General features: G+C 45.2%; 1 protein-coding gene across 5 annotated transcripts; it reads right to left on the bottom strand.

Moving 5' to 3' along the window:
- Nucleotides 1-11,098: 11,098 nt before the first annotated feature.
- Nucleotides 11,099-173,581, bottom strand: LOC144099483 (sodium-coupled monocarboxylate transporter 2-like). 5 transcript variants are annotated; one of them, XM_077632815.1, is made up of 17 exons: nt 173,502-173,552; nt 88,918-88,999; nt 50,124-50,501; nt 40,653-40,718; nt 37,374-37,425; nt 36,206-36,273; nt 34,596-34,753; nt 29,867-30,007; nt 28,083-28,212; nt 25,457-25,545; nt 24,630-24,739; nt 23,541-23,608; nt 22,211-22,297; nt 21,412-21,584; nt 18,443-18,546; nt 15,823-15,923; nt 11,099-11,521 (listed from the first exon to the last, which is right to left on the bottom strand). In XM_077632815.1, exons 1-17 carry the CDS (start codon nt 173,543-173,545, stop codon nt 11,435-11,437), a joined length of 1,938 nt encoding a protein of 645 aa, XP_077488941.1. In that variant the 5' UTR covers nt 173,546-173,552; the 3' UTR covers nt 11,099-11,434. The 5 variants fall into 5 exon arrangements, with proteins under 5 accessions (XP_077488941.1, XP_077488944.1, XP_077488943.1 ...); XM_077632819.1 differs by lacking the exon at nt 173,502-173,552 and adding an exon at nt 132,894-132,910 and having other exon boundaries at nt 11,100-11,521; XM_077632818.1 differs by lacking the exon at nt 88,918-88,999 and having other exon boundaries at nt 173,502-173,581.
- Nucleotides 173,582-288,358: the final 114,777 nt, after the last annotated feature.

Genomic DNA, 288,358 nt, shown 5'->3' on the forward strand with positions numbered 1-288,358 from the left:
ATACGGCCACAGAATCGCGCTGTAATAGAACGACTGGGAAAAAAGATCTCTATCACCGTTGGACCTCCTTTCCTGAAGCAGCCATCATATGAATTCTCGAGTTAGTACTTGAGCGCTCACATTCCTTCAGAATGAAGAAGACTGTCCAGACACTCAGCCGAAGCATGAGAAGAGTCTCTTTTAAATTAAGCCACGCCAGCCCGCGAGGGCAGTTTATGGAAAGCAAATATCTCTTTATTTACATCATTCTTCATCCTTGCATCTCCACTTACGGCTTGCAGGAACCAAGTGGAAAGCTTGAGGGTTATAAGAACGTTGAGCATGATGTCGCCAGTGGAGTATCGGCTCATATAGAGCTTTTGCGACTGTGGCTCGGGTGCGTTAGCAGGCACGAGATGGAAGATCTTGTGCTTTGACTTGCTGCTGGTCTTATTTTTAAATTATTAATGCTGTTCATATGTAAACGCTGTACATCACTGGAGCACTCGTGCGCTTCTGCCTCGCATTCTATTGTGTGTGAAGTATCTTGTTAAAACCTTCATATTGTTGTTTCAGACTTGTGCTCATCCGCTATGTGCAAGAGAGCAGCGGTGGTAGGAGGATCTTGTTCCTTCAGCTTGTCTGCAATCTGGAATAAGAGCACATTTACGCGTAATGAGCAAGACCTACGATGTCTGACGCTCACAGCAGTGCGATATGCAATGTTGACTTCAGAGAGGATAGCAGCTACAGATGTAAGTAAACTAATGTTAAAGATTTTATTCGGGTCAATGCTCTATGCAGGCAACATTTCACGCACATTGTGCATATATATGAAGATGGAATTTATTTTCTGCACTTCCCCCCCCCCCCCCCCCCTGTAAAAATACGGCCACCGAAAATGCAGAACACGGATGTCATGCAGGCTGTGGCAGTTGATACTCGCGCCACGTCTGCTCTGACATGCAAATTCAACTTTCAAGGCAAGTCTACTTGAAAACTCGTCTTGTAATCAATATGGGCGCTAAAAGCTCTTTGCAGCGCCAAGGACAGGTGCCTACCGCCGGTGAATTACAGATAAGAACGTGCCTAGTACAACAGAAGTATGACGCGAGTTCAGCTCTGAGGACACAATAATGACACCACTGTTAAGTGTTTTTTTTTCATTTGCGAATGAAAAAAAAAACAGAATAGCCAGCAATTGTTACCCGCGCGGCCTCCTCCTTTTTATTGAGTTAAGACCTTCAGTTCGTTTCGCTAGCTTTGCTTCACAAAATTATTTATACTGCAAGCCGCCCTCAAGTTCAGGATTCTTGGATGTCAGTTTTTATTGTAAGGCAACGGTGCATGATTGTAATTTACTGTTCCTGATTATTGAACGCAATGATTCATTCTGCACATGCGTAACAAAATCTTTTCATCCTTCGCTTTGAGTAGTTGCGAGTGGCATAGAAAACAAAAGGGAAAGTTTTTGGCGACAGCAAAAACGTTATTAGAACCACAAGTCAAGTCAATGCAGCTTTTATAATTTCGAAAAGACCAAGAAGCGAAATACAGATATCGGCATCCCCAACTGATTTCTCATGTGGAATACGTGCGTCGACACCATAACCACCGATCACAGAGGCGATTCAGTTCAATATGGTGGCAATCCATCCTTTTTAGTAAGGACGTAAACAGTTTCAGTCTACCGGCGGTATGGCTTTAAAGCCCTTTTTCTCAAAAGTAAATGTATATTTTGAGGCTGCACAAGCGTCAAAGTAGCCAAATAGTGCTAGAGAATCAAAATTTAGTGAGCACAATATTTGAATAGAGTTTTCATTACTGCACATTTAAAACAATTTATCGAGCGCTTTCGAGCTTTCCCGTGATGTTTATGAGCGAATTAAGGCAAGAAATTTCGAACAGCGTGGCTTCTTCTTTGTATTCCACGCACCAGATTTTCAGTAATTGGCCGCGGAGATACATTTTTTAATGATATCATTATCCACCCACATTTTATCAGAACAACCGTTGTCGCCAAAAATCCCGCCACCTCAAGCTATAAGCTAACAACACACAGAACGGTAGTAAGGGCAACCGCTTCATCGGGTTAGCCAGATGTGATACTAGAACTTCTCGCTTTTAGAATGCGATTTGAGCTCATTGTTGTCCTGTCCTACGCGATAAATAAATTTGCCCGAACAAAAATTTTGGGCCCAAAAATAGACAAGATGAACTGAAGAAAATTGCAATCAAGAGCTTACCCTTGTGATCGATCCAGTGCATGCACAAGCGCAGGTGTAAATCCTCATGGCTGCTCCAAGAAAGAAAGCTGCAGCAAAAGAACAAAGCATTTGAGGTTCAGCCAAGGATTTGCGTTGTAAAACACAAGTTCCAGAAGTGTGCTGCAACAACTAGTGCACTCTAAGTATGAGGCATTGTTTCGCATAAAAATGAGTTAACCTTCCAAGAATGAGAAATAAAGCATGGCAAGAATTCTTCTCTTGCAAAAGACGAAGTTCGAATTGAGGCTGAACCCTTTAGTGGTGAGGTATTGTAAGCGTTTGTTAAAAATTATGACCTAATATTTCCTCATCTGTGGTTCTTTGAAAGTGTAAATAGAAAAAAAGATATTCGAACATATTACGAAAAAGATTATTGTATGAAAAAAGCATTGACCCAAGTTCCACACTTTGCAATAAGTGAAGGCGACAAAAACTCCGCGCAAATACGCAGACACATATAGTTAACTAAGACCACAATTTAAATCAGCTCCATAACCTGCCATTGTAGCTATAATGCCTTTCAAAATTTATGAGTTTTTCACGTTAGGATTAGCGTTTTTAGGAATTTACCTTTAAGCTGCCCTGCTGTACACTTTGCAGCAAACGTTTTTAATTTTCTTTCGTTCAGGTGTTGTAGACCAGCCCTTTATTCAGTTATGTTAGCATTTTATAGAGCTCCATGAGACGGCATGCCAGTTATTCGCATTTTACATTTTGTATCATATTAATACTCCAGGCATTACGGTCAAAACCGCACATAAAGAAAACCAAACCTTCATACTCTTAAGGGCCGGTAGATGTCATCACGGCATAAAATTGCACCACGGCATACAGTAACAAAGTAGGTGTTCTATTGTTTCGTCGCACCCACAGTTCTCACATGCAGGACAGTTTGCACCACGGCGTACGCCGTGACGAGAGACTTCTAATAGCAGAGAAGCGGCTTTGGTTGCCAATGAATCAAGTTAAATATCAACACTTTCTCATGACGTTATCTACCAATGTTTACCATCTGATCAAAATTTTGCTTCCATACTCTCAAAGCAATTGTGCTCCAACTAAACCGTCGGCATGCCTCTGTAAAAAATAAAGTTATAAAATAGGCTTAATCTCAGCAGTAGGATGCAAAGCAATACCTACCTAAACCGCACGTAATCCCCTTTACGTGAAAGTTGACACTCTTGAAACGGGGTGACAGGACATCCACATAACAGACTGCTGCCTGGAGTTTATGATTGACGATATTGCACTGTGGAGAAATGTGAGTTATTGGACACTGCGCAAGACTGCCTCCGCAGAAACATTAAGGCGCCCAGGACAGACCTGTTGTGGTGGCTGTTGCGCCATATACACACATTTGGTGAACAGCATACAAAGAAAACAAAACTTGGCAAATAAGAGTAAACAGAAGGTAAGGTAAGGTAAGGTAAGGTAAGCAAACTTTATTGGATCTTTTAAGGAATTCGCGGCTGCAGGACCCGCATCGTCCTCGTCTCAGGCGGTCCCGGGTCCTGTCCTCGCAAGGTCGGGCCCCTATTCCAGGGCTCCGCTGAGCCGCGCTGCCTCACAAGCGCGCTGCACCAGGGTCCTTGGGACTGTGGGCTCGCTGCTGACGAGCCGGCTCTCCCATTGCTCCCCACTCGGGTTTTCGTGTTGGAGGAATGTTCTGTTTCGCTCACACTCCCACGTGATGTGGTAGAGTGTCGGCACCGCCCCGCACCAAGGGCATGTGGCTCTGTACTGTGTTGGAAACATCTTGTTCAGTAGGTGTGGGTTGGGAAAAATACCCGTCTGCAGCCTGCGCCACCCGGTCGCCTCCTCCTTTGTTAGCGCCCTGTGTGGCGGTGGGTACGTATATCTCATACCCCTGTATAGGCCCAGGTGCCCCGCGTACCCTCCGTCGCAGGCCTGGGTGTAGAAGTCGTCGGGTTGCCCCGCTCGGAAACTCAACTCGCGAGCGAGGCCGTCTGCCTTCTCATTCCCCTTAATGCCTGCGTGCCCGGGTATCCATATCAGGTTTTGTATGTGTTTTCTATCCAAGCATTTAACCTTTATGAGTATGTTTAGGGCCACGCTACCTATTCTCCCTCTAATGTAGTTTCTGCGTTCCCCCTTCGAGTCAGTAAGTATATTTAGGGATTTCTTTTCCCTGGACCCATTAGCTACCGCCAAGGCTATGGCGATCTCCTCAGCCTCTGTTGCGTCCGCAACCCCGGTTGCTGCACATGTAACCTGGTCTCTCTTGTGATTGACCACCACCGCTGCGGCCGTGTGTTTCATCCTGGTCAGGTACAGTGACGCATCCCTATAGACTGTGCTTTCCAGTTGGGCCAGTCCCCGTTCCACATACTCGGCTCTCGCTTTTCGTCTGCCCTCGTGCAGGTTCAGATCCATATTCCTAGGCAGGGGGGCTACCCTAAGTATTCCCCTGATTCCGTCTGGGACGTTCATGTGACCTTGTGTATCCACCCTTATCCTTTTCAGTAGCGCCCGGCCTGTTGGCGTGCCTCGGAGTCGCATAGTTTGCGCTCTGAGCAGGGCTTCTCCCAGTTCGTAAAATGTGTTGCTGATTCCTAGTTGGAGCAATTTTTCGTTTGAAGTATTCCTGGGTAGATAGAGAGCGATCTTGTATGCCTTCCACAGGATTAGATCTATCTGCTCCCTGTCTGTCTTCGCTGTCACTTGGTAGGGCAAGGAGTATGTGACACGTCTGACTATCAGGTTGTTAACGAGTCTGAGTGTGTCCTCTTCTTTCATGAAATATCTCCTGTGTTATACCCTGCCGACCATTCGTCCTACCTGCTCTGCTGCTTTACTTATTAGGCTAATGGTAAGGCTGCACTTCCCACTCCTTTGCAGCCACATACCCAGCACCCTTATCATATCCTTTTCTGGGATTTTCTGCCCCTCTAGACGGACTTCTAGGTCTGCCTTGGTGGGGTGCCTTCCGACCCTCAAAAGCTCTAACTTCTCGGTCGAGCATTTAAGACCTCTTTCCCTCATGTAGTTCTCCACACAGGAGGCCGTTTCCTGTAGCCTGTCCTGTTTCTCCCCGAGCGAGCCTTGGGTAACCCATACCGTGATGTCGTCCGCGTACATCGCGTGTTGAATTCCCGGTATTTTTTCCAGTTGCCTTGCTAGCCCGATCATCGCCACGTTGAATAGGATTGGTGAGATAACTGATCCTTGGGTGTGCCTTTGCATGGTGTGGAGAAAGGATCGCTTCTTAGCTCTCCCAGACCGACCGTTGCAGTTCGGTCGCTTAAGAAGACCCTGATGTAGGTAATGAACCCTTCTTCCGCTATTGGTATTGTTGATGCCTTCCATAACGGCCGCGCGGCTGACATTGTCAAAGGCTCCTTTGATGTCTACGGCCATGACCACGTTTTCTCTAGCCCTAGGCATTGTGGTAAGGACCTCCTCTCTGAGTTGTAGCAGTATGTCCTGAGTGGATAGATTAGCTCTGAAGCCGAACATGCTGTCTGAGTATAGCCTTTCTCTCTATAGGTGTGATTGGATTCTTTTGGTGATTATCCTTTCGTAAAGCTTGCCTAGACACGATGTTAGGGAGATCGGCGCCCGTGTGCTGTGCGATGTCAGAGCACGTTAAAGATCCCCAGGTGGTCGAAATTATTCCGGAGCCCTCCACTACGGCACCTCCCTCTTTCTTTCTTCTTTCACTCACTCCTTTATCCCTTCCCTTACGGCGCGGTTCAGGTGTCCAACGATATATGAGACAGATACTGCGCCATTTCCTTTCCCCCCACAACCAATTATTACTTAGGTTCCCGATCGACAGCTTTTTGCCTGGTTTCGGTATCATGACCACAACAGCGTGCTTCCACTCTGCTGGTACTACGCCCTCCTGCCAAAGCTTGTAGAGGTACTCGACTAGTTAGTATATGGCTTTTTCTCCTGTAACCTGCTCTCGACGCAATAATTGTTTTACAATCCAACCAACTCTACCCTGCATTTTTTTTTGGGTGGTTGAAATTATTTAGGAGTTCCCATTGCGGCGCCTCTTTCTCTCTCCTTCTTTCACTCGCACCTTCCTCCCTTCGCTTATTGCGCGGTTCCGGTGTCCACCGACATATGAGAGGCAATTACTGCGGAATTTCCTTTCCTCAAAGCCAAGCTTAATTTTTCTAAATGCGAAAATAATTGGTTATCGGGAAAAAAATTCAATTGCAAATTGGTTTTCGAGGAAACGAAAAAGAGCAGTATTGGTCTCACATATCCGCGCACAGCTGAAGCGCGCTCTAAGGGAAGGGGTAAAGGAAGGACTAAAAGAGGAAAGGAAGGAAGGTGGTGGTAATATTAGTTGTTTTTTTTGGGAAAGGAAATGGCGTACAATCTGTCTCATATCTTTGCACACCAGAACCGCTCCGTAGCAGAAGGAATAAAGAAGGTAGTGAAAGGAGAAAGTAAAGAAGAGGTGCCGTAGTGGAGGGCTCCGGAATACGTCCACCTGGGGACCTTTAATGTGCCCTGACATCGCAAAGCACACAGGCGCCTCAGCGTTTTACTCCATATAAACGCAGCCGCCACGGTCCGGTTCGAAACTGGGAACTCCGAATCAGTAGCCAAGCGCCTTAGCCACTGAGAAACCGCGGCGGGCGAGGATTGTGTAGTAACTTTATTTAGCGAAGGACAAAAAGAAAAGAAAAATATGAAGCGCCCGCTCTGTGGATGGCCTTCCGGCTGTCAATTGTGACCTCCATGTCATGCTTGGCGGTGACTGCCGCTGCCCTGGCCGTAAGCGATAGTTGAATACATTGCTACGAGCAGGCCAAACCAGCCTCCCACAGCTGCAGACTCTAATTTCCATGAGGTGGTAGGCAACTGCATGTGCCTTTGCCATACATTTGCGAAAGGTCGCTAGGACTGTGCCCGTCAGCGACACTTAATACCGTTGTTTACGGTGCGCAAGTCTATTTCAGGTGTTTTGTGCTTGTCTGCGTCGTTCTGTCCGCCTTTGGTTTTTCCATTGCGCTATTTTTTATCGTGAACTTGGACCAGCCCACCCAACTCTCGGTAGTACACTCTGACCGCAAGCATGCTGCACCAGAAGGTTCCGTCGTAATGCTTCCAAACCCAAAGTCATACTGCAAAGCGACAACTTAAGAGAACTTCTACAGATTTGGCTGTCACCGCGATGTTATGCTAAGCTGTCAGGGTGTCCTATCTCTCATTTGCGATAGCTACACACTTTTCAGTTCATTGCGCAGTGCACCTGCTAGCAGCTTATTAAAGTAAGTACTGAGCCATGGATCAGTTTCATTGCACCATGGAGGCACGAGCTTTAACGCTGCAAACACAGCACAGAAGCCCCCGTATATACTTCCCCCCACACCCTCCACACTTAGCCACCTTCCTCCTTTAAGAAATTGCATAGAATCTCTTAACCAATGACCAAGTTTCGAAATCATTCATGTCGACATTTGTTTCCAGTATTTAAAAATGTTGTCTCTACTTTTTTCCGAAAACGTTCGAGCTGCGTATCTGTCTCATAGGAAAAACGCTAAGGCGCCCGTGTGCTGTGCTATGTCAGTGCACGTTAAAGATCCCCAGGTGGTCGAAATTAATCCGGAGCCCTCCACTACGGCACCTAATTCTTCCTTTCTTCTTTCACTTCCTCTCTTATCCCTTCCCTCACGGCGCGGTTCAGGTGTCCAACGATATATGAGACAGATACTGCGCCATTTCCTTTCCCCAAAAAACCAATTAATTAATTCAACCTGCGTTATTCTAATTTGCTCTTGTGTTCATTGCCAGTATTATTTACGTAGTGTTAACTTGTCTGCATCTCACCTCGCTAAAATCCCCAGTGGGGAATGCACTATATCCAAAATAATTAAGGATAATAAATAAATGAACATTGAATCTAGGCTCAAGCGGGCGCGGACTTATGGGAAACTTCAAGGAAGCTGCTAGAGTTGAGGGCCATTTACAACATGCGTTTATTCGCCCCTTCTCTCCCCTCCTCCTTGAACCGCGCCCCGCTTTAGACCTGTGCGGCTCATTCTAACCACTACTTGACGCGATCGGCTGAGGTTAGTCAAGATCAGAACAACGTACGAGTGTTCTGAAAGTAAGGCTACACCGCGCGCCATCGCGTGAATTACAATCTGCCGAAAGGTGGAATCACTAGCGTATGCTCTGAACCTCAAACTTCCCTCTCTCCTCCGGTTTAGAATGCCCCACCAGCTCATGGCCGAGTAGCACTCAACACAAGTTCTTTATGTTGATGCTAAGGATCCATATAATGAGATGAAGTGGTGAGGTGGATTCCTGGGAGGCAGAGCCGATGTTCATGGCGGAAAACCGAGCGTGAGGCCATGTGCCGACACTGATGACCTTTGCAAAATCCAAGAAGGAAGTCACTGCATTAGGTGGATTACCGTAAGGTTCATATCATGAACCCGATATTTATGCCTCCGGCCAGAATATTAGCTCTTTATGGGTACTGAGGAACTTTGAAACACATCTGTAAAAAAAAACAAGCGGAAGAGACTACTGACACCTCGTTTCTGGCAAGATTTCAAGTGGAGACTGCGCCGAATAGGCCGTACGTGATGCCCAGGTATTTTAGGTCGTTTGTTCATCTGGAAGCTATTTGCGGATAAAGTGCTCACAAAAAATTTGGAGGACGCTTAACCTACGTCTTTAAGAGTGAGACGCGACAGCTTGTTGCAGCTTTGCTAAGTAATGCACGGAAGGCCATCGCCCGTTCTGCCCGACGCGTGGCCCGTTGGACAATTTAAGGAAAGGACGCCTCTCCCATATATATCGGTGGACACCATAACCGGGTCGGAAGGGAAGGAAAATTAAATGAAAATTGGTTTTAAGGAAAGGAAATGACGCCTGTCTCACAATTCTCGCTGGACACCCGTACAGCGCTGGAAGGAAAATCCTTTCCCTTACGGCGCGGTTTAGGTGTCCACCAAGATGAGCCATTTTTCGCTCACGGTCAACGCCGCCGACGACACCGGCTCTTCTGCGACACGAGCTCCGTAACGCTGTCGCATTAAAAGAGTCGTGGCGTAGTTTCACGGTATACGAGACACATATCTATAACCACAGATTCAAAAACTAATTTTGACAATGGCTGAAAATGTTTCAGAAATTGAAAGAATGCAAAATGATTACTTCATAATAAAAGTTTTGTGGAATAAAACATTTTACACATCCGTGCTGACCTTAGTGCCTTTACTTTTGGGACACACCGCGTATTGTAACTAAACAAAGACTCTAATACCTATTGGAATCAAGACCTTGGACACCAGTACTGCCTGAATTTCGTCTCGTCTGAGGCAGTCTATTATTCGCACCTTAGCCTGGTTCCTCTTAAATGCTTGTGTTTGAGGAGGTATACGTGGCGATCCTAGCGAAGTGTTTCCAGGGGGGGCCGGCGGCCATTTTGCTTATTTGCGTCATGGGTTGCTGCAGATTACATCACGGATGTGGCAGAAGTGATGACCTTGCACACCTAATTATCCACGCGCTAATTGACATTTTTGTGATAGTCTCGAGGCGGCAAATTTGACCGTTGCGTTTTTGACAGGAAATGGCGGCGCTGTACGCGGCGATACCAGTGAGGCGGCTGCGCCAGCGCGAGCAACGGCGAAGGATGACGCGTTTGACTTGCCAGACGAGCTGTTTCGACGCCTTTTTCGTCTGGAGAAGCGGACTGGGGAGTGGCTACGCGACGAAGTCGCCGATTAACTGGGAGGTTTGCGTGCGAGCGCGCTGTCGGTGTGGTGGCAGGTGCTGTATGCACTGCGGTTCTTTGCTACCGGCGGCTTTCAATCTGCCGCTGGTTACCAGGCGCACGTCGGCGTCTCACAACCGATGGTAAGCAAACGTGTGCGGCAGGTGTTGGAGGAAATCTGAAAAGTTAGCGCGCAGAATGGCTGGGTTCCCGCGGTCACCTCGGCGCCACATTTTTATAAATAAAACACGCTTATGCTAGCAAATCACTTTATTTTTCCCAGCAAATCGCACTTCGTGGTCGTCTTCTGTTTCCCAAGGGAAAATAAACTGACAACCGCACATCACAAACTGCAAAACCTCACCTTTTGGCATTTTTGTCATTGATCGAGAGAGCCGGAATATAAAGATTTCAACAAGTGGTCTTCGTCGATTTCGTACCACGTGTATCTTGCAAGTTCGCTCGGTAGGAACGTAGCCTTCACTGCATTCGTTCAAATTTTTATGCACACTTAGGTGAACCGCACAGTAGTTTGATTTCGGACGTCGCGTAAAAAATAACACGGCGTGGAATCGGCTGCTTTCGTGGAAAGAGGCTTGACGTTTTACCGCCGTCAGCGCATCCCTGCGGCAGCAAAAGTTACGCACCAGCAAATTTAAAACTACATCTTCGAACGCTTTTTGTTTTGCTTAATATTTGTGAAATTTAAACACAATGTTATTGCAAAATAAAATATTAATTATTTTGATCGCTGCGTGTTTCTTAAGTCTTTTTACAAACATTTAGCAGACGGCCCCTCACTGTGCAAATAAATGCTCTCGGGGCGCCGCCCTGCTATAACTGGCTGATTCCTCGTTGGGTGAAGCAGTGACGTCTCATCGTTTCGTCATTTTGATGTCACTGTCAATAACGTTTGACAAAATTTGTGACTGTTGCGCAATACGGCCACAGAATCGCGCTGTAATAGAACGACTGGGAAAAAAGATCTCTATCACTGTTGGACCTCCTTTCCTGAAGCAGCCATCATATGAATTCTCGAGTTAGTACTTGAGCGCTCACATTCCTTCAGAATGAAGAAGACTGTCCAGACACTCAGCCGAAGCATGAGAAGAGTCTCTTTTAAATTAAGCCACGCCAGCCCGCGAGGGCAGTTTATGGAAAGCAAATATCTCTTTATTTACATCATTCTTCATCCTTGCATCTCCACTGACGGCTTGCAGGAACCAAGTGGAAAGCTTGAGGGTGATTAGAACGTTGTGCATGATGTCGCCAGTGGAGTATCGGCTCATATAGAGCTTTTGCGACTGTGGCTCGGGTGCGTTAGCAGGCACGAGATGGAAGATCTTGTGCTTTGACTTGCTGCTGGTCTTATTTTTAAATTATTAACGCAGTTCATATGTAAACGCTGTACATCACTGGAGCACTCGTGCGCTTCTGCCTCGCATTCTATTGTGTGTGAAGTATTTTGTTAAAACCTTCATATTGTTGTTTCAGACTTGTGCTCATCCGCTATGTGCAAGAGAGCAGCGGTGGTAGGATCTTGTTCCTTCAGCTTGTCTGCAATCTGGAATAAGAGCACATTTACGCGTAATGAGCAAGACCTACGATGTCTGACCCCCCCGGCAGTGCGATATGCAATGTTGACTTCAGAGAGGATAGCAGCTACAGATGTAAGTAAACTAACGTTAAAGATTTTATTCGGGTCAATGCTATAAGCAGGCAACATTTCACGCACGTTGTGCATATAAATGAAGATGGAATTTATTTTCTGCACTTTCCTCCCCCCGACCCGCGCGGTGGCTCAGTGGTTAGGGCGCTCGACTACTGATCCGGAGTTCCCGGGTTCGAACCCGACCGCGACGGCTGCTTTTTATGGAGGAAAAACGCTAAGGCGCCCGTGTGCTGTGCGATGTCAGTGAACGTTAAAGATCCCCAGGTGGTCGAAATTATTCCGGAGCCCTCCACTACGGCACCTCCTCTTCCTTTCTTCTTTCACTCCCTCCTTTATCCCTTCCCTTACGGCGCGATTCGGGTGTGCAAAGATATATGAGACAGATACTGCGCCATTTCCTTTCCCCAAAAACCAATTATTATTATTATTATTCCTCCACCCCCCCCCCCCTGTCAAAAATGCGGCCACTGAAAATGCAGAACACGGACGCCATGCATGCTGTGGCAATTGATACTCGCGCCACGTCTGCTCTGACATGCAAGCCAACTTTCAAGGCAAGTCTACTTGAAAACTCGTCTTGTAATCAATATGGGATCTGAAAGCTCTATGCAGCGCCAAGGACAGGTGCCTACCGCCAGTGGATTACAGATAAGTACGTGCCTAGTACATCAGAAGTATGACGCGAGTTCAGCTCTGAGGACAGAATAATGACACCACTGTTAAGTTTTTTTTTTCATTTGCGAATGGAAAAACAACAGAATAGCCAGCAAGTTTTACCCGCGCGGCCTCCTCCTTTTTATTGAGTTAAGATCTTCAGTTCATTTCGCTAGCTTTGCTTCATACAATTATTTACACCGCAAGCCGCCCTCAAGTTCAGGATTCTTGGACGTCAGTTTTTATTGTAAGGCAACGGTGGATTATTGTAATTTACTGTTCCTGATTATTGAACGCAATGATTCATTCTGCACATGCGTAGCAAAAACTTTGCATCTTTCGCTTTGAGTAGTTGCGAGTGGCATAGAAAAGAGCAGGGAAAGTTTTTGGCGACAGCAAAAACGTTATTAGAACCACAAGTCAAGCCCGATGAGGGAAGACCTGCAGATATATTCACTGTTTTAGTAAAACCTTTGGCTATATGTAAAAATCGCATTCATAGACATCTTTCCTTTGGAAATGCACTTGTTAGAATTTCTAGGTATGCATCCAGCATGCATCTTCTGGCACTGCACGCACTACATCGACTGCATAAATCGTATTGCTCTACCCATTAATGCCTTTCCCAACTTTAGCAGTGTTTTGAAAGCTTTCAGAACTTTCGAGAGGTGTCGTGCGGCCACTGCTGTATTGTCTTGTTTTCTCCTCGCGATCGGCGAGCCCCCGACGTACTTAGTTTCCCAATAAGCACTAATTACTCAACATTTACAACCTATCTTTTGACTAACAAGAAATGCGTCTATGTGAGAAGCACTGATCTTATTTCAGATGTCTGCCTTGAATGGAACGCTTTCTTCAAACAACGGAGGCAGGCGATTATAAATACGTAACAACGCCAACAACCTTCTCTGCATGAGCGCGTGCTGTCGCTCAGGCATCAAGCTCCCACAACTCCGGTAGAAATCAGCGTGCATAAAGTACGGCTATTCGTGGCGTGATAGAAAAGCGCATAGGAAAGATACGGTTTCGCTTTTAGCTTTCTACTTCTTCGCGCTTGATGTCTAGAGAATTTCTATTTAAGCTCGTCACGCTACAGCATCAGTCAAGAGTTAATAGGTTGAGAATACTGATTCACTAATTAACGCCAATAAAATAATGCGCAGTCTATAGCCTAAATTATGTAACTGCAGTTGTGTATTACTCTACTTCCAAAATGTACCAAATTGGCTGTAGTAGCCGAAGCAGTGCCACTGATAATACATATGTTTGAGTTTTATATGAAGAGGAAGTAAAGAATCCTTATAAAGACGCCGTTATAAGAGGATCTCGGCAGGATAAGTAGAACCGACTTCAGATCAGCTAACGGAGGGTGGAGTTAATCTGCAGGTAAAGCGCCCAGTTCTCAACCCGATTGCTTCATCATCACAAGTCTACCAAAACCTTGCCTAAATTTTAGCACCACGCTAAGATATAACAACGCTATTGACACGGATGCAAAAGAAGTATTGGCGGGTCAGTGTATTGCTCGTCGCCCAGCACGGTATTTCCAAAGCTAGATGTTATATATATATATATATATATATATATATATATATATATATATATATATATATATATATATATATATATATATATATATATATATATATATATATATATATATATATATATATATATATATATATATATAAATTTGGTCATTAACACTACGGAGAGAATACTTATCTGTGTCGTAAAAAAAGCAGACACGCTGATGCGCATTGCCTACTGAGAGAAGCTGAAGAAGTATCAACGGACTTGTAAGTCAGCAGTTCTCAGCAACTTAACAGTAAGAAATGTTTGTTCAAGGGTGATGAATTTAGGATGAACGTGTCTGGCCACGATTTGAGCTCTTTTCAACGAATTATTAAAACCAGAATCTCAGAGACGGGATCACAGAATTATTTTATTCTTTGTTTCCCGTCATGAAATCGTTTTTTCGAATGTATAGGCAAGCTACAGCAGTTGAAATTTTTCCATCTGTTCGCCACAAAAGGGGCTTTTTGTAACTAAAATATTAATTGTTGCTGTTTCCCTGCTCTATCGCAAGAGATGTTCAAATACTGGCTGCACACTTTCATGTTTTCTACCAAGGACAATTTATTGATAAATAAAGTAGCCTCTGTACAAATGCCACCTTTTTATTCCATATAGGCCGCTGGCTTTAAGTCAAGGCTGAGAAAAAAATATCGTTTTATGACTTTCGCAGCGGGGAAAATGTTTATTTGATACACAAAAACAGTGTTTCCAGAAACTGCAGTTTTAATTTGGGCCGCGCAATAAGAATAAAAAAAATTCTCTGTTTAGCTTTCAGCTCGGTTTACTCTTACTGCCTACGAAATCTTTCTTGGTACATCCCCTTAGCATCGTTTTTTTTCCTATCACCGGAAGCCTTATTACTCGATGGTTGTCATGAGGCAAAGCACCATATCACAAAACACAACTAGTGTAACGGGCTGACTTCAGGCGAACCCACAGTCCATTCACATAATGGCACAATTGTGTGCCATCAATGCCTTCGCAATGTATTTGGAAAGCATGAAGCAGCTTCACGCTTTGTAAACTCCAAAAACGACAAAATGCGCCCGGCACCTAAAATAGAATTATTCAGATGCAGAAACTGTTTCAGCAAAATGTTCAGTAAAGATGAATACAAAAAAGTTCTTACGGTTTTTTTTTATCAAAGGCAAGAACAGCCATACGAACTATGCCTGTAAAAAGTCTCTCTGACTTAAAGAGCCTATATGCACAGTTCGCGTTACTTTAAATATGCTTCAGAGCTCATACCACCACTCCACTTGAATATGCTCTATACGAATCCCAGCAGTTTTCAAAACATACACTACATAATCACTTCTTGGTGAATGTTACCTACCACACCACCGTAAATCTTGGTGGTGTTTATTCGTTTCCTCACCAGTGATGTTTTAACTGTGTTCTGTTAGCAGAGAGACAACATGAATGTGCTCCATGAATTTCTTCTAATGAACTGTTTTGAGGTGCGGTGCAAAAATGCCGCACACGCCGAAAATAGTGACAACTGCATTCAAATGAGCCATAAATACTTATATCATCCACCAACACCAAAAGCTGCGATAGCCTAAACTCAATCACTTCGATATTACATTGTGAAATCCTCCTTAAGCTATATAACAGGATCGGTTCGTTAATTCCGTTGATAAGTAATGAGTACCACTTCAGCACGTATATAAGCTATAGTGAACAAAGCACACAGATGCTTTTTATAAGGAAATGTTAGCGCAAACATCAATCAATAACAAATAGCGTAAACATGAAAGAACCAACTATCCCCGCCACTGTTATTAACTCTAATCAATGATTTATTTATCTCTTCCGTACTGTTTTTCTTCCCTGCTGCTTACTGTACAGTGCTGATCGCGAACAGCACGTACTTTTTATTTGAGAAAAGGATTTCCATTAATAACTTCCTAAAAATATCAGGAAAACATTCGAAGAAATTTCAAAGGAATCGAACATACCAAGTCTTTGTCGTGATACTTTGCGAGCCCCAGCTTTCGCCAGAAGTGAACAAACCACGTGTTGATTTGCTTGGATTCTGCATTCCGCTGCTTGTGCTCGCCTGCAGTCGGAGGTTCCAAACGGGAACACAAGTCGGTAATACGAACCTCAGCACCACAATTTATATAAACAATGCCAAATATAAATGCGCTGTTATAGCGCAGTGCTAACGGCGCCGCGCGGAATTTCAAACGCGCCTACTACGGAACGCGCATTTGAACCTGGCGTGAGCATAAATTTTCTTTACGAAATTCATGCGGAAATATAGTACGAGGCTTCACTGAAAGATCTGGAATATAAAGACGAATCTTCTTTGTATTTACATGAGCAATAAAGGGGTCGTTGGTGCCGCATAGCGTCTCCTACTATTCCTTTTCGCCAATTCATAGAAACCACTTGGTCCGACGTCATACTGTTCAACGTAACATGACACACACTTGCAGTACACAACACGACGCTTCATTTTTACTGTTTCGCTGTTAACTGTCACCAACTCAAAACAACACCGAGTGCTTCTCGAAATTTGTGCCGGCGATTCTTGTGTGACACAATGTAGAGCCACAATATTTTTTTAGTGCGAATGCGTGACTGCTTGTCACTCTGTCCTAATAGAGCAGCCTTCAGTGAGCTGTGAGTGACGTCACAAATGGAACTCGCGCAGCTAAAAGCGTTTTCCTCTTTTGCCTCACCTCGCTGCGTAGCCCGTTGCGCTTCCTTTCTGCACGAGTTAATATTCGCCAAAAAAAATGTGCACACATACAAATACTTCTAGTCACGACAGTCCAGAAACAAGAGTCGCCCTCCTGCCAAACGTCCGCGTTTTCTCGTTTGATAAATACTTGCAGCCAACTGAGAAATCATCTGCACCTTGACTAATAATCAATTATATGTTCTCGCTAAATTCATTCCTCCGAGTTGACGGTTACAAATATGCGCTGTCAAGATATGGGCACTCGCTCTTGTCTTAATTAAGACAAGAGTGAGTGCCCACATCTTAGGCTAGCCTGTCCTCCTTTAAAGGAGGACAGGCTGCCTTGGCGGCTCGAACATGCATTAGTTACCGCACATGATTTGCAAGCCAAGGTGATCAAAACGCTCTCATACATGTGTCCGCGCTTTAGTTATTCGATGTCCCCGTACTTTGGCGACAGCTCGGATAACAGGCGCCACGCGGGCGCTGGCTGTCAGAGCATTTGGTCGTCTAACAGCCGCAGCTGCGCGAATATCGCACGTGACGTAACTCGCAGCGCACGTTAGGCTTCGCTGTCTTTGCAGCGCAACACGCATTTCCGTATTCACGCTCTTAATTCTCATTACTTTACAATAGCACTTGCATTGTAACGTTGTATATTTTCTGTTTAGGAGTATTGATAAAGAAGCTGCACTTCACCCGTACTCAGCTACGGGCCGAAACGTGGACGCTAACGAAAAGGGTTCAGCTCAAGTTAAGTACAACGCAGCTAGGAATGGGAAAAAAATGATAGGTGCAACGATAAAAGATCAGACGCGGGCAGATTGGTTGAGAGAACAAACCCGGGTTAATGACATCCTAGTCGAAACCTAGAGGAAGAAATGGGCTTGGGCAGGGCATGTACGGCGAAGGCCAGATAACTGCTGGTCCTTAAGGGTAACGGAGTGAAGTCCAAGAGAAGGCAAGCGTAGCAGGGGGCGGCAGTAGGATAGGTGGGCGGATGAGATTAGGAAGTTTGCAGGCAAAGGACAGCGTTAACTGGAGAGACATGGGAGAGGCCTTTCCCTGCTGCAGTGAGTGTAGTCTGGCTGATGATGATTATTGTATCGTTGCTTAAAAAGCGGGGCCCGGAATAATGGTACCATAGAATCGCAGGGAGCTGGAAGCCCATTATTACTGAGAGAATAGCTACAGTTAGTAGGTCATCAGACGGTTTATGAAGTCGCGGATATTATGCCCTTTGGCAAGTTGGCTTAACAATATTTTCCTCTGGAAGGCTAGCTGTGTACGAGCAAAAAACGTTTTTCACTTCCCATAGAAGTGCTTGTATTATGACGTCCTCATTTTGTTATATATTTTGTACACTGTCAATCTGTTTACAGAATGCAGCACGGTCCAGCTCTTTCATGATCAATTTCTCATACTAGTACGGAAATGGCTTCTCATCATATAACATCACACAGAATCCAGCACGGGGTCTCTCAAATTTATCTAGCAGCGAATACTACATCAAACTTAGCCGTATATGCCATTTTTTTCTGGAAGAAAAAAAGCACGTAATGTCTCGTTTGAAGAACGTTTAAAAATAGTTTCGTCTAGCGGTAACAGGGTGGAAAAAAAAGACTACAGCATTTATTTCACATCCTCTTAGCAAAATTACGGCATGTGCCCGCAATAGCTGGAAAGTTGTGTGCACGATCTCCCTGTTTTGCTGTACGAAACTTTAAAAATTTATTTCTGAGCAGTAGTGCCGCAAAGCAACTTTATGCATAGTGTTTTAGAAATGCCGTTATTTCTCAAGGGTGCATGAGATTGCGTAGTATTAGAGGTAGAGTAGCCGCTCTACACACGATTCGAAAAACAAGCCTTTAGACTGAGAAATTTCATACCGGTGGCGACACTTATTAGAACTCCAAGCACGACTGTGCCGCAAGTGCTGAACAGGCAACTCCAAAAGGGTGATAGCTGGAACGACGCTGAGGAGTCATGTGACCTGCGAGATGGGCAAACAAAATATTAACATTTTGCTTCGCTAATTACTGCGCAGCAGACTGCCATGCATTTGTCCTCCTAGTTTCAAGCCCCAGCCCTGTATTGACGGTCAACCTTTCGGTGCTCCCGAGATTGCTTAAGCTGGTGAAGACACTTGCCACAGTTTATTTTCCTTTTTATGAATTACTGCTAAGGGTGCAATAAAGTTTGTGATACCGCAGCGGTGGCCAATTGGTTGAGCCTCAGCCTCGCATGCGGAAGGTGCGGGGTTCGATCCCCAGTGCCGCCGGGTACCGACCGGTAATACAATGCGTACAAGCTTTCCCCTGGTGTGGTGTTCAGTTTATTTAGGGTGAAATGCTTGAGAAATGGGTGTTTGACCCCACCTTGAGAAGTCGAAAATACCTTGTGCAGGGCGCTCTTTGGACATAGATGCATTTTCACCATAAAAATTAATAATCATCATCAATAAAGTTTGTAGCTCGGCCATTTAGCCAGGTATCATAAGAAAAACCTCTAGAGCAGCCGAAATCGAAAAAGACAGGGGACATGTAAGAGCCCGCGTGAATGTCCGTGTCTTCCAAAGGCTATCCCTCATGTGATTTTTTTAATTATGCAAAGAGTACAACGACTGAAAAAACGCACACACCAAAATGATAATTATCGTAGTTTTCCGCGCATCGAGTTTTGCGAAGAACATGAAATTTAGTACTGAGAATGCCGCTGTCAACATTCATGCCTAGTCATCATCATCAGCCTGACTACACCCACTGCAGGGCAAAGGCCTCTCCCATGTCTCTCCAAATAACCTTTCCTTTGCCAGCTGCATTCACCCTTTGCCTGCAAACTTCTTAATCTCATCCGCCCACCTTACCTTCTGCCGCCCCCTGCTACGCTTACTTTCTCTTGGAACCCACTCCGTTACCCTTTAGGACCAGCGGTTATCTTGCCTTCGCATTACATGTCCTGCCCAAGCCCATTTCTTTCTCTTGATTTCGACTAGGATGTCATTAACCCGCGTTTGTTCCCTCACCCACTCTGCCCGCTTCCGGTCTCTTAACGTTACACATATCATTTTTCTTGCCATGGCTCGCTGCGTTGTCCTTAAGTTAAGCTGAACTCTTTTCGTTAGCCTCCACGTTTCTGCCCCGTAGGTGAGTACCGGCCTAGTAACCTAGGTGAAATGAGATCGAGTGAATATAATGCCTTCAGTTGATTCCTGAACTCAAAACAAATCTAGGAGAAAATGGCGCTAGCACAGGCAGTTTTACTCTCTCTCTCTCCTTGTTTCTTAGCGCTAAAGTGAAGTGGAGGATACGTACTGATTACACCCCACCAGTCACTGGTTTAATTGGCCATATTAATTTTCATCGTGCATTAAAACACTGCTTGATTGGACAGTCCTTTAGCCGTCGTAGTCCGGCCTGTAACAATTTTTGAAGTAATCGGTACAATCCAATCACCATTCATTCAAGCGTGCGAGGTGCTTCGATGGTTCGACCTCCTTTTTTCTGGTGTGAGACGTCGCTAACTACAGCGCCAACGTATTTTCAGTTAAGATACATCAGATTCAGTTAAGTGACTTCCTCTAGGTGCAATCAGATAGCACACCATTTCCAGTGCCGTGGTGGTGCAGTGGCTATGTTGTTCGGCTACTGCATCAGCTCAAGACCTCAGGACCCATTCGCGGCCTCGCGGTTACCGTGCTTCGTTGGAAACAAAATGAAAAAACTCCCGTGTGCTATACGATTGCAAGGCACGTTCACGATGCACAAGTGGTCTAAAGTAATGCGCTGACCTCCACTGCGGCGTATTTTGTAGCAAATGTGCCCCTTCGAGAGGTTGAAACTCCAAACGGCATACCATACTAGTTTGAGGCAAACTATTCTTGCGATCAGTAAATTGCGGGGAACTGAACAAGATCCAAAGCGTGTAGGTCGCTGCAACATTGGCAAATTACTCAACGTTTCGGCCATTGTTGTCACCGCCAACAGACAACCTGTGATCTCCGGGATTTGAAGCTAAGTAATCTGAGCTTCGGTCGGGCGCTAAAAGATTCAATGAGTAAATTGCCCCCTTATTAATCTCCGCATCTTGGAGTTCATATTACTGCGTGATTGGTATTTGAATGAGATCGTTAACCTCTACCGTTTTGCAACGAGGAAAGAGACTGGTTTCAATGTCTGCGTATTTTACCTCGCTGGCGGCCAAGTGACGAGTGCTGTGTTATAACCGGCCTCGTAGCTTTCTTAGCGCACTGTACTTAGCCGATTGCTCCTTCTCAGCCTCATAATCATGATTATTGCGGGGCTGCTCACCTTTTGGGAAAAAAAGAAACAGGCATGTCTATATAATTGTGAACTCTACAATGGTTTCATTGTTTAATTAAGCAATATAATTAACTTTAAATCCAAATCATTGCTATTGTGTAAAATTCAGCTTCTCTGCCCCAATGCCATGACTGTAGTTCCAATAAATTCTCTATAAATATCTACGTTTCCCACATTATTCTGCCTGCCACAATATTGATTCAACTGATCCCTGTTAGCCAGTATCCAGTGTGCGTGCAAGTGCCTTGTGTGGCTACGTGCTTGTGTATGTGCGGGCCCAGGTGTGTTTGCACTCGTGTCTGCACAGTATGACGTGATTTGAACGGGATCATTTCGGGCCTAACGGCTTGTAGAAATTGATGCGCTCAGATGGCGAAAGAATTGATCTATTCCGCACCGTCATTTTTTATCGCTGGAAAAGGCACCATCACGCGAGGGAAAATTTATTACTCCTATTCGGCGGGAATCAATTGCGCTAGCCTTCAAACCCGGCGATATTATACGTGTGGGATAGTGAAACTCTGAAACCCTCGAACCTGTCGCTTGAAGGAAAAGATGTTGCGTTCCCGTTGTTTTGAACGAATGTGCTGTTTTCCGGGCAGTACCGGTCGGAGACTGGCATGAGCGGTGGTCTGGCGCCAGTGTGGATCGCCTGCCACATGACGAGCAGTTGAAACCCGAGCAGCAGGAGGGTGGAAATTCCTGCACCCTGCAAAGTTGAATGGAGCGCTCGCTTAGGAAACTACATTATTAACGACACACACAACCTGTGACAAATTACTCCTTGGATTCTCAAAAACATTGGAAATATTGGTATTTAAGTGTCAGCCTTGAGTGTCAAGCTTGTCAACCTTATCAACCTTGTAAATCTTGAGTGTCTGCCTTGAGTGCCAGCCAACGTGAAAAGGCTCAGGCGGCCGTTGTAACTTGGCAAGCCACGCGCTTAGAATTTCTTTCTTGTTTCCGGCCCGTTTCGCGCACCTCTCAGTTTCATCTGCACCCAGAAAAATGCCAGGCCTAAACAACGGTCTATGAAGCATTCTCCAACAATTTCATTATACGCAAAGAGCGTTAAGAAAGCCGCAATAAAGCTCAGTGGGAGCAACAGAAAACTATCAATGGCTTAAAAAATTCCCAATGCATGTAGTGTCACCGTTAGGTACAGACAATATTACACTCACCTACGTTCAACCTGTACCGAATTTCTTAATACACTCATTATGAACAACTTTGCGGAAGTGGCGTTTTGAATTAAACTTTCTGAGTAATGAGTCGCAGTTGGTACACTTGAAAAATGAAAACAAGCAGCAGCAAAATTTATCTTTAGTTACACACCTTGGAATGCACGAAAGGGAAGGCAACGGCTAGCAGTGTCAAGCCGACGAATGGACCAGTGGATGCGGAAAGCACCATCATTATGACCTGCGGCAGAAAAGAAAATACGCCAGTATTACTTCCGCGTGAGTGCCTTGTAAATGACGTCGCAGAAAAAGTTTTACGCCAGTGCCCCACGTGACTGCCGTGCCAACACCATTTGCAACCATCGCGTGCAACCACCAAGCCTACTTTAGGCTCCTCACCCGGGCCCACGTAAAAAAGCGCGCGCGCGAATACCTTCGCCCATGTCAGTTACAGAAACCTCTGCCGAGAAAATCAAATTTCCGATTATGTGGCCGGAATGCTCAAAATGTGCGAATTATGAAGTTGTAAAACTGATTTCCTTTCGCCTAAAATGTTAACATATGCTTTCGTTCAATCCTCCTGTGAATTCAATCTGTATATTCGTTGACGATTACGTCTGAAGCGGCGAATGAAGAAGTCGTGCACTCGCGGCCAACTTTTATCAAGAAACATTAAAGAGACTCTAAGGAACAGTAAAATTTGGCCTCCATTGATTAGCTACGCAAGGAGACCATTGTTACCGAAAATGCAGCTTTTATAATTTCGAAAAGACGAAGAAGCGAAATACAGATATCGCCATCCCCGACTGATTTCTCATGGGGAATACGGGCGTCGTCACCATTCACCACCGATCACAGAGGCCATTCAGTTCAATATGGTGGCAACCCATCCTTTTTAGTAAGGACGTCAACAGTTTCAGTCGACCGGCGGTATGGCTTTAAAGCCCTTTTTCTCACAAGTAAATGTATATTTTGAGGCTGCACTAGCGTCAACGTAGCCAAAGAGTGCCAGGGAATCAATATTTAGTGAGCACAATAATTGAATATAGTTTTCATCACTGCCCTTTTAAAACAATTTATCGAGCGCTTTCGAGCTTTCCCGTGATGTTTATGAGCGAAATAAGGCAAGAAATTTCGAACAGCGCGGCTACTTCTTTGTATTCCACTCACCACATTTTCAGTAATTGGCCGCGGAGATACATTTTTTAATGACATCACTATCCACCCAAATTTTATCAGAACAAATGTTGTCGCCAAAAATCCCGCCACCTCAAGCCACAAGCTAACAACACACAGAACGATAGTAAGCGCAACCGCTTCATCGGGTTAGCCAGATGTGATACTAGAACTTCTCGCTTTTAGAATGCGATTTCAGCTCATTGCTGTCCTGTCCTACTGAATACGTGCATAAGTTTGCCCGAACAAAAAATTTGTGCGGAAAAATAGACAAGATGAATTGAAGAAAATTGCAATTAACAGCTTACCCTTGTGATCGATCCCATGTATGCACAAGCGCAGCTGTAAATCGTCATGACTGCTCCAAGGAAGAAAGCTGCAGCGAAAGAACAAACCATCTGCGGTTCAACACAGGATTTGCGTAGTAAAACACAAGTTCCAGAAGTGTGCTGCAACAACTAGTGCACTCTAAGTATGAGGCATTGTTTCGCACAAAAATGAGTTAACCATCCAAGAATGAGAATTAAAGCACGGCAAGAATTCTTCTCCCGCAAAAGACGAAGTTCGAATTGAGGCTTAATTAACACTTTAGTGGTGAGGTATTGTAAACGTTTGTTAAAAATTATGACTTAATATTTCCTCATCTGAGGTTCTTTGAAAGGGTAAATAGAAAAAAAAAGATATTCGAACATATTACGAAAAAGATTATTGTATGAAAAAAGCAATGACCCAAGTTCCACACTTCGCAATAAGTGAAGGCGACAAAAACTCCGCACAAATACGCAGGCACATATAGTTAACTAAGACCACAATTTAAAACAGCTCCATAACCTGCCATTGTAGCTATAATGCCTTTCAAAATTTGTGTTTTTGACGTCAGGATTAGCGTTTTTACGAATTTACCTTTAAGCTGACCTGCTGCACACTTTGCAGGAAACATTTTTAATTTTCTTTGGTTCAGGTGTTGGAGACCAGCCGTTTATTCAATAATGTTGGCATTTGATAGAGCTCTAGGAGACGACACCCCAGTTATTCGCATTTTACATTTTGTATCATAGGTAATACACCAGACATTACGGTCAAAACCTCACATAAAAAAACCAAACTTTCATACTCTTAACGGTCGGTAGATGTCATCACGGCATAAAATTGCCCCACAGCGTACGCCGTGACGAGAGACTTCTAATAGCGGAGAAGCGGCTTTGGTTGCCAATGAATCAAGTTAAATATCAACACTTTCTCATGACGTTATCTACCACTGTTTACCATCGGATCAAAATTGTGCTTCCATACTCTCAATGCAATTGTGCAGCAACTAAACCGTCGGCATGCCTTTGTAATGAATAAAGTTATAAAATATGCTTAATCTCAGCAGTACGATGCAAAGCAATACCTACCTACACCGCGCGTAATCCCCTTCACATGGGAGTTGACACTCTTGAAATGGGGTGACAGGACATCCACATAACAGACTGCCGCCTGGGAGTTTATGATTGACGATATTGTACTGTGGAGAAATGTGAGTTATCGGACACTGCGCAAGACTGCGACAGCAGAAACATTACGCGCACAGGGCAGACCTGTTCTGGTGGCTGTTGCACCCTTATACACACATTTGATGAACAACAAACAAAGAAAATAAAACTTGGCAAATAAGAGTAAACAGAAACAAAAATGTCCTAAAGAAAGGTTCTGAATTCATTCCATTTCATCTCATTTTAGTGCCCTCAAGTGCCAGAATTAGTGGGGAGTGGTACGTAATATTATAGTGAAAGTAAACAAAACACAATAAAAGCTGAAAAGAAGCCAATACAAGCGAAAAATACAAGCGAAAAATAAAAAAACAATACATGTAAATTTAGAATAGAGTGGATACGAGAATAAACGGTGAAAATCAACTGTTGAACAGGTGGAAGAACCACATAGAACACAATGAACTGGAAACAATATAACTAGGTTTTAGACCATAACAATGTCAGGAATCAGCATCAAGATGTCTTGAGGGTGTTGCACGAAACAGCAGGACATGAAATCTGAAACTTAGCAAGGCTATTCCTCTTTTACATCTCTTCAAAACTTCCAGTGCATAGCGGCATAAAAACAAGTCAAATAACAGGAAATATGTACACTAAAAGAAAACACAAAAACAGCAAAAATGTCTACACTCTCTTGGCAAGGAGCATCTATATATGAAGAATTCCAGCCAAGCATGTTCAACTGTTACCTTGTTGCGGCGCTCACAACAGCGGCGAGGAAGAGACCAGTGAATCCTGGGATCTCCACCAGGAAGGCTTTGACATAAAATGGAAGTATCTGGCCACAAAAAAAAAGGCATGCAGTATTTTAGTCAGGAAAGTACACACGTTGTTTTCTCACAATTGAGCGGCAATTCACAGCGTGCCCCGAGGCAAATTCATGAGCTAAATCCTTGTTTGAATATAAATTAAGAATTCAATATAGCAAATTACAACTTCCGAAAAAGAACACGGTGAGGAAAATGTTCGAATGTTTTTCAGCAGAACTACGAGAGAAGTTTGATAAGTTCGGTAAATTTCTGAGACATGCCACCGCAATTTGTTCTGAGGTACTGCACCTCGAGAGTATCGCTATTCAGTATATCTCGGGAATATTTGTGCCAGATGGCCTCCTCAGTTCACGTCCGACAGAAGTTTCAAGCGAACATGCCATCTACGGTAGGAATGCCGGTACAGGGCGCCTGCAGTAAACATCGATTTAAATTACTTCCGTGCGTAGACAAAACATCCTGTATGAATAAGTATATGGTCACTAAGATGGAAGTTGGATTCAATGCAGCTCGCGAGGTCTGTGGGCCGGCAGTGAAGAAGGCCTTTTCGCATGAACGACTGAAACGTTGGCAATCAAGCAGTTAAGATTAATCCTGCTCTGTAAGATTAGAACTGCGTACAACGTGGAAGAGATACATGGTTCTGCAAAGGACACCGTTTAACAAGCGGTCCCGTAAAGTTGTTGTTGGTAGGCAACCACAAATAAGCGAATACACAAAATTCATCACGAAAAAATTCTACTTGATGAAGCTTTTTCCAGGAATACATCTGTTACTTTTAGCTGTCGGCCACAAGAGGCTGCAGAAAGACATTTTTATGCCGTGGTAATTGATGCCTAATTGCTGCCTCCAGGACGCTGCGTCTATTGGTGACCGTGGGCGAAACACGAAAGCCATCCTGAGTCTATGCAGCAGTCAAAACTGCAGGCAACGTCAGGTGAAAGCACTCCAAAGGAAACTACAACCTTTTTGTGTGGTGAACAGGCGACACAGAATATTTTAACAAAAAATCCAACGAATCGCTTTACCTGACTGTTCGCGTAGTCAAGTCCAGGATTCTTGGAGATCAATTCTGAATATTGCAGTACTGTATTGTACACTTATGGAAATGTTGAAGGTAATGGCTCATTCTTCCTGTTCGTAGCGAAATCTTTCTCTTAAGGTTTGTCTATTCGTCGGTTCCAGTAGCTAAGACTGCCGTAGAAACAGAATAGGGAACGTTTTGACGATTGCAATGAAGTTAATAGCAAAAAAATGCATGCCTGCCGAGGGAAGATCTGTGGACATATGGACTGTAAACGTGAAATCAGATGACATATTAAATAATTGCGTTAATAAATTATTTCCCATCGAAAAATGCCCTTGTCAAGAGTTCCTGAGTATGGGCCAGACAACAACTGTAGCCTACCATGCATCATTGTTGAGTTCAATGAAAAAAACTGACTGCCGATTCAGTGGATTCCTGCGGTGTAAATACGAGATCCTTCCTTAGCTTCCCTTCTCTTGCGCTATAGTCCTGCGGCCTGGAGCGCGTACGGCACCACTAGCGACCATTACCGCTACTTGTAACTTCCCTCAGTCACTACCATCACTTGAAGACAATAACCGTAATCTCTCACCGCATTGTCTTTACCAAGTTGCTATCGTCGGCATTTCATAATGACGTTTCATTATAGCTGGTGCTTCATTACGGAGGTTGTGTCGTAATAGCCGGTGTTTTGCTCTAGCCGGTGTTATACCAGGTGTCAAATGTAGAGCGGCAACCAATCGTCACTTACCCTTCGGGATCGTCATTAGCCTTCGGGATCGGTTCATAAGCCTTCCATATTAAAAATTGGCGCCTTCTAATCTCTTTTCTGTTCCAAAATTTGAAAATCTACCTCGTTGGGTAGAAATTACTGCGTAATAAGTATATCAGCACTGCCGCCAACGCGTACTGTGCTGCCTTTTACCTTGCCTGCTCTTCTCATGGGAAGAAAAATTAAAAACTGAAAAATCTTGGTTTAGTAGCCAGCAGTGGTGACTGCGTTAGGAAAAATAAATTCTTTTCTGCAATATGAAGGTATTTAACTTGCTTTTTTACCAGACTTTTCAAGTACCCGTACAGTGTGTCTGCGCAACTTCCTGTTTATCTGAGAACTGTGGCACAGATTTGCATATAAAACTTTTCCAGTGCGTGATTTTTCGTGACTAAGTAGATATTTTTAACGAGCTATCACTGGCTCAGTACGTCTAACGAGTTGCAACTGTCCTGTTATATTCTTCTAATTTTCTGTTCGTCCGGAGTACATGTATCTGGCGCTAAAGAGTTGAACCACACTTGGAAACAAGCGCGCTGATGGGGCGTCAGTATCCAGGCTGTGAATAAATTGCACGCTTATTGATACGTACAAAACACTTCTGATGACAAATGATAGTATCCATATTTTTTGCAAGTAAAAGCGCCACCAACGACAGTCACTTGCACAAAGCGAACGCAGCTCTAATTTTTAGATACTCAAACACTGTGGTCCCAACTGCGACTTAAAAAGAAAATGTCACTTGCCTGGTCATGGCTTTCGATGAGGCCTGCCAGCTTTGGGTCGCAGCCCCAGAACCAAATTATCAAAGCCACTGTGACGGATAAGTTGATGGCGTAGACAGCGACAAGCATGAGCGATCCCATTAAAACTGTTCTGCATAAAACACGAAAGATTGCGAGGACACGTTTTCAGCCGCACTTCAACTAAGTTGCTTTTCACAAGCAGTTCTCATCCTTTCAGAATAAAAAAAATAGTTCAGTGATGACCAAAAAGAAAAAATCCATTGTTGAGAATTTTATGCCGTGCATTCTACATTAAATGAGGTTCTGCCGGAGAGCTCATATACTACGGAAGGGAGTTTATCTGCAAAGATGCTTCGAGTGTATATTTATAATATGTGAACATCATCAACATTGGCCATATTTGTTCAGGTGGTTCCACATCTCAAATTTTGAAGTTCACCGTTCAAATAAAATGAAAAGGAAAAGCAAAACCAACTTTCCAGCAAGTAAAGCGAGAATGTCAATGCGGAATTCTCAACGTATACTTTTTAAAGCCAAATGCTGGTCCGCACAAACTGCGTTTTTTCATTCAGCGGGAAAATTAAAATCACTGCGAAGCAGAATAAAAGTTAAACAAGTCAGTGCAGTCAATTCTACTTGGTAAATTGCACATACAATTGTGAAGACATTACAGACAACTGATGAGCTGTGGAGGAGGATTTAGCAGCAAAGCTGCTGCAAGGGTTTTTGACGGTGCAAGAGCGACTTCTTTGACAATTCGCGCTTTGTTCTTCATGCACGCGATTGTTTGTAAACTATTTTTCAGTAGCTTTATTTGAGACCAAATTGCAAAAGTGCAGTTGTATAAGCAGAATCTTGGAGTCATTGCATGCATACACTATATTTTTTTTTTGCAGTTACCGCTCAGATTGCATCCACCACATAGAAATTCTTGTTCCCGATGACGAGATCTCCGAAACCGAATACAGCAACATTACGCATTTCCCCCCTAATATCATGGTTACTTTCGGTGAGTAAAACAGGCCAGCACATTTTTCAGCATGTATAGTGTACAAACATTCACTGCGCTTCATGTTTTTGCCCTTTTCGTTCATAACACTACTGAACCATAGAAACTACATTCCGTGAACAACGAAGAAAAAGTAGGATGGGAAGTGCAGCGTTCGCCTTACTCACGTATGACACTGGCAAGCACAAAGTAGAAATCTGATGCCATGATCTTGCGAATTGTATTATCTCCGTTCAAACTAACCTCTCCTGCATAATACCACGTCATTCGGTCACAGTAGCTTCAATGAACGCCAAATCATTTAAACGATAGGATAGAAAAAATTGTTTGGCTATTTCCGGGTTTGGTTCTCGTTTCAAGGAAGCTCAGCTTCAAGGAAAATGGTATCTCCATGTAACGTGGCGCCTGCGTCATATTGACGCGGTTGATTTTTTTATCTCTAAGTAATTATAAGGCCCCATTGCAAAAGCAGAGGCCGTGAAAAGTGCTAGTTTGCTTCAAATATATCACAATTTTTTTTTCTTTGTCATATTTTCACGCTTTGAATTTAGATCAAGCTCTTAAGGACACGAAAATAGGATACATGCAGAAAGGAAACAAGCGTTATAAGGAAACTAGCACATGAAGTGACAATGACTTCTCATTTTGTTTTTCTACTACGCAGCAGAAAAGCACACCGTTCCGTATATTCGTATTTTGAGTATACTTCTACACGATCATTGAAAGAACTCATCTGCATGCTAATGCTCACTTATGTCTGAAGCTGTAGTCTTACCTCTGAGCACCCCCAAGTGTTCGGGACGCCATGCACCTCTGAACGACGACTTGATCCAAACCCACTCGATATATGGACGCCGTCGCCGACGCAAGCAGAGCAGACCATACGTTCTCGTCATGTGTGATGTCAAAGGCCACACTGTACACGGAGCAAGATAATGAAATGTCAATGGTGTGACATCTTTCATGCGGAAGCATAGCGTAGATTGTAATGGACACTTTATATTACGGGAAATATGCACCCAGGCTGCGAGCTGCTGCGGCCAGCCGGAACTAGAACTAGCCCATACTGCATGGGGAACGGCGTGCCCTTCGTGGTCGCTGGCTCTTTAATGTCGCCAACGATTTAATGCGCTAGCGTTAGAACGGTTCTGTAAATGAATAAAACTATGGCGTCGGTTAACGTAACTGATGCAACACAATGCGACCGCACGCACTTTGAGGCTTGAGCGTTTCTTGTTTGATACGACCCTGCTGCGTTGATTCAGGTCTTGCACAGTTCCGCTCTATGCACCTCAGGTGGTGTTTCCTTTCGTATTTTCCGCACACTGCCTTTGGAAGTGGATGAAAAATGACACTCAAGTAGATAAAGACTCCTGGGACATATAGCAGCCACTACTGTTGCTTCAAGACTCAAGTAGTAAGTTTTAAACTCAAACGAGTTACAAAGACACTAGGAATCACTAAAGAGATACATGCTCTCAATAAGAGAATAACAGAACGCATACAGGTATACTGAACATAGTAACATGCGCAGAATGTTCACCACAGGAAAGCAGACACTCTTACACACTAAGCCCAACCGCAAATTCCTCCCCGACAAGCCTCTCTTTTGATCTCCGCTCTGGTCTTCCCATCTTAACGCTCTCTTCACCAGGAGAAGTATGCGTGCCCTGATGCCACCTTGCTCTAACCACCTCGCTAATAATTTAACGCGATTGGAGGGGGTATCCCTTAGAATTATTAGGGCTTGAGCGACCCTTACCCAAACCGGATATGTGCCGATGGGGCTCTCGACAAGAAACAGTGCCTAGCTCATGCTCCAATTGTTTAACGCCCGCCGCTGACGTGTCTCGGAGCAAATGCTTCTAAAACAAGCGGACTAGATTAGATTAGTATAACAGATACTAGAGAGGAAGGCACTACCTTGTGGCAAAGTCTTGGCCTGTTTGGGTGTCTGAATGAAAATAGAATCCACAACTTTCTATACTATATTGACAGACCCATCGTATGCCACATGCATTCCAAACCCTCGAAATGATAAAAAATAGTTCATGAAGACATTACGCGCTTTCAGCCCATTCTGCTCAGCGGCGGATGAAGGTGAATGAGAAGCACGACATCCAAATCACAAACCGACAGACTGGTAGTTTAATACGCGGGATGATAGGCTGCGGCGGCAGCGTGGTGGTCTAAGGCAGCGGTCTAGGAAGCTGATCTATTCGTTCCCCCGTGGGTTGGAATCCCGCTCGCGGCCAGCTCTATTTTATTTCACACTCAAACAAGATGTGACGACGCCGACGGACGGCGGATATTTGCTCCACTGCTGTTATTGCTTAAAACAAGAAGACCTCAGGCGTTTGTCGCACTCGGAGTGCCGCGGGAAAAGCGTACCAAGCTTAAGACATCGAGTGGAATGCGCACTAGCGCTGCGGGAACAGATCAGCTTCGTTTCCAGCTGCTTTAGACGACTCAGCCACTGCTGCAGCATTTCACCCCTCATGTTAAACTGCAAGCCTCTCGCACTGCGGGTTGAGAATCGTCGTCTTCACCAACTATCATCCGTGCGTGATATAGCCCTAAGGCCAAATCAAGTGTCCAGCTACGCGTGCAAGCCGAAGAACGCGTGTCCGGTTTGAAGCCTGCGCTTGAGGGCTCTTGATCAAACACTTGATACAACTTTGCTTATCATTTCATCAAGTTCTTCAATAACATTATTCTGAAGAACTGGAAATCTGACAGGCAGCCTTCCTCAGGCTGCGACAGTAGTTGGCGCACCGGCACACAGAGGGCACCATAAATATCTGCCACACGGGCCAGATAGCGTGACTGCGCAATGAGCGCGCCACCACGAGTCAGTGTGGTTACAAATCGGAGCCTCCTTGAAAGTGCATTCCCCTTGGCGTTCATCGCATGAACCGTCCGTGGAGATTTTGTTGCTGCATGCTATTTAGTACGGATGTCGCGTGTTCATGCATACTTTAATTTACCCCCATTACAGGTCTGCACCGCCGTCAATGATTACATTCGGGAAAGACTGCCGGTTGTGTTACGTAACAATGGGTAGGTTTAGGAGGCAGATTCTGACGACTTATCGCGGGAGGTATAGCATTCACTCCTGTTGCTTCCAAACACAAGTGCAGCGGATCTCATTCCCAAACCAAGGCTCTGTGCTCAGTAGCCTCACGCCGCCTTCAGCATCAGCATGCTACTAGAGACACGCACAGGCTCCAAGCTTGACGGCACTACTGCGCCATCACAGAAACCGTCGAGACCCAAGTTGAGTTCAGTTGAGTAATATTTAATAAATGTAGGCGGCACAAAGGCTTATTCATACAAGGGAAGTAGAGAAAGGGAGATTGTATTTGGTGGTCAATTCCTCCCTCACGTGACAACTTCCAGAAGGAGAGCAGCCTGGTTCGGGCGAAGGCATCGAGTATCGCGCTATTTATCAGACATAAACAGCGGGATGTGGTAGATGAGCTGAGATCTGTTTTCTCATTAAAGCGAGCCCAAAGGTGCTGAAAACTGAGCTAGTTAGCCATCATTCGTAAGAAAAAGTTCCCTGAGCACTTGTGAGGCATGGCTGCTCTGTGTGAAGAAACATTGATTTGTTACTAACAGCAAACACCGGCTGGTTCACTTCGAACGGCTGCAAGCCATATTAAGCACCATAGTACTTGGAACACGTTACGACATTCGTATGTGGTAGGAGGCGATAACAACAGGCCTTCGCCTGGTTTGCTTCCGGCACTTTTGTTGGTGTGCAAATCTCGGCTAACTGAAAGATGCCAAAGCGCTGAGAATACCGGGTACTAACTTTTTCAACACCATTCTTGCAAAGAGTAAACGAAAAATTAGACATAGGTTCAATGAAAGTTTCACTTAAAAAAAGAACCATATTTCGCTGCCTCATACGGGAGGCGGAGATGGCGCCTGTAAGTTTCAATTTAATAGAAATAGCAACCACGACGGCAGAGGCTCAACCAGGTGTTATGAAAACATACTTATGCGCCAGTAAACCACTAACGACGCTAGAAACTGCCTTCTTGGTCAGCAAAAATGTGAACTATGTCTGCAGGAGAGTACGTACTCCCACGCATGCGAGTCAGCATGAGAGTACACAGAGTGAGTTTGTGAGCTCTATGGCTCAGTGAGCACGTGTAAGCGAATTATTTATTTTGTAACTCCTGCTCAGGGGTTAGTCTGCTCAAACAACGAACGTCACGCCTTTACTATTATTGACGCAGACACAAAGGCTGGCCTGAACTGAGAGGCTCTGCTTTAGGCGGATCTTGAAATGGGCACAGGAGAAATGTATAAGAATTTACTAAAGGGAAAACGAAAAAATTCACTATAGCTACAAAACAACCCTCTGCATTGAAGTTATTTTATTCGGTCTTTATATTACCGTGTGTAGTGATTAAGAGGTTCTCTTAAAAGCTGGTAACCGTACATTAAAAGAAGGCCATCCACTTCCATTAAACAGCAAAAGCAGACATATCTGCTGCACAGAAATATATATACAGTACTTTTCAAAGACGATATCCGAGCACTCATGTGCTTGTTTAAGAAGCAGATGCAAGATATCGCATGCCTTTCCACGTAACGGAAGCAGCGTAAAGACCAGCATTTTATGTGCAGCAGCCATTTCAGAAGAACAAATTAAAAAAAATAAAAAGCGCATATTATCAATCTCCGACAAATATTTAGGAGCTTTTTTACTAATGTATGCTGCTGATAAGGTGCCATTCATATTACTGCTCGCTGCTAACGCTGAATCCTAAAGTTCTCTAAACTGTGCACTATATTGAAAGGCAACAATCAAAACTGTTCTGATTGTCAGATAATAATAGACAACACCTGCACACTTCCGAATATTTAAAAAGCGTTGCAAAACTCAGGATTATGTATTTCCACCTGATAAGGCAAGCTAGGAAACAAAAAAATGATTAGATTTGCTAGTTATGATCGCTTATAAATGATGAATTAAGTCGCAGAACATGGCTTCCATTTGATTTAATTTTAAACAATCTTCAAATTATAGTCTGAAACATTCTTCCGCAAAAATAAATGAGAATGTGTATACTTTTTTACGAAGATTAAAATCTATGCGCCAATCGTACTGTTTCAAGGCTGCACAAGAAAATACGCATATTCAGGACACAAAGTCGTAAAAATAGTCTTGCACAGTATTGCAGACCACGTGGTAATGGGCCATTCGTAGGCCATTTGGTACGTCATGGATAAGTCTCAAGGTTGCATTTTGAAAAACATGCCGAATGAATGCGTACGGATTGATGATATTAATACAGTGCAGCTTATTTTATGCATTTCTCTGCTTAAGTTCTGTTTGATACACCTTCTGCGCTTACAGGCAATACAGTGCAAATTTGTTTTAGTAGTTTGGCACTATATTGTGGAACTGTTGGGATCGTTGGACGGCTTAGTTCAACAGCAAACTCTCTAAGTGAACCTTAAATTAAACAAGAAAGGAAAATACTTACTTTGCGACGTAAGTGCTGACATCGAGTTCATGAAGCGCATGCGAGGCGCCCTTGGATCCGCTCGAGTCAATGATGATTTTTGCTATGACCGTTGTGGGGCCCAGCAATATGAAGACCAGTTGCATGCAGTCTGTCCAAACCACACCTCTGAGTCCACCCTAGGTGACATATGAGAGGAGTGCGGAAGATAAATTATGACGTTGTTAAGAAGTATAAAAACTAATGTTGATAAGCAGAAGCTATAAAAATGCCAGCACAAAGTAGTAATGATAATATATAAATAAGGGCACGCTTACAACCAGTTACTAATTTTTGGTTCACAACTTTTGTTTCTCACACCATGAAGGTAGCGCAAATATTGCAACTACAAGTAGCCTTCAGTAAAAAAATTTTTCAGGCCCTAATTTTTTAACAAAATCTTTGTAGTGATACGGGAGTTCAGAAAGAGCAGTAACAACTCGAGCGTAGGCCGGAAAAATATAAAGACTACTTTCAATGGTATGACTCTTAAAGTAATATTGCTTCAAAACTATCGTTCCAGAGGGGCGGAGTAAGTTTTGCTTCTCGGGTACGATTTCATATATCAAAATATGGAATATTTAGAGGGGGGGGAGTAAGTCTTGCTTCTCGGGTACGATTTCATATATCAAAATTTGGAATATTTTTTTTCCAGGTATATCTTCACTTTTTATGTAGTGCACAGCAGAGATGATCCTTTTCCACTGCCAGTAAGCACCATCGCAATAAATGAAGGTAGCTGTTGAACAGGCCGTCGACGTTCCGCATTGGTGAACTCATCAAATACGTGCACCTCAGTCGTTCTTTCATTTTGGGAAGCACGAAGGTGTATTATGGTCAGAGATCTAGGCTGTAAGGCAGGCGCTTCAAAATAGCACCCCTATCTTTCTGCTGTAGAAGGCCGTCATCAGCGTACCGGTAGTAAAGTGCTTCATCACTGGAGGTCATTGCGCCAGCAGATTAGCTTCTCGTGGAAAAAAGGGCGTGTCTAAGATTCCAACGAAGGCTTACAGCTTTCTACTCCAATGCCTAGTAAAAACTGCAGCCGAAGAGAAAACTTTGGAGGCACACATCTTATGTTTTCACCAAAGGCATTCTCGCCCGCCCCCCGGCATAATATTTTACCCTCTATTATTTTCTTGATTTCCGCGAGCAAGGATCCCTTCCGTAGCCAAACACAGTCTCACACAAAAGTGCATAATTGAGAAGCGTTTGTTTAGGCGCTAATTGGTTCACGTTTTGAAGGCAGGATACGTTTTACCGCAAGACATAATCGGGACACATTAAGGCGCCTGTCCTGCGCCAGTTCTATTTCCTTTATGTGTTGCGCAAAAAGTATTCCACATTGAAAGAATATGCGTATCACGACCAACATTTTTATTAACACTGGTGCTCACGGTCTCTCTAGTCGATAAAAGGTACGTCGTCATTTCTCCATGTTAGGGTCTGCTCTGGGCACTGTGGCATACAGAACAGTTGCATTTGTGGGAGAAAATGCAGTTCAGTCAAAAAATTAACCCTTGAACGCACACTAATATGACTACTTTCAAGAAAGACTGTTCCCGTGTAGCATGGTCTTTCTGACTACTTACCAATGCCGTGTAGATCGTTCCACATACTCCAATTATTGCATTGCACCATAGAAGGGGAGCTCCAAATACTGAAAATAAAAAGACAGTGGGAGACATTTTACAGTGAAGTAAAAAAAAAGGCTAGTATAAATCAAACTATATTTATAACATTCATGATCTATGATTACTGCGCCATGCAGACAGCCCAAGAAATCGATTTTGGGCTTATCTGTCCCCCTATTTTGTGTTCATGTTCAATATTTCGGGGCCTCCTAAACGCTAACTACCCGTATATTGCTATGCAAGTTTTTGTGACAAACCACACAGGCACCCTTACAATTGTCGGTGAAGACCAAAACTTAATACCTGTGTCGCAATCAAGTAAGCGATAAATGCACCCTTTTCAAAGATTCCACATAATTGTAGTGAGGGTATGAGAGTTGCCTTTATATAGAAGACAGGCTACACGTTCAACCGTATAAAAGAAACTTTAGGCGAAAAAAAAAACTGTTGGTGCTGCTTCAAACAGTGGTTCCAATAGCATTTAAAGTTTTAATATTTCTATCTTTCATAAGCACTCCTCGAGAGCTCAAGACAGTTCGCCTTGTTCGACTGCTGCGCCTTAGTTTTTTGCCTATGGTGGAGAAGCAAAGAAACGCAGAATGTAAGACACATGGCGACCACCGTTTTCACACAACTTTGCAAAGCGTTCGTTTGAAGTGGTTGTGAATTAACTAATAGTTTTTGTGCAATATTTTGTGGACAAAAAGTGTCGACGAACTCTGCCATGCATCTTGACACCAACGCGCTGTACGGTGGCGTGATGTATAAGACCTAGCATCATAAGATGCAGCGCTGCAGAGTTTATGCTCGGGTCTCCAATGATGTGATGTGAAAGCGGCAGTGGGCCTAAATGTGTTATGCTTCTTAGCCAACAGAAGTGCACGTGAAGCTGATTGAGGCTTTCCTCGGCCAACTATTCTCTACGCGATTGCAAAGATAGGTCCGGAACTTAAGCTATGCCCAGCTGAGTAGGTAATGTTCTTGCAAAGCTTGCTGATTTTATACCTAGACAAGTCGACGTCAAGAGCGAAGTTTGGGACAACCTTTAAAGAAGGGATATGCAATAAGATAAAAATATTTCTAGCGACACCCGCAGAGTAAGAAAGGTCGTCATCTTGAGACTTACTTGTGACGATAGTCAGGCTTGCTGCGTAGATGGACAGCGCACCTATGCTTTGCTGAAAAGTAAAACCACGTGTTTGATTGAAGGCGCACTCGTAAGCGAACGCTGGAACATTTATGGCGTAAATGCCTAAACAGGCACACAGCTGTGTATGTTAAGGGAAACCACACGTAGATAAGTTATTTCACATAAACTGTGAAACGAAAGCCCAACGGAATGTTTTATTCCAAGAACAAGAAACACAAGGACTATCACAATCTTTTGTTTCCCCTAAAAAACAAAAGTGTGATTGCATCCTAAGGCTCGTGTTCTCTCGAAAATATGCTCCATCCTTGCACATAAATTGAGCGTCGGCTCATGGAGCAAGTTCCGTAGGAGTGTGTAGGAGCTCTCGGCCGAGCAAGCCAGCGATGCCTTTAAGGAAAAGTCATGGGGGTGAGAAGCACTTTCTTTTCCGTGTTTCGTTTTGCGGAGAAACACAAGCCTGATCTGGTCTCATAGAGACTTTGTCGCTAATTACAATGCTTGGCAGACTTTGTTTTAATGTTCTCGGCTCGGCACCTGCCAAACATGGCAGTCGAAGACCCGTAGACGATCCGGTCCTGAGAGCTTGTGACGGTGTTGGCACGCTTATACGGGCCGACTGTGTTATCGGATTACGTGCAGGAGTACCCGACACCTTAATCTGAGGTACAACGTGCAGGTTATTGGTCAGTCAGGTACCAAATAGCAAAATCCGATTGTGCGCCGAAACGTCACTCTTATAAAAATTTAACGTTTGCCGGTTCTGGTGGCTGCGTGCCACACACCGATGACGGTGTCGTCCAAGCAGGAACTGTACTTAAAATGAGCTGGGCTGTGCATTAAAACTCAGATGGCTTCCTATTTGTATGAAATCGAGCTGGTATATGTATCAAACAAGGCCCACTTTAGCTTTGAAGTTAAGGGGAGACGTGGGTCTGAAATGATCAAAAAATGCCAAATTTTTTATTCTGCAAAAATTGCATATTCTTAATCAGTACACATTGAACTTCTGTCAAAATGATCCGAGGCCGAATTCGACCTCCAAGTAATAAAATGTCTATATATTTCGCGCCTACAAAGCCTGGAAACAGCGATTTCAAAGCGAAATGCGGCAGGACTTCGCGCCCCTCGCTTCCTACGACCGCGCCACCGATGGCCGCCATCTTAGTTTTGTTTCAAAGCTGGGCCATTTCCGCGCTACCTGCTACTACTAACTAATGCGAAATATTTTTCAATCGTCCGCATTTCGCTGTTTTTTGAGGCCTCTACAACGACCTCGAATGGCTGGCGCGCGCACTTCAAAAGCGATTTTCTCAGCTTCGTGTTTCTTACCAACATGACTACCCTTACAGAAGTTTTGATCTGTTTTTTAACGCCATTTAAGTTATTTTAAACTGTTGAATTCAGAAAGTACTTGTCCGTGCAGCTATGCTATTTTTGTTTGGTTGAGTCACACATTTCATGTTTTGTGAACCATAATGTCAGCTAACTATTCGACATAATTATGTATGTTTGGACAAAATTTAACATTTATATAAGGTAATATACTACAACAACAATATAATTAGCATTGCTCTGAATAGCAGGTCTTTAGCGACAGCCCAATTCAAATAAAAACGTAAATATTTAGAAAGTGCCTTAACGACCCGTAAGAATTTAAGCAAACGAGTTATTTTCTGTACTATGAAAACTAACTCAGACATACTGAAATAATTATATTCTTGAAAACAGGAAGAAGAAACATATAAACACCTAATTTTACTCCGATAACTTTAATAATAAAAATCGTCGATACGTTCCAGCGTTTTACATATACGTCGACGGCTTTCTAATCCTTTGCTGGGCACATACTTCCGAATACAACGCGGTTTTAATGTAGTATATGATCAGGCCTCAGGAGATCACGTAACCGGAATTATATTGTGCCCATTAAGTCGACATTTACGAATGTATTAGGTGCCTCGCTGAAAGTGGTCATTATTTCCTTCGTACTATTGTGACCATCAGAAAAACTTAAAACGCCCTGTGCATATTAGTGTGCGGAGATCTGCTTCAAGCTAATCTTGCACAGAAAAAATGCTCAGCTTCGAAAGCAGCGCAAATCAAATAGTAAGATGAAAGATATTCAAACGGAAGCGGAAGATCACAATCAAGCCTCATACTAAAACCATTTACGAAAGGCTCAAGCCTACGGCGGCCATAGGAAGGGCTGAAAGCCGCATTTCTCTGCGTGCATATGACACCTACTAGCCTTCTCCACGTACCGGTGTGTGAATCCAACGCTAGAAGCTACCACGTGCTCTAAGCGATACCACGCCAGATATGCATTGTGCTAGGCTGTTCGCGCTGTGTTTTCGTTTAATGTTGTTACGTTGGGTTGTTGCGAGTACGCATCATGAGTCAAGCTCGGGGATATGAGCATTAGTAATCAGCGTGCTTGAGGGCATCTGACCATTACCACGCACCGAAAAGACGAGACCAAGAAAAGCTGCGTCTATTTCCGCCTTCTTCCTCGCATGCTATATTCCTACATATCTGCCAGCGCTGTATAGTTAGCGCTTTCTGTGTGTTTCCTTGCGTTCCTGTCCCTTTGCCTAAGCGCGGAGTTCTAAGGTGCACCAATAAGCTCATACGTTCATGAGAAAGGTGTCTGCATTAGTTCCTTAGGCTGACGCTATCAGGACCGGTATACAAAGAAAGCATCGTTTTGTCACGCATCATGTGCTCAGAAAAAAAAAAAAGAGAAACGCAGGCACCTAAACACCTAAACGTGCACACGATAATCAGTGAGCGATAGCTAAAAATTCAAGAAAGGCGGACCCAGTGCGCAGACCTAATTACATTGCATTGTGTGGCGCAAGTAGATTGAATTGACAGGCGGGCACGGGCCTCAACGCAGAAATAGCAAGAAATTTCTCATCTAGGAAGCAGGAAGGTGAGCTAATTTGTTTTTATTCTTCTGATTTCGCCCATTACGACCCGGCCATTTTTGCTCATATTAATCATTGTTACTCGCGCGCCTGACACGCGCGTCTAACGGAAAGTTCACATGTTAGAGATAACTACGAAGCAAGAATTCAACGTCAAAAACAACGAACTACCAAAAAGAAAAAAGCAACGCTGCGGTGCAGTGCACTAATTGGCAGCTGCTTAATACCACATTTTTTCAATGTCACAAAATATTCGCCACTACTAAAACACATTTCTTTAGCACCCAGTCGGCACTGATTTGACAGTAACGCAGAGGGGTCCTCTTACCGTTAAAAAGAGGTAGCATCCGCACGCAGTCAGCGAAATGGCTGTGTTGAACCTCATGCGGAGATACTGAAACGAAATTTGTGTGCACTTTAGTTATAAATTTTGATAGCAATTTGGAAAGCAACGAACATGTCAAAGCGACCTTCTTCCGTAATATTTTTTTCTTCATAGATTGAATTCACACGAACATTGCCTTGCGCCCCGAACTACAAATAATCACTGAGGAAATTTCTCATAGACTGCGCAAGAAAGCGTAAAAAACACCGCATTTTTTTCTTGAAAAGTACGCTTAAAAGGGCAACATTGACGACAGCGACATGATGGTATTTAAGAAAGCGCCGGGCTTAAGTCAGGTATTAGAGAACGAAGAAAAGCAGAATAAAAAAAGGCACTACGCCACTAGTGGGCGAAATTTCTGGATTTAAAGAAGGGTTGGTTACGTGTTAGTGTAATGTTTAGAGGAATCTGCCAAAGCGGAGTTGACTCTTAACAAGGCAGTATTGCTAATCCTATCCAGCCAAGAGACACAATACGGCTTCAAAACAAGCCTATACAGCTTTCGCAGAAACTGGGTAGTTGAAAAATTGGCCCTTGTCCGAGGACCGAGTCCGGGATCATTGCCTCTCCGGGGCAGTTGCTCTGACAGTTAAGCTCACCAGGACGGTTATCAGATGATAGCGCGCGACCCAATCGATCAGCAACTCGAAGTGTGATTCCCCTCAACATTTGACTTATTCCACTCCCACTTTGAGTTTTCGTCTTCAAATTGATTGGGCCAGCAAGACGAGTGCGTGTGAAATAACCAAGCTCGCTCACACAGTCACGATACAGATCACGCACTGTGAGATTGACGCTTTGGAGAAAACACCCAATAAATATTGGTCCTCTATCGTTAACCGCAGGAAAAAAACAGACAGAAGGTGCGTCCAGCTTCGTGGAAAGATGTCATGTTGGGAACCATTTCTAAAGTTTGCAACCAGTGACGCGCGCATAGCTTCAACCCATCGCGTTACTCGAGCTTCCAAGCTTCTGCGCGCAAGGATCGCGCGCACAGAGGCTTTTTTGCCATTGAGAGCTTATCTTACACACGCGGTAGTTAAAACAGTGTAAGCACTAGAATTTTAATCGCGAGTTATGGGATCGGTAACTCTTTTTGGGGCATTTAAACACTGATAATATATCTTATATTGCGCACAGTATTTTTCCCCGCAGTCAGAGCAGGCACAAACAAGGTACCTGTGCGGAGTCTTATCTAACATTCATATTGAACTTTTGTTTTTCAATGTGGCGCGTGTACCTGAATGCGACAGCTGCGCCGCTCTTGACATAGCGTCCCTTTTGACTGAAGGCACTGACCATGTTGATGCTAAGGTTTGAAAGTAATTGGTACAGCTCATGGGAGACTGACAGAAGCACGTGATTTTTGTTTTCGAAGATAAAAATAACGCTCGCTGCGCAACGGCATTTTGCTTCTTGCTCTAGTATCATTTCACCAGCGGTGCGATACAAGTTCAAGTTTTATTTTTCTCCCCCCCCCCCCCCCCATTATTTTGTATTTACTTTCAAATTCCTACCATACCGCTCAATCCGACACTTGTGCTGTTGTGGTATTCCTTTTTCTTAACAAACGTGTAAAAGGCTAAGAAACCTACAGAAAAGATTATTTCTCTCCTCTGTCCCCAGCGTGTGCCCACCTCTAAGCGGTCTGAAGAGGCGTTTTATTTCTTTTCATCCCAATAAACAGTAGAAAATTACTTCCGCAAAATGAACCAAGAAATGCATAATGGTGTACACGAGCTTTTTTGTGTATTCGCTTCGTGGTCAGCAAAATGGCATTCACTGGAAACGGGCCTTAGCCACGTAAAATTTAGTAAAGCGTAAAAAGGCAAGCATGCTTGAACATTTAATGTTAACCCCCGCTGGTGAAAGTAGCGCAGCCCGCTAGACTAGTAACTGTCCAGTTTTCTCTACGACGCCCATACATAATTTATATCTTACTCCTTTCTGCGTTACTTGGAACACCACAATGCCTCGGGAAGGCTGAAACAACTCTAGGAAATCCCTTGAAGTATACAGGAATCTCGGCAGTCTTCCGATGCAGGCAGGCAAATCTGGCGACGGATATTAAGCGCGTCAAAAAATTTTTTCCTAGAAACTGAGCGTGAAAAGCAGCTCATTTTAGATCAACGCAAAGAATTTCAAAGTACGCTTGGCTTCCCCGATCACATCAGCCACAGTAATTTTCTGGAGATTTCAGTCGTCGACTTGCCAAAGATCTTTCCTAACACAGCCCAGAACATTTAAACAAAAATTCATCCGTTCCTTTCCTTCAAGGCGTTCCTCGGAAAGTTTTGCAACAGTTCTACGGTAAATAAGATGACCTCAGCGTTGTATGCCATTTTTATTCATCCCAACAATATTTTCATGTTTGTTTTATCACAAGTCGTGCGAGTCAGGTCATTTTTATGTATAACAAAATATTTGCGTATGTCCGCGCATAACAAAATGCGGTTCTCACATTAAAGAGGGTAAAGGTTTAAAACAAAGCACATTTAGTACATGCGCGGCGCCTACTTCTGTAGCCCTTTTTGTTGCATACAATCACGGATTCAAGCATCCTCTAACCTACCACCAATGCCATCCTAATTTGTATGGAAACGCATGCAAAAAAAATTGGTGGTGGTTTAGACCTGGCTAAACCTGGAGTGACGCAATAGCTACAGCTGGCTGAGTGCAATTTGGTCACGTGACAAACCACGTGACGAACCACGTGATCAGCCACGGCGCCGCGCCGCCGGCAGCTGCTCCGCACTACGTGACCAACCACGTGACAGCGTTGCAGCACAACCACAGGGTGGCGGCGCAGCCACAGGGTGTCGCGCCGCCACGCTGAAGGCTCGAAAAGCTACCGTAATGTAGCTCTCGCTACAATAGCAGCGTAGTATTTTCATTGGAGTGGTACTCTTGGTGCGAGTACTTACACACGCCTGTTACTGGATTGCGTTCAATCGCACTGTTTAGAGTTCCGGAATCAGAAGACCTTTTTAATGGCGAATTTCACAGAACGAATGAATGAATAAAATATTTAATAAGAAAGGCATATTTCATCGATTCCAGGCTAATTAAGCTCTCGAAAGTGGCTAGAGTCTAGGCAAATAAAATTTTGTCAGTGATCTGTACCCAAGAGTGTTTCTTATTTCCCACTGGCTCATGCCGTGATATCAAACCATGCAAACAGCGAGTCCACTAAGTATTTCAAGAAATGTCTGACATGACACTCGCACAACGTCGCCACATGTCACAATGCGCGTGTTACTCAAATGAAGGCCATGCACCACGTGCTTGGTGCATGTTTGTGTGTGTTGAGCGCTTTCTTTTGTGTTTGTTTAACAACTGTAAATGTCCTCTCATGTGGGAAAATATTGCTGTAGCATGACTTATAAACAATCTATACTGATTACGGACACCTGTGATTCGCATGCACCACCAATCACGGAAAGGCGCCGAGGCGTCACACGAAAAACAAGCCTTGACCCTCTGCCATCAGCGAGTGCAAAAGTCAAGGACACACGTTCCGTGTTCCGCCAGAATCGTGCGGCGGCAAACATAAAGAGAAGTCAAATCAGACATGTCCCTGCTCACATCAACTTATTCCGTTCCGAGAAAACGTTTTCCAATAATTGTTTAGTAGAGATTAGTAATAGGCCGTCACAAGCACCCTTTGGCACGCATGCTAACGCGACAGAGAAACCAAGTGATCATGGGCACGATAAAAGCCGCCTACTAGAGGTCGCCACATAGTGTCAGCCTTTCTCACGTAGGCGTCCTATCTTATTCACCGCTCTCGTTCAAAACTGCAAATTCACTCCTCCAAATAGTAATACATTTCATTATGTTATATAAGCCATGTATGTTTAAGGAATTCATTAATTTTTTAAAGCGCTTTCCAAGGGTCGGGTACATGGTCGCGTAAGAAGGGACAAAACGCCTCCAAAACATACCGCGTTCAACATCATTTTAAAGTTGGTTTGAAAGGACGCCTAAAATGATTTACTACTTACTACTTACCAGAACTTACCAAACATACCAAACTACTTACCAAAACTTACCAAAAAAGTACTTTATTATAAGAATAAGAAAACGAATATTTGTATCATGCGCCTAAATTATTGTAATCTATATTTTTCTTAATTATAAACGGACGCATATTATTTTTTTTAGTAATGTTGTATTGACTCGTCTCTATAGTGCTCACTCCGTCTTGCATTACCCGGAAGGCCACTTAGCACACGAAACAAACTCCATGCAGAAAGCTTTTCCAGTGCCGGGAGGCAGCGGTATCGACTTAGTGTTGTCATCGTGTTGCCTTTTGCACGCCTGGTCGCATTTCGTTGGGTTTATCATGGTAAAGCTCGTGAGCGCACTTTGAGAACGTTGAGAATAACTGCTGCTGTGTGCGTGCATACGCAGTCGCTCCAACCATGGTGCGTTAGCGCTTGACCCTCCGGAGATGTCGGGGCATGTAGTGGCGTGTTCTGTGGATGCAAACCTGTGCGACCAGTGTCTCGCGGCGTCGCTTTTGCAGTTGGCCCTGAACGTGAGGTTTTATTACCCTCACGACGCGTATCGCATTCCGTAGAACTTTCTGTGCGTTCTTTTCGCTGCGCGTTTAGGTTACTGCGTAGCATTACCGCACCAACCTTAGTTCAAAGTGACGGAGTAGTTATTATTGGTGGATTGGTATGTATATTTAAACGTTCAAGTAACTCTCAGTTTGTATCCCTAATGTAGTCGAGTTAAAAGGGCCTGCCACAGACGGAGTAATATTTTGCGGTCTGTTTGTCACGCTTTAATGGCCGATGTCACTGAAGCTGCGATTAATTGTTGAGCAAGATGCTCATAACTACGAAGACGAGACGGATCTGAATATAGTTTGTAGCAATCTAGGCTTTCGCTCTTGCGCGAGCAGAAGTATCCTGTTCCCCTTAGGTGTTCGCGTTTTCACTCACGCCAACTTCTATCAGCATCAAATCCAACGCGTATAGTAAAACAATTAAACCGCGCTCAGCACGCCGAGATCTTAGCTGAAGGAAATTTAACTCTAGGACATTTCGTTCTCACTTCCCAGGCACGATAACATCTCTTTGTGAGTAGCTACGAAGCCGGTTTGAATTTCCTGTCATTCAAATGCGTGTCCGCGTGTTCGCGCTCGCATTTCAGCTATCCTTTCATGTTCCATTTGACGTTGATGGAACGTGGCTTGTTCGCAAGTGCTATTATCATTTTATAGTTTCACCTCCTTCCGTTCGCGTACGCTACAACCAAGTCATGTTACTATCACAAGGGTATACGTGTGATGACTCCACGACAGTCAAATGGATAGTGCTCACCTTACTACAGTCAGAGATTTCATATATCTTTTTATGTCACGGCGTGTATGTAATAGTGAATTAAAAAAAAGCACGGCTTTCGATGCAATACATCTTCTATTGGCATCACTCATTTGTGTCCTTGTCGAATTCACTAAAGCTCTGTATTCACTTGCATAGCCCTGTAGCATTCATTTTAAGGCTCGATTTGCCCAGGGAGGCACGTCCATAAGTAAGCCACAGAATGCTTTTACTGGCGGGCGACGACAGGCAACAACGACGGAGCCAGCACGATGCTCTCGGTTACAATCAACCTAGTTCAACACCATCACCTATGAGTGATCTTGACAATCAAAATTCCTTTAAAGTTAAACCGACTCAAGAGGTAGAGTGCCAGTTATTTGCCCACTTGTTCGAGCACCATATTGATTTTGCGTCGTTGTTCGCCCACTGTTTTTTCGTATGTCTCGTGCCTCGCTCAGTAATCACGCTGGTGTCTACAGGACTTGCGCTACTAGTTGTTCCACCTTGCGCTTTCCATACAACTGAGTACTGATCAAACTGACAGCTTTTTCTCGGAGTAGAATAATTTCTTTGTTTATGGTGAATTTAGCACTCCTGATATCAAAAAGAAATTGATCAGTTCGGCACGGCATCAAATGCCGTGTCGAACTCAGTAATTAATACTTTTTAAAACAATCAGCATTGCAGCACGTCTTCCGCCATTTTCACGCGGAGAAATTTTGCCACTAGTTAGGGATGAATTTTTCTGTTTCCAGCATTATGTGCATCTTTGAAACAGAAATTCGTTCGACGATTATTTGGGTGTTTATCTGAAAAACCATGGTATTTCAATGTTGACGTTTCCAATCATTTGGACATTTCGTACGGAGTTTTGAACATGCTTGTTGAAAAGTAGCTGCTCGAGCTTTAATCTGGAAAAAAAGTAAATTGCTTCCCTTGAGGTCTGGGTATATGGTGGAAAAGGGTTCAAAATACATTGAGCATTAAGAAGTGTTGGTGGACTACATGATCATTAGCCATCACGATGTGAACAGCGCGGTCTGAGGAACACATAGCGCTGCTTATTCCTGCATGCAGCACCAACTCTGTAGAACTTGCAACCTTTTGGCTATCTTCCGGGTTTTATTTTTCGAGTCTTAAAATTCCGAACGGTGCAGGCTGCAAGCTTGAATATATGCGCTACTTAGGCAACAAAACACAAGTGAACAAAACGACGCACACCACAAGCGCAATAAAGATTATGAACGAATAAGCTAATATTTCTAATTACTACTAATAAGGCTAAAATCATGCCTAGAGTTCTGGGACAAAGATTTTACATATTGAAGTATTATAAGGTACTGCTATGGAAATAAAGAAAATAATGGTTCATTATTCCGCGAGTAGTAGCAAAATCTTTCTTTTCAAGTTTCTCCATCGCCTGCATAGAGCAATTAAGAACGCCATGTAGAAAACCACTGGGGAACGTTTTTTACGATAGCAAAATTGTGAATAGCAAAAAAAAAAATGCGAGAATTCCGAGACGAGATCTGCGGATATAGTCAACTCTTACAATATAGGGAGAAGTTGCGTCCGTAAACCGTTTCCAGTTCAAAAATGCTTTTGTACAGAATTGCTCAAAAGGAGGGGTTAGTATGTGTATAAGGGGTCAGAATATGTTCGTCCTCGGGGAATTCAACGTTTGTGTACCCAAATCATCAGGCCGAACTTTTCTCCTTCACCTCTGTCGAGTACTTATCTGAAGTCCTTCTATCACCTCTATCACTGCTATCACCTCGAGCGTGACACGAGCTGCGGGCTTGTCATAACATATCGTGAAATATGACCTTGCACGCTGCAACGGCAGCCACAAATAAGCATTGAGTTTGATAGAATACTGGAAGCAAAAATGAGAACCAGTGGATGAAAACAAAGCGGTATACCCAATTAGTACGGATGAATTCATTCATGTAGGAGTTTCTTTGAAAAAGTGAAACATATAAAGGTCAGAAGCAATTTTGGCGCGCTGAAAGCCAGCAATTTTGTTTTCGTTGCTATAAAGCGGTAAATATAATGTTATATATGAACAGCAAGCTGTACTCTAACTACACCAACATTGCGCCTTAAGAATAAATAGGTTGTGCTGCTAGACCTTTCAAATTCATGACATTTTGCTTTTACAGTAAAGCGAGCTTTTGGGCGAGTTGGTTCTTTCTCTTAGGCATAGTAGCAGCGCAAAAAAACACACGCAAGAGAAGAATAGACACCAAGAGACACGCACAGACGCTGCACTCAACTGATTTTATTCCAAGCTATCAAAGTGGAATATACAGGCTGCGTCGCGCATGCGCGTTAAGAGAACGAAAGAAGGCGCGCCATCACAGCATCCTGATCATACATCTTATCTTGCAGCACAAAAAAGGGCACGTTCCGAACTATGCAGCAGAATTGACGTATCGCTAATACAATCACTGCCCCATTTCTTTATATGGAAGGCTTCCAAAGCTCACGTGCGGTCTGGTCTTTACCTCTGCAAATGACCATAGTACTTTCAAAATGAGGCGAACACTTGCAAGAACTGCAGTGCGGAACTAAGCGCACGTGCTCACTGTTCTGTAAATTTAGTTGGTACTCCCTGAATCGATCGTTCAGGCATCTGCCTGTTTGGCCTACATAGGCTTTCCCGCAAGACAACGATACCTCGTAAACCACTCCTGTTTGCCAACGCACGCATGGCCAGGCATGCTTTTTTCCGCAAACTTTTTTTGCGGATTCCTTGCCGGAGATACGAGGGCATAGCTTAGATTGTTTTTCCGGAGCGGTATCCCAGAGGCATCCCAACGAGAGGCATCCCAAACCTGCCCGCGACCTTCTTCAGGTTGCCGAAATTTTATGCGGGTAGGGGACAACTTCCGGTCGCACGCTCCTTTCATCTTCCCTCGTCTTCAGGCTCTTCGTGTGCTTCTTCACTCTTTTTAACGAGGGTTTCGGCAACCGCCGTCACGACCGACTGAGGGTACCCAGACGTTACGAATCTTTCCAACTGACTATTAAAGCTGCTTGCCATTTCGTGTTCGCACGATTTCTCCAGTGCTGATTCTAGGCAGTGGTTTACAATGCTGCGTTTTACTACCTTTTAATGAGCGGAATCATAGAGTAGGAGCTGTTTTTGTACACGTGGAACATACGCCCAACACACAAGTTCCTCACCAAACTTGACACGTGTGTCTAAAAACTGAACGGCCTTTTGCTTCGGTAACTCGCAAGGGAACGTCAGTCCCTTCCCATGCTTTTTGAAAGCGTCTAAAATGTTATTAATAGTACCGCAGTAGTGTGAAGGGCTCTGCTTGTCCAAATTGATCAAAAAATCGTCAACGTATCGGTACACTTTTGTGACTTCGTCCAGGCTAAAAACAAAAGATAAAATCTGGTCAATGCTGGCTAAAATATCTCGCTTAAAATGGGTGCAACGCATGACCTAATGCAAATTCCTTTGGTGTGCAAGTAGTGCTTGTCATTAAAAGCGATAAAAGTACTTTGGTGGTAAAATGCTAAAAGCATCAAAAAATTGTCAACAGACATGCCAGCTAAATTCTGAAAACCTCCCCTTGACGACCAAAGCTGCAGCAGCCATTTCATCACTGAAGGCGCACCATGAACGAAAAGAAATAAATAAACAAATTAGGTACTGTAATGATTTCAAACACGCGGCGGCGCGAACAGTTCAGCTTCGCTGGCCTGTGCATCAGCGCCCTATGCAGTGGTGAAGTACAACACACTCTCGCCCAGTACATAAGCAGGCGTACGCTGTACGCCTGCTTATTCAACTAAAACTACTAACTGAACTAAAAATACTAACTAATATCAACTAAAACTACTAACTAATATCGTCGCCAGACATGACTCAGCAAAGCAAAACCATTTCCCAACCAGGCTAAACACGTCCTTTCGCACGTCTATTCGGTTTAACTACGTGAAAACCCTCCCACTTTCTTAATGCAGGAGTTTCCAGGCGAATGCAGTAGTTTTCACGCGAACAGAGACCAAGAAATTGATTGATTAGCGTGTTATATAATCTAAGATGGGAAGAACGCCTTACCTCGAACACTGACGTTATCCGCAGGCTGTAGAACACCGGGAGGAACAGACAGGCGACGAGGGGTGCCACCGCGATGGTGTTGAGGCCATTCCAAATGAGGTGAAAGCCGTACGCGTAGAAGTGTCCCGTGAAGCCTACCAGACCGGTGGAAGAGATCAGACTGGCCACAACCGACGCGGCCAGTGGAAACGCGCGCAGGGCTCTGCTTCCGAGGAACACCTCGGCCGAGGTGTCCGCCGAGCGAGCCTTCCTCCGTAGGGAGAAGTACAGGCCCAGCCCAAAGTTCAGAGCCATCAATGTGCCGAACACCGCGTACTCGGCGACCCGGGTCATGTTCGCTGGGCTGGTTGCTAGGCTGCGCGGAAAGCTTGGAGGCTCCTGTGAAGAAACCGAAAGAGCGCCACACTCCCGTGAGGATTTCTTTAAACGGATCCGCGCCGGGCGCCAACGCCAAAGCGACTGCTCTGTTCCTCTCTAATCCTCTGGATGGCGACACATCGCCGGCTGGCTGGAAGCGCCAGGTGCCTCGCGTTGACGACGCACTGTATCGCCGTAAGGCGAGCTGAGAGTGTGTCCAAGTTTCGCGGTCGTCGCGATTCTTCGACTGAGCACGCCTTTGCGCGACAGGTTTCCGGAGGTTACTGCGCGCGAGGCAGACTGGGATAGAAAGGAACCTGCGCAATCTTTCCGACATCCGCGAAACGCGATCGGTGAGCAAGAGAGGGACCGTGAGGGGAGAGGTATGACCGGTCACCTGACGGTCTTAATCGGTTTAGGCTCCACGTGTTGCTGACTTTAATTACGGCTTGCGCTTGCCACAGCTTGAATTCTCCCTCATCCCCCTTACTTTCCTCCTCGAAGCTGTAGGTGACTTTCTCTTCGTGTTTTCTCCTGCGCGAAAAATAAATTGCCAGCATGTCGGAAAAGCGTGAAAAGCTGGTTCGAGTAATTGTGTGTGGACTTTTTTTAGCGGAAAGTTTGAACTGAGATCTCGCGTACTTTGGCAGCTGGCATTCTCTGTGAGGCAGAGACGCAATGACCAGCGCCTGATCTATCAGCCTTTTTTGCAGGTGATGCTGAAACTGAAAACAGCATAGTAAACAACACTTTGAGTGCTTTCGAAGTGTTTGTAACCGGCAATTCGTTACAGAAATTGCTGTCTATGTATGTAATATATTACCAACTGCGTGTCGCAACCTGCTGCAAGATGCAGTGCAGGACTCTGAGTATCAAGATTGCCAGTCACTGAACTCGACTTCCCATCCACAGCTGCTTTCATTTATTTTGCGAAGGCTCACTTCGGCTCACGCCCCGACTAGAACTTTTAAATTTTTCAAAATGAACAGCCTTAATGGGCAATTTCTCAACAGTCTTCAGTGCATACAATGCATGTTACTGACTTAAGAGATAGCTCGGAGCTAGCAACACAGTAGTTGACGGCGCAAGTATACAGGTTCAGTTATATGCATAGAAATGCCCAACATTGGTTTCTTCCGCATAATAGCTTTAGTGTAACGAACTAGCCATGAAAGGCTGAATGGTGGGCCAGTTGGTATGACATGTCGAAGAATAATTTTTACCAGCCGAAAAAAGACGAGGCACAAAAGGAGAACCCACACAGGACAAGGCTGGACTACTAACAAGACTACTAACTAGCCATGGTAACACATAATGGTTCTGTCGCCCCCGTGTGGGATGTCACGAGCGATAAAGTCGTTAAAGGGACAGCATATCCTGGGGGCAACTATGAATATTTTCGGTGAAAAGCGAATGACGACATCGACGCCTCCGGTGAATCTATCCTGAGTGTTGTGAACTGAATTCTGTTAAGTTCTGTTTCATATTTCTTTTTATTATTCTTTTTACTGCTTACCGCGAAAAAACTACCAATGTCACCAACTTCACGATGCGAAAGTACCAGCGCCGGGGCGCCTTTAGCCTCAGAGAGTAAATCTTATTCAACCCTCAAGAAACATTACCCACCAGCCATCTCCCTACCACACCACAGGGTGGCTGTCCCTTCACCCGCCAAAATTCGACACTCCAGAACCTCCACCCAAAAACAACCCACGGACGTCTACTTTCGACAAGGCCTCCGCCCACTAAAAGCCCGCGCGACAGTGGAACGAAAAAGTGACGGCGAAATAGAATACAAATAAGACGCAGTAGGAAAGTCTGCTGTCAACGTAGCTAACCAGCCAGCAACCTCCCCAAAACATCCACATAGCCAGAGGGCCGCCACTCACCCACCGTCAACCTCTGCCACCAACCTCCGCCGTCCAGAAAAATACTGCCACGTGTGGGAAGCCTTAGTTTAGATTAAAAGCACTCAGTCGAGCAAAAGCATCCAAGTAACCATCGAAGGTAAACACATCTGCTTTCTGAGAACTTTCGCGTCAGGTTTCATACAAATCCTGTCAATTTTTTTAACAGTGTCAATGTACATCCTGATTGACAATGATGGACGACCTGTCTGATGTAACAGCTTCGAGCAATTCGAATGGGAGCACTTCGTTCGCATTCAAGAAACATAATCACTTTTCGTCGGTGTCAAAGTAAAAAGAAGCGGAAGTATAGGTCATGGATCCAGATAGACGCTGCCTGAAAGAATGTATGCTTCTTATGTTTAGAAATCATGAGCTATTTTCATTATTAGTATGTGCTTGCTTTCATGATGTATATTAGTGCATGCTGTTCTATTGAATGCTCCCGCTGATGCACGTGACTTGCTAGGGTGTTTTTCCTTTACACAAGAAGCGCACTGCCTACGGTTTTCCGCACATTGCCGCACTCAAGAGATTGGAATAATCTCCCATGGAAATCTATCGTGGCACACGAGGTCTCTATAACAGCTGTATTGTGAGATCCACACACAGCTGTCAGTGACAAGACTCACAAACTTCCAGTCTTGGTGTCGTAATCTTAGGCTGACGCCTCATATAAGAATGGGTGCGTCAGAATGCCTTATACCTGAATTTGAGAAATCATCGCCAATGATCGCCTAGCTTTATGGCTGCTAATCAGGAATTATCTGTAACTGCGCCTCTCTCCCGTTGCCTGTTTCTTTACAGCTCTATCGGTGGAATACATTGAACAATGAGTCTCACTCTCTCTATTGTTGTACCTGTCGCTGAGCTTTTGTAGCTAAAGCTTCGTTTTTTTTTTTCGGATCACAAAATAATTTTTTTCGCAATTTCTCACGAAGATGCGCTGCACAGACGCGTTAGTTTATCTATGTGCTGTAAAAAAGCCACCCCACCACTAAAGACGCAGTGCGGACAGAGGTCTCCAACCGTTTCTATGAGTATTCACCAGCGATGAGGCCTACGAAAACGACACCGAACTGTGTTGCATGCAAAGCTTAGTCTCTCTCTCTCTTTCGTAACTTGGGCAGATGAGCCACAGGAATAAAATGCACCCTTCTATTCTTCCTTCTTTCCTTGAGTGCCCTCTTGAGCGTGGCCAAATGAAGCCAAAGCTGAGCTGTAAATGCACACTCCGCCACAAACTGTCAGCCGACCTTTAACGCAGACGTGCACTGCGAATCTCCTGAACACGTGCTAATTCCTGGAATACGAAAAAGGAAGTCCCCGCCTGCTCGTCTAGAGCAGCTCACTCTACACTCCGTTTCATAATTCAGGTGCAAAGCTGTGAAAGGTACGGATGTAGTCCGCACGACAAAAAAAAAATGAAGCGTGTTACTACGCGCTTGTTCTGTGCCCGAGTGGTCTATGACACGAGTAAGCGACAGCGTGTTGTCAGCAGCAACCAAGCATTTATTAGAGGATGTGTCCTGTTGTAAGTCTAGAGGCAAAGCATTTGCTATGTTTCGGTCACCACAAGGAACGCACTACTTTTTGGTCGCGGATGCTGGTAGCGAAAACAAGAGCCCTAGATTTGACAGTGTTGCACCTGTTGTATAGAACGGAGTATATAGTGTACTCCATCTATAGATGTTGGAATATCGGGATCGTCTAAACGGACGCGTCAATAACGCCAACCGCGTCGACTCGACAGCGGCAAGTGTTACACTTGTTGCAGACACTGCTCACCAATACAGTTTACACGATTAAACGACATAAATTTGCTGCCGATCTTGACGTGAACAGAGAAGCAGTATTACTTACCCCTCCTGTAGAATACCACACATGACGACGTGGGTAAACAAATCAATAAATTTAAATTAACCTCTGGGGAGACTCCTGATCGCCAAGGCACTAAGGATGAAAGGTATGTACTATCTGATTCGAAGGAAGCACTGGAGCGCTTTCTGCGCCTGGGTGCACCTCAGCATCAATGTCACTGATATTAATGTCACTGTCACTGTCACTGATATCAATGTCACTGATATGCTGAGCCTGAGCATACCCTCTTCCCGAAGTTCCCGGTAAACTGCGGGATGCAAGGAAACAAGCGTGCTGACGAAGGAAAGGCCACTCGTAGTTATCTCCAACCATCAGTGTTTGTGTTTAGTACAGCGCATACCACCTGCCTTCATTCCAGTTTTAGGCAGCCTGCGCGGTGGCTCAGTGGTTATGGCATTCGGCTGCTGGCCCGAAAGACGCAGGCTCGATCCCGGCCGCTGCGGTCGAACTGTGCGTTGTACTGTGCGTTGTCGGTGCACGTTAAAGAACCTTAGCAGCTCTAAATTATCCGGGGGCCTCCACTATGGTGTCCGTCACAGTCTGAATCGCACTGGGACGTTAAACCCCCATAAACCAAACCAAACCATATTTCTATCTTTATGCGCAGTGCGACGGCGATGCACTGGGATCAAGAAAGCATTCGACACGGCCGCCTACAAAGACTGGATGTTGACACGACGTTTAAAATTCTCCTTCGCATTTATCAAACCACGCTAACCGTCTGCATAGACGTAGTATAAAGGAGGCTAACAGTCATCGAAACGAAGCCGAAACATAGACATCCGTGTGGCGTGGATTTCACGCGTGACAACTATGAGAACTGTGCCTTATGACACAGCCCTGAGTCAGTAGATCATATTATCGTTGTTTGGCTTTGCACGCGTGCGAAGGAGTGGTGGTGGCCGCATTTCTGACGCGCTTTGACGCCAGGCCCTTCGAAGCGCACTTAATCTTAAGGACTTGGAAGATTCTGCAGGCAGTTCGGGCGTTACTTCGGTGTTCAAGCAGCACGTGCCAAGAGTCGTGGCGGTGGTCAGACAAGGTGGTGACGTGCTTGTGTATATTCGCACTTCTGTACACATCATCATCAATTATACATCTGTTTCCTCCTTTTTCACACTGATGAGTATATGAGGTCGAAGATTCATCTCTTGGGCCGACCTCTCCGCTTTTCCTCGTCAACAGAAATCTTCCTATATGTTTATTTGCCCAGTTTTATTTTTCCTTTTCTTACCCACGCAACGGCATTGGCTTTGAATAATAACAAATAACAATTATAGCAAAACAGTTATCGCCACGAAGGCCGAAGGTTAATCAGAGAAATTATTTTAATCATCGAATCACCACTTCACTTCATCGGCTATTCGCCGAGGCACGTTGGTGAAAAGCGAAACAGCTACAAAAAAGTTAGCTGCTGAATAGGTAGATCTTGCGTAACAAACCATTTCCTATTCGTTTTGCGAAGCATCGCTATTAAGGTGTCATAACCTTGCCCCTGAGTGCCCCCCGGCCGCAACTTTCTCGTTCCAGGTCAAACAGAGCGTGACCGCAATTAGTAAGCGCATGCATAATGCGCATACTTAAGCCCTACGTGAGGTCCCCGTCTGCGGATAGTAAACAGATGCTCTCCGTTGACATGTCTTGTTTCAATGCCGGATAGGTTGGACTAGCTCAGCCGTCAATTTCGTTCAGCAGCTCCTGATTAAAGAACCAGAAACATACAGTTTTTGGTGTTCGCTTTTTGTCCCTTGAAAGACACCTACGAGACTGGTTATTATGAAAATGAACTGAAAACACCAGTGCGCAGCGGGAATAGTGAACAGTAACAAACTAGATGAGATTTTGTATACTGGCAGTTTTGGTCTCGATGAGTGCCAGAGCTGAAGTCAACCATGACGTCACGGTCGACCGGCTGACCTAAGTATACTCACAGTCCCGCGAAGCTTTCTGTTGAGGAGACTTCTCTGTAACGCTATTGGAGACCTTCATATGCTGCTTGCGGCTGCCGTGCTACGAAAGTCTAAGCGCTGTATGTTTGATGGTCATTTTCGATGGCTATTGCGCTTTTGTGCGCTAAGGTAATTAAATTTGTGTGCGTGGGACTATGTCGAGCACATGTGACCTGTCAGCAGGCCGTTCTGGTTGCAGAGGCGCGATCGAGAAAGTCCTGCCGCGGTGACACTGAGCTGCCGAGGAAAACGAAAAAGAAAATAACGTGGCAAGAAATGGCTTCAGAGGCAACAACAAGAAGAAATGGGTGGCCCCACGTCCACCTCAGTGCATTAGTGTGCTTCTGAAAAGCATTTCCCATTCTCACACTTCAAAATAGTCGACACTGGCGCCCTTCTGCGAACATAGCGAGCCCGCAGGATTAAAGAGTCTGATTTCGGCTGTTGTGGAGAGCGAATCGACAAGTTTTAGCGAATGCCAATGGCGATCTAAAGTAGTTCCGGTAACACTGACCTGAAATTAACGATTGCTTAAGTTGCAGTACTAGCGTACAATGAGCGAGAAGCGCCAACGTGGCCCCATTTGTCGAGCAACATTGAAAGGGGCCGGCAGCTGTCGTTGGCGTAACTTGTCGACAACAAATTACGCCATTTTAATCGATGCAAACTGTCGCTTAACGCACCTCTGGATGAAGCGATTGAAAATAAACCATTGTTGATATCAAGAAAGCAGATGCAGTTAGGAGAACAGTCGCCGCGGTGACTCAGTGGTTATGGCACTCGGCTGCTGACCCAAAAGACGCGGGGTCGATCCCGGCCGCGATGGTCGAATTTCTATAAAGGCGAAATTCTAGAGGCCCGTGTATTGTGCGATGTCAGTGCACGTTAAAGAACGCCAGGTGGTCGAAATTTCCGGAGCCCTTCACTACAGCGTCCCTCATAGCTTGAGTCGCTTTGGGACGTTAAGCCCCATAAACCACAAACAGTTAACGGAAGAAACCCGGCAATAAAACGTTTCCCAGACGTGCGTCTGCATCCATCGGCGCTGCTTGCAGATTCGTCCTAGTGTGCAAAGCAGGTAAAGCGGCTACCAGCTCAGGAGACCTATCTATACTCAACATAGAAAGAGCTTTGCGTGCGTTTTACGTTGCGTAAACGAGAAGTAACTATTTGTACACAAAGCCGTTTCAACGACAGTAGCCCTGCGCTGCGGTTGTCCACGTCGGGGCATTCCTGGAGGAATAACGCAGGCACTAGGTACATGCTGAACTGTGTAATATTACGTTGAAGGACTCGCTTCGCGAACACGCCAGATATTTATTAAACAAGCAGCAGTAAAATGGCAGGCAGCTGATATTGAAATCAACGCCACGGGAGGCTGACCAGTCGCCCAGGGAGGCCTTCCGCGGTGCGGAGTGAAAATGACAACAGCTATTTGCTGACGCGTACAGCGAGACACCGTACCTGTCTGTTGCCGCCCAACTGCTCCGATCTCGACGACCGCCATCGACACCCCAGTACGCCGACCACCGGAGCGTCACTGTCGTCAGCGTATAGTGTTACAAGTGCAAAGACAACGCACAAAATGCATTTTTCGACGTTTTGCCGACCAAGGCCGGTGTAGTGTGACCGCGCTTTTAGCGCAGCTATCATGCGCCGTTTGCTTTCTAAAGCAAGGGCTGACTATGGACTGCGATGATGTTTTCGCTTGCGCACTGCGCTTTTTGCGTTTTGCGAGTGCAAGCAGGAGACAAGCAAGTGGCCTTGTGCCTCGTTTAATGGGTGTTCAGTGTGCCCTAGCTTTCATGCAATGAACTTCATCCCTGCAACGTTATTATGTTGTGCAGTTCGTTTTATGGCAAACGTCTGCTCCTGAAAGGCATTCGTATGTCATTAACGTCATCCTCGTCAAGGAGCAAATTCGGTTTGAAAGCTAAATACTAGAGCCGAGGCGGTGGCTGAGTGGCTACTGCGCTCGGCTGCTGATCCGAAATACGCGGGTTCGATACCGGCCGCGGCGTCGAATTTCGATGGAGGCGAAATTCTAGAGGCCTGTCTACTGTGCGACGCCAGTGTACGTTAAAGAACGCCAGGTGGTCGAAAATTTCCGGAGCCCTTCACTACGGCGCCCCTCATTGCCGGAGTAAATTTGGGAAGTTAAAATCCTCCCATGAACTGTACGCTGAATAGTAGAATGACGCTGCGGTGGAGTAGTTTCCGGCAGAATTAGGAAGGCTAATCCCACCTGCAGCTTACAACTCAGCTCAACTCATAAGAATAATCGAGGAAAATTCTGAAATTTTGGATGCATATACGACCCGAAATATAACGGAGTCCTGGTCCCTGCGGCGGCTCGATGCACTTTTACAAACGGTGGCGCCTCTAGAGGTCAGCGCTGACCATATATGAAACTCCGGCGGTAGTTTCGTAAGCACAAGAGATTCAAGGACTCTACCTTAACTTATTCCTGATGATGTCGGCGTCCCCGTCAAGCAAAGTAGATGTTTCAGTTGGTTGGAGCATATTCATGGTGGGAAACAGCGGAAACTAGACGTAACAAACAAGAGAAAAATGACAGCACAAGCGCTGACTCGCCACTAAAGGTTTAACCTTCAGTTGCGAGTCAGCGCTAGTGAGTCTTCTTTCTCTTGCGTTTTGCTTCTAGTTCGCGCTCCTTTTCACAATGCATAGTCATCGTCAAGCACTTATTTTTGCTGCAAACAACAACTGTGTTCGGTGATGTCACAACAAGGGGGGGTTAGTGCATTCTGACGTCACTCGACGCGGGTGGAAATGCCGAGTAGCCCTTCGAACAATCAATAACAGTATGTTTCGCTCAACGCCTGCCAATAAAACTTGCTACAACAAATCTCTTTACGGCCGCGAGACAAATCGGATTGCTCCTTTGCGCTTGGAATTTTGTGTCTGTACCCATTTAAGAGAGCGAAGGGGCGGGCACTGCACGAAAACACATTTTCACTCGCAAAAAAAAAATTAGTCTCTTTTGCACAACTTTTTGCAGCAGCTTTTACTTCTGTTTCACGAGCCAGGTATTCGTTTTCCGCAGTGATCAAAACTACAAAAAATGTCCGCATTTGATACTGGAGTGCTATTGATAGAACTGCTTTTGATAGAAAAGGATCAGACTAGAATAACCGGTTTTGAACGTCCCCTTGGTTTTGTCGGTGGAGGCGTCTTGAGTCGGTTTACCTCGGTGCATTTTAACCCGATGCGCTTTCCTTGCTCACGAGGTGCACAAACAGGGGGCACGTGTAATATAGCAAAGATTTAACTGGGCTGACGACCGATAAGTCCCGCCGTTATTCAATACGTGTCGCGCACACACAAGCACACCATCGGCGAGTTTCCTTTTTGCCACACCCCCGTCGCCTACAAGCACGTTTCGACTCAGTCCCCACCGCAAAAGAAATATATGCCCACGTCACCGAAAGAAGCGCAAAGCAGTAGACCGGCAAATCTGATAATTTATCGGCTGCTCCTTTCACTTATCCTAAGCTTAAGGATTCTGCCCTGACTCAAGTCTCTTCCCTCTCCCTATCTTTCCCTGTCACGTGGAACGACGCATACTCGCATCAGCAGGGGTTTGCCGACATATACCACTGAGAGTCACAGTCGTGGACACTCGCGGCATGGATAGCTTTATTCCAATATATTCGACTGTGTGCTTTGTATTTCAAGCATTTTCAAGTCCGAAGGAACACCGAGGATTTAGAAGACGCCAAGCGCTAGAGTACTGCATAATTTCTTCCACTTAGGGTCCTTAGCTTTGCATTTATATCTAATCGCTAAGGCTTCTCGCATTCGCCCTGCACAGAAATGCCGAAAACTTCAGCCGGCAGTCGCACTGGCTATTATGCGCTCGCTATCTGAACATCACAAGAGCAGAAGAACCGCGTAAGTGGTTCTCCAAAACTTATTTCAAAGCGTGTTCTGCAGAAATTTCCTCAATAATTCCGGAATTGTTCATCATGATAGAAATAATTAGCACCGGACTTTTACCACAAACAGTACGAGGCCTTTTTTCATGCCCCGTAAATAATTTTCCTTCACCCCATAAATTCGACACCCACACAAAACACACCACCTGCATGGGGCTGCATGCAAAACTGCCTCTCTGTACATTATGGAGGATCGAAATTGTGCGGCAGGGCCACTCGTTTCTCTGGAGAATAAAAACGAACGCAATGACGAATGAATCATTCCTGGTGGCGACGTTCCCGTAAATTCGAGACAACCGCTTCTGGTTCCCATAGCTGCCGCCACGGGGCGCATGTTTCCGCACAATCGAAAACATTCCCGTTAATGCGTGTCGCAAAGTGGACAACGTCGAAAGGAATAATTTTCCCAGCGTTTTCAAAACAGTGGCAATATTAAAATTGTTTCGTAGCTCTCTAGGTCATCCTTTTGCCAGTATTTGTAACACAATGACCACCACACGCATGTCACTTATGCTTGGAGTAACAAGGCCGATGAAAGCCTGAGTAGTTTTATATTAAACTACAGACGTCCTCACACATCGTGTTTTTAAATTGCATAAACACATTTAGTACTTCACTATCTTCAGCTGCGTCATATTGGAGGGATGCAGCATGTGCCATAACCACTTTCGACAAGTGACATGTACCATGTGTACATTCCCAATTTGCATGCCAATGCTAATTTATATGGCAACTAAAGCTATTTCAGCTGTTCATTATTTTTGTTAGGATTCTAATACAAGGACGACACCTCCAGGAAAATACACTGAAGACAGCTTAAATATGTTTCATATTGACTATTTAATCCAGCATATGAAAGTAGTCGCGTTTCGCTCGTCTTAAGGCATTAATAATATTGTTCCTGCATCGCCTAAATATCTACAGTGCGCATGGTTTGAGTTCTTCAGCAACTCACCACACAATTTTTGCTTTTTTCAGGATGGATAATTATGAGTATTTAGGGTGTTTTGCATACCTTTCTAGCCCGTTTTGGTTTTCGTATCCTTTTACAGGAGGAATATTTGTGCAAACCGCCCAAAACATCTCTGTAAAAACGATCATATGCTCCATCGGCTCAGGAGGTTAACATTCTGTTCTATTCAATCTTACAGATTTCTTCGCGAAATGGTTGAAGTGTGTGCGGATTAATATCTTAAACAGTTGAAAATTGAGTCGCATAGCACTAAATGCTAGACCATCCATCAGCAGCCAGGGGATCTGGCATGTGATCAATTAGTGGAGGATTAATTGTGCGAGCCAATATATACTCATTAGGCAAGTCAGTTGCAAATAAATCCCTGTGGCACTGCTAACCTTGAAGCCTCTGGGAAAATACACAGCAATGATTAAGAAATGTGATTTAAGAAGTACTCAGTCTTCATCGGTGTTTGCTACCACATGAATGTCAAGCTCAGACCCTAGTACGAGCGAGTAGCTGTGATCATTAGCAAACAATAAAGCATCATCTGCAAACGTAAAGTGTTCTTCCACATTCTCATCGGGTGGTTTGTATATGACAGCAAGGAAGTAATTACTACACTTCAAACAAAGACCTTCAACAGTAGATGTACATTGCGAAAAAGCATTCGTGTATACTCATAGCTAGTGCCATTTTCCAAAAGTAGACAAACACCTCCTGCTCTCCTGGCATTTCTGATCAGGAAAAATGTGTTGTGTCCATCAGCGATGACAACTCCACAGTCCGCAATTCAGGTCTCTGTAAGCTTTGTTGCTGTGGTTTGTGAAACTCAAGTCACCGAGTAAAACACAGTTCGTCATTTGTCTTTGGCTCTTCTTCAATATTTAAACGGCAAAATGTTGAAGTTACGAGATTCTTACCAGGAGTAATCAACCAAGATTGGACGAATTGGTAAGCGAAGTAGCCATAGCCATGTAGACCTGAATTTAGACGCACCATTCATGTCGCAAATCCAAATTGTCCAGGTGGTCCGGCTCAATTACGACATAAGCAGGCTGCCCATCTGGTCTTCATTCTTGTACCAAACGTACTTTCACTCAGTCCTCGTGGTGCAACTTTGTGCTGAAGAAGGCAACTCTGACCACGGGCCCCACATTTTAAGAATGAAAACAGGAAGCGGATGACATTTTTTACCGTCCTTCTTCTGGAAAGTCAGTCATTTCGCACACTTTCTGTAGAAACCGACCAATGACACCTGGTGCGCTAAGCTTCACTGTAGTTCATAATCAGCCTCGGTACTTTAATTTATTTTGCAGCCTCACTGACTTTGGACATGGGGACCTCTATCTCAGTCTTAGGGAGGCTGTGAATCTCGGCTTTGACGTCTTCCTATCTGTTTCATTGCATTAACCGCTGCTTGAAGTTCTACTATATCTTTAGTTTCAATTTCTTTCGCTATTTTTTTTCAGCAAGTTAGTTAGTTAGTTATATTGATTTTAATGGCGCAAAAGCAACTATGGCTATGATGCACCAAACACAAGGTTAGGTTTTGTTAAATGTTACGCTTTTTATACCTAGAGTTTGTTTAAAACATTGGCTTCATTAAGAAACTTAAAAATACTTGAGAGATCAACCAGTGCTTGATCACCTAAAAGCAACTTGGTGTGCAATGGGATGTATTCATAGTAGAGAGTTGTAAAATATTTTTTTTCTCGGTTGTTCCAGTTTTGTACATGAAATTAAAATGTGGTTTACAGTGAGTACTTCGCCGCACAATTCGCAGAGAGGTTTGTCTTGTTTTGTCAGTAAGAAGTTGTGTGTAAGGTGTGTGTGCCCAATGCGTAGCCGACATAAAATAACTTCAGTGAAACGTTCTTGATGTCTACATGATTTCCATTCTCCTAAAACGGGTTTTATAGAATGCAGTTTGTTGTTTGCCTGTTCTTCCCATGCAGCCTGCCACTTAATTCTGAGTTTACTGTGCACTAATTTCAAAAAATCCCTGTGTGGTACGTTATCTTGTTTTATTTGATCAATTCGAGCTTGTGCTGCGCATGCATCTGCTCTCTCATTACCGACAATTCCAACATGGCTGGGCACCCAGCAGAATATAATGTTATGTTTTTGTTTTTTTATTTTAATTATGTTATGTATGATGTTTCCTATAATGGGTTCAGCAGCGTTTCTACAGTGCAGCGCTTTGAGCATACTCAGTGAATCGGTGTAAATGACGCTATTTTTAATGTTTTCTTTTACTATTTGGTCTACGGCTACAAAGACTGCATAACTCTCGGCAGTAAAAACCGATGCATACTGTGGCAGTCGTATCATTTTTTCATTTTTTTCTTGAATTACTGCACTTCCAACGTGACTCTGTTTTTCAGCCATCAGTGTAAAATTCAGTGAAGGTGTCATATTTTTCTTGCAGTTCAAAGAATTCTTGTAGTATGAGCTGATGTGGCATTTCCTTTTTATGTAAGTGTGTCAGTGTGAAGTCGCACACTGAAGGCAGGCTGTACCATGGTGGTAAATTTTCACATTTTTGTGCAATATTCGGCAGGGCATCCAGTACTCCTAACTCTTCACATTTATCTTCAAAGCGCATTATTAGTGGCCGGATGGATTGTGGTTTATTGTTGAATAATCTTTTGGATGGGCACTTGGTAACAATGGGATGGCAGGGATGTTTAGGAAGAGAACGGGTTTTTAAGACGTATGCGCATGTCAGTGTGACTTCTATCCTCTAGTGCAGGCTCTTTAGCTTCAATGTAAAGACTGTTTATCGGGGATGTTCTATATGCTCCAGTTGATAGTCGCAGAGCAAGATTATGAACAGGGTCCTGTCGTTTCAAGTAGGATGCTCTTGCTGAACCGTATACTATGCACCCATAGTCCAGCTTGGAGCGTACCAGAGAGCGATAGATGTGTAATAGGCATGTTCTATCGGACCCCCACCGTTTTCGCGAGAGCACCTTTAATACATTGAGGGCTTGGGATGCTTTCTTTTTAAGGTTGTTAATGTGTGGTAGAAATGTGAGTTTCTTGTCAAAAGTGAGTCCTAAAAATTTATGTTCTGGTTTAATTGGTAGTGTGGCTTGATTCAAGTACAGGTTGGGATTGAATTGTAGTCCTCGTCGCAATGAGAACAGAACGGCTACTGTTTTTTGAGGAGAGAACTTGAACCCATTTATCTCTGCCCAAGCAGCTAGTTTATTTAGTGTGATTTGTATTTGTCTCTCGCAGGACGATATGCTGGAGGAAGTGCATGCTATCTGTAGGTCATGTACATAAACCGAAACAATTATGGACTTGGGTATTACTTTGGCTAACGAATTCATTTTTACTACGAAGAGTGTCGTGCTTAGAATGCAACCTTGGGGTACGCCATTCTCTTGGGTGAAAGTCATGGAGAGAGTTGTTCCTAGGCGGACCCTAAATTTGCAGTTAGCCATGAAGTCGTGCAAGCAGTTCAGCATCCTGCCTCCGATACCTAGCTCTGCTAGGTCTCGGAGGATGCCGAACTTCCACGTGGTATCGTATGCCTTCTCCATGTCGAAGAAGACCCCGATACACTGCTGTTTGTGGATGAACGCCTCCCGTATGGTGTTCTCTAGGCGGACAAGGTGATCGGTGGTTGAGCATGCTTTTCTGAATCCACATTGATGTACATCTAATAGTTGCCGAGATTCGAGTACAAAGGTGAGTCTAATATTTATTACACTTTCAAAAGATTTAGCAATGCAGCTGGTGAGGGCTATTGGTCTGTAATTGTCAGGACTTGGTGGTTTTCTGGGTTTCAGAAAAGGTACTATTACTGCTTTCTTCCACTCCTCAGGTATTCTGCCAGTCATCCATATTTTATTTAAGAATTTTAACAGTGCCTCTACGGCTGTATCAGAGAGATGGGCAAGCATATTGTAATGCACATTGTCTGGGCCTGGTGCTGTCTTTTTACCGGAAGATAATACTCTATTTAATTCCTGGAGTGTAATGGGCTGGTTGTAGTCTTCCTGCATGCCTGCTCCGAATGGAAGTTTTTGTTTTTCAGCTATAGCTTTGTGTTTCTGGAATGTGTTTGTGTAGTGGGATGACCTTGAGACTTCAGCAAAGTGCTCGCCCAATAAATTGGCCTGTTCTTCCAACGGAGTTTGTGTACCGGGTGTTCTCAAAAGCGGAAGTGTGAAGGAAGTATGGTCACCAGTGAATTTACGAACTTTGTCCCACATTTTCTTTGATGGTATTGAACTATTTATAGAGGACACATATTTCTGCCAGGAGGTTTTCTCAGCATTTCTGCGCACGTACCGCGCACTCGCCTTGGCCCTCTTAAAAGTGAGTAAGTTCTCTGCAGTGGGGTACCGGCGCAGGGTGCCCCATGCTTTATTTTTCTGTTTTTTTGCAAATGTACATTCTTCTGTCCACCATACTTTGTGTTTCTTCTGTACCAGTCCTGTTGTTTGTGGTATAGCGAGTGTTGCAGCAGATATTACGCATGTAGTAAATCTTTCATTAATGTCATCTATGCTGAGGTCTTCAGAAAATTCTTTATCTAGAGTGGCACTTTCTGTAAAAAGTGACCAGTCGGCGAGGTGAAATTTCCAGCGCCGTGGTCTTGTGGGGATGACTGGAGTGGAAGACGACAGCCTGATGACAGTGGGTAGGTGATCACTTCCCAGAGGATCATTTAAAACATCCCATTTAAAATCGGTAAAAAGAGACGGTGACGTGAAAGCTAAATCAAGGAAGCTCATTTTTGCTGAGCTTGGGCAACAATATGTGGCCTTTCATGTGTTTAAAAGACAGACATTATTCGAGAGTAGAAAATCTTCGATTATTTTGCCCCTTGAGTCACAGCATTCGCTTCCCCAAAACGGGGAGTGAGCGTTAAAATCGCCAACTACCAGATATGGCTCCGGCAATTCATTGATCAGGCCTTCTAAATCTTGTATTGTTAATGTAATGTGTGGGGGGAGATATAAAGAGCAAATTGTTATTGTTTTGTAGGTAACGACGCTAACTGCAACTGCCTCAAGTTTTGTGTAAAGTTTGATTTCTTGAGCAGGGACGCGGCTTTGAAGGACAATCGCGACGCCTCTCGAGAGTCGATTTGCCTGCTCGCGATCGCGTCTAAAAATGTTATAATGTTTAAGGATATGCACATGTTGTGGACCAAGATTGGTCTCCTGAAGACATAAAACTGTGGGTAACATTGAACCTAAAATATGTGTTACGTCGCTGTAGTTCCGCATAATTCCTCTACAATTCCACTGAATTAAGAAAGCCATGTTTATTTTTGGGGTGAGAACGCTAAGGCGTTTACTTATGCTCAGGGCCCGTTATGTGGGGTCTGTCTTTTTTTCGCTCAAGAGAGCTGTTCCGCCGCTGCAAAGCGGGCGGACTGGGAGTTGTATCCATCACCTCGCCAGAGGTGCTGGAGGACCGCGCAGCCGCGGTTGTGTTAGTTTCAGGCCTCCCCTGACGGGGGGAAGTCCTGCGGGATGCCGACCCATGGACCGGCGCTCCCTGCTGTGACAATGGCAGGGCAGCTTTCGCTGACCCTGCCTGGGGCGTGGATGGCCCTGCCATAGGCTCGGTGGAAGTGGCCTCGGCAGGTGCCGGAGTGCTGTGTGGTGCTACGCCCCTGCGCACCACATCAGCGAAGTTTGGTTTCGCTGTGAACGAGAATGTGTTGGTTAGTGCAAAACGCCTCCTGGCTTCTTTAAATGAAATGTTTTCTTTGGTCTTTATGGTGATAATTTCTTTCTCCTTTTTACAGGACGGACACGCCCTGGAGTATGCAGCGTGGTCTCCTTCGCAATTTGCGCAGCGCAGTGCTGCGTCACATTCCTCTGAATTGTGGTCCTTAGAAGCGCATTTCGCACAATTTTTGCGGCAGCGGCAACTCTGAGAGCCGTGCCCGAATCTCTGACAGTTGAAGCATCTGCGTGGGTTAGGAATGTAGTGCCTGACATTAACTTTAAGGTATCCGACTTCGATGGTTTCACGTAATGTGCTTGTGCTGAATGTGAGTACCAGGTGTTTAGTATCTATTTCTTTGTTGTCTTTGCGGATTCTAATTCGATAGACATCTGTGACATTTTGGTCGCTGAGACCTTCTAGCATTTCGTTTTCTGTTAGATGAATGAAGTCGTTTTCTGAGATGACACCACGGACGGTATTGAGGGATCTGTGGACTGTTATGAAGACTGGGATGTCTCCAATAGAGAGAATGTCTGAGATCTTGGAGTTTTGGGTATGGTCACGGATTTCTAGTAATAAGTCGCCACTGGCCATTTTCGATAGCTTATATCCGGGGCCCAGTGCATCTGTTAGGCACTTTGACACAAGAAAGGGGGATAGTATTCTTGCCTGCTTTCCTTCTACTGTACTATGTATGACATGGAACTTTGGGAAGGTTGTTTTCTTTTTCGGGAAAAAGTCTGTTGCTTCGTTCCGCCCTCTTTTCAGAGAGCGATCAGGTTTTGAAAGGGGAGGGGGGGGAGCCATAAAGAAAATTTAGTTATTCGGTCATGGTGCCAGCCACCCACCACGGAGTCCAACAAGGGGACGGGACAGGAACTTGAAAGCAAGTCCTGCCCACGCCAGCTGTACACCTCAACTATAACCAAATATGACTCAACTCAGGGTAGTTGGTCACACAAGGTTAACCCTCGCCGCCAGAAAAACAGGAAAAACCAAGGAGTGAGTAGGATATAGAAGAGTTGTGAGACAGAGATAGGAAAGTGATAGATGGAGAGGAGGATAGGAAAAGGCGACTGCCGATTCCCCCCGGTCGGGTCAGGCCGGAGGTGCCGTCTGCAGGAAGCTGGGACCAAAGTGGTGTGTTGCCTCCGCCAAGGTGCCTTAAGGGTCCAAACGCTCGGCATCGGCTCAACCACCAGGATCCCATTTTCCCCGGACACGGCGATGCCACGCACGGCGAGGCGCAAGCTTTTTTTCAGCAAGCTTGTTCAACTATTTCACGTCATGTTGAACTTCAAAATACCCAAGAATCTCACCTTATTTAAATGAAAAACAGGCAGTAAGACTTATTACTGTCTACTTTTTGGGCAACGGATTAACCGCAGCTATTTTGGCGGAAACGTTAGCCCCAAAAAAAAGCCTGCGCCCCGAGCGCCTTCTGATCTCCCTATCACTTGCAACCCGCAATTTGGCTGTGTAGCACTTTGTATACTTCCTGAACAGCGCAATATTTTATTCTCCTGCGTTAATCGTTGCAATGGGAATAGCTTTGAATTAGCCGGTGTCGATCGGATTTTCACATCCTGCGCATATCAGCTGAAGGGAGCTGCTTGTTACAGAGCAGGCATGGGTGATCAGCATACGCAGGCATAAGTATCCACTCCTGGTAGAACGAAAGAATTCAAGCAGACATGCACTGCACAAACAACCCAGAAACACATGCGGCAGCACCATAAAATTTGCCTACCTGCACAAAGACTAAAACTTGCAGAGAATTAGGCTCCGTCCTTTCACTGTCGCTACCACCGCCAAGGTACGTATACTTTACAACAGATCGGCCTAGAAAAGCGTGAGTGGGATGCTAATAATCAAGAAAATATTGTGAAACAAAAAGCAGAAAGGAAATGCCAGAAGTTTCTGCTTTTCTGCATAACACCCTAAATTGAGGGAAACCTGTCGCGATGGCACTTATCTCAGGAACCTTCCACACCACTGTAGGGAATGCCAGCACGAACAACTAGGCCCTGATGATAAATGCGCCCCTGCGTTTGAAAAAACCACTATTCTAAAGAAATGCCACAATCAGCTGACTTGCGAAATATTAGAAGCAGCCAAGATTTTAAATCTCAAGAGTGAATGTGTTAGTACGCCCTCTGTTTTACTTTAACAGAAGGAGATTGAATTCCTGTCTGGTTTTGATTTATTTTACCTTCCTTCACCCAAAGTTCATATTAGCCATTCCATGCGTTGCCTTCCCCTGTAGTATTCAAATTTTAGCTTCTCTGTTGTCACTTCTTGTCATTTGCCTCGATATTTTATGGCACAGCTGCGTTTATTCTTGGCTGTCACTGATTCCATGTTACGTTTTTTACAGTTTTTTGCGTTTACAGCTTTTTAAGGTAGCGTATCACTTTTTTTCGCTTCTAAAGACATGCTTGCTTGCAGGTGCATTTTTTTTGTTTTTTTAACGACTTTTTTCATCCACCTCGCCATTCGTATAGCCGTGTTTCCTTGTTCGCTTTCATGTGCATCATGTTTTTCATCGGGTCCATGTTCTTGGTGCTTCCATATTTCGTTTTGTCTTCTGTTTTTCGCTTTTAAGGGCGCGTTTTTTCGTGTCGCGTTTTTGTTAGCATCTTTTCGTTTTTTAAGTGGAAGAAGAGTGGAGAAAAATTCTTTTGCGCAACTTTTTCGCGCTTCTTGCTTTTTCACCCATCTGGGGTTGGCTTGTTATCTGTACCTCTGTATGGTTCGACTCTTTCTTCGTGCCATTTTGATCTTGCTCATTGACACGTGCTTTAATTTCCCGGGCTTTTTCCTAGTGAACAGTGGCTCTGAGGGTATATATGTAAGGGTTTTTCGTTTTCCCAACATAAAGTTGCAGTTCAGCGCTCGTTTGTCTCTGTCCTGTGTTCCTTCGTCCGCGTCTTCTTGCGCTAGTAAAATACCATGGCACTGTGTTTCTTTCGCTACTGGCTAAGACCTACCGTAATGTCAAAATATAGAGAGTTTTCGGCAGTTTGGGCTACGATAATGATTACGGAGGGGGCATGGTTATGAGGTACAAGTCGTCACATGATGACACATAACCTCGCATGACAGATCACGCAACCTTCTGAATCTATCTTTTCGTCTATCTTCTGAATCGGCCTTGGAGGGCTCCGTATAAAAGTTTTCCGGTGGAAAACTCGCGCAAGCACAAGAATATATTTCGTTAGATATGGGAGACAATTACTGCGCCATTTCCTTTCCTCGAAAACAAATTTTTATTTTTATTCTTTTTTTCATTAACCCTCGTTTGTTCCCTCACCCCCTCTGCTATCTTCCTGTTACACCTATCATTTTATTTTTCATAGCCGGCTGCGTTTTCCTCAACTGAAGTTGAACCCTCTTCGTTAGCCTCCACCTTTCTGCCACATCGGTGAGTAGCCGAAATCTCCAGAGGTTATATACTTATGAATGCTACTATAAAACGCTGGTTGGCAGTACCGTGTGCGCCCCATTTCAGCTCCAAGCAAGAACAAAGGACCTCCTGAATCGCCTAACAGAGAAGCTTCGTCAATTCAGTCAGCGCAAGCAATCAGAAATTCTATAGGGCTTTTTAAATCATCAGCTTGGGAATGGGAATGCGCAGGCTGCGCCACAGCTGTAACGACCAGCCGAAAAGAAAAAAAAACGCCAGTAATTGCTTTCAGTTACCATCTGGCTGCAAAGTGGATGCCATAAGCCCTTTTTCTTAAGGTGCCCTCTCACGAAAGAAAAGAAAATACGACATAAAGAAGCGCACACATCTTTAAAGCATAGTTGGCGAAGTTCCAGGAAGTGACTTCGTCCGAAACAATTTTTTCATCGTAGTCAGCCTGTTTCCTTGTTCATCCATGATATAACGGTCATTGCTCTTAAATTACCAGCGCTCGTAAGTGAAGGAAAGTTCAGGTGGTTCAAGTTAAATCGTGCCCAGCATAAAACAGGACTTCCTGCGATTGCTTGGACCTGTTTTCTATTTGTTCGTTTTTATGCCACAAGTGTGCTACAGGCATAGGCTTACATACACAGATGGGCGCTATAGGAGCAGTTAACGCGGATGCTGTTCGATAAAGAAGATAAAATTAGGTAGCGTTTGAAGGCCACAAGAACGCCTTCCGATCCTCCGGCAGTTCGTGATTTGTTTTTATTACGTTTATAGGCCGCAAACGCTTCCTCAATAAAGCTCTGACGGACTCGGGACCTAACCGCAAATTATGCATCCTGAAAGAATTGTAGATTTTGCATATCTGTGTGTGGACAATACTCGGGGCTAATTAGGCTATCCAAAAAGTTTTATGACGTTTTCGGGAGGCGAATGCAAACGGAGTTGCATACACAACCTTTCAGAATTTCATACTCATGGGCTTCTATTCACCCTTGACATTCTTGACGCCACAAGGTACGCAAGTAGCGAAGACCATAGAAATTCAGGCTCACTCTTATTACTTTAACAGACAGCGGTTGTGCGGACAATTTTTGAGAGTGAAGCTGACGGGCTATCTCCCGCAATAAAAACGTTCAATTTTCGCATTTGAATATCATGAGCCTGTCCTCACTGCTAATTTAGATCTCGTTCTTATCAGCATGAGCTGCAGCATAACACAAGTTTGAGCATAACAATTACCCATACTGTAAGGTAGGGGCCTGCTGTGAAGAGTCGTTCCTGAATAGCTTCAAGCTACGTATGCTGAATCAATAATTGAATTAAATTCCTAGCCTAAGGCGCCCCGTGTCCTACAAGTTTTGCACACATTCAGCACATTATTGTTTTCAATACTTACAAAACTCTTTCATTGCATGGAAGGTTTGCGGAAAAAAATCTCTCAGCAAGCAATCGTTATTGTGCGGCTTCATTTTTTTCGCGCTCAAAATAAAAACACAGGCAAAAAACTGCCTGCAGTTAAGCGCAGTGAAGATCCCTGTTATTAAAAAGCACGGTTAAAATCTTTACAATCCTAGCCTAATATAGTTGAAAATCCAAGCCCCAGCGCATTGCTTAAACACAAATATCTTATTTCTCCCTGCTTGTTTATTTACTTCGGCAGAATATAGTGACCCCAGTAGTTTTTTTTTTTATGCATCTGCCGCATGGCAGCTAATTTACCGCCACTTTTGTTCTGCCTGGTTCTCAAGCGTGTGGCATAGGCCTAGGTGTGCCTGTGTTAAGCCTGATTTTTCCCCTGCTGATACGCGCTCCCTCCATTTTATATCTCCATCGCGGGAAGAGCGTATAGTGAGGCCGAAACACCAGGAAATCAGAAAGAAAAGAATCTCCGGGAACTGAGCCAAGACAAGCTAATCAAACAGTTATCACTGCACGTCGTACGATGAGGCTTTCGGTGTCACTGCGTCTTAGTGATGCGCGCAATGGGAGAATGCAGTCTTTCGTTCATTTGTTGTTTGAACCCTACTTACACCTTTCTTTTTGTATCATTGCGATCGTTGAAAATTTCTACTGGCATCGGGCAAGACACCACAAGATAGCTTAGGCAAGAATCCGGGCGAGTTTTTTGGTACGATAACAAAAACAATATTAGCAGAAGCAAAAGTATTACAGTACCTGACCAAGTCGAAGTAAAAAATATGACCTTTCGGAACCCTTGCGGGTTCCTTGTTCACAATGAGCCTAAATTGGCAAGTGGTCGAAACTTAAATACGCAGAATATGAAGTAATGGTTGTATGTACACGGGTGGCATCGTCCCTTCCTTCTGGTTCATAGTATCAGGCGTCGTTTGGATGAATGATGACTCACGCAAAAGGCGTGTCGTCAGGTTCCGCTCTGTGGAGCAAGCTGTGAACCTGTTGCCGTCGTCAGTCAGGAACGAAGCACGCACCCGCGCCATTGGCGTACTTTCAAAATGGCGAAAAGACACGACGAGGCTTTCAGTCCTCGAGAAACAAACCATCAGGAATCTACGCTGCAACAGTAGTATTCTTGTACTACCTGCCGACAAAGCCAACGCCATTTTGTTGCTATACAAGAAACACTACGACGAAAAAATGCTTGGCCTGCTTGAGGACCGAAGAACATATATCGCCCTGCCGCGCGACCCTACTGGAGTGTTTCAAAAGAAGCTACAGGAGCTTCTGGCAGAAATCTTCAAATTCGTGCCTCCGGAGAGGAAGAGGCTATACTATCAACTAGTGAGCACACGCGGCTCCGCGCCTGCTATTTATGGACTACCAAAGATCCACAAACCAAGCGTTCTGTTGCGGCCCATCGTGGATTTCAGCAGGTCACCGCTTTAAATCCTTTCCAGTTACCTGCAAAGTGTAAAAACTCATTTGGCCGTAAAAACGGGACACATGTGGCCAATTCCTGTGACATTGTTGAAAAGGTACGTAACGTAGAACTGGACGAGGAAGATATCATCATCATCAGCTTGACTACACCCACTGCAGGACAAAGGGGTCTCCCATGAATCTCCAGTTAACCCTGTCCTTTTCCAGCTGCGCCAACAATATCCCGGCACACTTCTTAATCTCATCCACCCACCTAACCTTCTGCCGCCCCCTGCTACGCTTGCCTTCACTTGGAATTGACTCCGTTACCCTTGAGGACCAGCGGTAATCTTGCCTTTGCATTACATGCCCTACCAAAGCCCATTTCTTCCTATTGATTTCGACTAGGATCCTTAACCCGCGTTTGTTCCCTCACCCACTCTGCCCGCTTCCACTCTCTTAACGTTCCATCTATCAATTTTCTTTCCATGCCTCGCTGTTCCCACCTGTTCCCAATTCAAGCCCTACACCCTGATTCCGCAATGCCTGCACGACTGCTGAGGTTTCCACTGAGTCATGTGCTTTCTCATAATCAATGAAGGCTATATGTAGGAGTTGGTTATATTCTGCGCATTTCTCTATCATCTGATTGATAGAGTGAATATGACATTTTGTGGAATATCCTGTACGAAAGCCTGTCTGATCATTTGGTTGATTAAAGTCTAAGGTTGCCCTCACTCTATTAGCGATTATCTTAGAAAATACCTAGTAGGCAACGGACAGTAAGCTGATTGGTCTATAATTTTCCAAGTCCTTGGTGTCTCCTTTCTTATGAATTAAGATTGTATTTGCGTTCTTCCAAGTTTCTGGTGCGGTTGAGGTCATAAGGCATTGCGTACACAGGGTGGCTAGTTTTTCTAGCAGAATCTTCCCTCGGTCTTTCAACAGATCTGCTGTTACCTGATCGTCACCAGCTGCTTTTCCCCTTTGCATTGCTCCTAAAGCTTTTTTTATTTCCTCTTTCGTTACTGGCTGAATGACGCATTGCTGTGCGATACTGCCTCTGTCACTAACGTTCTGATTACATTGGCTACTGTATAGATTTGTGCAGAACATTTCGAAAGACATTGCCCTCCTTTTTCTTAACACATACATCTGGTTTTTGCCTATGCCTAGTTTCCTCTTCACCGCTTTTAGGCTACCTCCAATCGTTAGAGCATACTCGATTCTCTCCATATTAAGCGTCGTTATGTCGGCTACCTTGAGCTTATTTATTCACTTCGATAGCTCTGCTAGTTCTATTCTGTCTGTAGGGTTAGACGCCCTCATGCTTTGACGTTTCTTATTCAGATCTTTCGTCTCCTGAGTTAACTTGGCGGTATCCTGTCGAACCGCCCTACTGCCCACTTCTACTGCGCACTCCGTAATGATGGCTGACAGATTATCGTTCATTGTATCAACATTAAGATCGTCTTCCTCAGTTAAAGCTTAATGTCTGTTCTGTAGTGATATCCCGAATTCCTCTATTTTCCCTGTTACCGCTATCTCGTTAATGGACTTCCTCTTCACTAGCTTCTTCCATTGCCTCCTCAAGTCTAAGCGATTTCGAGACCTTACCATTCTGTGGTCGCTACAACGCACCTTTCCGAAGACCTCCACATCCTGTACGATACCAGTGTAAGCGCATAGTATGAAGTTGAAATCATTTTTAGTCTCGCCATTAGGGCTCTTCAGGGTCCACTTCCTGTTCTCTCGTTTGCGGAAGATGGTATCCACGATGCGTAAATTATTTCTATCTGCAAACTCTACTAATAGCTCTCCCCTGCTATTCCTAGAACCTATCCTATAGTCGCCTACCGCCTGGTCGCCAGCCTGCTTCTTGCCCACTTTCGCATTGAAGTCGCCCATCAGTACAGTGTACTGTGTTTTTACTTTGTTCATTGCCGATTCTACGTCTTCATAGAAGCTTTCAACAGTCCGGTCATCATGGCTAGATGTGGGCGCGTAGGCTTGCACCGCCTTAAGCCTGTAACTCTTATTTATCATAATTACGATAGCTGCCACCATTTCGCTAATACTATAGAGCTCCTCTACGCTGCCAGCTATATCCTAGTTCTCGTCTATCCACTAATCCGCGATAGCATAGTAAGTGCCCGTCGTTTAGTACTGTATAGTCCTCACCTCTCCTCTAACTTCACTAAGCCCTATGACATCTCATTTAATGCCCGCTAGTTCCTCGAACAGCACTGCTAGGCTAGCCTCACTAGATAAGGTTCTAGCATTAACCGTTGCCAGGCTCAGATACCAATGGCGGCCAGTCCGGAGCCAGAAATTATTAGCACCCTCCGCTGCGTTCCATGTCTGACCGCCGCCTTGGTGCTTTGGTCAGTTGCTTCGCAGCCGCTGGGGACTGAGGGCCCAGGGTTAATTGGTTTGTTCATAGAAGGTTGTGGCCAAGTACTGCACCAGGATGGCCATATCCTGTTCTGGTGAGGGAGTGCGTTGTCGGTTCGCGTCACCGAGATTGGGCCGCACCCCAGGCCTGCTTATGCAATTCCGTCGACACGCGGAGTTGATTTTTTTCTTTGAAACCAAGTGGAGAATTGCGCGGCCCCGGCATTCGGACCCTGGTCCTCTTGCACGCGAGGCGGACGCTGTACCTCTGCGACGTCGCCCGTAGAAGAAGATATAACGTTGTCATTTGATGTCACGTCACTGTTCACCCCTGTGCCGATCAGCCTGGCCGTCTCTCAGTGCGAAGAGATTTTGCAGGGGGACACCGCTTTCGCTGAACGCACTCCGTTTTACGTCCCAGACTTTTCCAATTTACTCCAGTTCTGCCTCAGCAAAACGTATTATACATATTGCTCGAAGTTTTACTCGCAGACGCACGGCACTGCCATGGGCGCTTCCGTTTCCGTAACGACAGCAAATATTACATTACTACGACATTATTACGACAGCAAAGCATTAAATACGGAAGTTCTCAACAAATTCGCACCGCCACCCAAGCTTCTTACCGCTACGTAGATGATTGTTTTTGAATCCCACGCAAAGAGGACGTCTCCCGGTTACTGCAACAATTGAATTCAATCGAGCAGAGACTACAGTTCACGGTCGAATATGAACAACAAGGCAGCCTCCCGTTCCTCGACGTATTGGTACAACGCAAGGGCGATGGACTCTTCTTCAAAGTATACCGGAAACCAACGCACACAGGAAAGTACTTAGACTTTAATTCAAATCACCCGTTTGCCCATAAACGATCCGTTGTGTCGTCTTTGGTGACACGCACGAGAAGAATATGTAAAGAAAAAGACGATTTGCAAGCCGAACTTCAAATGATACGCTGAGAGCTTTCGTCTAACGGCTATCCGGAACATTTTGTGGAAAGGATGCAAAAACATATCTTGCAGCCGAGCTCTACCAGTCGTAAGGCTTTCACCGCCACTGCTGGAATTCCGTATGTACGTGGTATAAGCGAAGCTTTATCCCGTATTTTCGCGAAGGTTAACCTACGCATCGGGCACGTGCCTTCTAGCAAACTTCGAAGTATGCTGGTGAAAGTCAAGGATCCCCTGCCAGATAATCGCTTTCCCGGCGTTGTCTACCGAATCCCGTGCGGTGAATGTAACCAGGTTTATATAGGCGAAACAGGAAAATTCCCCAGAAGAATGAAAGAGCATCAGCGTGATGTCGAAAGCCGCAAAGTGGCTACCAATGTGATTGCCGAGCACGCGCACGAGAACACGTATGATATTGACTGGGACAACGCTGCAATTCTATCCAAAGAGCGGAACCTAACGACCCGCCTTTTGCTTGAGTCATCATTCATCCAAACGACGCCTGATACAATGAACCTGAAGGAAGGGACGATGCCGCCCACGTACATACAATCATTACTTCATATTCTGCGTAGTTTAGTTTCGACCACTTGCCATTTTAGCCTCATTGTGGACAAGGAACCCGTACCGGTTCCGAAACGTCACATAGTTTTTACTTCGACTTAGTCAGTGACTGTAATACTTTTGCTTCTACTAATGCCTTACCAGACGAACTTTCGTCGAACCCTTGAAGGTGTCCAAAAGCAATATTACGGAATAATTTCATTTTCTTATTTCATTCTGTGAAAAACGAGAGATACAAGTTGTAGATCAGGTGTGCAGTTTGTACAGGTTCTCTGGGGAGATTAAAATGGCCCTAGTGAGCCGCACAATTACGGAGTGTTGCACTGATTAGATGCCTTGATGCAAACCGAGCTAAGGTGCAAGTGAAAATTAATATGGGAGAGTAATATCAGAAGCTCGCTATTATCGCGAAATAGCCAATTCACAACGCATTTCATTGCAGTTTTGTGCTTCAATGTCATCCTGATATCCAGGCTATCTCGCTAATTTCCCAAAAATCCCAATGATGGGTTCTACCTTCGGGGCTTAAGTAGAGTAAGATAGACAAGACGCGGTCGTGAGAGTTTTAAGAGGCGCGAATAAGCACTTTTCTCCCTGCACCTCCCCTCCCCCCCCCCCCCCCCTTCCCACTCTCCCCGCGACCCTCCTCTCAAGGCGGGGTGTTTCCTCGTTAAGAAGCCAGGGTCAGAACGTTGTTTTGAGCTCTTTATATTTCTCATCCAGCTGTTTCGCAAGGAGTTTTGGAGTAGGTTCCGTGAGTTGGCGCCGCCACAGTTTACAGCGTTGCCTCTCTGAACAGGCATAATCTATTGATTTATACTCATCCTGTAATCAACGTGACCTTCCAGTTCACCAGTTGGTTTTTTGAACACCGTTTCCCTCCGCCCCCTTCATCCTTCCCTGCCTTTCTCTAGCGGGCTTGCAACTAATGCCGGAAGCTGTTAGTCCGGTACTCTTAGTTTTTCACCCGACAAAATATCCTCGGAAAAGCCCCGGCCAAATTTGCTTGCCCCCTCCCCTGCAACTTGCGACCAACCGATGTTATTTTGTTTTCTTTTTTCGTAACAGTCTGGTTCGTGTGCCTTCACTCAACGAATGTTCATTTTAAACTCAGCGCTGTTCCCTGTCTGCCACTGTGCCCCGTGTCTCCCGCAACGTATGACATCGATATGTAAAATAACGGTACATTTGTTCCTGAAATACACTACATGCAGTTGGATACAACTCAAGAAAGAAGCGGCTGATGCCATCTCAAACCTGACCCTCCAGCCAATGACGTCGACCGATGTTTATGATGGCGCGGATAATGCGATTAAGCCGTGGTTATTCCCCTTTCATCTGTAATACCCTACAATTTATAGCAGGTCCAAAAAGACCGGTCAAGAGGGAGAATCGATCGACACTATTCGCTGGAGAGGCTCCTTTGAGGGGCATTGCTGCTACGGTCTTGAGTTGCATCCGACTATAGTGAGCTAGATGAAGACAGCTATGTGCCTCTTGGCCTCACAGATTTATCGGTCGTGAGGAAAGAGGACTGTGAAGCTGCACGAAAGCGAGGAGGCTGCGCAGGATGCTATGCCACTGTTGTGCAGCAGCGCAGTAATTAAAAAACAAAGGTGCCGAAAGAAAGACCTCCAACGTCTTTCTTTCAAGAACAAGCAGATAGCGAAACAATATGCCAAAAAAAAGACGAAGACTGACAGAAAACACACCACAAAGCGCCGTAATTCAACTAGCTTATTCTCTTGCAATGCGCCTACATGTATACAATACAGCGCATAAGCGCGCGCAGGAAAAACTACAAACGTATAGGCGATACGTCGTTTTCCTCCTTGACAGCGACGATGAACTACGTGTTACACGAGGCAGCTTCACAAACTAAACACAAACACATTACTGCACACCAAACTAGTATACAAGTTAATGGGCAGCTTCGGAGCAACCGTTACTGTGTCATTATGCTCACGACGTGCATACTAGTTCGGCGTGCAGTAATGGGTTTGTGTTTAGTTTGTAAAGTTGCCTCGTGCATCACGTAGTTCATCGTCGGTATCAAGGAGGAAAACAACGTATCGCCTATATGTAGTTTTTTCTGCGCGCGCTTATGCGCTGTATTGTATACGTGTTGGCGCATTGCATGGGAATGAACTAGTTGAAGCACGACGTTTTGCGTTTTGTGGTGTGGTTTCTGTTAGTCTTCGTCTCTTTTTGTGTGCGCCGGGAGTCGTTTGGTACGTGTAACCAACTAGCCAACCAGCGCGTCCTGAGCGAAACATTGTCGCGGTGAGCCAAAGTATCGGAAATTTCCCCTACGTTCATGCGCAAGTCACCGTTTTGCAACACGCCAACAATGCCGGGGAAAATGTCGCCGCACTGCAGTTCTCCAACATTAACCTTGACTGAAGTGAAGGTCGGCTGCCTTTGTTCATTCTGCAGGCCTGTCGCTGTCCACGCGCAAAACGCTGACACTTGTGACAACTAGTGGGCACGGCCTTCGGCATGCCCAAACTGTTGTGGTGCGCACGTGTGCAATTAGTTTTGTTTTTGGCTTGTACACTGGCATATCGCGACCGACAATGAACCTTTTCGCTCCACTGTCAAATGTTATCAGGCTGCGTCACTTGAGAAATTATACCGGCTTCAAATTGCTGTCTGGCGCTGCCTTTCTGCGTATCAATCTGCGCATTTTTTTCGTCAGACGTGAACTTTCCTGATTGGCCGATTATAAAAAAACACACACACATGGACAAGCCTTTCTTTGACACGCACATGCTCTTCTTAGAGTTTAAAAGGAAACGCGCAGTCGCGCGTCAGTTTCCCGATCTAACCTACGTTATCCTATGCAATTAAATTCAAATCCCGCCTTCCTGTAACGAAATGACGCATTTAATCGTTTTAATTATTCATTTTTATCGTAACTAGACCAAGGGCCCGCAGACTTGGCCGTCGCCTTGAAACAAACACGGCCTTATCCCCGATTTTAAGAGAGAAGCTTTACAAAGAGCATCCCGAGGAAAAGACGCGCCACCGTTGCCGTAGGCCCGCAACCACTGCCAACACTGCCTGATAGTGCCAAGTCTGTTCGGAGCTACGCGCAAGGAATCTTACAGATCTATCTCGATTCGCCTGGCCTGGTATGGCGACAGAGTGCTTTTAACAATGGGAAATAGTGTGGCTGTGCTCTAGCCCGTGCAATGATAAAAAAAAAACTGGCCTCGGAAGGTCCGAGCAATATTCTTTGCGGCAGTCTACGGCAAAAAAAAAAAAAAAACGCCATTCGCCTAGCCCGCTTTATGCGGCACCGCGCTGAGGCCACATGCCGGCACTCAAGCCTCAAGCAAACTACATCCAAAGGGTATGCAGTTCACAACGTTTTCCAGTTCAACCTAAACCACACCGGAACCTAGAATACAAAAATCCTGCCCTCGGCAAAGCGAACCTCACACGAAGGTATTCATCACGATGGTTTATGTCGGTTTATGCAGATTACCGCTAAGTGAGCACAGCGACTACACTTCCGATAGTGTTTTGCATGACAGGTGCCCGCAGGCTGAGCTCACGGCACACCGCTGCTTTTACCTACTTCCCCGTTCAGAGAGTTACGAGCTTTGAGAAGAATGCAATCTTAAAAAACGTTCACGCAAGTGTTGGCCTCGGAACATGTACTTTTTTTCTCAATTGGCCTCCCGTATTGTGAATTCTATGCATATGTCTTCACTTAGCGAAACATTCACGCACTCATATATTATGGCGCATTTCTCATTCACCGCCTCTGTAATGTAATTTTGCATTAATTAAATAATAATTACTTTCGTTCTCCCTCTCGAGCATGGCAGAATTCTCAGAAAGAGATGGTGGATCTTCTCCATTTCCGTGCGAAACAAGGTGTGTCTTATAGCTCTGTTCAGTTGTGTAACAACGCCTCTTCCCTTAGAGAGGAGGGATAACGTGCCATACGCATCGAGGTGCATTCCTAATAGGATCGCCGAGTGCAGTCTGTAGCGACCTAGTCGGTGATGAAACGAAAGGAAAATTTTCTGCCAAGTGATATTCAAGTGATGAAGCAATTTCGAGATACCCTATACATAATCGAGTCCTTCTCTTGCAAATTTTGTTTATGTAGAACGCATGCAAATGTTGCCGCCTCGATAAGAGCGCGCTTCTTCGGTGTCCAGTCACGAAACGCAAAAGAATTAAGTAGCTCCGTTATGTAAAAAACCTTAAGCGACGACGTTGTACGGGTCCCTCTCATGTGACAGGAAACAAGACATGAGCGTTCAGTAACTAATTACATCCTAATTCGGACGAGTAAACTATTACCTATTTCCTAACTTGTTTTTCTTATCCAGAAGTCATTTTCAACTCCAGAGGAGAAAGTCAAAACACTTATCACTTCGTGCAAACTGGTTGCTCCCGTTTTTGTGAAGGGTGCTGTACGCGCAATCGACGGCCTATTCTGCAGCGAGAGCCGTGTTGGTATCGAGCTGCAGGATCGTGTCGTCGGCGTCGTCCGCGCATGCCGCAGCAGCGATGTGCTGGCCTGGTCAAAATGACTGCGAACCCTCTGAGACACTGAGAAGTTTCGGACTTTTCAGTGTAGAAGATATGGTCCTAACTATCAGTATGTAATAAATGACCAGCATTTCCTGGGATGTCGGAAACAAATGAGAAAATGGTCAGTGCTGAAGGCATTACTCCTACCATCGTGTTTTAAATGAATACCATTTTTACCGGTCCTCACTGCATTGTCTGCCTGTATACTTCATGCCAACCTCTATTGTCAGTGGAGTTGGGTGTCGATCTATAGGGATGTCTTTTGCGCCTAATCGTATTTGCAGTGCAATTTCAAGGCACCAGAAACCTAGCACGCACACACGCACACAAACACATGCACAGAAGACACACACACACGCACACGCACACCCACACACACACGCACACCTTAAAATTACAATGATCGATCAACAACTTGCCAAACAAGAAGTGCTCTTAAGATGTATTTACAGTGGAGTGCTCAGCATGTGAGATCAGCTTTTTGCTCGCACCTGTACGGATCATAAAAATGCAGAGAGTAAATCAATTAACTAAAAAGGAGGTGTGTAAGCTTTTTACTTCTGCTACCCATTTCCTGTCCTCCAACATAATTTTTCAGAGCTACTAAACGTTGTTTGGCGCCGGTTTCAATTTGAAGCTATGAACTGCCTTGACCAAAGATGTCCGCTGTCGCAGATATTAAGCCCCGTATTCAATTCCGACTCTCATGCGTCAAGGCGTCTCTAAAAAGCTCTAATCGAATTATGGCTATCGGTTCTGGAAGAGTGATTGACTGGCGGAAGCGCGCTTACCGCCACAGGCGGGCGCACATGACATAATAAATCACATTGTCAGGAAACCTGGCTGCTTTCCGGGTTATTATCCGCAGTGGTTAGTACATACCTAAACCAACACGAACACATACAACTGCCGACTGTTCCGAGCAGCTTTAGTTAGTATTTTGTAGTAGGAGCATGCGTGTACTCATATTACAACCACCTGTGCGCACTACTTTTTGGTTTCTGTTTTAATTTTCTGACTGCAATCTATTCTTCTTGTATTACATAGTGCAAACAAGAAGCATGTGCTAGATTTGAGTATTGTGCGGCAGTTTTGTGTTATCATTCGTATGTTATCACGTCCCGTTTTTTTTCTTTATCCCCCTTGTTTATCACTCGCACATGTGGGAGTTGGACATGATCGCAAGGCTGTGAGATGCAGCTTGAAGAATATCATGTGCTCGTTCACAGGTCAACTGTGGCTGAACACTCGTGGGTTGGTGATATAAGGCAACTGAACTTAAAACAGAAACTTATCAACACATGATTATTATACTCTGATAAAAGCAATTAAATTGTGAAAACCATGCAGGCTTATTGCTCGGTTGCACATAACAGTTTAACTCGGAATACAAGATGTAGAAGGTCCTCAATAAGAAAATACAATCACAGTGCAAGGCAAGTTCACATATAAGTGAACACAAATGAAAGCCTTACGGATTCACCAGCGTAAATTTCTTTTTTCGCGACCTTTTTCGGTTGCACATAATATATGTGCTGGCACCAAACGCGATCGCCTCAATTTCGTGTGATCATTCGAAGCCTGTCTAAGATGCACTTAACTTTACCAGTCGTCATGTGATTCTGTTCTTTCAACGAAGGCGCTCATAGTAAAAAAAAAACACTTATCATAGTCATCATTACAACGAATTCATTTGAAGAACTGCGTAGGCCATATATAGTATGTCGCACCTCAAGTTCCAATACTTTTTTTTCACCCTCTATATATACATTAATGAGGAAGCATTACTAGGCTATGTCGACAAGGTCATGGTCACAAAACGTGTTCGCAGCAGTTGTGAGGAACTTAGAAGGGCTAGCGCCAAACAAATTGTTGTAATCGAAAGAAGGATACGTGAGGTTAATGTCGAAAAATGAATTATGTCGATAAATTGCTTAGTTAATTAATTGGAGCCAAATATGTTCACAAAGTGGGCTTAGCCAGGGCAACGTTTGGCGCCAAATTTGAAAAGCCGGAAGTGTAGGCGGAGCCAACGCGTGGCGCCAAATTTGAAAACGAACCGTGGCGCCAAGTCTCAAAACTCATAAATGGGAATTGGTGGAACTTAATTTAGTAAGTCAATTAATTGTGGTAATTAGGAAATTGGATGAATTTACACCTGTGCTCAATTGAGTAAATGTGAGGAGAAGATACCAGTGAAGCAAAGAGCGGCGACGAGTGAAGCAAAGAGAGGCGAAGCGAAACGAGGAGGCGTCAATGCTTTCGCATTCCTCCAAAGCGGGTTACCGCAGTGACCTGAACGTTTTTTATTATTTGTGTAAGCCATGCACAAGTCATCTGAGGGATTTAAAAAATAGGGAGGGCCGTAAAGTAAGATCTCACGATAGCCTTTCATTCAGCGCCCAAAGGCCATGTTCCCGAGTTGTCCTCGGCGGCTGTGGCCGGTGTAAGCCGCCTGTGCGAAAGCAAAACAGGGTTGGAGGCAGGCAGCCTCTTTGCGCGAAACGAGAGATACACATCTTTCTGCGACGTCCCGTAGCAGAAATAGACAGTATACGGAAACCTGCCATCTATCGCTTAGAAGACGCCAGTGCTGCCCGCGCCCGACTCGGCAAGTTTTACCTTGCCGGGTGAAGAAAACGCAAGGAAAAAAATAAAAAGAAAAATCTGTAACAGTGACGAGCGCAGAAAACCGCAACGAGGAACGCTGCGGCGGCACTGCTGACGAAAAGAAGCGCGGTTTATGGGGGAGCCCGTCGGGGCACATTCCTGGTCTCACTGCCCCGTCCAGGGCGAAACCCTTTCTCAACGGGCCGGCGGACGCATGCTCTCACCGAACCGCTGTGGCGGCTCAGTGGTTATGGTGCACGGCTGCTGACCCGAAAGACGCGTGTTTGGTCCCGGTCGCTCATTTAGATGGGCAAGAAGTGCTACAGGCCCGTGTACTGTGCGATATCAGTGCACGTTAAAAGAACCCTGGAGGCCTTCACTTAGGCGTCCCTCATAGCCTGAGTCGTGTTTTAACGTTAAACTCCATAAGCAAACAAACAGGCCTACTCTCACCAGGCATCGGCTCTTGGCGGCATGCCGTATTCTGTACTATACCATTTACCAGACAGTTGCTAGATAGGCCAATATTATATCTTGGATATCGACACAACTATCGCTATCACAAAGTGCTAATGAGGGAATGATCGGCGCTTTAGCTGCCTCATTCTCGGTACATACCTCAGCCATGTTACGAGGGAAGGTTGAAGGAGAGAGTGAGAGAAGGAAGAGACAAACAGCCGTCGTATTTCTAGTGTAGTACTACGGATTAGTTCCGAAGGTACGTTAAATAGAGACAAGAGACAATGCTGAAGGTCATATTAGGATCAAGGGAGAGGCACGGTAATTCGCAGTCTCATGTACAATATTCTTGGTAAAAAATTTTGAACATTATTATGGATATAATAAAGGAAATGGTCCATTCTTCTGATGTGTAGGAAAATCCTTCTTTTAAGGTGTTTTCATCGTTCGCATGCAGTTACTACTGCCGTAGAAAGCCAACGGGGAACGCTTCTGACGATACCAAAAAGGTTAATGGAAAAACAATTCAAGACTGCCCTCGGGTTATCTGTGGATATATTGATTGCTATAGTGAAATCTTACATTACATTAAAAAATTGCGTTCATAAACGGTTTCCAGCTGAAAAATACTCTTGTTCATAACTGTTAGGTATGCGAGTGGACACCTGAGCCGAATATATGGAAATTGATAAAGGGAGTGAAATACATGAGAGAGCGGAGTTGGAGCTAAACTCTAGGAACACACAAGACTGCTCGTGATATGAACGCGAGCAGCGTTTGACCAGAATTGCACCTTTCCAGACATGGCTACTTCTTGGGACAATCATAGTACACAAATACGAAGTATGGACGGATGAAAAGCTAGTTGGCACGTGTTTCTTTTGAGTATACTGTTTTGTTGTGTGTCTTGTCAGTCAACGAAGGAAAACAAAGACCGATGGCCATGTCGACTAAGGCGTCGAGACACGAAGGTGCTATGTTTTCTCCCGCGGTGGATGTAGTCGTTGTTGTGGAAGAAGTCACTCGCGGTGCTCAGGCTTCTTTTTTCTCGGGGCCGTTGTTAGCGACTCGCGCACAGCCATAAAGAATTCCGCTAAGGGGAGAATATCCGTGGATGTCTACCGAATAATCCAGCACCTGAAACGCTCACTGGACAAAAAGAACGAGCTAATTTGGTTCCTCGCACACATGGGGGACGTCTCTCCCTACCTCACCAACCTCAACGAGGTCGCTCACTCCGTCGCACGAGGTCTCGCAAACCATGCCGAAGAGAGCCATTGTGAAGACGGGGGGGGGGGGGGGGGGGGGGAGAGATAGGCTGAAGAGCTTCAATGCATTAACCAAAGCCTTCTACCTGGGCCGTCGGACCTTCCCTCTGCTTAGAAACAAACGATGTAGAGCTCAGGCAGTCGCCCGGAGGCAATTACAAACGTACATGTACCAGAACTCACTGCAATACAAAAGTAGCTACCGCGAAATATATAACACCAGCACGTGCGAGGTCTGCAAGACAGGCGTAGCCACACCTAAACACTTACTCTGGGAATGTAAGGCACACCTAAACGGTGTTAATGCCGTAACCCTCTCTTCGAGGTGATCCGCCGCTCTGCGCTGGTCAAGCCTCAACGACCAGCTCTGGGCCGTCCAACAGGCCCTCGAGGCGGCGAAGGGACAAAATCTCGACGTCCCCATGTGGGACACCTAGGCCCGGTCACGCTAAACAGTGCCGGACACTCAGTAAAGTTATTACTCACTCACTCACTCCTGGATACCGCTCGAACGGACACGCTCAGAAACTTTCGGGTAAGCTCGGCTTCGTAGTCGACCTCAGCTATGACGTCACGTTAGGCCTCGGGTTCGGTGCAGTTTTCGGGTAGTGTTCGCCTGAATTTGTCGAGAATAGGAGCTAAAAGCATTTCATGCTTATAATTCCGCTGTGCTTATCTGATCATGCACTCAAGTGAGCATTGCGTACCTCAAGACCGCTCCGTACTGGTGAATCCTAACGACTAACCACGATTGCTCTTCTTAGAACTTTTTATTTTTCAACCTTCCTTCTCATTAGGTACTATCAACGCAGCATTGCCTGGTTGCGACGCTGTTTCGCTGTTTTCATTATCGTACACCTTAGTCACATGGAAGCCAACGGCGCTCTGCGCACCTTTTTCGTAATGAGGCATACGAATCGGCGACCTTGAAGAAGACCTCGTGAACGTATGCGTTGCTTGCAGTAATACTGAATTATGGTGGACACGTAAGTCAGAACGCCTGCCTAATTCGAAGCTAGGTTCATTCATGTCTCCGTTCGATAAAAATGGAAAAATAAGCCTCATCGGTAACAGTTCCTTCGTATCGCATGCTTGAGAGCACGGTTTGTTGTCATGCAGTGAACGTTAGTGACGCTATACAAATCTCTCATTCCAGGCCTGCGCTTTATTGCCGATAAGGCGCGAATCACTTTCAATTTAACATTCATAGCACAACGAACACACAGGGACGTAGAAGATAAAACAACCGAACCCAAGCGCTAACAATTTGTCCGCATGTTTTAAGGCGATCAGTTAAAGTCTTCAATGATGTCCACTGTACACAAACAATCTCCTCACTGCCGACTGGGTATTCGGTCTAAGCACCATCAAGCCAATTGTAAGAATATAACTTAGAAGAGCGGAAAGTTGGAGAAGTTGCTTGAAATGCATACCTGAAAAAGCGCGAAAGGGACCACACGGACGAAGAAAAACGAATTACAAGGCCAGGCGCTAACTCGCAACTGAACTTTGTTAAAAAAACAGTACGCGTATAAATAGGAGCACAAACTGCACAAAAAGCGCAAAGGCAGCAATTATCACACGATGCGCCACGCGCATAAAACCAAAGCACTTAATGATTTCCACTGAAACTCAAGTCATGAGGGTAGAAAATTTGAGTTCCCCGTCAGTCTATGCTACGGAAGTTACACTGATACAATTAGCACTATTCAACTGGATGTAAAAGGCTTCCATGAGTTCTCGAACCAAATGGTCACAGTACCTGAAAAGAATCGTTGTGCAACCAACAGCGGTGTGCACTGTTTCTTTTTCTTTTTGTCGTTAGTAGCTCACGTGCGGCAATGCTTCGTCAGGTTATAAAGACAATCCCTTCCAAGTAATCTCTTGTTCTCTCCTATTCTTTCATGAAGACAACGCCCTGTCCGGCCTACGAAAGCACAACAGGAGAGTGATAACTTGTAGACAACCCTCACGCCACATGGAACGAACGGTGCTGTGGGCTTGATGATCGACTCGTTTCTTTCTTTTTTTCATCATCATTTTACCAGCTGCGCATCTCAGAACAGAATTCACCCAACTTCCGAGATGTCGAAAAGACCACCGGGGCGTTGCAGCGCCCTGCAACATTTGCAGTCCCTGTGCCATGTGGTGCAAGCACGGTATCACTGCGGATCTTCGCCGCTCCGTGACTAGAGGTTTAGGCCTTGATCCAGTCTTGACCCACTTTAGTAATTTGCCTCAAGCTTGCATGATTAAATACTTCGGATATCCGCTTCATTTTAGCTTGCTCACCTTTGAACTGACACTTTCCTTTAAATAATGCGAGCAAGATTGTGAGATGGCGGCTCCAATACACGAAGTTACTAGGTTTTTTTTTCTTTTTTGACGCAAGGCATCTAAGGCCAAATAGCGAATACTTGAAGTAACAATTCCATTCTTAATGACTTTGGAGTGACCGGACAAGTAAACAAGTTGTGCTTTTTTGGCACTAGGGTGGCAGTGCCAACAAACATGACCGGGCTGGAAATACATCATTAGGTCCAGAAACTGGAGCATTCCGTCTTTTCGGATCTTGACTGTAAAAATTACTATTTTTAACGCGCATAGGACATCTACAATTAACACTACGCTGTAGGTTACATTGAAAAGACAACACGAGATATTCGTCTACATGTCTACAGATTCTCGGAACTAGACCAGCTAACATATGTCGTATGGCTCTATATATCTTAGCGAAGAAGTTGCTAAGAGTAGGGGCAATTCAAAAACCTATTCAAACGTCGCTACGTTGAACAAAGAAATTTCCATTGCATTCTATGAGAGCCTATGCAAGATAAAACAAAAGTGTTTCAAGAAATGACCTAACCGGGATACCACATCTAGACACAAATGTGGCCTCGTCGTTTTTCGTCGTGATACACTCCTGACTTGTCTTCATTATCTCAATAAGGGGCATCGAGTAATGTAGGTCCTCTATATTCACAATAAATGCGGCACAATCTACTAGATTCTTGGTCCTGAAAAGACTCACCACGGACTCCGAATTAGGCACCAGGAACGGATCTTCCACTGCCACAGTTATCAGTCCGGAGAGGAGTGCCGCCTTTGTTGGTCTGCACCGTGAAAAATACAGCCAGTCGGAGACCTTGGGTCTTCTTGATGCCTCTCGCCAGCTTTTTCATGTTGTGGCGATGCATCAAAGTGACGGCTGCTTCTTTTGTCTCTATTCATGTGTTCCTATTCATACGCGTATTTTTCTCAAATTAACTTCTGTTGCCAGTTAGCATCTATCCTTCTAATTCTATCTTCGTACTTGTGTTCTCTTTGGCGGTTTTTTCAGCTATGTACAAATACAAGTCCGTGTTTCATCCTCCTACTTTGTTTCATTATTTTTTCTGCCTCGCCATGTGACTGGCAGCTCTCAGCGTTTCTTGAGTAGCAGCTTCTGCTGGACGAGTTGGTTCATTTTGCTATTTGGGAATGCTTATAGGGCGAGAGAAAAGACAAGAGACAGCAGATGAACGGGACAAGCGCTTGTCTCGCACATCTCCGGTCGAATTTTTTTTTTCTGCCGTGCTGCATACATTCCCGCTTAACTTGGCTTGGTTTGAGCCAATCCCGAAGAAAACAAAATACAATGGCATTATAAAATGGTACAATTCTGGCCCAGATCTGCCATTTCACTCTGCACACATGTCGCTATTCACACAAGTGGAAGAAGAGCAAGGCTGTTGTCCACCCTGATAACACTGCAGTGATGGGCAAATGTCAGGCTCGCAGTCATGTCCATTATGTCTAGCGTGGCATGACAATTGATCTAGCTTGTGCCACGCTAAGAGTTCACCTCAATATGTGCTCGTAGTTCGTTTTTTCTTCTGATCTGAAGACTGCCAGATGTTTCAGGCCTGAACGTGGAGCCTGCGTTTATCTACAAGTTTTTTTTTTTTTTGTGCCTCATGTGGCCTAAAGCTGACTTACACGTCACAGCCATCATTTGGCTCATGAAACCGAAATAGAAACAGCGTGAGAGAAGAAATTCAGTTATAAATTATTTAGCGGTTCTAGATGGATGCCACGCGATGATTCATGCATTGTAATATCTATCACATCATTTGAAAGAACAAAACTCGCAACTAAAATTTTGGTATCTTCGGGCAATTCATTCTCCATTCTCTCGCTTCTTTTTCACCTACAGTTGCTCCTGTGACGTCAGGATTCATTGCAAAACCGCTAGTTGCTTTATCATCCAAGGGTGCAGCTAGTCACATTATAATGACATCGCCTGGAACGAATTGCGCGTCTTCTGCGAATCACCAAGAAAGCGCTTCAGGCTCTGTGATGACACTTTCTGAAGCAAAAGCCTTTTGTTCAAATTCCCAAAATTTCATGGAATAAACTCAATGGCGCCGGCACCTGCTTTAACCGCGTGTTGAAGCTTGCCAGTGACCCTCCCTTTTTCAGTTCGCGCAGTCCTTTAAACGGCTTGGTGCTAAGACTCAGCACAACCATGACACCACTTACGTCAGCTTTCAGGGAAATAATGTAACTTTCTGTATTTCGTATGCTAATTACCTCTTAGAATCGACGATTTCTGAGGAAACACCGAACTTGCGCATGCTAAACTTCTGATACCTTGGAGGGCGTCTCAACAGCGGAAAACGGCCGACATTATTCCCGCTATTCTTTTTACCTCTATCGGGTCGTAGTTGCCCGAAGGCGCGAAACAAGGAAAGGAGGAAAGACGTCTATAGAGCAACGCGGCGCACGCCGGGTAGTGCAATCCTATTCGCGGTTCTCACCTCTGATGACCCGCATTAAATGCAGTCCACGTAGCTCCCTTGCAGGTTGGGGCGAAGGTCGAGGACGTGCGCAAAGACCATTAGACACGTGTTCCTCCCGCAGATCGCGCTCTTCGATGCGTGGCACGCGTCTAACGCGTTTGTCTTGCTAAATCAGCGGCCAGCGCGAACCCGAACTCCGAGCTCTCGCTATTTATCTTCAATGTCATCAGTTGGGGAGAGAAGTGTTTAGGCAAAAGCTATGTCGCTACTGTGTACAGCAATTCCCGAATGCAAACAGAATTCGTGTTTGGCGCTGCCGTACATCCTACGCGTCGCTTGAAGTGTTTTAAACAAGAATCTTTTGACTTCGAAAATCGATATTTCAAATACCTGTCTCGTGTAGGAAATTTTGAGCGCGTATCAAAGCTCATTGAGGATAGTGAGCACGAAGAGTTTTGTTCAGCCGTCTTAAAGTAAAAAAATATATATATCCGCGCTCTTACTTTATTTGAAGAGTACGAGTTTTCAACAGCGAGTAGCGTGCCCTATGTCCACCATCTGTGCGAGGCCAATTCACTGCGTCGGAGGTCATTACACAAACGTGTGGACCCTGTGTAGCAGAAGTTGGTGTGGCTTTGTAGCAATGGGCGTTGGAAAAATAACGAATATAATGTATCTTTCCGCCCGCCGGAGGCCAAGTGAAACTGAGTGAGAGTTGTAGCCGCACTGCGCTCTTTGTTCCAGTGCCCTCTTCCAAGATGACGTGGATCACGCGTCCACGGGTGGCACATCCTTTAATGTTGCCACTATTTGATCCACATGGCCCTTATGACCCACTGTGGGCCAAATAAAGTGCCATCCAGGGCGCGTCCATTGGACAACAGGCGAGCCATAGATAGCGTTACTTAGATGGACATGTCCAGCAATTTCGGACAAATATTTTGGAAAGTACAAAATTGTAAGACACCTTAATAGTAATATTGAAGGTAATGGTGCATTCTTCTGATATGTAGCACAATCTTTCCTTTAAAGTGTTTCCATCAGTCGAATCCAATAGCTGACTCCCATAGAAAACCAATGGAGAACGACGATAGCAATAACGTTAATAGAAAAAAATTCAAGACTCCCGTCGGGGGACCTGCTGATATGCTGATTATTATAGCGAAATCTTAAATTATGTGAAAAAATTGCGTTCACAAATGGCTTCCTGTTCAAAAATGCTTTTGTTCAGAATCGCTGGGTATGAAAAAAGAACTGTTAAGTCGACTCCACTTCCGGCGGGAATGCCGAGATGTGCACAGCTCGAATTTGGCTTGGCTGTGTAGTATTTGGCAGAAATTCCGGACTCTGCTGCGCATATTGTGCTGCTCCGCCACGCTCTCCACTGTTCGCAAATTCAGCTCTGTTTAAAGTGCGTTATGCGCTTCCTAAATACATTTAAGGCAAGTGAGTAATTGGTACCATAATCAGTGAAAACTGTTGGGCGAGTTGGTAAATATTCATTATTCATAACAGCGCAGGAAAGACGGACAAAAGGGGAGAACCGACCAAACAAGCGCTGTAGGTATGGTAATATTTTCTGCTACACCCAATCTTTGTAGACTGAAGGACCAATTGGCTAGAGAAATAATGAAAGCCTGTCACATGAATAATTCTGAAAACACTTAATTGCGTCAGTCGGCCTTCTGTAGTGGTGTCACAGAACGAACTTGATTTCCTCAAGGGTGCCCATCTTGATTGATAGCGCGATTAAGGACGCGTCCAGTGTTATCTTCCTCTGGCCAGAGCGTTTTTTGTTTTGTTTTTGGACACGTACGCATTAGTTCATGCCTTGTATGCCGGCTCCGTTTATGTTTGTTTTTTGTACGATTCGAAGATGTATTTATTCTTCCCTTCCAATAATAAATTTCAATTGAAGTCAGCTCTTGTTTTGTCTATTCTCCCCTTTTGTCCGTGTTTCCTGCGCTGTTGTGAGTAATTAATTGGTACTATAGGCTCGTAATAAATCTGTCAAAACAATTCTTCGTGCTTTGCGCTGACAAACTCCCTATGTTGCCGCTGAAACCATATTTTGCGCCAAACACCAAATGTGCAATGTAAATTTCTTGAACTTACTGCGCCTACCAACGATGAATGAGTGGTGACAGAAAATCGACTTTCGGAATTCAATTACTTCGGAACTTCAATTTTTGGAAAGACTATATATGACGTAAAACAAAGCAAAACTTGTGTTTAGACATGACGTGGTAGCATTATTGACTTCGACGGTCTCTTCCATACCACCCAACGCCGGAATTAAATTCATGGCGGAAATTTTATTACACAGAAAAGCACTCCACAAAGCAGTTCTTGGGATTTTTAATTTAAATTATCGAGCATTTAGCTCAAAATTTCAGTGTTTCTGCCCAGCTATAGGATTGTTGAAAGCGCAGGAAGCCTAGAATAATAGCGTGTATGCTATATGATGCTCATTATGTGTTTCCAAACACGCAAATAATGCTCGCAAGTGAAATGCCAACCAACCTTGCAGCTTAAATTAAGATGCCTAAATTATCATCGGTCCGTGTTTAGCGCACAGCAAAGGATTAACGACACACTGATTTCTTGGACGTGCACGGCAAAATCGGATGGCAAAGACGGTGCGTACGACGAAATGCTGCATGTTTGTTACAAGAGACGATAGGAGAATATCACGCACATCTTGTTGAAATGAATGCCTTAAGGCAGGCTTTTTAGCGACAGCGAGAAAACGGACAAGCAGAATGCACCCGATATTAGTCCAAGGCGAAAACCATGCCACAAGTCGAACCGAATTTACGTCGACAGCAGGCACTCTAACCTTGCACAAGGCGCGGAAAGACGTTGTCATAGGGCCTCATAATGGCTACAAAACAGCACTGAGTGCACCTGAAGCTATTTTCGACTTTTAGCGGCCTCTCTAGCTGGCTTGCTGCTTTCTACAAGCGTCGAGTAACATTTGCACGTTATCAGGCTTCTAATATATTAGTCTCGCTAAGCTATCAGGCTTGCAAAGTCGCTCTCAACATTCCATGCAACTATTCTTAAATAAACCACTTTATAGAAATTTCAGTATCGTCACCCATTCGAGTATATTATCTAATTTATTAATGCGAAAGCATTTGGCTCTTTCGGCGGGGTCGTTTCCTGCTAAATGTGTTGGCAGCCGTTTTGTTCTAAGAAGAGTAAAGATAAAGAATGATTGTAATCGATAGAGGATGATTTGATGGTGATGTGCGACAAAATTTTGTGTTGCTAGGGTGATTAGTTAATTAATTAGGCCCAAAAAAGTTGAAAACCGCCGAAAGAGCGCGGACCTCGATATAGTGGGTAGACGGAAACACTACAGTGGACGGCAAAATAGAGGAAAAATAGGTAAAGGAGTAGAAATAAGGTTTGAAATGAATTAAAATGAAAGTGGTTAGTGATAATTAATCGATCAAAATGTTTGATTGACATGAAGTAATTAGTTAATCACTCAGAAAAAAAAGTCGTTGGACGGCCAAAAAGGCTGGACGGGGATAATTCTGCTGGACGGGAAAGCAGCAATGGGCGCGAAATTTCAAGAAGCCAAAATGTGTGACTGAGCTGAAAGGGGGATTTAATTACAGTAACTGTGCGAACCTTCTTCTGAAATTCTCCTTAGAGGAAAAAGAGGAACAATGAAGCGACAAGTTATTCTCAAAACACATGATTACACATTCCTCCACATAGGCAGACTTAAGAGCTTTCAGAATTCTCCCTAATGAGTATTTATTTGTCAGCTGCACCGCAGGTCTCTCAGACATGTCGCTGTGAAAACTTCCTACGGATTACCATCATTTCAGGTAATCTGACACCAAAATATTACGCCCATCAAAACAGAAAGCCCGGGCTCGAGCGAAGCAGGTGAGCGCCTTAGCCATTGAGCGAATCCTGTAATTAGAGCAACGCGCGACTGCTGTCATTGTGTCATCATTTCACCTAACCTGACCAAATTTTTCGCATCTAAATAAAATATTTGGAAAAGGGAGAGCGGCAAGGTTCCTTATTTCTTCGGGAATCGAAGAATTCCATTTATGAACTTTTTATATTCGGCACCTCCGATACCCATGAAGAAAACTGGCACAAAAAAATTTACAGAATATCGCGGCTGCTCCCTTAACAGTGCAACATATTGGCACCCTATATAACCTTGCAAGTTAAATTATTTTGCCAGCAGCGAGGTTCTTTCAAATTATGCAGGACAAATTATGACGTTGACCATTTTTATTTTTACATAAAAAAATTTTTTTCGCTTTGAGCTGTGCAAAGAATCCGCAACACAATTCCGACGTCTGTTTTCCTTGCAAGGTTAAAGAAGTCAAGAATGAAATTTGGTATCCTTGAAGCATCCCGGCTTTGTTATCGAGAAATTTTTTTTATAATTACGAAGGCTTATTAATAAATAAAACAGCTATTTTAACCTGAATAAACTTAGAATCAAGCCGAGTAGGATACCTTCCGTCTTATGTTATGTGAGTGCCGGAGGACTCAAATGAAACTTTTTGCATCAGTTACTCCGATTTCGCATGCCTGTGAGTGAGCGAAACGTAAATTTTTTGTGTCTATGTGTTAATTTTCTGCCGTTGAAAACCAGTCTTTTTTTCCTTTTTGCTGCCTCATACACAAGCTAAAGTGTCCAGTAAAGAGTCCACCTCTGCGAATTGAAAAAACGGGCGGCTTGTGGCTATCCCTTGCTTTGTAACCACAAGAATGCCACTTTCAGCTTCATTTTTTTTCCTTCTTTTGAAATTGCAGCGCTTCAAGCAAGAGAAGATACTCAGAACTGGATATTAATGAAATGGCAGCGCACAAGCAAACACAGACAGAAAGAAGGTGACAAGCGCTGATCTTTTCAGCGCGAGCTTCTTCCTTTGGCGCAAGGGACAGAGAAGACGAAAGAAATCGAGACGTGGTTTCAACGCCACCGTAATTTCAGAGCCATTCTAGAAAGTTCAGTTGGCACCAGTAGGCGTCAGTACCGCTGGAAGTGAAAGTTCGAGCCGGTATTGTTTTTTCTCAGTTCTCTTGTTTTAGCAACGCCGTCGTTCAGTGAGGTTACCATCATCCGTTGTTTTTAGTAAGGTGAACATTTTGTATTCCACAAGCTAAAAATGAACTGCAGCTTAATTTTGCGTTTTCGCGCTTTTTTTAACATTTAAGCCCCCCGGTCGTGAATAGGATATTTGTGGTACAATTTAGGATGTTGTGAAGCGGTTTCACAAATTTAATTTAAGACGCACTAACCGACAAATGCGCGATTTCGAAAAAACACGGCTTGAAACACTTGCGGTGCCGCGTTGCATTTCCTGCGGATTTCTTGACTTGATAGACGCTAATACAAGCTAGCGCAAAGCGTTTAAGAAAAAGATACAGTTAGTAGAAGTTTTTCAGTCGCTTTTCTGGAGTAGCAAAAATGCCGTTCTTGACAAAGCATGAGGACAGGAAGACAGCTTCGGGTTTTTATAAGGTATGACGCCGGCAACTAGTAGCATTAGGGGCAGTATTACACTAGATAAGCTGCCCACGAACTAGGAGGGACCATGCGGTATAACAGCAGTTTTATTTCTTTAAGTGGACTGACGCAGAACAGCAAGCGAGAGTTTCTTTTTTATTTTTCGCTTCACGAAATTGCGGCGGCCGCCGCCGGGATTCCCTCTTGCACCCTCCGTCTCAGTAGTCGAATGACATGTCCGATCAATTGTCGCGGGTGGTAGTACGGACAACTAATTGACGCCAGTTCAGACTGTATCGCTCCTTCTGGCGCGCCTTTTTGCTCCTGCTATCCTTGACGTTCATATTATCTAATCTTTTAGTAAGCTCATATGTGCACGCTTCAGCACAGAGGCCAACGGACCACAGTAGTTCCCCTACGTTAGAAACTTGCTCTACACTGGTGGTTATGACTGGAGGTGTGCGAATAGCACTTTCCAAAACCAAATCGAATACGAATAATATAGTGTTGGTACCGGATCGAATTCGAGTAATGAAAGAAGCGATTCGAACAACAACCGAATATTTGTACGATTATTCGCTACTTTTGCAAAAACTGGCACGAAGTGAATACTCCTACGAAACACCGTAGAGCCAGCGACAGCTCTGTAACTCGTGTAGTTATAGCTGTAGATATTGAAAGACGAAACCATGATCTCCACAATCAGGTGCCCAAGATTAAGTCAGGATATTGACTCTGACCGTCATTTCATGGCCCTCGAAAAATTACCTTCTGCTACTGACGACGATGGCGAACGAACTAGCCCCACCTCTCAGTTGCTGAATGGTACAAGCGTCATGAGCCGTGGCCTAAAAATTCTGAGGGCACCTAAGTCTTCCTATGTGCAGGAATGCGAAAGCATGGAACTTTGTAGAACGCGGTATTTTTTTTCCACGGAGCCTGTTGGCAGTGCATTTTTTATGTCGTTTCTATTATTAATTTTGTTATAATTTGTTTATTTTTTAATATTCATTTAATTTATGCTTAACTTTCTATTTATTTTAAATCTTTGTACATGTTTGTCTTGTTGTATTTAATCACCAATTATTGACTAATTAACTGATTACTAATTACCTATTGCTTAGTTGTTGCTAAGAGTATATGGGTTACAGCGATTACGTCATCTATGACGTCATAGTGCGACAGATTTCGCGGGCGGACGGACGGACGGACAACGATGAGCCATTAAAGGCTTTCGCCTTAATGTAAGGCACGAAGGCAGCGTTCGCTGAACGTGGCTGAACCCTGCTGCGTCGCCCCGTCTTGGGGTCCGCATGTTAGAGCATCATGGACGCCGCCACATGAATGGACTGCGTGGCGACGCCGAACGAGCAAACCAATTGCGGCACGCTGTGCCACATCGGAGTGGGCCCTGCTCTTGAAACAGCCATCGACGAATTCTGTGTCTGTTGTTCGAAAACTATTCAAAAAGTGAAGAGTGTATTCGATTCGTTTGGAATAGTTTTAAATGTGCATTATTTTACCCATGAAATGCCCTGTGACAATGCCATTCGGTTCCTAGACTTAATGCTAACCTTTAACGAAAGCCACATCTGCTGGAGCTACTCACCTAGAACTAAGAAAGCGCTATTGCCATGTGTCTCCTCGCACTCCAAGCTTATTAAAAGAGCAATAGCTAGCTTTTGCCTAAGGAATGCTTTGCAGAAAAGCTGCCCTCATGCAGTGAATGACAGCTTTCACCAGCAAGTCCGCCGCATTTGTGTCCACTCCTTGGTGAATCGCCACTTATGTATTCGTTTTTTAGTTTATTAGTGTGTCTGATACGCATGCGTCTTCTGGTGTCCTAAGTTGGCCGTTTCTCAATTAAACTCCATTTGTTATTCCAGCGCTGTCCTTTGTTCTTGTCGTGGTGTCTCGTGCTTTCCCTGGTGAAGCTATGTCTGCATTATTTAATATGCTCAGCGAATCGAATTGCAGGATATTCGATATTATACTCGAAAGTTTCGAATATTTGCACAACCCTGTAGCTATGACACATCGTCCAAAGTAACAAAACTCATTAATGACGCACTTGCATGCAAAGGTCGATATCGAGTGATTCTGTCACGATTCCCGCGGCGTATAGTCATTTCTGAGGCAATTTCTGTCGTATACGCCGCGGTAAATAGGTTCCGCAGGCACAATTTCCTTTCCTCCTACCCCGTAGCCGAGGCTTTAAAACTACGTTACAAGTTTCCGTAACTTGAACCTCCGGTGACGTGGCACCTTTATGCGGCAGGTCTGAAAATGGCGCCACGCATCACCTTACGCTAAAACACGATTCTCGCAACAGACCTGTAGAACGCGCTAACGCGTGAGCCATGGATTCCGAAGGCGCCCACTGCAGGTATTGTCCGCGTTAAGTCCATGCTAAAATATGACCCGAAAGAAACAAAAAAGAGTACTAAACTCGGAAGAAAGGCAATATGCAGCCCGTTACAATAACCCATGCGCGCTGTAAAGATGAACCCAAACACATCCTTCATTTTGTACGCAACAGATTAAGAAAGCGCAGCGCAACAAGGACAAGAGAGAAGGAACACATAATAAAGGACGGGCGCTGACTACCAACTGTTTATTGCGCCATAAACACTAGCACGATTTGCACCATTTTCCTGGACCTCGTGATAAACTGTCAGCCAATGGACATTGCAAAGGAACGCCTCACACGCTTGGCGATCATTACAAATCGAAAATGAACTCATGACACGTGCATGCACTGCAACGTGCAATAGCATTACTAAAATAATGATAAACCGACCACAAATAAAAGGTGTGCACGAACCAGCTACAGGCCTTAGACAACGACAGCTCTTAGCAGCAAGAAAATGAGTGCGGCAAACAAACGAAATCTAGTAGCTATATAAATCGCTTACGAGGGCGAGAAGGCGCAAATGCATGAGAATGGCGCATGTGCCTCTGCCATTAACATCAGCGGTGCCAGGGGCGGTATCGAGTAGATGAAACGCGAGGATGACAGAGGTGGAAAGGTGATGAAAAGGGTGTAAAATCAGAGTGCGAATAAAAAATGAAAACTTTCTAGGCAGTATATATGCACAGTCAGTAGGCTAAAAGCGAAAAAAACTGATGCCAATACATAACGCGGCAAAAAGTTAAAATCGTTTAATAGAGTACAATGAAAAATAACAAAAACGAACCACCACCGGCCAAACAATTAAGACGCCAAAAAGCACCAATAAAACCCTTTAAAAGACAGAGGAGAAACGATTCGCATAAGGCCAACTAACAACACTGCAAAACAACTGAAAGAAAATGAAAGACAAAGAGGCGAGGTGCGAGGAAAAACCGTTTCCCAGTATGCCTAGATGTGGTTAAAAGGCAAGAATCGCGCCCGCTCCAAGAAGGACCTTTCTTTCTCCTGTAGACAGACAAAGGGGCTTCTGATGCATTCGTTCCCAGCCTTTTCAATGAATAAACGTTAATTAACTTGCCGTTCTATTTTACTCCTTGCTGTTGCCAGAAATTTAGAGATGGTAGTCATCGCCAGTCCTATGTTTCGTGTTTCTTCTATCTTGTTCTCGTGGCGTTGCGCTGTGTTAATCTGTTTCGTAGAAGGTATGAACCAACAAGTTTGCGCCAGAATCCTCGCAGAACATGCTTCAGTTCTTAAAAGGTTTTCGCTGCAAAGAGATCAATCACAGAGCGCACGCTATCACAATCCAAAGGAAAGCGTGTCACCAGTCTATTGCGGTGATTTGCCCATAGAATTGTCTGTGTTGTTTACGCATTGCGGACGCGCCCACTGCGTCACCAGTGAAGCAAAAGAAAGGTGACGTCGAGAAGAAGGAATGGGTCTGCGTTTAAAGTTTTTTTTTTTGTGCGCCACAGCACCCATAGCTTTACCGGTTTGCAAGCACTGTAATAAGCGCCCAATCTGCACGCTTGGGTTTTTTTTTTACATAACACCCTGTCAAGGACCATTCAAGCTGTCTGTGCTGTTGACTCATTAACAATTTTAGATGCGTGGTTGTGAAATCTAATACGTCTCGGAAGCCTTGCCAGAGGTGGTGATCACGATGGCTCGTAAATTGGTGAAACCAAGCAGTGCTAAAAAACTATGATTTTAGTTTTCGTAGCCGCTGACACACTAGCTTTCGACTGTGTCATAAGTGATGGAGGAAAATGCCGCAGCCATCGTAACTCCGGCTCAGGCGCTATCGTGTCTAATAGCTTTCGGAGAAATGTTACAGCGGCCCCGGCCATGCGAGCCTGTTTAGTTGCGACACACACAAATGCTAAAAGGTCGAGAATGTGGGTTTCTGACTGTGATTTGTTGGCTGCTGACACCCACGCACGTGAAGTCGTGTATACCGTGGTCTCCTCTAGACCATAACACCAGACTTGGTACAACTCAGCAGAGGGACACAGCTCTCGGTTGCGCCTGCTTTTCAGAACGAGACGAACAAACACTTCCTTGAGTGCCCACTAAATTAGAGGTCTTCGTCTTGCATGCCTGTGTCAGGAGTCTGAGGTCAGCGATGCGTAGGTAATTGGGAGCGATTGCTGCCCTGCATGGAATGCTTCATTTGCACACGGCCCACGAAGATAGCCTCCCTATTCTGGACAGAGTCCAAGGCTGAGGTCAACTGCACAGCTTGCTGGCGCCGCGCATTATGTTGCCGTCGAAACAAAATAGACGCCACCTCCAGTGAGCCGACCTCTAGCAAAGCAAGTGCTGGCGGCGCTGCTGTAATTCCTGTGGCCCTGTTTACCAATTGGTCCAAAGAGGAAGAGGTGTGGTGTCGACACTCGTGAAGCCTTGCAAAATGAAGTTAGGTGCTTCGAAAGTATTGGGCCAAGGCAAGCAGGGCCAGGTATTTATGACACAGTAGTGAAATTAAATGAATGATCCCGAGAACCTCATCACGAGAAATTCGGGACAGCGCTCTCGTTCACCAATTTTGCTGGGATGTGGCGCATGATACTGAGCGTTAAAAATCCGCTTGCCTAAGCAAGCGATGACGTTCATGCAAATATGCTACCGAAACAAATACTAATAAGCTGCAATCAGGTTTTCTTCATCACAGAGGATGACCGGCAATCATCTGCAAAGCTGATGAGGCCTCGCCGGGGCTCGCTCGCTACAGGACGGTTATTTTTTAATACCAGGATAAGTTTAGTGGGCGCACACTTAAAACAAAGGCCGCGTTTCAAGTATATAAAGTATATAAGTCTTATAGTATCGACCAACCACTTTCTGTGTGCAGTTTTTATGCACAATCGAAAAGGCTTCATGAATTGGACAAGTGACGTCACCGCAACATAACAGGACGCCGAAACACACAGCCTAGTCTTTTTTTTATTCATCACTTTGTTGAATTGGAACCTGAAACTTCATAAAGGTGGTAGTAATAATAAGGAATTGAAATTAGTGTGAGAGAGGGGACACAAATGGTGTCTTCAAATAACGTCTTTGACATGCGGATGAACGTTGAGCGCTCCCCAGGCTTCAAATCATTTTTTTCTGTTTTTCGGTTATGATGCGATGCTTGACCTATAAAATTCAAGCCCAGTCATTGCTGCGCTTTCTTAACACGTAAGGAGGCCACATTTGAGCACAGATGTAAAGCACCTTCGAGAGGTGAGGAATGCCCAGACATTTGACTGAGCTCTCTGATGTTCTGGTCACTTAAAGGCCATTAGCGTTTCAGGGCACGATATGAATTCAGCGTTAAAAGGTAACTGAGGAATATTCGAAGTTTGCCTGTATTGCTGGATGACACGGTTCTAGGGAGAAAGGGAATACTTTAAGGGACAATGGTATTGTTCACAAGTCGCCAGTCACAAGAAGCACCTGTGCAGCCAACAAGGGGAGCGCAACAACATGGTGACTAAACCAAAAGGCAATCACCTCTGCTCGTCTAGCTTTGCTACTACAAGCCATAAAAGTGTCGTACTGTTCGAGGCCTTGTGATTAGGCTGCCTACCTAGCAACCTGCAGGGTGCCAGCGTAACCCGGCGTGGCTGAGAGGAATAGGTACTGTGGGCCGCCGAAGTTTGCGGCACGTGTGATGCCTGGCGGAGCGAAGCAAAACGAAAGCCTCTTGATATTGAAAGTAGCGACACTATCACCCACTCTCGCGTTTTCCTCCTCGATTATCCTCGCCCGCCGGCTGTGCGCGCTGCGCACGGCACGCTTCGCAGGCCATCGCGCGCTCGCCGGCCCGATGTGTTCCCTGGCACACATGAGCGCGCCGAAGTTTGCGCTTCTTTTCACGCTCTATTATTAAACACAACCACAAGAAAGTGATGCGACATGCGTGACTGCCACGAACTACATTTATCACTTTCTCGTTCGAGCAAGAAAAGCACTGAACGTGAGCGCTTGCGGCATGAGCAATCAAACCGCACTCCGTGCTCTTCAATACGGCCGAGTTTTTGTTAGCCTGATATTTGCGTTACGTTATTTATTCAACAATATTTTTATTCAATATTTCAATATACTGACGCTCCGCATTTTTGCGGAAATACTGTTTATGACACTGTTATTTGCGAATCGAATGAGGCAAAGATTCCGGTAATTTAGGTAACGAAATCGTTTCACGAGTGAGTGGTTGCAAAATGCTGGGAAATTTTCTTTAATGCGCGTTATGCAAATTTTAGCAGGTTTCAGGCCAAAAATTTTAAGCTTGGTTCGTCGGAGTGATGCACACGCCGCGGCTTTATTGCTTTTATTACAAATTTCAGGGCTGCTCTAAAGAGCAGAACTTTATTTTCTAGTTTTTTTCGTTTACTTAATTAACTACTGCAGAAGCGAGCCTGGCCAAGGGTTTGGCTTAATATTTCGGGGTGATTGCTGGTGCCAACAGAAAATTTTATGAAGTGGCGTAAAGATATGGTATTCTCTTGATGACTCATCTACGCTAATCACTCGAATGCCTTCAAGGAATGCTTCAGGTGCCCGTGCTGAATCAAAATTCCGAACTGTGAAGCGCGATTAGAAATGATGTATTCATTCAAAAAAACTCAAAAGAAAACATTTGACAGAAGTCTGTGTGGTTGGTAAATTTAATTTAGTAGAAAGATGACTGACACCAACCAGATTACTTTACGAAAAAAAACGACGTCTCGGGACCGGTTTGGTCCCTTCTTCAAGGTGTGACTACGGGCGAGATGCAGCTTGGCTTTTTAAGCTCTTGTTTTGAAGACTTTCGGGTCAGTGACCACAAACCATGGATGTAAGAAGAGGGAAGTGAGTCTACGGAAACGATTTGTACTCTTATAAACTACGGAGCTAAAGAATCTGATGTTATTTTGAAAGCACCATTTAATGCAGTTATCATAACAATTTAGCCTGCTACAATTCAAAGCTCGCTCTAAAAAGCACGTTTTTTTTGTGACTTCGTCCTCAGGTAGCATCAGATCTCGGAATAGCGGTAAAGTTGCGCGCAGTCGCGACGGTGGATCTAGCGCCCTAATCTCTCTAAAGATTCGCACCCCTTATAATCCCTGAGACATAAGATGGTACAACACCGTTAAAGCTACCACGCTAGAGCTCTGGCACACAAGGGAGAGAGTTTGCCGTACACGCCATGAAAATCAACATGTTTCTATTCTACACAAGGTCAGCAGCACGCGTATTTTGCTAGCGAAAAAAAAAAGAAATGAAAGTCGATGATGCAAACGTTTTTCGCGGAAACCCATACTGAGAATAATAAATTAAAGTGACTATAATAGGCGTAATCCTCACGCCGACAGACGCCATTAGAACACACAGAGCAATGCCGTCAAATTGAAAGATTAGTATGTGAAACAACGCACAATTATCAGCGAATGAAGCAATATTATCAGCTTTCTGATGATCTCGCAAAAGGTTTTAAGCATGCTCACTAGGTTAGGCACTACCAAATGCACATGACTTCACCGAGGACGGTTTGCTTTGTCGGAACAAGGTCCTTAAGGGCGATGTTGTGGGTCCCCTTTGTTATTCGGCTGATGTCATATTTTCCGCGAGCAATCGCGAACAGCACGACGCCATTTTCCCTCCGGCTTGTGCACTGAAATGCACCGATATCGGACATAACACGGCATTAAAAGTAGAGTTCGAATTGTCAGCACGTGGCAGCAGCGAATTTGTAGCAGAGGCAGATGGCCTGCACATGGCGCCGACGAAAGAAGAAAACACAAGAAAACGATCCTTTCCCACGCATTGCCTGGGCGACGGACAGACAGGCCAATCATCGTTCAGAAAAGCGCTGAGCAGAGATTCGGGCGAGCAGGATGTGCGAGAGTTTGCGGCGCGGCGGCAAAGTTCACAGAAATGCGCAACTTTCAATATCAAGCGGCTTTAAGCAAAACTGCACTGCTGCGCCATCTACCGTCACAGAGCGTCGTGTCGAGGCTCACAGCACGTCTGGCGTGGCAGTATCGTGAGTGAGCTTCGACACCACGCTCTAACGGCAGATGGCGCAGCAATGCAGTTTTGCTTCGCTCCGCCACGCGTCGCACGTCCTGCAAACTTTTGCGGCCGTCAGTACACCTGCTGCTACTGCACTCGAACTCCTGTTCCCCGAAGATTCATGTAGCGGAACGGGATACAGTGCTGTGGCGTCGAAGCTTCTTGCCGTCCCCGCAATCTCAAAATGAAGAATAAACAATTCCTGTTTCATTACAAAGGCAGTGTACGGTTTTCAGGAAGCCATCGTGCACATCCACCGCCTGTGTCCTCCCTGAGAATTTTCGCGCAGGGTGCGACCGACGCTTTCAGTCATCCTGAACACGACGCAGCTCCCCTCTGGTGAAGAAATCGGTCATTGAAACCAAAGAAGACGAAAACATAGGCAATTGATATTTTTGTTACTTGTTGTGGGGTTAAGGATAGGTTGTGCAATTATTTTTGGGAAAAAAGTAGAAGATAAGGTAACAAAACCCGCCGATGAGATCGGAACCCGCGACCTCCGAAGAATCTAAATGAGGTAAGATTTGACGGCATGTGGTTGCCTTCGGTTGTGAACACACAAAATCACACACGCACAAGAGCATACGAAAACGTAATTGCAGCCAGCCATGGCCGTGGTACAGCTCAGCACGAGACATGAGTTGGTTGCGAGTTCGAATCAAGCACGGGCCCAATGCACCGCCTCACCGCACACCGCTGCTCTATGCTCCACTACTAGTCCTGGCCTACTGTTCCTGCGGAGCTGACAAGTGGACTACCGGAGATGCACTTGTACTCGGTGCTTACCTGCTGGATGATGTGGCTGGGCGTGCCACCCTGATGCCTCGGCTCCGACGCTTGGTTCATCCGCGCACCGGCTGCCTCTACCACAGCGATGTCAGGCTTCCTACGTCGCAGCGGCCCCCTGCCTGCTGTGCACCCTCAGATCATGGCCATGCATTTCCGCCTTATCTTCTCTACGTCACTAGTCCTACAGAAATCACAGCGACATCGTCACGGCCTTCAGCACGGACGCCATGACATCGCCTCACTTCAATCTTCTGTTCATTGCGCAGTTAACCAACTGTTGTTCTTTATAATAACTAAGCGCACGCGCTACCGCGCTCTTTTAGTGCTGCCAAGCCCACATGCAGCTTTTTTCATTGTTAGTGACTGTGCACGCGTCATACACGCGCTTCTGCAACTACCAGGGGATGTCGAGCTAAATCCGGGACCCATTACTCGTGCCTCTGCTGGCGATGGCCAGTCTGCTTTGATAGAAGTTCTGAACGAACTGAAAACTGGACAGGAGACGTTATTAGGTGCAGTTATAAATATTCGTGGAAAGCAGACTGAAAACGATAAAATGCTGCAGGATAACAAGGAAAGAATAACCAGAAATGAAGAAGAATGCAACTCTCTAACGAGAATCAAAGCAGATATAAAAAAAGTATTCAGACTCTCGCAGAGGCAAGTCCTTATCAGATTGAGCATTTTCGGCTCGAGGAAACGATGCCGAAGATACGGCGCGGCGAAACAACCTGGTTCAGTACGGAGTGACGCGATGAAAGTTGGGCGAGTTCTGAGGAGAAGGTAATCGCCTTTTCCAAATAACACTTGAAGCTGCCCATTGAAGCGAGGAACATAGGGCGTGCCCATAGGCTTGGGTTCCTCGCTCCGGACAAAACTAGACCAATTCTTCTGAAGTTTGCCGATTTTAAAGACAAAAAAAACTATTCACCACTAGCAAGGAAAACAAACGCACTAAAATTAGTGTTGCCTAAGACCTTTCTCCAGCCGCCTGCTTAGCCCGGAAAAACCTGATTGAATTTAAAAAGAAACGCAGCTTTCGCAGTAATTTTCACCACAACAGACTGGAAGCAGAAAAGAACACATATTTATGATTCAGTCAGCAGACAAGTCATTCAGCTTTGAACGTATAACAATTGGCACGTGCAAATCATGACAATACAAAGAAATCCCTCTCCTTTCTTTCCACTAGTATTAGGATCGTGCTACCAAAACGCGATATCCTTGCTAACCTTATTGATGTATCAGATTCGGATGTCATAGCACTAACTCAGACATGGCTGAATTCATCTACAGATAATTCAGAGATATTTCCTTCCCACCAAGACAAATTTTTTGTGCCGATCGCGACAACAGACACGGCGGTGGTGCTCTCATCGCTGCCCATACTGATTTGAATTGCCACCGAGTAATTATTTATACTCCGTTAGAAATCGGGTTCGTATGCTGTAGAGCTGCACAACCCCATATCATCCTAGGCGCATGCTATCGGCCACCTGATCCCGAAAACTCATTCAGTTCCCAGCTCCATGACGCACTTAACTCTGTAAGATCTCTGTATTCGCAGGCCCCTATCGTTGTATTTGGTGATTTTAACTTTCCTGGTATTACTTGGTCTGACCTCGCACTCTCCACTTCGAAGGATAATACTGAACGCAGTTTCGTTAACACATGCCTAACTTTTTCGCCATACTAGCAGATCGTAAAGTCGCCTACTATGCACAGTTCCCATCATTCAGCTAACATTCTGGATCTTGTACTTACAACCAACCCCGATAGAGTTCCTCCGCTCTCCTACGTAGATGAGGTTAGGAGTCAAAGTAATCCATTGCAGATTCCAGGCCGCCGCGGTGGCTCAGTGGTTATGGCGCTCAACTGCTGTCCCGAAAAACGCGGGTTCGATCGCGGCCGTCGAATTTCGATGGTGGCGTAATTCTAGAGGTCCGTGTACTGTGCGATGTCGGTGCATGTTAAAGACCCCAGGTGGCCGAAATTTCTCTAGCTCTCCACTACGGCATCCCGCATACCCTGAGTCACTTTGGGACGTTAAACACCCATAAATCTTTAACCATGTCAGATTCCAAGCTAAACCGCGGAGCCAAAATAAAACACCCACTTTGTACGACAAAGGTAATTATCATGACTTCAGTGAAGAACCAACCAGGATTTTTGAATTCCTATCTGTTGATTTATTCACGAGATCTGCAGCGCAAAACTGGTTAATGTTTAAATCTAAAATGCGTGAACTAATCGATACCTATATTCCAATCATAAACGTTAGCGAGCGTAATTCCTCCCGTTGGTTCAATTCTGAACCTAAGCGGTTTAAAAAACAAGAAGAATCGTCAGTTCCGTGCAGCCAAAGTTGCTAACAGTGCAAAGGAGGCGTGGCAGAAAGACCGCACTACGTCCAAATTATATAACTCAGAGGTTACTAAATCTAAACGCTCATTTTATGAAACCACCCCGTCTGACTTACTACGAACTAATCCAACACAATTCTGGAAAGAAATTAATCTCAAAGACAGAGATAAATGAGTTTCATTAATGGATCAGGCAAGACAGCTTGTCCCACGTTACGAGGCAGCGGAAATGCTCACTCTAACATTTTCTTTCATTTTCACAAGAGAACCAGATAATAACCTCCCGCATGTTTTCCGGTATAACCAACCCATCATGAAAGATATATTTTAACCCCAAGAAATCTCTCATTTAATTTCTTTTATTGAACCCTGAGGGTCGATGGCATTACAGAGGGGAGTGGTTACAAGACAAAAAATAAAATCAGATACAGTGCACACATAAAAAGTACTTTCATCCTCCTGGTATACAATCTGTTAGCTAGTGCAGAACAAAAATGCTCCTTATCACTAATGTCGACGACATCTGCAGAAAGAAAGTTTCATTCATGTGATGTACGAGGCAAGAAAGACTGAAATGCCGTTACAGTGCTACATGTTTCAACGTCAACTTTGTGACGATGATCGATGTGGTTAGATACGTATCTGGAGGACGAAATGCGGGCATCGCGTAGCACGAGATTATGATACAGTTTATGAAAGAGGCGCAGACAATTTATCTGCAAGCGAGATACTAAAAGAAGGCAAAGAAACATTAGCTTTCATGCTTGTTACACTCACGGTATACGCCACTTTAAACTATTGCTGTGGGGAAATGCATGTTAATGATGTGAATGATTTGCCTTATATACCTTATCCGCCTTCCATCATTTTAGGCAAAATGCTTTTAAGCGCTGCTTCCCAACGTCCCTTAAGCCACACATTCCGAAGAGAATATTCATAAAGCCTTTGCACTGAGCCCTAGTGTGTATATATATATATATATATATATATATATATATATATATATATATATATATATATATACCAAAAGTGATTTCTGGCAGCTGATTTGGTCAATATAATATAAAATCACCAAAAATTGAAGAAACATAACAGGATTTAATTCACGACGTTTCGGCTGGAGGACCAGCCTTTTTCGAGTGTAGTACAGCGTTTGAAACACGCAGTTTTTATAGAGAATGCGCGAGGTACAAAGTTTACAAGTTTACAGCAAAGCACGAGTTCAGAACACTTGGGGGGGAGGGAAGAGACTTTTTTTTTTAACAAAGGAAGAAAGAGAATCGGTGCAGGTGTTCCGGAGAGGCCGAATTTTTTTTTAATAACAAAAGAACAATAAGATTAAGATAATAAAAATATAAAAAGAAAGATTCTTTCCCACCACCTCAGGGCTGCCTTGAAAAGGCCCCCGAGGTGTCGCTCATCTCAGGATTTTGGTGATAAGCGTGAAGGGCTTCACCCCTGTACAAGGAGGAAGCTACATTCCTGAGAAACTGGTAGAGGGGGGGGGGGGGAAGAGGAGGAGTAAAGAGGAATGCAAACGAGGCCTCTAATAAAGAACAAAGACGAAAAAAAGAAAAAAAGGAAAGTAGTGAAAAAAGGAAAGAAGAGCCATTGTACAAGGCTTGGTAATATGCATTCAGAGAAGGGTGGTGGCAACACGAGAGAATACAAAATAGGACATTAAAAAAATTAAAAAAAGAAAAAGAGGAAAAAAAGGGGGATTTTTTTTCCACCACCTCAGGGCTGCTTTGGAAAGGGGTGAAGGGCGTATTTTGGTGACAAGCGCGAAGGGCTTGACCCCTGTACATGCAGAAGGCACCATTTCAGAGGAACTGGAAGGGGGGAAGGGAGGGGGTAAAGAGGAATGCCAACGAGGCCTCTAAAAAAAAGAAGAGAAAAAAGAAACAAAAACACAAAGACAAAAAGAATAAGAAAAAGAAAGAAAATTAGGGGAAAAAAGGAACGAAGAGCCATTGTACAAGACTTGGAAATATCCATTCAGACAAGGGTTGTGGCAACACGAGAGAAATCAAATAATACAAGTTCCTAATCAATCCTTAGAAGGGCACTCCGTACACACGCATACAGATACAGACAAAAGACAAGGCTAACAATAAATCCAACACCAGAAACGAACTGCAATGAGTCGGAAGTACAATCTACCGCAAGACAAATGACCATTCAGAGAAGAAGAAGACGGCGATTAGTGGGCCGGCTGTCGGACACCGGTCCGTAATTTTCTGCTTTATTTTCTCATTTCAGAGGTTTTCCAGTCTTTTTGGCGTGTGTCCTCGACGTGCGACGACCTGGGGGTCCCTGGCCGCCGGCAAAAACACGTCAAGCGACCTCCTCGGCGCTGTGCGCCGTATCAACGCCGACACGGAACATCACCGCCAGCTGAACTCTATGCTGCACTGATGGCAGCAGCGCCAGCGGCGGGTCCAGCGGCCTCTGTAGTTGCGGCTACAGACCAGGCCCCGCCAAACAAGAGACTGCGCGACGACCAAGCCAGCAACGAGCCTCTGACCGACCATCCAGAGGACATGGACCAAGCATCATTTACAGTTGTATCGTACAAGAAAAAGAGAGCTACCGGTGTTCCTGTAGTTTTCAGGCCCACTGAGGAAGGAGGAAGCCTATGGAAAGCCAACCCCAACGTTGTGGCTTCGGCGGTTGTAGCATCGGCTCAAGAAAAAGTCCTCAGCCATCGCATTCACAAGGATGGGAGCCTGATGGTTACAGTATCGACGCTGCCCGCCGCCAACCGTCTGCTCACGGTAACTAAGCTGGCTGGAGTGGCTGTAGAGGCCAGAGTCCCATACTCTTACATGGCAAGCTATGGCAAAATAAAAGATGTACCTGTCACCTACACAGACGAAGATCTGCAGGAATATCTACGCGACCAAGGTGTCCTCTCAGCAAGGAGGCTAATCGCCTACACTCCTGAGGATGGTGGAAAGATAAAAGCGGTACGCCGTCGCACAGTTATATTGGAATTCGCAAAAGATGCGCCGCTACCAAAACGAGTAACGCTGGGGTTCTGTAGTTACCCTGTAACTGCATACGTCGGAGCAGCAACTCAGTGCTATAAATGTCAGAGGCATGGCCACATACCAAGACACTGTAACGGCCCCGTGCGCTGCAAAGTGTGTGCTGGCCCCCACTCGCACAAAGAATGCACTTCGAGAGCGCAACCTAAATGCGCTAACTGCGGTGGCCCACACCCTGCTTCCTATGGAGGGTGCTATAAAAAGAAAGCAGCCACAGTTGCTCGCACGGCAGGGCAAACACAAGGGAAACCCCCTAAGCGCCATGAACCACCACATAACCCCGACGTGGTTTTCACGACTACGGCAGCTCTTTCCGAGAATCAGTCAACACAGCGTGGCAGAGCAGCTGACAAGACCTACGCAGATGCGGTAAAAAAGAATCGTGGGAAGTCCGTTGGTTCTTCTCCTTCATCAAAGCTACTGCAACGCACTACACAAGACCCGACAAACAGCGTCGCTTGCTCTGACCCTAGGGCGCCACAACATGACAAGAAGATCAGCGGCAGGCAGCAAACCGGAAGCTCTGAACAAGATGTCACATGCCTACTGATTCCGATGCTGTTTGCAGCCATCAAGGCTCTTATCTGTGCAAACCCCCCGTCAGGAAGACTCCCAGAAGTAGAAGCTGTCCTTGCAATGGAGCCGTTGGTGTCGGTCTCCTACGCTCCGCAGGGGCGTAATACCACACTTCAGTAATCATGGCTTCCACAGCGAGAACTTCACCGCAGCTGACAATCCACAACATCTTTCGTACATGCACCATTTTCCAGTGGAACGCTCGCGGGCTACGCTCTAAACTCTCAGATTTCCGACAGCTCGTGCGAGCGTACCGCTTCCCCTTCATAGTCATCTGTGAATCACGCGTCGAGGAAACTTTCCGACTCAATGGATACTATTTCCATCATTCACAACGACCAGCTAACGTCAGCAGATTGCTGATAGGCTTTCGCAAGGATATCCCGGCCTCACCGGTTGATGTCCCGCCTCACAGCGACAATGAATACGTATGCGCTGTCACAGTTATTGCCGGACAACAGTACACTCTGATTGGAGTATATCTTGAGCCAGGCACGCCATTTGATGCTTTGAGACTTGAAGACTTGATAGCAAGGACGCCCTCTCCGCATATTATTTGCGGAGACTTCAATGCTCATAATGAAATTTGGGGCAGCTCACATACATGTGCCCGAGGTGCCAAGCTTCCAAAACTTCTCTCCAAGCATTCAGTTCAGCCATTAAATGACGGCAGCATCACCTACCTCCGAGGCCCGACGACTACCTGCAGCATCGACGTGACATTTGTCACAAGTTCATTCGCCCACAACTTTGGCTGGTGCACTGATTTGGAGACACGTGGAAGCGACCATTACCCAATCCTCATATCGGCTTTCCATGCGCAGAGGAACCCAAAGAAATTCCTTATAAAATCTACAGACTGGGACGCATACAAGGACGCTGTAAGCAGAGGAGTTACTGCGGCAACTCGCAATGAGGAATTAGCATCGACAATTGCGTATTGCCTGAGGGCGAGTACACAACATACAGCTAAAAATGATAACCTACCTTCAAATGATGACACATTCCAAAGGCTTTGCGCTATACGCAGGCGAGCTGAAAGGAAAGCTCTGCGCACAAAATGCCTCGATGACCTACGTGCATGCCGACGGGCACAACGTTACATTCGACGCTACATGGATAAACTCAGTCGGCAAAAGTGGCGTGACTTTTGTTCTACGCTGGATGTGCGCAAACCAGTAACCAATATTTGGCGGATAGTTAGAGGTATGCGCACGCCACTTCAACAACTCCACCCCTTCGCTGCACTCTCCCTTCACGAACAAAAATCTATAAAAGAAGTCTCAGAAGAATACTGCAAGCTGCTGTCGGCAGGGTCAGGGCATTCGACACTCTCCGCAGATGGTCAAACTGGCAAGCCCAAAGGCGGCAGTGCCAGCGTTAGACCTGCCTTTCACAATGGAAGAACTATCCACAGCTATCGCGGAGACAAACAGGCACACGTCTCCGGGTCATGATGAGGTGACCTATGACGCCATTGCAAAGCTACCCCACACCTCCCGTCTTCGACTCCTGGAGTATTACAATTCTTCCTGGATGGCTGGTGAGGTCCCCACGGAATGGAAGCTGGCGAAAATCGGGCCCGTTTTGAAACCCTGTAAGCAGCCAACAAGCTACGCATCATTCCGGCCCATTGCCCTACTGAGCTGCGTAGGTAAGCTCATGGAGCGCATGATCTGCAAGCGCATAACTTGGTTCCTAGAAAGCCGAAATGAGTTCCCCCAAGACATGAACGGGTTCCGTCAAAACAGGTCTGCGACTGACAATATCATCGCCCTCGTCTCATCAATTGAGGAGTACCTTCATGCTGGGTACATCCCAACAGCCGTTTTCTTAGACATCAAGGCCGCTTTTGACTCCGTCTTTCACCATGCAATTCTCGCAGCCTTTGGCAGTCTTGGCCTTGGAAGAAGGCTATACAAGTGGATTGGGCATTATTTAAAAGAACGACAAATTTTTATTACCACTCCAAACGGTCCAACACGCTTTCACGCAGTGGAGAGGGGCGTACCACAGGGAGCGGTGCTCAGCCCTCTCCTGTTCAATATTGTCCTTATTCACATAAGAAGACACCTTCCGCGAGGGGTCCGCATAACAATTTATGCTGATGATATCTGCATCTGGACCGCGTCACGTTCGCGCTATATTACCCAGCAACGTCTTCAGAGGCCACTATTGCACATTTCGATGTACCTGGCTTCCAGAGGTCTTCGTCTCTCGCCAGAAAAGAGTGTTGCAATGGCGTTTACAAGAAAAACGATGACCCGATATCCGCTGCTCCTAGGCGGACGATCGCTGCCATATGGACAATCTCAGCGATTCCTGGGTGTTGCAATCGACTATAATCTGTCATGGTCACCTCAGATCAAAAAACTCCGTGCGAGGATTACTGCAGCATCGCAAGTGTTCAGGTTCATGGCGGGAACAAGGTGGGGTAGCAACTGCCGATCAATGCTTCTGCTTGAAAAAGCCTACGTTGAAGGAACCTTGCGCTACTGTCTACCAGTGCTTCAAAGATTATCTACATCAAGCAATAAGACTCTCAATGCCGCACGGAAAAACTGCCTGCGAATATGTCTTGGCCTCCCAAAGGGTTCCTCTGCATCAGGAACAGTAGCGGAGGCAGGATGTCTCCCACTAGAGGTAATTGCCGCCCAGGAAACTATGCGTACCCATCTCCGCCATGTCCTGCAAGGGAAGAAGCACTTCCTACACCGTGTCCACCTAACTCACAGTAACTCTAGCTTTGGCCAGGCAGTGCAGCTCCTGCCCCTTCCTACTATTAACCAGCCTCAGAAACTACTACCTCTGGCCTTTCTTCCATGGACACTATCTCCTCTAAAGGTGAAGAAGTCTGTTCCAGGTGTGAATGCAAAGAGCCGCATGCCACAGGCAGCACTTCTGCAAGCTACTCTCGCCTACTTAATCGAAGAATATACGCAGCACACCCATATCTTCACCGATGGTTCAACTACTAAAGAAACTTCTTCTTGTGGCCTTTATGTGCCCTCAACAGGCCACGCCCTTTCTTACCGGCTGCAGCGGAGGACCTCCTCTACAACAGCTGAGCTTCACGGCATTAAGGAAGCTGTTTCTTACATCCTGCGCCGAACCGCCGGCCGTTGGGTTATCTTCACCGATTCAAAAGCATCTCTGCAGATCCTGGCCAACCTGCTGAAGAAAACGAATCACCAGCCAGTTTCCCTGGACATTGGGTATATCCATCATTTAGCTATTGCCGCAGGCCACTGCATAACATTTCAGTGGGTACCTGCTCACTGTGGCATTATGGCTAATGAAAAAGCAGGTGAAGCGGCCCGTAAGGGCCATCAACATCAGAGATACATTCGAAGTTTTCTCACGAAATCTGATGCGTCCCAAATGGCTAAAAGTTTTGCGTACGAAGAAACGTATCGGCTTTGGAGTTTGCCGACACATCAGTACCAATTTCTTCACTCAATCGACCCACATCTTAGATCAAGACTCTCGCCCAGAATTCCTCGACAACTCGAAACACTTTATCACCGACTTCGTCTGAATGCTGCGTATACAAATGGCCTGCGATACCGTTTTGGACAAATGAACAGTCCGCATTGTGACAACTGTGCTTCGATAGAAACTGTGGAACATATCCTGCTTGAGTGCCCTGCGTATGCTAACGAGCGTGCGTACTATGAACATTGCATGCAGAAGCTCTGCCCAGTGCCCCTAACAATGGACAAAGTTTTAGGCCCCTTAGCCTGCTTCAGGCAACAGAGGCTTGCAATGCACTTTCTTTTTACATATTTAAAAGAAATTGGACATCTCGATAAGCTCTAAATTCACTTGCAGGTTACCTTCATGCATTCTTCTTGCAGCGAACTTCGTCAGCCCATTCGTCGGACTATGCACTCCATCATTCCATGGGTTACATCAATACTCACCACTGCATCCTTAGTACCCATTTCATGGCTGCATTTTATCTTCGGTTTTTTTTCCACCTCCTCCACGCTGCTCTCCTTCAGTCTTTATCTCCCAAATTCCCCTCCCTACGCAGAGTAGCATGCCAGCGATATTGAAACGCCGGCTAAATTCTCTGTTTCTTCATTAAAGAGTCTCTCTCTCTCTCTCTCTCTCAGAGTAAACAATTCATCAATGTATGAAGCGAAGACCGATATGACAGCAAAAAAATGAGGGGGGGATTACAGCAAATTGTTGACAATATAATACAATGCGCGACAATACAAGATTAGAATAATAATAAAAAGGGGAAAGAATAGTAAATGTGGGACAATGGAAGTGAAAAAACTGGTTACAATGCAAGTGAAAAAAGGAAAACACGTCGGAAGCTATGCTTGTTATGCATGCTGCCGCCCGTTCTATGAGTCTGAAATAATTATTTTTGATAGTCTGGGATAATTATTATTCTAGGAGTCTCGGATAACTATTTGTTACATCTATTGAGTGTGTAAGCATGATAGCCGGCCTACTGTTTCGTTAATGCCGCTCGAGACTGTGTTAAATTTGTGAATCAGGTACGATTCACAGCTCTCGCGGTCATAATTTGTTTTGAACCACGATTGGAGTACAATAGCTGTAAAGTTATCGAATGTGTGCCCAAGTTGTTGATTTGTTTTGAAAGTGGGAGATTTGGCTGTGTCCGCACATGTGATCTGTGGTTGTTGATGCGAATTCTGAATGGTGTAACTGTCTGCCCTACGTACTGAGCTTTACAGGTGCCACATTCTAGGAGGTAGACAACATTAGCGCTGTCGCATGAAAAGTTACCTTTTATCTTAAATGAGAAGGATGACGCTGTGCTTTTAGCACTGGTTGTTGTTGGGCTAGAGTTTGCACCTAGGTTTATTGCATGGCGCGAATCCTCTGAAGCTACGGTTGCCGATTGTAGACGATGTTATCATATCCCGGATGTTCCTTGCTCGCCTATACACAACACGTGGGGGATCAGGGATAACTTCTTTCATCTTTTCACACTGTTGAATGATGTTGTGGTGTTTTTAAGAATTGTGCTAACATTGGGCATTGAAGCCGAATTGGTAAGGACCAGATTGACTTGATAGTCCGGGCGTGGCTGCTTTTTGCCATCTATGAGTTCGCGCCGGTCATGCTTTGAAGCTTTCTTGACTGAATCGTCGATGACTGACAATGGGTGCCTCTGTCGTGCTAGGTCCACACGGAGTTGCTCGCAGTTTGATTCAAAGTCGCCTTCTTTAGAGCAAATCCTACAGAAACGTAGGGACTGACTGTAAGCGATGGATATTTTACAATGGCGAGTGTGACTGCTCTGGCAGTGTAGGTACTGGTGACGGTCGGCGGGTTTTCTGTAGACTGTTGTCTCAAGTTTGTTATTCGTGATGGTCACCTGGACGTCAAGAAAATTCATTGTCGAGGCTGAATGCGACGAGGAGAACGAGATGTTAGGATGAGTGCTTTTAAAGTCCGAAATAAACTTAGTGAGTTTTTCTTCACCATGTGTCCAGACCATAAATATGTCATCGATGAATCTTCTGTAAAATATTGGTTTAAAGGGAAAGTTGTTGAGGAATTTCGTATCAAGCACAGCCATGAATATATTAGCGCAATTTGGTCCAATTTTGGTTCCCATTGACGTTCCACTTATTTGCACGTAGTGCTGGCCATTAAACTCGAAGTTATTTAACTCAAGTATCAGTTTTAACATCTCTGCAAGTGTGCTGCCGTCAACCGGTTGTTTAGATTCTAAGCGCTCATAAGCATAGACGACTGCGTTGATGCCATCAGCATGCGCTATATTGGTGTACAGCGAAGCGACATCCAGGGTCACTAGTAGGGAATCATCTGGAATGAATAAGTCGAGAATTTTACTCAAAAAATGGGTGGTGTCCTTAACATAGGAAGGATATAAGGAAGGGATATCCCTGATGAGGCTGTCGACATAACTCGAGATGTTTTCAGTAACGGTTCCAATTCCAGAGACAATTGGTATTCCCGGATTATTTTCTTTATGAATCTTTGAAAGAAGATAAAAACGTCCAGGACTTGAATGTAAGGGAATTAGAGCTTTTACGATCTTGTCCTCAATTTTCTTATTTTTTGCCAAACCTAAACTTTTTTTTGAAACTTTCTTATACTCTGGCGTAGGATCAGTAGGGAGAGCCTTGTAAAATGAGGAATCACTTAACTGCCTTTGGGCCTCATCAAGGTAATCCTTTTCATTCATAACTACGATGGCGCCACCTTTATCCGCTGGTTTTATTACGATGTCAGATCGGCTGCTTAGAGCCTGCAACGCATTGCGTTCAAGCATTGTGAGATTAGGGCGATAAGAGCGCCGTTTTTGAAATTTGGAAAGGATATCCTTTTGCACTGCCTTTATGTATAAATCTAGACACTTATCGCGCTGCGGAGGTGGTGTCCAATGAGTAATAAATCGAAGTTTTGGACCAAGATCTAATGTTTGGAGGCGACCGTGGTAGTATTCTCTCAGTCTAAGGTGTCGGGAGAAATTATCCAGATCTTTGTAAAGTTGAAGTTCATTAATTATACCGCTAGTGGGGCAAACGTTGAGGCCCTTGGACAGCACCATGCACTCATCGTGTGACAAAGTTACTGACGAGAAATTAACAACATTGTTTGGTGTAGATTTGGTGACCTTTAAGGTGGATTGGCATGCGCCTGAATTGGGTGAACTGATTCTTATATCTGATGCAAAGGTTGGACTACCGGTTGAAAGGAGCTGACAAATTTCTGATTCTGACGAATGGAGCTGCAGAGGAACTCCATCCCGAAGGAACTTCCTCTCTCTGAGTTAGGAGTGAACGCTGTTTCTTGTTTAGAAATAGCTCTAAAAGTGCAGTTTCCTTATCAGTCAGATGAACGTCTTCGCGTAGCTGAGCTTCCTTGAGCGTCAAAGCGTCCAGACAAGACTTATCATGTTGGATTACAATATCCATTAGTTCTCTTGATGCTTTCTGAAGTATGTCCTACCAATGGGTTTTCAGAGGAAGCGATAAGTCCGATGTGACCGGTTTTAAAAATATTCTCATGCCTATATATATATATATATATATATATATATATATATATATATATATATATATATATATATATATATATATATATATATATATATATATATATATATATATATATATATATATATATATATATATATATATATATATATATATATATATATATATATATATATATAATACGCTCCTCGAGGGTCATAACTAACATGGTCGTTAAGGTCGTTCTATTAACTGCTGAAAGATGCAACTTGTAAAACGTTAATAACAAGGTTGTTATTTTTGACGCTAACCAGCACTAGTTCGTAATACCGCAAATGGCATTGTTGAGTACCATCACGCGATGACAGATCTATTTTAGATAACTAACCTGCTAACATCATTGTTGACTGTCCGCCTTAATGTACTGCATTGTACAGCAGTGAGATTAAACCTTTAAAACGACACTGAGAAAAACTTTAAAAAAATTTCTTGTTAGCAAAACCCGACAGTTCGGCATTCATTGGCATTTTTGTAGTTTGTCCGGCGGCGAAATATGCTTATATTTCCAAGATATTTGGATTCGACGTTTCAAAACTTTTCCCGCCGCACCTATTCCTACTTTGGACTCTATGATGAACAAATGCCTGAAAATTGGCGTAGCCTGGCGTAAACGTCGACTCCGTGTTTGCAGCTTAAGAGCGGTGCAGTATGGCAACTAGCAGTGCAGTCTGGCAACTAGCGGTGCAGTCTGGCAGCGAGCAGTGCAGTGTGGCAGCGAGCGCTGCAGTGTGGCAACGAGCGCTCGGTGCAGGCTGGCAGTGCGCTGTGTAGTCTGGCAACGATCGGTTCAGTCTTGCAACGAGCGGTGCAGTCTGGCAGCGAGCAGTGCAGTCTTGCAGCGAGCGGGGCTGTCTGGCAGCGAGGGCTGCAGTCTGGCAATGAGGGCTGAAGTCTGGCAACGAGGGGTGCAGTCTGACAACGAGCGGTGCAGTCCGGCAACGAGCGGTGCAGTCTGGCAACGAGCGGTGCAGTCTGGCAGAGAACGGTGCAGTGTGGCAGCGAGCGGTGCAGTCTGGCAACGGGCGGTGCATTCTTGCAGCGAGCGGTGCTGTCTGCCAACGAGCGATGCAGTCTGGCAGCGAGCGGTGCAGTTTAGCAGCGAGCGGTGCAGTCTAGCAGCGAGCGGTGCAGTGTGGCAGCGAGCGGTGCAGTCTGACAACGAGCGGTGCAGTTTGGCAACGAGGTGTGTAGTCTGGCAACGAGCGGTGTAGTCTGGCAACGAGTGGTGTATTCTGGCAACGAGCGGTGCCGTCTGTCAACGAGCAATGCAGTCTACCAGCAGCTGAAATGAAAACTACCGCCGGTCGGACGTCTAAGTCCTCTATCCGCCGTCGCTATACCGTCACTTCGTTTAAGACTGCACCAGCGTTACGATGAATCCCGAGAATGAAATTATCGCAAAGACCTGCGGCCTGCACTCCAGCGACCTCAACCCTACACAGCGTGCGGTGCTTTTGAGGGCTGAGACGGCGGGTCTGGAAGGATCGTACGAGCGCGAAGGAGTCGTCAGCAGCAAGCCACGCTACTGGTGCGGCAGCCACCGCCGGGACTGCTCATAGACACTATTAGTGTGGACATAATTAAATTCTGCAATTGTCCTCGTAGCGCTGGTTATGCATCCCAGCGTCTTGGTATATTGACGAAGTGAACACGACGAGCGGTAGATGTGCTAAAGTGGAGGCTCGTGGAACGTTCGCTAGCCACCGGTGTATTTTCCTCGTCTCGGGTGCGTGCCGCGGCAAGAACTTCGTCCCAGGAGCACTTAGAAAAGCGCATGTAGTTCCTCTGTTGCTCCGCGCTAGTAACTTGAGGTGCGTCAAAACCGAAACCACGCGGGAACCCAAAGCGTACAGACGCGAAGCACCAAAAACATACAAAAAACCAGCAGGCCATCTGCTGCGCCGCCAAGTATAGGATTTCTTTGTCTTCCAACATTCATGTCATTTTATTTCCGTCTTCGTATGATGAAAGTGCAGTAGTGGTGTCAAAACAAAACTAATATACTTCAATAACTTAAACACACAACCTTCATGCACCTTTAACAGCCTCAGAGATCCATAGATATTTTCGGCTTTTTCGTCATCGCTTTTGTACTTTCGAGATTTCCCTGTGGCGGAGATACCTGTACTATAGTTCTGGCTATTTTCTTCCTTACAGGAGCTTTGTCTTCAGTAAGAGCAGTTTTCTTGGGGTTAGTAGTTGATATTCTATCGATACAAGCCAACTTCAGTTTCTCATCAATGTCAAATTAAAGCAAATTCTCTTAAACACAAGGTGAATTTGAAACTTCAGCGGAGTCTGTGCTAAGATGCCAGTGATTTCCTTCCCCCGACTGATTTTAGCATCCTACAAGTCACAAATAGGGCGCTTTTTTATGCAAACCAAAGAGAGCCGTAACTATTGCTGAAGAAAACAGTGAGCTTCGTACCAAGTCCTCAGCGATTTTAGTGCAGAGAGATTTTTCCAGCAGTAATCGCAATTATTGGTTTATTCATGTAAGATGTTGGGGCCAAGTACTACGCCAGGGTGCGTTGTCTTTTTTGTAGTTTTTTATATTGTAGAACCCCTCGCGGCTGGCAGTGTGTATGATACCGAAAAGGACGAAGTGTCCCCAGCACGCGCTGGAGAGAACGCTCGAGACCTTGGGAAGTTCGCCGTCTTCACTACTGAGGGAACGAGGAACCCCTGGGAAGAAGACGAGGGATTAACTAAGTATTGGGCGGCTGGTCCTGTTTTCCTTTTTCCCCTGTGCCTTTGCACCTTTTTTCTTGTGTCGATAACGCACGCGGTGAGTTTATAAATCTGAGGTAATGTTTAAGCAGTCTCCTGGCCAGGGGAGCTCCCCCTGGTCGGCTTCCCTACCGCCTCATGAGGTGCCTCTGGAAGCTTCTCAATGCTCCGGCGTCCGCAATATTCCTGTGGCGCTGGTGCCAAAGGATGGTGGCTCTATCAAACTTAACAATCCAGGGCCTGTTCGAGCTGCTCTCCAGGCGGCCACTTCCCTTTATGAGGCAATCACTGAGGTAAGGCAATTTGGACGTGGCGGGATTCTGTGCCGTTCACCAGAACTGTCGTGCGTACAGAATCTTCTCAACTGCTCTTCTTTTGGGTCTCTTTCCGTAAACAGCTTCATTCCGTCTCATCCGGCCTGCACAAAAGGTTTGGTTCGCGGTGTGGACTCTTGCTTGTCTCAAGTTGAGACCCTCAACCTTCTCTCTGAAGCGGGTGTTGTTGCGGTGTATGGCTGTAGCCGGGAGGTGAACAATGAGCGGGTGCCAACGGAAACGGTTATTGCCACTTTTACGGGTACTGCCTGCCCCTCAGAATTAAAAGCATGGCCCTTATCTTCCGTGTAGATCCCCTTCCGTCTAAGCCACTGTAGTGCAGCAACTGCTGGCGATGTGGCCATAGTGCTCGTGGCTGCAAGTCCACATTGCGCTGTTGCAGATGCGGCAATGACCATCCATAAAATTTATGATCTGATCAAAACGAGGAGTGTTGCCTTTGTGGTGGATCTCACGCTGCAAATTCCATGGATTGTCCTTCTCGAGATCATGAATTGAGAATTCTAGATATAACCGAACGCAAACACTGTTCGCGGCGCGAGGCAATGTCAGAAATTAAAGAGAAAGCTCACGGCTATGCAGGTGTGCCAGCCCGTTCAGGAGTGACACTAGATTCGGCTATCTCTCAGGCAATAATGGCTGCTGTGGAAGTCTCTATGGCTAAGATGGTTAACAGGATAGTGTCCACTGTCACGGAGTGCATATATAATGCACTGGCAACGCAGATTACTCAGGCCATGCAAATTGGAATGACTTCTGCCATGTCCGCCATGCCTTCGTTAATGACCCAACATTCCTTGCCTGAGCAGCCTCAGCCCCAGGAACAAGTTACTGCTGTTTCTCCACTTCCTCGGTCCGCTAATTCAGATAATGCTCCAATTATTCATGATGCAGAGATGGTGGATTCGGATACGCGAATCCTCAAACGCAGTGGATCCCCCATGTCTAACCCTTCTTCTCCACATCCTCAACCGAAATCAAAGAAGCACCAGATTGGCTCTAAGCCAAAAGAAACTATTTTAGGGCAGGCATTTGCTGCTCCCCGTATTTCTCAACCATAGGGGTGTTAAGAATTCTCCAGTGAAACTGTCGGTCACTTCTATCAGCTTCAACAGACTTATATACCTTGTATTTCAACATAATCCGGACGTAATTATTTTACAAGAAACTTGGCTTACATCTAAAAAACATTCCATTTGCAAAACTATTCTTTATTTCGAAAAGATCGACGGTCAAGAGGAGGAGGCTTATTCACCCTAGTTTCTTTAAAATTTTGTCACAGGGCTAAGATTACTTTTCAGTCCTCTGCTGTAGACTGAGTTATTGGCTTTAGATTTTGATATTCTAGAGTGCTATCCCTTTTCATTAGTAAATGTTTATTTTTCTTGCGGTATGTAGGATACCAGGCTGCTAGATCTCCGGCTCCTTAACTGTCAGAAGTCACTTCTCTTGGCCGGCGACTTTAATTCTCCTCATGTGTCATGGGGCTTTAAGACAGATTTCTGTGGTAAGCGCCTTTGGGATTGGGTTACTGATAACAACCTTTCGTGTATGAATTCTGATTCGGCCACATTTCTCCGCGCACAAATTCTATCTGTGTTAGATTTAACTTTCACCAGCCCTTGTGATCCTGTACACAATTGGTCGCCTGTGCATTGTGGAACATCTAGCGATCACATACCTATCGTTTTGGATGTTTATTTCCGCTTAACTCCGGCGTGCTCTCTGTTGAGGTCATATATAAACTATGACCAGTTTCAGTCCACTGTGCGCTCCACTCTTCCTTCAGCATTTCATTCTGCTGAGACGCATACAGCAAAAGGCATATGCTTGGCTATTGAGGAATGCAGAAAGAAGTCCGAATTTTAGGCACGTACATCAAGAGGGAAAACTTCAGCTATATGGTGGAATGCAGCTAGCTCGCGGGATTACAGACGCAGAAAGGCGGCATGGAAGAAGCTCCTACACAATCAGTGCCTAAAAAATTGGCAAGATTATAAGTTCATTGCAGCTACTTTTAAACGCACAATCTCACAAGCGAAATAAAATTATGAATCCGAGCATTTTGATCTCCTAACAAAATCAGGAAATCGTCGCACACTTTTCGGATTCTTAAGATCGCGGAAAAAGATTCCGGTTTCAGAAAATTCACCCTCATATATTCTGTCCCCGCAAGAAGCAATAGAAACAGTTGAGACAATTTCCAAAGGATTATAGCAGCGTTTTTCGTCTGTACTTCCTTTGCGCTCCGCGTTTGTGGCGTCAGTGGACCAGATTCACTATGTCCCCCCTGTTACCCTTCCCGAGATTTCCCCGATAGTGTTGAGGTTACCATCTGCTGCTCCTGGCCCTGAGAGGGTAACATTAAAGATGTTAAGGATCCTTTTTGAGGAGTCCCCTACCTCCTTATTGCAGCCGGTTAATTTTTCAATCAAACATGCATGGATTCCTCCTGAGTGGAAAATCACCAAACTGATTCTTTTACCTAAGCACAATGGTGGTGGCTATTCTCTGGATAATATTAGACCCATTTCATTGACATCAAACGTGGTCAAGTTAATTGAAAGGGTCATACTCCTATGTGGTTCGGAGTTTGTGGACCGAAATAATATCCATAGTGCCTGTTAAATTGGTTTCCGTCAAATATTTTTCATATTAATTGCTCACACCGATCTTGACAGTCGTATTCTTCTTGCGCGGAACCAAAAAATGCATGCTGCGTTAATGACATTAGATGTAGCCGAAGCTTATGACAGTGTAGAACACTCCATACAATTACAAAGATTACTATTCTGCAGTTTCCGAATTACTTACTTCCGTGGATATCTGCGTTCCTCGAAAATAGAATGTTTTTTTTTGTATACTAAATGGTGTTAGTTCTGGAAGATGTAAACAATTCAAAGGTGTTCCACAAGGGCCAGTCCTGTCGCCTATGCTCATTAATATTCTAATGAGCTCTATTCCCAGCCATCAACACACATTCGCACGTACGTCTATGAGGACGAGATTGGTTTTTTCATTGCTGCAGGTGACATTCAATCTCTCTATGTGCGCCTGCAATCGTACCTGAATTTGCTTGAAAGTTAGTTGGTTGTGTGACTTACATCTCACCTTAAATGTAAACAAGTGCGCTGTACTTGTTTTTCAAATGAAAGAACCTGTTCATTTGTCTCTCGTTTACCAGCCACAAAATATTCCTCAAGTTAAGTCATTAAAATATCTTGGTGTCATTTCTGATGACAGCCTAGCATGATGCTCTCACATTGGCCATATTGCAGTGAAATGGGCTCGGGCTGTTGTCATGTTGCGTAGATTAAGTAATACCCTGTCTGGAATGCCGAGGAATGCACTTTTGCTGATTTTTGTTTTGTATGTCCGACCAATTTTATAATTTGTATCTGTGCTGTTTTCTGGTACGGCTGCTTACAAAATTCGCCTGCTCGTTCTTTTGGAGCGGAAAGCGCTTCAGTTGTGTCTTTGCCTCCCCAAATTTGTGGCCAATAACGTGTTTTGCCTTGAAGCCCGTATTCCTTCTTTATTATCTAGATTTCAATTCTTAACTATTCAGACGTACCTAAGGATATATGAATCAGATTTATACCGCTCCTTGTCTGTTTTTTGTTGCCAGCCGACTTCTTTTTTTTTTGGAGTTCACTGGCCTAGATTGCATACCCCGCAGGTAGTTATGGTACAAAATTTGCTTGATCCTCTAAATGTTCCTTTATATAACATCCTTCCGACAAAATACAATGGGTCCTCTGTAGAAAATATCTAGGATGACATTTTCCCGAAAAACGTTAAGCATTTACCTCCCCGCATTTTAAATGGTTTATTAAAAGATCAGTTACAAAGCATACCTATTAGCTTAACGATAGCTACTGACTCCTAACAATGTGATGAAAAGGCAGGGGTGGGAATATATTGCCCGCTTATAGATTGGTATTCTTCTGTGCGGCTTCCCGACTACACCCCAATTTTCCAAGTGGAGTTTCTGGCGGTGGTGCTTGCTCTTCGAAACTTAGAGCCAGCTTTCTCTTCAGTGGCTGTCATTACAGACTCTCGTTCTTAGTGTTCGTCCCTCGCTTCGGCTGTGGATTCGCCAATCTTACTCCCTCCGCATATGAGCCTTGTTCACATGGAATGGGTGTTAGGTCATACCGGTGTGACAGCCAATGAAGTTGCGGACTGCCTGACAAAGGCGTCCATGAATGGCACCGTGCTACCTATCATTCCGGCTACAGCGTACATCACAGCAGCGAGGTTTCGAAGACAGAATTTGTTTAGAATTGCAACTGGATCTCTTTTAAGATCTGATGATTGCCTGCACCTGAAGTATTCGTGGAGCAGGCAATCGTGCCATTCACGGCAGCTTGAGGTATCTTTATCAAGGCTCCACTGCCGCATCTCACCCTTAAATTTTTATTTGCACAGGTCTGGGATGGCGCTTAATCCCGTCTGCGTATTCTGTGGTGAGCTCGAAACCATTGACCATTTTTTTGTTGTTTTGTCGTCGGTACCCCATGATGAGAAGACGGTTTTTACAGAACCCACTACAACAGCTTGGCCTTTGTTTAAGCAGCCCAGTCATATTGTCGTTTGGAGCCGCCATACTTAGGTACAGCCACAAGTCTGTTTTTACCGCCATCCAAAACTTTTTAATGAAATCAAATCGGCTACGTTGGTAATTTTATTTAATTTTTAATATCCTTTTGTTCTTACTATTATCATTATCATTTAACCGCTGGTCCATAAACATCAATCTCGATCTCCAGCGTGCGTGGTGTATTTCCCGTTTCATTTCGCCATTCCTTTTTGTTTACTTCTTCCTTCCTCAACATTCATTTTTTTCCGTCCAGGAAATATTTATCTGAAAAACTCTCCGTACCCTCTAATTCTTGGCCAATCCCCTTATGTGGGCATGTGCCATAGTAAGAGGGTAACAACAACAAGAACGACCTTGGCCAAGGCCGGACGCTGCCGCCGCCGCTCCACAGCTATCTCCTCTCCGGCAGCCCTCAATAAATGTGGCCGCGGTCGCCTTCCTGGGCGACCTCCACAATATAATGTGGAAAATAGCACCGCACCAGGATTCGAACACCGATCCTCTTGCACGCGAGGCGGATGCTCTATCTACCTCTGTGCCATCGATACCATTAATTGAAAGAAATATGTGAGATCCCTTTGCCCTGCAGTCGGTGTAGTCAGACTGATAATGATCATGATGAATCACAAACTTTTTGCCGTCAACTTCTCGCGTCAAAAGAATCTTTGAAATAGAAAGTTATTTTGACGATCTCTAGAAAGGTTATCTGAAAAAAATGCTAAGAACGATTACGATACTCACGAATATGAAATTTTAGCGCAGCTCTTTAGGTACCTCAGGCTCTGTAGGCTCATTAGTTTGCTTTTCTGGGCCGTCGGCACGGCTTGCTACCGTATTAGTTCGATAGCAGTATTAGTAGAAGAAGACGACGATGTGCAATGCACAGCGCAACACAGTGTTGCAGTTTAACACGAAGCGTGACCAGCTGCGGCGTTAGCCTAGTGCTGTCACTCTCTGTAGGCTCATTGTTTTGCGTTGCTGGGTCGTCGGCATGTCTGGCGACGATATTAGTACGATAGTAGTATTAGTTAACGAAAATGATGTGCAATGCACAGCGCAAGAGTGTGTTACAGTTTAACACGAGGAGTGACCGGTGCGGCGATGGCATCAATGCTCTCGTGCACTTGTCAGCGAAGCTTATGTGTCCGCGGCGCCGTTGGTTCGGAACCCAGTCGCTGTAATGTTTATTTATTTATTTATCTTTTGGTTCATTTACACAGATGGCGGCGAATCAGCTCAACCCAACGAACGGGCGCTTAAGAGCTCCGCTCTAAAATATTTGCATTCTCTATCACGCAGTGTTCAACCGCTGTTGAATAATCTGCGCCGAAGATTACACGTGCAAGCAAAAAAATTAACTGCTTGTGTTTTTTGTAGCAAAGAAAATGATTTAGGCGGGAAACGACTTAGGCGGAAATATCTTTGCTTTTATGTGGGTAGGATTGGATTAGAGAACACTTATGATCGGCTCAATAACAAAAGTGAATTATCAGATCTTGCTAAAAGTATTTTGCTTCGAAACGACATAATAAGCGGCGCCCGAAAGTGTTCAGCGGGAGTGAATCAGAACAGAAACCTTTTCCCCTTAATTGAGCACTCACCTGTTGCTCTCAGGCGAGTTTGTTGTTTTGTTTGTTACGTTCTGACCTGACCTGGCTAACAATACAGAACAAGCAAGTAACAATGCGCATACCTGCTGACGTAACTGATATCAAAGGCCACGCAAATAGAGTACTAATAATATGAGCAGTGGAAAAAAGGGCGGCCTTCGCATGGGCCCATTATGCTCAATGTAGCCGCCCTGATTAATTTCCCAGAAGCAAATCAGCCTGGAAATCGCGACGCATGCATATTTTTCTTTCCGGTAGAGTTCATTGAAGAAGACCGTGCCTTGAGATTTTTCTTTCATAAATCTAAACACTGTAGTCGATCTTCGCGCAGTAAGCTTGAATGTATTGCTCCATACAGCGACATTATAGCTCCGAATTCACAGCGTTTGCGCAACCTGCAGCTGGGGCACACATAAGAGCTGATATTCTGCCCTCTTTTTTACGCGTCGCTCATTCTATGTTCCTGTACTGCGACATCGTGCCTGTCCTGGTATACAATCCGATTGACGCCTTGGCAACATTTTTCCTCCGCTAAGTGGGGCGCTGTACTGCAATTTAGACGCTGTTCGTATTGCCCATGTCATCTACACGCCGAACATGCTCATCACGTGAACTGAATTCGAATTATGCAGTCAAAAGTTGATTCTCGGTAGTTGTTCTGTTCAAAGAATAGTGAATACCGTGTAGACAGCATATCAATAAACGTTACATGCTGGCGAGATACTAAATATTGAATGGCTTTTCGCTGGGAATAATTGCAAGGAAATCAAACACGAAGATGTCAGCAGGCAAATAGGGCCTGAATAATGTACGGAACAGCACGATAATAAAACTTCAGTATGCAACGAACGCTGGACTGAACCTTGGCTCGGTTAGCGCACTAGCTAGGTTAGCGCTCTAGCTAAGTTAGCGCATCAAGCGTCACGACCCCGAGGGTCGCCTTATGGCGGGCTTAAGGTGGACTGATTTTCACGGCTACTTTAAGCTGCGAAATTGACTCGCATTTCTTTGGCAAGTTGGCGGCTCTCTACAAGCCAAGCAGCATTTCGATGCTCGTGGATCTAAAGGAATAAACAAGAGACAAGAAATAATTGTGTGGCTCTTGTTCAAAAGTGTCCAGCTAGAAAGTGGAGCGGTTGGCGGTCGACGCGCGCTTTCGAGATGATTTAAAATTAGCGACGTCGACAATGAAGTCTTCCGCACTCTGTGAATAACAAAAGTAGAAGCGGAATTACCTATGTTTACATCTACTGGCAAGCAAGACGCAGCGATTGCCATGTTGCTTGCTCCGAAAAATCAGCACATGTCCAACATTTCGGACATAAATTTTGAATATTGGAAAATTGTAAGGTACTCTTATGGAAATGTTGAAGTTAATGGTTGATTCTTCCGACGTGCAGGAAACAAAATCTTTCTTTTAAGTTGTTTCCATTGGTCGCTTTGGGCAGTTAAGGCCGCCAAAAAACAAGCAAGCTTGTCGACGGAAGATGCGGATATTTTGATTCTTTAGTAAAATCTTACAATATATAAAAAACTGCGTTCATAAACTCTTTCCTGTTCAAAAATGTTTTTGTTCAGAATTGTTATGTATGCGCACAGAAGGTTTCGCAGTCGTTGTGTCTTGAGTTATAGCTTGCAGAGTTATGTCCGTTAGTAAGCATTATTACCCACATCCTGTTTTGAGTAACAGATTTATATACGCGTGTACAGACGGAATGTGCAAACAGGATACCTCCTTTCTTTGAGCACTGTTTTTGAAGCAACCCCTCTTAATGACCACAAATAGTTCTTAAGCAGTGGAAGGGATGTATATGTAATGAATTTAGGCTAGCATGACGCCACAATTCTTTCCGGACGATTTATTTTTTCATCCTTCCCATCCGCCTGTCTGATTGATGAAATTCAATGGTAGCTGTGCGTTTTACAATAATGTAGGGCAAAAGAACAAGAATGAAGTGGAATTCGAGAGGAATCGTTGAATCATCTTCATACTGCATAGTTTTTATCCACAGCACTGCATACATATGCCGTAAAAAGAGCTGCCATTACTGAGGCAGCTATTGTCTGTAATTGCATGGGCCATTTTTTCACGAGGGATGTTTTTTTTAGAAATATGCACGAGAAAGGAAACAGGAGGAGACACTGTATAGGCATTAAGGGCCTAGTGTTAATGGGTTCATACCCATATATGGGGAATTGGTCATTCTCTACTTTACCTCCATAGATCGCTGATAGTCTTCATACAACTCCTGGCGCAGTGGTGCAGCGATTATGACAATCCGTTAGGCATGTTGTGATGTCACAAGACCATGTGACTTCAATGGCCCAACTAAGTTGCCAGAGTGGCCGGTCCAACGGCTGCTCTGGCTACGAGATTTCAAACAGTCACACACGCCGCCGCCGAAGCCAGGCAATATTTTTCTGACACGGGGTTAGTAACGGTCTCGCCTTAAGAACTGTGTTGTTATATGGTTTTTATGTAGGGTGCAGTGCACCATTAATTTTTTGTTGCTAAATATATATTTAGGCAATCCGGAGGCTGGAGTGGAAGGCTGCGGGTGCTCCAATATTTAGGTTTTTTTTTAATGCAGAAATACTAGCACACGAAAATGTTCATCCCTCGCACACATGATGCTGCAGCCGCCTCGGATTAAATCTAACCCGAAACCTAGTGTCAGTGTCAGCAAACGCTAATTACCCTGGAAATACTCATTTTATAAACCGTAATTTTTGTTCAAAAAAATGATACGGACGTACGTGCAATGCAATGTTATTTCTACTCGGGTGATTCTCCAAATCATCGTCTATTGAAGAAAGTTTATTCGCTGCAGCCCGCAAGTATTTATTTTCACAGAATAATTTGTCTTCCCACAGGGATTGATCAGGACAGAGAAAACCGGTCAAGAGCGGCCACACGCGATTCAAGGTCTTCAAAGTAACAATTCACAGACTCATGCGAAAACTTTTTGACATATATTTAGCCATGTTCCTGATACCATCACTGATTTCCACATAAATTGTAGCAGTGGAGAGCAAATGAAACCCATTTTAGCTGCACTCGAGTAACAGGGGGAAGAATTACTCTGAGTGCGGACGGTGCGACCAATCTTGTCCTGAATGCATTGGGCTTGTTTGCGCCCAACAGAGTTCTTACACTAAGCTTGTTTGAGAAATCCTGGCTATAGTCTCTATGTCCCCGCTCATAAGAAAGCTGCTAATGCAGTACATCAGAATTACCGAAAGACAAATGCAAGATCTCGTTTAGGATCATGTGAGTTCGGCGATAGCAGCAAAAACCGACCATTGGAACGAACACAACGCTCACGGCCGGCGTAACGCAGCTGCGTTTGAACAAAACGCGCGTGAGCATCTGCAACGGCTGCCGCAACTTCATCCACTGATGCATGCATCGGTTCGTGAAGCTTTTATACCCGTAGTAACTGACAGCATACCAGTGGGGCGGCCGGTGAATTAGATGTAGAATTAGCAGTGCGAAATGCAAAGACGCACTACCCCAGACCGACGGGCGGCTTGAATCACAGTTTAGGCAACATATGGAAGTCGCGAAGCTCTACGTTTCAGCTAGGATCGGCTGTCTGGTGCTGTAACTTTTTTTCTTTTACGTGTTGGAATGTTTTAATAAAGGACAGTATGGTTCAGTTTTCTTGGTGGAAAAAGCTTCGGATAATAAGCAAAATAGTTAACTAGCCATAGGCACATTTTTTTAAAGAATGCCTGCAAATACGTCAGCGTGGAAGTGTGCGCCGTGCGTGATTTCTTCAAGCGATTGAGCCTTTCATGTAAATTTTGTGAAAAGGGGTGTTCCAAATAAACGGAAATAAATTTTCAAAATTTTCTGAACAGTATAATAAATCTCATGTAACTGCATATCTGTTGCAGGACGGGGGAGGGGGGGGGGGGGGGTGAGATTGTGCTAAAAGAACTTGTCGCCCTGCATCCCTGCATACTTCATGCCTCCTGCCCTCGAGCGTGCCCGACGATTGAAAGAAGATAACACCATCTTAAACCACAAGAGAGAGGGTGTCGAGGGCGTGGAAATGGCACAATGATCAAATGTACGCTGCTTACAACGTATTTACTAAGGTAATCGCTAACAGTACAACGACGTCCTTAGATTTCGGTCAACCAAGGCATGAAGCTGGTTTTCCCGAGAGCATTTCTGTCGAAAGGCAATATTCACACCACTAGTAAGGAGAAAGAGAAATGCGTAAAACATGAAAGCCTCGAAACCCTTGACAGATAGCGAGAAAGCATTACATTCAGTCGAGACATCGCCTGTCCCTCAGGCATTACGTTAACCAGGGTGCAGGATAGACGTAAAAACAGGTGCAGGAAGTTATCAATCTGGACTGCTCCGCGACAATACTTCAATACAGGTAAAGCAATAAAATATTAATCGTCATGAGTGTCAGAGAGAGATCCACAATCTCCTTACTGCTATTCACGGCGTGTTTACAGGAGGTATTTGGAGGATTGGATTGGGAAGAGTTGCGGGTAAAATTGAATAGAGAATACCTTAGTAATCTTAGAATTTCTGACGTCGTCGTCCTGCTAAGTAATTCAGGACACGAATCGCAAAGCACCAGTGAGGACCTAAAAACGGAAGCCGGAATGGTGAATTTCTTAATGAGTATGAAGAAAGCTACAGTTATAGGCAGCAGTCTGGGAAGAAAGCAATAGTTTACGATGGGAAGAAAAATATTCTATGTGGTAAAAGAATGCATCTGCCTAAGACAGGTAATGACCGAAGATCTAGACCACAAGAGAGGAGTAGCTAGGGAAACAACAATTGGCTGAAGTGCGCTTGGAAGGGAACCTCAGGCAACAGCTTGCCAGTACGCCTCAAGAGGAAAGCATATAGGATATGTGAATGTATAGGTATAATCGCAAAATTCAGATCTTTATAATATATAGAGTTCTATCTTGCTAGTTGTCAGCTATGGGGCAGAAACTTGGACGCTATCCAAAAGGATTTAAAGAAAAGTCTCGAGAACGCTGGAAGCTATGGCAAGCAAAATGGTAGCGGCAACTTCAGTAAACTAGAATTGAGCAGAGTTGGAGAGGGAACAAAGGTAAGTGTGTAGGCACGAGATGAAAACGCGAGAAGTGAGTAATGGCGAAGCAATACAAAATAACAGTACATACCTTGATAACAAGCGAGCGAGAATGATCCTCTGTAGACCAGGTGCGAGGTATCATTTACTGTCCACTCTTTCGCAAAGTAAGGTCCGACTCACAAACAGGTGCTGTTTGCCGCCTGGAATGCAAGACGTAGTCAGTCTGGTAATACTAGCCGTTCGTGATGCGCCGGTCGGCGGCCAAACAGCTGGCGGGGGTTGCCGGTGGCTTGCCGGACGGCGGTCCAAGGCCGTAACGTCACTAAAACTCGTCACTGAGGCGGAGAAGGACGAAGCGCGAGGTCTTGCGGCGGCACACACAATTGCATCCGCTCCATTCTGCGCCACCCCACACACCCTCTACCATGACCTCTGATAATTAACACATCCTATTCGCATTTCTCCCATCCACCCTTCCCTCCTCCAACCAGAGGCCATTCTTCTGGCCACACAGCCCGCCGGCCAGCTACGAGTGATCGCGAGAGCAGTACAATTACAATGTTCGTTTCTTTCAGGAAATATTCCATGCACTTCCAATCGTGTAGTCAGGCGTGGGTGAAGATAACCAGGAGGCGTACTTGTCAAAGATGACAACACAGAACATACTTACAAACATGCACAGGGTGTCTCATTTAAGATTTCTTTCAACTTTTTAAAATATGCTTTTTCAGTTAGAAAAGCGCTTTTTGCGCCATAGCATTTTCAGCGCTTTAATGCATCACAGTACAGCTAAGACGTACTAATAGCAAGCTGGTTAACAAATATTGAATAGTCAACTCTTTAATTATTACTTTTAGGCTCCTTAATAATCGAGGTTCCTATAGACCAGTCTAAGTAATATCCATATCAGTTTTTAGAATTTTAGAATTTCGAAAAAGCAGTTGCCCTCGCCGCTGTGGCCGAACAAATGTTGGCTGCATTGCAACAAAATGCATGCGCTTCAGGGAAGCTTGCAGGCAAAGCGACTTCTCCGGTGCATGTACTGGCCGAAATAGCCAAAATTCATTTTAGCCACAGCGATGAGGGTTAACGCGTTTTAGAAAAATTAGAGTGCTATGCATATTACTTACGGTGGGCTACACACCAATCAGTAATTAAGGAGCTTAACAGTAATACTTAAAAAGTTCACTGTCTAATATTTCTTAAAAAGTTCACTGTCTAATATTTCTTAAAAAGTTCACTGTCTAATATTTCTTACTAGCTAGCACATGTTAGCTGTATTGTGATTTACTACACATCTGACAATGCCATGCCGGAAAAAAAAGCCAGCTTATATTTAAAAATTGCTGAAAGTCTTAGGTGAAATACACCTCATATACAGAACGTAAAACTGTATGAGGCAAATAAGAGTTTACAAAAAAAACATTGCGCTTCCTTGCTCACTGACCTAACTGGTTACAACCGAAGTACAACTACGTTGCATGCGAAGCATGGGACCTCAGCTCACACTGGACAGGACTACTTTTTCATTCGTTCACTTTCATTTTTAAAGCCGTAATTAAGAAAAAAATAGGTGTGGTTCTTTTCATTGGCCCGCCTTAAGCATCCACTCACCAATCAAAAATTTCTTCCGAGTTGGAAAATACACCGTGGGTTTGACTGACCCTCGAAAACAGGGTTCCGCTAACAACGTAAAGCAAATCAGACAAATACCATAACGCTCCCTCTACGGCAAGGGTATCCGCACCTTCTCTCCTTAGGGGCTTTCTTCCCACTTGCCTTCTGCGCATCGCCCCCCCCCCCCCCCCCCACCCTTACTTTTTTTCCATAGATGGCGCTGGACATCAGGTGCAGCATCGCCACTCCGAGATGCTTTTAAAGCCTGTAGTCGGACACCATTAAAGAACGAAGCGACTTTTCCCTGTCAAATGACCCCCATCCAACCAATGGCCCCGGCCGATTCTCAAGATCCTGCTAGAGTGACAATGCAGGGATTGGCAGAAGAAAGGGAATAGTCCCCTTCCTGCATTGTTTTTCGGATCTGGCGGGGGTACCTGTCTACGCCCCAATCTATAATGCTGCGGGATCTCCCTGTATTTTAGCATGCGCTCTCCGCTCCCTCGGGCATCGAGGGGCCCTGTAGTGGCTCGGCAGTAGAGACCTCGAGCCAGCTATGGTAATGTTGTTGTGGGGTTCAAGTTACTGTAATCTACGCAAAGCGCGGTGTTCCATCGCGGTTTTCCTAACTAGAACTACAGGCGACGACCACGGACTCTGAGATGCTTAAATAACGCCGTAAGTAAGCATCTCCTTCATTTGCGTGTGTGTGGCCTCGCGTTCTTTAGGTGAAACGCGGTACGGCTGCATCGTATGGGGCGGGTATCCTCGCACGTAATGATGCGGTGTTTCGTACTGGCCGTCTGTTGAACTTTCGAAGAAGACGCGAAGCATGCTGTGTATTGACGTAGCATGGCACGGAGAGCGCGATGTTGAACCTGTGATAACCCTGAGCTAATGTCAATGCGATTGAGAGACATATTCGGTAGTCCTACGTCTTCGCACGTAAAGCATTCAGAAACATCGGCTAATTGGTGGGCGAACGCGATCGCTTTAGGGCGGAAGAGTTGCCGAGGTTCGTTTGAAAAATATGTAGCCAGTAGTTGGGACCTATACCATTACGTAGGTGGACAAGGCTTCCGGCCGATCAAAATCCTGGCGTCAGCAACAGGGAAGGATTGCCCTCGGTGACTGCGGTCCCGTCATCGAGCCCACCGCAGTCGACACTGACAAACACACTGGAACGTGGCGGGATCAAAACGCTCTCGTAGGAAACTCGACGAGCGGAGCTGTGTGGGCGAGTGTCAGGAATGTCATCGGCGTTGTCTGTAGAAAAAGCAACTGCGCGCTGCCGGAGCTCGATAATGGCCCATTCTCACGGAGGAAGTAAACACCGAAAAAACGGTCACGAGAACACTAACGGAGAACAAGGCAGCTAAGGACGAACGTAGAGTTGCGGACCTAGACCCGAGCTGCACACTGGCCAAGCGGAGTTGCGATGAGGCTGCTAGCCGTGCGGATCTGCATGCTGGACCGTAGTGCCGTAACTTTTCTAGGACAGCTGCTAATTCGCCGCTGAAAGCTGAAAAATCGGCCCTAGTGTACAGCAACGCGCTAATGCTGCGACAGTCGATGAGCACAAGTATTCCGACTGAAAACGGGTCCTCTTTATCAGAAGCTGGGGTCGTCGATGTCGTCAAATTCCTGCCAGCTGATGTCCCCATCGCGGGGGAGCGTCTTCAGCGCGTCGAGTTCGAGCAACCCCGACCCCGGAGGTCGCTGTCTTCAGTTTTCCCAGTGAAGGCTCGGCGACCGTCCCAGCGCCGATGGTGAGAAGTGCCGGCTTGCCGGTGATGGCGACGGTCGGCGAGGTGACCGCGATCTTGACTGCCGTCGTTCTGAGGATGACGGACGCTGCATGCCCAGGTATTCTTCAATCTCGGGGGGTTGTTGTCTAATTGGTGGTCTGGGCGCGTCGGCGGGAAAACCCTGCAGGCCGAGCTCACGATATGAGCACTGGCAGTAGAAATGACTTGGCTCTCTACTGTAGAAGCACAAATGCATTCGGTTGGGGCCGCGCCAGACGTCCGCCTTGCGCAGAGGTGGTCGATCATTCGGCAAGCACCAGGCCGGCCGCACGGAAGGTAGCGGGACGTGATGGTCGGGAAAAAATGACACAGGCGCTAGGGCAGGGCGTTGCACAGCGTCAGCATAATTCGGGCGATGGAAGTCACTGAGGAAGAGCTGAGGTTTGTCACCCAGTAATGGAGGTCTGATCATTTGATGCACTTCCTCGCGGATGAGGCTAGCAAGAGAGCCGACCGCTGGTTGCGACGGACAGCAAAACTTTTGGCGCTATTTCCATACAATAGAGCGGATCATGTCCCAGAGGAGGTCCGGGTTGTTTCCGAATGCCGAGATCGAGGACTCTGTGGCTGAAGCAACAAGTACTGGCCTGTCGTATAAGATGCAGCACTGCTGAAGGACCTGCTCCATTGTAACCAAGCCTCCGTCAAAAACTCGGTGACAGTACCGGAGGGGGGTTGCACACGAGCCCAGCGAAAAGCTGTTCTTTAACTCCGCGCACTAAATGGCACAGCTTTCCTGCTTCCGACATAGCTGGGTCAGTTCGCAAGAAGAGCCATGTCATGTCTTCGACACACATGGTGACCATCTCGTTGGGCATCTGAATGCGGTACTGCAAAGCCCGTTCAGGTCGTTCCCGACGAACTACGCTGGAGTATATCTCGAGCAGTTGACGGCGGAACTCACGTCATGATGTCAAACCGTCTTCACTGTTTTCGTACGAGCGTCGTCTTCCAGGCTGAAGAAGACGTTCCGCCGCTTTGCGGCGTCGTCCCACTGACAGAACGGGGTGACGCGTTCAAACTGAACGAGCCCGTCTTCTACCTTTTCAGGCTTAGTTCCGTCGAACTATACCTCGGTACTCTTGGGTTCTGGAGGGTGTAATGATTAGCACATTGCATGGTTGGTCGAGGGGCAGGCGCCGAGGTACAGTTTGAAGGCCCGTGCGCAGGGGGCAGTCCTAGGTTTCGGCGACTGACTCAGTGAACTGGTGTGTCGACCGGCACAGGCCCGAGGTCCGCCGCGCGAGGAGGGGTGTGTGACATAGGCCAGGAAAGTACCCAGCAACCCCATCAAAAATATGCCACGAAACCAAGGACCGAGACACGGTTCACCGGCAGCGTTCCCAGAATATCTCTCAGAGCGCGTGTGCAAAACATTAACCTCCTTATCTTTTGGTGTTACCTGGGGCCACCCGGTGGCAATACCCAAGACGGCGGTGCGTTCGGCGAACAAAATAAGGAAGGTCGAGGCTTCCACGCATAGGATAACCTTGTCAAAGAGACGTCGTAATTGCTTTTGCGAACGCACGTTCACGACATCTTCGAAAGAGCCACTGTTAGGCCATGCTGCAGCGCGGGCACCTGAGGGGCGTCAGGCGCCTCTCCAGAGACAGCCAGTGTAACCCATTTGGCAAGTCGGCGCCAGTAGGTTAACAGTCTGGTGGTCGCCTGAGTGCCCCATTGTAACACGGGACCGTCATGCAGTTTCGGAACCTTCTTGAAAGGTCATTCTTTGAACATGCGACACGGAATCACACGCGATATTGAGCTTTTTGAAGCGAAAGCATCACTACGCTAGGTAAAGTCGATTTTTGTCCTGCGCTGCAGGTTGACCTTCAAGTGAGCCAGAAGTCAAGTGAGGCTATAGGCCTTAACATATGCGGTCCACCATAGTGTCGCACCACTTGACCTTTCGATTTGCCGGCTGTTTGCGGTAGAATAGGCCGTAGCGTTAACTGGGGGACCAACCTCTCGCGATCAACAATTAATATAACTGCCACCTACCAAGGTGGGCGCGCCGCCTACCCAGTGTGCGGAACGCACTCAACGTTAGACTCCAAGCCGCATCTGCTTGCCCGATACACCACAGATTTCGCTCTCTAACCAGGTTCAGCAGTAGTTAAACCACAGCTATTTTTTTTTGTTTTTGCCCTTCGCCACTCGCAGCACAAAGCGAGTGCGCCTCTGGCGTCAGGACGGCGGTGCTGCGTCCTGACGTCGGCGCAAGACGCCCGTCCAAGACGGCAGTGTTGCGTAAATAGATGCTTTTAGCATAGCGCGTACCGGGCCTGCTACTGCGCAGATCAGCCTGATGGCGACAGCTAGCGCCACGTTCTCGTCAACAGCGCGAACGCCTGCCATGTCGGGATCAGTCAGCGCGTACGGACTAGCGGGGCACGGTGGCAGTCGCGGTGGAGGTAGCAGTAAGCGCTGGGCTGAAAGTAGAGGAATAGCATAGCCTGATCCGCTACCGTGATCCGCGGCTACCACAGCGTACGCGCTGATTGGTCCCAAAGCGGCAGGCGCGGACGCATATATGATGGGCATCTGGCGCCATCTGGCGCCCTCGGGGCATTCTGCTCACGTGCAGTTGGACCTCGCGGAAGCGGTTCACGGTGGGGGATCGCGGATCACACTACACTATAACTCTCTAGTATGTAGTGATCCTGTCCATTTCCCACTTACAGTGCACATGCGAGGGCTACCTGGTTACAACATTAAGCATATTCGGCGGTGCGGGCAAGAAAAATTCGGTACAGGCATTTAAGACCATTTTCGTGTGCGAATGCGAATCATTAGTCTTTACGCGGCCGAGTTCCTTTTATTAAAGTTCTGTCTACGAGATGCTTCACCCGCGTCCTTTGTTGTGCCCGAGGACCAGCACACGTTCGGGACTTAGAGCCAAGGCCAAGCGCGCTACAGGAGGCGCAGAGGGCGTCGCGTCTGGAGAGATAACAACCCCTCGAGGCCAAGCGCGCTGCATAGATGAGAGGGCGCGGCGACAGTGCCTTCCACGAGGGCGATTCCATCTTGCTCCAACTGAGGGGGTCCATCAGATGACATCAGTACGCGCGCGTTGCTTTTCCACCTCAACTGCCGGCCTCCTCCCCAGTCGGAGCCGGAGTAGGATCGCCCACGCACCGAGTTGAAGCAGGGACGTCACCGTATATGCATGCGCAATCTATAGACCTAAAGCGTGTGTACACTCGGAGACGGCGTGATGACGTCATTTTTGGAGCCCTCTCTCAACAGCAACAGCAACAACGGCGGTCGACGACCGAATCACGCCTAATGGGGCTAGTAACGCTCTCGCAATAAAAGAAACATGGCCGGAAAAGAGCAGCGGCCTTACAGTGGCCACGCTGGTGGAAGAGGAAAGAGAGCTCCTCGACTGAGGGGCCCTCCCGGGAGTGGCTAATTTTCACGTCCGTACAGTTTATCCTACTTCTCCATTCTAAGGCCCAGCAATTCACGCGCATGTGATCGCGTGCACCACCCAAGCATCGTTTCCTTCATGCTTGCCGGTCCGGAGCCGAAACCGAATTACCGCTTTTTTTTGCCGAGATACAGAATATGCTCGTGACTGATACCGGTACAACTACGCTTTTAAGAGTATTACGTCCGAAGTCCGAAAGGACCATCAACACACACACAAAAAAGATGCCTCTCAGACATTATACTCTGGGGAAAATGTGTGCACAACTTTTTACGTATCCTAAGAAAACAAAAAACAAGAACATGCAGCGTTACAGCAAAGAAGGCAAGCTCTGTGGTTGTCATGGAAACAACTTGTCCACTTAACGCTAACAAACGAGCAGCCTTGGCTGATCTCGGTTAGTCGCACAAATTATATGGCTCGTATAGTCTGCTCGCACGCTAACACAACCCCTAATATTTCTCCACTGCTGACACTCTGCCGGCGCCTCTGGTGGCCGAACCTTGCCTCCCAGCTCGTGGCCGAGCGTCCTCTGTCTCGATTGAGCGCGGCTGTTCTGCGAGCCTCGCACCAGTAAACGGCTGTGTTTCCCGCTTTCTGCTACGTTTGTCGGTGACATTTGGCGGAGCCGTGCTGGTTACCACGGCATGTACGCTGACCCCGACGATATCCTTGACGCTTCTCCTCGACGCGCGAACGCCACATCTGTCCACAAAGCGAGCCGTCGCCTGCGAGGCCTGCAAACCGAGTTTGAGCCACTCACAAGGCCTGTGCGAGCTATGACGTCCACCACTGGCAGCCAGATAGGTCAGTACTCCGGCAGCGCCCCGCCGTTCGTCCGACTCGCCCCTCGGTCACCACCATCCTTCCACGGCAATCGGTTCAAGAATATAGAAGATTGGTTTCCCAGTTTTGACCGTGTGGCCACATTCAACCAATGGGACGACGAACTGATGAATGTGTATTTCGCACTTAAATACTCAGAGAAAACGTGGTTCGAGAACCACGAGGCGTCCTTGTCCAACTGGGCAGCTTTTCGCCGTCATTTTCTCGCCACATTCAGCTCGAGCGAGTGAAAGGAAAACCCTGAAATTGCCCTTCGCTCCAGGTCAGAGCAGTCCGACGAGAGCGTGGCCGACTTTATTGAGGACATGACCCGCCTCTTCAATCGGGCCCCCGCGGCCGTGCCCGCAGCTACGAAGATGCGGCACCTTGTGCGTGGGGTAAAAGAGCAGCTGTTTCCTGGCCTCATGCGCGACCCTCCGAGAACCGTCGCTGCCTTCGCCAAGGAAGCTACGAGCATGGAACGTTCATTGCAGGAACGGAGTGCCCAATACAGCCGTCAGGCAAACGTAGCGGCCGCTCACTACTGCACGTCCTTGTCAGCCCTCGGAGATGAGGCGCGGCGAAAGCTTGTGCGGAGCATTGTCCGCAAAGAACTGCGACACCTCCACCTAGATGCTCTGTCGGCAAGCATACCTTCTACAGTGGACGTCCTCCGTGACGTAATCCGGCGAGCGGTGCAGCCACAGCCAGCACCACTATCGAAGCCGCACATCATGTCTTGCAACGATGCCCTGCTCCAACCTGGCCCCGCGCCCCGAAAGCGTATCGCCCCGTTGGCGGACCACGACCATCCCATCGTTACCTGCGTCCCGTAGAGCAACAGCAGGACCTGTGCCCTCCTTTCAGCAAAGCGCACGTAGGGCGAACGTCCAACAATCGCCCGCTGTGCTACCATCGTAGGGAGCCCGGCCATATTCTGCGGAATTGCCCGCACCGGCAGATGGGTTTGAGAGGATTCCCACCGGACGCACCTCGACCGCGCTATGGTGAAAGTCCGCAGGACATAGGACATAGAGGAGTACCTGGCCAATCAGGTGCTGCCCCCGACCTCGCAGCGGCGCCAATCGCGATCGTCGTCTCCGAGCAGCTTTGCTTCGCCCTGTCGGACCTCATCCTCTGGTAAGTTCAGAGGCACGTCCCATCGCCGGGAAACGTTAAGACGGCGTCCTCCGGGGGTAGGGCCACCGCCACTGCACAGAGTCAACAGCTTCTACCCGACGATTTGACGCGACGGCCCGAGCGGCGCCGACCCGATCCGACGACCTCACCGAAGTGCTGCGAACAATTAGTTTCTGGTGAAATTTTAGTAACCGCTGACAGTTATCATGTGACCGCACACGTCGATACCGGCGCCGATTTTTATGTGATGAGCAGTCAGCTCGCGACAACTCTCCTTAAGGTTCGCACGTCTTTGTGTGGACCCGTGATCCACATTGCCGGTGGCAATGTAGTGACGCCGATCGGCGTCTGCACCTGCCGCATCCAGATCCACGGTCTTACTTTCACTGGCTCCTTTGCCGTATTACTTAACTATTCAAATATAATTATATAATTCGTTTCAAGGGAAAGGAAATGGCTCAGTATCTGTCTCATATATCGTTAGACACCTGAACCGCGCCGTAAGGGAAGGGATAAAGGAGGGAGTGAAAGAAGAACAGAAGAGAGAGGTGCTGTGGTGGAGGGCTCCGGAATAATTTCGACCACCTGGGGATCTTTAACGTGCTCTAACATCACACAGCACACGGCGCCTTAGCGTTTTTCCTCCATAAAAACGCAGCCGCTGCGGTCGGGTTCAAACCCGGGAACTCCGGGTCAGTAGCCGAGCGCACTAACAACCGAGACACCGCGTCGGGTTAATGGGAAGAGGCCTGAGCACAGGCTTAACCCAATTTGAAGATAACGGATAACGGAGAATTAGGGTTCGATTCCGGAGAGGGAGCCTGAGAAACGGATACCGCATCCAAGGAAGGCAGCAGGCGCGCAAATTCCCCACTCCCGGCACGGAGAGGTATTGACTAAAAATAACAATACGGGACTGTTTTGAGGCCCCGTAATTGAAATGAGTACACTCTAGATCCGTTAACGAGGATCAATTGGAGGGCAAGCAGTCTTTTGCCAGCAGCCGCGGTAATTCCAGCTTAACTATTCAAAAGATCTCATTCTGGGCATGAATTTCCTTCAAACGTATGGTGTGGTCATCATCCCTCGGAAGCTCTTGGTATATTTTCCGCCCAGCGAGCCGTTGGCACCAACACCGAGCCCAGCAGAGTAATGTTGCGCGTATGTGACGACCACAAAACAATCCCTCCGCGAGCCAGCAAGTTCGTCACAGCCGAGAATAGTGACAGCAACGGCACTCTTGGCATCGCTGAAGCGAACATGTCGCTGCTACTTTCTCGGCAAGTTTGGGTAGCTCGAGGCCTGGTAGAACTTTCCAACGATCGCACTGACATCTTAGTCACCAACTTTACCCGTGAACCGCAACATTTAACGAAGACAGAGGTCGCCGCTTATTTTGACGAGCTTGGAGAGTGTACCAGGCTGTGCGCTTTGTCCACCACGTCAGACTTCGACGAGGAGACGGTTACAGACATTCCGACCGACTTAAACCCGCACCTCTTGGCCAGTCCGAAACGCTCCGTGCAAAAACCTCATCTACTCCTTCAATGACTGTTTTGCATCAACTTAAAGGTGCGACAGACGCCGCTTACCAAGCACCAAATTATAATTTCTGACGACCAAAGGCCACAATGTCAGCGCCCTTGTCGGGTGTCTTCAAATGAACGGGACGCCATCGCTGCCAAGTTACCCGAATGGTCCAGGACGACATCATACAACCGTCCACGAGTCCCTGGTAATCGCCTGTTGTCCTCGTCACGAAGAAAGACGGCACCCTCGGGTTCTGCGTGGATTACAGACGCCTCAATAGCGTCACGAAAAAGGATGTGTACCATCCGCCACGCATTGATGACTCCTTAGACCGCTTGCGCCGTGCCAGTCCTCTGACCTCCGCAGTGGATATTTTCAAATAGAGGTCGACGAACGCGACGAAGAGAAGACCGCCTTTATTACTCCTGACGGTTTATACGAGTTTAAGGTGCTCCCTTATGGCTTGTGCTCGGCCCCTGTCACATTGTAACGAATGATGGACACTGCTGCATGGCCTGAAGTGGCAGTCGTGCCTTTTATATCTCAACAAAGTTGTGATCTTCTCGAACACGTCCTATGAGCACTTGAAACGTTTCCCTTGTCTTTTTAAGGCCATACGTTCCGCTGGTCTCTCTCCAGCCAGAAAAAGGTCACTTTGCGTTACATCAGCTGCAGTTTCTTGGTCACATTTTCAGCGCTCGAGGCGTTAGTCCAGACCCCGAAAATACGGCCGCCTTAGCTGCCTTCCCCAAGCCAACAGACACACGAAGCCTGCGTCCTTCCTTGTCCGCCAGCAGAGGGCCGACTCCGAACTGCTGCTGCTCATCGAGCACCTGGAAGGAACCGCTCCATCTCCACCTCGACTCTTCAAGCGCGGACTGTCATCGTTTTGCTGGCGCGATGGTGTCCTCTACAAAATGAACTACGGCTCAACGGACACTGTCTATCTGCTTGCAGTGCCTACAACCCTTCGTGATGAAGTTCTGCGTGCGTGCCACGACGACCTTCGGGCCACCTCGGGTTTTCCCGCACGTTGGCGCGCATACGCCACAAGTACTATTCGCAGGCTTGCTGCGGTTGTCCACCGCTACGTACGAAACTGCCGTAGGAAGAGATAGGTGCACCTTATGTGGGGCTTAGTTATTTACACATTTCATTTCGGCACTTTCCTTCATATTGTTATCGCACTAAAATTGCCGACCATCAGGTGGCCGCACTTAGAAAGGATGAATCTTTGAAATCCAATTAAATGGATGGTGCGCTGACACATGATCCACCCGTTTTGCTAATCAAATCTGCAATATAACACCAACTCGCAAATCATTACGTGCTTTATCCCAAGTACGCACATTTGACCCAACGGCAACCTGCCGTGGTGGCTCAGTGGTTAGGGCGCTCGGCTACTGACCAGGAGCTCTCCGGTTCGAACCCGACCATGGTGGCTGCGTCTTTATGCAGGCAAAAGGCTAAGGCGCCCGTGTGCTGTGCGATGTCAGTGCACGTTAAAGATTCCCAGGTGGTCGAAATTATTCCAGAGCCCTCCACTACGGCACCTCTTTCTTTTTTCTTCTATCACTCCCCCTTTATCCCTTCCCTTAAGGCGCGGTTCAGGTGTCCAACAATATATGACACAGATACTGCGCCATTTCCTTTCCCCAAAAACCAATTATTATTATTATTATCAACGGCAGTGTTATATTTGTTTTTTTTTCTTTTAAAGAACTATAGGCACCAAATTTTTGTTTGTGTTTCCTTTAAGACGACGCACCAGAGATTGGTTTACACAAAGCACCTCGTGATATTCGCCTATGAATAATAGGTAACTTATATTGAATTTCTTTTTGAGGCTGTTTCAGTTTCGGTTTCATGAATAAACCGTACGATGACTGTGGCGTGTAGTTTAAATTAGGTCACGTGATGCACAAAAAACGGCGATGTAACCGCTGACTCGTCGTTTGTTCTAATGCTAGCTATTGAAGCAGGCTGGCTTAAGTGCTGTAGTGCGTTAAAACTATTTATCAAAATTTATATTGCCGTTTTTTGTCGTCACGTGTCCTAAACGTCAACTACACGTCACAACCATCGTTCGGTTGATGAAACCGAAACAGCATGAAAGAAGAAACGCAATTATAAATTATTTTTCGCTTGTCGGCGAAACCCACGCGGTGATCAATGTATTCGAATGCCTCAACCATCATTTGAAATAAGAACACACGCAATAAAACTAGGTGTTTATAGTCTTTTAACGTTTTTGCTATCGTCAAAAGCGTTCTTCATTGGTTTTATAAGGCATTCTTAAGTATCTCTGGAGTAGCATGCGAGGCCGACAACCTGGCATACATGTCCTTTTTCATTAAAGCCCTTCTTTTCCTTCTCCTAATTATTCGATGGGATCGTTGGAAACACTTTAAAAGAAAGGATTTGCTACATATCTGAAGAATGCAGTATTGCAATAAGAGTATCTTACAATTTTCCAATTTACAAAATGTTTCTCCGAGAATGTTTGAAATGATGCGCACTGGCATAAGAAAATGAGAACAACAGCTATACGTATGAATCGCGCTAGCCTTGTCTTGCGTGTGTTGTCCTCATTTTATCGGGCCAGTTCGCATTTGTGGAAATACGTGTCTATTCTCGCCCATTCTAAATTCCCGAAAGTTAGCGCGCAAGACAAGTATCTTGGGTGGATTCCACACGAATGGACATTTGCTCAAAGGAAAGATGGCAAGCAGGATAGCAAGCTGGTAGAGTACGGAGCACTGTGCATGCTGGAAGCTTAGACCACCCATTTCCCGGATCTCCAGACCGCCTGACCATACCAAGCAGTCCACATCCCTGAGTGCTACCTCAAATAGGACAGCTAGGCTTGACTCAGTGGGTGAGGTGGTTGTGCTTAGGTTTACAAAGGAGTCGTGTTTTGTAAAGATTCATTTCGTTTTGATTTCATTTTGTAATGATGCCAGTCATGAGGAAAGCAACAGAAGGAGACGAAGCAAGCCACTAATCACAAGCATGGCTGGTTCGGTCGAGGTATCACCGCTATATCCACCTTTGCCGCCGCGTCCTGTACGGCTGAGTCCCCGGGACCATGCTCTGCCAATTCCCCCCCCCCCCCCCCTCGGAATCAACGCGCGCTTTATTCCCGAGAATAGATTAACGCCAAAAAAGTTCGGCAGCTTGTCAAACACATAAATCGTGCTCCGTCATTCATCGGCGTCCCCGCTGGTCCACCAGAGCAACATGGGCGCCGATTAGGGCCATAAAACATGAAATACATTTCGCTCCCGTTCTCAATGAATTAAGACGTACGTCGTCCGGAAACTTCGGCAAACCGTAGGAAGAACATTATGCCGAACCCAAAGCCAACTTGAAGAAATTTTCCGTCCGCGCTCTGATAAAACCGGCGCGCCTTGAGCAGAAGCGGCAGTGTGGGTTCCAATATCGGCGAAGAGAAGATTCACTGGGTCAACGGCGCTGCGCAACGCGAGCGGCTTCATCACACCAGAGCCGCGGCCTTAGGGCGACGTGCGTGCTAGCAGGAGGACGAGAAGGCGTGTGCCCCAGCCGCCAGCATGGAGCTAAATAAATAGCAGAATGGGCGCGTATGAATAGTCTGGGGCCACCGACCTCTGTTCTGCGTGTTCGAAAAAACGCTGCCACAACACTCCTGGGTAATTTGTTAGGTTGGGGCAACCTAAAAAGAATGAAAAATTATAAGCCCCTTCCTGCACCACAAACGTAAAACAGGCTTAATCCAATCTGAAAATAAATGAAAAGGCCCGAAGGCAACGATATAATTTTACCACCCGAAGGTGGGAAAATTTTTTAAAAAATGAGGGGGGGGGGGGGGCGGTAAAAAGCTACATAGTGACCCATAGCCGGGGGGAGCGTGCCCTGGGAGACTCCCCTGATCTCTTCTAGGAAGTAGCGGAAGAGGTTGGATAAACGGGTTATGGAAATTTGGATGGGAATGGGGACAGCGAGTTTTTGCTCTTATCCTTCATTATCTCGACTCCATTACCGACCTGCCTGGCCAGCAAAACTGCCGGTCAACGCGTTTCGGCCGTCCAAGAATGTGCCATGCAATTGCGGAAATTCATCTCATGCTTGCACATAACCTCGCCGACCAGATCTACAAAATTTCTCTTTATACTCCACTTGTACATTGCCCTAGGGTTTCTTCCCCGAGCGCCGAAGACGTCACGCTGGGCGTGATAGAATCACACCCGTCATGACACTTCCTTGCATGAACGTGTCCTAATGGCCATTTGGTTCTTCACCGGCACCGCCCAACGATAGAGCACTACTATGCGTTTCACGCTCCTGTCGGTCTTTGTCGGCGCTTATCCCGTGTCGGCAAATTAACTGGGCGGTCGATGTGCGGAGATTTGGAGCAACGTAGTCAGTGTGGCTAGCCGGACAGACCGGCGGCGCCTGCTTCCACGTTCTGGTCCTTTCAACACGACCGACATCACAGTTAAATAACATGGATAGTTAGGAAATGTGGCTCCAGGAGCAATTTTCTGCGACAATATTTTCCATTTCCCCCTTGGCCCTGACGTCAGAGTGATGGAATAAGCATCAGGTAGGAAAGCATACGCAGCGCCGCCGCTATCAGCCTCGTTTTCGCAGTATCCAGTTCAGACGAGTCACACAGGCCACATGGCGCCATTTCCTCGCACAATGACACCAAGTTTTGTTTTGTTTTCCGGGACTCAATTTGCTGCTATTAAGCTCGTTGGGCGTTGGATACGTGTCCTCGTGCTTTGTGATTTGTGGGCGTCGTCGCAGGTGCGCCACCGCGACACGGCCTCGAGACGTATGTATGCAAGTCAGCGCATTGAGGGTACGTTCCGGATACGGCCGGCGTGACGTCTACTTTAACGGTCCATGTCATTTGGAGAAACGCACGATGACAGAGGACCATATGGAATGGTTAGGAAACGGACCGTTACAGAACACGTGTCCAGTTAACAGTCCAAAGGGACCTAACCAGATTTGCAGTTTTTCGGTACCCACCGCTTTATCAAGCATTCCTCCGCAGACTTTTTTAGTGGTAGCGAAGCTGCAATGCGCTGAGTGTCGTGGGTAAATGACAGTTCCGTAAATGAGGTGGTAGCTGAGTAGCGCACCAGAGGTAACTCCTGTTCCAGTGAAGGAGCGCGTTTTAGACCCCTGTTACTTGGGAAGTTTCAGTCGGCCGTTGAGTGGAGAATCTTCAAGAATCTCAATCCGGATTGAATTCGAAGGAGTTGATTCGTTCCTGAAAGACAAACTGGATCACCATTGAGGACTTCCATAAACCCGCACCTAACGGTTGTGGCGCTACAGCCGCCATCGATGATTTCTCACTTGTAGAAAAAGCCCTATGAGATCAGTGAGAGAACAAGGTGCATATTTTGATTAGTAATCTAAATAGCGTAATCTTTGAGTTTTTATATTTAATATTCTCTGCTTTTCTCATGAATCCTGATTTTCGGACATACTGCGGTGTACCTCTGCCGGTTTCCGTGAGCACTTGCTGAGTATTTTTGCAGCTGGCTATAATGCATTTGCGATAAACGAGTATACTTTAAGCGCAACTTTAATAAAGACAATACCCACTAAATGCAGCTGCGTCAGTTACAAACCTAAAACTGCAAATTTTGAGAAGTCATGGTACACTTCTGCATACTAGCCAGTTTGGCGTTAAACAAGGGCATATGCTTACTATATATACGCTTTTTTACTAAACGTTCAAGGCGTATCAGATCGCTCCCTTTAAAGCCGTTCAATGTATACTATAGTGCCGTTCTAGTAGATGGTCAGTGTTCCATCAGTCTTCTGTTAAAAGGTATTTATATTGTGTTTTGCACGCTTTTAAAGAATGTCTGGTATAGAGCTGATCAAAATATTGAATTAGAGTTCTTGTAGATACACTAGATATTCAAATATCATCTAAGGTTCGGATCATCCAAATTTGCATCTGGTGTTTTAAGAGCGTTAGCTCTTACTAATCACGTTTCGAGATGTTGTGGGGTCTGCTACCACCCTGAGATCACAGTGCCATCTATAGCAGCAACTAGAAAACAGCACATCTAGCATTGAGACTTGTAGCGTCATCTACAATAGCATTATAGAAACAACCACCTGCCGATGACGATGTCACCGTCCAGTACGGTGGATAGAGGTAGAACTATGTGAGTATTACGTCAGGGGACGAAACGCCGGCATAGTTTAGTTTTCTCAAATCCAAGACGGCGGCCAATAAAATTGGTTGTGCGCTCCCATCCCTTCCCCTGGTTGCCCTCCCCTAGTATGACATCAGGGGACAAAACTGAGCATAGTTCAGATTTCTCGAATCTAAGATGGCGGCTATAAAAAGTGGTTGTACCCTCCCATGGCTTTCCCCCTCACCCCCAACAATTATAGGAGAACTGTCGCGATACGGGACCGCCGAATATGTATACATTCGTTCCGCTATATTAACTCCGACAACAAGGGGCATATATTCGGGGACTGCTATGCACCGAATTTGATAGGCAAATAAAAGCCTATTGGTTCTGGTATAGAAATGAAACCACAATAGAGTAATAGGTGAACATTGTATACATGCAATTACTAATAGAATCGTTACCATATCGCACCGCAAGCCGAATTCTTGGCCCACGTTGACCCCCCAAATGAAGCAAATTCCGTTTGGGACGTGTCTTGAGGGGGTGCAACTCGACAACGGGTAGACGTCCATCCTAATTTCTCTGATAGATGGCGCTAGACTTCGATCACTCCGCTAGACGGCGTGCGTGCAAGCGGTGCCGAGCACGGTGGCAATCCACCCCGTTTCAAAGGGGACGTTCTTTTGTTCCATACATCCGTAAGGAGCCGTCTCCCTCGGGAGCTCCTCTCAGATGCGCACGTTTCGCCGATACGTTCACTACCAGAGTGTGTTTGAAGGACAGGGATGATCCCAAACCATCGACATCTTACGCCGTGACCGAAGATCTGGGAAAGAAGCCCCAGAGATCAGACATACTCCGACACTTCCGAGAACGCCAGGCAGCCGAAACCTCCCCTTAATCTCATTCGTATCAATTCTGGTACATACAACAGCTAACGCTCGTTACTTGAACGTCTTTAAGACGGTGGTGGCCTTTTTTTATTAAAACCTCCATTTCAGTTTGGGCAGCAGTCTAAAACTGAGAGCGAAAGTAAAATGTAAGGGTTAATCTCGCATGGGCTTAGCTCACTGGGTATTTTGCAGATGTCAAGAAAAAGCGCCTTGATTTCAACTCAGCAGTGCGTTGTTGCCGGCTTGTGCAGGCGGAGATGTTTTAGATCATTTAGGTTTCTTGTAAGCATCGGGAACACGCACTGTGCTCACTGGGGTGCTATTCTTTTTTTTTCATATTCCAGCACATACTTCAGAGCACGCGAACAGAAGTCCTTAATACATAATGGCTGGCTAGTTATTTGTGCATACTCAGGACTACTGTGCAGTACCCGCACGGACGACAAAAGGAAAGGAAGCAACGACATGCGCTGCGCATAGTACCTGCCTCCGCTCGAAACCCATAAAGCCTCGATACAATTTGACGCTCCTCCTCCTCTGTTGGAATCATAGACTGATGCGGCCGATCACGCTTGAAGCCTCTAGTGCTTCAGCGCTCAGTTGGCCCCTTGAGACGGTAGACTAGCGGTTCTAGGCCCTTCGAAACGCTGGTGTGACACGCGTATTTGCTCTTTACTTGTTCAGCGGTTCTACCTTTACTCAAATAGAACAGCTAGTAGGCGAAGCTCTTTGCAGGTATCAAGCCTTATTTCATTTCCATTACAATTCCATCTTTTTTCTTCTTTAAACGGGTGGCTAATTACCGAGCACCGGGATTCGGACCTAAAACCAATTTGGGTTTCTTGATTGCGAGGAGCATATAATATGCATATAAATACCCTCTGAGAACCCAACAAGTTAGAGCGGAAGCAGTTGACAAGAGTTTTGTTGCACATTGTACACGTCAGTGTTGTAGCGCATCCCTTAGAATACACTTATGCCATCTTTGAATAGTAATTTCCGGGCGCTGCAAGCAGCACTGTCCTAGAATAGCAAAATAGGGTGCCTCTCACACTTTAAATTGCCTTTTACCGAGCGCTCTATTCCGCATCAGGACATCCTAGGTAGCCGTCAACACGGATGTCTAAGTGGCTGAGCCCTCTGGGTCACTTGACTGCTTTTACCCAAGTTCAGCTCGACGCCGACATGCCTGCAACTCAACGCTGCGATCGCTTGTTGGTAAGCGACTGTGCGACAGTATTCTCAAGTTCTTATAGTCAGGTTCTGAATAAGCTTTCTTCCAGCCGACGAAATGTTTCAGTATCCGTCGGGTTCTAGGCACCATTCCTTGTAGTGGTCGCTACCGATCACGACAGGCAGCCTTCCGTTTCGCGTATCCGTCGCCGCTGTTTCCATCACCGCTGTTTCCATCATGTGATCTCCTTAAGAGCGCCTCCCACAGTCGCGGTTGCCAGAGTCTCCTTCGGCCCAGGTTCGGAGTTTGCAACTGATCTGCGCGCTCCGAAAGTCAGAGGGCAGAAGCCACCCGACCAAGATGCCACTTGGCCCCTTCATTGGAATACCTCTCGCAGCAAATTAAAACAAATGAAATACCTCCTGAAGAATCGACCAGGACCTGCAAGAAGCTGCACCGGGAGCCCCAGATGACGTTGTTGTCTAGGAGCACTTGGGTGCAGATCGGCTTCCAAATGTTCTCTTCGTAACTCTGCGTCTGTTGAACTTGTTAAATCGCAGGAGCTGAAGCACATTTATAAGCGAATCGGTTCTTTGCATCCGACGTTTTGATGCACCTGCAGGTCGCATTTCCTTTTTTTATACTATGACCCCGCATTGCGGCTTCCTGTACGAACCGGTACCAGCTGCTGCATACACTCCCTCATCATCGGGCTATGGTTGGAAGCACGTGTAGAATATTTAGGAAGCTGGCTTTGCCGCGCACGTCGGGGTGCTCGTCATTTTTACAAGTGAGGTGATCTACCACAAACCGCTGTATATCTGCTTATATGCTGGTATTGATAACATTTGCATATGTCGGGTTTGAGATTAGCACTCAGCCATTGACAAAGGTATTTTCAAAATGAAGGAAAAACCGCAAGAGCTGTTTAATGGCATATAAGCGTATGCGACAGTGCTCAGAACAATGAAAATTTTCTTAGCTTAGAGTAGTTCCTTCTCTTAATTATTGTATGAAATCTTTCCGCCTTCGTTTTCATATGCATGCGTATTCTAGTGTTGTTTGTGATGTGAATGCAATTTTTTTCTCTTAGTTCTAATCTTTCTGCTATTTCTACAGTCCACGTACATGTACTCTTGGTATTCGCTATTTTGACCGTAGTATCATTACTACTATTCACGTGACCGTTCTTCAACACCACAAGACAATCTATATATAAGACAATTGTAATCGCAGCTATTCTGCGGAAATCACTATGTGGTTTCTGGTCGTGGCAACGAGGCGCAGTATATTCAGGACAAATCTGTAAGCGAGTCTCTCAGGATCTGCTGCTTAGTTGTGAAATGTTTTACGCATGCCATCCACACTGCAGTTTTGCTTTACGGGCTTCATTCCAACTTCATTTTTAAACCACCACTCAACATTCCAGTGTTGAGGAGACTTTTTTTATTTTGGCAGTCTGCATGCACCATCACGTTCTAAAATCTCAAACCACATTCGCATAAAATCTCTGAAGCCATAAATGAATGCCCTGAAAATAATGGGCACCAAAATTTACATACGATGTTTAGAAAACAACTGTTCTTCGGTGACAAAAACAAGATTGCCTTAGATTCTACAGCGTTATACCTTTTTGTCACTTAATACCTTTGCCAGTAATGCCTTTCTCTCAGTAGACCTCTGACGACAATATATGCTCCCAATGATTGACTTCCCTGTGAAAAAGTGTATTTTTCTGTCACTGCTACGAGAGAACGAGACCGCACTCACCATTGAAAACCTGCTTAGCGACGACGACGAAACGCTGCGATATCAAACAGGCTATACTTGTGGTCTTAAGTATCCGGAATCCATGCTGAGCCTATCATGTCAGGCGGCCGATTTCTTATCGGCCTCAAGAGCCACCACTCAAAAGCCCATTTAAGAAAAGGTGAGAAATATTTCCTCACAATTACCTCTCTTGAGCTAGTGGCTTCAGAGCTCGTCAACAATGTTCAATACTTTTTTTGGCATGTTGATTGAATCTAGCTTGAGACCACAGAAGTTCTCGCACAGCCGGAGTTTTTAATCACAGACACTCACTGTGAAGAAACCGCATTATCACCGCCTTTTCTCACGGATATATAGCGGTTTCGACGTTGCTTACTTCGGCTTTGATTTTACTTTTCTACTTTTTCATATTTACTGGAAATGTGGGCTCTCTCCGCCAAACATTCGTCTTCAATAACAAAAATTTATAGTAACCTTAAAAGCAGCGCGCGAAGCCTTTTTTTCTGTTTATGGTTATCAGTCGCACAGCTTGCTGCTATAGTCCGTATACAGATAGGCCAAACTATCTGCCATTAATAACATTGAGAACTGCAAACTTGTACAATGTTCCACCTTACCTCATTTTCATATCGTTTCTAAGAATAAAGTGACGTCCTAGAACGACTGTTCATCATCACCATTAGCCTGACTACACCCACTGCAGGACAAAGGCCTCTGCCATGTCTCTCCTCTCTCCAATTAACCCTGTCATTTGCCAGCTGAGCCCACAATGTGCCTGCAAACTTTTCAATCTCATCCGTCCACCTACCCTTCTGCCGCCTCGTGTTACGCTTGCCTTCTCTTGGAATCCACTCCGTTACACTTCAGAACCAGCGGTTATGTTGCCTTCGCACTACGTTCCCTGCCAAAGCCCATTTCTTCCTCTTGATTTCGACTAGCATGTCATTGCTCGCGTTTGTTCCCTCACCCACTCTGCCCGCTTGCAATCTCTTAACGTTCCACATATCATTTTTCTTTCCATGGCTCGTTGCGTTGTCCTTAACTTAAGTTGAACCCTATTCCTTAGCCTCCACGTTTCTGCCCCGTAGGTGGGTGCCGGTATGGTGCAGCGGTTGTGCACTTTTCTCTGGAGGGTTATTGGTAAACTGCCGTTCATTATCTGGGAGAACCTGCCATATGGGCTCCACCCCATTCTTATCCTTCTAGTTATTAACCTCTTCTGATCCAGATCAGCTGTCACTACCTGCCCTAAGTAGACGTATTCATTTACCTCTTCCAGCACCTCGCTGCCAATTGTGAACTGCTGTTCACTTGCTAGACTGGTGAACATTACTTTGGTTTTCTGCATGTTAATTTTAAGACCCCCTATTCTGCTCTGCCTGTCTAACTAATTTATCATGCTTTGAAGCTCATCTCCTGAGTGACTTAGCAAGGCAATGTCATCAGCTAATCGCACCTTACTTAGGTATTCCCCATTAACCCTCATCCCCAACTGTTCCCAATCCAGGCCTCGGAACACCTCCTGTAATCAGGCAGTGAATAGCGTTGTCGAGATCGTGTATCCCTTCCTGACGCCATTCCTTATTGGAATTTTATTGCTGACTTTATAAAGGACTGCGGTAGCTGTGCAGTTGCTATATATATCTTACAGTATTTTGACATAAGGCTCTTCTACACCCTGATTCCGCAACGCCTCTGTGACTGCTGAGGTTTGCACTGACTAAAATGCTTTCTCGTAATCAATGAAGTATATATATATATATATATATATATATATATATATATATATATATATATATATATATATATATATCTTTGTAGAAGTGCCCACTTCTCTTAAATCTATATATATATATATATATATATATATATATATATATATATATATATATATATATATATATATATATATATACGGCTTGGTTATATTCTGCGCATTTATCTATCACCTGGTTGACAGTGTAATTATGATATATTGTGGTATATTCTTTACGAAAGCCTGCCTGATCATTTGATTAGATAAAGACTAAGGTTGCCCTGACTCTATTAGCGGTTACCATAGTAAACACCTTGTAGCCAACGGACAGTAAGCTGATCGGTCTGTAATTTTTCAAGTCCTTGCGTCTCGTTGCTTATGAATTAAGGTACTGTATGCGTTCTTTCAAGTTTCTGGCACAGTTCAGGCCACAAGGCATTACGTATACAGGGTGGCTAGTTTTTTCTAGCACAATCTCGCCTCCGTCCTTCAACAGATCTGCTGTTATCTGAACCTCACCAGCTGCTTTTCCCCATTGCAATGCTCCCTAAGGCTTTCTTTACTTCATCTTTCGTTACTGGAGGGATGACGCACTGGTGTGCGCTACTGTGTCTCTCATTAAAGCTCTCATTACATTGGCTCTTGTATAGAGTTTTCTAGAACCCTTCGCCTACTTTAACTATATTATCCATATTGCTAATGACATTGCCCTCCTTGTCTCTTAACCGTTGCATCTGGTTTTTACCTATGCTTAGTTTCCTCTTCACCGCTTTCAGGCTACCTCCGTTCTTTAGATCATGCTCGATAATCTCCATATTAAACCTCCTTATGTCGGCTAGCCTTGCGCATATTTATTAACTTCAAAAGCTCTGCTAGTTCTATTCATTCTGTAGGGTTCGACGCCTTTAAGCTTCGGCGTTCGTAATCAGATATTTCGTCTCCTGAGAGAGCTTGCCGATATCCTGTCGAACCATCCTACCGTCTACTTCCACTGCACACTCCGTAATGATGGCCGTCATATTATCGTTCAATGTATGAATATTAAAATCTTCCTCACTTAAAGCTTAATATCTGTTGTGCAGCAATATCCTGAATTCCTCTATTCTCCCTCTTACCGCTAACCCGTTAATGGACTTCCTATTCAATAGCTTCTTCCGTTCCTTCTTCAAGTCTAAGATAATTGGAGACCTTACCATTCTGTGGTCGCTACAAAGCACTTTTCCGAGGACGTCCACATTCTGCACGGTGACAGGTTGAGCACATAGTATGATGTCGATTTCATTTTGAGACCCGCCATCAGGGATCTTCCAGGTGCACTTCCTGTTCACTCGTTTGCGGAAGAAGTTATTCATGATCCGTAAATTATTTCTATTGGCCAACTCTAGTAATAACTCTCCCCTGCTATTCCTAGAACCTATCCCATAGTTGCATACCGCCTGATTGCCAGCCTGCTTCTTGCCCACCTTCGCATTGAAGTCGCCCATCAATACAGTGTACTGTTATCTTATTGTTTTTTGTACTGTTATTTTACTGTTATTTTTGTTTGGTTTTTGTTATTTTATTTTTGGAGTTCCCCAGGCGGCTGCGAATTAAGCAGTACTTCATGAGTCTCTATCCAAACCTCTTAGCCTTATCGCTTCTCAGAGACTACTTATGCATCTTGACCGCCCAGGAGAGACGGTCGCTGGGCGATCCCTTTTCCAGCGGCTCTGCAAGAGATATGAGTCGAAGGCTTACTTGGCACTCAATACTTTTAGTTCTTTAGGCATTAATGTCCGAAGGCAAAGGAAACGGTTGAAACCTCCCTGGTATTTTCCGACCCTCGACTGTAAGGTCACAATTCCCCATGTGAGTGCAAAGCGCAGCTCTCCTTTGGCAGCAGCGCGTTCGCTTGTACTGGGATACTTGGAAACAGAGTATGCCTGCCATCTTCCAATTTTCACGGATGGTTCTGTGGACAAGGTCAAAGAAGCTAGCGCAGCGGCTTTTTACATTCCTTCTTTGGACTGTAAGTGGTCCGTACGCTGTACTGCTGTCGTATCCTCCACAACGGCTGAAAGTGTAGCTATTGAGGCGGCTTTACGGAAGTTAGGGTCTTGTCCGGCTCAACCTGTTGTCTCCTAACAGATTCAAAATCTGCCCTTCAGAGGTTAGAGCGCGGATTCCCTATGACGCCTTGTCTATAAGCTCTCTGCGCTTGGTGCAGAATCTGCACAGCAGAGGCTTTACTCTACATTTCCAATGGGTGCCCTCTCACATAGGAGTCAACGGTAATGAGGTGGCAGACAGTCTTGCCCATAAAGCTCTCTCAAAGATTGCATCAAAAAAAGTACCTCAAGATGGAAAAAGTCTCTGCAGGAAAACAATGCTCGATCACTTCAGTACCCTGTGGAGTGCGTCCCACAAGCCATGTGTCACTAAGGGACTGAGAAGATGTCAGGCGACCCTTCTACATCGAATTCGCACGGCCTCTGCTCACACTCCTGCATGGATGCATAATACCGGTATAGCATCGTCTCCGCTCTGCTCTTTATGTGGTGTGTGCGGTAATATCGAACATTATATTATGTACTGCCCAGAGCACAACGCGGAAAGGCATGTGATGTTCGCTTCCTTCGAGAGGACAGGAACCCGTCACAGCACAGTTCAAGACATTGTCTACCCCAGTGGAAACCAGACATGCAGAAGGGAGGCTGCACGCCTTCTTTTAACATTTCTGCGGGACACGGATCTTGTTTCTAATGGTGACAGCAGGAACAGACTATGGCCTACTGTGATTGAATGTGTGCGTAGATGGTGTCTTCCGGAGGGGACTACGTTAAACTGTGAGTGAATGTGTGTATGGATTGTGGCACTACAATGGCCTATGTTCTACTGTGACTGAATATGTGCGTAGATGGTGACTTCTGGAATGGACTGTGATGTGGATTGTGTGGATTGATTGTGTGCATAGATGGTGACTGCGGGAGAGAATGTGTGCTATTATAAGAGACTGTGCGCATAGCGGGGTAGATGCAACATTGTTAATATAGAAGGAACGCTGCGGTGGAGCAATTGCCGGCAGATAAAGCAAGGCTAACCCCACCTGTAGCATTCAACACCTCAACTCAACTGAACTGTTATTTTACTTTGTTTGTTGCCGATTCAGCGTCTTCATAGAATCTTTCAATGGTCGGGTCATCATGGCTGGATGTTGGTGCGTAGGCCTGCACCATCTTCGGCTTGTACCTTCTATTAGGCCTAATTACGATAGCTGACACCCTCTCGCTAAAACTATAGAGCTCCTCTACATAGCCAGCCGTATGATGAATTAATTAGGAATCCCTCACCTAGTTGTCGTGTCTACGCTAATCCATGACAGCACAGTATGTGCCCGTCCTTGAGTACTGTATAAGCCTCACCTCTCCTCCTAACTTCACTAAGCCCTATAACATGCCATTCATTGCCGGCTAGTTCCTCGAACAGCATTGCTAGGCTAGCCTCACTAGATAAGGTTCTAGCGTTAAGCGTTGCCGGGTTCAGATTCCAATGGCGACCTGTGTGGAGCCAGAGATTCCTAGCACCCTCCGCTGCTTCACAGGTTTGACCGCCGCTTTGGTCAATTTCTCTGCAGCCGCTGGCGACTGAGGGCCAAATCCGGCCTGTTTTGGTGAAGGAGTGCGTTGTCGGTTCTGGTCACCGAGATCAGGCCGCACCACAGGCCTAGATATGCAATTCATTCGACACGCGGAGTTTTTTTTTACTTTTTTCAAACCTGGTGGAGAGTTGCGCAGCACCAGGATTCGAGCCCAGGTCCTCTTGCACACGAGGCGGACGCTCTACCTCTACGCCGTCACTGAACTCGGAACGACGGTTATCCCTGTCTAAGACATACATCCGGCGTCAAAAGTTTACAGGGCTTGGAAGTCACTCATAAAGGGTGTTTCCGTACAACCTTGGCGCACAGCCAGAAGATGACATGCAGTCTGCCGTGATCCCGCACTGAAGCGCTCGCTTTCTTTTTTATTTATGGCTGGGACGAAATTAGCCTTTTTCGTTCACCAGCGCAAGGGATGGCCATAGTAAGGAGCCACCACGAGTACGCCTGGTGTCTACCTACCGTGTCCTGTTGTTTGCGCCGTTTCCAATATGAGCGGTAACCAACGAGCCCACTTCACATCACTTGTGCACCTCTTTCGTTACGCGTTATTCGTAAAATTATGACGCCTGGTGTACGTAGTACTACGCCTCCATTACTATCCGCAGCCTTCGTTCTCACCGTGTAGCGTCAGTAAAAAGAGGTTAAGTTTTATACAGGATAGAAATGTACATCGCAAATAAAGACGAGGACACAAGGAAGACACATGGAACACACGAGCGCTGACTTGCAGCAGTTTATTTCGAAACTCGGACCAATATTTATGGCTGAAAAACCAGGCTATTATCACACATACATATGTTGGCGCAAATATGACAGCTCCTTACTAGTAAGAGCAATGGATGGCTTGGCCACGCAGGACCCACCGAACCGGTCTGTCATTTCAGCCTCTATTATCTTGCGAGTGCGTCGGCAAAGGTTTTTGGCTTTAACATATTAATCTTGGTAAGCAGGGTGACACTCAAACTCTTCATCTGAATCGCTATCATTTTCATCCTTACAGCGTGCGTCCAGAAACCCTCCTCGCTGTCCAGACACATTACTACAATGCTCTCGGAGGCGGTCGTTCAAACATCTACCACTTTGTCTTACATAGCTCTTCCCACATTTCAAAGGAATGCTGTAGACAATGGAATGCATACATTCTGCGAACTTTGTTCGGTGCTTCTTTTTGCAGTTCTGATTCTTTGAATCACTAGGCCTGGACAGTCTGCACAATTTTTGCAGTTATCGGAGGCAGAGAAAATAACTTTTACGTTCCCCCTTTCGCCGATCATTCTTAGGCGGTGAGACAGGCCACATATGTACGGAATCACAGTAATCCATTTTGTTGAAGGCGGATGTGACGCATGAGTCTCTTTTGAGCACAGGCACTTAAGAAGGGTTTCCGCGACACTGATCAAAACATGAATAGGATACCCCGCGGCTCTGCGACGAAGGATCTGTTCACTGAAGCTAGGAGCCATTAGCTCAGGACTAGATTTACAAAGCGCATTTTTCAAGCATAACCCTACGACTCCCCTCTTTACCAGTTTGTAATCTGCGAAGCCGAATGGAAGCAGTAGCTTGTTAGCGCGCGGCTCGTACTTCCAGTAGATCTGTGCGTTACTAAATAAAAACAACAAAGTTCGTAGAATGTACGCATTCCATTGCCTACAGCATCCCTTTGAAATGTGGGAAGAGCTATGTAGGACAAAGCGGTAGATGTTTGAACGACCGCCTCCGAGAGCATTGTAGTAATGTGTCTGGACAGCGAGGAGGGTTTCTGGACGCACGCAGTAAGGATGAAAATGATAGCAATTCAGATGAAGATTGTGTGTCAGCCTGCTAACCAAGATTGCTCTGTTATAGCCAAAAACCGTAGCCAACTCACTCGAGAGATAATAGAGGCATATATGATATGACGGTTGGGCGGGTGCTGCGTGGCCAAGCCACCTATTTCTCTTACTAGTGAGCAGCTGTGATATTTCCGCCAACATATGTATGTGTCACCCACTGCGCATGTGTGATAACTGCCTGGTTTTTCAGCCATAAATATTGGTCCGAGTTTCGAAATAAACTGCTGCAAGTCAGCGCTCGTGTGTTCTATGTGTCTTCCTTGTGTCCTCGTCTTTATTTGCGATGTACGTTTTCATCATGAATAACCGACATGCCCAGACTGCCACCTTACTGTCATACAGGATAAGAGAGAAGGCTGAATTAAGCGGAAGTAAAAATTGGAGCGTGCGCCCGTTTTCATCCATGAGAGATTGTCCTCCATAGCAGTCACGAAAGTGTGTTAAGCACGTTCCTGCGCAGCAGTTGTCGGCCCGTATCCGAACCTACGTGCTTTAGAATGTGGCCAGAAACTTAAATGCCGACTCGCTATATTATTTTTTTGCTCAGCGTGCAAGAGCCCACAGTGGCCTCATTAAGCAGGAAGCGCCAGTCGTTGCTATTCACGCGGAAAGATAGAGCTGGTATTTCATGCGGAGCTTGCAATACTTTGCGAAACTACAGGTTGAGTGTGTTTCCTGTGAGAAATCTCTGAAGAGGGTAGGAAGAAAAGTAATAAACAAGGCGCGTTAGACCAATTCAGAATACTGTTCTCAAAGTGTGAACATGAAAAAGCTTTCGTCGCTTTTTATTAGGCCCCGCCGCGGTGGCTCAGTGGTTAGGGCGCTCGACTACTGATCCGGAGTTCCCGGGTTCGAACCCGACCGCGGCGGCTGCGTTTTTATGGAGGAAAAACGCTAAGGCGCCTGTGTGCTGTGCGATGTCAGTGCACGTTAAAGATCCCCAGGTGGTCGAAATTATTCCGGAGCCCTCCACTACGGCACCTCTTCATTCCTTTCTTCTTTCACTCCCTCCTTTATCCCTTCCCTTACGACGGGGTTCAGGTGTCCAACGATATATGAGGCAGGTACTGCGCCATTTCCTTTCCCCCAAAACCAATTATTATTATTATTATGGCATATAACTGCGCGAAATTGTCGCGTAACGCAAATTTCATGTCTCAATATCAGAATCTCATGCTGCCAATGTAGGTCTCCAAAACTGTAGGGCTTCTGGTTTTGGTATGCTTATGCGAACATAAGAAGTTAGATGGACAACCATGCCGACCAAACAGGCCTGCACTGCATGTGCTGGCACACTTGATACGATGAAAGAGCGTGAACGTTCACCATTTAAACCTCCTTAATTCCATCAACTCGTATTGCACCCCACCCACTGTTAGGAATTTAACTTGCCCTTATCTTCCTGAAGAAATTTTCAGATGCGATGCGTCACTTTCAGACAGATATGCCTAAAGCCTGTTTCTGTGTACCTCGATCGGCTTGTCGGCGGCAGAATGAAGAAGGTAGTAAACACATGCGTTGGCACGAACGGTTAAGCATAAGCTCTAACCTAAGCTAACAACATGGCGTAGCTGCGCATCCTGATAAGTTCCCAAGAAAATGACCTTGGTCAGCACCATCTTACATATTCAGCTACTTAGTAGATATTTACACATAACAACCTATCGAACTTGCAATGCATAGTTTTCTCTTTTATGGCTCCTAAGAAACTTTATTACCTGAGCGCCGTTGAAGTTTGTCTGTAAGCACCAGATCAGTTCAATCCAAAGTTAGCGGCTTCTAATCCCGTTTAGAATAGGTACGTATGCTATCACGGTGGCCATTGGTGAAGGCATTCGCAGCAGTAAATGAGCCTTTGCGTCTTGTGCTGAAAAGAGGAACTTATGCGCCCGCGTAATCCATACAACAAAACGTAAGTGCTGAAATGTCCGTAAAAGCAGCTTTGAAGTTTCGAAGAAACGACTCAAGAAATTATCACAAAAGTTTTACTCCCAGCACGATCCCAACCTATTACGCACCCTCTCAGCGGCTTGGGCGGCAAGCACGTACTGCTCAATCCTCGTGCCTGCGTCGTTTTGTAGATGATGGACAGCGCCTTCTCCCTTGCCTGCCTCTTGCTCCCTTTCCCTTCTTTCTCTTTGTGAACTACGACAGGATGCCACAAATTAGAAATTCCCAGCTGTCGCTGTAATGTCAACGCTGAGTATAACAGTAATTCACTTCAGCACTCTTGTCGGAAGGAGGACTATGTCGCTTATTTGAGTAAAAACTCCGGGTATTGACGAGTAAGAAATGTCGCCCACGAATGCAGCGCTCCCCTGTACTTCTACTGACCTTTTTATCTACGACTTCTGCCCAGCTTTCCAACTTCCTGTCATTAATGTGTCGTTACACCTGGACGACACAGTTGGCGATTAAAGCCAGGGGACATATTCATAAGATGTCTATTTTTCATTGTCCATTTCGCGTCCATTTGGTCCTCTGTCTTTGGTGACTCAGGTATACTCGCGGCTCTCAAGCATCTGTGGGAAGCTAAGCGCGCATTTGGTGGTATACGACCAGACGTAACCTTTGGCAGCATATCGCAGCCAATGGCAGCTAGTGGTCAGATCCGTATGTTATGTTAGCGCCTTTCACCCTGCCCAGAAAAATGTTCTGCTAACCGTTTTCCAGCCTTCAACCTAGAAACACCTTAAGCCCGTCACTAATTATGAATCGTTGCAGAAGTCTCAACTATAAACTCGCTGTCGCTACGTGACATGCACATAATCACTGACTCTTTCTGCTTTCGTATACCTCACACGTACACCGACACACTGTCTCATCGACGCAGCTGTGACGATTACTCGTCGAAATCCGCTCACTGGGTGCTCACTGCGATATTTTGCTTGCTATTGGTGTCCCCTGCATCTCGGATATGCCCTTCGTATGAACTAAATGAGAAACAATTAAAGCACTCCTCATTGCCGTTAGTTGTCCCAGACAGAAGATCCTGATTATTGTGCAGATAGCACGCCGTAAAATATTGCATAATGGCAAAACATACGAAATTCGATTGTTTTTTTTTTGTAGAGTAAAAAAAAGGAAACCTCATGGATGTCACATTGCAAACAGGATGTGCATCATATGACAAACAGCACAAAAATTAAAAATACCGGTGCGAAACCGAAAATAAATTGAATAATCACGTATAAAAATATCTCACCAAAATTACCAGGTGACCACAAAGAAACTCCGAGTTACAGCGCGAGCTGCAACTGCCTGCCCCTCACCCTAGGTTATATACCTATGAAAGGCAGAGATGAAAAGCAACTGTTTCTCAGGGCCATTTCATTCACCACTGAAAAGACACAAGCAGTGTCGAAACATTGCGTCCTTTTTTTGTGCAGAAATCTGCCTGGAGCCTCTTTCGCCATTCAGAAAAAGCCAATAAAAGTATACAGGGACCACACAGAAGGCGTCACTGCGGAACAGCTGAGGTGACGGAGATCAGCAGGCCTCTATGATACTCAGCATTCTTCCCAGTGCGCTGTATAGGAGTGTGCTGGTGAACATAATACACTGGTGCACCCAACTCTCAAGAGAGGCACTACTCGCCTCCTATGTTCTTGGTCACATTACGTGACATTAACACGTAAGTGCGCAGTTCAGTGATACGCGCTGATCTGCACAAATCTAATAGCCTGTAGGCAGGAGTAGCGGTCTCTCTTGAAATTGTCAGTTCTTTTTCATAAAAAGATGCAATAATGAATGCTATGCTCTAATGTTGTAAAGAAAGATAACTTACAACATAAAAACAGGCTTGTCGTATTCTATTCTTGTCACTCTGTTCAGTTTTAATGCGAAATTTGGAGCCTACGTTAGGAATAGGAGCAATGATAACGGCGATTTCTTATAGCGGAAGTGACATTCCTGTCAAGTGAAATGAAAGTGTACGCGTTGTACACTTTGTATCAGCTCGAGTCTTTCAAAAGCTACAAGTTCCGTCATGAAATAAAATACATCGTTGGACAGAAGTCGTGACACCTTTCTAGTGCCAGCGAATTTGTCGGAGCGCGTGAACCGTACATTTAGCCAGACGCAAGAGGCATACGAACGGTGACCTCGCTGATAGCAGAGCTAACACTGGGTTTTTGTGAGAGCTTCGGTGTTCCTTGCACAACACATGTGAACACGTTTAAAAAAAAAACTTTTACGTGGAGAGGAGTAAATACTTGAGTTCCCTGTGCTGCTTAGATTTTGAAGCGCCTGGCGCCGAATACCAGGCCTGCAGCTCATGTTTGCCGTCGTGTAAATCTTGACGAAAAGATACGAACGGACAGGTCGTATATACGCACACAAACACAACGACTAGCTTAAAACGACTTTTGCCACTACTGGTCATTGTTCGAATAGGAGCAACCGGTACTAAAGCTTGTTACCGGCACTGATAACATTCCTTTAAAGCAACATTTAGCGGCGCAGCCTGAAGGACAGGCGTCAAAAATTGTTGGAAAGAAGCCGTGCCAGCGAGTATCGAAGCTCCCCATTTCGACTGTAGGGTTTCCAAAGCCCTCAATTTGCAGTGTAACGGACTTCTATGGTCCGAAATGGCCTTGTAATGACTTCCGCTTTACCAGGTGTGGAGCATCAAATTATGCGGCACCAGGTGCGCAGGAAGTTCAGTGCGAACGAAACGTTCGCTGATAATGAATCTCAGTTCCTACGACACCCAATTTTCTTGAGCCTCCCTGTCTGCCCGTCCTTACTCCTGCGGGGACAGCACTGCGGGCCCGAGCCACAACAACCGGTGTCATTGGTGGGATAGAAGTAGAATCACAACGTTGGCAGTTATAACTAAGGAGACGCACGCTTCATTAGTCCTGTTTACACGAAAACGGTAGTGACGCAGAGTATTTCCTAGCCTATTTCCCGGTGTAGAGACGCCACTGTTTACATGCATCCCATGGAGTTTGGCTGGACAGGGGCTCCACGCGCAGTCCACGCGGCGGAGCCGGCCAGCTGGCTCCATTCTGAGCGCAGACTGGTTTGTTGCCCAGCGGAGGAGATTGCATGGCCAGCGCTGGAGAGAATAAGGTGCGAGCCTCCATACCTGTTTCCTTTCACCGCGGAAGTCGATATACACTTTTTGAACTACAACGCTTGGAGGATAAGCGCAATGAGCTTTCGTGGCGCACTTCCCTTTATCGGAACAGCGCAAAGATGTGGACGTGGAAAGAGGAAACAGAAAGGGCGCTGAACCAACTGTCCAAGCTTCCACTTAGTAATCATTTGCTCTGTTTCCTCAAATACGATACGTCTGTCACGGTATTGTGGGCGGCTTGATGGTTGGTTGGCGCCGAAGTTATAATTAATCGAGTCAATCTGCCTACCACTGCAATCTCCGTAAGTTTGGAGGGGCAGTAGCGACAAACTTCTCCGCCAGGCGTGCGGAAGATGAGATTAGACTGCCGACCGGCGATGGGTGCCACGGCTGATTAGCCGTTGACCGGAGGCATGAGGCGTATACTAGTACCGTAACAAATCCCTTCACTTGGGCAAAGAACAACCACAAAAGGTTACACAACCAAACCCAACGAAGTAGCGCCCGTACACAGTCGCCACGCAATTAACAAGCACTACATGAGGACGCGAACAATGCAATTAATTCAATGAAGGAAATATCAGGGCGATTACTATGTAATGTTACGAGAAGGAAGTACAACACAAAAGCTTAGGACGAGAAACAGAAAGCAACAAGACAAAAATATAGGAGTTCAAGTGAGTGTGGGGAAACGATGGCTTAGCTGCGGAGTGGCAAGGTCCGGTCGCCGGGAGCGTCGGGCTGCGGTTGCGCGTCGCGGGGCTAATCGGGGGCTACGTATACAGGCGAACTTGGGCTACGCCTCAGACCAGCGCCTAGGCTCGCTTGCCGACCACTTCCCTGGCTGACCTCACTCACGACCGCACGCACCAAAATGTTCAAACTGGTGGTGGTGGAAGTGGTTTTATTTAAAAAAATAATAGTAAAAAGGAAGGAAAAGATTTTTGCTAGCCCCGACATCTGCTATCGATACTGAAGCACCTGAGCTGGGGCAGCGGAAATAAAGGACAGCAGGCAGAATGGAGAAATGAAATGAGAGAGGTGAGGGTACAGGAATAGAGGATAGGGGGAGAAGTAATATGTACAAACTATTTACACAAACTGCCCAGCTCGGGATTTTCCCTCCACCGCGTTCTAGTGGGCAACAAACAAACCAACAAAAGAAAACTCTTCAGGCGCCGCGTACAGACGAGATGCAGATTTCGAAAAGGAGAAAAAAAGCGAAGAAATGGTGAAAGAACACGGAAGAAAGCCCTGATCTTAACGAGCGTTGTCTGCGAAGGTCCCGAAGGGTGCCGGGAATTCAACTCACATCTCCGCGCTCCATCACGTGCACGCGCTTGCCACCCGGTCACAATACTAGGAGGTGGCGGAGTGGCTTTGAGCTGGTGGCCCTCCAGCGTCGCGATGAGTCAACCGTCCCCACGCAAGGGGGGTGGGAGAGGGGGCGAAGTGGTCGCCGCCGCGCCGCGACATGTTTCTGAAAAACAGCGGCGCCTTGGCTGCCGCTGCCGAAAAAGTCAGACGGACACGACAGGCTCGAACTTCGTGACAACGTCATAAAGTTAATATGATGCGGTGCTGTCGCATTCATGTAAACGCGGCTATTCATAGCGTCGTGCCGCATCATGACTGATCCAGTCACGAGACACGCTTGTGCGCGACGAGAAACGCACTCGATTCATAGCGCCGCCCGCTTCGTGTTCTCCTCCATTCGTGCTCACGCGATGCACCTCCCAAGCACGCCCTACAGTATGCAGAGCTTCTACATTTTTTTTTAAAGATGTATCCTTATCACCCCCTCCTTAAAACTCTAGCTGCCTCGCTTGCTCACTGGTTAGAGGCTAAAAGGAACCCGTATGTAGTGCGATGTCAGCGGACGAGGAATGATGGCCCCTCAAAGGAGGCCGTCCAACCAATGACGCCGACCAACTTTTATAACGTCACGGTTAATCCGATTAAGCCGCGGTTATTTCCCACTCAATTCATCTGTCACACCCTGTGATTTCACGCTACAGGTCCAAGGGGATCGGTCAAAGAGAAGAGAGGAAGGCTCGGTAGACGCCATTGGCTGGAGGAGCTCGTTTGAGGGGCATTTACCGCTTTATTCTAAAGTTGTATCCAACTATAGACGGCCGAGATATTCCGGAGCCCTCCGCAGCGGCACCTTTATGACTTTTTCTTCTTGCGGTCCCTAATTCCTCCAATCTTTCACTGCGCAATTAGGTGTCCACCGAGAAGTCTGGAAATTACTGCGCATGTCCTTTTCCGAAAAATCGTTTCATTTGCAGAATGCCACCGCGGTGGCTGAGTGGTTATGGCGCTCGGCTGCTGGCCCGAAAGACGCGGGTTCGATCCTGGCCGTGGCGGTCGATTTTCGATGGAGGCGAAATTCTAGAGGCCCGTGTACTGTGCGATGTCAGTGCACGTTAAAGACCCCCAGGTGGTCGAAATTTCCGGAGCCCTTCACTACGGCGTCTCTCATAGCCTGAGTCACTTTAGGACGTTAAACCCCCATAAACTAAAACAAAAACCAAACCATTTCCAGAATCAAGACGTTCTTTCCTCCATCTGTGTTAATGTGAACGCAAAGCCCCTCCGATGACAGCGATTCGGATGTCAGAGAATTTCGTTCACACAGTGCGCGTCTTGGGCGCTGTAGTACGGCTGGTGTGACGTGGCAGTTTTACTTCGTGGGCTCATTGTTCAGAGCTGTAAAAAATCTACTTAATTGTTCCTTGTTTCAGTCGTGTGAGTCCTTTTTCAGTGTGATATACAACTTCCGAACTGAAACTTTATTTTGAAATCAGGATTTCAAGAAGTTTTAGCTAAGTAGGTTATACTAATAATAAACTTTTCAAATTGAAATAATACTATAGACAAGGCCACGGGACTTTAGGCTGCACTCAATTAATTCCACTCACCCAGGTCACTCTGTTGTTGATAAAATCTTGGTTACTTTTAGCTGGTACACACGGTATATTGGGCTTCTGTGCAACGTGGAAACAAGAACAAGCGTGTTTCAGCCTTTAAAAGAGACGCTAAATTGCTCATGCACCTGAGCTATTCATTAAATAAATAATTTGTAGAGGCGACACTGACGCTGTGAACTGGCACCTGCGCCATACTAGGCGAATGCTCAAACCACTTCGCCGCCACACTGTGGTGCTACATTCACGCATTTAGTGGCTGGTATCGCCGGTGTCTTGCAATGGTGCTCGTCGTGTTGGTCGTTGGTAAATGAATTTGAACATTGAACCAATTTTATCTTTTTGAAGCGTTGTCGGGAAAAGCTTGTATGAAATAATATTCAATTTATCTGTCTGAGAAACATCACCTTGAGGATATATAATGTATGACACTGCCATGAGCATTTAAAAGAAATAAACCTTGATCTGTACAAAACAGCGCCTTCTACTCACATTTTTCGCAGTTACTTCAGACCGGTGCACAAAAAACTTACATCGTTATCAACTGCATTGCAGCACACGATCTATTTAATTTTGACGTGTCCTGAATACTGCGACCGCAGGGGCTCGGCTCAAAAAAACTCATATGTGACAAACTCACGCAAGGTCACCCGCCCTCCCCCTGTCCCTCCCAATTATAGCACGCGCAATTAAGAGCGCAAAAAATAAATAACGCAATAAAAAGGCGGCGATGATCGCGAACCACCTTCTGTGAATTCGTTGCGCCGTCACGTGAAAACGCCCATGCTAGTTGAAGACAAAGCATTAGGCAACCCTGTCCACGTTCGATACAGCGGTGCACACAATAGTTATAGCACTCTGAACAGCCACCCTTAAGAAGGCTGTCTACATACTTCTCGCCGTTTTTCAGAACAGGCGCAGCGCTTATCACTGACGATCGATAAGCGGCAAGCGGCGCCAGCTCTGCTGCAGAAATCCTGTTACAGAAAGACGACAGAGCTGCTTTATCAAGCACAATGTAATCTTATCGGACTGGAGTGACCCAAGTGTATCTAGCTATTGCAAACCGAGAGTAAAAAAAGAAGAAAAAAACTCGTTTTATAGCTTCCTGGATAGGAACACTTCTACCGCTCCGCGCCCCTCCGACGTCATGCGTGCACACGCATGCAGCCAAGCTGGCATGGAACACACCAGAACACACCGCAGATTCTCATATCTATGTCAACCACCTAACCGAATCCGCCTCTAATTCGCTCTGGCTAAGATTCAAATGAGCGACATTCGTTTGCGGGCACGCATGGCGTTTCCGACTGCCAAAGCGGTGCCCATCGTGGAATCAGTTTTGAAGCGCAACCCTCTTGCCAATTATCCCATGTTTAGCAGTCCTGATTGATTACTTTTTATGGCAAATCTAAGAAACATGTACGTAAGTTGGGCATTTTTCAAGATATAAAATAGCCTCTTTTAGACATGTGCTATATCATTCGGATAAAAACCAGCGGGAGCAGAGGTTAAAGAACTTAAGAGTCACACTGACATGCATGCTTTAGTGCAAGCCGCCGCGGTGGCTGAGTGGTTACGGCGCTCGGCTGCTGGCCCAAAAGACGCGGGTGCGATCCCGGCAGCGGCAGTCGAATTTCGATGTAGGCGAAATTCTAGAGGCCTGTGTACTGTGCGATGTCAGTGCAGGTTAAAAAACCACAGGTGGCCGAAATTTCCGGAGACCTTCACTACGGCGTCTCTCATAGCCTGAGTCACTTTAGGACGTTAACCCCCCCCCCCCCCCCCCCCCCGTAAACCGAACGCATGCTTTAGTGCAGTGAGCTTAACTTGTAGCGTGCGGAAATTATATCATTTCCAGTGGTATGGTTATGAGACCCATTGAGATCTGCTGTGTATCATTAGTTAATAGGAAGAATATCGCAAAAGGCAGATCAACCGCATGCGACGCACTGCGTCCTGCCAGCAGCAGTTAACGTGGCGCATGTGTAACGCTTGACAAGATTTTTCGTGAATGCCAAAAACCGAGAAAGAGCTTCGCTCTCTGTTGGCAGCACTCAACTGCTTTCAGATGCAGGTTATATGGCTGTAAACCTTGGGTCACAATTATTTAATAGGTTTTCCGAAATAGTGCTTGTACGCAAAAAAAATTACGATGCTGAACGCATTACAAAGTCAAACAATATTCGTTCTTCTTCACTTGATACACTAAACTCATAATATATATCCTTGGTAAAATGGGCCCACCACCGCTATGATATCGTCGCTTGGTGGCGACCGATTCAACAGGCTGACAGACGAGCACGGCAGACAAAAGGCTGGAGAAAATTATATTAAAAATTATTATATTTTTAAATATAATAAATTATTAATAATTATTCATAATTATTCACGGGGCTAACTTAGGCCCGAAACAGAAAATAACCTGACGGTGGCGGTACAAACGACTGACCAAGTCGGTCGTCGACTACCAGAAAGACCACCTTTCTCGACCGCGTTCTATTTATGCGTGACTAATGACCTTCTAAAAAAGGCGCATGAAACACCAAGAACAATGATGTGATCGAATGTTAACAAACTATGATATGATCGAATTATTCCATTAATCATAAGGCAGCTTCTTACAAAGCAAATATGTATTTAAGGCCGCGCGCTGACAACGATGAAGAAAGAGCATAAGAATCAAAGCACAGCTTTCTGACAGCATATTATGTCGCTTAAAGATTGATCATGATTTCACTGCAATAGCTGCACACTATCGCTTCGATAGAAAACTACAAAAAAAATCCAGCCAGCGGATAAGGAAGCGAGGTAGCTCTTCATGTGTTGATATTCGATTCAAGCTGCCTCGTATTGGATGATAGAGTTGGGGATCGAGCTGTACTTCTGCCGATGCTCACTTTTCCTCGACGCGGGGACGGCCAGAAGTCTAGGGTTTCTTATCAGCAGCCGTCCGCCACGGAATATTACGGACAGCAACAGTTCACTTTTGTTCCGCATGCGTAAATGAGCGATAGAAGGTTTACTGAAAGTGGGATATTTTCACAGATTTACTGGAAAGAAGACTATGCTCTGAGTCATCTGTTCATTACATTCACCAACGTATGCAGTGGCGAGATGTACACCCTATTATTACTTGCTTAAGAATTCGTGAGAGCAGTAGCCGCCGCTCTTCTCAAAATCCACCGAGTTCCTGCTCAATCTGCACCAAAAAGTGTCAGTGATATAAAAAGGAATGCCTGGTTAGGATGACGACGGGTTTTAACGAAAAACACTCGTTAATCTAGAAGACAAAACAAATCAATGCCCGTGCAAACCATAGAAATGTTGAAAAGCTCCCTTTCTCGAAGCCTAAAAAAAGGACAAATTCTACAGTTGCTCAATTTTTCTCCATCCTCCATTCCCCCCCCCCCCCCCCCCCGCCCCCCAAAAAAAGGAAGTTAGGGTCTTCCTTAGTCTACATTCGGACGTCACTGTGTCGAAGGTCGTAGTGCTCTGCGGAATGGTCACCTTTGCTGTGCAAACTGTGGTTTTCAATAGAAGCTATGCCGTCTCAATGCAGACTACACAGGGTGTTTTTTCCTAATAACGTCTTGCTGGGCAAGTTGGTAACTGTACACCTTTGGTTACAGGCCAAAAACAGACAACACAATGAAGAAATACGGGATGGAGCGCCACTCACAACTGATTTATTTGAAGCCAACACGGAAAAATTATACCATCTTACACGCAAGTAATACTATCATCTTCAATGTTAATATGATAGCGAACGAGTGAAAAAATTGTTCTCAGCCTTATACAAAGATATCGACGAGTCGCTGACGCACATGCTTCCTTTCTTTGCAATAAAAAATAGGCTTCGATTAATTCTCTGGCTTTTATATTTTTGCTTTTTGATAGAATTCGCGGACCGGAAAAACATGGCTCACAAGGGCATGACTGGCAGGACCTTGTATGCTTAGGCATATTTGGGCCTTCTTTATCTTGCTCAACGTTTCTCTTGCTCTTTGTCTTGCTCATGTTGCGCTCCGTCCCGTCTTTCTCCCTTGTGTCTGTTTTCGCGCCTTTGACGAAAGATTTACCTAAGAATTTCCGCTTTTAAAAATAAGCCTTTTGAGTTAGAAGGCTGCTTTTTTTAGGCATAGCATTGTCAGCAGTGTAGTGCATCACAATACAGCTAAGACACGCTAACTAGCAGGATGGTTAACTAATATTTAATAGTAAACCTTTAACTATTTCTGTTAGGCTTTTTTTTTATTAATGAGAGGCGTGTAGCCCACTGTAAGTAATATCCATATCAGTTAGATTTTCGATAACGCGATTACCCTCGCCACTGTGGCCGTACAAATTCTGCCTACATCGCGCCAAAATGCGCTTTCGAGAAGTGTGCACTCAAAGCAACCTCTCCAGTGCACGTAACTCGTCGAAATAGTGCAAAATTGGTTGGGCTACAGCGAGGAGGGTAACCCCGTTTTTGAAAATCTAATAACTGACATGGATATTAATTACGGTGAGCTACACGCCTCTGAATAATTAATGAGCCTAGCAGTAATAGTTAAAAGTTAACTATTCAATATTAGTTAACCATCCTCCTAGTTAGCACGGTTTTGCTGAATTCTAATGAACTACACTGCTGTCAATGCTATATGCCGAAAAAGAGCTTTTCTAATTCGAAAAGCCTATTTTTAAGCATTGTGCCGTCTTAGGTGAAACAGTGCATATGGGGAATCGAGCAATGCCAGTAGAGCTTAACAGCTGCTATCCTTTGGATTCATTTATGTTTCAATACTTCACGACCGAATACAAATCACGAATACAGATCCCGCCCATAATAAGGTCGTGGCCTCACATAAACCATTCCCAAGCGTAAAAAACTTCATAAATGGTGGAACGATCAAGGAATCGATTAATTTATCGAAGTCAGGATATTCTTTCCTGCCAATACTTTGGCAGCGCATCGCTCGATAATCAGAAGCGATGGGCTTTGCCCAGATTCACTGCCTTCTTGCCGTGCAGGAAACCATTGCCTTGGCCTTCTCGTCTACCTACTTCCTGACCGATCCCGACGTGATGAGAAATCACCGCACAAGTCCCCTGGACTCACCCGCAGTGTGCCGGATCCTTCGACAACAGGAAGTTCCGCCGCATCCGTGGACAGCTGTCCTGTACTGTGTTCTATGCAGCATCCAGTCTGCGTATCGATCGAACCCCTTGGTTCACAAGATGGCAGATCACCAACAGCATCATCCAACGAAGATAAAAGGCGCGGCGCACTTGTGCTGCACTCAAGTGGGCTCGGCAGCGCAACCGCGATTAGCTTTGGCCATATTCACCGCCTTTTCGCCATGGAGGCAGCGAAGCGAACTGCTTTTCGTGATATGCTCCTCACACTAGCTACCTTGTGCTCATAACGTTGCCGAGCCCACGCTGCTGTCTTTCCATCGCTTATGCGTGCGCCGAAGTGGTTCTATGATTGTTAGTCCTATGTGGTGATGCTCAACTGAATCCAAGGCCTAATCTTCGCTTCGAACACAATGAACCTCCCGCTCACGTAACGACTGTACTCGATGAAATTAAGTCAGGAAAGGCATCTTTACTCAAAAGAAACAAAAACAATTCAAACAAAGTTGTCTGAAAAATAACGAAGCATTCGAAGAAATTCGGAACCACCTGCTAAAAATTGAAAAAGACTGCTCCTCTGTTCTCGCCCTCAAAGAAAAAGTAGATGTTGAGTTAGTTGCGAGCGAAAATGCAGAACTCTCACAACTTTCGTCACAATTGAATGCGTGCGAAGATGGCACCCAACAGATCAAATCTTGTCTTCTATGGCATTATATACCGGGCAATAAGGACTACTAACGATATAGCTGTACTTTAAGGTGATCTTAAGGTTATTTTTCATTGGGGCTCTACATGAAATATGACATTTAACACGACAAAATGTTAACTAATGCGTTTTTCACGTCGCAGGATTATATACCTTGTCTCTTACTGCCTTATTTATGCTTCACTAACATCAGTAAGATCTTATAAGTACCTCGTCGTTATTCTAACCTCGACCCTGACCTGGAATGAACACATTTCTTTTATCGCAAACGCTAACCGGATGCTAGGCTATAATAAACGCAAATTTTCTACGGCACCGTCATCTCTGAAATTAATTATTTACAAAACACAAGTTCGCTCTAAACTCGAATACGCCTCGTCAGTATAGAACCCACATACCGAAGAATTAACCAATGCCCTTGAAGCAGCCCGAAATCGCTCCGCACGTTTTATTCTTGGTGACTATGGTAGTCTATCAAGCGTAACACTCATGAAAGAATCCTTATCAATAGCACCCTTGTCGATGCGCAGAAAAATTTCCCCTTTGTGCCTTTTCTTTAAAATTTACCACGACAATCGAATTCTAAAAAATGAACTGATCATGTCACCCACATATGTATCGTCGCGCATCGATAATCCGTGCAAAGTAGGCATCCCTCACTTCCTCACTACATCATATCAATATTAATTTATTCCTGAAACAGCAACAGAGTGGAATCGTCTGCCTACTGCGCTGGTGCTTACAAACAATATCGAAGTATTCAGGAAAAACCTATGCTTGTATTATAACGCATAGAAGTTTCTTCCTTCTAACTCCTTTAGTTTCACAGTTTTCAGTTATATTGTTGTGTGTTTTATGTGGTTTCATATTGTGTTCTCCTTTCTTCGTTTTTAACGACAAACATTGACGAGTGTTGCCACTTATTAGCTATGTTTCCTATGCGATGTTAGTACTTTTTGTTTCCCCGCGTTACCGTGTGCTTTTCAGACTAAAAAAATCCCCGGTTAACTCCTGCATTCCGTTTTGCCTGTTCCTTTCTTCTTTATTCTTTTTGTTTAGTACTGTATCACTCCCCTCTATAATGGCCTCTGGGCCAAGAGGGTAACTGAAATAAATAAATATATAAATAAATAAATTAATAAACGATAACTCAGAAGAAACTTGGGATGAAGCCGAGGGTTTGGTGACTGAACTTTGTAAAGACAAGCTTTCTATCCCACTGCAGCCAGTGGACATTGAACGAGCACACAGGATTGGCCCATTTTCCTCTAACAAAACAAGGCCAAAAGGTGTAAAATTGCACATTTTAAAGTTAAAACGGGGGTACTGGCTATTTCGGGTAAACTGAAAGATACCGGTTTCAGTGTATGATCAGACTATTCAACAAGCACTCGGCTCGTCCGCAAAAAGCTTCTTTTATGTTCAAAATCTTCAGGTAAACATTACAAGCTTCAACATAACAGGTTAACATTGCATAACATTACCAATGTATATGATCATTCTACACAGAAAGTTATGTGACGTTATTCGTAGCTAACAGCTAAGCCTGAAGGTCAACCGCGAAGATGTCCTTTTTCTATCTTTTATACTAACATTAGAACGATTTTAACAAAGGCAGACTTAGTTTCTAACCTTGCTTCCACCGCAGATTGCGACGTTATAATTTTAATTGAAGCCTGGTTTAATTCTTCCATTGAAACCTCAGAACCTCACATGGCTTTAACAAACTGATATCTTCCGTTGTGATTGTGATGACCGGCGCGGTGGAGGAGTTTAATAGTGCTAACCGTAATCTTCATTGCGTGAGAATTCATATCTCCTGTCCGTTGGAAATACTGTTCGTTCGCACTAAAACTTTCCACCCGCCTTTAATACAAGGAGCTTGTTACCACCCTCTCGATGCAGATTCCCTCTTTGTCGCATGTTTCCACGAGGCACTTTGCACCCTTTCAAGTTCTTATCATATCACACCAACATTATCGAAGAATAACGAAGAAAGGGAATATCGTAGCGTGTGCCTTAGGTTTGGCTTATCACAGCTCATCACTAACCCAACAAGGCATAACAATCAGTCCTCCAGCCGGCTCGACCTCTTGCTCGCCACACGGCCTGATAACGTTTCTGTGCTAACTTTTTTATGCGAGCTCAGCGACCATGCCGTAATTCACGCTAGCTATCAGTCTCAAATTATGTATCCAAAAAAAAGTAGAAAAGAAGCTAACTCTTCACGACAAAGGTGATAACACAGCTTTCAATGAAAAGCTTACTCGCTTTCGTTCCTGCTTTCTTGATACGTTTTCTTGCCGTTCAGTTGAAGATACCTGGTTAATTTCAAATCCGCAATGCAGCAACTAATCAAAGCCTGCATTCCTACCATTACCGTAAGTGAACGGCCGCCTTCCCCTTGGTTTAATAACACACTAAAACGCATGAACAGTAAGAAGAAAAGGCTCTATTGCATCGCCAAACAAACTAACCTTTCTCACACATGGAAAAAGTACCGCTCCATTGAAAAAACTGTTTCAATCCGAAGCTGCGAAAACTAAGCGATTAATCTTTTCAACTTCACTTCCTGATATGTAAAGTAATAGCGCTATTTAATTCTGGAAGGTTATCAATTCGTGCCCGAAGAAATCGATAACAATACTAGACAAAAATGACATTCCTACATGCATCCCTGACACCGCGATGTTGCAATAGTAATAAACTCGGCCTTTTGTTCAATTTTCACCAAAGTATCTGAAAGAACCTTCCCCTATTTTCCTAACCATAACCACCCTGTGATGCCTGACATAACATTTGAACCTCGCGGCATTTGGAAATAATAAAAATAAAATTAACGTCATCAGCTGGAATTGACGACATTTACCCGGAGGTACTTAAAAACATTGAACAAATTACATTTAAAAACATTGAACAAATTAGATGAACCTCGGGTTAACCTCTATATTCCTGGCATTACGAAGAAAGCTGGTGTATCACTGCCCGCTCTCAAACAACTGACATTGAATGACCTGCTTTCTTACCACAGTCACTGCATACATGTTTGCACAGATGGATCAGTTCACTCGACCAGTTCTGCGGAGTCGGTGGTGATACCGGCCAGATCCATCTTCATGAAAGTGATGACGACCTATCCAACATCTTCAACTGGTGCGGAACTCGCAGCCTTACGGGCTGCGGTAGAGTTCATCAGTCAAGAACCTCCACAAGACTGGACGGTTTTCACCGACTCTAAAGCAGCCCTTCAAGCCCTGCAAGCTGCGCTACGCCGCGGGTCGCAGGAACAACATCTCAGCAACAGGTTAACCTGTTGCTGAGATCCGTCTATTGTACCACGACACCGTATCCAAAGGTCATGACATCATTTTTCAATGGCTGCCAGGACACTGTGGTATTAACAGTAATCACCAGGCCGATGCGGCTGCGCGTTCTGCTCACAACGACGGACTTCCAGTGAGGATCCCAATATCGTGACCTGACGCGGCGTGTGGGCTTCGCCCTTTGTCGCTGGAGCTCACACTTTCAGCGTGGAATACGGGGGAGTTTTGCAACCTCCGCCTCAAGGCACTGGACCCTGGACTGCGCCTTCGTCTTTCACGTAACTTAGCACGTCGCGAAGCAACATTGTTATGCCGTTTATGGATCGGTGTTGCTTTTACCAACCACTATGCTTTCCGGATGGGGATGGCCGACAACCCTGCCTGTGAAAGCTGTGGTTGTGAGGAGACCACCGCTCATCTTCTCTGTGAGTGCCCTGCATTTGTGAGTGCAAGACATACACTGTGTTGTGCCCTGGACCGCTTTGATCCTCGCCCATTAACAGAGCAAAAGATCCTCTGTCCGTGGCCACAGCAGTCGACTGCCCTCCAGGCATACAAGGAACTCTTTGCCTACTTGAGAGCGACTGGATTGAGTGACAAATTGTGACAGCGTTGTGCGTGTGTGTGTGTTATGCCTTTTTTCCCTTCTCTCTTTCTCCTTTTAGTCCCCTAATTCCTCTTCCCCAGTGCAGGGTAGCCACCCAGAACCCCTTTCTGGTTAACATCCCTGCCCTTCCCTCTTTATCTATCTATCTGAACAAATTACCAGTGTCATTCTGTCGCAAATCTTTCAACAGTCCCTTTCGTCTCGAGTGGTGCCCCTGGACTGGAAAACAAGTAAGATCAATCCAGTCCCCAGAAAGGATCTTCAACATCTTGTCTTGACTACCGGCAAGTATCCATTGCGAATGTATGTCCTAAACTTATGGAACATGTCATTTTTTTCTCAAACTATGAGGTTCCTTGTCTCTAATAACTTTTTTCATGCTTGTCAGCACGGATTTCTTAAGAATTTATACTGTGATACAAAACTTGCACTTTTCATAAACGACATGAGCTTCCGTCTTGACCTTAACATACCTGTAGATTCACTGTTTTTAGATTTCGAGAAGGCTTTTGATAAGGTTCCCCATAATCAACTTTCCTTAAACTTTTAACGGCTGAACCCTATTTTTTTTAGTCCATAGTTGCCTACGTAGTTTTTTGACATGCCGTCAAAGTTCGTTTTTGCAATTAACCATTCCTCATATCTGTCTCCAGTGATTTCTGGGATATCTCAAGGTTCTGTTCTGGGCCCTGTTCTCTTTTTAATTTACATTATTGACCTTCCTAACGATATATCTTGGAAAATACGTCTATTTGATTATGGTTGCTTATTCACCGACACATTAACAATAACTCAGATGTTCTCATTTTACAACGCGACTTACAAAGAGTACAAAAATGACCTGAAACTTGGTTACTATCTATTAATCACAATAAAACCTCACTACTTTCTTTGGACTGCCACCATCCTTGTTTAACACCCACCTATTTTTTTGTAACTTTGTAATATCCTCTGTGACATCTTGTAAATATCTGGGACTTATTTTTACACGAAATCTTTCGTGGTCGTGACACATACCTAAAATAACTAACTAGGCTGACCGCACCCTCGGCTTCCCGCGGCGAAATATAAAATTTAACTCCCCTTTCGTAAAAACCATCACCTACAAATCACGTATAAGGCCCAGACTTGAATATGCGTGCTCAGTTTGGGACCCTCACCAGACTGCTCTTTCTACTACCCTTGAATCAGTCCAACACCGCGCTGCCAGATTTATTTTTTGCGGCTATTCTTCTTGTACTATTGTCACTGCGCTAAAATCTAATGCGAACCTTCCACAACTGTAAACAAGCCGTAAAATAGCGAGGCTGATTCTTTATCGTAAGTTCTCCTATGTTCGAATTGCTAACAACTTCATATCACCCCCTCAACGTCATTCACACCGGTCCAGTCATTCAAAGTCAATATACCCCGCACATGCGCGCACATCTTCGCATTTTACTGCTTATTTTTCGCATATAGCTAAAGACTGTAGTGATCTGCCTATAGAAGCGGTGCACCATTTCAATACGGCAAACTTCAGAACAGGAATCGAACATCATCTACTGTGAAGCCGCTTATCCTCATGTAAAACTCCTACCCAGGGGCATTTGAGGAATAAATAAATAAATTGTTGGCATCTAGAAATCTCGCGTTTGTGCTCTTTCTCACGAGTGCACTGCTTCATGACAGCAACAATCTTCTTCCCGTAGCGCTTCAGACACTTAGGATGCCAATGAACATAAAAGTCTGGACCTTAAGGAATACAATTGAGAGTCCAAAAGCACATTGAATATACCACGCACCATTCAAACGGGTTCACGTAAAAAAAAAGGGTATACTTCTTTCGCAACAGTGAATTTAGTGGATGGCTACGAATGTTCCACAGCGTTGCCAAAACACTAATGACACAAAAAGCATAGAGAGCCTCTTGCCACTTACCTTCCTTTGTTCCCTGCAGATCATAACGTCTATGTTTAATGACGCATATTCGCAGCCTGCCTATTTAAAAGTCACGGTGTTTGTCTACGAGCTTCCGTTTTTCCCCTATAGTGCGTGTTAACATTCTAAGGAACTACGCCAGAAAGGTATGATTTTACAATACGCACGTTAAGCGTAAAGCATTAGTTGGCGCTACGGAAACCGCAGGTGTTGTGCTCCTTTCTATCTACTGATCTGTCGGGGTACGATAGAGAATACTCAAACATTTAAACCGATCTTCAATGCTTCTTATTCAGTATCATCCAAGGCAGCATTTACTATATTGGCACTTCCTGTCGACTAAAGCAGAAAGGAAACGGCGGTTTGACTGGCAGCTTCCCTTCTCCTGCGCTAACTGAATGCATATCGGACCATTTCGGCAGCCTTGCAGTAGTCTTTCCCGAACTCAGTTGCCTAATATAGCGCACCTCATTCATTTTACAAGGGTGGACCCTGATTTAAAATTCTTATGCTGCATTGTTTCTTTTTCAGTCACGTAGTGGTGCGCATACTACCACGCAGCAAATCTCTGAAGGGTGGAGAATATCCTCGTCTTTTCCCCTCAGGGCCTCTTGGTCTTTAGGGATGCTCTTAGCGTTGCACTGTAAGGCCTAAAAGTAAATCACCTGGATGGAGGACTTTGTAATGGGGCTGTACCGACCGATGCGTGCCCTAAACGCTCAAGGTAAGATATATTACAACAATGCTTTTATGCTTACGTGAAAAAGGTTCTTTGCTGAACGGCGGGACCATTATCGTTACCACAAGATGTTACTTGATAATTTTTCTCACAACATATTTCAAATATGTTATTAAAAGGGAAATTAAAACGACGAGCGGTTTAGCTTAGGGGCTAATCACGAATTATCGTGTGCTAGAACGGTTAGCCCTAGTTATACATTGTTTATCTTGACTTCATATGGTTTTGCTTGATTTTAACTGGCTTACTTTGGTTGATATATCTTGTAATGTAAGTTTATGTGACATTTCATCATTTCAGACTTGTGCTAACAGTGACTAAGTGACTAACACCTTATGGGCAGGAGTAGCTGCCCTGATTTAAATTCTCAGATCTGATCTATTAAAAAGTCTACCACGTGTAATGAGCCTGGTGACGAAAGAAAAGTTTATAATAACAGACTTGTATCTATAGTTACAATCTGTGCTCCGCTTTGACGCGAAAATTGGATGCCAAGTGCTAAAGATCAGCAGTGATGATAGTTTTTCAGCACAGAAGTGAAGGTGTTCAATTGAAGTAAAACAAAACCAACTACATAGAATTCAGCTTGCGCCACTATGCAAAGCTCGTCACGCCTTTCTTGTGCAAGCGAATCAGCCAGGCGGCATGAACCGGACGTTTGGCCCGTGCGCACTATAAGCAGTGGGAGCCGTCAGGTTCTCGGCTAATGCCGCTATGTCTTTTCTAATGCGCGGAAAGGCAGTCTGTGAGAAACCAGTGACGGTAAGCCGATTATCACGAGCTGTCTACTGGCTTTTTCTAGTTCCCCGCAGGGAGCGTCTGCAGCTTGCAGGCGTTGGCGAGTGGCGACACCACGGGTTCCCGAGCATCCGCAGGGACATCCCCGCAGGAGTATGATGGTGAATAGTGCATCACCACGGACCCGAGCACCCGCACTTAGCCGTGCGTGGCATCGCCGTGTCCAGGGAACAGGGAATCCTGGTGGTTGAGGCGATGCCGAGCGTTTGGACCTTTAAGGCCCCTCGCCGGAGGCAACACACCACTTTGGCCCAAGCTTCCTGTAGACTGCACCCCGGCCTGACCCGACCGGGGAAATCGGCAGTCGCCTTTTGCTACCCTCCCCTCCATCTTTCACTTTCCTATCTCTTTCTCACAACTCTCCTATATCCTCCTCTCTTCTTTGTTATTACACTTTTTCATAGGCGCCTACGGTTAACCTTGTGTGGTGTAACTACCCTGAGTTACCCATATTTCGTTATAGCAGTGGTGTACAGCTGGCGTGGGTAAGACTTGTTTTTAAGTTCCTGTCCCGTCCCCTCGTAGGGCTCTGTGGAGGGCGGCTGGCACCATTGCCGAACAATGCATATATTTCATGGCTTCCCCCTCCCAAAAAAATTATCGCCCTCAGAAAAGAGTGCGGACCGATTTAACTTCGCAGTGCTTCCAGAAATCGAAGGAAACTTTTCCTAAATTTCATGTTTTGCACAGTGAACAGACAGAAGAAACCTTCCGTATTCTATCACCATTCTAGATAGCAAAAGCCTGACCGATGCCTTGGGCATGGGCTACAAACTAAAAAAAAATGCCTAGAGGCGACCTCCTATGAGCTCAAAGACAATGCCTAGTTTTCCAAACTCTCCACCGTATTGTCAATTGGGGAAACCCCAGTCTCAATCAATCCACATCAATCCCTGAACACCGTCCGTGGTGCCATTTCTGAAACAGACTTCATCCACTTTACTGAAGAAGGAATCCTTGAGGGCCTGAAAGACCAGAATTTCATACATGTGCATCGCATGCAAGTAAGGAAAAATGACAATGGAATACCTGCAAAGTACCTAGTACTTACTTTCAACCCGAGCATACACCCGGAGTCTATAGAAGCAGGTTACTTGCAAATAAATGTCCGTCATTACGTACCAAATCCTCGAAGGTGTTTTAACTGTCAAAGGTATGGTCATGGGTCACAAAGCTGCCGTGGCCACAAAACATGCGCTAAATGCGCCGCAAATGAGCATGCTTCCGAAAACTGTGAAGGAGCAGCACTTCGCTGCGCAATCTGTGAAGATGATCACCCCGCATATTCAAGGTCATGCCAAACATGAAAAAATGAGAAAGAGATAATCACAATGAAGACAAAAAAAAACACTTTCAAGGAAGCGAGAAGACTCTTCCACGCGAAGAACACTTTCACCTTCTCCGCATGAACAAACTTCGCTGATGTGATGCGCAGGGGCAGTGCACCACACAGCACTCCGGCATCTGCCCAGGCCGCTTTTACCGAGCCTAGGGCAGGGCCATCTACGCCCCCGGCAGGGACAGCGAAGAGTGCTCTGCCATATAAGCAGGGAGTCCCGGCCCACAGGTCGGCACCCCGCCGGACTTCCCCCCGACAGGGAAGGCCTGAAACTAACACATCCGCGGCTTCGCGGTCCTCCAGCACCTCTGGTGAGGTGATGAATATAACTCCCACTCCGCCTGCTTCACAGCGGCGGAACAGCACTCTCGAGCGAAAAAAAGACAGAGCCCTGATAACGGCCCAGAAAAGTAAATTCCTTCCGTTCCATTTCCACCCAAAAACACAAACATGGCTTTTGTGGTTCAATGCGACTGTAGAGGACTGTTGAGGAATTACAGTGACATAACACATATTCTAGGGTCAATGTTGCCTCTAGTTTTGTGCCTCCAAGAGACCAATCTTGGCCCGCAACATGTGAATATCTTAAAAAATTAAAAAACCTTTCGACACGATCGCGAGCAGGCAAACAGACTTTCGGGAGGCGTCGCAATTGTCATTCAAAGAGGCGTCCTTGCCCAAGAAATCAAACTTAATTCAAAACTTGAGACAGTTGCGGTTAGCGTCGTTACAAAACAATAACAATACGCTCTGTATACCTTCCCCAAAACATCACATTAACAATCCAAGATTTAGAAAGCCTGATGGAGCCATACCTGGTGGTTGGTGATCTTAACGCTCACTTCCCGCTTTTGGGAAAGCGAACGATGTGACTCGTGGGGGACAGATAATCGAAGATTTTATCCTCTCAGATAATCTCTGTCTTTTTAACAATTTTAAATGATCCTCTGGGAAGTGATCACCTACTCACTGTCATCAACCTCTTCTCGACTACTCCACTCATCCCCACAAGACCACAGCGCTGGAAAATTCACCTCGCCGACTAGTCACTTTTTACAGCAAGTGCCACACAAGAAAAAGAATTTTGTCACGACTTCAGCATAGATTTAATTAATGAAAAGATTACCACATGCATAACATCGGCTAGTATACTAGCTATACTACGAACAACGGGCCTCGTACACAAGAAACACCAAGTATGGTGGATACAAGAATGTATATTGGCGATAAAACAGTAAAATACTGCACAGAACTACTGCACAGAACTTGCTTGTTTTCAAGAGTGCCAAGGCAAACAGCGCGGAATGTGCACAGGAATGCACATACCGTGCTATATGTGTGTCCTCAATTAAAAATAATGTGTCTTCAATACGTGTCCTCAATAAAAAGCTCAATACCGTCCACGAAAATGTGGAAAAAAGTGCGTAAATTCACTGCTGACCTTCCACACTTCCGCTTTTGGCAACACACGATACAAAAACATCATTAGAAGAACATGCTAACATATTGGGCGCGCATTTTGCTGAAGTCTCACGGTCATCGAACTGCCCAAGCACATTCCAGAAGCACAAAGCTATAGCTGAAAAACAAAAACTTCAATTTGCAGCAGGTATGCATGATGACTACAACCAATCCATCACACTCCAGGGATTAAATAGGGTATTATCTTCTGGTAAAAAGACAGTACGAGGCCCAGACAATGTGCATTACTCGATGCTTGCCCATGTCTCTGAGGCTGCCGTACAGGCATTGTTGAAACTCTTTAATAAAATAAGGACAACTGGGAAAATTCTTGAGTGGAAGAAAGCAATTATAGTACCTATTCCGAAACCCGGAAAACGACCAAAAGTCCTGACAATTACAGACCGATAGCCCTCACCAGCCTGCATTGCTAAATCTTTTGAAAGCGTAATAATAATTAGACTGGCCTTCTCACGTGAATCTCGTCAACTCTTAGATGTACATCAATGTGGATTTAAGAAAGCATGCTCGACCACTGATCACCTTGTCCTCCTAGAAAGCACCATCCGGGACGTGTTCTTCTACAAGCAGCACTGTATCGGGGTCTTCTTCGACTTGGAGAAAGCCTATGATACCACGTGGAAGTTCGGCATCCTCCGTGACCTAGCAGAGCTAGGTATCCGGGGCAGGATGCTGAACTGCTTGAACGACTTCCTGACTAACTGCACATGCAGAGTGCGCCTAGGAGCAACTGCCCCCATGACTTTCACCAAGCGATTGGCGTACCCCAGGGATGCATTCTAAGCACGACACTCTTCATAGTAGAAATTAATTCCTTAGCCAAAGTAATACCCAAGTCCATAATGTATTCGGTTTATGTAGATGACCTACAGATAGCTTACACTTCCTCCAGCATATTTTCCTGCGAGAGACACAAATCACACTAAATAAACTGGCTGCTTGGGCAGAGCAAAATGGATTCAATTTTTCTCCTAAAAAAACCAGTAGCGGTTCTGTTCTCATTGCGACGAGGCCTAGCGGTTGATCTCAACCTGTACTTGAATCAAACCACACTGCCAATTAAACAAGAACATAAACTTTTAGGCGTCACTTATGACAAGAAACTTACATTTCTACCACATATTAACAACCTTAAAAAAAAGCATCCGAAGCCTCCAATGTATTAAATGTGCTCTCGCGAAAACGCGGGGGTCCGATAAAGCATGCCTATTACAAATACATCGCTCTTTAGTGTGTTCCAAGCTGGACTACGGGTACATAGCATATGGTTCAGCAAGAGCATCCTACTTGAAACGACAGGACCCTGTTCATAATCTTGGTCTGCGCCTATCAACTGAACTGTTTAGAACGTCACAGGTAAACAGTCATTATGTTGAAGCTAATGAGCCCACACTAGAGTATAGAAGAGTCACACTTACACGTACACACGTGCAGGGTCGTCCAAAATATGTGCGAACACGGCTCAGCTTGGCTGCTCTCTGCGGAGCGTCAACGCATCCGGCGCGGACGCACATCGAAACTAAGTGGTGCAGGCGCACAGGGGCCTTGAGGTGGTGCTTCGTGTCGTCTGGTAGGGTGCAGAAGCGCAATGTGCTTGCATTGCAGTGAAGCGCGCGAGGCTGTGTGCTGACAGCGCACCGATACGCGTTGCGGGAAAGCGCACTTCTCGCAATGCAGTGTGCTGTCTGCATCGGCCTGCAACTCAGTGGCCTGTTTTCTCAGTACCAAGATGCCGGTTAAATATATGTATTGCTGGAAATTTATAAGCCCTGCTATTGTTCGGTTATGCGGCTTACCAAAGCGAATCAGGCTTCTTGGGACACCGATAGGGCCCCAGACGATGACGACCATAAGGAGGGGTTTAACTTGCACTGACATTGCGAATTAAACAACTGCTTCGCGTTTGACTTTCACTCAAACGGGGTCTCCGCAGCTGAGATCGATCCCGGGTGCCCCGATACTGCAGGCGGGCGGTCTCTATTGATCCAGCGCGGCGAGGCCTCCCCAGAGCTTTACCGCACCATGCAACTGACGTGGATAGCGGAGAACGACTTCGTTTTATTTGCGTTTTATATACTTTGCTGCTAATCTGTGTGCGGACCGATAAAATCAATGTCATTCTCCTTGGTCACAGTTCCCTCATAATAAGTTTCGCGCAAAAGTGTTCGCAGGCTGCGCCACTCTCCTTCGAATTTTATTGAATAACTGGCAAACGTCATCCACACTTGTAATGAGTTTGAAAGAAATCAAAATACGTTTAACTCATCACAAAATTTTTGTTTATACGGACGTCATTTATACCAGCATTAAGCAGGCTGTGCGACAATGCATTTGGAAGCTCAAGCGACCACTCACAAGACCCTATTCGTGGCGCGTTGTAATAGCCTGCTACGCTGGTCGCTTTTTCTGGTGCTTCGCTCTGATTCCCTATAATAGAAAACAGTGAAGCCAGCGGTCACCGAAACTGAAGTTGCTGATCGGTGCGTGGGTGCCGCATTTCGATGGAGGATAAAATGCAAGTATACCTAAGGCCTGTGCGATGTGCGTGCAAGTTAAAGACCCATCGCGATAAATAATTATCAGAGGCCCTATCCACGTCTCACACAGCCTGATTCGCTTTGGTAACACGCATAACCGAACAATTGCCGGGCTTATAAATTTCCAACAATGCATATATTGAACCGGCATCGTGGCACTGAGAAAACAGGCCACCGAGTTGCAAGCCGAAGCAATGACAACGCGCTGCCATGAGAGAAGTGCGCTTTTTCGCAACGCCGTATCGGTACGCTGTCAGCACACAGTCTGGTGCGCTTCCCTGCAATGAAAGCACAGTGCGCTTCTGCACTGTAGTAGACGACACGAAGCACCGCCTCCGGGCCCCTTACACACAACATCTTACTTACAAAACAATACAAACCTCTGTGCGAAATGTGCGTCGATGAACTCACATTAAACCTCATTATAATAACATGTACAAAACTTGAACAGCTAAGAAAAAAATATTTTATAACCTTCTACAAGCAATACATCCCCTTACACCGCATGTTGGTTTTAGGTGATCGAGCAGTGACTGATTTCTCAAGTATTTTCAAGTTTCTCAGAGAAGGCAATGTTTTAAGCAAACTCTAGGTACAAAAAGCGTCACCTTTATAAAAACTCTAACCTTGCGTTTCGCGTTTCATATCCTTAGTTGTTTTTGCGCCATTAGAATCAATTTAACTAACTTTTTCTTCTTCCGAGGTAGATGCGCTTCCAGAAATATAGCTTACGCCCTGAATGACGGATGAAATAGAACTATGCGTTAGTTAGCGCCGTGTGAGCTCGATTTACTTGGCACCTCCGAAAAACGCACTGACGTTCTGAGGTGGATTACATTTATTTTTTAATCTTGGTGTTATTGCCTGTCCGGATCATTAAGTGCTGTTCATTGAGTAATAAGCTCAATGAACAACACTTGAGTCCATTGCTTCTTACGTGTAGACGCTCACTCTGTGCGCGTTGTGGAAAGCGACGTTTCCCCAAGAGAGAGAGAGAATGAAGGAAACGCAGGGAGGTTAACCAGAAGTGAGTCTCCGGTTTGCTACCCTACATTGGGGATGGGGGATAGGGGTTAGAAAGACGACAGAGAGGTAAACGAAAAAAAAGGGAAAAAAAGGAACATGCACACATGGAGACACACACACACAATGCGTTCCAGTTAAAGTCTTTCACACAGCCCGGTAGATTGTAAGAAGCGCAAAAGCACTTGCACGGCCTTCTTCTGCGACGGTAGGTCCTTGCGATGTTGCAGAATTCTTTTTTCGGATAGCGGTTGGTCGTCCAGTTGGTCAAGTTCGTGGCTAAGGCATGCCCTCTGTGGACTGTACTGCGGGCAGGAGCACAATATATGGCCAATTGATTCTTCATGGCCGCAGTGGTCACAGTTTGGGGTGTCGGTCATCCCTATGCGGAAGGCATAGGCTTTAGTAAAGGCAACACCCAACCAAAGTCGATATAAAAGCGTGGCGTCTCTACGGCGAAGCTGTGATGGCGCTCGAAGACGTAATGTTGGATCAAGTGAGTACAGTCGCGTATTTCTTAAATGTGCCTCATTCCATTGCGACTCGGTGCACTGCCGAGCAAGTAGGCGGAGCTTCCGTGCCGCGTCAGTTCTAGAAAGAGGAATTGGGACGTGGCGCTCCTCAGTATGGGCCGAGCGGGCAGCGTGATCCGCCCGTTCATTGCCAATAATCCCGCAGTGACTTGGAAGCCACTGGAATGTTATTTCATGGCCGGCATCACTTATATGGTGTAACGTCTCTGCAATATGGAAGATTAGTTGTTCGTGCGGTCCGCGTCGCAGAGGTGACAGTACAGATTGCAGTGCCGCCTTCGAGTCGCAGAATATTGTCCATTTGTGTGGCGGTTCATCACCAATGTGATGAAGGGCAGTTAAGAGCGCTGCGAGCTCTGCTGCCGTCGATGTTGTCGCGTGGGTCGTCTTAAATTTGATTGTTGTAGCTTTCGCTGGAATGACGATTGCCGCCGCGGAGCTGCTTGGAAGAACAGATCCATCAGTGTAAATATGCGTGGAGTCACGGTAGTTCTCGTACAAATGTAGTAGCGTGAGCTGTCTAAGGGCTGGTGACGACAGATCAGCTTTTTTCGAGATGCCAGGTATTGCGAGGTTGATTTTTGGCTGAGCGAGGCACCATGGGGGGATCGAAGGTCTTGCAGCCGGAGTGAAACAAGCTGGCAATGATTCTTCATATGCAGTTATCGTTTGGCTGAAAGATGTGTGTGGCCTGTCCGCTGGTAGAGAGGCTAAATGGTGACGAAGATTCCTGGCTAGATGCCTTATATGGGTCCTGAGTACTTCAATTTCAATGTGGGTCTTGACAAGGTGGTCTCTAGCGATTGCTATCGTAGCCACTGTTGAAGCACTCTGAGGCAGGCCTAGACAGATCCGGAGCACTTGACCCTGGAGACTTTGTATTGTGCGTAGATTCGTTTTGCCTGTGTTGATTATTGCTGGCAAGCTGTATCGTAGAAATCCTAGAAAAAGCACCCTGTACAGTTGTAACATGGCACTAGGCGACATTCCCCAGGTCTTGCCAGCGAAAAACTTGAACAGGTGGCAGATGCCTGTCAACCGTTTTTTCACGTATGATATGTGTGGGCTCTATGACAAGTCCCTGTCGATTATGACACCTAGAAACTTGTACGATCGGACCCATCGTATTATTTGGCCATTTATCATTACACTGTAGTTTGCCATGGGTTTGCGCGTAAATGGCACTAGTGCGCATTTCTCGGAGGAAATTTCCAGACCTCGATTACGGAGGTAGATAACAGTTTGTGTGGCGGCTCTCTGAATTCTCGCTCGCAACTGTAGGCGTGTTACTGCAGATGTCCATATGCAGATGTCATCCGCGTACATTGATAGCCTGACTGTGGTTGGCACGTGCTCAAGGAGAGCAATTAGTGTAAGATTAAATAACACGGGGCTAAGTACACCGCCCTGGGGGACGCCACGGTAGCTCTAATGAAGAGAAGTATGGCCTTCCTCAGTGCTTACAAAGAAGGATCGCATGAATAGGTAGCTCCGTATCCATTGAAACATCCGACCACCCACTCCTACCTCTGCGAGAGCAGAGAGGATGGCTTCATGCGTAACGTTGTCATACGCCCCTTTAACGTCGAGGAATAAGGATGCGCAGAGACGCTTACGGCTTTTCTCATGTTGAATGTAGGTCACCAGGTCGACGACGTTATCGATCGATGATCGACCGCGTCGGAAGCCCGCCATGGCATCTGGGTAGGTGTTGTGGTACTCCAAGTACCACTCCAGGCGTCCTAGGACCATCCTCTCCATTACTTTGCCCACACAGCTCGCCAAAGCGATCGGGCGATATGATGAGAGCTCCAACGGCGACTTGCCAGGCTTCAGCAGAGGAACAAGGCGACTTGTCTTCCAGGTTGTTGGTAGCGTGCCATTTCTCCAAGATTCATTGTACACCTCTAGAAGAACTCCTCTCGCTCGCTCCCCCAGGTGACAGAGAGCTCGGTAGGAAATTCCGTCAGGTCCTGGCGCTGATGTGCGGCTACACAAAGCTAATGCTGCCTTAAGTTCGTGGATCGAGAATGGTAGATCCAACCGGAAATCACGTGGTGGCGGGTAGCGCTCGAAGGCGATGGAATATTGGTAGCTGTGAGTTGGCCGGATAATCTGGCGCAGAAATCCCCTGCCACGTCAATCTCCGATCTCTTTTGAGAGAGGGCAAGCGCCTTGAATGGGAATCGCTGTACGGGAAGTGTCCCCAGCCCTCGCACAGTTCTCCATAGTTGCGATAAAGGCTTGCGTGGATCTAGCGACTCACAGAAGGCAGCCCAACGATGCGATGCGAGCTTGTCTAACCGGCGCTGTATCTTCTTTTGCGTGCGCCTGGCGGTCCGTAGATCGTCCATTGTTTTCGTACGTCGGTACCTTCGTTCAGCACGTCGTCGGATTGCTCGTAGTCGTTCTAGTTCCACATCAAAATCATTAAGTTTCGAGGAGCATGTTAGAGTACACATAGTGTCTTGCACCACGCTCTTGATTGCCTCTTCCAAGTCTAAAGATGAATTGGCGTCGCAGTGTGCTTCCATAAGAGACTGAAATTTAGGCCAGTCCACTCTTTGGATCGTATCCTGTGTTTTGGAAGCGGTCAATCCTCTGATCTTGACGTACGTGGGGATATGGTCGCTTCCGTGCGTCTCTATGTCCGCAAACCACCCTGCACGTCTGACTAGGCTTCGTGAGACGAAAGCCAAATCAAGACAGCTGCTGTACGTGGAGCCACGTAAGAACGTAGGACTTCCATCATTCAGCAGCCAAAGTTCATTACTGGAGGCGAAAGATACCAAAGCTCTGCCTCTGGCGTTGATGATCCGACTTCCCCAGAGTGTATGATGGGCGTTGAAATCTCCAATGATGACCCAGGGATTGGAAGTTGAGGAAAGGATGTCTTGTAGTCTTTTGTAATCAAAGGTAGGCGCCTACAAAAGTAAAGGCCAGATTCTTTTTCCTTACGTTTATGCATATATATTGATTACTGTCATTAGGAGGTACAGGCTGATGAGTGTAGGTGAGGTCACGGCGAATAAACACCAAAACCTTACTGTTTTCATAAACAGCTGACGACATACATGACTCATATCCAGAAAGCCTGATTTTGTTCGATAAGTTCGGCTCGCAAATGACGATAATGGGAAACATATTGGCGTACACGAAGCGACGGAAATCCGAAAGGCGCGCTTTGAGTCCGCGGGCATTCCACTGAAAAATAGCTGCTTGTCGGACCTCTTCCCTAAAAGACCAAGGCTGTGGAGCCATGATCTACTCAAGGGTTGCAAGCACCGGACTCAGAGCGTCCAGTACTTGAAGCGCACTTCTGGCAGACGGTGTGTGCATGTTGCTTAGCAGCACGCGAATGGCATTCATTAAAGGCCTAATAAGTGCTATCACTTGCTCATCTGTATTCCGCGACTCCTCGGATACAGCACCTTGCTGTACTGGGGGCGGCTTCTTCTGCGGCTCTTCTGGCGGTCGTGTACGCGGAAGTGCGGCCATTCCTTTGTGGAAAGTGATCTGGCAGTTTTCACCCTTCCAACATCGGTGTTCGGAGTGCTGGAAACGTCCGCTGATGATGATGCTTGACGAGGTGACGTTTCCTGAAAGCTTGATGTTTTCCGCCGTGAAGACCTTCGTCGGTGACGTCGTCTTCGCCGTACGTTCACAGCGGCCTCTTTGTGGGTAGAGTTGTCTCTCACCATTTGTTTAAGAATGGTGATCTCTTTCTTGATCTGGGGACAGTCTTTGGAAGAGGCGCAGTGATCACCTTGACAGTTAGGACACTTCAACGTGGTTGCGCTGCAGTTGTCTTCTGAGTGGGGTTCGGCACATCGAGGGCACACAGCCGAATTTCTGCAAACACCCTTCACATGTCCAATCTTCTGACAATTGAAGCATTGCATAGGCCTTGGAATAAATGGTCGAACCTGGTGGCGAAAGTGGCCGACCTTCACGTAGGGTGGAAGGCAGTCGCCTTTGAAGGTTATCCTCACACAACGTGAGTTGCCGAGGCGACCAACATGCACAATCACGTTGTGTTCACTTGCTGGTTTTATGAGAATTGGTAGGTCTGCATTAGATATTTCATTGTCAATGTCATATATGACTCCTGTTATTGTGGCACCATTCGTTGGCACGATGGATCGGACCTTGATGTTTCCCAGCTGCGTTACATGTTGTAGTATGGTCAGTGCGCTCGGGCTCATCACATCGATTGCCAGGATGTTTCGCCTAGTGTTTATCCTAACATCCTTGATCTCATTTGGCACGGTGTTTTCTAGATACACGGAGAGTGCTTGCCTGTTGAGGACGCGTAGGTTGTCGGTAGCGTTCTGTGGCACAAACAGGATGGAGTGAGGCCATCGCTGAGGAGCTGTTTTCACAGTGTCCGAGCTGGACGCCGAAGATGAGTTGATAATTCTTCGTTTGGCCTTGCGGTACTGGACAAGACGAAAGCTGTCTGCCGAGGACTCGTCACCTGATGCGCAGTACAGCTCTGTGTCCTCGCTACCACTCGACGTATTTCCTCGCTTCCGCGAACCGATGTCCGCGGGTGAACGGGAACCGGGAGGATCCTCGGGGTGTTGTACATCCATCACCGCGATGGAGGGGGCGGTAGACCCCACAGGTGCAGTAAGAAGTCCAGAAAAACACAGAGACGGGCGAGATGTGTTCCGCAAGAGAAGCACTTCGTCTTCTTCACGTTTCCCCAAATATGCTTCGTAACGCTATAGGCTGGAGCATGGGAAGTTTTTCAGAGTTGTAGTCAAGCGGAGGTGGAGGAATGCTTATAAGTGTGATGTTTGAATAAATGCTTTCGCTGGTGCGAATGACCAGCGTGTACAAAGGCCGGAAAGAGCCGCATCCAATGTCCCCTTTCGCTGCACAGCTATGGATTCGTCCATCTCTGCTTTCCGAGCCGTTCGCCAACGCCGCAGGTCTTCGGTAACTTCATTTTCAAAGCTGAGGAAAGGTTGCCTCGACAAGAGACGGCTTACATTTCGTTCCGACAGGCTCGTTCATGAAGCCTGCTCACGCGCGCACATATTTCTCCACTACCATTTGTGCGTGAGGGAGAGTATGCGTTTCTGATCTCAGACTGCTACATAACAAAAACACCAGTGTAACTCGGCGCTTATTTGCGCCACGAATGCAATTCAGCCCTCGCTGCGTTATGGCTGCGCCTGTTGATGAAGACGTTTCATTGAAATAGTTCCTACCTTGAGCGTGCTCTTTGCTTTCGATGATTTTTCTAGCAGCATTAGGTTAGGGTACCTGCATGCAAGAACCACCTCTTTACTGCTCTGTACGGGCTGCACTTGAAGGAAAAACTAAGTGAATTTGAGACGGTGTTTTATTGTGACAGTAATGTGTACATTTTCTCAAGCTCACGTCTACTTTTTAAATGGCGCACCTGCAGCCACTATGTGCTGTTTGGGATTTTTTAATAATGAGTGCGGCATAGAAGCGCTTAAAGCCGCTTGTTTCAAAGAGCGCACGCTGATGTATGATTATGCTGTTTCACCATTGCGCTTCAAGTTATGGGCGCTAAACTGTGGTGAGCTTTCGCGTCTGCCTGGTAGCTTTTATATGGCTTGTGCCGTTGGAGTATCGGCGTATTTACCAGGTCTCATTCAGGGTATTTTGAAGAGCTTGTTCAATAGCGGGTATAAAAATAAATGCTACAATATTCTCCTTTTGGGATCGCTGTGTAAGAATCACTGACTGTGCATTTTATGGGGGTGGAATTCTCAACAGCTCGTAGCAAGTCACTGCTCATGTGTGGCAGAATTCTTCGAAGTCTTCTGTTCCAATTAATGTAAAAGGAATGCCATACAGAGAACAGTATTGACAGCAGGTGTTCAGTGTAGAGGTAAGTGCTCCAGAAATTATGGGTCCTAGTTAAATAAGTTTTATTAAAATTGCTTTGAAGTTTTCATTCCTAATTACTGAAATGATGACACCGACGCGATGGCTCAGTGGTTATTGTGTTCGTCTGGTGACTTGAAAAATGCGGGTTCGATCCCGGCCTCGGCGATTGCATTTTCATACAGGCGAAATGCTGCAGGTCTGTGTACTATGCGATGCCAGCGCACGGTAAAAAACCGCAGGAGCTCGAAATTGTCCGCAGCCCTTTATTACAGCGTCCCTCATGGCATAAGTACCTTGGGCCCTTGAACCCGATAAAACCAAAAGATCCATTACCTTTTTGCTTTGGGACCGCCAAAATGTGCATTGCACTGTAAAGCACGTTTCTAGATCTGGAGTGGAAATTTTGTTTTCAGTTCCCCTTGTATTATTTTGTTCCTTTGCGCTGTATACCTCAACATGCCAGGATAATCTTGAATGCCGACAACGGGCCGCAAGAATGTTTCTGAGGAAACTAATTGGACCGTTACTCTCAACATTTATTTGTATAATGTGCTGCATTCTTATAGTACCTGTATTGCATATTCCCAGCCTGGACAGATTTCTTAGAAACAAACTATATTTTGTGAATATTTATGGTCATGTTATTTGTAAAGGTCATGTAGTGACCTTTTTCAACGGTTGTAGATGGTCGACAGACAGTCGAGAGACAATTTTGTGGAAGGTTGTTAACCCAGGTCCAAAAACACCTGTATCTTTATGCGACCAAAATAACCTTGCTATTCCCGGTTCTGATGTTTCGTTGACACTAAATTCAGATTTTTGTTCCATTTTTATCGATGAAAAAGATGCCAACCTTCGTCATTTTCGCGAATTAGTGTCCTCTAATGCCTGAAATAGCTTTCGATTCCCGTGGCATTTACAAATTAATTGAAGGTCTGAAGTCTTCATCATTCACCGGAATAGATGACAAAAACTTAAAAGTGCTATAAATAGAAAACAAAAACCAGTGTTATTTTGTCCAACATTTTTCAACAGTCAATTTCATCTGGAGTGGTGCCGCTGGATTGGAAAATGGGTAAGATCATTCCCGTTCCTAAAAGAGGTTCTTCATCGACTAGTCTTGACTTCCCATCCACTTCTATTACTATCAGTTGTTCTAAACAAAAGGAGCATGTCGTCAAAGATATTACAGGGGCTGGTTGGTTGATCATACTGGGAACAAATGCGCTACAAGCGACACAAAAAGGACACATACACACGGCACAAGCGCAAACTAACAAATGCTTATTCCATACGGAAGGTGCGTTTATATACGCAGCGTCAGTTTTTGAAAGAAGCAACCATCCCATCATCAAACACATGGCCATCACCACGACACAGCATCTGCACTTATCATGTCAATCTCAGTTTTTGTAAGTGCAATAGAAGGAGTGCTTACACAGGTTCCATTTTCCGCCTTCTCGATTAAAAATGCTTCGACTATTTTTAATCGACATTTCACCTCCACATCGCCACTCTTCCCGTACAAACCATTCAAAATCTGTATACCACGCGCACGTGCGCTTATCGGCGCATCTCCATTCTTTCTTCGTACAAACAGCGAAGGACTGCAATGATCTGCCCGAAAAAGCATTGTACCACTCGAATGCTGCCAATTTAAAAATGCAATTGAACATGTAATTATTCAGTGAAGATGCCCACCCCTCATGTAAAGCCCCTACCTGGGGCATTTGAGGAATAATAAATAAATAAATAAATGGTCTACTAGCGGTCTTGTAGACAGAGGTCTATAGATTGTCTATAGACAAAGGTCTTTAGCACTGTCAGGCCGTAAATCTTTTTAATGTCTACTGGAACAGTAGACGTGTGTTTGTAGACTGTCGAAAGACATCTACATGAAGTGTACGGCCATAAGTCTCGATTTTTGTAGACTATCTACAGGCATATGTCTACTAGACTTTCAGTAGATATTGACAGACATCTACAGGAAGTGTTTGCTATAAGTCTATAGATCATCTATAGGCTCTCTGTAGACCTGCTAATTAGATTTTCAGTACACATTTGTCTATAGACTGTCTACAGGCAAAAGTCTACTAAACGTGTATGGCCATATATCTATAGACCGTGTACAGACTAGTCTATTGGATCTACTTTTAGAAAGTCATTGGCTTCACAGATTAAATTCAATAGACAGTCTACGGACTAAAGAAATATTTGTAAGGGTACGTCACCCTCACTTTTTCAGCCCTCCCTTACCCTCACAATAGGCCGTTTTAACATTCGTGTTGTATTTTATTACAGCTGATAAAAGCCGATGTTACAGGGTTCCACTGTAGGTACAAATTATTCTTGAAGGAAAGAAATTTTAAAGCTTAATTTCTCTAATCAGTCGACTGCTGCTTTTTCTGGTTATGGAGTAGCTTCCGAAGGACGGAAAGCAGTAAGAATCCATGCAGTGACACTGAGATGCCCAGAAATCACTTTCTCCGCTTTTCTGTGATGTTCACGTAGGCAATCATTGAGGCACCTATGCAGGTTTGGCTAATATAGACAGCACCATAGAGTAAGGGAATGGAGTTAGCTCTGATAGCGCACGGCACTAACTCTAATATGTGGTTCATAGTGCATGTACTCTCGTCTCTATTAGGCAGGTTGACGAGTTGCAATATATATATAAAAAGAAGTTCTAGGGCGGAGAACATAGCATCTATGTCGGCACGCCACACGATTCTTCTTAGGTGGCGGGAGAAATTGTAGCAATAAGGCATAATGCGCACATTCTTTTTCCTCTCTTTTTTTGCGAGAAGCGGCCTGCAACAATTCCGTGCAAGCGAGCTGCATCTTTAACTGAGGTTTTAGGTGCCCTGCCACAAAATTTTAAGCTATTGGGGAGGAAACTCGGCAACGACGAGTAGCTCTACCTCTTGGCTGAAGCTGGACTACACAGAGTACACGCAGGATCGGCCAATTGGATTGAAAAATCACATTTTGGCAATGCTTCCTTTCTCTGGTTTCCAGTGAACTATCCGTGTGATCGATGGAACAAGTTTCGCTTGTCTTGATCCACAGGCCAGCGATGATGAGCGAAATGAAAAAAAAATGTGAGTAAACTTCAGTAGTTAAGTAAAATGCGGATATGTGCGCTAGCATGACGTGAATTGTCGTTTGGAGCTATGAGCTGATATAGCAGGCTACCACCTAAATTACCACCCAAACTGCTTCTTCCGTTTAGCTAATGTGCAAGCATCATTCGAACTACGTTCTCCTCCTATAACCGCGGCTGCTCATTCCGATTAGCTCGGTGCGCTTAGAAGCGGTGCCGCCTAATTAGCTCCCCAGGTTCTCGCCTGGTTACCACCGGCTACACCTTGGCAAGTAAGCTACCGGGTGGGCTGGTGAGCAGTGGCGCAGTGGCTGAAGGCAGGTGCTGCCATCGGTTGGACTTGGGTTACTTCGGGTGGGTTGCGACACAGATTGCTCTTCCCGAGGAACCCCGAGCAGTTTTCCTAGCACCCGGCGCGCAGGTGAGCGGCCTCCACAAAGACGGCTTAAGACAGACAGACAAACACACAAAGCCCAAATGCGGGGAATGGCCACTATAAGTGCTAGCGCACTAAAAATCTCCCTTCGGCGAAGAATTGGTAGTCTTATAAAGAGAATCCATGGGTCACTTCGAGGAGGACAGGTCTGCCACGGAAATCTTCTTGAACATCAGATATGCAAGTGTAGAAAGGATCACGGGTATGATCCCAAAGCAGCGTAGTCATCGGCTTACCCCGAATTGCTGGTGCGACTTCTAGAGCAGAGAAGCACGATTGTCCTTAGACACGAGAAGCAGATCACTCAGAACAGCGGTTATGAAGGACCCCATACACATTCCATTTCTCTGAACGAATATGCTCCCTTCCCAAACCGAGAATGTAAAACGAAGGCAGAAGTGTAGTAAGTGAAGGAGCCCGCTGAACGAAACACCAGCGTTGTTCCGAAAAAGCAGAACACCGTGGACTTCACCTGTCTCTCGAGCATCAGAAACCATTCCTCCTGATGGATAGACTAAAGCAAGTATTTGACGTCGATCGAAAAGGCTGGCGCTGAGTCTCATCCTCAAGAATATATGTCATCTCCAAGGAGCACTTAATCATAAATTGGTGAGCCACTTAGGGGATATGTAGCCTGCTTTGACCAAAGATCGTAACTGAGAGGGCAATATCCTGAGCAATATGGATAAGATAGTTAAACTAGCCGAAGAGTTCTACAGAAATCTATGCAGTTATACACTATTACAATGAGGCGTACATAAAATGACGACCAGAGTAATCGAAGCCCAAAAATCAAATCAGATAAAATGCCTCAAAGGCACCTACACAGGGAAGAATGTCCTCAGGCAATTAGGATACGAACGTCAAAGTTTTCCCTGTGAAAACATAAAACAGTAGTACCAACAATGACAGCCCATGATACAGTAGCGCCCATACCCCAGAATATGCGCACCGAACCCCACACCAGCGGGGGGAACGCGAGACGAGGGCCAAGACCCTACAGAGAGGATATGGAAACGACTACGATACCCTCTACACAGGCACTGCAAACCACACAGCTACAAAGGCATCTGGAGGGGTGACTGGAGGGCTGACTGGATGGGTGAAGCGATAGCATTAGCCACAGTACACTCCTACAGTCGCACGGAAGCGGCAAAGTGCGCAAAGCCTTCGCCGAGCAGCCATCAAATCCTGCACAAAACCAACACATCCCTCCAGTCTGCCTAGTCTGGACACCTGGGAATGCGTCTCTGCATGGTAATGAGCGCGTTCATAGGTAATCCCGAGACCTCACCCTCCGGGCACCAGCGGAAGGCCAACCCAACCCTGACTGGACGGAAAATATTCCACTTACATACGCAGGCATACTGCAACCCCTCAGGTTATGCCAAAGAACACCCCTCCACCGAACACGAAACTGACCTGTGAAGTAGCCGCCAAATGGCGCCAGCTTCAAATTAACATCTTCCCTAATTAACATATTCCCCACCTTCTAAAAAACCAGCCACCAGAGCGATGCCCCTTTTGAGGGCATCCTTTGTCATACCACGTGAAAGTGCCCGAGACCCCACCGCACAGCCTTCAATACACAACCTTTACTCCTCCCAGTGAGAAGCCGCGCTGGACAATCAACGCAGACTGAGAGACCGGGCAATCGGTACTGCAGCAGTGAATACTCCCCTTTGTTAAGGGTTCCGTCCTCTGGGAGCTATATAACCAAGGAAGGAATGAAGTCTATGCGTCAAACAGACAACCTAAAGAAATACTCAGAGAACTAGGAAGGAGGAACCCAAATCGCGCTCCTGCTTCACACTTAAACCTACTTTTCTCAGAGTTAAGAGCTGGCTTAACCATTTCTTGTGTTCTCTATAGGTATTACGCATACTTTAAATGTCGAATCTATTAGTATACCGTATACACACTGAATGCACTTTTTCCGAAAACTTTTCCTGAAAAATTGGCGACTGCCTTTATTACGCAGTACAAAATGTTGGGTGAAAATTTGAAGTGTTAAGAACTGTATAAAAACTAGACCAGTGAAATAAATGCTTCATCCGGTATAACTGAAATCCTAAACAAAACAAATAACAATCTTCAATACGGCTCCGACGCTCGAGAGCACAGCATAAAAATTTTATCTTAAATAGCGCCATAACTGGAGTAGCGGTTCCCTATGCTCAAAAAAAAGCACAGCTGAGTTCACTCTGGCACAACTCGGAGCATTCAGAGCGAATTCCGACTGCAATAGGTCAATACAGTCATTATTATAGAATTCCATACGAGAAGCTATTTGTGACAAGGTGTAGTACTTTCTATTCATTCTTGGATTCCTGGCCAGAAGGTTCGTCCTCGGAGTTCAAGTATAGCAGTCTTGAGATCCGGCAGAAGGAGCTTTGCAGTACTGCGAGTTCTTTCGGCGCTCATAAGAGGGTGCCTGTTAGCATTCAGGGTTACCTTCAGCAGACTGCACACCAAAATAGAGGCGAAGGTTTATAACGCAAGAAAAAAAAAAGTTGTAATTTTTGCAGCCCAACAAGGGGGCGCCTACATTTTGCGATCGGGTTCATTACGGAAGTAAATACATTATTTCAATGCAGTCGTAAAGTGTCAAGATAATAAAGAAATTAATAGAAAGCCTCAGCAGAACATTTAACACATGTTATATGCTGTCATGCACGAGTGTCACACACCGGTAAAATATGGCTGGTTTTTTGTTTACATAAAGAATATTCACTTGAGCTGTTAACACGCTTATTTGCATTCACGTTTTTATTCAGTCGGTTTTCGTCCTAGGCGGTTCCAAAACGTCCATCACTTTCACACTTGGTCATTGACTGTGATTCATTTCCTGCTATGGCTGACGAGGAGAACTCTCGTCAAACCCTTTATTAAATTTAAACTTACTCGACACAGAGATTCTTAGCATAAATAATTTGCACGTCGGGCATTTAATATATTTTGTTATAACGCTGCCAAAGTCAGTAAATGACCCATTATATGTCTATTAATGTCCCCGGAAGTTATATCTACGTAGTGACTCATGCAGTCCCCGGCGTTAATAAACGATCTGAATTCTGTACCCCCTCCCCCCCCCCCCCCCCAAAAAAAAAAAACGTATAAAAAACTGAATCACACACTAAGTGCCACTGAATGCTGCACTCGTTGTTAAACGAGCCGTATCGCAAGGTGTGCGGGCGTTTCGAGCACCGATTTGCAGCTGTTGCAGTCGTCACTTCATACCGTGCTGATTTGTTTTTGTGGTTTCTTTTTTGGTCTTTGTAAGGCAGCTGTTGTACTAATCTGCTTCACTTCCGCGGCTCTATTTTTCCTCTGCGTGTGTTTGGTTATTTGTGCTTTGGTGTTGCTTCTTTCTTTTTATATGCCGCAAGCTGCGCAGTTGGAGTTTTTGGCAGCAGGGACATAGTGGTATAAAAAACTCAATAGAGATGGTCTGAAAGTTTTGAAATAAATAGCAGAAATACAGTGGAGCCTCGTTTTTTACGAACGCTCGCTTATTACGAACTAGGGTTCTACAGCCGTCAACGTGTGTATTAGGGCTACCAAACTGCTTCTTAGATACAATGAACAACTGAGGCCTCACCACTCGGATAGAGCGAAGAAAGTAGCGCCATGTACTCAGACGTGTAGTCGAAAAATCTGGTCTTCCATTAGCCGCGGAGGGCGAAAAGTGCCTTCAAGACTACGTGACATGATCACAGAATGAATGTGACAATGAAAAAAAAAGCAGTAAAAAACGCCAGAAAAAAACTGTGCACAAACGAGTGCATGCGCGCATACTGACTGGGCAAAGCGTCTAACGTGGAAGCAGAAGCAGGGCAGCGTTAAGAGAGCATTTTATCGCGCGCGACAAGTGAGCCTCTAGTGGCAGCAGTGCAAGCCGCTGCGGTGCCTACCACTCCAGATTCTTCGCTACCACCGCATTCAGGCGATGCCGCGTAGAGAAGGCGCAGCCAGCGGGCCGTACAGACGACACCTGGGCATTGATACATTCTGTCGGCACGTTAGCTGTGCCAGCTTCACCGTTAAATAGACCCAGGAACGACCGATAAACCCGGAAAAAACCCACATGACCAGACACATGAAGATCTATGATAGCGCGTCGTTGAAGTGACCGCTGGTCAGACCTGGAGACACTTGGGATTACTTGTTTGACCCTGAGGGTCAAAAGCCAAGAACTTACAAAGCCATTGTACGCTTAGAATGAGCACTCATAGACTACTAGGAATTTGATGAAGGCGACGAAAAATATGGCAGCGTACCAACAGTTGCCATGAACGCTTCAAATGCGGTTAGTTATATTTTATTTATTTATTTATTTATTTATTTATTTATTTATTTATTTATTTATTTATTTATTTATTTATTTAAATAAATAAATAACCTCATTGCTCCGGCAAGCCGATATGTCGACGGTGGTTGCACCGTCACGTTTGCAGACGGCTCGCGCGGGCGTCCCAACCACCGTCGACATATCGGCCTGCTGGACCAATGGGGTCGTCGCGCCATGCCAGCAGCTGATTTCTTTCACTCCAGCCAGGATTGAGAGCAGCACAATCGTGCCGTGCGAATGCGCTAGTCACTTGTTTTTTTTTTGTATTTCGCGGGCTTTCTTTGGAGCTCAGAAAAAAGATGCACTTGAGGCTTTCTTTATCGCAAATAAATGGAATGTCGGTTTCTAAAGGTGCTCTCCAACATTGCTATTCACATCCGCTGTAAAGTCAATATTTACGGAATTAAAAAATATCATAATTGCTAAGTTATTATTTCCACAACAAAAAATGCCTATTATGCGCAAGCTGGTTGCTAGGTGCATGTGAGTGATTTCCCTGGCCTACCTCAAATATCTTCTTTTTTTACCCTTGGCTAAAGTTAGCCTGGACACCCTGTATGCAATCGTCTTGTTGAGGCAAGTGGAGCCAGGGCTCTCTGCCTATCATCGTCATCATCATCATCATCATCATCATCATCACCACCACCAGTCCTGACTACACCCACTGCAGAGAAAAGGCCTCTCCCATGTCTCGCCAATGGATCCTGTCCTTTGTCAGCTGCGGCCGCCGTATCCCTGCAAACTTCTTAATGTCATCCACCCACCTAAAAGCCGCCGCGGTGGCTGAGTGGTAATGGCGCTCGGCTGCTGGCCCGAAAGACGCGGGTTCGATCTCGGCCGCGGCCGTCGAATTTCGATGGAGGCGAAATTCTAGAGGTCCGTGTGCTCTGCGATGTCAGTGCACGTTAAAGAACCCCAGGTGGTCGAAATTTCCGGAGCCCGTCACTACGGCGTCCCTCATAGCCTGAGTCGCTTTGGGACGTTAAACCCCCATAAACTAACTAACAAACAAACCAACCACCTAAACTTCTGCTGCCCCCTCCTACGCTTGCTTTCTCTTGGAATTCACTCCGTTACCCTTGAGGATCAGCGGTTATCTTGCCTTCGCATTAATGTCCTGTCCAAGCCCATTTCTTCCTTTCGATTTCAACTAGGATGTCATTAACCCGCGTTTGTTCTCTCACCCACTCTGCCCGCTTCCTATCTTTTAACGTTACATCCTTCAGCTTCCTTTCCATAGCTCTCTGCTTTGTCGTTAGCTTAAGCTGAACCCTTTTTGTTATCCTCCACGTTTCTGCCCAATAGATACGATGCGCTGCGATTCGCTGATGACAGTGCCTTGCTAATTCACTCGGGAGATGAGCTGCAAAGTATGGCCAATGAGTCAGAAAGGCAGAGCAGAGCGGTCGGTCTAAAATTTAACATGCAGAAAACCAAAATAATGTTCAAAAGTCTGGCAAAAGAACCGCAATTCACAATTGGTAGCGATGTGCTGGAAGTGGTAGGGAATGTGTGTACTTAGGGCCCGTAGTGACAGCTGATCGGGATCATGAGAGGGGAAAAACTAGGAGATTAAAAGTGGGGTGGAGCGCATATATCAGGTTCTCTCAGATCATGAATGGCAGTTTACCATTATTCCTATCTGCCTATAGTCTTTATGACGAGCAACTCTAAGCGGTTGTGAAAACTAAGTTTTATTGTTGCTTGCGACGCACTGCTCACTACTTTGCTCAAGTAACGAAATGGAAAACAGCAAACGCTGCACAACAAATAAGTTGCTTCAGCGTGGACACAAAGAAGCGACTTCAGCAAAAATCCAGAAGTGGCCAGAAGGCCTTCAGTTAGGTGAGTTGAGTTCAGTTGAGGTGTTGAATGCTACAGGTCGGGTTAGCCGTGCTTTATCTGCCGGCAGTTGCTCCACCGTAGCTACCCTTCTATATTTTAATGTCCTAAAGCCTGTCGCATCTGCCCCGCTATGCGCACAGTCTCTTATAATAGCACACATTCTCTCCCGTAGTCACCATCTATGCACACAATCAATCCACACAGTCCACTCCAGAAGTCACCATCTATGCAGATATTCAGGTAGTCAGGTACGTTAGGTAGTCCGCATCACGACTGCAGCCATGGAAGTGTTGTTGAGTAATCGCATCAGCCGCAACATGACACCTTTTGGAGACACTCGTGCTTGGCTTTGCATCGACGGTAGCTTGCTAGAGTTAAAATGTTTAGTGTTATTTTGTGCCATGAAAAAAAACACTTCATTAACGAAGTAGCGGCTCGAATCCGCCGTTGACATTCTAGTTGCACACGGCACTTGATGCTTGATGCGGTGGTAGAGGCTCTCGGTCAGTACCCGATGTATGTAATATAGCGCAGCAATGCATCAAAAACAAACCTGTACTGATCAGTTCAACGCTTCCTTTTTCTTACCGAACTCCTGGGTCGGTATTCCATAAGCTCTGCATTTCCCATCGTCAATTCCGCGTCCATTTGGTCCTCTGCCATTGGTCATTCAGATATACCCGCTGCTTTCAAGCGTCTGGGGAAACCGACCCGGCCATTGGTTGGTTGGCGACCGAACCTCACCAGTGGCTCTCATTGGCTGCGATAAGTAGCCGCATTGTTGGATTAGTCGCGAAGCTGCTCTCTAGGCCATACTTTGAGCCCATATTGTGTTCTTCCATAAGTTCACGGCTACAAACATTAACAGCATCTCACATTCATTCTGCTTTCTTATCTTAAACATGAAAATTAGGTGTCATAACGATTTTTCCCTGTCTAAGACCAAAGCAGATATGGGCCAGGCTGTCCTCGCCAAGCGAGATAAAAACACCAGCCACCGCAGCTTTGGCTCTCATCCCATAACAACCACGAAAGAATCTACATGTGAAGCACGATATTCAAGGAAACTCAACTACAAATAAGACGAAAAGAAAAAAATTGAAGCGCCTCTGCGTACCATGCGCTTAATGTAAAAGAATTGCGCGACTTCAGTGACGTTTGACGACGACAACACACACCTGGTTCGCAATCGCAGGCACTTGTCCGAACATACAAGGTTTAGGACGTGAGCGGCAGCTGAATCGCCGGCTCACTACAGTTCTAGTTTTCCGCGGAAGGAGCACAGGGCCGTCTACGTCAGCAGGAGGCGCCATTCGTCGCTAAGCGAGACGGAGACAGACGAATTCTGTTTTATGCAGAGCTTGCAATACTTGCCCATCTACCACCTCATTGTGTCTCCTTTGAGGAGAAATGGCATCGCAGGCGGCAACATCGGCGCTGCTGACACAATGCAAAGCGCTACCCGAGGCGTAAAGTTCGCTTCGAACTGCGTTTCGGAACCTGGTAATCTTGATAAACTTTCGCACTCAATACTGGTACAGCTGCTTTTGTAGGAAGTTAACATTGAAAGCGTGGTTCCCCGGGCACTGAGCTGAGATATTCTAATTGTGATTATTGAGGAAGAAAACACGGCGGGAGAAATGGCCACAATCCGCGCACTGCCGCGCAAGATATCTGCGGTGTCCACATGGGCCTTGACGGCGAAAGCCGCGGCAAAAAGGTGTAACTGTTTTCTTGCAAGACATATGTCTCGGTACTAGCATCCCGTGTTGGATGCTGGCTGGTCATCTCCAAACGCCCTGACTGTTAAAAGATAATGGTATCTCTAGAAAGATTCCCCTCCAGTTAGAGCTGCTTTTGTATGCGGAAGAAGTGAGAGAACCATCCGCAATTGGCAGGATAGCAATGCGCACTCCTGACTCTCTTGACAGCATGAAAGCGGGCAGCATTCTCCATTTAAAACGTGAGAATTAAGCCATTCAACCCTTCTTCTCCAGCGATCACTTCTTTCACTTTTATTTCTGTTAATTAACCAGAGTAAACACATAATTTATGATGCGTAGCCACCAGATTCACGTTAGCCACCCCAGTCACTCCGTGGTTACGTTGCTCGGCTGCTCTCCCGAACGACGCGAGTTCGATCCCGGCCGTAGCGGTCGCATTTCGATGGAGGCGAAATGCTGGAGACCCGTGCGCTGTGCGATGTCAGTGCACGTTAAAGAACCCCAGGCGCTCGAAATTATCCGGAGCCCACCACTGCGGCATCTCTCATAGCCCGAGTCGCTTTGGAACGCTAAACTACGTAAACGAAGCCAGATTCACATGCCAAATATCCCCTTGCCAGCACACGCTGCGTTTGTCGCATGAGGAATGAAGCAGGCAAACACAGGGCTGGCATGACAGCAATGCCTAAGCACAGCTGGCATATTTATGCTTACCAATGTGCTGCGGGAAAAAGAACTGAATTTGTTCAATACCATCGACACTGAAGGCTGCTCGGAAGATTTTAACCCTAAGTGTCAAATGAGCCTACTTAGAGTGCGTAGTTGTCACTTTTCTGGCGTTTTTTTTTTTCGCGCAGAACGTGGCTTAAACTAACCACCCAAGCATTTTGGCTAGCGGCAAAGCTAAGTTAGCAGATTCCACTCCCGTTTAGTTTAAGATAAGACACTATCAGGGTGACCCTCAGTGAAGAAACAGCTGCAGCAGACAAGCCTTCACGGGTTGTGTGCACTGTCTTGTTAATAACGATACTGCCATTATGATATGCATCGTAAAATTAAGCTTACCATATTGTTACCAGTAACAAGATAAAAACCTTTATTGGATCTTTAGGAGAAATAAATTAAGGAAGCATAAAGCTTGCGCAATTCACAACACACGGAAGGATCAAAATGGGCGGTGTAGCCAGCTGCCCAAAAAGGATTTTGATTGCTTACAAAATGCTGACCGTAAGGAAGAGTGATATCAATGTCGCTGGATGTAGCAAGGAGTTGTGCTAACGCACAAGCTTTATGGACTTATGGGACACCTTTATTAAATTCAGTGACTCAAATGGAACTGTTACCGACCGACCACAGTAAAGCCAACCCCGCCTGCGCATAACCGCCGCGCCAACAACGCCACCAGCACCACCAGCACCACCACCAATGCCACCACTGCCTCGACACGCTCGGGACTGGTATGACGTGGACTGGAGAGATTGGCAGCAAACGTGAAGGAAGAATCAACTCAAGATTGGAAGAAGCTTTCGTTCCAAACTTCGAAGGGGAAACTTCAGTATGTAATATCATGCATCTAAGAGCAGTTCCACAATTTCAACGACGGAGCCCTGTATCTTTAAAACTGCCATCATCGCTGCAATCACAGTAACAGTAGCTCACTTCAGCAAACCAGAAAGGGTGAACATTCTATTTATCTCTTCTGCCAAGCAGTAAGCAATCTGTTTAAAGCCATGAACCCGTGAAGCCATGAAGAAAGATATGTCGCCAACGCATGAGACGCCAACCTTTATGTGCACTAAGGTCTTTCACTACGGCTTCCACACGGCGTTCTACAGTTTGTGGTAAAAATTTATGATTGCACTTTAGAAGTCACAGCTGGCGTTTACAAACCAGGAGGAGCATTTTAGGCTTTTCCAAAGAACGCTTCTTGACTGTCTTACAACAAGGTATCAATTCCCATATCCAAGAGTCCGAGCATACAGGAGAAAATAGAAAATAGAGTAGAAATAGTAAATAATAGATCATTGCAATACTCCCTCTCTCCGGGCGTCATCAGCGTCAACACATCTCTGGAATAATTTCGGCCGCTGCGAGGTTTAACGTGCCCGTGTGCTGTGCGATGTCAGTGCACGTTAGAGATACCTAGGTGGTCGAAAATATTCCGGAGACATTCATTAAGGCACCCCTTTTTCTGATTCTTCCTACACTTCCACCTTCTTTCCTTTCCTTAGGCACGGTTCGGGTGTCCATCGAGAAATTACACAGTTACTGGGAAATTTCCTTTGATCAAATACCACATTTTTATTTTATCTTAGAGAGTGCTCTTGTCGAACATTAGCGACTTTTTTGATGAACTAAATTATTTAGAGAGTTCAGCTCATGGTTTTCCCGCACAACTTTAGGTTGTACTACAGCGCTAGGGTACATTATGCGTCCTCTGCGCACGAAGCTTGTTGCGCACTGAAATGGAGGCATTTGTGGCTGTGCATTCCTCCTCATAATGCTCGGTTGTCCTTCCCGGTCTTTGCGTTTCCACATTAGCAATCACATGGCCAACCTTTCCTTGGGCCAGTTTGAAGGGCCTCAGCTAATCGCTTTGGCTCCTTCCTACCGGAAATGTCGCGAGATCATTTGTAATGTGAAATCCTTGTACAGGCGGCAGCCTTGAACTCGCTGATGCTGCGTCGCTTGCAGCCGGCGTGCACGCGATCATTGCTGACTGTTCCTACACTCCAGCATCGCGTGCCCCCTGGCACATGGTCGCATCGACAAAGCTGTGACATTTCCTAAGGGCGGAGTTTGCCGACTGGTTTCCTCTTCGACGTTGACGTTTTTCGACGTTCACTGACTCTCGATTAACGTGGAGTTCAAAAAATCCTCAGTTTTGTTTAAAAAGCACAACATTAAGCGCTTCATTCTGGCAAAAGCAGTCTAAGTTCTATGATCCATAGCGCAGCAACAAAACAGGGGACAAACACAAGCGCTAAGGAGAGCAGAAAGTCTCGCTTGTCCTCGTTTTTTCCGCGCCAACTTCTTCAGTATACAAGCGCTAAACTTCCACTACAGCTACAGTCTAATTTCGTTCAGTTTTCTGCGAGCAGTAATTAAAGAGAAGAAAACGCATGGCTTTCACGTTGCAAACGAGACGCCGATAGTACGAAGAATATCATAAAAATAAAACTTCGGTGAGAAACCGAGGACTGAATGAATATTTACGATGAAGCGAATGTGAAGAAAATTGCGACATGACAATCAGAGACACTGCGAGTTCCAGAGATAGCTGAAACTAACACCTCACCCTTCATCCACCATTCCTGGCACATTAGCAACTGAACGTGTGAAGGTGTGCTTACGGATCAACCCGCGCAATAGACTAACGATCTAAGGCAGAATTGAGAGCAAGTGCTGTCGAAGCACAGTAGCGGATAATCCCGCGAGTTGTGGGGAGGGGGGCTAAACCGAGCATTATACACTTGGCCTGTGCTTATCCGGTTACGTAGCCCTGTGACGTTAGAGCAAATTGACTAGACTCCGAACATCAATAAGCAGACCCATGTCGACATTACATATGAAGCCATGCAAAATGAAGCCTAACGTGGTGACATGTTAGAAAGCCATGGAATGAATGAGTGTTTTGTGGTGTGAGAGAAGTCGGAATTGACGCCATCCACACTATGGCGAGAAGTTCGAGATTAGGCAGACACATTAGCATAAAGTGTGACATGACAGCAAAATCGGGAATAAAAGCCATGACAATGACTGCTGTCCACCACGTCAATAACCACAACGAAGTTTTGAATGCGGCGTTTGAAGACGCTGCTTTGAGAAAGAGTATCTAAAACGAATCAAATCAAGCAAAAAACATGAACTCAGCGGCAAAAATTACCGTTTTGCCGATATAGGACATCCTTCACTAATGCCCGCAATTCAGAAACGAAATTAAAGAGAGTTATTATTATGTTCAACTTCTTCGCGGTCAATAATAACATTTTTTCTTCTCGCTCAATGGCGAAGTTCATCGAAAGCAGAAACATAAGCTCACGTAAGCGCTCCTGCGTCTGTCATCGGTGTCTTTGTGTGCTTGCATTGTTTTTGCGATCTTCTAAACGCCTCTCTCACAAGGAACGTCGAACGCAAACACACAAACCGATATATTTCGGGTACTACGCAGAAAGCACAGCAAAGTGCACGCAAAAGACGACGCATCGTCACATAGGGAAGTCACAGAGGATTCGCCTGTTGATCTTCTCGCTCACTCAGCCCAATGAAAGTTTCCATGAAAGAATGCAAGAACCCGCAGATATGTGCTCATGAAATGCAATGCTAGAAGCAGCTAGTTTTGCTGCCGATAACAAATGCGATCTGAAATATTTCCAAGGCGAGTTATCGCAATCGCTCTTTTCGTCTCATAAAACTTCCTGACTGCTGCTGCAACGCGTCCTTATACTCTGTAAACAAGAAACCTTCATACTGTTCTAAATGTTTGCATTATACTACTTGATGCACACAGCACGCATTGTTATTTAGGTACTTATCAGCGCAAATTAACTTTCGGCTTAAGAAGAATATTTTTGAGACTAAGTGATGGTATTTGATGGCAGATAACTAGAGTGGCGTACATACATTCAGATGATCCATACATTCGATGCTGTCGACCGGGCGCTCCGTCAGAGTACTCCACACAACACGACAGATGTCAACCCCCAACCTGCCCACCGTAGGGGGCATTAAATACCTACGCGCATTACGCTCCTTGCCGTCTTTGAAGTTTTTTTTTCTATTTGATGAGCGAGCCCTGAACACTTCAAGAAACTTCGAATTCTTTGCATTCATGGCCATACTCGACATTTATTCATAAGAAGCAGAAGCGTCAATGAAATCTGCTCTTATGACCAGGTAAAATGCCAGTCTATATTTCCGACAAAGACAATGCAAAGTTCTCTTGCCATACGACATCATCCAACGGTTAAACGGGGCTGCCCATCAGTCGCCACGAAGCATTCACAGCCTGTCCGCAAATACACAATGAATATTCTGAACGGGAAACGCTTGCTCATGAATTCTTCCTGGGTAAATTTAGAGTCCCGGCAAGCCTGAAATAATCAACAGCGGCCAAGAGCAACAATGACCATTATGACATATAAGTTGCCCCTCCTGGCAATTTCATTCACACATCAAGAGACCGAAAGGATCTAAAAACACATCGCCTCTCTTTTTTCTACAGCTATTGTGTGAGACGGTTTCTACAATGTTGAGAAACAAAGAAACATGAAGAGAAAAGAGGGACCTCATAAAAGGCGCCGCCGCGCACTGATTGAGCTGATAAAGGTCTGCAGACCTGCCTGCTAACTCGCGTTCCTCCTATAGCTAGTGTCCAAAATGCTTTAGTACACCCATATCGACTCCCATGTTAGGCGCTACCAACTTTCTAGTTTTTTTCGCATGCGTACCATTAGCTTCAGACTGCATAAAGGCCTAGTCATTATTACACGGTTCTTTTAAGAAATCTAATACCCCGTCAGCAAAGGTTCTGGTCCTTATTACACTTTCACAGTTTTTTTTCTTTAAAATCCCGATATGTATTCAATCTAGGATTTAAAAAAGACAAGCAATATTGGCAATGTCTCGAAACATAAGTGAATACCCGGTCAACCTAAATAAATGTAGAAAAACTGCTGAGAATGCAGCGTGCACTAGTTGACTATTCTGGTCACAGATTTCCTTTGCACGAGATTCTGCCGAAGCACGTGAGCCGTTCATTTAGTCGGGCGCAAGCGAAACACAAAGAAATTCAATGACAGATCGCGTAAATCACACTGGGCTTCCGAACGAGCTTCGATGTCGCTTGCGCCACCGATGAGAACGAATTCGCAGAATTTCTGTGGAGAATGGTCGCTACTTGAGTTCGTTGTGCTGCTTACATCTCGAAGCAACTGTGAACACCACGTTTGCCACCCTTGCCTGGCCGCCGGCTGATCCACCATAAATACTGATCGAACGATAAGAACAGGAGGCACGCACGTAAAGACAACGACAAGCGTAAAATGCTTTTGCGACAGTGCTGGCGATCCTCCAATCCTAAGCAACTGGAGTGAAAAATTGATCCTCGCACTGGTGAGATTTCTTTAAGCGCATTTAGAGGAGGATCTTGAAGGAAAGGCAACAAATCTTGTTGGAATCAAGCCGTACCGGTGAGCAAGCGAACATCGCCCTGTCGCTTGCCTGATATCCAGCGACGCAGCTTCGCGCGGTAGTTGACTAGGATTGCCTCCGATGTCCATGAAGTGCCATCAGCTACATCGCATGCGCCATGTGTGCTCAGCTAAGTGCAATAGCATTCACTGATGCGCACGGTTGCCCTACAAAAGGCATTCTGACCGAACGGAATACCTCCACGTAAAGAAGTTCTACCATAGAAAGGAAAACAAAACGACGGCTAGTTTAATAGAAGTTTGTATGTTAAAATACTAGATGAACAAGAATATTTTCCACACTATTGTAATTATTATGAGACCGTTGTTCAGCGCAGCGGTCTTTATTCGCACTCCCACGAATAAACCATTAACGACAAATAGAGCTAGAAAGGCCATGGATAGTTTCACATGAAGATAAAGTTCATGCACGGCGCTTGAAAAAGTTCCTCCTTCGGATGGAAGTAACCATCCTGGTCACAGTTTCAGCGGAAGAAGAACGAGCAAAGGATTTCAGGCGGGAAATATGCAGTGCCTAGGTGCCATGTACAACGTAGGTTGGGGACCAGGGCGGCCAGGGCCATACGATTGTTAACATCGTTGTTCAAGCGAGGTGTAAAGGCAAATGAACCGGCGGAGACGCGTAAGAATTGGATGCCCACAGCTATCCATAGCAAAACGGCATTGCCAAGACGAAAAAAGCCTTCGCGATAAGTGACGTGATCCGATACTTTCGGGCAGCTTCGGTGTCATCTGTGTTGACGCGTGCACACGCATGGCAGTATGCGGGAAGCAGACTGTTCATGCGAGGATAGGATGCGGCTGCGAACCATCATCACCATCAGCCCAATCACGTCTACTGCAGGACAAAAGGCCTCACCCGTATCTCTCCAATATACCCTGCTCCGTGCGTGCTGCGGCCACCTAATACTCATAAGCCTCCTAACATTTGCCGTGCCCTGCTACGCTTTCCTTCTCCTGCAATCCACTCCGTTGCTCTTAACTACCAGCGGCTGAGGGTACAGGTGCAGAAATGAAATATTTGCCAGGACAAAGGAAGCGTGAGAGAAAAGGGACGACCATAGACGAGGCAGAACGGTGATTAGTTGATTGTTGGATTGCAGTCTCACAATCAACTCTATAAAAACAGAAGTGCGGGGCCTCTGCATGGTATAGAAGAGAACTAAACAGTACCTTCGTTCAAGAAAATATATCAGCCAAAGAAACACTTCCATCATCCAAGAAGAAGGCTGATTCAGGCTGGTTGGTTCAAGTTTAGTGAAAAGGCAGGAAATAGTGCTACGAAACGCGACAAAAAAAGGAGGTCATAGACGAATACAGTGTCGTGTTTTTTTTTGGCTCTGTTAGCCCCGTTTCTAAGCGCTTATTCCACCTTTTCACTGAACATTTCAAAATAAGATCTATGACGTAAAATAGTTGGCTTAACCGCGTCAGAATAAAGGCATGCAAATGCATTGTCCGAATTCCTAAAAAAAAACGGTGTCTTCCTACCGCCGTGTAAAAGCTTCTGGTCTCTTCACAAAATATAATAATAATAATAATAATAACTTGTTTATTTCCATCAGTGATGGGGGAGACTGCGGATAAAAGCCGCTTGACAACAAGCGACTTGACTGAAGCCCGCAGCCTCCCTACAAAGCAGACAGCGATAGGACAACAACAGCAAAAAAAAAAAACTCGCAGAAAGCACAATATTCAAAATTATTGCACGCACACTTGATAGTCACAACAGGTAAACATAACAAAAGGCAAGATAACACTTTTAGTTGTTATTGTAAGCAAGGATTGTTAATGAAATGTTGGCGTAGGGTTCGTACAGAAATCGTATGCAAATCTATACCTGATTTGTGAAATGAATTTAAAAGGGTTGGCAGTGTGTATGACACTTTTTGCCTGGAATAATTTACCCGCGCAGTGACCACTTTCCACGGTTCTGTGTAACGGGTGGTGTAGGAATGTGTGTTTTTATCGAGATCTGATAATTCATGAAAAAACTTGAGATTTTCTTTCACCTCCCGTTTGAAAGCCAGACTTAACTTATAGTTATAAAGATTAAACGCGCGTATTATGTTTGCTTTCGAAAATAGCTGTGAAGTATGGGAATGATACGGTATATATACCTTTCATCACCATTAATAACGTTACAGCAGAGAATCTGATTACTTTTTTGCATCTCCTTTAGAGTGCTAACTCAGGCGCTCAAAAAAAAGACACATTTGAAGTAGAAACGCAATCTCCGCTGCTCTGGTACCTTGAGTTCGCATTCGAATAAAAAGCAGCACTAAAGAATGGACCACAACAATCCGGGTTATTCACCATGTTTGACGCCCGCTCTGGAGTGGCGACTGCTACTGGTTTAATACAAACACACGTACGAAACGCAGGCACGATCTGGTTCTGCGAGGTAGCACCTGTGTCGGTGAAGTGTCCTCCGGTGAAGTGTCCTCCTAGCTTCCGCCTTTTATGTGCATCTCACTGACGTGAACTGCGCGTGCGCAGTAAGATCTAGCGGTTTGTTTTCATCGTTTGTAATTAGTGTAGCTGAGCAAGTAAGCTGCTGTGTAAAAAATGGTAGGGTTTAAACGTAGTTAGACCGAGTAGGTGGTGCGAAAGCACTTGACGCAACACCGGCTCCAAGGAAACCGCATGCGTCATCAAGGTCAAAGGTCAGAGGTCGAGGCTTCACACATACGTCGGGTTTTTCAGCTTTGCTAGTGAAGTAGTGGTTTCGCATTAAAAATTTGCAATACGATTAAGCTTTGCCTTTAAGAGTAGAATGCGATCGCTTTATCCGGCCGCCGCCGCTGCTTATCGTCAGCCGCTATCGGCAACCGCGCACGAAGAGTGGGGAATTGCGTTTATGGGCGTTGAGCAGGCATTGCGCGTTCCGTGTTAGGCAGCTTCCCAAGGCCTCCGCCGCTGGCTCTCCGTCAAAGGTTGAGGCTTCACACACGCCCTGGGTTTTTCAGACTTGCTAGTCAAGTAGAGCTTTCTCACTATAATGAGCTGACTCTGAACCACCTACTTCGAATGTGTTGTAGCGGCGCTCTGACAGTGCAATGCTAGTTGGGGACCACGGCGCCGGGCACTCCCTTCACCGTCCAAATATGCCGTACAGTCAAGTGCAAAAGTTTTCGAGATGAGGACTCAGCAAAAAAAAAAAACAATAGTAATAATTATTCGCGGTCACTCAAAGCAGGCTCAAAAAATGCCCACGAACACAAAGACAGATGCAAGCTCTAACCGCTAGAATAAAGGCGAGCACACTGGTAAGCGAGGCAAAGCAGGAATCAAAAGTTATTCGCGAATTAGCATCGAACAAACATATTTAGATCACAGTGCATGCTCTCGTTGGACTGTACAAGAAGCCACCTTTAAGCAGACCGACTACATCTGCAGACTCCCTGCTATCGTTCAGAACACTTTGAGCGCCAATGCGAACGGCCAATAAGCGATGCATGCCGAAATGCGCCGCTGACGGATTTCATCTCAGGACTTCAGAGTAAGTCCTTGCAAGGGTGGTCAAACGGACTAGTTGATAGTTCATATTTGGAAAAAATAGAGCACCTTAAGACAGGGACAGCGGCAGATATAACGACACCGCGCTGACTTCAACTAGTTATTTTATTGCAGAGCGACAAAATATATATAGTAAAAGTGGTCGAGAATACATGGGAAGCAGCTGCTTGGTTTGCACGTTACAGAAAGATAACTGAGGTGTAAAGACACGAGATAACAATGCGCACCTGAGAGTGAATAAAATGTAAGGGCTGGTAAAGGATGGCGCCAAAATGCAGAATAATTAACATGTATTAAAAGTGCCAATAAGGCTATTCAAACAGGAGGAAAAATCGACGACAAAAGGGCCAATAAGAGCTAGAGGTTGAATGCAGAACCCAGCCAATAAAACATCGAGGTTAGGATACGATTACCTAATTACTCCAACGAAACCTGGCTCAAATATTTTAATTCCCGTTTTGTTAGAGCTAACGATGGTGTGCTCACACAATCTTCTCCTAGCTTTAGAATGTTGGCAGCGTCTATAATTTCACGTGTGCGTTGATGTGCATTCATAGAAAAAGGGCTCACAGGAGCGGGAGGGGCATTTTAGGCAGTCGATTCCCAGGTTTCTCTTTACAGTGTTGTAAACATTATTCGAATGCTCCATAAGACGCTCATTGAGGCAACGCCCCGTTTGACCCACATAAACATTGCCTCAGCTCAAAGCAATTTAATAAACTACACCAACTTCGCAAGGAACGAAAGGTGCTTGGTGTTTGATTGGGCAGGTTGGCCCTCGCAACGCAGGGGCATTCGCTCTGCGACCAAGCTTGGATAGCTTGTCGGGCGCCAAGAACACAACACGGACACCTGGTTTTTGCCCGATCTTTTTGAGCCTGTGAGAAATTTTGTGCAGGTAAGGCACCACAGCACCTTGTGTTGGTGGTCTGGGCCAGCACTGTCGTCTCTTCCTTTCAGTTTCTTTAAGAGGGAGCCAGCTGCTGAGATCAGCAGGTGCTACCGGTAGCCAGAATTTACCAGCCGATCAGTTTGCTCTTTCAAGCTTTGGCCCATAGAGTGTCGACCAGATTTCATAAGGCATAGGCTCACGATGCTTTGCTTAACGATCTTCGAGTGAGCCGAACTGTAAGGCAACAGGGACTTGCGCCCTCTCGGTTCGTACCACCAACAAAGGTGGTTTTCAGCCCTCGATAGCCTTAAGTCAAGAAACCTCAAGGATCCGCTCTCAGTTGATTCATGGGTCAGAACGAGGGGCGCAAGGCACTGTTCAAAGGAAGGAAGCTCATCTGAAACGGCATTAGGAAAAGTACTTTCGTTACTGGCCAAAAGGATTAGGTAGTCGTCAACGAATTAAGACCTTAAGAGCAGCTGACGAAGAAAGCTGGACTTCTAGCAATCGGTCATGATGGGCGAGGAAAATATCGCCTAGAATTGGAGCAATGCAGGAGCCGATGGTCACTCCGCTTTTTGAATAAAAGTACTATCACCCCATGAAACAAAACTAGAGTTGAGGTAAACTGCCAAAAGTTCTAGGAAGCCGGCCACAGATATACCAATAGAATTCTGAAAGGAGACGAATCCGAACGAGTCAGTACAACTTTCAACGCACAAAAGAATCTTGTCACGTGGAAGAGAGTAATAAAGGCCTTTAATATTGACCTAAAAATGCATGAGACCACCACTTTCAGCTGCTAAAATTAAGCAAATTTTCTGGAATCCTGCAAAAAGAATGGATCATCTATTGTCAAAACTTTGAGTTTGGTTTGAAGGAATAGCCCACAGGATTTCCGCCAAGTGCTTTTCTCAGTGACGATTACCTGCAATGGGCAGTCAACTTCATGCGTCTTTGCTGCGAAAAATACGTCCAAGCTTTTCTTATCTGCTGCATCTATGCTTGCAACAGGTTTGTCAAGAGAGAGTCGCTTGCAAACTTGCTTAGCCTTAGATTTTTCCATGGAAAGGGAAACCTTTTCATCCCGAATGAAAACAGACGCTAATGCTTCAGCTGCTTTTCACCAAACAAGTCGTTGGGTAGGACAAGAAAGCCGTCCTTTTTGTCCGCAACTAAAAACGACCAGTCATATCTTCTTAGGAATGAAGCGACATAATTAATAGGTCCAGTTTTGTCATTCAGCCTGTAGAGGCAAAAAAAACCTGATCGCCTTCAGACAAGCAGCTAGAAAACTCAGAGTCCGGAGAACAATTTCCCGCTTGCCTCACCATGCTTAGTACCTCTTTCTTCGTCAGCTGCTGTTAAGGTTTTCAGATTCGTCGGCTACTACCTAATCATTTTGGCCAGTAACGAAAGTACTGTTCCTAATGCCGTTTCAGATGTGCTTTCTTCCTTTGAACATTGCCTCGCGCCCATCGTTCTGACCCATGAGTTACCTTACTGCGGATCTTTACGCATTCTTGCTCTTATTCATAGCGCAAAGACGAAGACGGACAAGAGGGGAGACACCACAAAGTGCCGACTTCAACAATGTTTATTGCTGTGCGCAGCGAATACATATTGAGTACAGTGGGCATGCGCAACAACGAAAAGGAAAATCATGCTAAGACTAGTAGCAGCATCAATCCGCAAGGGAACACATTATCGTCGGACAAGAAAGAAAACATAAAGCTAAAACCTAAAAAGTCAGATTGCACAGAAGAACAAAAACAAAATACTCTACTTCAAAATTCTCAAGATACGATGCGCCTTATCACTTAACACCACCTATGATGTGCTGACACAGTAATCTCATTTTTCTGCAATCTCCCAGCCTCAGCTTCTCCCTGGCAGTTTTGCTGACATACTTGTGAAGGATTGTGGTACTTCCCAAAAACGGACCACCCTCCTTAGATTGTTGGCAATCACGGCAGCGTATGCCGAGATGACGAGATGCCCCGATGACGCTGTTGCTGTGCTCCATGAGCCTCTCGTTAAGACATCTGCCTGTTTGGCCAATTTAGGCTCGGCCACAGTACCAAGGTATCGAGTAGACTACGTGTTTCGCGCACTCTACAAATGGTTGCCTGTGCCTAACAGTGCAGGAATTGCTCACAGTGACAGTGGAATCCACGTTTTTGCATAGTTTTGAGAGCTTGTCTGGTTCAGAAAACACATGTACACCTGCTATATCCCTATTTTCTTGAACTTTGGGCGTCAGTGTACATCTAAGACAATACCATCACATTATTTCTCCAATCTGTGTCAGCCCAGCAGTCGTTTGGAGCCACTTTCCTGCTTTCTTTGAGCATGCTCTCTGCTACCGATAACACGAGTGTGCATGGATAGCCAGAGCCGCTCAACCGGGTCACCTGGCTAGAGAACGCAGAATGCAGACGATGCTCACACGATTTCTCGAGAGCACTGCAGAAGGAAGACTTTACAATTGCTCGTTTAACTAGTTTTGAGCGGGCTGTGCCAAAAGGAAGTACAGGTTTGTTTCCTCGCGGATCATAAACCCAACACACATGGTCAGCAGAAAAACAAATACCCAAGTCAAGCAATGGTGATGAATTTGTTCACACCCAGTTCATGCGTCAAGATTAGTGGTTGAAGGCATTATGAAAACGCATACAAGATATTGAACATATTTGCTTGATCAGACATATCTTGTGCGTTGGTAAAAACGAGAAAATCATCAACATATCTGAAAATGCCTAAAACACTGGATTCTTCACTTCTTCGTTTCAACTCCTTATCCTGCTCTGCTAGAAAAATGTCGTTCAGAACAAGAGCAACGCAGGAGCCAATGCATATTGCGTTTTTTTTAGTGATGTGTAGACTTCAGGTAAGTTGAAAGCAATTTCAGAAAGTTATCAACGAATAAACCACTCCCGTTCTGAAACCAAATCTCCCCGTGCCTGTTAATGCAGTTCCTAACACTGGTCAATAGACTGTCCGGCGGAATAGAATAATTAAAGCAATTAATGTGGACTGAGAAAGCCGACAGGTTCGCTTATGCCTTATGAAATCTGGTCGACACTCTATGGGCCAAAGCTTGAAAGAGCAAACTGATCGGCTGGTAAATTCTGGCTACCGCGAGCACCTGCTGATCTCAGAAGCTGGCTCCCTCTTAAAGAAACTGAAAGGAAGAGAAGACAGTGCTGGCCCAGACCACCAACACAAGGTTGCTGTGGTGCCTCACCTGCACAAAATTTCTCACAGGCTCAAAAATATCGGGCAAAAACCAGGTGTCCATGTTGTGTTCTCGGCGCCCGACAAGCTATCCAAGCTTGGTCGCAGAGCGAATGCCCCTGCGTTGCGAGGGCCAACCTGCCCAATCAAACACCAAGCACCTTTCGTTCCTTGCGTAGTTGGTGTAGTTTATTAAATTGCTTTGAGCTGTGGCAAGGTTTACGTGGGTCAAACGGGGCGTTGCCTCAATGAGGGTCTTATGGAGCATTCGAATAATGTTTACAACACTGTAAAGAGGAACCTGGGCATCCACTGCCTAAAATGCCCCTCCCGCTCCTACGAGCAATTTGTTCATGAATGCACAGTCATCACGGAGAATGCACATCAACTCCCACGTGAAATTATAGAAGCCGCCCACAGTCTAAAGCTAGGAGAAGATAGTGTGAGCACACCATCGTTAGCTCTAACAAAACGGGAATTAGAATATTTGAGCCAGGTTTCGTTGGAGTATTTAGGTAATCTTATCCTAACCACGATGTTTTATTAGATGGGTTCTTAATTAAACCTTTTGCTCTTATTGGCCGCTTTGGCGTCGTTTTATGCTCCTGTTTGGTTAGCCTTTTTGGCTCTTTTACTGGATGTTAATTATTCTGCTTTTAACAGCCTTTTTTCGACCTTATAGTGCATTTTATCTTCCATCTGCTTGTAACGACCTTTTGGCTTTTACTCCATTTTTCATGTTGTTATCGCACATTGTCAGTCGCTCTGTTACTGCCTTTCGGCGCCATCCTTTAGCTGCCCTTACCTTTTATTCACTCCCAGGTGCGCATTGTTATGTCGTGTACTTTCACCTCAGTTATCTTTCTGTCGTGTGCAAACCAAGCAGCTGCTTCCCATGTATTCCCGCCCCCTTATTCTATATATATTGTATCACTCTGCAATAGAGAACTAGTTGAAGTCAGCGCTGTGTCATTATATCTGCCTCGGTCCGTGTCTTAAGGTGCGCTGTTTTTTAATATAAAATACATGATCTGTATCCGATGTTTTCATCACGCCCAGCACCCCTTCAAAGACCGTGGTTTATCAGGCACGCTGCAATTCGCATGTCGCCCAAGGCGACTTCCACATACTTCAATTTATCTCCCTATTGAATATAGGGGTCAGGAAAAAAAAACAGGCGGTGCGAAGCTTCTTTGCTTAGTCCATAAATTTCCTGTGACAGCCGGTATCCCGCGCGCTGGGCTGTGTTACGTAGTGTTTTTTTTTTCTTAAAAAGCGCACAACAGCGGCCGTAAAAACAGGTGTGCTATATTTCCCATCCGTACATGGCGCCGCCATTGTTGCATTATCGCCACATTAACTGCGGCGAAGGCCTTAACGTCAACATTCTCTTCAGGTATAAATGGCGCCCGACAGTAAAAGCGCTCAGTTATTATGGAATGGGCTTTGAAAGCGATGTTCCCATCAATTCGCACATTTTCATTACCTTTGGTTTCTTGTTTTTACTGCGGCTGCAATGAATAGATTATATGTGCCGCATTTTCTAAGCAAATAATTCGAATACTCAGGCTATATCCATTGAAATAGCAATAAAATCCAATCAAACTACTGCTGAGAAGGCTAGAATGTGACGCGTTTACAGGCGGACATGTCTCGGTGCAATAAAACCGAAATGTATAGCATGTGAAAGTTGTTCATTACTTTATAAAAATGCACTTCTCCAAATGATTGACCGACCTACAGCATAACATATATCATTTGTTAGCATCACATTAGTCACGATCGCCGCATCCGTTGTTTGTGGCACACTGGGTACTCCCTACAACGCTTTTAACTTAGGGTCCTTGTAACGCTGCTCAAGATATTTTTTTTTCTTTCCTGCCAGAACCCGAGAGCACTACCCTCCGCTGTCACTCTCTACAGCCGACAAATTTCACGTTGATGTGTTGATATTTCTAGGCAACGTTGAAGAACTTAATAGGGATTACCGAGAAGTCAGTAGACACGAAAAATAACCGCTTCAACTACGCATGATCTCTGGATACGCCCATTTTAATTCATTTTTCTGGTTCCCCACACTCCTACTAAATTATGTATATGAAGTCTAGGAAACACTGTGCTCTATAATACAGAAAGATGACGCTTCGAGAAAGCCATGCGCTTCTTTTGTAAACTCCACCGCGAAGTATGAATAATAATAAGATGTGTCAGCTGCAGCAGTGTGTGGCTTATTTGATTTATTTACTTCCACATACTGCGGCCTCACATGAAGCTACGGTAGGAGGGAAGAAAAGAAACTTGGAACACAAACACAATTGTGACAATAAGCAGCATCTAAAGATGCCTTAATAGTACAAAGATGCTGATAGTGAAAGTATGCCGGTAACAGTGCAGCATGTAAATGTTCTCAGAAACCCATAGGGGCTAGTAGCGCCAGAGATAGTTCCATATTTCTATGGTACACGGAAGCAGACTTTTTAAATCGTTTTTGCGCGAGGATTACGGGGTGAAAAATTTAGTAGACGATATAGCGTCTCGGGAATAATGGCACGGGTTTTTTTATACGGTTGCTAAAAGACTAAAAGCGCTCACACTTTACTTAAATGTGCAACGGGCTTAAACAATCAATACGACGATGTAAAATGAAACACAGAACAGATTGATGAGAAGAAGGCGAAAGATATGCCACATTAGCGAAAAAATTAAAGGTAATTTTTTGCACCATATAAATCCAGCTATCAACGAGGCTAGCAAAAGAACTTTACGATAATATTAGGGCTAATAAATTATTTGTGTGAAAATAACTTTTTCGCTTACTAAGAAGATAACCAAAGTGCAGGGAAAGTCCTTTATAATCCGAAAAGATTTGTTAGAAATCATATATATTTTTACAACGACAAGCGTGAACGAGAGGCGAAGGTATTTGTATTTGAGTACTCTCTTTAGGGTACTATCGATAAGTGAAGGTGCTAGCCAGGAATCAGTTGACCTCTTAGAAAAGGATATCAATATAATTTTAGATGATATATTGTCAAGCACGCTTTTGTTATTTCGAGTACGAAAAAATTTACTTGTGCTTGCAAACTCTGCTTATTAGAAATATTCGCTTACACTAAGTCTATAAACTACAAACATACTCCCCTTAAGCAATTTTTCCTCCCAGAAGTGATGTTAGGGTGCTCCTACATCCCTTATGGGCGTGTCATGTCAGAGCTCTAAGAGCCACAATACTTACACCACTCATGTAAAAAAAAATGCACTCGTTATAGAACACGAGTTGCCAGGTCAGCGTTTGTATTGCATAAATAACTATTTATCTTGACATTCCTGCCTTTTTCTATTATTCCACCGACTAACAGATCGTGACTATAACGAGTAGGTGGTGCGGCTTAAACCAATACAGATGGGTCAAAAGACTTTGAAGAAACAAAACAAAAACGAAGTGTTTGCATTCTGTAATCAGGATGTTTTAAAAGGGAATACAGTATTTAGTTATTTCAAAATGTTGCTTTGAGACACTTTCTGGCAAGAAATTATGTTTGCTGAAAATAACAACCTTCTTTCCATGGTTTTCCACATTTCAAAAGCCGCTGAACGTGAAGATGTGGATCTTGAGAAATGCATGCCAAATTAGACGAGCACATGCACCGTTTCTTGTCAAACGCTTTCACATCAAAACAGGTGTATTTCTCTCGTTTTTGTGAATTTAGTGAAAATCAGTCAACAATTGATTCGCAAAAACTAAACCAAAGCATGCAATAAGAGGAGACACATGGTCACTTCATAACTTTATAGATCTCCTGCAGATCGCAACGCCTTCAGTTAAAGCGCCAAGGCGTAGCCTGATCACTGTCATCGTGGTTACCTGCGAGCTTGCCGCTTTCGAGTAGTGCATGGACATTTTAACAAAACAAATGTGCGGATGGGATTCGGTTCCACACACATTTAGCGTTAAAACTTAGTTGCCGCCACACGGCAACAACAGCTGCGGGGAAAGGCGGGGGATTCTGAACTCTTAGTGTTAGGTAAAAAAAACATTTATAGCTAAAACCAACGTTTATTATTCATCTAATGGTGCAATTTTCGGATTCACACTTCCTGCTGACGAAAAGAAAAAAAAGACAAGTTTTCCTACACAATCCAGCTAATTCAGCACTGACCAAATTTATGCTCAGTCGTTTCGGCAGCCATCTGGCCAATTTAACTGACCATTTACTCAGTTGCCTGAAGCGGTACAACACATTCAGGTCTTGCATGTAAACCCATGGACATAGTCTTCAAAAGACGTTGTTTAGTTTCCAGCCGTATAGTGGATCACTCATTGCACCCCACGAATTCGAAATCCTAAAAATCAGAGAACCTTCACTTGTCGAGATGCCCCAGAATTAAGCCATTCGGACTAAAGAGTTTTGACCCAGGATGTACAGTCATGTACTGGCCACCGTTCATGAGCATGATTAGCAGAACTGAAACAGGCTGAGCGCAAATTTTACTAGTGCGGTCGCTATCGTTTCCCGTGTGTAGAACTTTATAAAGTTGCCCATTTCAATTAAGATTTTATATGTATTAACAAGTGCACGTTGTAACAATGCAAACCGAGTTAAATATAAGTAAACAATAAAATTTAAGGAATATATAATTAGCACATAGAATAAAAATAAACAAACGATCTCGAAGTATCACGCCCCTCCCCACACTCCAAAAAAAAAAAAGTTTCAGAGTGCCTGCATAAGCACCTATGTGACGTTAATCCCGCGCATAGCGTATTCGTTAACATCATCATCACGGTCCTAACTTCGTCTCCTCAAGGACAAACGCTTCTCAAATTGAGCTGAGAACTCATCCTGAGCCAGCTGCAGCCATTTTGTCCCTGCATATCTTAATCTCAACCACCGACCGACTCTCTCCGTCACCTGCTGCGCTTGCCTTCCTCATATACCGCGCCATCTCAAAGATATTAGAGGGTCTTAGCAACCATCGAGCGGTAAGCCAGGTGACTACGGTTACTGCAACCGTACGGAAAATGGGGTAGGCAAGCCTGGCAACTGTAGTAACATAATCGCGTTATTGTATTTGCCACTCACGGCTGTCCGGCTACGCTTAAGCAGTCTATTGGGCACCTTTAGCACATCTTTCACCGTGTTACCGCTATCGAAACACCGAGAGCATGCCCACCTGCAGTGCGCACGGGCTGATGGGCACCGATGCGGCAGGCGCAGCGCAGCTGGCGCGTACCTGGCGCCATTTGACGCCCCGAAGGCGATCTGCGCAAGCGCACTGGCGCCACGTAGGCTCCCAGTAGACCGTTACGGTAGCATGGTAGACGTTATTCTAAAGACTTCTAATCACTACACATGCATTATTTTCCACATTTTTATTTCGCACATTTCAATCAATTTTTTTTTCAGACCACTTTCAACGTACGCAGTAAATTGTGGAAACAAATTCAGTGCTTCCGCAATCAGAGTGATGTGGCCTTTTCTTGATAATTTTTTTCTTTCACGGATGTGCCCTGTCGTGACGCTAGCACAACGATCCGACTCAACAATCGGCGTAAGGCGGTTACGAATATACTCGCCGCGGTGGCTCAGTCCTTAAGGCACTCGTCTACTGAGCCGAAGTACCCGGTCTCAAACCCAACGCGGCGGCCGCATTTTGATGGAGGCGAAACACAAAAGGCGCCTGTGTGCTGTGGGATGCCAGTGCACGTTAAAGATCCCCAGGTGGTCGAAGTTACTCCGGAGCCTTCCACTACGGCACCTCTTTGTAACTTTCTTCTCTCAGTCTGTCCTCTATTCCTTCCCTTGCGGTGAGGTTCAGGTGTGCGCCGATGTGTGAGACAGGTACTGCCCCATTTCCTTTCCTCAGAAACCAATTTTCATTTGTTTTTAATTTCGTTGCGAAGATGGACTGAGCATCTTGAGAGACGACTGTGTCCCTGTCGACCTGTTCATGTCATTTGTTGCCTCCTTTATTCTCAACCGCCAATCAGATAGAGGACTCATGCTCGCCCTGCTTCTTGAGTTTGCAGTGTCGGTTGTCTTTGTGCCGGCTTTCTTCTGTCGTCAGTGAAGTTATTTACAAGTCTTAGCATGCTGCAACCAAATAAGTTCGCCGGAACGTAATATATGATGTGCTTCTAGGTATAGCTAAGTGTTGATTCTGCACCATGTTGCGCTGAAACAGATTGATCGCCGTCCATTCTCCACGCATAGAGGACTAGGACAAAGCCTCACGCGCGTATTGAGTGGTTGAAGCTGTAGGATGAATCGATGGAAAACTTTATTAGCAAACGAGTTCGGACCCTTTAAGGTCTCAGGGCCACCACACAGCCCTTACATTATGCGCATGTGCCCAAGCCACGTAGGGCCATGGCACTGCCACCCCGGTTCACACAGAGAGGTAGGGTGTCAGGGTCCTGCGACCCAAGGACGGCCTCGCATTCCTCCCATGATCCGATGGCTGGCTGTCCCTGCGGGGGAGGATCGGAAGGGAAGCCAAAGAGGATGTGGTCCAGGGTGGCGTGCGATTCTGCGCAAAGAGTGTACTCTAGGGAAACAGGGCGGAAGTAGGATAGGAGCTGAGAGGTGAGAAGAGTTCGGGTCTGGAATCGCCTCCAAAGGATTTGTTGGGAGTGGGATAGGAGAGGGTGGGGAGGAGAGTAGAGTCGGCGGGCGAGGCGTGGTTGTTGTGTGAGTTCTGAGGACGTGTGTGCCCGCTTCCTCGAGAAATACCGGCTAGGGTCGTCATTTGCACGGCAAATAATTCCTTGGGCTATGTTATCAGCGGCCTCATTTCCGGGACTGCCAGAGTGAGCCGGCACCCACACGAGTTCAATACGCCTATCAGAACTTAGGGTGCACATTCTCAATATCTGTCACGTGGGTACATAGAGGCGTCCGCGGGCGAAGTTAGGAATTTCTGTATTGGAATCGCTAACTATATTCGCCACAATGGTTTGGACGATGGCTAATGCTATATCAGCTTCCTCTGCTTCTCCAGTGGTACAGGAGGAGTCTATGAAGTGGGTGAGTGGTGGGCTGCTGCATAGTAGGCAACAGGTACTGAACGGTCTGGACCACACGTGGCGCCTTCCAGCGCACATCGTCTGAAGTGTCATATTCTTTATGGAGAGCTTTGGCTCGCGCGACGGCCCAAGAATTATGGTATTCTGGGTGGACAATCTTTGGAAGGGGTTTGATGATAAAGGCGGCGTGCATGGCGTGTTAGAGAGAGATTGAGTATGTAGCATGGGCGTCAAGCAGTAGGAGGCATTAAAAATTTCATAAAAGTAGCCATATCCATCCATACAAACCTGTGATACAAGAGAACAACGCATTGCAAATCAGCTGATAAAGACGACCAAAAGCTTTGTCTTTACAACAAAAATCTTTGGTATACTGAGGAAGGACTGCTCGACGTATAATTGCAAGGTTTCCTGATTCATCGAAAGTCTGTGGGCAAGAACTACTTCTAGAAGGTGCTTCGTTTAAAGGACTTCATTTTCTCGAAACGATAATTTTGTGATTCCACCATTAGCAGCCATCATACACCAAACCGTCAATATTGTTATGCGCGATTTGTTCTTGTCACATTTTCCTCCTGCTATCGATAAATCTTCCGTGGTCATTTTTACAAGCGTATGCGGAAGTTAACCCCAGTGGACTGATCTGCGCTGTTGAATACAAGCTGCCTAATCAAAACAATCCCGTGATCGAAACTATTTCCGCACGTTTTATTACCATTATTCTTTATAATTCGGCCCATATTTATAATCCCGCCATCGAAATTATTTCCGCGCGTTTTATTCATATTATTCTTTATAATTCGGTCCACTTTTATTTCAGGCGCAGCTGTTTCCCACCTGTGAGTTATGATAGCCAGCTGCAAAAGTAATTTCCCGTTAGCACTGGTTGTAGTTCTTACCGTCCTTTGCGACCTTAACAATGTTTGTGCTTTTACTTATTTCTTTCACGCTTGCTTTAAGAAAATGCATCATTAAGTTGCTTATACAAACAAAACTGCACCTCGTGTTATGCACGTGTGAATTTTTTTTCCCACATTATGCAACGACTCTCATTCCTAAAACAGGGCTCCAACTCTGGGCGACGGTTGTTTCGCTCCCGCATATTGCTGGCGGCACACCGCTAAATTCGTCTCTTAAGGCAAGCAGTGTCGTACGGTCGCAGTGTTAAGATTCAGGAAGCGCTCGTCCCTGAAATGTTCGGGTGGATTTGGAGCGATGGCGGCGTCCTGATTTTGCGTTTGCAGCGCTGCAGTAAAGCATTGTGTTGAGCATTGTCTAAGTGAAACTCTGTTGTACTTAACCTTAATTAGCTATGCTCTATATAAATAGAACTTCTTGTAACAAATAGGATTCAATGTTTTAGCGCGATAGCGTCAAAGGCCCACTCTTCAGAAAAACCGGTGTTGGCGTTGTCAGCGTCCGCGTTCTGAGCGAAAAATCATGAGCACGACTGTTGTAGGTAGAGCCCAAAGAGCAACCTAGAAGGCAGACAGACCACCTTGGACACGTGACCTTGCGGCGTGATTACAACATGCGCACTGGATAGTCAGCCCTGAAGTTACTGCCCTGCTCAAACCACTTGTGTGGTTTCCAGAATGCTAGGCCACGTTATTTTCAAACATTTCGCAACTTTCCTTACTTCATCAGCAGCAGCCATAATGGATTCCGAAAAGCCTTGTCAAGTACCACGCATTTAATTGGAACGACACATGACTTCGCCGTAATTATTCAGAATTGCGGTAAAACTGATATGACATTTCTTTATATGTCCGAAGCCTTTCACCCTGTATCAAACACTAGATGCTTTAAAGTTCGTCTTTGGGAACATCGCACTCTGGTTACAAGTTTGTGTCAAAGCGGCAACATATTTGCTGAATCTCAAAGGCAACGTAAGAGATGCGCTTAAGTAACAGCCGGAGTGCCTGAAAGCATAGTTCTAAGCCCTATTTTTCTCATATTCATAAATCACCTTCTAAGTAACATTAACCTTGTGGTGCATATGTTCTCAGACGATGGCATCGTATACAAAAATAAACGCTAAGAGTATAAGCTAATTCTGAACAACTCACTCGTGCGAGTTCACAAATGACGTCAAGACTTGCAGATGAAGCTAAACTTAGAATAAAAGCGTCAGAATGGTAGTTCCTAAAAATAAAACTCTCTAATCTACGCTTATAGAATACAACATACGAGGCTCAAAATAGCGTAAATGAATATAGACACAAGGAATTTTGATCTCGCCTGCCCTATAGTGGAAGAGATAGGTTTACTATGCAACATTTAAAGCACTCATTGCTCGCTATTGACTAAAACTTCTCTCAAATCCCCTTCCTCTGACACCAGGTTATTATCCTTTCACTCCTTCCTCAGTACGAGAAGCTAACAGCGCTTATTGGTTTCCATTCACAAACCACTCTACTGCCCAACTAGAAAACATTCACCAGAAAGTGATCGGTTTCATTTACAACAAGTACCATTGTTGCGGTTTTCCAACAGAACTTTTTGAACAAAGCCGGTATCTGATAAATGTCAAGGCGCGCCTAAATTTTTGTTCAATTTAAACTTTAAATAACACATTCGTGACAAATATAATCACTTCAGCTTTAAAACGTTAGAAAGTCGACAACAAAATACACCATATGCATTTGTGCTAATACAAATTTTGTATTGACAAACTCAAATTTTCTTTCCTTCCTAAAAACATCCGAGATTGCAATCTGCGACCGAAGTAATGTTCCCACCACCTGCACATTTGTAGGCTTGGTTTATGGAGGTTTAACGTCCCAAAGCGGCTATGGCTATGAGGGATGCCGTAGTGAAGGGCTCCGGAAATAATTTTTTTTTTGCATGGCTTGTGAAGCTTACATTGGGAATAAGGGCGGTTTAAATTTACACTACTTTCCGTTTTGTTATTTGCACAATTTATATGATTGTCTGGGAACGTTGCCTTTCCATTGACAGTGGGAATTTTGCAACTGAGAGTCGTCTTTGTATCATTTTTACCAAGAGATCTGACCGTACTCAAATCTTTGTCTCTTTCCTGCAACAGCCTCCAGCGCGAGGCTAGCAGCATAAAATGAATAAATAAATAAAACAGCACAAACGGTGCTATAATCTAACGCTCATGCTTTTGGCGCTGCTTAGTGTTCAGATGTGTTTCTTCGTTTATTTATTTTAATACGTAAAAGTCGCCCGATGGGCATTGCTGTGCGGGGTATAAACATAAACATTGATCCGAAAAGCACTCTAGGCCATAAAAACAAACTCAACATCGCCAATAAAATTTAGTTTTACTTCGACATTAGGAAACTTGAGCTTTCGTGACATTTGCTCTTCATTTGCCCTAGTCTCTGCACGCTGGTCCACGTGTTTTAAGCAACTAAATAGCCCAGCTGTGTGATTTTTGTGCCTCCTATTTTGTCCTTGTTTGCAGCTACCTGGCCTGAAGGATTACAACAATCTCGCCGATCCAACTGTTCTTTAGCATGTTAAGCAGGTGACAAGTTCATCAATTAGCTTAATGTTGCCAAGGAAACGGAAATCGGTTTTACAGAAAGGCTAGCACTAACCGTTATCGACCGAACATCTGATCCTCTGAAGCTGTTGTCTATATTTGATCCACAAAATCCATTTTTGCCTTTTTCATTGGCATGGACACGAAATGAGATGACTGTGCTTGGCAGAGGTGCCAACTACTCCGTTTCGTATGATGGAATAAAATGAACTGAAACTGGCGGTATAACGCAGAAAGAAATATACAACGTTCAATACAGAAAACAGAAAGCAGATGCCAGAATTGTTCGCATGATATGGAAAATAAACTACATGCAAAGATCAATCAAAATCGCAATAAATGATAAATAATCCAAGAATACACAAAATTAACAAAACATTAAGCAAGGACATAATAATGAAATAAGGTGGTTAGAAAATTTCAGACACATGACGGCAATACATAAAATTATTTGCCGAGCATCGATTGAACCCGTAAGCAAATACTCGACTTACCACTGAAGTCGGTCAGTCAAAAAGGGAATCTAAATTCTAGTAAATCAAAAATATAGTAAATCATCAGGATGGCGCTTTCCTGGAGAAAACATTACAGCGCCAAGACTGAGCGTTTTTAGAGCGCACGCGTCATCTATGGACGTAGCACCTTGTGAACACAGAAACGCCATTTTTTAAGGGTGGTCAAGTCTCTCTTCAGTCGTGTCTTAAAGTTAACATGTTGTGGACAAACTCATCACAGATATGTTACATCATCATCCTCGAAGCCACACACACATGGTGAGTTGTCTGCACCCCGAATACTAAGTAGAAAGAGCTTCATGTAAGCTGCTCCCAGTCGCAAAAGATGCATAAGTTTGCCGACTTATGTTAAACACGTCGTGGAATTGCAAACAGTTACAGTGAATCAATGCGATAAAGGTCCGAACTTTTATGATTCGATTAAAAACACATCTTTTCACTCACATCAACTCGCGAGGTCCTAAAAAGACTACGCAGTTCACATCCCTAGAATGGAAGGCTTGATTTAGTTGTATTGGCATCAGCTTGCCTAGCTGCTGCATCTACTTTGATGTCTCCAGGAATAAGGCAATGACCGGGTATCCGTTTATTATTCTGCCCCTTTGTGTCCTTTTAGAATTCTTCAAGTGTTTCTTACACCAAACTAGTCTTTCTCCGTAATGAACTTACGCTGTAGAGGAATTTTAATGTGGCCTGTGAGTCGCTGAACATTATACGCATACTTATTTGTGGTCACGGAAAATATATAAATGTTTCGTACACCAACCTAGGCGTGCACGGTGTGAAACCTGCGCGGTCCAGGGATTTAACTGCGGTATGCGAGACGTTGAAGGCTGCACATGCGTACTGATGCTACGAATTTTAGCGCCAAAGAAATAGCATAAATCTCAGCTGTCACTAATCCTGTTGCGTCAGTCGCTTTAAATGCTAGTTGTTCATTCAGTTCTGCAATTACAAATGCGAATGCGTTTTTTTTTACGTCAAGTGGCCTCAAAAGACCTAAAAGTTGAACGAACGGTGGGCGAAGTAAAAAACATGTTCTCTGTGGGAGAAACAGCCAGTGTTCGAAAGCGCGGGAAGAAAAAGAAGACGGGACGACAGATTATCTTTTTGACAGGACTGGTCACGAAGAAATAGAATACATCACGAACAGCTCGCTACACAGTGGCGAAGAGATGTGAGTGCGTCAGCGCAACATAATCGGCATTATACAGCTCAAGTAGAAAGTCGGTCAGCTCCGCGTGTCGACTGTAGCAGCATACTGACACGGCCTGCGGCAACATGAAATTAAAGTATCATGAAAATTTATCAGCAAAAGTACCTTCGTGTATTATCGTTTATTAAAAACGCCTAGCGTACGTCAAGAGCACAACCATTCACATTTATTCACCATATGCATATATATTCTTTAAGCACATTACAAATGCTTTTCCTGTCAGTCACTGTATGTGTATTCATTCCTACTGTGTATTCATTGTATATGTCTCCATGCTTATCACTGTTCACTTTGTCATGCTCTTTGTATGCAATTTTCTTTAACATTGTCTAGCGTTTAAATGAGACCCATTCTGTGTTGTACTTGTGAGGTGTTCTCGTGATCTCAGGTCTAATGTGGACACTGTTCAATGTTCGGTACTTTCATCGCTCTTGCATCTCGTTACTGCTCATTCCCATCCTCAATGTGAAATAAACTTTCTCTGATTACACCTTCAGTATGTGTCAGTCCTCCGGGTATGTGACCCGATGCTGCATATCAGTACGTATGCTTCCCTTTATCTTGATTCTATAACCTTGGCTTAGTTTTATTAGCCGCTCATACGCGAATGTCAATTAACCCACTAATTAACTCCTGCTTCTTCTTTTCACAGCGGTAATTTGCTTGCTTATTGGGTGTTATTTTTGCAAAGTCTTCATAATACGTCAAAAATTTGGCTGAACATTCAACAAACAAAAGTTCAAAACAAAACAAACAAAAGTGTTTTCAACAATAAAAGTTTCACGTTACCAAAGCTGAGGAGGGTATTGAACGGGGCAAGTTGGAGTGGAATGATCATTCGCTGGGAAACATATGGACACGTAAGCGCTTTCTCACAACAGCCTTTTATTACAAATAAAACAAGCTTTTATTTCCGGAAGACATGACAGTACCAGGCTCTGGACAATATGCGGCACATTCCGAGGTCAAAACAAAACTTTAACTAATGAAATTAAAATGATAACTGACTCCAGACAAGATAGACTGCTTGACCGCATTTTCAGATGTGTTGTGTCTCTTTTACGGTAAAAGAAAGTGCAGCCTGGCTCATGCAGGTACTTGCTACGGTACTTGGTACTTGCTTTCATTAAGCACAACAGCACCGTGGAACAAGGACATCCATTTTCTTTGTTCTGCAAGTGGGAGGACGTTGCCCACGATAATGAATTTCAGTGCTCTCTTAAACACACATACAGGTGGCGGCCAGTCTGAAGAACGTAAAAACGGTCGCAAGAAAGTAAAAAGCGCTCCCTGAGCGTCGCCATATTGCTCACTACGTTGTTGTGTGCTCCGTACAGTAGCATGGTGTAAGCTGCGTCGCGAGCGCTCTGAACCGGCTTGCAATAGTTCAGACAGCAGGTGTTTTGGCATCTGCGTGTTTACGGCGGTGCATACGCCGCTTGCTTCCTGCACAGAGCAAACGTTGTCACATGCGGAAAGTTGTAGTATTTTGCGCTTACGCTTTGTAACGGCTCCGCTTTGTTCCGAACGAGTCCGCATTAACATCACGTTTCTAGCCACATAACTCAAAAGCACGCTAAAAACACCGAGCGTTGAGTGCAACAAGCTTTCTGTCAATGGACAACTGTAATCTCCTTGTATTGCAATCTTTAACGGTCTAGTTACTTGGCTCTGAAAACTTGTACCCGAAAGCATTTTTTTAAAAACCCCGTGTAAAAGAAAAGTCGATGTCGGCGCTTCCCTCGGCGTGACGAAACAATCCGGACTGGTCGTGAAAGATGGCGCCAGCCACACCAGCGGAACATTGGAAACACCATGTGCTCGGGTTGCGAGTGGGGCACGCCACGGCTACGTCACAGAGGCCCGTTAGTACGGCTTGGTAAAAGCGGGGCATTGTATGCATATCGTGTGGTTTTTCGCATAATGGTTGTCATTGTGAAAACGGAAACAGTGTCCATGACTGCAAGGGCGAGAGGAACCGCTGTCGCCTTATACTCTTAAAGACAGAGCTTAAGTGTCCCCATAATATTTATTCATGCGCTCACAACATGGCTTAAGGAGAACCGATTGCTGTCAGGAGGTAACAACCACACTTTTTGTGAATTTTAAGTTGCCAGAATGGAAGTGAAGAAAGGGTTTGGCCTGCCCAGTGCGATAACGCTTGCAGATATGCTTGGTACCAAGTAAAGCGGCGTCTAGAAACTGCAAACAACCATCTGCTGGCACTTCAAGCGTGAACGTTAATCCCTCGCTCACGCTACTTGACATCTAAGATATCAAATAGGTGCTGGGTGAATGGACCAGACCGAACAAGCGCTAAATATTTATCCACATGCCGCAATGCCTCACGACACAGACCGGTCAGCTTCCTTTTTTAGTTTTTGTTAATTTGCAATACCAATAAATAATGTTTGGAACCATAGCCTTTATGCCTGTTGAGCGGTCAAAATGAGAAATGGCAGTGCTTACGGCATTAAGATACTAAGCAGAAACAAGCACTTCAGTCATCGTACTATAAAGCTTGTAATGCTGTGAACAAAAATAGCGCTTCGGCTTCACGTCATTGAGGACTTCATTCCATCTACGGGCGCCGTTTCACAAAATCTCCGACTGAACAAAGCCGGCATGAAAACCAATAGAAATGTCAGGGTACAAGTGTCAGCCAGCATAAACATCCTTTTCTTTCTTTAAAGGTTGACTTCACGTAAACTAATTCAAATCTGGCTACGTCTCTACAGGGATACTAATCTGGCTTGTAAAATGCTCTTAATTAAAAAATTTGAAAAACTTGCACACCTACGTTTTAGTTGAGGTGGTCATGAAGGATCGTGTAGAACTGATTTTCCACACCTATGTTGATCCCCTGATTGCCCACACAGTAACACGTTCGTAGAAATTGGACCACTCTTGAAATTCGGAATGTTTGAAACCAATAGCCACTTCAACAAGAAAACCGAAACATGTTCCAGTGAGCCTGCATCCGACACAACATACGGAAAGGTAGGACTTACTTGTGTGTTTTGATGGAGAAAATATGTCTAGATGAACTGCTTTCCCTCCATTAAGCTCTGCCGCAAAACAATCAAGGTTAATCTCCTCAAATAGCGAAATGGCGCTTTTTCACCTTTCCTTCGTTTACTTAAACTGCCTGAAAATTATTTCCTCTGACACTTCAGACTTTGTCGTGACACAGCCTCTAGGAGAGGAGCTATAAGATGGCGTTTTTTGTCAGAAATTAACACTCTCCTTTCCGGGGTACCAGGAGATACGTCAGTGTTGAACTTCCAGCCCACCACGTTAGTCACGGCTCGCTGTAGTAGTCGCACCGTGAATAACCCTCTAGAAGATACTTCGGTGCGCCTTTGTTTTCATGAGATTCTCTTATAGCTGCTGCTGAGCCCATGTGCTCAAATTTTCGTGTAGTTTTCTAGTCCTCCAGTTCTACTACTTTTTGCTTATTTGCATCTCCAAGGCTACAAAAATCACGTATTCGGCGGCAGCTGCGCAAAGGTGTAAATAATCAGTAAAAACATGAGAATGTAAGAATAAAAAGAAATGATCAAAAAATGAAAGTACGTTACAACGCTGAGAAGAAAAAAAATGAGCAAGAAAGGAACTATCACTACACTTGCGATGCGCCCACGGTAGAACAAACTTAATGGGAACACTTGAACGCATGGTTTTGCACAGGTAGCCTCAATTTCAGGTTCGTCATTTAGGCTTATGATAAGGCCATATGTTTCGAAGGCTGAATTTTGGGGCAAGATAGCATTATTCAGAAAGATCCCATTTTTACCTGTAAGTGTCGCGAGACCGTGTGATTCGGGCGCCGGGGCATAAAAGTCGTATCTCAGGCAAAATTGTACCACCTTCATGTCCATACCAGATGTTTAAGTAAACATTGAGAAACAAAATTGCATCTGTGAACGCGACAATGGTGCTCATGCCTTTAAACTGTCACGCTGCTATGAATATAATTTTCATAGGAGGTAAGAACAAAAAGAAAATTTTGAACTGTGTACGGAATGTTTAAAATAATTTTCTGGCCCAGGAAGAAGTTACTGAGTATAAATGCAGCGATAGTTAGCTGGGCATGTGCAATGCAAAGGAAAAATTTGGATAGGTCTAGAAATTGACAGTTGACATCTATAATCTCTTCTACGAATATAAATTGACCATTTTTAACGGGGTCAGCTTGGTTTTGCACGAAAATCATTTCCTAAAGCAATCTTCAGTGTGGCCTCTTAGTTTTTAAGTAACATTCCTGTCTCTAATATTTTATAGAAGAGTTATGGCATTCCTGTTCGCTGGATAGGACATTAATGGCGATGAATGATTTTGTCACTGCATTCGAAGGTGGCAATGATTTGCTAAATCTACTAAATGAGCTCCATCTACGTGCTGTATCTGTTGTGATGATTCGTCATTGAGCGCCTAGTAAACAAGTTGTGGACAAATAATATTGTAAAGCTTAGGGTTAGACCTCACGACAATATTTAGCATATACTCTCTCCGCGCTGAAGCAGACACGGGTCGCGGTGAAACAGGCTGCGCGGAGCCGATTTTGTCACAGGTTCCTGTTTTGATTTCTTTCCCAGCACGACTCATCAGCACGTTCTCCATAGCACTTCACCGCATGACGGAAGTATCTAGCCAATAAGTACGCAATGTCGTAGCCGGGAAAAAAGCCATTCGGCAAGTTGATAAAAGCTCCCTCAACTGCTTCGAAGGCTACTCATTTCAGCGTATGACTTGCTTTTTACACACCGCGGGCAACGGCGTCAGTGATTCGTTTTTATTCTTCGAAGATTCTAGAAAGAGTACTCAGAGCTTCGCCAAAGCCCTAGGCTTCCCAAGGCTTCATAACCAGTGGGAATTCTTTGATTGTGACCGTAATCTGCGTAAATCGCCTTGCGCTTCGTTTTCCACCGCTGTGAATAATCTTAGCCGTGAGAAACACTCAGTGCGTCGATACCAAGAGGCTCACTAAACAGACGGCCGAACCTAGCTAAACCTAGCCAAACCATGCAGCCACGCAGAGCAAACCGAAGATAATTAAGCGCTGCGAATGAGTTAGACATCAAGAGAATCCAACGAACTAAACAGCTATCGAGGCATCTGCATGACATCGTTCAGCCAGCAGCGTACAGTCATAAACAATGTAAAATGAAACAAAGTTTGAACATAATTCATTAGTTATTTCATAATATTGTGGGAAAAGCACAGTTTCTTTGTTCTCTAATTTAGTTTCCTGTTGGTATAAAATATCCAAAAAATAATTACCAAATTTGGTGCAGAAATATCCACAAAATTGGAAGTTGTGTACAAGAATATTGTTCCCTTTCATGCACCTCACAACTGTACACTAGTTTCGGCCAAGACAGGTGCGCCCGCGTCAAAATTTTGTCGCGCCGATAAAGACGAATGACCTGGAGATACAGTGCGTGCAGGCCTCGCTTGAAGCTGTGAAGGCATTGCGTGTATAGGATTGCAAGTTTTTCTAGCGCATTCGCGCCACCGTCCTTCAAAATCTCTGCAGTTACCTTAATCACAATAGCCGCATTTCTCGTTGGCATCGCTTGCGAGCCTTTCGTCCCTTCCTGTTTCATTACCGTTACCTACACACTATTACATCCGTAATTAGGATCCTGATTATTTAGACTACTGTAGAGATCTGTGTAGAATACCTCGACCACTATAGCTATCTTATGTATATTGGTAACGACATTGCCCTCCTTGTCTCTTGGCGCATACACCTGACTTCTGTCTATGCCTAATGTTCTCTTTAGCGCTTTCCGGCGACGACCGTTCTGTAGAGCATGCTCGACTCACTCCAGTTAACCCTGTCCTCTGCCAGCTTTGGCAACCCTAATTCCGCAAACTTCTTAATCTCATCCGCCCACCTAACCTTCTGCCGTCCCCCGCTACGCTTATTTTCTCTCGGAATACACTCCGTTACCCTTAAGGACCATCGGTTATCTGGCCTTCGCATTACATGCCCTGCCCACACCCGTTTCTTTCTCTTTATTTCAACTAAGATGTCATTAACTAGCATTTGTTCTCTAACCCACTCTGCCTGCTTCCGGTTTGTTAACGTTACACCTATCACTTTTCTTTCTATAACTCACTTCGTTGTTCTTAACTTAAGCTGAACTGTTTTCGTTAGGCTCCATGTTTTGCCCCACAGGTGAGTTCTGATAAGATACAACTGTTGTATCTTACGCTTATTCACTATAGCTATGAGAGTTCTGCCAGACCTTTTCTGTCTGGAGGATTTCAGGCTTTCACGGCACGGCGTTTTATAATCGGATCTTTTGTTTGCTGAGAGAGCTTGCAGGGTCCTGTCTCGCTACCCGACCCCCTAATTTTATTGCGCCCTTCGTAATGATATCTTTAAGACTATCAATCTTCTCTTAACGACTAATGCCATCGGCCTCGGTTAAAGCGAAATATCTTTTCTGCAGCAATATCCTCAATCCATCTACTTTCCCATTCATTGGTGATTTGATGTGTTGCCTTACTAGTGTTCTCTGTGCCACCTGAAATTCAAGACTAATTTGAAACCTCAGCATCCTATGGTCAGCACATCTCATCGTTCCGAGATCCTCTACAACCTGCATGATGCCAGGATGTGCTCATAATATGAAGGCTATTTTTTTTAAGAGTCGTATTTTGGCCTTTCTACGTCAGCCTGCCGTTCTCCCGATTACAGAACAGCGGTCCACGAGGCATAAATAGTATTGTTCTGCGAATCATACTAATAATCTCCAGCTACTATTCCTTAAACCTAGGCCTTACTCACCCTTGTCTAGTCTCTCCTGCATGCTACACACCTACCTTTGCACGGAAGTAGCCTATCAGTACGATGTATTTTTTTTAATTCACTCAGTGCCGATTCAACGTCTTCATAACACCTTTGTACTACGTAGTTTTCTTCACTTTTTCTTGCCAGGAAAGGTATAAATGTATGCAAGTGTGTAATAATGTTAAGCGGAAAGTCAGCATTCGTGTTTTCTGGTTCTTTGTCTTTCCTCGTTTGCTACGCTGTTATACTATGTGTCTGGTTATCATGACTGGATGTAAGCGCGTAGACCTGTACCGCACTCAATTTGCACGCTTCATTAAGCTTAACTACAATTACTGTCAGCCTACTGTCAGTGCGGGGAAACTCCTCTATGTTGCCACATGTATCCTTATTGATCAAGAATATCACCCTTATCGCTGCCCTCTCCACTGAAACACGATAGCGTACTATGTGCCCTGCCCTATAATACTGTATATCCTTCATCTGTCCTTCATATCCTCCTAACGTGACTAAACTTCGTTGGGTTATCCTCACTGCACAATGTATTAGCTTTTAATGTAGCAATGTTCAGTTTCCAACAGCGGTTTGTCCGGCTTCAGTAAAGCAATGCGTCACAGTCTAGACCGCTGCATTGGTCAGTTGCTCCGCAGCCGCTGGAGATTTCAAGCCAGTTGTTAATTGGTGAATGCATACAGGAGGTGAAGGCCAAGTACTACACCAGGCTGGCCAAATCCTGTTCTGGTGAGAGGGTGCGTTGTCGGTTCTGGTGGCCGAGGTCAGGCAGCACCCCATGCCTGGTTGCTGAATTCCACCGATATTGAGACTTTTTTTTCCGGGAAAAGATTAAGGCGGCACAGGAGTTCGAGGGAAGTTCACTGAAGTTCAGCATATTCCGCCGCAAGAAAATTTTACTTTGCAAAAAAAAAAAAAACACATTGGGAGCTTCCTGTGGGAGTTTTCTGTGGGGTGTTCCAGGGTAATTGATATATTCCTTTGTTATATTCGGGAATTTGTTATAAACCGTTCAGTTACAGAGAATTCTGACTGTAATGTTACGCAGGCAAATACAAAACATTAAATTTACCTTCTCTAACATCCCCAGCAATAGTTCAAGTCGGGGAAGGGTGATATCTGGTGCCAGGACGGCTTCAATCCGCAACAGGCGGCGACTGGCCTAGCAGGCTGAAGCGGTCTTTATGCACCAAAAATGTGGGCTATTCTAAACGACTGGTTCAGAAAGCACAGTAACAGAATTTCTTTCTGTCTGTCACTAGGAAAAGCAGTTCACAGATTTTTTTAGTTCGCGCGTTTCCAAGTGCCTTCTAAAACACACCGCGTTTTCAAAATAGTTTCAATGCTGCTTCCCTGCTTTGTGATTTGAGAGCATGTTGAGCGGCTGGCACACGGCACTGCCGTGTTATAGCTCGAAACAGTGCCAGCGTATTCGCCAACGTTCTCGTATTGCGTGCGTCATGCTTCTGAAGTGGAAGCAATGCTTGAAGGATAAATGACTCCGCTTTTTTTCAGAGGCCCTTACAAAAAAAATTCTTATTATCGAAGACGTGAAATATTTTTCTCAAAAAATGTTGACAGCTATCTTTGGAGCACACTTTGCTTTTTGAGCCCATTTGTTCGCCTTGAGAGCATAAAAACAAGCACCGTTTGCACGCAGGGCTAATCCATCATTCATCAAGCTTATTTTTGCGCAGCGGGACTAGAACATTTTTCTGAAAAACTGGCATTGGCATTTTTGCTCCGCGTGATATTTTGGCTTCATGTTTATTAGGCGCTCTTAGCGTTTTTGCAATGGGCAATAAGTCTCTTTTTTTTAGGTTAGTTCAGCTGGTCAATAAGTATTTTTAAAAAATAACACGGAAAGACAACAAGACGGCGAGGAACATAAATTCTGTCCTTGTGGCTCTTCTTGAGTTCGTGGTTTTGCGCGCTATTTTCTACCATGAATAGCCCTCTTGTTTATGGCCCTGTTTTTACCCGCGTGCTGTGTGATGTCAGGGCATGCTGTTCTCGCTTTGTAATTTGCAGGGGCATGCTTCCTGGGCACTTGTCAAGAGGTTGTTGACTTGGCGCCCTTCCTTTGCTTCATTTTATTACGCATACGCTTGGCGATGGTAGCAGCGTGCCATCCTGCTCACGTCTCGGCTTTTGCTGAACTTTTCTTCACCAGCACTAATAACTGCCGCTATAAATGTAAGCCACCTACTTCGAGCCCCCGTCAAGTTCAAATGAAATTGCCGCCTGCCTAAAACTTCGAGGACATAATTTCCGGAAAGTTCGAAAAATCTTCAAATTTCTTCGTTTCCTGCTCACACTTGTAACTTAGGTCATCAAAGTTTCGGTTTACTGCAGACAAGGAGTAGGAAAACAGACAAAAGCTAAGCGTAACACATAGCCGTTCAGAACTTCAGCCACTGACCACGTTGACGATTCTTCGTGGTCCTTAATAATTATTCCTCTTCCGCATAAAGCCTGGACGAGAGCGACGAAAGCAGACAAACTTCGGCCAAGTTGAGGGACACTTAAGAGCGATGTTTCTTTCGCACTGCCCTACTGATTTACTAGTAGCGTCTTATAAAACAACGAAATGCATGCAGCGACTACATTTAAGATGATAACTGGACGTTCCCGATGGTGACCACGGGGTTTTTTCTTATTTGGACGCGTGTTCTCTGCTTCTCTGTGCAAGCCAATACATCGCCCTCTTCACCTGCCGGGCCCGTATGTTGTCACGCTGCCTTCAGAACATTTAAGATATCAGGCATGTCATAAGGGTGGACTATGGTTTAATTTTCCCCCTTGACATTTTTAACAAGCGCCAAAGCCAGAGTACGCGAGATTATTTTTAAACTTCCCATCTAAAGAAATTCACTCGCTGAGATGCCGTACAAAGCAGCCACCACGAGGCAGTTGCAGAGCGTTAGGGTAGTTAGCCACATAAGGGTAGTTCACACAAGTGGCCATTGGCTCGTAGACAAGGCGTCACGAGACATCCCACTTCCGCTTTGCGTTGTTCCTGTCGGGCCCGGATGTTGGTGAAAGTTTTATTTTTTTTATTTCCACAATACTGCAGACCCTCATTTGAGTCCAGGCCGGGAGGGCAGAAAAATACATTCACTCAACCCAAAAAACAGTTACATCGTAAAACACAGAACAATAAAATTGTGTAATGTAGTACATATATTTAAAATAGCTCACAGAGTGCCTTGTCAAAAGACCTTGTGCGTGCCAAATCCCCTTATCGCCCCCTGCAAAGGTGATTGTCTCAGGAGCAGAAATAAGCGGGTGAGACGTCCGCTCGGCCATGCTCGGCTTCTCCCGTGGTTTCTCTCTTGCTTTATCGTCCTCATGAGGTGGTGGTGATTTCAAAATTTTGCGACTGTAGCAAATTAGATAAGTCAATACCTAAAACCATCTAGTCTGTCTCGAGTATAAACGCATACCTTCAATAGTTATTTAGGAGCAACATTTATCTCAGGGTTAATATGTTCAGGTCAGTTAAAAACACGAGCACAAAAAAAAAACGGTACCGTTATTTTTATTGAACAGACAAAAAATACATTTATATCGTTATGTTAACGGAGATGTAGCGTCGTGATGACGCGGAAAACTCTCCGTTATTACCTTACAAACCTTCCTGTCTTAATTGACGTACTATTCGTGGCAGATGTGTAGACTTTTTTCTTTAACGCGACAGCGTTACAGGCGTTTTAGGAAAAAAAATACGGCACAGAGAGCAACCTAAGAAGAAGGTAGACCACATAGGTCACGTGACCTTGCGGTATCATCACAGCCTGCCGCATGGGTAGTGAGCAAACTGCCCACCGCGGCAGGTGGCAGTCAAGTTAATGATTTGTCGCTCGGGAAGAGCAACCTAGGCTACTCAAATTTAAGGCCCGCATCCTTTTAGTAGCAGTTTCAAAATGTTGCTTTCAACAAAACTAACGATTTCATTTTATTAGCGATTGGGATATTAATAATGACGCAATAAACATGATTCAGTGAAATTTCAGCTATATATTGCAGCGATAGCAACGTTACGCTAGCATTTCGAGCCTTCAGCGTGGCACCCTTTGAGCTGCGTGGCCGCCCTTGAGCTCCGTGGCGGCGCCGTGGCTGGTCATGTTGTTGGTCACGTGGTGCGGGGCAGCTGCCGGCGGCGCGGCGCGGCGGCGAAACCGAGTGGGAGGGAGTGAATCCAGATGTAGCTATCGCGTCACTCCAGGTGTAACCACGCAGCTCAAGGGGTGCTATGCCGAAGGCTCGAAATGCTAGCGTAGTGTAGCTGTCGCTACAGAAGTGTGAGATGCGCTTTCTACAAATTGCCTGGTTGACTTTGCTTGGTATCGCAGTGGAACACACGCTTGCTTTATTCACAACGGCTCAAGAGGGAAAACTTTGCTTCAAGAAGCGCCAAACTGCTAAAAGTGTGCCACAAACGTCGTGGAAGAAGCCCCCCAACGTATTGATCTGTTTATGCGCAATAGTATAATAATAATAATAATAATAATAATAATAATAATAATATTAATAATAATAATAATAATAATAATAATAATAATAATAATAATAATAATTGGTTTTTCAGTAAAGGAAATGGCGCAGTATCTGTCTCATATATCGTTGGGCACCTGAACCCCGCCGTAAGGGAAGGGATAAAGGAGAGAGTGAAAGAAGAAAGGAAAAAAGAGGTGCCGTAGTGGAGGGCTTCGGAATAATTTTGACCACCTGGGGATCTTTAACGTGCACTGACATCGCACAGCACACAGGCGCCTTACCGTTTTTGCTCCATTAAGACGCAGCCGCCGCGGTCGTTCGATCCCGGGAGCTCCGGATCAGTAGCCGAGCACCCTAACCACTGAGCCACCGCGGCGGATTAGCATTGGTAACAATGGTAACAGTGCGTTATTTCGTTTCGCAGAGTAAGCAGTATGACCACCAGCAGGCAATAAGCGGGTGTGTGTCCCTGGTCAGTGAAGCCGCCGGCACCTGCAGCCAGCCTTGCGCGAGCCGAGAATGAGAACCCCCTCCCCCCCCCCCCCCCCCCCAACATGAACTAAGGGGGTAAAACCTACATCGAAGTAGGTGATGAGGCGGGCGCGCAGCAACCCCGCGAGTGAGAGGCGAGCGCATTTATAGTGGAAACAGCGGCTAACGTTAACGCGCCTCATCGGCTGACCCAACGCGGCGCGTTAAGTAAGGCGCAGTGTGTATGATGCAGCGAATGTAAGACCATCAAAAATCTTTGGCGAACAATAAAGCCAGTCAAAGAAAAGGAAAAGTGCAATGCTGCTAATGTAAAGTATGCATCTATTACTGGGCCATAAACGGCCAATTAAGCAACGCGATATTTATTTGTGCAACTCTTAGGCAATTGTATGTGGCAAAAAGAAAAGTGCACAAAATGGAATGTATTAAACAGAAAAGAAAGAAAAGGAAAAGAATGTCCTAGAACCACGTTCTGCTTAAGCAGTTCATTGCATCAGATCATCTGAGCGTCCGTAAATATTTATCTATGTTCGACAAAGAAGGCTTTGAATTTCTCCATGGGTTCTATTTCTTGCGACATTTCGGACTTATACCGGCGCTTAAATTGTGAGCATACAGAAGACTCTTCACGTCTTCGGTAATACAGAATATAGCTTGTGTTCCAGCGCAGACTTTCGAAAATTCCTGAAAATGAGAGGTTAAAACCAGGGCAAATTGTCTCATGAACACACTTTCAACCGCACCAGAGGTCAGTGTTGTTCAAAGTAGTTCTCATTATCTTTCAAATGCCTAACATTGCTAATTAGTTGTCCAATCACCGCAGCCTTCAAGTTAGTACCTCTACCGAGAAGACGATGTAATAGCATTTTTGAAAACGACGAGGTCATTCTGGAAAATTCCTCCGCATGGTGAATCTGCACCAAACCCTGGCCAATCCCCCACCGTGGGTATGTGCCATCGTATTTGAGGCAACAACAACAACAATGCGCGCCGTGCCACGAAGGCAAGAACAACAACTATGCGTACATTTTCTCTCCCAAATATCTAGTGAGTTGTCGAATCACCACAGTCTGCGAGTTTCTACCACTACCGAGAATACGATTTAATAGCACTTTTGAAAACGACGAGGTCGTTCTGGAAAATTCCCCCGCATGTTTAACAATGCGTACTTATTCTATCCCAAAATTTCTACTTGGATGTAAAAATACCACAGTCTGCGAGTTTGTACCGCTACCGAGAAGACGGTGTAATGACACTTTTGAAAACGACGAGGTCGTTCTGGAAAATTCCCCCGCATGTTTAACAATGCGTACTTTTTCTATCCCAAAATTTCTACTTGGATGTAAAAATACCACAGTCTGCGAGTTTGTACCGCTACCGAGAAGACGGTGTAATGACACTTTTGAAAACGACGAGGTCGTTCTGGAAAATTCCCCCGCATGTTTAACAATGCGTACTTTTTCTATCCCAAAATTTCTACTTGGATGTCAAAATACCACAGTCTGCGAGTTTCTACCGCTACCGAGAAGACGATGTATTAACACTTTTGAAAACGACGAGGTCGTTCTGGAAAATTCCCCCGCATGTCTAACAACGCGTGCCATGCCACGAAGGCAACAACAACAACCAATGCGTACATTTTCTATCCTAAAATTGCTAGTGAGTTGTCAAATTGGCACAGTCTGCGAGTTTGTACCGCTATCGAGAGGACGGTGTAATGACACGTTTCAAAACGATGAGGTCGTTCTGGAATGTTCCCCCGCATGTCTAACAATGCGCATTTTTTCTATCCTAAAATTGCTGATTGGTTGTCAAATTATCACAGTCTGCGAGTTTCTACCGCTACAGAGAAGACAATGTAACAACACTTTTGAAAACGACGAGGTCGTTCTGGAAAATTCCCCCACATGTCTAACGATGCGTTCTTTTTCTATTCCTTGAACCTCATTTTTTGTATTTTTTATTTTTCTTCATTTTTTGTTTTTCTCTTCAGTTTCAGTGATTCCACTATTCTACTTCTGAGCCGCCGCGGTGGCTGAGTGGTTACGGCGCTCGGCTGCTGGCCCGAAAGACGCAGGTTCGATCCCGGCCGCGGCGGTCGAATTTCGATGGAGGAGAAATTCTAGAGGCCCGTTTATGTGCGATGTAAGTGCATGTTAAAGAACCCCAGGAGGTCGAAATTTCCGGAGCCCTTCACTACGGCGTCACTCATAGCCTGAGTGGCTTTGGGACGTTAAACCCCCATAAACCAAACCAACTATTCTACTTCTCGCCTCATGCCTTTCTTTTCCTCGTAGTTACCTATGTGATTCTCCTCGGGATTCAGCACCAAGACTTGGCCAACTCCCCGGCTGGGGTACGTGCCATGTTTACTGAGGTCAACAGCATGCTCTGCCGCATAGCGATATCTGGTGCTTATATTTGGGCACAAACTGGACACGCAGCACAACTCAGTGCTCAGTTCACGAAAACGCATCTCTGTGCACGGAATTGCGTTACGTTTCGATTCTGTGCGAAAAAAAGCACATTTTTTTCGTGTCGCATGGCTTCAAAGAAAGACTTTTTATTCCTTTTAAAAACTGATGTGACTTAGCCGCGGCTACACTCGCCATTTTACCTACCTACCGGACTGTGGTAATTAATAACTTATTTGGTAAATGGTATTAAATTAGCGAGCTAATAATTACGATTTCCAAAATTACTGAAGCCCGCTGCAGCTGAGAGGGTACCCTGAAATGATTCTCTTTATTCTTCGTGCACCGCATCTTTTATAAACATTTCAAAATGGTCACTGAAACACCTGGTACTACCTATCAACAGGCGGCAGTGCGTTAAGGCAACTGCACCACTTTTTGAGAATTCCGGTATATTTGAGGATTGAAATATTTTCAGGCTGTAGGCTAAGCGTGCCAAGTTTTCTGCACATGCATTTAAAATTGTGGCGCAGCTGAAGACTAAATATTTGGATTCTCTTCAAAGCAGCGTAAGAGTGCCGAGAAGCTCGTTGTGACCTACCGTATGGTAAGGTTTCAAATTTCGGCTGCGGCCAAGCATACCCTACCATGTGCCGTTCTATGCTGCCAAACCACGCTCGGCCGGCTTTGCCTTCGGTGCCGTTGGTTATCTTCCTTCAAAGCAAGCGTTTATACGTTGCAAATATACCGGCACCGTAGCAGACGTCATCATGCGCCCCCTAACATGACGCTTTGCGCTGCGGAGGAGCTTGAACGCCGTCGCAAATTAGTCGGTCATTACTTTACCATTACAAATCCTAGCCCAGCAGAATAGCCAGCCGGAACATTTTACTGGTCAACCTCCCTGCCTTCCTCTACCACTTCTTTCTCTCTCTCACCCTCAAATCATACCCCAAAAGGTCTTCTCATGCTCTAACTCCAAGATCCATTCTAAAACGTTGAACGACAAAAAGCTTGCCCTTAAAAAAAATCTATGCACGAAAAAGAATGCTTGCGCATCCCTGGAGTTGTAAACGGAATGCTTCCTTGTATGTGAAACTCGAATGTGTTCCTCCGGAATGTTGGCATGTTTCGCGTTCTTAATTCCATCTGCAGGACACAGCAGAAGATTACGCCGTATCGTAGCCTCGGAGTTCTGGTGGCGAGCCCGTCGCTTCAAGAACTGCCTGCGAGTTTCCTGTGGGCTTACTTATAGCAGGCATACTGGGGTTCACTCTTACTATGAGTGGTCTGCCTTGTCCGTCAATCTCACACAGTTCCTTTGGCACGTCACAGGCCCTCAGCTTCAGAGCAAGAAGAAAAGAACTGGCTTCCAACAAGGCAAAGTTTTCAGTTTTCCTGACCAACAGATCGCACCGGTCTTTAATAATATGCTAAAGCTGGGTCCCAATCGTGCCATTGACCCAAGGCTAGATGGGCCGTAAAAAAATGTTTATGTCAAGGTCTATCGCAAGAGAAGCAGAAGAAAGTGAAATAGCGCTCTGCGCACTACTGACTGGAAGTTTTAGAGCATACAAAAGTGAAAAATGTCAAGCCCCAGTCCAGACAACGCAATAGCCAACTGGATGCATTCTGAGCACTTAAGGGTCATTCTTGCGGACAAAGAAGGTTACTTAATCATTTATTTCTGAACATCAATTCTACGAAAAAGCACTATGAAGGACATCGAGGTGGCTCCCCGGAAATAAGCGAGGGTCAAGAAAGAAGCCGTTGTTCTTCTCAGTGGACTTGTCTTCAGCGGTTATGCGCACGGCTAAAGAAATGCAAGAAGCTACATCTGGACATATTTTTTTACTGCAAAAATCATAAGGTTGATGCCCCTTTTCGACCTATCGTGTAAAAGCGAATGTCTGGAAGCACCATGTGTCGCTATTCCTGCAACGACACCTTTCGTCATTGAACACCTTTGACACTTTGAAGATTCCCAACTCAGATGCTGTAGTAACCTTAATTAAGGACCATAATCCACAAAATTCTGCTGCTTTCAGCATTGACGTGATTGACTTTTACTACTGCTTCTCACAAAACAGCCTGCGGAAGCTTGTTAAAATGTCGACCGCTGAAGAGAATCACTACATGGCCTTCGCCAATAGCACTCTGCTGAGACTTGAAAGTTTTTCTTAAGATTTTGCGTTTCTGCCTACAGCGACCTTCGTAGGGTCGGAAGGAAAACTCCATTCGCTGAAAGGAGGTGTGTGCACAGGTTCGAGCTTTGCAACCGTGTTGAGCGAAATTTTTATTACATATTTTGAGAGCGACTTCTAAAAGTACCTGGTAGGTTTGCATCATGCCAACGTCAGATATCTTGATCACTTGGTTTTCCCAGAAAGCGGAAGGTTTGACACTCGGGTGGCTGACGTTGTAAAAGTGTTTAGAGAGTGTTCTTTCGGTTTGAACTTCTCTTTCTAGATGCCCCTAGGCGAGCAGCTGCTGTATTTGAATTTGAGACTACTTTTGATGATGATGATGTTAGGTTTTAGGCGCAAGGGCACCTAAGGCCAAATAGCGCCAAACACGAGGTTTTTTGGTCGACTCAGGCTAAAATACATACAAATGATAAAGTGAACACCACCTTTATAGGACCTATGAGTAGTGGGTATGTGCATGAATATAGAGTGTGAATATGGTGCCTAAATATATGGTGGAATGGCTTAAAGTGATGTATAGCGCCTAAAACTTGTTTTAAGAGGAGTTATATATGAAAGACAAAGCCAGGTAGCCTCAGCCGCAGTCTTTGCTTGAGCAAGAAGAGCGAGGCGTCTGGCAGCTATGGGTAAGCTCAGCACTCTCCTCAGCAATGAGGAGGTGCTGTGGTTACTTTGAACATGAAATCTCTCCTAAGAAATCTGCATCAGTTAAAAATTTAAAAACCCTATTCAATGAAAACATGCGATAATCACCTAAATATAATGAAGGGTGCATTGGTATTTTAAATGTGTAAAGTTCAGAGAAGTGCTGTCGTCTTTGTGTATCCAGTCTGGGGCATATGATTAATGTGTGGACAACTGAGACGTCGGCTCCACATCTCGCGCATTGTGGTGCCGGAGTAACCAGTGAAAGATGGGAATGTGTGAGGTATGTATATCCTAACCTCAGTCTACAGAGAGCAACTTCTTTTAATCTATATTGTTTTCCTGTGGCATACCTCCCAATCCGTGATTTAATTGTGTGCAGTTTGTTGTCTGTTTGTCCATCCCAATACTGCTGCCACCCTTTGCGAAGTGCAGTCCTAATATACGGCCTGAGGTCCTGGTATGGAAGTTGCTTTATATCCATCCTACTCAGTTCGGCACCTGATGCTGCAAGCCTATCAGCCTCTTCATTTCCATCTATTCCACAGTGACCTGGTACCCAGCATACTGTTATTCTGAAGTTCAATGTACTGGCCGACATAAGGCATTTCAAGAGTAAATTCATAACATGGTTTTTACAGGGTTCCCAGAAGACAAGGCCATAATCACAATGAAGGAATCTGAGCAAATAACAGAGCTTGGGACCTTCTTTTCTACAATAAATATGACAACCAACAGAATACCATGGCATTCCGCAGTAAATATGCTTGTGTGTCTATTTCTTGCTTTTGTTTCAGAAAATTGACAACTGTGAACTGCACATGGAACTGAAGATGACTTTGAGGCATCGGTGTAAAACTCTGTGCACTGATATTTGGCTTGTAGGGACAGAAAATGCTGTTTTACGGCAACTGGTGACATTCTTGCCAAACTCATGAAAGGATATGGGGCAGTCAACTGGATACATTTCTCAGGGAGCAATTATGTCTTTAGAAGAAGTTACCAGAATGTCAGAGACTGTTATGTTCATGTCTTGGACAACTGTGGCCACTCAAATGGGTAAAAGTGGGGTTTCAGACGGGCGGTTTGAAAAGAGCAGTGTACTGGTTGGGTTTCGCAACAGCACGTTGATTGGATGGTCAGCATGAGATAATACCTTCGTAGCGTACGTTGTACTTGCGTACTTCTGTCGTCGTTCGAGTGACCATTGGTGCGCCTCAATGTACAAACTGGAAATTGGGCTTGCACAGAAAGCACCAGTAGCCAACCGCAGGCCAAGGTGGTACACAGCGTCGAGCATTTTTAAGGTGTTTTTTCGTGCTGACTCCAACTCTACTGAGCGATAATCTATACGTGATAGAACTACACTATTTAGAAGACTCAGCAGGCAGTCTCGATCTGTGCCCCAAGACTGGTGGGACAGGATCTTCAGAAGGTTCATTGATTTCAGGCATTTAAGTCTTGGCTGCCTAATATGTTTCATGAATGTGAGCTTTTCGTCGACTGTGACGCCAAAAAATGTGTGCTCTTTTTGGACAGAAATACTCTGCCCATTAAGTGTGATGTTGGGTTTGGGTCTAAAACCAGGTTTTTTTTTGTGAAGACTATTTATTTATTTAGGACGCTAAATGTGCCGCACGGCATAAAACGTGATGCCATTAATGAACGTTATTAGGTTAATAAGTTACAAAAGGCATGGAGTCCAATAAGGTGTAAAAAGTCACATAATCATCGGGCATGAATGTTTTTCGTTATCCACAAGTTGAAATCGTAGTCATTGTTTGAGGACAGCCCTGCCTCTTGCAGAACGCGAGCGCGCACCAGCGAAGTTCCTGGGCAAGTCCCAATAGGTGGTGAACAGTGGTGTCAGAAGCGGGTGTGTAGCAGTAAGGGCATTTTTCTGGCGCAGGGATCTTCTCACTTTGCCACTGGTGGCGAACTGCAAGCGTAACGGCCACTCCGACGAGCAGCCGCCTCAGAGAGACCTCCTCCATCTGTGATAAGTTGGGAGGAATAGGGTGGGTACACGGGGGAATAAGAGCACGTGTACGCCGCCTGAGAGAGGCTAAAGATGTTAAATGTGTCAGAACTGGATCTGGTGGCAAAGAGGCAGGAGGTGTTTGCGGTACGTCCGCTAAACGAGATGACATGTCAGATGCGATGCTATCGACATCTGCGCGTGCTTGAACCCAGTGTATGAGTATAGGGACCGGATAAGATTTGCAAGCAGCATATATGTCCTGGGAAACCCGAAGTGTACCACGCACTTCCTTTAGGTGCTTGAGAGCTTCTTGGGAATGAGTGAATAGGTGTACCTGGTTATAAGAAGGGTCGTCAGGTAAAGCTGCTATGGCATTTAAAATTGCTTGGAGCTCCAAGGGAAGAGGTGATGAATTTTCAGTACAGTAGGTCTGGCGGCTGCAGAGTTGAGGGTGTGTCGGGCTTATAAAAACAGTTGATCCCCCGTTGAGGTCATGGCGACATCTGTGTAAAGGATGCAGTCATCATGTTGGGTATAAAAAGTTGATGGTAATGGAGGAGGGGAGAACTCCGACTTCTTATTACAAGCTGGCTTGTTTGATGTAATGTGGCAGTAGTCCCATGGAGGTGGTTGAGGCTCAAACATTGGACGAAGAGAAACTTTCCGTGCTCTGTTGATTTATCGCTAGGTAATTATATCTTCCAAACAGCGGTGTGAAGACTACGCTTACAGACTTTGATGAGTTAAGTTTAAATCCGTTTTGGTCTGCCCACTTTGCTACTTTGTTTACTCCTAGTTTAATTTGCTGCGTACAGATGGACAAATTACGTGGCTTGCAACTTATTTGTACATCGTCGACATAAACGGAGTAGGATATACAAGTAGTAAGGACGCTCTTTAATGAATTCATTTTCACTATAAAATGAGTGCAGCTAAGAACACCGCCTTGAGGGACACCATTCTCTTGTATAAACTGCCTGGATAACGAGTTCGCTACATGGACCTTGAATGTTCGTTCAGACCGATAAATTTGAATGGTGGACAGCATATTCCCCCTGATCCCAAAGACGAACAGGAAACGGATGATGCCATAGCGCCCTGTGGTATCGTAAGCTTTCTCTTAATCAATTTAAATATTTTCAATAAGCCTTTTTTTAATAAGCATAAGAAAATCCAAAACAGGGCTGCAAGGTTCATCCTGCGTCGATATTCCAGAGGTGATAGCTGTGCCGACATGAAAAACGATTTAGAGTAGGAAAGACTTTCTTCTCCAGGAAAGAAATTGCGCCTTAAACTCCTGTATCAAATATTTCATGATAAAACCGGCATTCAAAAGGAAAAATATTTAAACAGGCATCATTATGTCTACTCTCATATTGATCATTGCTTTAAGATTTTGAAATACCATACCAGAAGAAATATGTATGCAAATTCATTTTTAGTACGCTCTATCAGTGAATGAAATCGCCTTTCAGGTCAGCAAGTGTGCTGTATGAGTGAAAATGTGTGTTTTTCTTCATTGTAGACCCCTGATCTAGCGCCTTTTGGCTAAGCGGGTAAAAAATGAATTAAGAATAAAGAGTAAAATCAAAGAAAACAGATAAACAGTGCTGTTTAGGTACAAAGGCATCCCTTATGTAAGATTCGAAGGCATCGAGCTGGTCAACGGTTTACCGGTTAGCCCTAAATTCAGCTTGGTGCTGTTCAAGAAGACTGTTCATTTCAGGAAAATGCACAAAGCGACGATTTATCATTTTTTCAGAGTTTCCACAAACAGCTGGTTTGGGCAATTGGCCGATAACTGGCCGCAAGTGTTGCTTCTTTGCCTTGCTTTAATACCAGAATAATAATCGCTTTTTTCCAGGCTTTTGGCAGACGTCCAGCAGCCCATATCTTATTAAACAGGCACAGGATAGTTTCAAGGATTTCTTCATGCAAGTGCCTGAGCATTCCGTATGTGACCCTGCCAGGGCCTGCTGCTGTTGAGTTGCCCGAGTGCCTAAGGCAACTTTCAACTCTTGTAAAGTAAATGGGCTATTGTATCCGCCTGCTGAGGACCTTTTATTATTCTGAATAGGTCTGCGCTCCTCAGCTAGCTTGTATCCCAAGAAGGAATCTGCATAATGCACTGAGCTAAAAGTGTGTTCAAAGTGTTTGCTTAGTGCATCTGCTTGGTGCTCAAATGTAACACCAGCAGTGCTAACAAGAGGAAATGGATGTGAACTATGCCATTTAAGTGTTTTTAGTCTACTGCCCACTTTATGCGTATCAGTGCAAGGATTTACAGAAGAGAGAAATGATTGCCAACTTTCCCCTTTGGATATAAGCCGACTATGCCTGTCATTTGCTTTAGCTCGCTTAATGTTTACTAAGTTGTCAGCCGTAGGATAACGGCGGAATTTTGACCGTGCATTATTTTGGTAGCGACGAGCTTTCTTGCACTGGTGCATTTCACCATGGCTATCGTTTGTTACGTATTTTACCTGACGTCTGTGGTATAGATATCTGGGCAGCGTCTATAATATGCAATGTGACCAAGGATTGAGATACATCTATACCTATGTTTGTAATTGAAGAACGGGGCAATGCTGAGAGTTTCCTGAACAACTCCCAGTCAGCAATCTGTTCTTTAAACTTTATATGATATATATTTTCTTTGTATCTTAAAAAATGGGGAAGTGGTTACTTCCATAGAGGTTATTATAACAGCCCTCAGAGTAGCGGTCAAGAGCAATTAAGATCCAATAGCATAGTCTATCGCCATGTGTGAGCTGTGTGTTGCATTAAAATGTGTTGGTTCTCTTCTATTGAATAACCATGAACCAAATGATAACAGGAATTTTTCAATGAACGCACTTCGAGATTCGGTTCTATTACCTCCCCAGAATGGGTGGTGTGCGTTAAAGTCGCCAACCAACAGGAACTGCTCCGGTAGCTAGTCAATGAGTTTTACGAGTTCATCAATTCACAAGCGACTATCTGGTGGAATATATAGAGAACTTACGGTTATTACTCTGCCGAAAGCTAGGGCTCGTATTGCCACTGCCTCTAAATCAGTAGCAAGTGGAAGACATTGAGAAGGAATTGAATTCTGAGCCACTATAGCAACGCCACCTGATGAATGGGCACTGCCTTGCCTGACCTTCCTATATACTACATATTTTTCAGAAAGTGTGTATGTGTAGATTTTTGCACTTCCAGTGAATAATGCTCTCGACAGCCATATTTCTTAGTGAAAAAGAGAAGACTATTTGGGGTTATCTAGATGTCGCCGCCTTTATCAGGCGGCTGGACTGGAAGACGTCTTTTTAGTTTGAGGCGGTCTAGAAGACTCCGCCTCTCTATGGGGGACTCCCTCAGCGCCTCCGACGCTGAGTGTCCCGGTGTCATGTCCATTGCTTCCGGTAGAGACACAGAAGCAGACGTGGATTTTTCAAGACGGAGAGACTCCCTCTCATTTTTCTGGGTTTTCCCAGAGGTCTGCGAAAAGTTGACCTGTGGGACATGGAAGGTCGGTGCAGCCGGAGGCTGCTTGCTGAGGGGACGAAGTGGGCGCGCGTCAGCGATGCTGAATTGAGTGCCCACTGAGACAAGACACCGCTCGGTCCCCCGGCGTGCTGCGTCAGCGTAGTATCTTCCGGAGAAAAGTTAGAGCTTCTTTTGGACTTCCTGGAATGTTATGTTTTCGGTGACTTTCAGTTGACTAATTTTTTCTTATTTTGGAGTGTCTTACAAGTCCGCGAGCACGCGGCGTGTGGCCCGTGGCAGTTCGGACATTCTACTTGAGCAGCATTGCAGTTATCAGTTCGGTGCTCATGGGCACCGCACTTCGCACATGTGAGTTTTCCGCGGCATGTTTTTTAGATCCATGTCCGTACTATTCGCAGTTGAACCACCTTCTCGGGTTGAGGATATAGGGACGAACTTTACAGTCCATGAATTCTGCTTTGACAGCATCTTTTAGACTGGAGCGTTCAAAAGTCACGACGATGTGGGGTGTCGCCACCTCTTCATCGTTCCGCCTTATGGTGATGCGACAAAGGCCGATGACACCATGATCTCTGAAGCCTTCAAGGAGGCCTGAGTCTGTTTCACGGATAAGGTCGCGTTCGGATATGACACCTTGCACTGTGTTTAGGCTGCGGTGAGGGGAGATGGTTACCAGGAGGTGACCGAACTGTTTTGGCTTGAGTAGGGTGTCTGAGTGGTCTCTCTTTGATACTTCTACAAGAAGGTCATTGGATGTGAGTTTTTTCGCATTGCAGTTTTTGCCTATCATTTTATACAGAATCCTAGCAATGAGAAAAACAGACATTGCAGCAATTGGTTAATTGTCTAAAAGCGAGTGGACAATCAGGAAACCAGGAAAATGTTGAGAGTCGGGTCGAGTTCTGGCAATGCTTTGATCGGTGCGGTTCATTTTCAGGGACCAATCAGATTTTTTAGAAGAAGAGACACTCATGCGCTATGGATATACTGACGGTTCCTAAAATGTCGCCTGTCGTTCACCGTCTTATTCACAGGAAGGTCCCGGAGCCCCCGCCCGGTAAACAGACGGGGATCCCGTCAGCCAAGGCTTGACCATGGCCCCGACCGACACCGTTCATGGTTTCTACCCTTCACCTTACGACCTATCGCCACGGTGCGGATGACAGCTACGGCATGGGGGCTAAGGGTCCGTGGTGGAGCCAAGCAACATCACCTTGAGACTCAAGGTGCCCTTGCGGGGCGACAACTTTTCACCAGCGATCATGTCAGCTGGAAGCTCAACAGGTGGTCGGCAAATCCTATGCAGAATTCCCAATCAGGCCACTGGAAACTGTTGAAGAACTCTAATGTTAGCTCTTGCCTGAGAAATTATTTGGCTATGTCTTGCCATCATGGTATCGGTGACAGTTTTTATTCTCAACTAAATAGAATTAGGAGTGCTGGTTGCAAAGATCTTGTAGCACCCGAGGCTTACTCTCGGTTGCGGCAGTGTGTATAGCAACAGGCAGCCCAGAAAGCACCGCACGTCTGGCCTGAAAAGGAAAAGAAAAATTTTTCTGTTCTTCCGTATTTGATCAGGTATCTCACAGGCTAAAGAATGTAGGAAACAGATTCAATGTTGATGTATTTGAAGATCGTCGCGCACCGCCATCCGTTCGTCAACTGCCACAGAGGGGTTGTTATAGCATTCCCCTATATTTAGCAGCCCAATACATCGTGCAGACAGGGCGCAGGCTGAACAAGAGTTTGCAAGAGCGCCAGAAAAATTTTGCAAACTGCAATGACCAGGCTCATTTTGTCACACACTATCAGGGGGCGAATTGATGAAAAAGAAAAATAAAAGAAATGCTCTGCTCCGTTACGTCACGCTCAGGTCTTATAGCCACACAAGGACGAGACCATGCGATAACATATGCATTTTATTGCAATAAAGCAGTGCGGCTGCGTTAGTAAACCTAATGTTGCTTTATCTACCAAAGAGCTTTTGTTTCTTGGTCATTTTCGAGCGGCGCGGGCACGTTTGTTTTATTTTCATCTTTTGCCTTTAATTCACGTGTCGTGTCTTTGCTTAATTCTTTATATACATTAGGGTTCATGAATAAAGCCTTAGATATGGGTCAGCGCTCGTCCGTTGTATTTGTTTCTTCTGGTCTTCTGTCGTTTGTGCGCTGTTTTTTTCCACTATGAACTCATGCCAACTCGCCAAACTGAACGATCTACCAAGTTCCGGGGCAGATTTTGATCACTAAACATTCGAAATGCTTGCTCTTAGCAACGAAAGTATATTCCCACTGCAAAGCATAGTCACTTGATGCAGTTAGCAATAGGAGGAGGCTTTTAAAGGCGGTGGCGGAGGTCTTGAGGTTAGCAAATAGATGAGGCTGAAACCTCAATTAAAATATCCGTAACTGCTAGAACTTCGCATGTTTCGAAGAGAGAATTTGTTTGCGTTGCCATTCGCAAGTATTCCCCAATTTAGGTGATGGAAATCTACCCCGGGGCCAGGGCAGTATGCCCTGCCCCGCACAGGAAAGACCGCTTGCCTCCTTTTTGCTCCTTTTGTGTTTAGAGCGTTGCGGCCTCAGAGGCGCAGTCGCTGCCAAAGCGAACAATATTGCTCCATCGTGTGCAGTGTCATATGAGGAAGGACTACCGCTTAATACATGAAGCAGAATTTTGTGGTCTGACGCTTTCGACTAAAAGAAGAGCTTATGCGAACATTGCTTCGATATTGGGCTTCAGAGAAATGCACGCAACATCTACAGGCTTTGGAAGAAGGATTATTGTCGAAATGCACGGCCGCAAATATTACAAAGCAATCTTCGAGCACATGAATCTTTCCTTTCTTGGACGTTATAATTTGTCGAGTGCATATATTCATCGCGAGAGCACGAATGCCACATGCGACGAAATCCCGTTACTTCGTGTTGATGGAGGTGTTACGCAAAAGATGTCCGAGGTCTGTGCGATGTCAGTGCACTTTAGAAATCCCCAGATGGTCGAAATTATTCTGCAGACCTCAAATACGGCACCTTTTTCTTCATTTCTTCACTCACTCCTCTCTTTCTCTATTTCCTTACGGCGAGTTTCGGATATCCACCGAAGATGTGAGACAACTACTGCACCACTTCCTTTCCAAACAAACCATTTTTAAACATTATCGTTCGCTGATTTCACATGACGCATGGACCCATTACCTTCATATGGGCGAAAGACGATATCGAAATATATTGTGTCTTCTTCTGAGGTACATATTTTCAGAACTGCTAGGAGCAAGCGACATCTACGTTGGGAATCTTGTTTAATTCTAGCGGCTGGCTTGATAACTGCAGGACATAACTGAAGGTGATCTACAAGCAAAGGTTACATGATACAAACAATAATGCAGATGTTCCAAAAAAAAAGAAAGAACGGTTGTACAATAGCAATGACGCAATGATGCAACGAAAATGACCCGTACAATTAACGTCCCATTTCGGTATTGCCTCTTTTTGGAAAATTAGCTGACCGTGTTCTCTTCAGGCGAATAAATAACTTCTTACAAACTAAACAACTTATCTGTTCCCAACAGTACGGTTTTCAGGCCGGTAAATCAACCTAATCAGCTCTGTTAGATATTAAAAACTCTATAAGTAACAATTTTGAGAATAGGTTTTTCTTTTCGAATTTTTCTTGATTTGTGCAAAGCCTTCGATTCTGTGAAGCATTCAATACTACTTCATAAATTAGAGACTTATGGGATCCGTGCAGTTGCAAATGCACTTTTGAAAAGTTACCTAACTGCACGCATCCAGTACACTCAGATTCATGATGCAAAATCTACTTTTGGTACAATAAATGTCGGTGTCCCTCAGGGTTCAATTTTAGGAACACTTATATTCATTTTATACATTAATGACATTGTCAACATTCCATTATTTCCTAATAATATGATATATGTCGATGACACTAATGTCTTTTTTTCTGGCTTCAATCTTCAAGTACTTCAACAGCAATTTAATGTCTGGCTTAACGAGTTAGCGGTTTGGCTCTCTGTTAATCAACTTAGTTAAACGTCAGCAAAACAAAGTTTTTGCTCTTTCATTCTTAAAAAAAAAAACATTAAATCATCGCGTCAAACTAGCTTTTAATGGCTTGAACATCGAGCAAGTTTATAGTTGCCGCTTTCTAGGTGTGTATTTTCGCAGTGATATGGGGTGGACAGATCATGTAAACTGCATTAGACTAAAAATGGCCAGGCCTATTTGTGTTATATATCGTATTATGCATCTACTTCCACTACAGGTTAGAAGACAATTATAATTTTTCCTTGTTCATTCCCATCTTGTATACTGCAACCTGGTGTGAGGAACTGGCAACAAAACCGATTCGTATAAACTGCTTTCTCTTCAGAAAAAAGCTCTACGCTCATTATGTTCAAGCCCAGTTGTCGAAAATAATCTTTTCGAAACATTTCATCTTCGCAATTTCTTTCATTTCTACAATTTGAGTTTGACTGTTCACATTTTTTATAAAGTAAAGTATAATTTCAGGTCTTTCCAAAATGCTTATAATTCAAGAAATGTTACGTATGGTTTACGTGCGGTCGCCTTATCCACTGAAAGACCTAGAACAAACTATGGAAAACAAACTATAGATAACCAAATTGTAATATTGTGTAATGCTTATCAGTCTCTAATAAAAATCGTCGTAGAAAGTCATAGTGTATCTGGTTTTAAGAAAAAACTGAAGATTTTTTTTCCTGTACAAATTCAGTTAACTATGTATATTTTGTCTTTTGCGTTGCTTCCTTTACTGCCGAGTGTGCATATCGTGTTTTCTGCCAATTGCTGTTTATTATCTTTGAATCGTTTTTTCAGTGTTTGCTATTTCTATCGTATAACTTTTGTTGCTTGTTTTGAAAGTCTTTTTTTTTTGCCATGCGGCCACTGTTCGATGTATTATTCGGGGTGTAGGCCTCGTCAGGAGGTTTGCCTCGTCTTCCTCCTTTTGCCTCACCTCGAGGGCATATTGTGTTATATGGCCAAATAAATATACTACTACGACGACTACTACTACTACCACTACTACTCTATACACGTAGAACGTAATGAGGGGCGACCAGAGAGAAGGTGGCCTAATCCGGCTTTTTCCAGACAGTAGTAAAAAGCGATCAATGTGTACGCATAACACATAAATGCGATAGTGAGCAAAAACAAATTTGCCGCCACGATTTATGGTCCTAATAATAGGTGCGCCACTGACAGTGGCCCCGAAAAAGGCACTGCTTTTAAACAAAAATGAGCGGAAAGCAATTATATTTATTGCATATTTCTCAAACTGCCGCGCCAAGTGGCCGCTTGACAAGGATCCCTTTAAATAGGGCATCAGATGTCAACCCTGACCATAGCAAGCGATCGCCCGCAGAGACCGCTCGATAGGACGCTTTTCAGGTGAGTTGCTTTGATGCACAATCCATTTGGTTCGGCTTCCGCGTGTTCACGCTTCAAGATTTTTTACCTGCATCTCGTGATCTTGTGCTTTTACATGTGACGCAGCTGGAGTGGTACCACAGAATGGCAGTTATCTGTTCCTCTCGGGGACGTCGAAATAAAAGTCGGCACAGACGCTGAAGACTGCTTACGATAGAGAAGACGTGAGAAGGCGGCGTCTCGTCCTTGCATTTGTGCCGCGTATTTCCTCGAGGAAGTGCGAACAAGAACGCGTACGGGGCACATTTGAAATAAGGAGGCGCTAAGCGTATTCTTTCACATTTTACATGGAGTTCAAGTGGGGATGACTGAAGATGGTTTCGTGATAAAAAGCCGTCTCCGTCAGCATTGGTGATCGTGTGGTTTTTATTCGACCGGTGTCTGGCTCGTACTCATAACAGCGCTAGACTACAAACGGTTTGCAAAAGCTGGACGGAAGCTATTCTCTGCGGCGTCCGTCGGAATTCGACCGCCGCGGCCGGGATCAAACCCTTGTCTTTCGTGCCAGCAGCCTTGAGCCATAACTACTGAGCCATCGCGTTGGCTCTGGATTTCGTTGACATTTTATTGACGTGAACAAACACTAGAAATCAATTTAAAAGTAACTGCGTTAATTTTGTAAAGTTACTGCAATGTAATGCCATTGCTTTTTGTGAGAATTGGTAACACAATTAAATTGCAGTTTCATGATTTCCGGCAAGTGATTTGTAATGTAATTTAATTGTTTTCCGCAAGAAAATTTTCCCACATATGAGCAGGGCCGCCATTGTGCTCGCGACAAGAGTTGACTGCGCGGGCCACTTTATATCGGCGAACATGAAATCGCCACCGCACTCATATGTAAGTGGCGCCGACGACAAATTTCTGAAAACCAACATGACACTTCGTGTGAATAAATTCTCTGTTTCTCTGTTTCCCGAATCTGTTTCCCTGCCAGGCCAATTGTCTTCATCAGCTGTAAAAGCATACTACTCGCAACCATAAAGCACAGGCTAATCCTTCGCACGGCAGTTACTTAAGCGGAACGCCCATTTCGCCTGCCGGCTGGAAGCCGTGGCCATAACTGACAGCATTTATAATTTTTCTGCTTTCATTTTAAAAAAAATCGATTTACACCCCCACCTTCTATAGACGAAGAGGACGCGAATAAAAATTTTGCTGCTTCCTGCTCTTAAAAAAATCTTTAAAAAAAATTAGGCGTAATATTTTGCCTTGTTCTGGAAATGATCCTCCTACGTATTTGATATTTTGTTTACATTTCTGACACTATCTCTCTCCCAAATAGCTTTGTAAGTCAATCATACAATTTCACAGTGAAACTATTCATTTTTATAGACTACGTTAACAAGGCTGCTGATATGCACGTAGACATCGCTTTATTGCTGTGAACAAAGAAAGGCCATATATTACAACCGTATAAAAGGGGCCTTCTGGCTGTGAAAACGCCAAACTGCTCTGAAGCGTGCCACAAGCCCGGCTGAAGAGGCCTCCGAGAGGTATTATTTTATTTATTCGCCCTAGTAGCAGCTTTTTTTTTTGCCAACGCTCACTGTAAATCTACATAGGTGTTTGTTAATGGGAACTTTTAAACGGCTTCTTAGGCTGGCTATCTTACCTCATTTGCAGTTATAAACCAAGTTGTATACCATAAATAAACATTGCTGGGAACACTGTGTTAAGCGCCCGAAATATCTATGCTTTAAAAAGTGTGGACGAATACGAATTCTTCCGCATCATTCGCTACAGTGATTTTTTGTTCAATGTTCACATATACCCTCTCGTGCAGAACTTAGGCACTGTTCTCCAAGACGTATCATGGCATGTGCCTCAGGACGCATAAATACTATCATACAGATTATTTTGTTGCCAAAAGTCTTAAAATTGTTACGTGACGGCAAGCCAATGAAATCAAAACATGACAGGTCGTGATGGCATGATTTAATGGCGGACGGCGGACAGTTCGCCGTCTACTAGATCGTGATAATATGTTATTATACGCTGTTTTACTCACGTGTGACAATACTCATCAGAATTAATTATAGCACAATAAAGGCACTTAAAAGATAAGATGAAAAGCATTATCTCTAGAATACCCTCTAACACGCACTCTTGCCTTTAACATCTGAAGGAGGCGGCGGATGCGCTGCGATTCTGGTTGCCTTCGCAGGCACTAGTCCGGGTCAGCTTTCAAGAACCGCCCTGATCAGACCATAGGGATTAAACACCGGCATCACGATTATAAATGACACTTCTGAACAAGGCTGGGCTCGTGACGACTTCCAGGCCCACTAGCTTTCCTTCTTCAGTTCTGTTGCCATTTTCAAAACAATTCCCTCATGCTATTAGCACCCTTAATCAGCTCAAGACTCACGCGATCACAACCTCCTAAACGCTAAAGTTGACGCAGATTACGCTCCAAAACGTTTCAGTTCTTCTTTCTTTGCATACATTTCTTCACAAGCTCTGTTCCTGACGTTCCTTTCAAAAGTGAAAGATTTTCTGTGCGAGCCCGCATAGCTTACACCTCGCTCCTTGTGGTCAAAGAGACTTTTTTCAGTTATCTGCACAGACATATCTTTTTCGTTCGCTGGGAGTTTGTGTTCCTCACCTTATTGTTGTACTGGTTGTATTTGCTTTGCTTAACGCTCATTTCGCAGTCCTATAAAACGAACACTATTCCCCGCAATTGTTCTCTAATGGGTTCAGTTACCTTTCCGCAACCGTATCTGTTAATTTTCGTGAGGGAGCACAGCGCAACTGGTCTCCGGGAGGTAAATTGTCAGTTATTTGGCACAGAGCTGAAAAAGGCACTGCACATCTGCCATGCTGGCATGCTTGTATTGCATACGAATACAAGAGAAATTACCCGAACTCGAACAACGCTCGAAACGAAGTTAGGTAGCGCCCTATGGTGTCTATCCATTGCACTACTCAAAGTGTCAGTAATGATCTTAGCGTTAAATTTAAAAACAGATTCGGGGACGATGCCACCATGACGCTCCTAAAAAAATGCTACTTTCTATTTTGTAACATGTTAACTGAAACATTAAGGAAAATTGCACTGAAGAAAGAATGACTTAATACACGCAACATTTTATGTGTGTTCTGTTTTGTCATGCCTGCACAAGTCGACACAGATCTCACAACAAAACGTTTCCGCTAAACATGTCCCAGAAACTTTCCCAAACTGCTGGCTGAGAATTTTCTGAGCTAATGTACTTTAATGCTTCTAACTCTAACCATACGGCCTTCTAAAGACCGCCCGACGGCATTAACTCTGTTGCCACTTATTCCATCGCCCAAACAGTACAATTTCAATCAAAGTATATTCAGAAACAGAACAAAAATTTCACAAATTACGAAAAGAAAAAAACATGATCGATATCATAACATGCTATGTCAAACAGCAAAAGGTTAGTAAATATTCATAAACAGAGTAAATTTAGCCATGTGTTTTTATTTACGCTTTCAGAAGCGGTCATCTGCCCAAAAAGGCATTGGAGGCCATGAATATCATGATAATCTTCAGCCTTTTGACATTCTCATCTTTGACACCTTCAATAACGGCGGGAAACGGTGAGTAGAAATGGCCGTGCAGTGATGCGTGAACTGATAGTCCAGTAATTGTATGACGTTTTCCTGAACGCCCAAATGTAACCAAAGAGTTAATTGTTGGCTAGTTGGCAGCCTGACATCGTATTCATCTCATTTAGCGCGAAAGGACAGGAAAACAAGAAGCACAAGAACACGGCCTTTATTCACAGTTAATACATAGAAAGTTCAGGCCCACAGCATATATATCCACAAGCCTGCGCAGACGCAACCGTACAAGGCACTCATAAATGTACAAGCTGAAGTTATTTTACAAAGGAATCCCAAAATGTCGCGTCGCGCCATGGAAACTTTGGCAGAAGACGATGACAGCTGCTCGCTCTCAGGAATAGAGGATGGCCCCCTCACCGCGAGTGCTGGCTCCGGAGCAGCGTCCCTGCAATCGCCCTCCGCCCCATGGCGGACAGGCCTCAAACTAGGCGCTCGCCTCATACCAATTCGGCCGCCCCCATCTAAATTACCCAGTGGAACTGCCGCGGATTCCGTTCCCGCGCCAAGCGGGCGAACCTCCGGCTTTTCCTGTCAACATTCTATTCACTTCCTGAGGTGGTTGCCCTCCAAGAGCCAGGCAGCGGTGCAACCCTTTCAAATTGTTACGTTCCAGCAGGACCCCACTTTGAGTCTGCGTACAAAAATTGCATAGCCAACTTGGTTGATTTGGGCCTCAATACGGCATATTCCTATGTGATGGTCACTCTTCTTCCGCTTAAGAAAAAAAAAACTCACCCTTACATATACTTAACATCTATTGTTCTCCTAAGATAAAAAATGTAACTTTCGCAGCCCTCTTCAGTCGCGCCCTGAAGGCTGTGGGCAGTGACCCCTGGTGATCGTGGGCGACTTCAACGATCAATGCACACTCTGGGGGTACGTGCGTGAACAGGAGCGCGGCCGCAAGCTAGCAGAACTTGCGTCCACGCTGGGCCTGACCCTTTACGCTGACCCTGCACATCAAATGCGGGTGGGTAAATCCGTGACTCGGGACACGTGTCCGGACTTTATCTTCACCAAAAACATAAGACACGCAGAATGGGTCAACACCGAGGAAACCCTCGTCAGTGACCACTGCATGCTTAACACCGGCGTCAGAACCAAGCCACTGGCAAGATCCCACGCCCAAGCCCGCCTACCCAACTGGACAAAGTTCCGGCAAAAGTACACTAGTTCGGTCCCTATTCACGAACAAGGCTACCACGCATGGTCACAAGAATTGGTTACACACCTTCGTTCGGTAGAAACTCAAGTTCAACTGTCGGAGGCCACGCCGGAGGTAGAAAACCACCTCCTGCACCTCTGGGAGGCGCGGCATAGCCTCCTCCGCAGATGGCGCCGCCAATAACATAATCGAAAACTCACAATTCGCATCGCCGAGCTCACCAAGCGAGCGGCTGAGTACGCGGTCCAGCTCGCCGACTTGAATTGGGTGGACCGGTGCAACACGCCTGCTGGACATATGTCTAGCTGGAGCACTTGGCGTCTATTTCGCGCCTTGGTCGATCCGACCAGAGCCGAGGCACCAAAACATTTCCAACAGGCTATCCATAGCTTCAGCGGAGATACCTCGAAATTAGCATGCAAACTACGCAATCAATACCTATTCATCCAACAAGACTCCCGAGGGCCAGCGTAATCGTATGCAGGTTCCGAGAACGCGGAACTCGATCAACCGTTCCGGCTCCACGACCTAAAGGCAGCTTTGAGTGAAATGAAACAAGGAACGGAGCCGGGAAGATACAAAATAACAGAAATTAGTTGCCAACCTTACCGACCCGGCCGACGAGGCGCTCCTCGCATACATAAACTCAATCTGCCTAGGTGAGACAACCCTCCCAATCGAATGGAAGACTGCCCTGGTAACCTACATTCTTAAAGCCGGCAAAACCATAAACACGGACAACCTCCGCCCCATCTCCCTCACGTCTTGTGCGGGAAAGCTGATGGAGACATGGTGCGAGACAGGCTGTCCAAGTTTTTGTAAAACGAAAATGTATTCGCAGACACCATGTTCGGGTTCCGCCCGCACCGGTCCGCGCAGGATATCCTGCTTCAATTAGACCGCGAAATTTTGAATGCCGTCGAATACCCCCTTAATGACAAGGTAGTACTCGCCCTCGAATTGAAGGGGACTTTCGACTATGTAACATGCAACATAATTTTGACGCACCTCTCCCGAACCAACGATGGATACAACACGTTTCAGTACATTAGGCAATTTCTCTCCGCCCGGCAATCGTATATCCGGAAACAAGATGAAGAACACGGCCCCTACCAATTAGGTGCGAGAGCTACCCGGCAGGGCACGGACCTCTCACCCATGCTATTTAATTTGGCAATGATGAAACTTCCGGCTCAGCTGGAAAGCGTCCAAGGCATACAGCGCGTGCTATATGCCGACGACATCACCATCTGGGCTAAGCACGGATCGGTAGGAGACATTGAAGCCAACCTGCAGCAAGCGGCGGAGATTTTGTACGCTTACGCCCGCCGCTGTGGCCTTGAATGCTCCCCGGCCAAATGAGAATTTGTGCACATTCGACCCTCGCCGAAGTGCACTACCAAAATCGGACTGTCTCTAGCGAGCGGAACGATCCCAGAACACGCTGAGTACAGAGTACTGGGTCTTCTTATCAATAAACACCGCCTTGTCAACACAACAGTGGCCAAATTACGCAAAGTGGGGGATCAGGTGCATGATCTGCTGAGTTTCCAATAACCGCGTGGTTTACGGTGCAAAGATACCTTGCGGCTGGCGCACGTATTCGTTACCAGTCGAGTCTTGTACTCGACTCCTTACCTCCATCTTCGCAAATGTGACGAAAAAGCCCTTGAGGTGGTTCTCCGTAAGACTTAGAAGCGTGCTCTCGACCTCCTGGTCAACACGTCCAACCAGGGCCTCCTGGGCCTGGGGATGGTCAACACCTTCATGGAGCTCCGAGAAGCACACTCGACAAACCACTACACAAGACTCTCAAAGACGCCGTCGGGTCGCCGCCTGCTTGCCCGATTTCACATCCACCATCCAACACTAACGGAAGAGCGCGTGCGCATCCCCGAAATCTGGAGATACGCCCTGCACGTACGCCCTCTTCCGGCCAACATGACACGAGACGACCATAGTGGCCGGCGCCTCGCGTGGGCGGAAGCCTTGGCACGCTACTATGGAAACAAGCACACAGTATTTAACGCGGACGCCACTGGCCCACACCATGGGGGTTGGTACACTGCCGCAGTCGTCCACCGAAACACCGGAGTGAACAGCCCTACGTTCAAAGCACAAGACATTGCTCATGCGGGAGAGGTGGCAATCGCGCTCGCCGCCGCCGATCAGAACTCGCGGGTCATCTTTACCGACTCGCGAGGGGCCTGCAGGAACACAGAAAGGGGCTTTATTCCCTATTTCGAATACCGAATACTTCACCAACGTAATTATCTCGGGGCTCCCGCGTCCCGCACAATAGTATGGACTCCCGCGTACACGGGTCTCGAGGGCAACGAAGTGGCCGACGCCGCCGCTCACGCGCTCACTCTCCGGGCATCGCCCTCAGCTCCCCTATATGCGGACTCCTACCCTAATCCGGCTTTTACCTTCAAGGAAATGATCCAATATTACCAATTTGGCCATGCAATCTTTCCTAAGCCCTGCAAGGGCCTCACGAAGGCGGAGGAACGCTATTTCTTCTTTATACTAAAACACTTCTGTGCCCAGCAGTCATCAATCATTTCTTCCCTGCGTGCACAGGGAAGTGCCCGCACTGCAGAGAAAAGTCTTCAGACATTTATCCCATGGTGTGGGCATGCCAATCAACTCCGCATCTTCCCCCTATCCCCAACTCTACCCGGGAGGACTGGGAGGCAGCCCTGCTCGGCTGCTCTGTCCTGGCGAGCCAGAAGGCACCGGTTGGGCACGCCCGAGCAGCAGCTGCAGCCAATGGGCTCCTGTAATGAGCAGCCCACTTAGCGTTTGTAAGCAACGGGCCCTTAAGGACCGCTCCACTCGCTCTCTGTAGATATTTTGATAATAACGTGTTTCAGTCAGTCAGTATAAAGGATGAAATAAATATATCTGCTTTATGAAAAAGGTCTTGTCCCACTTTTTTTATATAAAATGTCTCCCAAGTTTCACGAGCAGTTTTTTGCTTACTTCTGCAAAATTCTCAAGTTACGGAAAGGTGGTTTACAGTCGATGCAAGCAAATGCAGTCCTTAACGAGATGTGGGCCTTCATAATGAGCTAGATTTTTTGCGTGCTTCATGAGTCGGTCATTAACGCAACGCCCCGTCTAGTCAATGTACGATTTCCCATAGTACAAGGGGATCACGTAGACGATGTTGTTGACGCACTCAATAAAACGCCTTTCATGCTTCTTCTGGCAGCGCAGATTTTTGTTTTTATAACAGATGCGACAGCTCAGCTGGTGACGCTTCTTGAGAACTGAAAGATGCACCGGCGCGTTAAACCGACCAAGTCGAAAAAAAAAGAGAGAATGCTGTGAAAAATACGAAAAAAGGATCTGTCGCTTTCTTGTAAAGAAATATTTTTCTCTTGTTTCGCAGAATGTTTTTGTAGTACGCACTTTTTCAGCACAGCTTTTCAGTAGCGTCCAGTAAATTTCTGTTGTAACAACACCAAAGATTGTGACTACAAAAATAATTCTTGTTACTATAAGTTCGTGGACAAAAACATTATCGAAAATCTGTTGGGACGGCAGCGAATTTTCTATTGTGTGTTTTGATTGCGGATTAGCCACCTTTTTCAGTCTGTGGGTGACCTCGTGCCCGTAAGGTACCACGTTTGAGCCTCTCTTTATCCACCAGGGTCTTCGCTGCATCTTTGCGTGCACCGGGCTTCAGTCTTTTCAGAAGCGCCTCTGGCACAAAACAAATACCCATAATAAAACCAGCATTGACATTAAGCAATAAAAAAAGTGCCATCAAAACGATACCATCAACCATTATTAATACGAATATAACACTCGATCTTTGCAGGGTCATCTTCCAAACGTTAACACGAACCTATCAAAAAACAATCATGCTAAAACTGATCTGAACTTAATTGCTTTCGAGAGGAACATTTAGGGACTACGTGTCAGTTGCAGCTTATTTGAACAGAAGAATAGATTTGGCCGGAGGCACTTCATTACTATCAATATAGATTTTTCACGATCGCAATGTGAACATGTTTCCCACTTAAATTGAGGCAGTTTTTTAAGAACGCGTAAATTGAGTACAGCGAACTGAACCTAAAGACTACTGTCCTCGGCAATACAATTATACAGGTGGCTTTAGCGAAGGCGACCAATACTATTTAGAAACAGACTTTTTCACACATAACGATGTTTCTGCGGAAAAGTTTTACCAATGAAATATCAGAAAACGGGTGAATAGCGTTAACTAAGCAAGCAGAGTGACTGAAGTATAATTACAAGTAGTTTACAATTACATTAGGTGCATGGTTGTTATTAATTGTTTGTAGTTCGCCATAGGTTTTTGGCAATTTAGAAAACGCGATAATGTTCGGCTTTCTGGAGACACAAGTTCAGGTCATCTAGGAGCGTCAAACCTGCGCCACAAATCTGTGCAGCGTCGCAATACACAACTGCGTCATTAAAACGCTTGTCTTGTACATATGCTATTATCCTACCTTATATATGCTGCCTCTAATCCATCGCGCCAACCTGCTGTTATCAAGTAGTGTATTTACTATCTATTTTATGTAAGAAGGAATAGATGCACGTTTCCTAAAAGGAGCAAATGTACTATAGCTCAACATGGCCGATTCCTTTCATTGTTCTCATAACTCTGAATTATATTGGATTTTGCAGAAAATTATTCCGTATGCAGCAGCGAAGCATGCCTGAGGCGAGGTAATGACCATTTCATTTTCCCAAGTTTTTCTCTGATGCATACGCTCTGACATACGACTTGATGGAATCCGTTAATTTTTAGATTTTCTTTGTTTCTCCGCCATCGACCAAAATATTCAACCCAAGACCCTGTTCTCAGACAGAAAAGAACTAAACGAACTTAATTTCAGCTTTAAAGGTCATGCCGCTCACTTCCCCTCCAGCAATGTATTACAAAATATAGGGATGATAGTAAAGTAATTCAATGTAAACAGGCGCAACCTCAGCTAAAAAAAAGATTTTGAACAAACATTACGCTTTTTGAACCATGCATAGCCGCGATGCCCTTTTACGCATCATACTAGCCACATAGTAACGAATTCGCCATTATAATCATGTCCGTGGCTCTGGGCCATACAAAAAACAAAATAATTTAGGAAACCTATTATTTTTAAAGGCAACATGCAGGACAGCGAAGGCCCACACCAAATTACGATCGTGGCGATGGGCGGTAATGCATTGAAGCATGGCTTCACTGCACGCGTGGTAATACTGCTCCCTCAATTTAACTGAGCGACTTTGAAAAGATGCCCCCCTCTCTCCAATCTCTCTCCAATTAACTCTGTCCTTAGCCAAATGCGGTCCCCCTATACACGCAGACTTCCTAATCTCATCCGCCCAGCTGCCTCTCCACCGCCCCTGAGTATAAGCTTTGCTTCCCTCGGAATCCTCAGTGTTGAAGTAGCAGAGCATCCATTGTCTGCCAGCCGAGGTTCACACGAATGGACATGCGGACAGATTTTTCCAACGTGGGTGTGTATTAATGCTCACGAAATTTACAGATCAATGCAAGCGTGCAGCAGCAGGTTAACATGCAACCTATAACATGTAGCACTGAATATGCAAACTGCAATCTATACTCCGTTACATTCATCAGGTGCAACGCTGTTAAAGGTACGGAAATAGTCCGCGTGGAAAAATAAAGAGAGCCGTGTTACTCCGCGCCTGTTCAGTGGCCCAGTGCTCTAAGGCACTAGAAACCGACAACGTGTCGTCCTCAGTAAAACTGCATTTAACCAAGCCCATGACAAATGTGTCATGTGGTAAGGCTGCAGGCAAAACATTCACTACGTTTCGCTCACCACAATAACGCACTACTTTTTTGGTCGTGGATGCAGGCAGCGCAAAGAAGAGTGCTAGCTTCGACAGCGTTGCACCTGACGTATGGAACGGAGTATAAGTACATGGCACATGCTCGCACCAGCAAGCCTGGCCAATTTGGGGGGCACAGTGACGTCAACAAGCTTTTGCTTACAAGCATTAAGAAACTCCATAACACTTCTGTTTGCTGAAAATCTATGGGTAGTTCGGAGAACATAGCATGTCACTCTATAGGAGCCTTTAAGCGCCTGAGTTGTAGACACTGTGCCGCCAAAAGATTTGAGAAAGATGGCTCTACTCCACATTGCCAGCATTCGTCCTGTTTCACGTCGTGTGATGGAGTGATGGATTTTACTGTGGGATTGCCACAAGCTTCATTGAATGAAGATCCGACTTAAGGAACAACGCTACGAGAAGGCGGAACTCATGGCTCAGTTAAGTTTGTAAAGGGAAGAATGCACGTTAATGCGAACACGTACCGAATCAACCTCGCCACGTTCCGACTAGTGTTCCACCTTCTAGCTTTATATCTTACCAAAGCTCTCTGGATGTGAAAACGGGATGTTTTCATTCAAAATCCTTAATTTACTAACTACCTTGATTTAGACTTCACTATTATAGTTCATTTAGAAGTTCCAGCAGGAAGCGATAGTGCAAGCAATATGCACGGCGTTGGAAAAAAAATCAGCAGTGGCTTAGCTCAGCTAGGCCAGGATATACGTAGCGAAAGGACGGGAACCTCCTCGTTGCCGAAGCACTGGCCGTCAGCCGTACGGTGTAGACAGTCATCCGGCACGTCTTTTCCGCGTCTGGTTCTTCCTGCTCCATCGGACATTCTTCTTCTCGTAGTTCGGCAACGGCTCGGCGTCTCTGTCGCTCCGCATCTTGACGCCGACCATTGGCGAGACGTTCATCCCGCTCTGGCGACATTTCGGACGCACGCTTAGCCTTCCTTGTTTCATGTGTACGCTGTCGGGCGTCTTCACGCCAAGGAATGATTTCGGGGTTGTGCGACGCAGCTTCTCGCAGTCCGCGAAGATGGCGCGCACTGTACGCGCGCTCACCGTCCGCTTCTTCATACATGGCGCATCTGACTGAGAAGCGCACAAGCTCCAGCTTAGATCTTCAGCTACGCAGTCAGATGCGATAAAGGATACTTGGCGCACCGGCGAAAGGTTTGCGCATGCGCACTGAAGCTCCATAATGAGGGAAGTGATGCCACGAGTCTGCGCAGCGGCGGAACACCTGTAGGACGGCGCAGCTGGTTGCCATGGTTACGGCGCATGCGCAGCGGCGGCCTCGGACATGCGCGGCGAAACTCGCTTCTGCTAGCTTAGTGTACCTTTTGCTACAGACCTTAGGCCGGCAGTAGCGGAGGCCCAGAAGACTAACACTGCTGAAGTATGCAGCTGTAAAGAACGTGCGTGACCACACTGTACACCTAGAATTGCACACCCCTTTTTAGGGCGTGGCAGTGAAATGGAGGAAAAGAAAGCAAGACGTGCCCAAAAGAAAGTTTCAGACATAAATATCTCCTCTCTGGCGGTGCGGTTTAGGTGTCCACCAAGACTTAAATAGTTACTGCGCCTTCCCTTTCCTGAGCGAGAGAAGACTTGTCGGCGCTGTGGCGTGCTCTGGGTTAATGCTACAACAACTCGGGGTTTTTCATTTGCGCTTGATTTCACGCAGTTTCTGCATCTCCCCTCAACTAAAACGCAGCCAGGATTCGGATTCTACATCGCGACTTCGTTGTTTGTACTCGAATACCTCAGAAACCGTGCGAGCGTATAATCGGTCCAAAAATTGCAACGCTTTTCGTTTTGTTTTTAGACTCCACGAATTCCTAATTAAAAATTTCTACAGATTATCAACTTAAAATTTGTAATTTTTATCAGTTAGTAAGGCAAAATACTATTGCCCAAAAAACACTTCTGATTGTTTTAGCTCCAATTCAGAAATACTGCTTCACAGGGCGTCACCTGGGACACCCTGCAGTGTGAATACCATCAGGCAACTGTGACCGAAAGACACTGGCGAACAGGATAATGAATATTCATATTTTCTTTGCAGCTAAGCAGATTAACGACTCACTCAACACATCTGTTGACCCCTGTGTGGACTTTTATGCGTACGCATGTGGGGGATGGGAGAAGAACCATACGATACCGGCGCACAGGTCTTCCTACGGCCTGATCGAGCAGCTTGCCGATGAACTGCTGGAAAACTTGAGAGGTAAGACACTGCTTTATATTTTTTGCGATTATACACTGCAAAAGATAAATTTGTGCACCGCATGAGAGCTTTACAATACGGCACCTGTCACCTAACAATTGCTTCTTTTTCATAACTCAAGATCTGGACTGTTGGCACAGAAAGAGATCAGCATCTTTCACTTTTTGAGAATTTTGGGGAGATTGAAAACTAGATCTGAATGTAGTTGTTATTATTGGCCTCTATTGAGAGGGCACATACCCAAGACGGAGGACTGGGCAAGAGCGAATTCCGAACCTATTTATTTTTGGCCTGTAGTCATGAAATGTCCAGATGGTGAAAAAATCTCCAATATATACTATGCCTATATTAGATGCGATGTTCAAACTAGGAGACCTTTTAAATTCCTTCAAACGCCAAAGGCAATGTGCAATTAAGCACACACCTGCCTTTATGTATAGACATATGCGTGCGTGCGGAGATATTCACTTTAACATGTTTAGAATGCGCTCTTCGTGTGTTTCGAAATATGCGTTCCTTCATAAGAAAAAAAAGAAGTAATGTCGCTAATTGGGCACTGACAATGTTTAGTTCACCATTGATGGTGCAATGGGGCACAAAGAATTCCAGGTAGTATTACGTACGGTGAACGATGAAATAGTAGGCACAATTGAAGAGGCTTCTGGCTGCATTAGAATTGGACAAACAAAAAAACACAGAAAAATGGATACAATCCCTTCGCTCTTTTTTTTTCGTGTATAAATCCGGAAATGAAACTGTGAGACAAGAAAAGCCTTCAGCTAGGAGCAGCTTTCTAGGACAGGGACAATCTTAAAAATCGTGTCGAAGACATCGTCATAATATCCTAGTTTATCCGATGACCTATCGGCAAGGAAAGTTATCAATATTTGGAAGCAAGCGTAAGTGTTCCTGAATATATAAAAGTCCGCTATCACATTTGTTACTTCCTGGAAATAGAAGTCATCTTGTAAGGAATTTTCAGCTTTCAGGGTTTGTTTATTCTTTACACGTAAGCGCGATTTTTTTTCAAGTGATTTTACTCTATTTAATGAGATTTATGCTCAAGGTAAATAAAATGAAAGTGATGGAACAATACAGACTAATTTTAAACTATGTATTGCGGCGTGTTTTTTTTTTAGATCTGGAAAGCATGGCTCCTGTCAATGTCAGCAAGAACGTCACAGACAAGCTAGCCGCTGCGTATAATTCCTGTATGGGTAAGTGAACCTTAAGGCCGTAATTATTACCGTGAATATTACAAAGGAAAGGTTCTATTATAACGTTAGTGTTTGTGTCCCAACTTCATAATAAGAGTGAAGGAAAGCTACTTGGGACATTGCGAAGGGCGCGAAAGTTGACGGGGAAAACATGTATCTTGTCATCAACTCCACACTTGGAGAACGGGAGCGAGAGGAAACTTTATTATAGAGAAAACTATTATTGGGGAACTGGAAGTGACTGTAAGAGCGTATGAAGTGAATGCGTGAAGATTTAATACAGTGAGCCACACGCATGACCTCAATGAAACAGTAGGATTGCCTACGCGCCCAAGCTCCAGCCTCAAGAATGTTTGTTTTTCCACATCTAATCAAGCTCCTGCAGGGCTCAGTGGGCTTCGGGTACTGGTTGCAGCAGGCGGAAGGTTGTGAAGTGTATACAGTAGGCTGATAAAATCGGCTCCAGCGAAGAAATGCACGCAGAAGTACAGACGGGTTCACAGAGCTCCTGCACAAGGAATAGGAAATTACGTTGGTCAATCGTGGCTGACGCAGCGCATTGCTGTTGTGGTGCTGCAGCAGTGAATTCTCAAACGCGCAAGTAAAAATCTCCTGCGATATGTAAGCCCTTGCTCTTTAGTACGACATCCTCTGCTGAAGAGGAAAGATATAGCCGTCGGATGACATGTGCTATCCTGCTGACTGGCTCTCGGTTCTCGGGTGCCTAACTTTCACAGCACCAGCTGTTAGAGCGATATTCCGCGAAACAGTGGCGTTCGCCTTTCCTCAGCATCAAATCATGAGACTTTCCTTCGTGACGAGGAAAATGAAGTTATCATTGCTGAAAATGTAAAGCGCCCTCTTGCTCCCTCACCGCTGCAGGGACGGGTAATGAATACTAACTACAACGCTGTTCCCTGGTCGTGCTTATCTTTGGGAGGAACAGGAGGTTGCTAGGAGGGGAATGGAACACGAGCTCTCGTTCCCCTTTCCTCACGCCGTAGCCACGTTTGCTGCCTGAAGAAGCGGCGTACCCGGGATGGTGAGAGCACAGTCAGCACTGTTACCATCCGCACCCAGACCACACAAGGGTCGCTCGTCGTCTGGAGCCGCCGAGTTGGCTCAGTCGTTAAGGCGCTCGGCTACTGAGCCGGAGTACCCGGGTTCGAACCCGACCGCGGAGGCCACTTTTCGATGCAGGCGAAACGCAAAAGGTGCCCGTGTGTAGTGCGATGTCAGTGCTCGTTAAAGATCCCCAGCTGATCGAAATTATTCCGGAGCCCTCCACTACAGCACCTCTCTCTTCCTCTATTCTCTCAGTCCCTCCGTTATACCTCCCTTAGGGCGCTGTTCCAGTGTCCATCGAGATATGTGAGACTCTTGCTGCGCTATTTCCTTTCCACAAAACCAACTTTCGCACGTCGTCGACGGACTGGTAGTAGCGATCGATGTGCAGAGCAAAAGGCGTCTGTCAACGCCGGAGGGCATTGCACTGTTTGCACTGCACTGTTTGCAATGTTATGATGGGAGTATTATTTGTAATTTTCTAGCAGCCTGAGTAATAATGTGCAGCTGGGGCAGGTCGAAGTACAGTGACACTATCGTAATGGTTTCCTTTTCAACATGATTTCACGGTATTGTACGGTTTGTGTGGTCCTTAGAACTAGTTTATGTTGAAAACTGAATATCAACACCGTTTGTATTACCTTTTACTTACTATGTCAATTTCGTGCATATCTTTTATATGCTGCTTCTGCCAAAAATAAATAAACCACAGCCTATGGGCTGGTCAAGCTACCTGCGAGCACCTTGTTTCCTGCCGCCCTCCCATCTCATATGTACGGTGGCAAATAAGCATTACATGTGACTGAGGAACAAACCCGTACTCAGAGAAATACAGTTGTGGATCACGTAGCTTTCAATTTTTTATCTGTGAAATATGAGAGTAAAAGTAAATTTGACGCAAATTCTAGACCAGAAATTGATTAAAAATCAGTTTCCGACTTGAGGTGATCACGGAGTGAGATGAGCAGAGTGGCTTCCAGCATTCTTTGGCGTGACATAAATGCCACAATCTTGGTCTATGATGGCCTAATTTGAAGCACATTTTGATGAAAAGATATTAAGTCAGCTAGATCACCGTCAAATTTAGAAGCAAGAGTAACAGTACATTTATTTGTATTACGAATTGTAATATTAAATACAATTCAATGTAAGATGTAAGTTGAAAAATCACTGATAAAGAACAGTAAGAATTGGGGGACGAAGGTGGAGCCTTGCGGTGCGCCTGTGTTAGTATAATGGACGTCTGAATGAATGTTACCAATATTTGCAAGCAGAGCATGTCATGTAGCTATCTTTTTAGCAAATGTAGAAGTGGTCCACATATATTAACCCCTTATAGTTTAAAAAATTAAACTTCGTGAATAATTGTAGCAAATTATTCCAGTAAGGCAACAAAAATAGAGCAAAAGTTCTTTCTTTCAACGCAATATTCTATTTATTTATAAGGTAAATTAGGCAAATTCTGCAAAAAGAAACGCTGCTACAGCCCAATTGATAGAAAGACAGGATGCTGAATTCGTTTAGATATTTCATGGTCTATGGTTTAGGGGGTTTAGCGTCCCAAAGCGGCTCAGGATATGAGGGATGGCTAGGGAAGGGCTGCGGAAATTTCGACCACCTGGGGTTCTTTAACGTGCACTAACATCGCAGAGTACAAGAATTTAGATATTTTTAAAATCTAATATCAACCAGTTTTTCAGCTTCTTTCCAAAAAGGGAGCAGGCAAATAAGTAGGTAACTAGCTAGTAAAAAAAATCGTCTCTCTTGTAAACAGATGTAATCTTAATCATATTTCAATTGAATGAGTCCCCAGCCGTGCACATAAGCTTCGTAATGTGACAATGAAGTTCGGCAATAAGATATGTGAAAAATTCTCATGTGAAAGCGTTCCTGTGGCGCAGTTGGGAAAAGAAAAAATTAACATCCTAATAGGTTATTTCTTAATTTAAAGATAATAGGACGAGAACCTTCAGCATTACCGAAGTTACAGTCAAAACACGAAAAATTTCTCTGTCATTTTGGTATTAGAGGTCGTTTTGGACAATGTAATGATGTGGGACTGTACTTATACTAGCCCTATCAACAGGTTAGAATTGAACACAATGTGCCAATTTTAGTTTAGGTATGAGAGTACAGTTGCAAATTGCCCATTCACAGGGCGACCACAGCGGCTGTCATGTAAGCCCTTTCAGAACTCCATGGTTGTAACGTATATCACAGTCTTCACCTGGGCCAGGTAACTATAAAAACTGTATATATCGGTAACAGCACCTATTTCTTCCTTATTACTTCCTTATTGATTATCTGAGGAGCTCTGATAGATACAAAAATTCGTCCTTCATCACCCATTGCGATTTCTTGTACATACTGGCAACATACATCACTGTTAGCAGGTGCTGTGGTTTGAGCATTTCTGTGCCATTAGACGCGTGAAACCGAAGGGACCAAAATATTACCATTATCACACACAGAAAAGCCCCGAACTGAACGCCGCTGTCTGCCCGCGAATATTCCAGATCAGCGGTCTCCAAACGGAGTTGTTAACTCCGCCATAGAAACTCTCGTACGGTGTCAATAGTGGATTCTATGCCTGTGATTCTATGCCTTTTACCTAGAAAGCAAGCCCCGGTTGATACCGATAGAAAACTGCGCTAATCCATATAGAGAGCGACAGAAAGACTTCACTGGCGCTCACTCGTCAACCCGGCACAGACGTGTACTTGGTGGGAATTCTCTCTCTCCTGGCGCTTTTCTAGCACTTTGCCCATTGTAGGTTAAGCGAGATTCTTTGCTTTCCTAAAACACCTTTCTGGTGCGGAAGCTTTTCAGACTGAGGACGACAACCCTACTGATATGATCAACATATTGAAGAACTCCGGTCTTGATGGATGGCCAATTACTGCTAACGCCACTGTAGCGGACCAAACGCTGACAAACTACACGGAAGTTTTACTCAAAACTGGAATCCATCCCGTTCTTGAGTTCTACGTAGGAAAAAGCGCACAAGACTCTCGAAACAACGCTATTCAGGTAATAGCAAGTTGTCATGGTGCCCAAACACAATTATATCTGTTTTAAATCATTTAAAAAACGAAGCATCTTTTTGTGACCGTAGAGAAATGCAGTTGTCGTTATCGCTGTGTGGAAAATTTTTGGCGTCAATTGGATGCCAACATCCACTGTGAGCAAATCAAAATGTTGGGTAAAAAAGTTAACACAACTGTCAAAATAGCCTGTGCAGTGCTTTATTATAGTAAGAGCAAAAATTCTTGCTTTGTGAATAACTGCCTCCTCTCAACATTCTCGTTTAGCGACCACCTTTATGGATTAAAATTACAACGCCAGCTTGTCACAACTGCCTTAATCTCACAAAGTTCTACAAACTTTTGAAAAACCTCCTAAAAGATCTAATTTTTTAGCGTTCATTTTCTAGTGGAATATGTGCTGTATAGTGAAAGCTAATGCCAAAAATCAGAGTGCAGTATACTATTTAAAGCAATGCAGATTTCTCGTCCCCGACATTCTTATTTTCTTTGCATTGTTTCAGGTCGACCAAATCGGCTTTCAGCTCCTAAGGCGTGAAATTCTCCTAGACCTAAATAACAGCGATTATGAGGGAATGGAAGGCTTCTACAAGCACATCGTTAAAGAAGCCATAAAGTTCGTGAAACCAAACGTCTCGAATTGGGAGTTGGATCAAGTTGCGGACGCAGTACTAAGTTTCGAGCAACAGTTGGCCAATGTAAGAAAACAACTCTATACTGTTAGTTGGTCTGTTTCTGCGTCAATTTAAGGCAGAAATGGCAAAGTCATTTGTTCAAGCCTTCAGCTCGTTTAACATATGCAATCATACAAACCCGATTAACACCCGTAATTGCTTGAAAAGAGTTTTCTCTTCACCAACCCACAAAATTCAGAGGTTCTATTATCTGTTGAAACAAAAGGCCCAGAAATGGGGAAAAATTTGAATTACCGTAGTATTCTGCCATCCGACCTTCCCATGCCCATGTAAAGCAAGAAGTTTCCCGTGAGAGGATCCCGAGGCTCACGTCATTTGTACTTAGCACCGCCAACTCACGGCGAATTAAGCCACTAAGCAATCTGGGCGCACCTGGATGAAAGAGTACACACCTAGACCGCTGAAGGCGTTACTTGTGTACGAGAGCAGCTTCGTGTAAAAAAAAAAAAACATGGAGCAGGGTTAGTAGCTAAGCGATGCTGCTCGCCTGTGCAAGGGCTGTTAGCTGAGTTTAAATACAGTCACCGCGGCAAGAAATGGAATGTGTGAGAAGGTGCGCACCGAAAGGTTTCCAGAAAACGGTCACCACATCCCTATTGCTTACGATTTTGTGCTTTGAGTAGGAAAATGGTGCTTCATAGCGCAAAGTGCAGACAAAGTTACAACTTTGAGGCACTAATTCTTTGACAAGGCTTCGTAGTGACAGTTTCTCGTGGAAAAGTGAGCGGAAAGGAGAAGGCAAGAGTTCTTTTTACAACGTGATATTCCGCTGAAGCAGGTGTAACAGGCGTCTTCATGGAGCAGGAGCATGACATTGTGCTGAAGAAACATGTTGTCGGCATGAGAAATCGTTTCTCAAGTATGTGTCTAAAGATTAGTACGCATGTCTAGAAAAGAACAATACAAAAGCGAACGTGACAGTCTCACTCAAAAATATAAGATTACTTCCCTGCCGACATAAAAAGGCTTTAAAAGGATCAACAGCGCAAAATACGATCATTTAGAAAACAGAAATATCCGCACTCGTGTTTCTTGAGTTATCACTAACTGCATGTTAGTAAAATGATTCTTTTTCAGATTTTTTAGTCCAGTATACTAATTGGAGGGAGCAGAGATTTATTAGGGGAGCTCACAAAACTAAAAAAAATACAGATCATAAGTACACTTTCTCGCGCAAACGATTGAACCGGAAGTGCACGTGGAAGATGCTGAATGGAGGAACTAAAAATTAAATAGGTTCCATATTGTGTGTACATCCCGGCATCATGCAGGATGTGAAGCTGTTTGGTTAGGTGATATGCAGAGGCCATAGGATTGTAAGATATCGAAAGAGAATACACTTGCAGAGGAAACGGAGGAAACTAGCAAGGAAGGAACCCATCAACAAGTTAGTGGCAAGAGGAAAGTAGAGGAACTCAGGATCTTGCCACATAACAGATGTCCCGCTTTAACCGAAGCCAGCAACCTTAGTGTTCAGGCAGTGAAGGATACTATGAAAAATATCATTGCGGTATGCGCAGTAAAAGTGGGAGGTAGGGTAGTTGAACAGGATACAGGTAAGTTCTGTAATCATTCGAAAGATCTGATTAAGAAACGGCAAATCATGAAAGCCCCTGACCCTATAGATAGAATGGAATTGGTAGAACATTCAAAGTTATAATCACTAAGCGTAAGGCTAACTACATAATGAAGTATAACATACAGAAAATTGAGCATGCGCTATGAAATGGGGGCAGCCCAAAAAATTCTAGACTCCTTCAAGGCGAACACCAGATGTGCAGTCTTGGTAAAAAGCCTTAAAGCCAAAGCCTTCCGCTGCAGCGAAATGAATGTTCCTACAATGCTCCGTGTATCGGATCATTCAAAACACAAGTCAAGCAGGAAGCCTTTCTACCGCAAGAATAGAGCATTTAAAGGTCATTCGGTCTTTATTAGTGCAGTTATGGCTCTGCTATGCGGCTGAAGCGAAAAGCCTGGGGCCTTAAGACTTTTGACCAAGACTGTACGTGCTTAGAGACTAGAAGAAGTGCAGACTTACTGAACATCTCACTGTAATGAAATAGTTAAAGCAAGCCCTGCAAGCAACGCAAAGTGGGAAAGCAAGTGGTGAGCATAAGGTAACAGCTGATCTGTTGAAGGACGATAGGGAGATTTTGCTAGAAAAACTGGCCCCCCGTACACCGAAAGTTGGGCGTGTTGGTTGAATTATTTAATAAAAAATACCGCGAAGGGAAGACGTCTGCGTCATCCTGTCCGTCTTGCGTCTTCCCTTCGCGCTATTTTTCATCATTCACCTTGTATACACAATGTCTCAGGACCTCGAGTGCACTAGAATTTTGCAAGAACGCTAACATACCTCAATCTATAAGAAAGAGGACGCAAAAGATGTGAAAAAAAAACAGACAGATAAGATTACTGTATCTTTCCTACAAGGTATTTACTAAGGTGCTCACTAATAGAATCAGAGGAATATTACACTTCTTCGTACGACGAGCGGCGCGACGAACGCCCAAAGGAACAGCGACTGGTCCTGTCGTTTGTGTTCTACTTCTGTCCTCGTTTTTCACGACGTTGTCATTACATCTTTAAGCATGTACCAACTAGCCCAAGCAATAGTTCTACTTACACTTCTGTCAACCAAAACACCTGGCTGACTTTCGTAATGTCTACTCAACAAATACCATTTTGACACCGCAGATCAGGTGATGGATAAATACGCAGAGCATGCATAACCAACCCTTATGTATGGTCTCCATAGATTACGATAAAGTATTTCACTCGGTCGAAACCTGAGGAGTGATGCAGGCATTGCGAAATCAGGCTGTAAAAGAGGCATGTGTGAACATACAAAAAATGTCTATCCCAGCTCCGCAGCCACTAAACTCGTCCATATAGAAGTAATAAAACCCCAATCGACAAGAGAGGCTGGGGGACACTATCTCTAGAATGTTATTCATAGCCCATTTACAGACGGTATTCAGAGATATAGACTGAGAGAAGTTGGGATATAAATTCATGACGAATATCTTACCAACTTGCTACTGTCTAATGGTATTGCCTTGCTCACTAACCCAGCGGACGAACCGCAAACCATAGTCCTTGACCTGGACAGCCAACGCAGGACGGTGGGTCTAAAATTTAAAATGCATAAAAATGAAGTTATTTTCAGGAGTCTCGGAAAGTTTACCGTAAAGACAAAGAGCAGTGATAGCCGGTACGCCGCTTCTCGAACATAGCAACAGGTATTTGCGTCAGCCAGGGCAGGTGTAGACCTTGAAGCCGAAAGAACGTGGCCAGTACTTAGGTAAAACAAGGTTAGGCGAGTTGGAAACCCAGCTTGCTCTTCCCGAGCAACCTCTCGGGACCAGCCATTAAATTAAGTGCCACTTGCCACGGTTTTCAGTTTGCTCACAATTCAGTGGGCAGGTTGTGATTACTCCACAAGATCACGTGACATAGGCGGCCTGCCTATTTGCTTCTTCGCTGATTTTTACTCTCAACGCCGAGACGAAGGGAAATTCTGTGCAGAACGGGAGCCTTAACGTTATGGTGCCTAAATACAGAAAAAAACTGTGACCCCCTCGCAAATGTCGTGTAGAAAACTACTAGGTTGTGATGCAAAAAGCGCAGGAATATTTCATAGTCCTGTTTACTTACTTCACCACGTTATAAATATAAGCCGTCTCATTATTCTATTAAGGTTTATCCCTCTATTGCGAACTTCAAGGCAGGCATTTTTTTTCTTAATGCAAGAACGTTTATTGAGTTCCTCAGAACAAGCATGTGCTTTGCGATACGTACAGACCGGGAAATCAGCCTCAGATTTATTTTAATTACGCAACCTGACATCCAGAAGCTCACCGCACTTAACCGTCTTTCTGTGTTCCCGTGTTACGCAACGAATCAGGAAAATGCTATTAGAAGTAGTTATATGCCGCTCTTAAGGAGCTGCAGCTCAGGGGACGCACATAGCAATACATAAGGATACAGATGAAAATCTCAAACCTTAAGAAGACACCTAGGAGCTTCTCGGACAGTAAATGAGCATGAGAAGGCGCACCTTAGCTTCACATAACTTCGAATCCAGCCGCAACAACTAGATGCAGACCAGCACATCTGCTCGGCCCAAACGCACCTACTTTCTCTGGTATATTGACCTAATGAACTCGCAGGCTCTCTTTACGTCCGTATTTTAAATACTAAGTGCTTCTAACTGGCAATTTTGACATCGAAAGATTATTTCAATCTGGCGCCATATCTTTTTCCGCACCATTCTCAATGTTGTAAGCGGCTGCGCAGATTAGTACTGTCAAATATTATTACACTTTCAATTCCTATATGCTATTATAATGTCCGAAAAAGGCTGTATTCGTAGGTTTACAAAACGGTGGAGTACCACAGAAGATATAATGAATTCGCCTGTTTCGTGCCACTAATGCTGTTTTGGTCCCGCGCTGGACATCAATTTTATATCATAGTCATTGGCGTGGGTTCCAAATTGCGCGCTAGCGACAGTATACATGCGGCTCAAGGTGTTTTGCGCACCTTTCTTTACCTAGAATCCGGGACAGCGGTCTAGTTCATTTGTTTGGCCATCATGTCCCACATCACCAGAAACTAATGGCTGTACATTTTTTCAAAAAAAAAAATTACGGACGATTCGTCATTCGTGGGGCAGAGTGTGCGTTAGGAATTTTGACATGCGCGGAAGATTCCCTGGAACATAAATCCTGTGCGAGAACTCAGTCCGGTATTTGCACGCTTAATTACAAAACAACTTGACATCTCCCATTGAAGCACTACATGCATGGAGACAGCGCCGCTAGCTTGGAGCTGTCTCAAATTCCTGATATCGCATTACAGCGTAAACTAAGCTTTCTAAATAATTTTAGGTTTCAAGAGCTTGTGCCAAATTTATATTTTTTACACTTAACTGCTTTTATCCTGAAACATTACCTCCAATAATTTGAAACAGCGCTAGGTAATTTTAATAAATTATCTACGAAGATTTATAGCGAAAATATGTCTTGCTCGATGAGACTGATAAAAATGCTGTTCCACCTTAGTTCCGACATTATGTACCATTTTTAGCAGTATTTATAACGTTGTGCGCCGTACCATATATACACGCCTGGTTCGCAGGTGTGCTACTGGGAATTAGAAATGTTCCATTCACTTACCGCTTACAGCTCACTACAGGCTCCGATGAAAGGCAGGACCTTTCTGAAATATATGTCAGCACTACCATCGGTGCCCTTCAAGAAAATTTCTCGAGTGTAAGTACTAAATTAAAATATTCCTTGAATTTGCTATCAAAAATGCTTTGCTCGATGCTTGGCCGTAGTGATCTCCGCCACTTATGTTAAGCATTGTAGAAAACAGCTACAGTCGATACTTTTCTGCAGATTCCATTTCCTATTCAGACTCACAATGAATGCAGTGATCAATAAATTAGGCATTTAATGAGGCCTAATTTGATATACATTAAGGTTTTGCGAATGGAGATATTTGAAAAAAAAATTCAAAACCAATCTCACTAACTGAATTTGTGGTGGGGAGCTCAGTATACCTAAGAATGGGTACATGCTGCTGAGGTGCTCCTACTGAGAGAGGAGACTGATTTTTTTTCTTTAAGTTCGCACACCTTGCGTACACCTATGGCAATCATTGCATCATTTCGACGCGGATTTCTTCGCTACAACTTCCGGTGCAAATAACCGGCCATATGGCTCTCCACCTCCAACTGTGAATGCTGGGATTTCAAGTATACCTGCGAAATACTTAGCTCAAGGGGACCCAAGCGACCTCGTGCTTCTTGGGTGGGTGCATAAAGCGGCATTCTGCACATCGAGTGTCAGCGTGCGAAGCCAGCGGGCCTTTGCATTTTTGTATCTCTTCGTGGCACTCACTGAACACGAGGCCATTCCGTGGCATTCGGTGACGCAAAACTCTAAATCGCTGCATCGAATAAACTGAAGTATTGTAAGAACTTACACCAATGCATGTTTTCGGCATACGATTTTTGTTGCCGTTACCTTTGAACATGTCCTTTTTTATACTTTCAAGGTTTCACTGTCATCCGTGAGCAATGGTACGATACATTGGATATATACTGTCCCTTTTCTAGACATAGGCAAGACGTTCATGCACGTAGGCCACGCAGAAATGGCATGTGATGATGATGATGAAGAAGAAGAAGAAACGCTTAAGTGCATCAGGAAAGGAGAGCTTAATTTACTCTTCTTCTCATGGTGCTACGCGCCGCTAGGACCATGCAGCTGAAATTTTCACAATAATGAAAGTTGTTAAAGGCAGTTTTATGACCTCTGCTTTGCAGCATATACTGTACCCTTGCCTCGCTTGAACTTTTTCATATTCGTTTACATCAAAACAGCAGTGGTGGATATTTTGGTGATGAAGAACTCATTTCAGACATCTCTTCATTATTAATATGCAAAAAATAACTAGTTTAAGGTATATTTTCTGTTATGATTCACACATAACTTTTCCTTTCCTTTCAGTTCCCTCTTCAGGATTTGCTAAACAAGGAGTTCTCTGTGGCAAACGTCACGTTGACCGATAACGATACTATAGAACTTTATGCCTTGGCCTATTATGAGAAGTTGATGCAATTTCTCTCAACCGTAAAACCGTAAGAACGAAGTCTACTTGCTTACTATCTTCTTTCAAGTTCATTTCGATTATTCTTGCAACAAACGACTTGCGTGTTTCAGGGTTTTTGTGCTACATGTTTGGTGGCACCTCGACCGAATATAACACTCTATGAGACAGAGATATTAGTGCAGCAATGCAATTACCGCCTACGTTTTCATCTTGACGTGTCCGCAAAATTTTGTCCGTCCATCTGTCCACACCAGTAAAAAATCGCCGAAAATAAAATACACCCCTAGGAATTTTAGGCCTCATAGGGTTTCTAAACTAGGCCCCTTAGCTGATCAAACTTAAGAGTGTGTGGCCTTAAAACAGCTCGGCTATTTGCGCGTTTGTTTAAATGTCCTATGTCCAGGGTCGTCCACTCTTGAAGTAAAAAACTTGGGGGACGCATAAGCTTCGCCTTTAAGAGTAGAAAACAATAGCGTTATCAGATCTCGTTCGCATCGCCTACTAAGCACTTACGCAGCGACCTAATTCCGGATTAGCATACTCACGATTACTCATGTACGCTTCAGTACCCGAGATAGTTCACTAAATTAAAAACCACAACACATTCACAAAAACCATATTTTTACCCAAGAGAGCCAATCTTTGAAAATTTTTGAAAGTGTTCGCTGAAACACCGGGTAGTAATGTCCACTGTGTTAATTTAAAAATAATGATACGCCACAGTATTTAAGTGACTTACGACTCCATGCGTCCACAGAATACATAGCTGGTGTGCACCCCCACATACCGAACTACTTACCACAACATTCAGAATGATCAATGTCTGCACATAGCCGCCGCGGTAGCTCAGCGGTTACGGTGGTATAGGCTGCTGACCTAAAAGAACCTGTTTCGATCCCCGCCGCGGCAGTCGCATTTCGATGGAGACGAAATGCTAGAATACACGGTTTTGTCGTTTGCAAACTAACAAGGGTGCTGATGGTCATGCGAGCACCAAAGTGCTTCCGGTGTGAATGGCGCGACATTTCAAAAGGCTTCCTCCAATTCAGACGAGGCGTGTCGAGCTGGTTCTGATAAAGTGGTGCGGCAAGCGAGGAATTCCGTGCAGTGTTTGACAAGGCGCCGATGCAGGTGACGCGCCAGATTTTGATGGTTCTTTTTACCCTGGGGTAATTGCTTGCTCGAAAAACACGCCCTCATCAAACCAGACGTGTTCTGGGGCTAGATCGCAGTGTTGCCCGAAGAAAAAAACGTTCGACAAAACTGTATATAGCGTACATTCTTCGGTATAAACATTCGGCACTGGCGTCACCAACGTACGTCATATAAAATCTAAAGCTCGCACACTCATCTCCTTAACCCGGTAAATGAGGCTGGGCCAAAAAAAGATGGGCGGGTCCATTTTGTCCTTGCCGCGAGTGCACTTTTTGTCTCGCATTTGAAATCCTAGTCAACAGGTACAGTAAACAAAATTCTACACAAGCCGCACTCTTATGTAAAGTGTCCTGTAGAAGGACAAACCAATTTTATTTGGTGGAAACTAGCTATGACCTTTTTTTTTAGCTGAACGCCAAAACGGCTGTTGCATTCGCAAAAAGGCCACAATACATAAGCAGCTCAAAAATGTGTTGCAGCAGTGTTCGAATGTGCACATGAAATAGACCGTATTTAGCATATTAGCCTATCACCGCTAACTAAAATTTAGCTTGGATTTCCGCAAGTGCCAACAAAAGGCGCATTTTGTGCCCTAACGAAGACTGGGCAGGAGGCAAAACATTTTTTTTTATTTTGCAGAAACATTCACTCCTCACTTTCATTGCAGGGTGGATTTGTTTAACTACGCGGGATTCAGGGTTATGGTCAGCCTGGCTGGATACGGATCGAAGGCCTTCCGAAACGCTACGTCTGTATTTTTGGGACCCCCTTCCGCAAATGAGAGATGGAAAGAGTGTGTAAATCTGTTGAAGGAAGGAATGGCGGAGATTGTGGGCTATCTTTATGTGCTAGATAAGTTCAGCGCCGAAGCCAAACAAGAGGTGAGTGTACTAATTAATAACTGCTGTCATGAAAAAATAGGAAACGCAGTACTGGGAACATGTGTCCTTGGGTTTATTCGGCCCTTTGTGTTGGTACGCTATTTAAATTTTAACTGAACGATGCTTTCAAATGGAAGCCGAGAAATTGCATAAGCCATTCCCAGGTTTCTGAGAGCTGTCCAAGCGGGTTCGCCAAACCACCATGCACGGCGCAGATATTTAAAATGCCGTTTCATTCATTTTTTGAACTGCGTACAAGCATGCTACGAAGGCCGTTCTGTGCCTGAACACTCATTTTGTTCACGTTTCAAAAGCAAAATCGCTGGTATACGCAATATTATCTACATGAATGCAGCGCATGGCATGCAGCTGTTACTAAGCTGCTTTTGAATGCATATTTGCATGAATTATTAGCAACAGAAAAGTATTTAGCGGTCCACAATAAAAGCATCTAGAGGCCGACCCTGGGGACAACGCGATCATGGAGTTAAGGACAATAACGCGAGTTCTATACAGTAATTGACATTGATGAATTTGAAATCATGTCTTTCATCTAAGGATGAAATGCCCGATCATCCGATGTATTAGTTGTGTAGACTTGTGAATTCCAATAGGCCCCGAAGCCAACTTCCACCAGGCGCTGAAGCACTGTGGAGCAGCTGCTTTCTTCCGGTCCTGCTGGGAGCGGGTGCGCGGAAATAGCCATGGTTACCTCTGACCTGAATGCCTTAAGCACACAGCTGCCGCGGTGCTGACAGCTTTTCATGTACGCTCAGCCTTCCGTTATCGCCCGTTACCGGATATCCGCAGTCGTGACGGCTGTGTCT

This window comes from Amblyomma americanum, chromosome 7 (assembly GCF_052857255.1).
Source record: "Amblyomma americanum isolate KBUSLIRL-KWMA chromosome 7, ASM5285725v1, whole genome shotgun sequence".
NCBI lineage: Eukaryota > Metazoa > Arthropoda > Arachnida > Ixodida > Ixodidae > Amblyomma > Amblyomma americanum.

What these genes read in the sequence shown, in the direction of transcription:
- LOC144099483 (XM_077632815.1), bottom strand. Translation starts at nt 173,545, where the DNA reads ATGCGGCGGAACTTCCTGTTGTCGAAGGATCCGGCACACTGCGG. An exon ending in AAGGATCCGGCACACTGCGG is followed by an intron (nt 89,000 to 173,501) that starts GTGAGTCCAGGG and finishes TTCACGGTGCAG; the next exon opens with ACCAACAAAGGCGGCACTCC. An exon ending in AGTATCACGACAAAGACTTG is followed by an intron (nt 11,522 to 15,822) that starts GTATGTTCGATT and finishes CTCTTATTCCAG; the next exon opens with ATTGCAGACAAGCTGAAGGA.